Here is a 232347-nt window from a genome sequence, read left to right as displayed (position 1 = left end):
CTAGTATTGCAATAATGAAGCTAAAATACATTTTTCAAAGATTTTTGCCGGGAAATTTGACTTTGTGGATTATTTCAAGTCACTGGGTGTAATTGTATTGTGCAAAGTGTCGATTATCATGAATAACTGGCATGATTTGTACCAGTAGCAGCATTAGGCTTATTTTAGGGGGGGGGTTCAGTCCTCCTAAAATAGTTTTTTGTAATTTTTATTGATTTTTTAAAAATTTTTTACAAAAAAAATCTCTGACAAATTTCATATAATAGGGCAAATCAGGCTAATACTAGCCTACTACTACTAGTAGTAGTAGTTGTAGTAATAATCAGATAGTTTTTTAAATAATTAAAAAAAAAATTAACAAAAAAAAAATCTGACAAATTTCATATAATAGGTCAAAAGCAGGTTAATAAGCGAGCCAATGAGCAGGCTAATACTACCCTATTACTACTACTACTACTAGTAGTAATAATCAGATAATTTTAAAAATAATTTTAACAATTTATTTACAAAAAAAATCTGACAAATTTCATATAATAGGGCAAAAGCAGGCTAATAAGCAAGCCAATAAGCAGGCTAATACTAATGCTAGTAATAATAATCCGATAGTTTTTTAAAATAATTAAAAAATTACAAAAACATCTCTGACAAATTTCATATAATAGGGCAGAAGCAGGCTAATAAGCAAGCCAATAAGCAGGCTAATACTAGCCTACTACTACTACTAGTAATAATCAGAAGAAGAATGATGATGATAATGATACTGATAATAGGCTAATTGATAATATAATAATGATTATTATATAATTGATAACCCCCCCCCCCCCGTCCTCAGAACCTAGTGACGCCCCTGATTTATACAACACAAGCAAACAAAAATCGGCTTGCACTGTGGATTTTTTTTTCCTTTTGAGTGTGATAGGTGGTGGTTATGACTAATAACTGGTGGGAGGAGTGATCACATGAATTACAATAGCTTTTGACTTATTTTTTTTTTTTTAGTCTGCTGATTTGTATTATGTGAACTGGTGATTCAATTTGAAAAACTACCGGAAGGCTACTTTGACATTACAGATGATTGACATCATTGCTATTACGCTAGGTAGCGGTTATCATTAATAACTGTTTTTTTTTTTTTTTTTGGTGTTGCTCAGTCCCCTCCACTGGCGCCCCACATTTGGTGATGTCAACCTGAGGAGAGCACCATGTGATGTAATAGTGATGATGACTAAAGGCTGTGTGTGTGTGTGTGTGTGTGTGTGTGTGTGTGTGTAATTCACAGTAGAAAGGTGAAGGCTTCCAGCAGCAAGCAGCTAACAAGTGTAAGACGAAGGCTGAAAAAGAGTTGCTGTGTTGTTGCTGCTGCTGTTGTTGTGGTGGTGGTGGTTTGGCTTGGAGTGGGAGGAGCTAAGATAAAGTAAACATCATATGCAGCTTTATGATCTGGAGAAAAAAAAATAAAAAGGATCCCAATGTTACAATATTTCTGATAAAGTCGCAAAACAGTCACACTAATGAAGTAGTGTTCCCTTTTGTACAAGTCTGTTTATCAATGTGATGGCGTCCATCATTCTGGTTTTACTACGAACGCCCAAAATACTGACAATTGTCTGAATATTCTGAAAACCAACAATATCATAAGAATAAAGTCAAAATTCCAAGTTTTACGCTAATGAAGTCAAAATATGTGACCATGAAGTCCAGTCATGATATTGCAGGAATAAAGTGCCACTACTACGGTAGTACGGATAATTGAAAAGTATCGTATTCACTGCTAAATGTTATGCAAATAAAGTCGCAATAATGTCAGAATAAGTCGAAATATTACAACAAAAATATACAGTACAACTGTGAAGTCATACGACTGTGGGGGGGGGGAAAAGTGACAAATTATATTACGAAGAAAACTTAAAATTATCAATAAATTAAGTTTATGGGACTAAAGTTAGAATTCCATTAGAAAAAAGTCAATATTACACAAAGAAAGTGTAATATTACAGAATTTTTATGTTTTTACAATATTTTCAGGGGAAAATAGGACTTTACTGAACGCTCTTGAATTGACTTATAAATTGATTATAATACAATTGCCAACAATTTCTCAAAAAGAAAATACAATCGGCTGAAATTATTACAACTTAAAAAAAGTAATTTATAATTTATTCTAGGAGATTTAAAACATTATGTTATTAATTTTACTTTTTAGCTACTTTTTTCAAAAAAGTGAATTTTCTGTTTTTAAGTTAAACCTTTTAATGTACCAAATTTGTTTTCGAGTTTTAATAAATACGTTAAAAAATACATTACTTTGTACATATTTTTTTAATTTTAATTTTCCGGAATTGGAACAGGATCAGGTTTAATTTGTTTTTGACCAATGCTACTTTTAAAATTATTTCCAACTTGGATTAGCTTTGATTGAATAAATATAATAAAATTAGAATTGTTGATTATTAGTAAAATATACTGTACACAGTACAACTCTGTGGGGGGGCCACCAGCTAATATAAACCTGGGGTGACACTTCATTCCAGTTTTAAAGGGAAACTGCACTTTTTTTTTTAATTTTACCCATCGTTTACAATCCTTATGTGAAACATGAATACATATTTCTTTCATTTTTCTGTGTATTATAACACGAGAAAACAAGTTAATTTCAGCTAGCTCACAATGCTGTCATTGGGATACAACTATTTCGACTATGAAGCCCTTTTAAAAAATGGTTTGGTATGGTTTGATAAACATGCTGTGATCATGCATTAACATGTACACTGATGATAATATGTAATAGTTGCAGTTAGCTGCTAGCTAACTAACACGACGCCTCGCTAATCACTAGTCTTAGCGTCATTCACAGACACAAGAGTGGATACCTAGCTCTCGATTTCATTTACAAAGACTCAACAAGATGCTCCTTTACCGTCAGCATTTTTTAGCTGAGCACACGTCTTGTGCTGGAAGACACAGCCATCCCAATGAGAGCAGAGATCGTAAGTATTGTCGTTGTTATTGTTGTTCACAGAGCTAGCATTAGTATGTGTATCAATCCGCAGAGAAAATAAGTTTCGGTGGTGTTTTAAATAATCAAAATACGGCAAAAGTTTCAATTAGAAACTTTTTTTTTTAGGGAGATTTATAATCGAAATAGGTGTATCCCAATAACAGCATTGTGAGCTAGCTGAAATTAACTTGTTTTCTTGTGTTATAAAGCACAGAAAAGGGAAATAAATATGTTCATGTTTCACATAAGAATTGTGAATGATGGGCAAAATTCCCCCAAAAAAGTGCAGTTCCCCTTTAAGTGCATTTTCTTTCTAACATCTAAATTACATACTTAATAAAAAAAAAATATGATTGACTTAAAATTCCGTAGGCCTATGTGGAGATATGTTGAGGTAAACTCATCCAGGAAAAATGACTGTACATTAGTTAGTGTTAAATTAAAACAAGGGGTTAAACACAATTATGTTGGGACACAAAATAATAAGATAATAATATATATATATATATATATATTTACACTGACTGTATGGGCTCTAATAATCATGGCGCAGCGCAGGGTGGCGGAGGATGCAGCCCACGCAGTGGTAATTTGGTCCAGCGCACCATGGTGTGCAGTCAATTTGGTAATTTGGTAGACTGGACTGCGCCGATATGGGGATGGCGGCACATTTTCAGCTTGGTGCAGTGATAACGGTACACTGAACAGTTGCCAGTTCTGACCTTCTTGGCGCAGGTGAAGCGCACCCTGTGCAGTACTAAATGGACTGACATGTCAGACACATTTCAATGCAACCAGCAACCACTACTTAATGTACCCGTCTGAACCAGCATGTCAATTTTTGTATTAATCATCCCATCACATCTGATGTCAGATCAAAGACGATGACATGTCCCGTGGGGGGGGGGGGGGGGGCGTACATGATGCGCAGTCCAGTGCTGTGCATTTAAAGGCAATGAGAGACGTACATTTGATTGGTTAAGATTACTCGGCTGTGTTCTTGTCTCCTCCCTCTTTGCAACTTGGTGAGAGGTACGGAGGCGTGGGTGCGCATGCGCTGCTCACAAAAATAGCAAAGTGCGCTGGGCACAACCCTGTTGCCGCGCCTGATTTACGAAATTAGAGCCCTATGTGCTGAAGGGAGAGGTAGTATGTTTGGTTAACGCAGCGCTAACTAGTAAAGCTAAGCTGGAGGCAAAAGACTAGATAAGAGAGAAGTAAGAACATCCAAACATTGGGATCCACTAACACACTGAACAGTCTTCCTGACATTGGGACGTGATTACTATACAACTATTCTCCTCTACAGGGAGAGTGTGTGTATGTGTGTGTGTGTGTGTGTGTGTGGTTTATGAGCAGATGTTTGGTTCCCTTCAAGGCTATTGTGAAAAAGTCATTCCATGACATGATTGAGGTATCCATTTCCATGAGCAGGTGAGGTTTCTGGAAGGGTGCTTTCACAACTACTGGACATTTTTGTGTCCCCAGTTCATTAACTCGGTTCATTTTCCCAATGGATTCTGGTTCTTTTGCAGACTTTTGAAGCAAAAAAAAAACAGAGTTTGTTCTTGTAAGGATTCGTAATTTCATCAGCGCTAATGAGCGTAACGGACTATTGAGATATCTTTCAGTTGACAGTCAGCCATTTTTAGTGTGAGTGTGAAGCCTAACACTTAAAACTCACAACAATTCAGTCGACAGACTCAAAATTGAGCCAAATTAGAATAATATTTGCATAGCTTATGATGCGTTCAGTCATCGGTTTACATTTGTCATTTTGGGTCAAATCTGATTCCGGCATTTGCAACTTGGGATCGGCTCAACAGAAAGATGCTGGAGTGTGATTGGTTTCCTACAAGATCATCATACACCCGGTTTGGGAGATACCATTAAACATTTGTCACGATTCAAAGCAAGTCAACATGAAATTGAGCCACAGTGTTTGCCCATCGCTGCAAAGTTGGAATCGGATTGATATCGGATCATACCAAGGGGAAAACAAACCAAAAAAATTACACCAAAGTGTACTAGCGTGTAAGCACCCTTTAAGTAAGGCGACAGAGGTGGAGCTGCAAACCTGGCTGAAGGAGGACGGGAGACTCGTCTTAAAGAGACAGATCACACAATATGAACAGTCTCCATTCTTCCGAGTCTCCCATCCCGAGAATTCCTTCTTTAGTAGAACAGGTAATGTTGATGGCGAACATTTGTTTCGAATATGTCGGCAAAAGTGAGCCAGAGTAGTGAGAAAGGTCGTGTTGACCACTTTGGGTTCATATCAGTCACTGCATATCCTGCCTGTTAAAGGCTCTATACAAAGTCTTTTGGGTGGGGGGGTGGGGGGGGGTAGTCTGTGTTTCTTGTTGGTTTAGCAGGGGAATGGGATTCAAAACACTCGTTCACAGGCTTAAGCGACTGGTCCACTTCCCATCAGCCCTTGGTGCACCAAAGAAGAAGCAGAACCTTGTAGGCTGCTGAGTTAAAGCTGAGATGATTGAGGCAACGGTAGTAGTAGTAGTAGTAGTAGCAGTAGTAGAAGTAGTAGAATACTTGATGTTGAAGAGGCACGCCCATGCTCATTTTGAGGCAGTGTGAGTGGACCATCACTCTGTTAAGGTGTGTCCTGGCCAAAATGTCACTCCTTTTCCCTGAAGGTTTTGCTGATGTTGTGGTGGTCCAGGAGGATTCTGAGGAATATGGTTGCGCAGTTGAAAAAAACAAAAGAACATCCAAAGGTAACTTCATCGCTTCATCACTAAAAGCAAGCCAAGCACAAAGTAGACAAATTTGCACCCAAATTGAAAATAAAGAGCTTATCCGTTGACTACAAAGAGACAGAAAAAGATCCTTTAGCTTAGGATGGATGTATGGATGTATGGAAAAAGACACCTTGTGGTGGCAATATATTGATTAGTCAAAGTATGGATAGCTATCAACACATGTTATTGACCAAATATGTCCACTCCACACACCCATGTCCTTGTTGCATAAAGCATCTTCAATTCTCTTAGTCATTTTTTACTTTCCCTACATTAAAATTCTAAATATATACAGAACCAGATTGATCAAGTGGTATTTACAAAGTTCGTCCACAAGGGGGAGCTGTAGGCCTGCGCACTGTGTTGAGAACACTGATATGTACTGATGGTGTTTTTTAAAAAAAAATCAAAAAGGAGCTTTTACACCATGGATGTCCACACTTTTTCCACCTATGGACGCATACAGAAAAAATAAAGTATGCAGTATACATTTTTTTTTTGGTGACTTACTGTAAAATATTTTTACATAACAAATATCCTATATCTCAGCTTTATGTTACACATAAAAAAGCTATTTTTTTCTTCTGTTTCAGAAGGGCCAACACACAAAAAATGGCCTCCAGGCTGGTCTTTGGACTCGCCTGTGTTACAGCATGCAGTCGAAAGCACCCGGCGTTCCTGCTCGAGAGGCTAAATTTCAAAACTGACACTCATGCATGCATATGGAAATGAACTTCACCTTTGACCTTTAAATGTGGTTCTCAAATTTGGTAGCTTACGTTAACTGTTTTCGATTAAATCACAGTGATGCCGAGGGCTTTGAAAACAATCTTTCTCGTCTTCTGATTGTATTAGCTTACGCCACGCACGCCATTATCACTCATCATCATAAATCATAAATCAATCGTCGTCATCAGACAAACCTTTTTTTTTTTTTTTTTTTTTTCCCCTGAGATAACAGCCGACAAACTATCTCGTCACTGTCTTCTTTATAGCAGCCTAACAAAAATACGGTGAATAGTCTGTCTGAGTCACTATGCGACAAAACGTGATGTCATCATTCGACAAACTTCACAGGTCCAGAAAAATAATACAAAAAAATAAAAGTTATTTTGTTCCCTGCGCCGAGGCCTCACACCCCCCTTGTGGTCCATTTGTTATTACTCAAAAATACACACACACTCACACACACACACAAGTAGCTATACAAGGACTCCTCACACACACACACACACACTTACACGTCAGCATTTAAAGATGAGCGGCCTTCTAATCCACAACACTATACAACTCCTTGCTTCTTATTAACTCTCTCAAATATATATATATACTGTTTATGTACAGTATATATATATATATATATATATATATATATATATATATATATATACACATATATATTTAGAATATATCTTTTTCTAGTTCAGCTTATACACTTCATTTATGTAGCGTTATACAGACATTCCTGCAAAATTCCCTTTTGTCCCAGAGAGCAAAGGAATTACAACCGTAGTAACTCTCTCTTTTTCCTGTGCCCCCACGACCCCCCCCCCCAACACCCCCCCCCCCCCCCTCCTCCTCCTCTGCTCAACACGACAAGTTTGTTTATGACCCGCAAACGCTTGTTTGGAAGATACATAAAAGCACACTTCTATTCCAATGGAGGATTGTCATGAAGGATGATGGGAGTCACTTCTAACCATGATGATGATGATGATGATGATGATGATGATGATGATGATGATCCATCCGAGACCATGGTAACTTGGTATCCGAGTGTGGAGGAGTGTGGCACATGATGAAAGCCGGGGTATTTTTTCCAGCGTTGAGGAAAAAGGGCTGGTGTTTGTTTGTTTTTTTTTCTCTCTTTCTCTGCTGTTCCCTCCTGCTATGACACCTCGCTGCCAAAAACCTCCAGCACGAGCGGGGTGAGCTGCATGCTGTGCTCGGGCTGGAAAGAGAGCGAGCGGTATTGCTTGGAGTGCTCCTCGTTGAGGCTGCGCAGGTCGGCAAGCTTCTGGATCATCTTAGCGTAGAGGAGGCGTCCGCCCGGGTGGTTAACTCGGATGTAGGCCTGCAGGGCCTCTGACAAGCGGTCCTGGAGCTGCTCGATGCGGGCGTGGTCCTGCACACCGGGGCGGTCTGGAAAAAAGGAATTGAAGGAATGGTGAACATTTCCGTGAGGAGAGGAGGACAACAAGGAGAAAATGAGAAGCAGAATGTTGGAAAGACAGGAAGAAAATGTGGGAAGTGGGAGGAAGAAAAGAAAACAGTGACAGCAGTTTAGTCGGTTTAAACTTGACACAACATTGAAAGAGTTCACCAACAGGTCATCAAACATAGCATATATATTAGCAAGTCCAAGACTTCATTTGACATTACTAATTCTACTCCATACATATGGTAATGGTAATGGTTTAATTTCATTTGAACATGCATCAGATTACAATTGCATCACATAATCAGTTCACAGTTCCACATGTCAAAAAGGAGTAGGAAGAAGCAAAGCTTATTAAATCCTACCCCTCCATCTGGTACTTTTACAATCAGTAACTGTTACATTTGTTCACTTCCTGCTTTCCTAATATAATTTTTTTTTATTGTTTTTTTATTTATGTTATTAATTATTATTTCATTCATTCATTCATTCATTTTTTGGGCAAGAGGCGGGGTACACCCTGGACTGGTCGCCAGCCAATCACAGGGCACATATAGACAAACAACCATTCACACTCACATTCATACCTATGGACAATTTGGAGTCGCCAATTAACCTAGCATGTTTTTGGAATGTGGGAGGAAACCGGAGTACCCGGTGGAATTGAATTCAGGTCACCTAGCTGTGTGGCCTGCACATTAACCACTTGCATATTATTTGAGCATATTTTGAGCAGAATTAATCAGCCCTGTTGGCATTTGCGTACGAGTGACCAGGACTTTTGTAGACTTAGTAGGACGAGGCGATATGGACCAAAACTCATATATATGTTGAATATCGATAAACGATATATATATCCCGATAAATGAGTCTAGACAAAATTTAAGTAAAATATGCATATGCCAATTAACCTAGCATGTTTTTGGAATGTGGGAGGAAGCCGGAGTATCCGGAGAAAACCCAACTCCACACAGAGATGCCCGAAGGTGGAACCGAACTTGGGTTTCCTAGCTGTGTGGCCTGCGCGCTAGCCATTTTTCAGCCAGTCAGGAACTCAATCTAGGATGATACTACCGGTATGTTTAAGAGTTTTAAGAGGGAGAACATGCAAACTCCAACTCTAACTGGAATTTTGCTGTTTTCACTGTTTTGTTGCCCAATAAACGCATCAGTCATTATGATTTTATAACTTGCCCAAGCTATGTACGTTAGACGAGGGGCTGGTACTGAAGTTACGACAAAATGTGCATCAGAGGTCTGAGTGTCTTTATGGAAGGCTCGGTCGGTGTGGACTAAAACTACAGTATGTCTTCAATTTCACATTCCACATTCCAGCTTTGTGGCGGTCTGGTGACAAAACATTCTTCCAAAAGAGTCCAATCTGTTGTTTAAGCAGATATGAATGTTTTTCGTTATGCTCGGATACAATGAGCATAGCATCGGTACAAAGGACTTTACCTGGGGACAGCAGGCAGATGGCCATGAGCAGGACATGTTCCTCCTCGTGCAGATTGAGCTTCTTCAAGCCGACCTGGAACTTCACCAGCGGCTCCAACAGCTCGAGAGTGTGGCCGGCTAAATATTACCATTCAATGCACAAAAACGCATTCATTTTCTCAGGGTATTAAGCGTGTCTGAATGAAAGAATATTCACACGGTTGACATGAAACCAACCCTTTGTGACATCATTGATGCAGTATTTAAAGTCAGGTCCTCCACAGCTCCAGGACATGTCCTCCAGGCTGAATGACTGATTGGAGCGCAGCATAATGATCTCAATGGCACTTGACTTCAGCAGAGCGATTTGGTCTTCTGCTGTCAGTTCTCTGAAATACACAAAGACACGGTCATAAGTTTAACACAAGACCATGCTAAGGGTGTATGTACATTAACTTCGTAATGATGTTCTACCTTCCCAGTAATTTTTTAATTTTGGACAATACACTTCCAACACACTTCTGAGAATTATTCAGCATTGGTGATAATATATAATATATTATAATGGGCCTTTAAACATGAGTATTTACATTCTAACTGATTCCAAACAGCAAATTCAATTCAAATTCAAACCTGCAAATGAAGCCAGGAAAGTACTACTATATTACTTCTAAGAAATCATTATGGACATCACATCAAAACCACTGGCGAGCCAGTCGCTCCAAAGTCCAAATTACAAAGTAGCCTCGAGGAGGAGATGCGGTTTGACATCTATAAATAATATTTTTTTCACCAATGCCAACAGCAACGTGAGTCAGTTGAAAAAATTGCCCTCCTTAAAGTCACCAGTCTCCCCTTGGACGTTTGGAACAAACACTGCTGAAAATTATCACATTTTTCTGTAACGTTTTATATTAAAAGTATTGACCCAAATATAAGACGCCGGCAAAAGAAATTTCTTTTTAACAATTGTTTCATGACTCACTCGCTAATAACCATTATCTTAAAATTAGCAACATAACTCCTCCTATGTTGTTTGCTATCAGAAAATAAAATAATTTTTACAACTATTACTATAGACCTATGTCATTAAAAATTGAAAAACATTGCGCCTGACACTCTGAGTGTGCCTGAACGCCTCACAGCGCAAGGAAAAGGACAGAGCACTCTGTTTCCTTTCAATGGAAAACTTCACACGCATGAAGTTCTCCATTGCTATGTGTGCATCATATCAACTAATTATTTGCATCTTATGAATAAGTAAGATGGATGAATGTTTTGCTAATTGAGTGTTTAATGTTTCATTTATATTAGCGTTCCAACATGATAGTAGCCACGTATACATGGACCCAAATATTTCGATTACATTCGGTTTATTTGCTTTAATGTAACCTTTGTATACACCTCATTCCGAAAGAAAAGTGCCAATCCGAATGAATATATAATGGGATTCACAGGGGTGGAATATTCCTTTCCCCAATCCGATTGAGGTATCTTGTACCCGCTTGTAAGGATGCGTTCTTCTTTGTCGTGTTTTTCTTCTTCTGTTGTTTATTGGCGGTTAGCAAGCAGCTTTCGTGTGCATTAGCGCCACCTATGGAACAGAATCTAAACCCTTCTATACGCCATTCACAAGTCCAGTTTTATTAAAAAAAGAAAATATATATTTATATAAAACATGTCCCGAGTTTAATTATAAAATATTAGCAAGATTGAATTTGATCTTTTCCTGTTTAATTTTATCCCGGGTTCATTCAGCGAATGCTGAGATATGACGTAATACGCAGCTCGAGACGTTCTTCGATTTAAAAAAATGGAGGCCAGCAATCGGCACTGGACTGCTGCGGAAAGTTTGTTTTTGATCCAAACTAAATTTCAAGACTGGACGAACGGAAAAACTGGCAATACGGAGTTATTCCAACAAGTGAAAGAAAAACTCGAGGAAGTCTGTATCATGTGATGTTGATGTTTACGTTTTACTGCGTATGCCCCATTGACTATTCTGGTTGATTATAGCGGCGCATGTAGACTAGAGATTGGAATATTCCTTTCCATGGATACCATTGTTTTCGGAAAGGTCATTCTGAAAGATTCCATTCGGAAGTGTGTGGGCTTGGTTGTATGTATTTTAATATTTTGAATACTGTATTACCATGATTGTAAAAACCTTCCCCTTCAATTTGATATTAAATGAATATGCAGACTCAGGGAAATACAAAATATTATTGCAATATTTTGCCATCACACAAGTGTGTAATGATTGTGATGCAGTGCTGCTGCGATAAGGTCAGCCAACAGCAGGAGGAATAAATGTATATCATAAACATGTAGTTGCCACTGCATAATGAGTTCAGCCTGGTCACCTTTTTTTTTTTTTTTTTTAAATGCATGCTGTGTTTGACAGAGTGAGCGAGTGCATCGCTCAGTTCAGCCGGTGTTCCGGCCTATTCTGGGAAAGCCTTGCTTGTTTGTTCGATGGTGATGATAGCGCCTCTCCTTTTCCCAGCGTTCCTACTTACATGTGAACAACAAATAAGCATGCTAGCCTTCTTGCTGTGCTGCTACTTGGCTTGGACCGTTTCATGTCAACAGTATAGTTTAGTATAAAAAGTCACTTCAAGGAAGTCAAGATGACTTAACATACTAAATAACACAGACCCCCCCCCCTCCACTCCACCCCCTGTCTGGGGCTGCGGAGCATTCCTCCTATCTGTGAAAAGTGACCATCAGCTACAGGCAAAAGAATGCCTGTTGCAGCGGCAAGTCGTTACGCAATGTGTACCTGAAGCCCGGGATCATCTTGGCGAACCCTATGACCTTCTGGATGCTGTAGGAGACCAAGTCGGCCAGGTGGGGCAGCATGGACAGCTTGGTGTCCTCCTCGCTGGAGTCGGGGCTGCTGGCACCGTCCTGGTACATCATTAGCAGGTTGCCGAGGTTCATCTTCGTGTCCACTGACTCTGCTCGAGAGAAGATGGGATGAGCAGGGGGCAGTGCCAGTGATTAAAAATAAGCATTTGTAAACAACAGAAATAGAAAAAGTTATATTAATTTTTTTAGATTTTGTCAAAAGACTAAAAAATATTTTATACTCCATACGCATAAATACATCTTTAAATTTTTTTTCCATGTTTGTCACACTTAAATGTTTCAGATCATTAAGCAAATACAGTATAAATATTAGTCTATGACAACACACCTGAACACAAAATGCATTTTTTTAATGAAACTTTATTACTAAAGGACAAAAATCCAAACCTACAAGGTTTCCCCCCTTGTTGAAACATAATTTAACAGATTAATTCAGATTAATTAGTCTGGAATACATTATGAAGCCATTTCTAAGGCTCTAGGACTCCAGCAAACCACAGTGAGAGGCGTTGTCCACATATGCCAAAAACATGGAAGTGGTCGGCCAACTAAACTGACCCCAGGAGCGCAGCAACGACTCATCGAGTAGGTCACAAAAGACCCCACAACAACATCAAAAGAACTGCAAGCCTCACTTGCTTCAGTTAAGGTTAGTGCTCATGATGTCTCATGTTTAATGATGTCTAGCGTGTTTGATGGCGTACTGAGGTCATGAAGATAGTGTACATCCTTGCACAAACTTAAAACCCGTCTCCTCCAATAATAAAAGGTTTCATTTGAAAGATACATTTTGTGTTCATGTGTCTTGTCATTGACTAATATTTACATTAATTTCATGATCTGAAACGTTGAAAAGTGTGACAAACATGCAACATTTTTTGGATGTGAAGGCGTCCATACCCTCATGGAAGGACTCACCAGGAGAGTGATTGAAAGAGTCAGAGGATGCATCAGACAAAGAGTGAAGGGAGGCGGCTCTGCTGGCACTGCGTGTTACTGGACCTTCACGCACAGGAGGCTGCACACACACACACACACACACACACACACACACACACACACACGCACATAATAAAAAAAAAATTGACATGTTTGATAAATGACATCAGTATTTACAACAGTGTCCTAAGTACTGGATTGCAGGAGTGTGAACATCACAATACGATATGATACTTCATAACGATTATGTCACGATATATTGGTCGGGAAATCATCCCAGCTGTCTTCAGGTGAGAGGCGGGGTACACCTGGTACTGGTCGCCAGCCAATCACAGGGCACATATAGACAAACAACCATTCACACTCACATTCATACCTATGGACAATTTGGGGTCACTAATTAACCTGGGCGGTTAACCCATGCATGCACGGGGAGAAAAGAAGGGGGAATCGAACTCGGGTCTCCTAGCTGCGTGGCCTGCACGCTAACCACCTCCACTGTGCAGCCAGTCAGGAACTCAATCTACGATGATACTACTGGTATGTTTAAGAGTTTTACAATTACATGTTTATGTAGACCAAGGGTGGGTAAATATTTTGACTCGTGGGCCGCATTGAGTTAACAAAATTGTACGGGGGGGCTAGAACATATATTTAACACACACATTATTTTATGTTTATAATTTTCCTTGAATTATTTGTCTAATTATATCTGTAAAAGTGTTATACTATCAGCTGTATGTATGTTGTCATGTCCCTTTAAACATCAGACCACATCAAACTATGTCATTTAAACTTGTTTTTTTTTACTAAATAAGACATCCGACTGTTCAATTCCACCCTCGGCCATATCTGTGTGGAGTTTGCATGTTCTCCCCGTGCATGCGTGTTTTCCTCCCACATTCCAAAAACATGCTAGGTTAATTGGCGACTCCAAATTGTCCATAGGTATGAATGTGAGTGTGAATGGTTGTTTGTCTATATGTGCCCTGTGATTGGCTGACTGGCGACCAGTCCAGGGTGTACCCCGCCTCTCTCGCCCGAAGACAGCTGGAATAGGCTCCAGCACATCCAACTTGCAAGTCATGTTGCCAGTTTGTATATTAAAAGTTGAAATACTTCTACAAGCAACTGGCGGGCCGGATTCAAACGCTTGGTGGGCCGCATCTGATGTAGACATATTTTTTATTTTTCATACGTGGTGAATTCCATCAGAAATGACAAATGTGTAGTGTTGACTGCTTTAGCCGAGACTACAAAGCAAAAAGTGTTTATCCTTGTCATAACAATTGCAAAAAGGAAGTCACCTTGAGTTGAATTCGCTGTAAGAACACTCCATAATTCCACACATTTATTCGATTCCAGCGGCCGCAGTGTGTGATTCATGTGACTGTGACTCATCCTTACTTTGAAGTCAAGATGCGGCTCCTTTGACAACAACTTTCCTTGACCTCATCTTGTGCAATTTATCAAACTTGACTCGCTAAAGAGGACCTTATGGTGATTTTTTTTTTTTTTTCTTGGTTAACCTGTCTTGACCAATACAAATATGACTGCACCCTTCAATTTCACATTCAATTGAGCTCACCTCCCAAACACACCCTCGTTTTTTGATGAAGTGGATGCAGTTGTTTTGGCGAGTGCGAGGTGAACGTTAAAATAGACTCACCCGAAAGCGTGAGAAGTCCGCATAAGAGGCATCGTAAGTCTTGTGATGAGCCTCCACCAATGAAGTGATGATTTGGGTCTGCTCGTCATTAAGCCGAGGCTTTGACGCCTCCTTGGCCGCCTCTTCCTCCTTCCTCTTCATTATCATGTCCTTCTTTCTCTGGACCTCTTCATCTGTGAGGATGACTGGACGACAAATGGACAAATATGTTTTATTATGTATCAATATTAAATATTTGTCTTTTGGATTGTATAATTCGCCCCTACTGAGTTACCGAAAAGTACCTTTAAAGCATCTCCATATGGCTAATCCAGCTGGTGTTAGGATGTTTAAGTGCCTTTTGCCTTATTCATGCTGCTGCAAGAGTCGAGACTGCAGGAAAAGCGGCACAACCTAAGATGGTCGAATAGTTTAAACAGTGTTTATGGTTACTATTTTAGGTTTGACGAGACCGGGGGCCGCTCTTTGGGGAAAATCGCTGGCTTTGCATGCGATTTCCGCATGTCGCGCAGCGTTACGCGCCATCGGAAACCTTATATGACATTCAACAAGAATGGGAAAGTGCTTAAATATTTCAAGAGTGGGTTTCCATGGAAGAAAGTTATATTTTGTATTTTGATCAACTTGCAATAAAAACACATTGTTGAAGTTGAAGTGCTATCCCTGAGATGTCAACAATTATATTAGTCCCAGTTTTCAAATTCATAAATAAGGCTAATAGTAGCACAACATTTGAAATGTGTTGACTGTGTCAAAACATTATGAATTGAATCCACATGATTTGATCCTATTTTACTGGCTATTTGCAATAAATTGGGTTATTGGTTATTTGGTTAAATTGTTTTTTTTTCTTCTTCTTTTTTTTCTTTTTAATCATTAATTTTTTTATTAATTTTTTGTGTGTGTCGCTCCCATTTCTTCTTTTTGCATTTTGAACCTTGACTTTGAACATCTTGTAGTTTTTCAAGTGATCTTGAAGGAAAACTACACTTCTTTTGGAATCTTACGCAATCCTTATGTAAGACATGAACAGACATACGGTATAAAAACAAAGATATGGTATAAAAACAAAGATATGGAATAAAAACAAAGATACGGTATAAAAAACAGATAAAAAGAGAAAGCTCGCCTATGCTGCCTACAAAGACCACTAAAAAAACCCTCCAAAGTTTTATGGTTTTATATTGGGGTTGTCAAGTGATTTAATTGGGATTAATCAAAATGTGCCCATAGTTAACTTGGAATTAATTGCATTTAAATCGCACATAGAGGTTTTTATCTATAATAAGTAGGGGAAATCTCTTTGTGGTAAACGATTGGATACAACGATAAGTCAGATGTGAAGGTTTATCACTACCGCTTACCCTTACGAGGGTCACGGGTGGTGCTGGAGCCTATCCCAGCTGTCTTCGGGCGAGAGGCGGGGCTCACCTTGGACTGGTTGCCAGCCAGCCAATCACAGGGCACATATAGACAAACAACCATTCACACTCACATTCATACCTATGGACAATTTGGAGTCGCCAATTAACCTAGCATGTTAATTAGCATGTTACCTAGCATGAAACCGGAGTACCCGGAGAAAACCCACACATGCACGGGGAGAACATGCAAACTCCACACAGAGATGGCCGAGAATGGGATTGAACTCAGGTCTCCTAGCTGTGAGGTCTGTGCGCTAACCACTCATCCGCCGTGCAGCCCATACTAGTATAGTTCTGCTTAAAGTGTTTTTTTTAAACACTGTAGTTTGTAGCATTCCCTGCATCTGAAGCTGAGGCTTCTGGCAATATTGTCATTCCTGCAGACCTGTGGTCCATGCTGTTCATATAAACACAATACATTCCTGGGACAAAGTTGACCATTTATTGACTATGGACAAGAAGCTCACAGCTATAATTTGAATCAATTCCGGGAATTAAATCATCTACATGCAGTATGTGACTAAATAATAACAGCTTCATGTGATAAATAGTGCAGCAAATCGTAGTCATACAAATCGGAAACTAGGCCCTGTTTTGATAGCTCTAGTAGTCCCCATTTACCCCCAAAAGCCTCAGCCCGTATTATCCCTGTTGACTCTCTGCCACGGTGACTGATTACCCATGAAGTGCTCAACTGTGCAGACAGACAGCCTGACTTGCCAGACGTAGCGGCCAAGCCAAAAAGGCGCAAGGCCCAGAGCCACGGGTCATGGCTTACACAGATATGATGTGGCCGCTACAACTGTTGCATTTCAAGGCATTGTACAGGTTATCTGGTCTCAAACTCGATTTAAATTTAAAAAAAAAAAAAACAGTGAAATGACCAATGAGCTGGAAAGGGTGACAATTGTTTAGTGCTCAGGTGGTGCTCTTTTGACTGAACGTTGGTTTGTTTGGAGTCTGTAAACAAATATGTTTGAAGTGGCTTTTGAATGATTGCACTCTAGACTGCAACCACAGGCGGAGCGTTTCATAACCCCCATGATGCGGCACATAGCAAAAACAGGAACACCAACAGTTTGGCTAAAAAATAAAAAAAAAATAAAAAAAGGCCTCTGAAAGAATCTAACCACTTAGCTTATTTGGTTTCACATCTCTTTTAACCTTACCCTCATTAATTAGGCTTTGGATGTTCCGTCCAAATTCTCTCCCAATGCCAACAAACACACTCAGGCCACTCCTTGCGGCGAGGACATCCAATTGTGTGGCATGAAAAAAGTCAATGGTGAATAGGCGCAGTTTGGTCACAGTTTGGCAGGCAGCATCAAAGTTGCTATTGTAGGCGGAAGAGCCGGAGCCAACCAGTTTCTTGCCAAGACCGGGCACCACCAGCTTGCATTATTTAGGGCATTACTTTACAAACAACCAAAGCATCATAGAAACTTCTTGAGCGTGCCCAAAGCGCTTGGCGAGAGAACAGTTTACATTTTGTAAAGTGACTAATTGAATGTGGTAGCCTGAACAGGGAGAGCTTCATGGAGGTCCACTTTGAATGAGGAAAATAAAACCAGGAAGAAGTAATAGTTAGTTCCAGTATTAAATGTAATTTAACAGTGAAACAAACTTCAAAACATCTTTGGTTTAATTTGTGAACTACAGTATTGGAAAACTGCTTTAATGTAATACATTGAATACGCACCCCAGCTTTATAGCAAGAACTTTCCACAAGAAGTAGGAACTTTTAGAGGGTTTAGTTCCAATTTTGCAGGTGTTTCCAGTGACCGGTTGAGCTAATTTAGCTACTTGGCTGCACGGTGGTGGAGTGGTTAGCGCGCAGACCTCACAGCTAAGAGAACAGGATTCAATTCTACTCTCAGGCATCTCTGTGTGGAGTTGGGTTTCCTCCCACATTCCAAAAACATGCTAGCATGCTAATTGGCGACTCCAAATTGTCCATAGGTATGAATGTGAGTGTGAATGGTTGTTTGACTATATGTGCCCTGTGATTGGCTGGCTGGCGACCAGTCCAGGGTGTACCCCGCCTCTCGTCCGAAGGGGTGCTGGGATAGGCTCCAGCACCCTCTACAACCCTCGTGAGGATAAGCAGTAGAAAATGAATGAATGCTGACGCCAACAACCAGCGATTTATAAAGGAAAATCTCGAACATTATCAGGGGTGCCCATACTTTTTCATACCACTGTAGTTGTTGATTTACTTCATATTTACATTGATTTTCCAACTTTAAACAAAATTACAAAAACAGCTGGGATAGGCTCCAGCACCACCCTCGACCCTCGTGAGGATAAGCGGTAGAAAATGAATGAATGCTGACGCCAACAACCAGCGATTTATAAAGAAAAATCTCGAACATTATCAGGGGTGCCCATACTGGGATAGGCTCCAGCACCACCCTCGACCCTTGTGAGGAAAAACGGTAATAAAAATGAATGAAAGGATGACTTAAATTACAGCAGGGGTTCGAAAACCTTTCTGCTAATAGAGCCATGAAAGCCAAATATTTAAAAGTATTTCTATGAGATCCGTGTAATACATTTTGACACTGAATACATTGTTAGACAAGACCAACAATATCAGAGTATAATAAAGTCTGTTTTATGCTTTTTCCGCATTCGCGAGGTCATTTTCACTTATACAGCTCGCGAGCCATAGGTTTCTGACCCCTGTGTTAAAGAATGAAATACAGCACTGTGAAAACAGAGAGCCATTGTCGCAATGAGCCATCCCCATGCTTCCTTTATGTCACTTACTGCTTGTCTCGTCACCAATTATGAATTCATTACTTCTGGCTAAACTCTTTTATATTCGGCTCCTCTGTGAGCCAGCCATATGCCACGGCCTTCCCATTTCATAGCTACTATTGTCTGTCTCCTTGGAGTAAATTAGATCCGTTTACACGCTGGCCTTGATTCGACTGAGCCAGATCCTTCTGAATGTCTTTAACTATTACATTGAATACCGTGCAGTTTCCTGCGAGCTAACCTGCCGCTAATCCCTCCCGGCCGCATGAACTGGCAACCGCTAAACCTCAGCATAAACTCAAAAACACTGAAAGTAGTGTACACAACCGACGTGAAGCGCAAATGCGGTTTGATTTCTTTTGAGAAACCCGCACGGACGTGTTCTCGTGTTACTGTGTCAACAACTCAAGATAGGGCATACTCACACTCTTTCATCATGCCGATGTCAATGCAGCGCTTGAGGCGACAGGCCTGGCAGTGACGGCGGTTGTCTTTGGTGATGGTACAGCTTCCGTTGAACGGGCAAGTGAAGGAGGCTTTACGCTTCATACTGCGCCTGTAGGAATCAAACATAAAACAAGATGTGTTCAATTGAAACCTTTATAATGATATAGCATTTTGTGGATATAATTTCTCTTTATACACATTTAATTAAAAAAAAACAGCCGAGTCTTCTTGTGATAAGACTCCAATTCACTACTTCCTGACTCAGCCCTCTAGGTAGCATGGGAACTGTAGTTCCTTTAACCATAAATTACCTGCATCATTGTTGAAGTCCAAAATGATCAAAGAAGAGTGACTTGTAGTACAGAATTTTAAGTATTTACCGTATTTTCCGGACTATAAGCCACACTTTTTTTCATAGGTTGGCGGTTCCTGCGACTTATACTCCAGAGCGCCTTATAAATGAAAAAACTGTTACATAAACACAGGAAACTTTTTCTGTTTATTTTTATTTTTTGTGTAGCTGTACCATTATGTTAGCATATCTTACACCTATTCAGCCTGTTCTCTATTCTTTTATTAATGTTAGAACTTGCCTTCCAAGAGGACGTAATGTCTGGTTTGGTCATAAATTAAATTACCTGCAAAAAATACGACTTATTTTTTTTCTACCCAATTATGCATTTTTGGCCTTGTGCAACTTATACTCCGGAGCAACTTATAGTCCAGAAAATATGGTATTTGAGGATTTGAGTGGTAATAATGTTGCTATTACAACATTGGTTCTGTTTCTGCTGTGTTGTGCATTAGAAGAGAGCTACTTTTTCATGCATTCCAGATCATTAAAGTACATTAATGTACTGGTTAAATATGAGATTTCCGATTTTCTGCAATTATCACCTTTGCAAATTAGGTAAATAAATAAATCATGATAGATGATCATACTAACCTAAAGAAGCCCTTGCAGCCCTCACAGGTCATGGCGTTGAAATGGAAGCCGGTGGCCTTATCGCCACACACCCCACAGATCCGGGGGGCATTGCGGTCGAACTCATCTGGTCCTGCCACCGACGTAGTAACCGTCATGGGCTCCATCACTGTGGAAACCAAAGGAGAAAAAAAGAAAAACTGTTCAGAGCCGTTCATTGTTGATCTCTTGTCGTTCCTCTCTTCTTTACAAACAAAATAATAAGAGCCTGTATCCCTCCGTATTGGACACCCACTAACCTCTCAATGTGTGTGTTTTGGTAGGAGGAAATCTAAGAATGTGGCTGGTCAAATGCGCCTGGGTTGGTGTCCTCTTATAAAAAAAAAAAAAAAAAACAGGTGCTGGGCTATTAGCATATTTAGCATGAGGCAGTTTCTCACTAACACAAGCTGCTATTTCCTGAATGAGTCAGCAGGTGATAGGTATAAACACAAACAGCACCTTTTTTACGGTGTCCAATCCATCCATCCATTTTCTATACTGCTATATATTGCTTAAATATACATATAAAGATACTGTGAGGGTGAAAAACAATTACTGTATACGTAACTGAAATAATCCTCACACATTGACAACATAAATAATTTGCGCCCGTAAAAGAAGGAAGAGTCATGTAAGGGGAAGACGGCCGAACGAGGGCAAAAAAAAAAAAGAGGAGGGGGATTCACGCAAGGAACTTGGCGTGCAAAGCCGGCTAAGTGATCACATGGCTGCGAGGATACAGCAGACATGCATCAGAGTCTCCGCTGATGCATGTCAAACCAGGACAAAGACACATAAGAAGGGAATGGAGGAAAACAAAATGGCCGAGCAACGTGAACAAACAATCAGGCCAATGCATTAGCTTTTATTACCTGGACAGTTCATGGAAAAAACTCGTTCAATTACCAGCTATTTGCTGGTGTTGACCTGGGCTCCCAAACTTTTATTCATCCAAGGCCATAAATATTACTTCTTGTTCTGACATAAAATACTTCTTTCTGCAAGAGCTTCCTATTTTAATTGCATATATCCAATACATATGTATATACATTATAGTGATCTGGATAACAATGGCTAGTAAGTTAGTGCGATCCATGTTAAAATGTGTCAGTCATGACCCCACATAGTGTAAATACAACACAATACAAGAGCACACTGCCGCAAGTGATGGGTACACCCTGGACTGGTGGCCAGCCAATCACAGGGCACATATAGACAAACAACCATTCACACTCACATTCATACCTATGGACAATTTGGAGTCGCCAATTAACCTAGCATGTTTTTGGAATGTGGGAGGAACCCGGAGAAAACCCACGCATGCACTGGGAGAACATGCAAACTCCACACAGAGATGGCCGAGGGCGGAATTAAACTCGGGTCTCCTAGCTGTGAGGCCTGTGTGCTAACCACTAGCTTGACTTGCGTGCTATTAAAGAAAATAAAATAAAATAAAAAAAGAATGAATTAAAAAAGGGCAGCACGGCGGTCGAGTGGTTAGCGTGCAGACCTCACAGCTAGGAGACCAGGGTTCAATTCCACTCTCGGCCATCTCTGTGTGGAGTTTGCATGTTCTCCCCGTGCATGAGTGGGTTTTCTCCGGGTATTCCGGTTTCCTCCCACATTCCAAAAACATGCTAGGTTAATTGGCGACTCCAAATTGTCCATAGGTATGAATGTGAGTGTGAATGGTTGTTTGTCTATATGTGCCCTGTGATTGGCTGGCTGGCGACCAGTCCAGGATGTACCCCGCCTCTTGCCCCAAGGCAGCTGGGATAGGCTCCAGCACCCCTGCGACCCTCATGAGGAAAAAGCGGTAGAAAATGAATGAATGAATGAATTAAAGAAAAATAAAACATGGCAGCATTAGGCAATGATATCAAGGTTCTACAGAATGATCTGCCTCTGTTATAGGGTTATATCCCACTATGGAGACAGCGACTCCGATGATCGATCAATCAATGGTAGTGTAAACATGCAAGAGGAAACCGTTTTCCAATTGCATAATGTAGGCATATTAATCCAATAATTTATAAAAAAAAAAGTCAAAGAAAATGAAAAAAGTGTTTGAAAAAGCTGGTTTCAACCTAATATTCCACGCAGAATCCTTGTGAAGGGAGCCTGTTTCTTGCCACTGTTTGCTTTTCCCCTTTCTATTTCTCTCCAACCAAACACTCCTCTGTGCCCCTTCGAGCTTTCAATCTGTCTGCTGTTCCAGCTATCGTAAATTTGACGTTCCGACCCACGAGCAGACTCTGAAGCGAAGGCTGCAGAACCAACAACAACAACAACAACAACCCACCTCTCTTTGGACATACGGTCTTTAATGGAGCCCAGGAAGCATGTGTTCAATCTGGTCTTTTTTTTTTGTCTCACACTGTGTACTGCTCTTCGGTCTTTATACAATGCTTTTGGGGATTTTCTGCAACCAATAATCAACTTAAAGGGTGAAATCCAAATCCAACAGATGGAGCACCGGAGAAAAAAAGCATGCAAAGTGTGGTGGTTAGGACCACCCTCACACTAAGTCAGACAGATATGCTTAAAATTGTTCGTCCTTCTGCATTCTCCAGAATACCATTCTTTGTCATTTTGTTAAAGGTTGGCAAATCAATGTATTGACTACTTGTACAAGTACCATCAACAACTGCAGTGGTATGAAAAAGTTTGGCCACCCCTGATAATGTTAGAAGTTTTCCTTTATAAATCGCTGGTTGTTGGCGTCAGCATTCATTCATTCATTTTCTATTGCTTATCCTCGGGTTGCGGGTGTGCTGGAGCCTATCCCAGCTGTCTTCCGGCGAGAGGCGGAGTACACCCTGGACTGGTGGCCAGCCAATCACAGGGCACATATAGACAAACAACCATTCACACTCACATTCATACCTATGGACAATTTGGAGTCGCCAATTAACCTAGCATGTTTTTGGAATGTGGGAGGAAACCGGAGTACCCGGAGAAAACCCACAAAGATGACCGAGGGTGGAATTGAACCCTGGTCTCCTAGCTGTGAGGTCTGCATGCTAACCACTCGATCGCTGTGCAGCCTAGTACAATACATTCATTCATTCGTTCATTCATTTTCGACCGTTTTTCCTCACGAGGGTCGCGGGCGTGCTGGAGCCTATCCCAGCTGTCTTCGGGCAAGAGGCAAGGTACACCCTGGACTGGTGGCCAGCCAATCACAGGGCACATATAAGCAAACAACCTTTCACACTCACATTCATACCTATGGACAATTTGGAGTCGCCAATTAACCTAGCATGTTTTTGGAATGTGGGAGGAAACCGGAGTACCTGGAGAAAACCCACGCATGCCTGAGGTTGGAATCAAACTCTGTGTGGCCTGCGCACTAACCACCAGATGTTGGGGTCATCAATTTCCGTGAAATATATAGCAGACAAACACAGTGAGAGATGAGAAGTGATTATCGGATTTACAGAAAATGAGCAATAATTATTTACACAAAAAGTAGGCAGGTGCCTAAATCTGGGCACCCCAACAAAAAAAGTGACATCAATATTTAGTAGATCCTCCTTTTGCAGAAATACATGCTTCTTGTAGTTTCAGGTGCATAGTCTACAAAAAAAAGTCCAAAAAACATCAACAGTAAACAGTTGGTGGCTGTGGGCAATCCACTGATTCCACAGGATGGCAGTAGCTGCATTTGAAGTATCATATGTAATCAAAGGGTGAGATTAAAAGGTGACAATTCTTAATAATATGAAACAAGTTATTACAACAGCTCTGGTGTCCTGATTCAATACGAATGGCTACCAAATTTAGCACAATAAAACAAAGCAGTTGAAATCAATGGATGGGTTTGTTGCGACCGTCTTTTACAGCTTAGCAACAGAGTCAAGGCCCGTGACTGTATACAGCTTAGTATAGGAGGGCAATGGAATCCATAGTGAAGTAGGGCCTATAGGCAACGCGACGGGGGAGCATGGCCTCCTTTTTACTACCAGCTGCCTCACAGAGGGCCTCACTAACAGCCCGCCGCGATATTCTCTAAGCCAGACACGCTTCAGCTTAGCACGCATAGTACTCCCAACGGTCACTTATGAAGATTCTCATGACTGTAATCCTTTGACGTTGTTAAGAACATGTATTCTTTTAGATGCAGATCTTACAAAAAACACACTGTGGCATATACAGTAAAATTAAAGTGGACCCTCTCTCTGTATGAAATATGAAATGTTTGTAGTGATGAAGGCTTCACTACAATGATCTGCACCTCTTAATGAAGGTTACACGCCTCAAGGACCCTCTAGGACACATTTTACAAAGCTAGTGGAGAGAAAATATGAAGAGGCTTTTAAGGAAGAACAGCTCATGCATGGACATATTTATAGTAATACACAAATGTTGGCACAAATCCTGTTACTGGGTTTACTGATTTATATTTCTTTATGTTCCTTAAACAATAACATTTCTCCATTTTTGTAATCCCATTGTAACATGCAATTGTCCTATGCAATCCTACCTACAGCACAATCAGTGTTCCCAGCGTCAGTCATTAGCTCCCATAAGTGAGACTATGACAAGTGAAACACTGTCAATTCAGTCACTACTACTAGTACAGTCATTACTGCAAAGGGTGAGCGACTAATCAATTATTTTTCATTTCACGGACAAGGGGGTTACGGCTAATTCAATTAAAATTCCATCTATTTGGTGATAATATTCCAGTGTGTTCCGTGGCCTCGCTCTCTTGTGCTACCTCTCTCTCCTTGGCAGTCCACAACACAAGTTTTGAACTTTTGGACCTTGTTTTTCCAAGTAGAGGATGAAAACGAACAGGCGGTCAGACTGTTGGCAGGTCGACAAGGAGAGGGGGAGAGAGTTGCAGTTGTGAGGATAAAAAAAATCAAAATTAAAAAAACAGACACAAAGTGGCTTGTGAATAAAGTGAATGAAGCAATGAGATAGTAAAGAGAAAAAGAGAGAATGAAGGGAAGGTTAGCGTAGCAGAAAGAATTGAAATGATGGGTAGTTAAAGCATGAAAAGGAACAACAAAGACTCCTATGAGTTGTGGTGAAAATGCATTGGAAGGCATGTTAGCATATATGTAAACACAGATATCCTGAAAGTTACATCATCATTAGACAAATGTTCAATAACGTTTGGACAATTAATTGCTATGTCTCCACCTGTGCTGGAGCACATTGGGCAGTGTGAGAAATTTCAAGTAAATCTTCAATTTAATGGGCATCAAAGAAAGGCAAGGCTTCATTAATCATCAATAAAGTGGGTGGATATTGGAGCAACTTAAATAAAACAGATACAAATACAAAATAATGACAGCTTCTATAATATTCTATATAAAGTCAATGATAGCAATTATCTCGTGGCTAATCTTGCACCATCATTGCCCAATCCTCTTATGCCTTTTTCTACCTGAAGCTATGAGTTGTGGTGAAAATGCATTGGAAGGCATGTTAGCATATATGTAACACAGATATCCTGAAAGTTACATCATCATTAGACAAATGTTCAATAACGTTTGGACAATTAATTGCTATGTCTCCACCTGTGCTAGAGCACATTGGGCAGTGTGAGAAATTTCAAGTAAATCTTCAATTTAATGGGCATCAAAGAAAGGCAAGGCTTTATTAATCATCATTAAAGTGGGTGGATAGTAGAGCAACTTAAATATACAACAGATACAAATATAGAATAATGACTGCTTCTATATAAAGTCAATGCTACCGGCTAATCTTGCACCATCATTGTCCAATCCGCTTATGCCTTTTTCTACCTGAAGATATGAGTTGTGGTGAAAATGCATTGGAAGGCATGTTAGCATATATGTAACACAGATATCCTGAAAGTTACATCATCATTAGACAAATGTTCAATAACGTTTGGACAATTAATTGCTATGTCTCCACCTGTGCTAGAGCACATTGGGCAGTGTGAGAAATTTCAAGTAAATCTTCAATTTAATGGGCATCAAAGAAAGGCAAGGCTTTATTAATCATCATTAAAGTGGGTGGATATTAGAGCAACTTAAATATACAACAGATACAAATATAGAATAATGACTGCTTCTATATAAAGTCAATGCTACCGGCCAATCTTGCACCATCATTGTCCAATCCGCTTATGCCTTTTTCTACCTGAAGCTATGAGTTGTGGTGAAAATGCATTGGAAGGCATGTTAGCATATATGTAACACAGATATCCTGAAAGTTACATCATCATTAGACAAATGTTCAATAACGTTTGGACAATTAATTGCTATGTCTCCACCTGTGCTAGAGCACATTGGGCAGTGTAAGCAGCAACATAAATATACAACAGACACAAATACAGAATAATGACAGCTTCTATATAAAGTCAATGATAGCAATTATCTCGCGGCTAATCATTGTCCAATCCTCTTATGCCTTTTTCTATGTGAAGTTTGCAAATGTGGTGCCCCAAAACTGGCGTGTTGCTATGTTTGTGTTTATATGGAATAAGGCCAAAGGGCCAACAATGAAGGTGAATTATTAACCTGATAGGCAGGCTCAGCTGGGTGAGAACAAACTACACCAATCCAGCACCGGCCGTAACTAGATAAGCGAGCGTGTAAAATACGCATGAGTGGACCGAGACAAGGGGGACAAGATACATCAGTAAATAAGTAGCAAAATAAAATGAAAATGGTGGTAAGGAAAGAATTGGAAAAGGAGTGATTGATCGAGCGTACACACACATACACACAACCACACACTGCTAACTTCCATTCACGCTCCTTAAGAGGAGATTCAGCCAACTTTCAGCCAACGAATGTTCCTTCTCCTCACGATGACAGCATTTCATCGCCCAACCCGAGAATAGACCTAATAAAACCTAAAAGAAAGACAATTTGTATATTGCTTATGCTGTTTTGGCCCACTGAATTTTTATGCATAGCCAACAGAGGATGCAGTGTCAGCTAAACTGGAAAGGAAAAAAAACTTCCACTCAGCCCAACAACAAAACAGAAAACACAGCCTTCTGGGGCCAATAAAGCAGGAGGAACAATAACATGGCTATTTATCAAACACCTGCTCTACATGTAGGTCATTCAAAAAGGTTCACTCATGACGCCACTTTGTTTCCTTATTGTTGGGTCCACCCCACAAAGATGACCGAGGGTGGAATTGAACCCTGGTCTCCTAGCTGTGAGGTCTGCATGCTAACCACTCGATCGCTGTGCAGCCTAGTACAATACATTCATTCATTCATTTTCTACTGCTTTTCCTCACGAGGGTCGCGGGGGGTGCTGGAGCCTATCCCAGCCGTCTTCAGGCGAGAGGCAGAGTACACCCTGGACTGGTGGCCAGCCAATCACAGGGCACATATAGACAAACAACCATTCACACTCACATTCATACCTATGGACAATTTGGAGTCGCCAATTAACCTAGCATGTTTTTGGAATGTGGGAGGAAACCGGAGTACCTGGAGAAAACCCACGCATGCCTGAGGTTGGAATCAAACTCTGTGTGGCATGCGCACTAACCACCAGATGTTGGGGTCATCAATTTCAGTGAAATATATCACATACACAGACAAACATGTAAACATGTAAACTCCACACAGAGATGGCTGAGGGTGGAATCGAACTCGGGTCTCCTAGCTGTGAGGCCTGCACGCTAACCACTTCCTCACCGTGCAGCTAGTTAGGACTTTTTTTATCTCATAATTCATACATTTTCCATACCGCTTATCCTCACAAGGGTCGCGGGGGTGCCGGAGCCTATCCCAGCTGTCTTTGGGCAAGAGGCAGGGGTACACCCTGGACTGGTCGCCAGCCAATCACAGGGCACATATAGACAAACAACCATTCACACTCACATTCATACCTATGGTCAATTTGGAGTCGCCAATTAACCTAGCATGTTTTTGGAATGTGGGAGGAAACCGGAGTACCCGGTGGAATTGAATTCAGGTCACCTAGCTGTGTGGCCTGCACATTAACCACTTGCATATTATTTGAGCATATTTTGAGCAGAATTAATCAGCCCTGTTGGCATTTGCGTATGAGTGACCAGGACTTTTGTAGACTTAGTAGGACGAGGCGATATGGACCAAAACTCATATATATGTTGAATATCGATAAACGATATATATATCCCAATAAATGAGTCTAGACAAAATTTATGTAAAATATGCATGTCAATATATTTTATTAACATACATACTAACATAACATGAGGATGTCCATCCATCCATTCATTTTCTATGCTGCTAATTAGGACTTGCAGCTTTAAATGGTGTTAGTATTGGTTCCATATTGTAATTCCATGAATACCTTGTATCACAGCTCCTCTTTCCCACACACATTTTTTCCTCTCACTGCCAAAGTTCTATTCCCTTTTTTTTCCCCCTTTGAGGAAACTTGGATCTAAATCTGTTTGTGCACTTACGGACTGTCTTGCTGTCTCTACTTATTCTTCTTTGGTCCTCAATTATAGACCGCCTTGTGGTCACTTCATGTTGCGATGCATTGTTCGCATTGCAATAGTAATTAGAGGGAGTCATACAGTTAGACTGGGCTATTGACTATATACTACAAATGCATGGATGTAAACCGCCAAGCTAGTATGTGACATGTTGTCTTTATTAAACCACATCGACGGCCTACAGCGTTTATAGTGGTGTTGATGTTGAATGCGGTTTTGAAGTTTGTTTTAACATTTGTTAGTTGACACTAAAAAGTCACAACATGCGGCAATCAGTGTATTCTACAATTCTATACAGTTGCAGTAAGTCAGGGGTCTCAAACACGCGACCCGTGGGCCAAATGTGGCCCGCAGGACACTAGTTTGAGGCCCCCGCCTTGATATGAAAGTTAAATGTTAGTGCGGCCCGCGCAAGTTTGATATGGATGCTGTATGGTATCATGTACCCAGAAAAAATTATTACATTTGATTAATGTTCATGTTAAATAATAACAGTTTAATAACTGTTAATAGTTATCCTCCCTATCCGTGTGGAAGTGGTAAGTTTTTGGCTATTTAAGTTTAAAGGAAATTACTTGAAGGCTACCGTTTAGGTCGCTAGCTCTCTAGTTTGCGAGTTAGCATGTGTCTCAAGACCCTGCAGTTGCGCAATATGTTGTAAATAAAAAGAGTATAAATGTGACTATAGTCGTGTTTTGTCATGTCTACAGGGCTCTAATAATGCTTTGTTCATTTTAATCTGAAAAAAATAATTTGTCTACCCACCAACTATATGTGGTTTCTTAAGTTTTTATTATTATTATTATATTTATTTATTACTGATTGATTGATTTTGTTTATTTTTTATTTGTTTATTTATCTTTCATCTTATTTTGTGCAGAATAATAAAAATTAAGATATTTGAGAACAGTGGAATTTTTATCAGAGCTTTTATTGTAGAAAATCGGAACCAAAGCAATGAAAAAGTTTGTATATTTTTCTGTTTTTAATAAATGCGTTTTTTTTTTGGAAAACCTGATGCGGCCCAGCCTTGCCCAGACCCTAGCACCCCCCTATAAAAGGCTTCCTATTATGCAAAATGTCCATTTTAGTGTCTAACATAATCTGTGTCCGTAAAGGCGGCTTATTCGAGGCGCTCAAATTGTCGCTTTTGATGTTTTCCTATATTTTCATGATCTCTGGATGAGTTCAGGCTTTGCTACATGTCTTAAAAACATGGGAGCGGTTATTGTTTAAAAAACCTGCTGTTGTGAGTGAATGTTAGCAGGGTAGCTAACAGTAATGTCTTCCTGTCCCGCTCTTTCCTGGTACGTTGTTGTACATGATTTGTGGTCTATTACAATGGATAGGATGAAGTCCACAATAGCACTTCCTGGAGACAACTCATTAGCATTAAAGCTACATACACTCAACATGGTTGTGTGTTTCCAAACTGTCAAAATTTCAGTTCATCAATTCTCAATTGTAGGAAGCGGCACGGCGGACGAGTGGTTAGCGCACATACCTCACAGCTAGGAGACCAGGGTTCAATTCCACCCTCGGCCATCTCTGTGTGGAGTTTGCATGTTCTCCCCGTGCATGCGTGGGTTTACTCCGGTTTCCTCCCACATTCCAAAAAACATGCTAGGTTAATTGGCGACTCCAAATTGTCCATAGGTATGAATGTGAGTGTGAATGGTTGTTTGTCTATATGTGCCCTGTGATTGGTTGGCCAGGGTTTACCCCACCTCTAGCCCGAAGACTGCTGGGATAGGCTCCAGCACCCCCGTGTGAGGAATAAGCAGTAGAAAATAAATGAATGATTGTACTGAGCTTGGTTGCACGGTGGTCGTGTGGTTAGCGCACAGACCTCACAGGTAGGAGAACCGGGTTCAATTCCACCCTTGGCCATCTCTGTGTGGAGTTTGCATGTTCTCCCCGTGCATGCGTGGGTTTTCTCCGGGTACTCCGGTTTCCTCACACATTCCAAAAAACATGCTAGGTTAATTGGCGACTCCAAATTGTCCATAGGTATGAATGTGAGTGTGAATGGTTGTTTGTCTATATGTGCCCTGTGATTGGCTGGTCACCAGTCCAGGGTGTAACACACTTCAAATACAATTTTGGAATGTGGGTGTGATGGCTTCAGCAGAGCGTTTGCAAATTCCGATGATGTTATGTGGTTCCTTTTTTTTTCTGTTTTTGTTTTTCTCTAATTCCACGGTCTTTGTTTAAGCCACACAAACAGATACTACTACTGGAAAGTGTTGATGGATTGTGTGATATCTTCTTTCAAGAATATGGAGGAACATGTCAGGGCAAAATAAATAATTTAGAGAGGCCTGACCACAAAAAAACTCAACATAGTTCTATGTCCTGATTTTAATTATTCCATTATTTCCCCCCCCCCCCCCGAGTCTTCTTTCTGGCGCAGTATTATTCCGATTTTATTCCTGCTGATTTGTCCTTGAATCTTACATGGATTAATGTAAATATAAGACAACATTAAGTAGCGCTCGCTGTCATCATAATTGATGGTTCAACATTTTGAATAATTACCGTGAAGTTGTGGGAACTAGCTCGCGATGGGATGTTGCGCAACATCCACACAGGCCTCACCCAAGCATGGAAACAGGCATTCAGAGAGCGATTTAGTTTAAAATCATAAGCACCCCAGCCAAAGCCACACAGCAATTTCTGTCCAGTTTTTTTTTTTTTTAAGGTTTGACAGATTTGTGTTTTTGTTTCTTTTTATGGACATTTTTTTTTTTAAGTTTTAACGGACAACACCAAATTCCCAGCAGAAGACTCTTTAAGGCAGGGGTCTCAAACATGCGGCCCGCAGACTAGTTTGAGGCCCCCGTCTTGATATGAAAGTTTAATGTTAGTGCGGCCCGCGCAAGTTTGATATGGATGCTGTATGGTATCATGTACCCAGAAAAAATTATTACGTTTGATTAATGTTCATGTTAAAGGTTAAATAACTGTTAATAGTTATCCTCCCTATCCGTGTGGAAGTGGTAAGTTTTTAGCTATTTAAGTTTAAAGGAAGTAACTTGAAGGCTACCGTTTAGGTCGCTAGCTCTCTAGTTTGCGAGTTAGCATGTGTCTCGAGACCCTGCAGTTGCGCAATATGTTGTAAATAAAAAGAGTATAAATGTGACTATAGTCGTGTTTTGTCATGTCTACAGGGCTCTAATAATGCTTTGTTCATTTTAATCTGAAAAAAATAATTTGTCTACCCACCAACTATATGTGGTTTCTTAAGTTTTTATTATTTGCTGTTTTATTGTTATTATTATATTTATTTATAACTGATTGATTTTTTTTTTATTCTTGATTTGTTTATTTATTTTTCATCTTATTTTGTGTAGAAAAATAAAAAGTAAGATATTTGAGAACAGTGGAATGTTTTATCAGAGCTTTTATTGTAGAAAATCGAAACCAAAGCAAAGTTTATTAATTTTTCTGTTTTTAATAAATGCGTTTTTTTTTGTTGTTGTTTTTTTTTTTTTTGGAAAACCTGATGCAGCCCAGTCTCGCCCAGACCCTAGCTCCAGTGGCCCCCCAAGTAAATTGAGTTTGAGACCCCTGCTTTAAGGGGTCTCTTAAATACATGCACGCAAATCCAAACTTGCCATTGCCATTTAAATTAAATTATTAAAACATTATAAAATGTTGGTTAACTGTACAGGTCTTCAATAAAATACTATATATTTTTTTAAACTCTACATTTGATTTAGTGTCAACTGGACTGTGTGTAGTGTGTAGTGCATGTTTTGTGTAGTATACAGTCTTAACCGGTAGTCCTGTCTCCTTCATATGTATGGAGGCATTTGTTCTGTTGCATGGTTTATGCTAACGCCACAGCTCCCCGCTATGAATATTTGTATTCTGCAACTTGAGGTAGTCTGATTATTTTTTTTTTTGGGTTTGCTTTGTTTTGCTTTTGCATAATTCATTTCTGAAAACAGGTGTTGCTGCATGTTTCTAAATGATAAAAACGCTGTTTTGACGCTCATGTTGCTGTTGTTCAATGCTGCCAGGAGACATATGTTTTTAAACACATTAACATTAATGTCACTCTGGGAAATGCTTTTTTTTCATATTTTAGCATTCAATCCAGTCGCCACATTTAATAACACAAGGGTGAGTGCTACGTGTGTGTGTGTGTGTGGCAATTTAGGTGTTGCTGTTGTTGTTGTGCACAGGATGTGCTTGGGCTGGTAACTAGACAAGTACGACAGAGATGGAGGGATTGAGCATGAGTCATTTTCTCAGTAAGAGACTGTTGTTTTCCACTAAGTTATTTTCTCTTATTAATGGGTGCCAGGTAGTGGGTGGGTGGTTTTGTTGTTAACATTTGGTCTAACTTTATAATGCGGAATAAGGTGGATAAATATATAACATTAGCAAAGCACTAGTCCCTATGAAACCCCTTTTTTTTTCCTTTTATTGTGTATCAAATTACTTGGCAGAAGGATAAATGCATTTTTTTGGTAATACCACCATTACAAAAAAAAATAAAAAAAAGTCCACTTTCAACTCTGTTATTGCAAAACTTTTGTTCATTCTGATGTGTAATCTTTGCTCCGGACAAACACACAGGAATTACACACATTAATTACAGTATATACACAATAATTACTATAGAAAAGTAAGTCTCACTGTGGACACCACTGTAGGACTAGAACTGGAACTGGAACTTAGAACCAGAATAGTAGGTCGTGCCTTTAGTTATATGACTTCTCTGCAATGGCACCATGTCCCTGACTTAAAAACAGACTGTGTACATATATTTATACTGTTATTCTGTATATTTTGTATTTTTCATTCTTTTTTAATAGATGTGTCTGCACCTACTATACCAAAACAAATTCCTAGTATGTTTTTGATCATACCTGGCAATAAACCCTTTTCTGATTCTGATTCTGAATCCTGGTGGCAGATACCCTCTCTCTATTTAAAACCCAACTTTTTAATAACAACATTAATTGGAAAATCCAAATTGTCCATAGGTATGAATGTGAGTGTGAATGATTATTTGTCCATGACACTAATGAGGATAAGCCACATAGAAAATGGATGAATGGAGATTTTTATCACACTTACAGTAGTATGAAAAAGGCCTAGGCACCCCTGATAAATGTTCAAGATCACCAGTTGTTGGGATCAGCCATTTCAGGTAAATACACTACCGCTCAAAAGTTTGGGATCACTTGCAAATATCTTTGTTTTCCAAAGAAAAAAACAAATTTTCATGCATTTCACAAACATTTTTTTTCCATTTCACAAACAGTTAAAATGAATCAGATGATTTTCGAAGAACGATCTACGTTTTTTTCATGCATTTCGCAAAAAATTTTTTCCATTTCACAAACATTTTTATCCAGTTCACAAACAATTAAAATTAATCATGATTTTCAGAGAAGGATCTACATTTTTGCATCGAGGCCTACTATCAACAACTGTCAGTCCTCTGTATCAATCTCCTGGTATGGCTGCTAATCCAAGTTCATCATTTCATAAAGGCTAATAGATTATTGGAAAACCCATCTAAAAATCTAAACTAAAATCTCTTACCATGCTGTTAACTACTCCCTTCAGAGAGCAGCACAAACTGGGTCTAACAAGGACAGAAAAACGATGCACACCTATGCAAAAGACAAATATCTGAGAGTGTGTAATTTAAGACAAAGACCCCTCACAGGTCGTCATCTGGTAGTTGTACTAAATAGTACCCGTCAAACACCAGTGTCAGTATCAAAAAAAAATAAAAAAATTTTTTAAAGTATCAAAAAAAAAAGCGGCGACTTCAGGACTTCATGGCAGGATTGCCGAAAAAAATATCTCAGACTGGCTGAAAAAATTTCCAAGTGATCCCAAATTTTTGAGCGATAGTGTATATCATATAGTAGACTATCAACTGTTGATCATTGTTGCATCTCAGTAGTTCATTGGTGTCTAAATTAGAATCATTTCCCCAAGTGTTATACTGTTATATTGTATTTCGATTATTTTTTTATGCCATTGTCTAGCGTTAAAATCAAGGTTTTGATGCTTGAAGATGGAAGTGGTTTGTGTAATATTTTTTTTTTTTTTTTAAAGCAGCACGTATGTTTGGATTGGTGGGTGAACGGTGTTAGTGTATAGAGTTACACTCACATACTTGGCAGTCTAGACGTTTTAAGGAGCCCCCCCATATTACGCGGCTTGTGGGGTGGGTTGGGTGGGGGGGGGCTATCCCGGATTGGATTGTAGGATTAATCTTTACTACTGCTCAACACAAGTACTGGCAAATGCATACCGAACCTTTCTCGTGCCAAATACCATGTAGAGGAAAATGATGAAGTCATGTTTCCATTCAGAATGACTTAAGCATTTACAATATATATGACTGACTTAAAAGTGCTGTGCTTTTTCGGCTCCAAATTACACCAAAAAAAAAATCGAAAAACACCTCCAAACACCTCAAAAAAAAAACAATGCTCAAATTATTCAGACACCCAGAGGGGGGTATTGCGTAATGTGTATTTGGTCCACTTTTGCAGAGACCAGAGACTTTTGCAATGAACCGTAACAACATGACAACTCTATATTCTACATTTCTACCTCAAAGTTTATATTGACTGTCAACTGACAACTTTTACTGCAGGCCTCCATGGATGCTTGGAGGAACATTTTGCTGATGTTTAAAAAAAAAAAACAACATGTATTTTATTTTCACTGTGCCTTAAAATTTAATAGTCTCGTCCCGGGCTCATTAACTACACCTTCAACTAAGTTCAGTGAAAAATCTTAATGTTTTTACGTAATCTTGCTGGCATGCAGAGGAAGAGTAATAAACCCAGACTGGCAAAAACACGACCACGTTTTGTGAGGGTGACAAAAATTTTCTTGTCAATTATTTTTTCATGATCCAGAAAAATCACACACAGGCAATGTCACGTCAACACGGGAAAGCCAAGTATGATTCAAAGCTGTCAATCAAAAAAACATGGACATATATTTTTTTTTTTTACATTAGACTATGCTAAACATCTTAGAATGAAAGTGGGCGCTGTGTTCTTGACTTCTTCACTACTTTCCAGACCATCAGGCATCTCCGGCTGAATAATATCACCAGGTAAACAGTCTTTAGTGTTGTGGATCACTGACTATGCTTCCATGGACTAAAATAGTCGGATTAAAAAAAAAAAAAGTTTTTTATCTGTTTTTCACAGTCCCAGTTTATGCTAAGAGTCCACTGTGCCGGCGCCAGTTGGTGCCAGTTCACACCAATGCAATTTGCTGTGGCGCCTAGTGTCACCAATAAGGTGCCTAGTGGCATGCTGTGGCTCAAACTGCCTCCCAACTGGCTTGTGGTGGCGGCAAAAATTGAGTTTGGTGGCAAGCAAATTTCAAAATGTTTAAAATCTTTGTTGTGCTAATTGCTTGATGCAAGTCTCCACCAAGTGGAACCAAATGTCACAAACAATCCACCTATTGGAATCCACTGGAATGTAATGGTGCAAGCCAAGTTGCGGCAATAATGCTAGGAGTCCACTGGGCCGGCGCCAGTTCACACCAATGCAATTTGCTGTGGCGCCTAGTGTCACCAATAAGATGCCTAGTGGCGTGCAGTGGCTCAAACTGCCTCCCAACTGGCTCATGGTGGCGGCAAAAAAAATTCTAAATGTTTAAAATCTTTGTTGCGCTAATTGCTTGATGCAAGTGTCCACCAAGTGGAACCAAATGTCACAAACAATCCACCTATTGGAATCCACTGGAATATAATGGTGCAAGCCAAGTTGCGGCAATAATGCTAGGAGTCCACTGGGCCGGCGCCAGTTCACACCAATGCAATTTGCAATGGCGCCTAGTGTCACCAATAAGGTGCCTAAGTGGCGTGCAGTGGCTCAAACTGCCTCCCAACTGGCTTGTAGGAGAAACTCCTGAGGAGAAAATTGACAATTTTTTGTCTTCGTGACATATCCAACATCTGAACAATTGTTTACTTCTATGAAACAACAAAAACAACACAGGAAAAAAAGATTTTGATGGCAAAATAACTAAATTTATTCGCAGAATCAGAACATAACACAAAATAATAATCTCTTTACAGATGTTTGCCTGTGTTTGAACTATTTGCACATGGAGTGTGTGGGCCAACTATTATAAACTATTATAAACTCACATATAACCAACGTCACCCCTATCCTTCACAACCAGGCAAACTGTGCGCCGGTTTTGGACAACACTTAAAATACACAATCGCAGACGTTATTTAAAAAGGAACAAACGGTAATCTCAATTACCGAATGCCTGAAAGGTACAGCATTTCACCAGTTTGTGTCAACTTTTTACACAGATGTTGCACAAAGTTGAAGTTGGCCAAAATTTGTCTCATATACATGAACCAAACAGATGATACAAACAAGCACATTATGTTAATAGTTGAGGTTTTATTTTAAGGAGACCGACACCAGAGTGTGCTGCTTTATAAGGTCAAGAGACATACTGCAGAAGTGTGTAGAACAACGTGATAACATCCAAGTGCGAATAAGAAACACTGTGGCAAGTCCATAAAAGAAAACATGCTTGTCCACTCTCTTAGTGGGTGGCTCTCAAATAAAAGATCCCGAAAGAAACACAAACTAAGGCTAGGCAATACATATCGATATTAAGAATTTTTTTCTTAAAGCATGACATCAAAACCCACCATATCGTTAATATTCTTTTCTTTGCTCTTCCTTTGCAAATGCTAATAATTTTACATACATGGACATGGCGTGATTATTCAAAGCACAGAATGCATAATCAATAAAAATGCATTGTTACTTCAGTATTACCATTGTTGTATCATATGTGAATATATTCATTCCAGATAACAAAATCTCTCTAGAGAGAGGCATTAAAATTTAATTTAAAAAAAAAATATTGAGCGTGAAATTGAGCTTCTGAGGTTTTTGTGGTGAAAGCATCCATGGCCTCGTGGGAACGGTGCACCAAACTGAAGCCTTTCGGCTAAAGTTAACTCGTTAGCATTGTTCACTGTTGAACCTGAAGTATCCAAAAGGGCCTGTATACTTAAAACGGTTAGGTGAGCCGTGATTTCAGCGGATCCCTCCAAGCCCCTTATGGCGGTGGTGTTTGAAACCAGACCTAATCCCACCGCTGCTACGTTTACATCGTGACTGCACAAAGAACATCCCATAAGGAACCCATTAGAGCCTGTTCATAAAGGATTTAGCAGTCACATGTGAATACAATAAAGCAGTATTAAAATAATATGAGTTTTTCCAACCTTCCTTTGGTGATTTATTCTTTGCAACATGGCCTCGTCATTGAAAAACTTTATAAATTACTTGTGTGAACCGACTTCCCAATTGAGCATGTCATCTTCATACAATGAAGCGGAAATTTAAGTTAAAATGAGGTTATACAATCAGTTGTGTAGCACAACGATCGGTAATTGTCTACAGCTAAAATTCAATCTTGTGTTGTTTTTTGTGATGTTTAGCGCTGGTTCTACAAATAGCCGTATCTGTATGCAATAGTTGAGCTTCATTTGCAACCGCAGTTGTTCCAGTGGTCTCTCGTTTTACAATCTGACCACTTCCTCTTTTACCTTCGAGAAAGTCGATAGCCGCTGTAATGTTTCCGCTGTGTGGTTTTTGTTCTGCTCCAGAAACCACAGGTAATAGCAACAAAAAAAAAGGGCTTTTCTTTTATTTTATTTTATTTTATTTCATTTTACTCCTTTGAGCGTCTCTATTTCATTGTTTGGTGTTTTCACAGCAACATGAAGGCGATTGGATGTCAATGAATGTGGTAACACTTTCTCAAATCTCAGGGGTCACACAACAATGAATTTGTGAATTTAGAGGCCAGCAACATAATCTATCAGTCTGGAAAAAGGTTAGAAAGACATTTCTAAAGCTTTGGGCTCTAGTAAACCACAAATGGTGAAAACGTGGAACAGTGGGGAATCGTTTTCATCCAAAACGACCAAGAGCACAGAGAAGACTCATTCAAGAGGTCACAAAAGACCCACAACAACATCTTAACAACTGCCTCGGTTAAGGTCAGTGTTCATAATTCCACCGTCAGAAAGACACTGGCAAAAAAAAAAAAAACAAGATAATAAAAAATACATTAAAGCTATTGTCAATTTTGCCATAAAACATCTTGACGATCCCCAATACTTTTGGGAAAATATTCTGTGGTCTGACAAAACAAAAGTTGAACCTTTTGGAAGGTGTGTGTCCCATTACATTGCTGCATTTTAGAAAAAAAATAACATCATGGCAACCGTAAAATATGATGGTGGTAGTATAATGGTCTGGGGCTGTTTTGCTGCTTCAAGAGCTGGAAAACTGATAAATGAATTCTGCTGTCTACCAAAATAATCCTGACGGAGAATGTCCGGCCATCTGTTTGTGACATCAGGCTGAAACAAACTTGGTTTCTGCAGCAGGACAATGATCCAAAACACACAAGTAAGTCCACCTCTGAATGGTTGAAGAAAAACAAATTGAAGACTTTGCAGTAGCCGAGTCAAAATTATTGACATGTTGTAGCATAACCTGAAAAGAGGGATTATGGTCGTTTACTACTCGCCACCAGGAGTCGATTCCATGTCAAGCATTCGCCCACCAATATGACAAGTAAGCCTGTCACGGTATTTTTTTAATCGTTCGATAAATTGATATGTCCATTAGGCCTACCCATCAGTATGAAGTCATTTTCCTGTCAACATGGATTTGCTTCCTCGTCAGACTACTAGACACACATTTACCGTATTTTCCAAGCTATAAGTCACACTTTTTTTTCATAGGTTGGCTGTTCCTGTGACTTATACTCCAGAGCGACTTATAAATGAAAAAACTGTTTATGTTACATAAACACTGGACACCTTTTCTGTTCATGTTTATTTTTTGTGTAGCTAAATAACCATTGTGTTAGCATATCTTACACCTATTCAGCCTGTTCTCTATTCTTTTATTATTGTTAGAATGTGCCTTCTAAGAGGACGTAATGTCGGTTTTGGTCAAGGAGTTTGTAAAAATAAATTACCCACAAAAAATGCGACATATACTCCAGTGCGACTTATGTATGTTTTTTTTTTGCAGTTTTGATAAATGTAGATAAATGTAGAACCACTGTAAACAAAATGTGAACATTTGTCAAAACATCCACTTCTATCGTGTTGTTTGTGTTATTACTTGTGTTACTATTTTTCTTGACCAATACACCACATGGTGGTGCTCTTTTTAAACCCCTTAAGTCAAATTGACTTGAAATTTCTCACACAACTTGACTACTCAAGATCACGTCGGCAAAAAATTAGCAACTTTAGTTTAAAAACATGGCCGTCACAAAGCAAAATACTGTATTTACGGGACTATAAGTCACATTTTTTTTCATAGGTTGGCTGTTCCTGCGACTTATACTCCAGAGCGACTTATAAATGGAAAAAACTGTTTATGTTACATAAACATTGGACACCTTTTCTGTTCATGTTTATTTTTTGTGTAGCTGAATAACCATTGTGTTAGCATATCTTACATCTATTCAGCCTGTTCTATATTCTTTTGTTAGAACTTACCTTTCCAAGATGACATAATGTCGGTTTTGGTCAAGTAGTTTGTAAAATAAATTTCCCGTAAAAAATGCGACTTATACTCCAGTGCGACTTATGTATGCTTTTTTGGCCTTGTGCGACTGATAGTCCAAAAATTCGGAATATAAATTGAACACTATCATTATCACTGTTGTAAGAATGTACATACAGTACATTTTTTTGTTGTTACTTAACTTACTTATGACTAAAAATGTATGTTTCTTATTACACCAAAAAAAAATACTTGTAGGTCTAACTAAATGTGTATCTATAACTTTTACACAAATAATGCTAATGTTAAATAAAATCTAGCCTTAATTCATGAATATAGAGGCCCGCAACATAATCCATCAGTCTGGAAAAGGTTAGAAAGACATTTCTAAAGCTTAGGGCTCTAGTAAACCACAAATGGTGAAAACATGGAACAGTGGGGAACCTTACCAGGGGTGGCCGGCCATCCAAAACGACCAAGAGCGCAGAGAAGACTCATCCAAGAGGTCACAAAAGACCCACAACAACATCTTAACAACTGCATTTTTTGGCCTTGTGCGACTTATAGTCCAAAAATTCGGTATATAAATTGAACAGTATCTTACTTAACTTACTTATGACTAAAAATGTATGTTTCTTATTACACCAAAGAAAATACTTGTAGGTCTAACTAAATGTGTACCTATAACTTTTACACAAATAATGCATACAATGTTAAATAATTATACTAAATATATACTGTACATACAGCATAGAAATATATTCTCTGTGTTTATCGTAGGAGGTAGATGTTCAGGCCTTGTTCATTTTAGAAGTAGCTGACAAAGTGTGAGCACTCCTGCTCTAGGGACATATATTTACATTTAAAACAGCATTAAAAAATTGTCACTAACCGTAAGACTCCATGGAAGCAGCAAAACACGAGTCAATGCTTGAACATTAGCTTGTAAAGGATAGGGATAACATGACAGCCCAAACTAAACCAATGTTAATCAATCTTTTGCCTGGATAACGGTGCCTATTTAGGGCACAGCCTCAACAAGCTCACCCTCTCGCTAAGCTAAATCTGAATAAATCACCGATTCACGTCAATAGACTTCTGAAACAACCTTTGAATCCTGTCACGTCGGCTTGACAAACAGCGGTGTCATCAATCAGTCTCTCTCTCTTACGCGCACACACACACACACAAATCTATCACTGCATCTGCATTAAGTCAGAGACGAAGCTAATCAACAAGCGCAGTCATATCACATCTGTATTGTCATGACACGATATTGTGTAAACAAGAAACACAGTGAGCGACGAGCGTTGTCTTTGTTATGTCCTGTAGGTACAGTACTGGTGCACACGTGCGCTACACATTGTCGGGAATTCGCTTACATATCAAAAACAGCGTGCTGCACTGTGAGGCCCCACATGCATCTGTTATCATTTTACAACTTGTCTGTAACTACGCTAAGTCCAAAAACCTAACAGAGCAACAAAATACACTGCAAAGCACCTCATTAGAGAACACAAAAAAAACATACACACATGCTCTTCTATCACCCCCATACGAGGAACCATTATAGGACACTACATTGAGGTGACAAAACTTAATGTACTTCAGTGGAGATTAGAATATTATAATAATAATATAAACATAAGGCACGGCAACAGCACCATTGCATTGTAACAGCATGAACTGAGAACATTCATGTTGCGAGTAGAAGCTCTAAAAAACTGTTTTTTCGAGAGAAAACTGGAAAACCACCGTCCAATTCCTGTCCAGTCCTTGTGAAAGACGGAAACGGAACACCAATTTCGCTACAAACACTCAAGAAGATGCTCGTTTGCATGTCAGCATTTTTTTACCTGATGACTGGAGCATACATGTTGTGCTGGAAGACACAGCCATCCCAATGAGAGCGGACAATACAAGTTTCATTGTTGTTTTAATGTTGCTGTTGTTGACGGAAATAATGTTAGCTAATGTTGGGAAATAAGCTCTGGTAATGCTTTAAATAATCAAAATATGACAAGATACTCATAGTATTTAGAGGGCTTCATAGTTGAAATAAGTAGGTCCCAATTACATGCATTGTTAGCTAGCTCATACCAACTTGTTTTCTCTTGTTATAATGCCCAGAAAAGGGAAAATAAATACTGTATGCGTTCATGACCCCCAAAATATTTACACTTGTATGACAAATGTTAAAATTTTACTAAAAAGCACAATACGAACAAACATCAAGTCTATATGAATAATGTAAAGTGCACACTGTCCATAAATGAAACAACAACAACAACAACTGTTTCACCCTGTACCAGACAATTTCTTCTCCCATTACCTTAATGAATGAATGCATTTCTGAGCGCACAAAAAACACGTCTAAGTTAAAATGACACAGACCAGAACCAAAGCCAAACAACTGTCATTTGGACCAACACCAAACTGCAATATATCCAATCCAATATGGCTTTAAATCATCAAAATATGACAAGATACTCCAAGTAGTACATGTTATCATTGTTATAGGGTTTTTTTAGAGGGCTTCATAGTCGAAATATGTAAGTCCCAATTACGTGCATTGTTAGCTAGCTCATACTAACTTGTTTTCTCTTGTTATAATGGCCAGAAAAGGGAAAATAAATACTGTATGTGTTTATGACCCCGCAGATACCCGGAAAAATATTTACAAATGTTGCAATTTTACTAAAAAGCACAATGCGAATAAACATCAGATCTATATGAATAATGTAAAGTGCACATTGTCCATAAATGAAACAACAACAACAAACTGTTTCACCCTGTACCAGACAATTTCTTCTCCCATTACCTTAATGAATGAATGCATTTCTGGGCGCACAAAAAACACGTCTAAGTTAAAATGACACAGACCAGAACCAAAGCCAAACAACTGTCATTTGGACCAACACCAAACTGCAATATATCCAATCCAATATGGCAGTTTTTTTTATGAATGTGTCCCTAGAAAAACGCCTTGCTAGGTTACTAACAGTAATCCTGCTCACTAATATTGATGATTATTACTGTAAATATAAATACTAACTCATGCTTCTGTATTCTGCTGTGCTGTTATTGTCAATTTTCTTGCCGGGGAACTTTTGCCTCCCATTACATGGCCAGTAAAAGCTAAAAAAATATATATTCTATTATTATATTCTACAAGAAAGAGACATATAAAGAAATTAGGCTTCATATCATATATCCGAACCATGTATAGAGAGCATTGTCTCAATCCTGCTGCACTCATGTCCATAGAAACACACTATGTTCCTTTGTCTTTCCTATGCAATGACAGCAACTCTTCTTTTCTTCACACGTCTAAAAATCACAAATGCACGCTAATCCAATGCTTGTTGTGGTTCTTCATTTTCTACTAGACACACACACACACACACACACACACACACGTGGAATGTGGAGGGAAGCGGCAGCTGTCTCACATACATACAAAAACAATAACACTGAGCGTGAAAAAAAAACATTACAGGCCCCAGTGAGAGCTGGAAAGTGTGCAATCTGCAATGCGAAATATCACAAGGGCTGTCTCCCTTGCGGTGTTGCCTTAAGGGCGCTTTACAGGGTGGGAAAGAAACAAAGACGGAGAGAGAGAAAGAGAGAGAGAGAGAGGGGAGGTTTCTGCATGATGATGTACAGTACATACACACCATGTGCTCCATAGTAGCAGCATGCTACTATGCATGCGCATTAGTGCAATTCCAGCTTACCTGATGTGGCATATCAACGTTCACTTTGTGCGGTAGTCGCAGAAGGAAGGAGGACGGGTGGTGGTGGGGGGGAAGGCAAAAAAAAAAAACGTTGCAGCCAAAATGGGCAAATTCTCCGAGGCAGGCTTAAGAAATCCTCCCCGGTTAAAAACTTTCTCCCGGTATAAACTGTCAACAAGAGAGAAGGGAGGACAAAAAGAAGGGGGAGTGAATTAGGCAGAGTAACGGTCATTCAAATGGGAGGAGAAACAAGGAAGGTTGGTAGTAGGTTCTGGCATGTACGCGAACGCGTCATTTAGTCAACGTAACAAAAAAAAACAAAAAAACTATAGCACCCACAATGGAAAGGATAGTCTTTTTCGGGGTGGGGGGCATACTAGGCAAACAAGTTGCACATGACGCAACACTTCACCTTTGACATAATAACAATCACGCAACGTGGCGGTCCAAAAACTGCATCAAAAGTGCATCTTCGTCGGTCAGAAGAAGTAGTGATAGATGTCCCATTACGGGACAAAATAAGCGGTGGTTTGCAAAAAAGTTGCGTTTTTCTAAACAGAGTTTGGCGCGCGTGCGTGGTGTGTGTATATATGTAAGTGTGTGTGTGTGTGTCGAACTAACTAGCCATTACAAGGGAGCTAGCAATCCACAGTGTCACACACGTAACCATCTCGAGTGGGCAGTCAAACGGACACCTTTTTCACGGACATGTGTGCGTGAACTTACCGTGTTGCATAGTTTCTTTTCCGTCAAACATATAGCAAGAATAATAACACCTAGCTAGCATACTTTCTTTTGCTAAAGCTACTTAAGTCATTCTCAACAGAATCGAAAAAAGATGGAGAAATACGTCAACCGACAACCGAGGACAAAAAAAACACCCACAGCTGCAAACGACACATAAACGAGTGCAAATAACTTACATTTGTCCATAAGAAAAATAACATTAATCCAGTCTTCTTGCACGTATCAATGTAAATGGACAAGCGCCTCTCTGACTTAGAAAAAATGCCCCGCCCCCTTCCGTTTAGCCACAAGACATATCTATACATATCTATAATCCCTTGGCGTCCAATCAAGACTCGCCACTCTGGCGCTATCGCTTTTCCCATTGGTCGAGGGACTGTTCAATCTAGGTGTGTCGCCAGCTGTCCACCCTACCATATAGGGGTGTGTCGTGACGTCACAGACCACCAGGATCCGGGGAGACAGTGTGAGACACAAAAAGACATACTATTAATAATAACAATAATAATAATAACAGTAATAATAATAATAATAATACACATGATTAAATCCGAGTAATGCACACAATATATTGCTAGTATTTTTATTCATTTAAATTGCATATAAAATATGTGTGCATTTGAGTATACATTTTGAATCTTAATGTTGAATGTTAACATTGAATGTTTTGAAACTCTGCATAGCAGAAAATACATTATTTAGGCTTTACCTATACATAATATATGAAACTTCCAGCATCCCCTCTCTCTGTTGGTGACAACTCTGTATGAACGGCGGCTCTGCCACAAAATGCGGGGGACCAATTTTCCATTGTCTGAGCTATAGCATAGGCAAGGCGTTGTCATCCCATTTACAGTACAGTGGATTCCCATACATTTGGAGATTTTTTTTTACATTTTTAATAGTATTTCTTCTAAAAATAATCAGCAGTAAACACATCTCAGTCTTTGTTTGTCCGCCCTTGAATACACCACAGTTATGCAAAAATTAAACTTATATATAACTTTCCCAGATGATGCCACATATTTTTTTTAAATCCTTTCATCGATCATCTGACCTCGGGGGTATCACAAGACGATACACATAATGAAGTTTATGAAGTCAAGACGAGTATTTAACATTAACTACAATGAAAAAAAATATGTAATAAAAATATATATAATATCTAAATAAATAATTATATAAATAATTATTTAAAGTACATTAAAAATAAATAATTATATATAAAATATATAATATAATATATAAAAAATAAAAATATATAACTTCTTTGCACTCTGTGTGTATGCTAGCGGCCCCGCCTCCACCCACCAAGACAAAGCAGCTGTAGGACTGACAAACGGACTCACTCTGTTCATGCCGTTGTTCTATGGAACAAATGTGCCAAGGTTATTATTGGGACTGTACGCAACTTGCATTTTTAAACACAAAAATATATTTGTTATTTGTTATTTATATAAAATTTATATTTAAATTGGTAAAATTTATATAATATATAATGTGCCCCGCCCCGCTTTTACTCATCTTTTAACTGTGTATAAACAAATGAATGTTGGATTTTAATGTATCTTTTACTCTGTTTACTTGTTTTTATTCAACTACATTTTTCTGTAAAGTGTCTTTGAGTATTTTGAAAAACGCTATACAAATAAAATGTATTATTAATATTATCATTATAGTCGGAATTTTAAGTGTTAGGCAACCTCTTATGTGCACTATCACTATATGGTGATCCCCTCAAGTGTTAGCTTGCGTGATTTGTCTGTGCAGCCTACTTGTGTGTTCATGTGCTGGAATCTAGGCCATCCCTTGTGGCTTTGTGTCTGAGAGGCGGATCAGTCTATATATATGGGGGGGGGGCAGCCCAGGCATATGGGCGTGTTTATGCGGGAGGGGGACCGGGGGGTGGGGGGCATGCGCACACAAGCATACACAAATAGAGGACGACATCCTTCTCATCCTGCAAGTGTAAATAAACTCCAATAGAATAGGAAACCCGCCGCTTCAAAGTAAGCGCAAACAAGTTTCTTTGTGAATTTGGAAGCCCTCCCATCTCACTTCAATACCCCCACACTACCGAACTAACAACCCTATAAACAAACACACACACACATACAACACACAACACTCTCTCCTTGAGTCGTGGAAACAGCTGGAAAAGCAAACAGTCCAAAGCATGCAGGCCCGTCGATGGTCCGCCCGCTCTCACACATGACTGGACCATTACTTGGATGAATGCAGTCCTTACACTGATTCCTCAGCTACAATCAAAATGCGAGAGAGGGGGAGCGACGGGGGCTAAAAACTTTCTCCACAGCTAAGGCCCACACACACAAGGATATCGCACACCTACTTTGATTCTCCTCGCTTGTGTCTTGAATTCAACTCCGGTTTTGTCCAAGCTGTGGAAAAAAATAGAGCATGAGGTCAGTAAGTCGCATAGTATTGCACAGAAGAACACATGTTTGGCTTAGTTTAGCATCTTCCACACTGCCTGGATTCTTTTTTTCCCACCTTTTACTGTTCAGTGTAAACAGCACCAACACAGAAGTGAGGGTAATGTGAGTGTGTAGAGCAGGGGTCTCAAACATGCGGCCTGCGGGCCAAATGTGGCCCACAGGGCCTTGATATGAAAGTTTAATGTTAGTGCTTGCCCGCGCAAATTTGATATGGATGCTGTATGGTATCATGTACCCAGAAAAAATTATTACGTTTCATTAATGTTCATGTTAAAAGTTAAATAACTGTTAATAGCTATCCTCCCTATCTGTGTGGAAGTGGTAAGTTTTTGGCTATTTAAGTTTACAGGAAATAACTTGAAGGCTACCGTTTAGGTCGCTAGCTCTCTAGTTTGCGAGTTAGCATGTGTCTCAAGACCCTGCAGTTGCGCAATATGTTGTAAATAAAAAGAGTATAAATGTGACTATAGTCATGTTTTGTCATGTCTACAGGGCTCTAATAATGCTTTGTTCATTTTAATCTGAAAAAAATATTAATTTAATTTATATTATATTATATATATTAATATTAAAATAATTTATTTATTACTGATTGATTGATTTTCTTTATTCTTGATTTGTTTATCTATTTTTCATCTTATTTTGTGCAGAAAAATAAAAATTAAGATATTTGAGAACAGTGGAATGTGGAGACAGTGGAGATTAAGATATGAGAGAAAATGCAGTGCGGAATCATCATTGGACGGTGGAGTGGGCGTGCCTGGAGGCGGTGCCGTGGGTGGAATACATTAAAAACAGACATAGAAAATACAGCTGAATAGGTGCAGATTATTGAAGAACTTGAAAGCTTTCTGTACTGGTTATTGTGTGTAGCTGCTCTATAGGATTCCCCAACTCAATACAAAGGACTGAAACCTCTGAAGGATACATTACTCCTGAGTATTGATTGAGAGGAAGATATGAAAGACAATGCAGTGCAGAGTCATCATTGGACGGTGGAGCGGGCATGCCTGGAGGCGGTACCATGGATGGAATACATTAAAAACAGACAAAAAAAATATAGCTGAATAGGTGCAGATTATGGAAGAACTCGAAAGCTTTCTGTGCTGGTTATTGTGTGTAGCTGCTCTACAGGAGTCCACAACTCAATACAAAGGACTGAAACCTGTGAAGGACACATTACTGTTGAGTATTGATAGAGAGGAAGATATGAGAGACAATGCAGTGCGGAGTCACCATTGGACAGTGGAGTGGGCATGCCTGGACAAAGAAAAATACAGCTGAATAGGTGCAGATTATGGAAGAACTCAAAAGCTTTCTGTGCCGGTTATTGTGTGTAACTGCTCTATAGAAGTCCACAACTCAATACAAAGGACTGAAACCTGTGAAGGATACATTACTGCTGAGTATTGATAGAGAGGAAGATATGAGAGACAATGCAATTGGACAACTGATCAATGTCAAGTTGTTGCACAACAGGACCCCCTCTTCCGCTCCTTTTGTACTCTTTTCCTACTCCATTCTTTCTAATGGATGTTTCCTTGGCTAGACGTCACATGACCAGAGTGAAATTGACAATGGTGCTTTCCTTTTTCTCTATCGCTGCTTGTTTACACTCCAGGCCAACCACCGCCACCCCTTTGCCTCGTCCCACAAAAATCACCACCCCCTTTCTTCCTCATGTTACTTTTGACCCTGACAGGAGTGATGAGATGTTCAAGTCAGGAGGCGACACTCTTCAGCATGAGGAGTGAGTTATACTGTTTGTACAAAAAAAGGAGGTTTGTTGCGCGTTTGTCTTCCACAGTGTCCGCTATTTGTTTTTAATTTGTTGTTTTTTTGGTCTTCTTTTGATTCAATCTCACTGAAGGATGAAATTATACATTTGAAATGACTTTCCTCCCATTGACTTTTTCTTGTTGTTCTACAAAATACCGCACAAACCACATTTTGTAACCAAGAGCACACTGGATGCAGGTTGCTAAACCTGTTTTTCCTACTAAGGTGTTTTTGAAATGTGGTTTGCATAAACAAATATAGGCCTACCCAAAATGGATTTGGTTATATATATATATAGTAGGTATTTACAGTGCTGGTTCTAGTCTTCATTCATTCATTCATTCATTCATTTTCTGCTGCTTTTCCTCACGAGCGTCACGGGGGTGCTGGAGCCTATCCCAGCTGTCTTTGGGCAAGAGGCGGGGTACACCCTGGACTGGTCGCCAGCCAATCACAGGGCACATAGTATAGACAAACAACCATTCACACTCACATTCATACCTATGGACAATTTGGAGTCGCTAATTAACCTAGCATGTTTTTGGAATGGGGGAGGAAACCGGAGTACCCGGAGAAAACCCACGCATGCACGGGGAGAACATGCAAACTCCACACAGAGATGGCCGAGGGTGAAGGGTGGAATTGAACCCTGGTCTCCTAGCTGTGAGGTCTGCGTGCTAACCACTCAACCGCCGTGCCACCCGGTTCTAGTCTTGTATGAATCAAAGGATCCCCCACCCATATTTTAGGATTTTTCAGCCATTTTAAGTAGTGGGGGGGGGGTGTCCCACAATAGTGGAATGGACGTATCAATCTTGCCTTGATACTGGAATTTAGGGAACTCCGAATGGGAACATACCATTTTGTGTGTCTCACTTTAATTCTAATGAGTTGTGTTGGGGGCTGCATTAGCGGACAAATGGTTAGCACGCAGACCTCACAGCTAAGAGATCAGGGTTCAATTCCACCCTCAGCCATCTCTGTGTGGAGTTTGCATGTTCTCATTACATTCATCACATTCCAAAAACATGCTAGGTTAATTGGCGACTCCAAATTGTCAATAGGTATGAATGTGAGTGTGAATGGTTGTTTGTCTATATATGCCCTGTGGTTGGCTGGCCACCAGTCCAGGGTGTACCCCACCTCTCGTCCGGAGACAGCTAGGATAAGCTCCAGCATACCCCGCGACTCTTGTGACAATAAGCGGTAGAAAATGAATGAATGAATGAAATTACCACACAAGCTAGGAGACACGGGTTCGATTCCCTGCTCGGCCATCTCTGTACAGAGTTTGCATGTTCTTCCCGTGCATCCATGGGTTTTCTCCGGGTACTCCGGTTTCCTCCCACATTCCAAAAACATGCTAGGTTAATTACCGACTCCAAATTGTCCATAGGTATGAATGTGAGTGTGAATGGTTGTTTGTCTATATGTGCCCTGTGATTGGCTGGCGACCAGTCCGGGGTGTACCCCCCCTCTCGCTCAAAGACAGCTGGGATAGGCGCCAGCACCCCCGCGACCCTCGTGAGGAAAAGCAGTAGAAAATGAATGAATGAATGAGTTGTGTTGGTCAGTCCAACACAGAAATTTGGGGTACACCCTGGACTGGTCTCCAGCCAATCACAGGGCACATATAGACAAACAACCATTCACACTCACATTCATACCTATGGACAATTTGGAGTCGGTAATTAACCTAGCATGTTTTTAGAATGTGGAGTACCCGGAGAATTGAACTCGGGTCTCCTAGCTGTGAACCACTCAACCGCCCGCTATTGAGCAATTCAATAATCCCTCGTTTATTGCAGTTAATTGGTTCGAGACCTGAATGTGGTGAATGTATTTTCCTTAGTTTTAATTTATGAATGAAATATTTTCATTGAAAACCTGTTTACAATCTTCTACATACTAGACCTCTTTAGACATCCATCCATTTTTCTATGCTGCTTATCCTCATTCGGGTCGCGGTGGTGTGCTGGAGCCTATCCCAGCTATGTATATAGTTTACAGATGTAAGGTTTGCAGTCCACCATGCTTTATTTTAAAATGTGTAGCAAAGCCTGCTTTCTTATGAAAGTCAGTGAAATGACCATAAAGGAAGTGAATCCGTTTTTCTCAGGTTTGGTGCTCATAGGGACACATATTACGGTTGTAACATCATTAAAATGTAATTTTGCATAATTGAGGATGATTCATGTCTAATCATGTCAATGATAGAAATACAGGCACACATGTATGCATGTCTGTGCACTGTGTGTGCGTGTGTGTGTGTGTGTGTGTGTTGTTGCAGCTTTTCCAGCCAAAGGAGATTGGAAGGCCAGTGTGTAATTTTCTATGTATAACTCTGGCTCCAAGGCACTATGGTCTGGGTCACCACTGTATTTTTTTTTTTATGCAAACCAGATCCAAACACAAAAGTAGACAGGTCAAACAAAGCAGTGGATATATCCAGGGGGCAATAAACTGTAAAGGAAAAACAATATATATGTATAAATACATATATACATACATACAGACCCGAGTAAAATCTCTCCAGCCATCCATGACGAGGGTCACGGGTATGCTGGAGCCTATTCCAGCCGACTTCAAGTGACAGGCAGGGCACACTCCGGGCCGTTCGCTAGCCAATCACAGGGCACATATAGACAAACAACCACTCACACTCACCTGTGGACAATCAAAAGCATGGAGTAATTCAGCATTGTGTGTTCACAGAAAGTGTTGTTTCTTCCATTGCAAAAGAAATGCTGCTCTTTAATACAGGTGAAAAAACAGCATTTCCAGAAATGCTGCATATGTTTTACAAACAGTGCTGATTGCCTGTGAGAAAATGCATGCCACAAATGGCAATTCCACAACTTTACACAGATTCATGGAACTATGGGATTAGTATTATACATTAATATGAGTGGTTAGTGCGCAGGCCTCACAGCTAGGAGACCCGAGTTCAATTCCACCCATCTCTGTGTGGAGTTTGCATGTTCTCCCCGTGCATGCATGGGTTTTCCCCGCATACTCCGGTTTCCTCCCACATTCCAAAAAATGCTAGGTTAATTCGCGACTCCAAATTGTCCATAGGTATGAATGTGAGTGTGAATGGTTGTTTGTCTATATGTGCCCTGTGATTGGCTGGCCACCAGTCCAACGTGTACGTCTCGCCCGAAGACAGCTGGTATAGGCTCCAGCATACCCGCGACTGATTATTTCTCTTTGTATTCGCCAATGAGTCAACATTAGCATTGCATGGTGTTTTCATGGCAGATGTTTGTGACGGGGGCTGCACGGTGGTCGAGTGGTTAGCGCGCAGGCCTCACAGCTAGGAGACCCGAGTTCAATCCCATCATCTCTGTGTGGAGTTTGCATGTGTGGGTTTTCTCCGGGTACTCCGGTTTCCTCCCACATTCCAAAAAAAAAACCATGCTAGGTTAATTAGCGACTCCAAATTGTCCATAGGTATGAATGTGAGTGTGAATGGTTGTTTGTCTATATGTGCCCTGTGATTGGCTGGCGACCGGTCCAGGGTGTACCCCGCCTTTTGTCCAAAAACAGCTGGGATAGGCTCCAGCCCCCCCCACAACACTTGTGGGGATAAGCGGAATGAACAATCATAACATTACAGAATAAAATCTCAACTCGTCCCGTTCTTGTGGACCCAGTGTCGTATATCATCCCGTCTCGTTAGTCGGGTGTATCGTGACACCCCCTGGTTAATAGTAAAAAGTGAATTTAACTTCCGAGATTCCACTTGAGCTTCTTGTTTGCCGTCTCATTGTTACATCCCACCAGCAAAGAGCTCTTACACCATCTGTGTAAGCTGTTATGCAAGAAAAGCCGACTCTGATCTTAAATTTTTTAAAGAGTTACCCGTGCTAGAAGCAATGGTGGTGTTGTGCCTCCTCAGGTGAAGCAATAAGCTCCCTGACATTCCAAGGTTAAATCATTCATGGGAGGGGGCGAAAGGGAGTTGTTTGTGTGCATGAAGAAACAAGCATAGACAATCTGTGAATAAATGTTTAAGGCCATCTGTGGGTAAAAAAGCAATTAGGAGGACATATAAGATTCTCTGTGTAAACATGTAATGCAGAATAATAACATGTGTGATGAGAAAATTTGGCTATGATTTAGTATGTCTGAATTTACGTCCAAATAACGGGCAGAGTGTGCAGAGACAATGTTGTCACCGAGAAGAAGCAGCACACACAGGAATTTACCCAAAGTGAACTCTGTAGCAACTCACTAAATTATTATTATTAGTACTAGTAATTGATCCTGGCCAAAACCGCACATTTAATTTTCCTCCAGTGGTGTGCACTTCGGTGGTTTCTTATTTATGGAATCATTCCATTACGCGCTTGCTCATCGCTTCACAATCACATGATACTCATTTAGGGCTTACTTTAAAACGTCAACTAAAACACTCTGGAAAAATATATGCCTGGTTGTGGTCGGAACGGCCATTGGTGCAAATTGGCCAACACGGTTTATGTCAGTCTACCACAGGGCAGCTGGGATTACAGATATACCTTACCGCCACCAGTGTGTGAATGCTGGAGCCTATCCCATCTGTTTTCGGGCAAGAGGCGGGGTACACCCTGGACGGGTCGCCAGCCAATCACAGGGCACATATAGACAAACAACCATTCACACTCACATTCATACCTATGGACAATTTGGAGTCGTTAATTAACCTAGCATGTTTTTGGAATGTGGGAGGAAACCGGAGTACCCGGAAAATACCCACACACGCACGGGGAGAACATGCAAACTCCACACAAAGATGGCTGAGCGTGGGATTGAACTCGGGTCTCCTAGCTGTGAGGCCTGCGCACTAACGACTCGACCACAGTGCAGCCCTCGTCACAAACATCTGCCATGAAAACACCATGCAATGCTAATGTTGACTCATTAGCGAATACAAAGAGAAATAATAAGTCGCGGGTATGCTGGAGCCTATCCCAGCTGTCTTGGGGCGAGAGGTACACGTTGGACTGGTGGCCAATCACACGGCACATATAGACAAACAACCATTCACACTCACATTCATACCTATGGACAATTTGGAGTCGCCAATTAACCTAGCATGTTTTTGGAATGTGGGAGGAAACCGGAGTACCCGGAGAAAACCCATGCACAGGGAGAACATGCAAACTACACACAGAGAGTGGAATTCAACACTGGTCTCCTAGCTGTGAGGTCTGCGCTAACCACTCGACCACCGTGCCGCCCACATATCAGTGTTATTCATAACAAATATGGATACACACTGACTGATACAGATATATATACCGGTACTGACTTCCAGCAAAACAAAACCTAGCAAAAAACTGCTGAAAAAGAAACAAAAAGTAACATTTTTTTGCCAGCCCGCAAAAATAAACACTCCTGTTTTGATGGTTATGTCTAATAACATTGACTATGACCTCATGATGACAAATGAATGTCCTTGATAATTCAACACAGATGCATTATCACTTTTGTATCAGACTGCCTGAGAATCACAGGGTTGTTTTTATTCAGCTTCCATCAAACATCTCATCTCATTTATTAGCATTGTACAAAAAGAAAATGACAACAACTTACTCAGTCCTAGCCGCTCAAATGATGCAACCAGGATGAAGATGCCATCATTGGAAAAATGAAGGATCTTCTGTGAAATGGAAAGTGATAATTATGCAATGTAGTGGTCGCAATAGTGAGACTTCCTCTCCTGTCTCTCCTTCATTGCAACGTACATCATACATGCACCACAAAGCCCACAATTTTTATTGTATAGTTACTGTTCTTGTGTCCTTGGGCAAGACACTTCACCCACCTTGCCTCCGGTGCTGCCCACACTGCTGTATGAATGTTTGGTGGTGGCAGCCAAGTTTCTGTCAGGCTATTCCAGGGCAGCTATGACTCAAATTCCATCTGTTCATCTTACATTATCATTCATTAGTGATGACTACCGATACTTTTTATACTTTGAAATGTGTTTGATAAGTGTGCGAGGCGGCTTCTACAGTTTGGAATTCAGCACAAATTTCCAGGAAATAAAAAAAAATGTGTTTATTATACTGTGGTTAACTTTTTTTTTGCACTTGCAATGTTATTCTAACATCGCCGGTGCAGATTAACAAAGGTTTTATGATGGCGGCGGAATCAATTCACCCTATTTGAATATTCATACATTCATTCATTTTCTACCGCTTATCTACCGCTGTCTTCAAGCGAGAGGCGGGGTACACCCTGGACTGGTGGCCAGCCAATCACAGGGCACATATAGACAAACAACCATTCACACTCACATTCATACCTATGGACAATTTGGAGTCGCTGATTAAGCTACCATGCTTTTGCAATGTGGGAGGAAAACCGGAGTACATCTTGGACTGGTGGCCAGCCAATCACAGGGCACATATAGACAAACAACCATTCACACTCACATTCATACCTATGGACAATTTGGAGTCGCAGATTAATCTACCATGTTTTTGGAATGTGGGAGGAAAACCGGAGTCCCTGGAGAAAACCCGGGGACTATTTGAACATAGCCAAATCAATTCCCCTCAGTGTCCTTACCAATTTCTAGTATTGATTCCAATCACATTCCTGTCCACCCAAAGTCCGATCACTGATTGACCAGTCTCCATGTTCATTAATGGGTCAAAAGGAGCTGCAGTTAGGGGGGAGGTCAAGTAGGAGGGGTCTTTTACTCACTGTGTGAGGGATTGCAAAGACAGGACTGTGTGTGTGTTGCCATTAAGCTGCTGCCGGTACAGACTAAGCTGGGGGACATCAGGTTAACATGTCCTCACGCCACCTTGCTCTTAAGCTATGGATGCATGCATGGATGAAGACAGAGACAAGAGATTTAATGCAACTGCTGATGCATACATTAGTTGATACAGTCAGTGTACTACAATAATATAGCACATTAGCATACTGAGCTGTTTAAGTAGCCAGTCTACAACCACAATAATATAATAACATGTTACATAAACACCTGTATGACAGTATAAACATTCGTGTCTGTTTATATTGGACATTACGGTAATGGACTAATGGTTGATTATCTGCTGCCTTCAAGCGGTAGCAGTAAGCTATCACACGTACAGTACCTCGCCCTCAACTCTTTTTTAACACTTTTTATTTACTGTTAATCTTTTTTAAAGGGTTTTAATCCCATGTGCGTGCGAGGCAATATAAATTATTAAGTTAAAAACAAGCGACGAACATTCAGGAAGTGGCGACACCAAGAGTATATTCATAAATATTTTACAGTTTGAACGTTTTCACTTTGCCGTTGCATTTCTTTTGTTTTCATGTTGTTGGGGTGGATCTGTGTGCTTGTTCGAGTCAAATAAATTAATAATAAATCACAAAGAAGGGGTACAGTACCTGAATTGTTGTCTAAATTATGTCGAATACCGGAAGCGGTCATGTTTGTTTCTTTGCTAATACGGAAGTGGAGTAGGCTGCGGAAAATGAAGAAATGTTAGCTTAAAAATTCGTGGGAAAAATCATGAATTCGGTGGTTTGTTAATAATAATCACATTATTAACAGTATAAAACACTAGGTTTTGTTCTTGGTATATGTTTAGATTCGGTTTAGTAATTGTTTGGGAATACTTGCGATACTAAATAGCTAACATACAGCTAACATATAGTGACATTGAATTTAATCCTGACTGAGTGATGACTCGTTCAGTGTAACGTATAAAAGCCCACTGTAATGCTGTCAGCGACATCCCCAGGTCCCATGGTGTAATGGTTAGCACTCTGGACTTTGAATCCAGCGATCCGAGTTCAAATCTCGGTGGGACCTCACACGTTTTTCATTAATTATAGACATTTACCGAATTATTATGCGTGTTTTAAATGTTATATAAAACTAAATTTAGACTTATTCACACTTATTAAAAACTTCCAAGATATTGAAAATATTTAATGTTTTTAAAAGTACAGTGCACATAATTCAAAAAGTACCCCCCTTTTTTATGGACATGTTTTTTCAAAGATACTCCATGAATAATCCACAGTCAAGTTTCCAAGATACAACTCATGTTCTTTTTTTTAATTGGAATGTCAAAGTAACAAGTGTGTTTTCAGTGGGGCAGAAAAAAACATTCACAAAGGCACTAAGGCGTTATTGCCCATAATAACATAATCTCTCAAATAGTAGCCTGTATAGTAGCCTGAATGAATCCATGGGTTATTCCACTTGAATAAATACAACCACACCTGAAATAGTGGCATTTTTTTTCCCCTGAGAAAGAAAAAAAAATCAGGTGATACACAACACATGGCATCTGTAAAGCTGACATTTATATTTCAGTCTAAGAAAGTAGTATAAAGCCTGCACTAAACCCTAAACACTATATGAGGAATTATAGTAAATAAGTTCTAAGGCACAACATATATATATATACAAAACTATGACATATATAACCACTAGACAGTGATATCATTTATGTACGCAATGTGTTATTTCAATCTGAATATACAATGGCTTTTGAGTTGCTCTTAAAATACAAAAGACCAGGGTTTTATTATGACAAAAATGGCGGTAGCGTCGTCATCTGCGTCAAATGTTGGTCGTCCGCAGCTTGTTCATCGTGTCAGCCTCCCTGGTGTCGCACGCCGCGCTACTTTCAGACAGGAAGGGAGCGCTCTCGCCAGTCTTCCAGTGAGCGTCGGGTTGCTCCAAGCTTACAGTGGCGCGGCTGGTTTCTGTGATGGAGGAATTGTTGTGGTAGCTGAAGTGGCTGTGGGTGGTGGTGGGGGTCTCGCCCCAGCCGGTCTTATCCCAGGCTAATTTCCATTGGGCCCATTTCCTCTTCAGTGCTGTTTGGGCCTAGTGGATACAAAAAGGGAGGGGCTGTTACGGAATTTACAGTATTTTTATGCAGTCAAAAAAAATGGCGTACTTATCGAAGCTAATAACATACCTCACCATTGCAGAAACAGAATATAATTGCCACCAGGAGTCCCTGTAAGCAAAAAAATAAAAAATCCCATATAACACCTGATAGTGGAATATGTCACGAAAACCCACTGACATCTGTAAAGCTGATCTTCTTTCCAGTGGAGTTTAAAAAAGACCTTTATAATAATATACAGCACATGTTTACCTACAATAAATGTCTGGTACTTCAGAATTTGAAAAAAAAACAGTGTGGTTTGTACCTGGAAATGGCAAAAGATATTTACAAAGAAGTCATAGATCGCCCGACTGATGCGTCCCTCGGGCCTCCAGGGGAAAAGGATGAACTGTACCCCCAGCAGAGGGATGAGGATGAGGGTGGCTCTCACAGCCTTCATATAAGTCGTGGATTCTGCACAGTGGGTCTCCTTCAGCTTGGTGATCAGAACCCGCAAAATGTTCAGCAAAAAGAACAAGTTGACCTGCGCACAAATAAAAACGGGGTACATGAAGTATGTAACAAGCAATGTTAGCATTGAACCTAATGATGTGGTGAGTTCAATGGCACACTCACCAGCAGTGCAGCTTGAATGGGGCCATGGATGATGTAGAGCAGGTGAGTGTGTGAGCTGAACCAACACCTAAACACACAATCATTAGTCAGTAGTTTTATTCATTCATTTATTTTCTATACCGCTAAACCTCACTAGGGATGGCAGGGGTATGCTGGAGCCTATCCCAGGTGTCTTTAGACGAGAGGCTGGGTACAGTACCAATCACAGGACACATAAAGACAAACAACCATTCACACTCACATTCATACCTATGGACAATTTGGAGTCGTCAATTAACCTAGCATGTTTTTGGAATGTGGGAGGAAACCAGAGTACTTGGAAAAATCCCATGCATGCACAGGGAGAACATGCAAACTCCACACAGAGATGGCGGCGGGTGGAATTGAACTTGGGTCTCCTAGCTGTGTACCCTTTGTGTTAACCACTTACCCTACATTCATTCATTTTCTGCCGCTTATCCTCCTCACGAGGGTCTATCCCAGCTGTCTTCGGGCGAGAGGCGGGGTACACCCTGGACTGGTGGCCATGCAGCCAATCACAGGGCAGATATAGACAAACAACCATTCACACTCACATTCATACCTATGGACAATTTGGAGTCGTCAATTAACCTAGCATGTTTTTGGAATGTGGGAGGAAACCAGAGTACTCAGAAAAATCCCATGCATGCACAGGGAGAACATGCAAACTCCACACAGAGATGGCCGAGGGTGGAATTGAACTCGGGTCTCCTCGCTGTGACCACTCATTCATTCATTTTCTACCGCTTTTCCTCACGAGGGTCGCGGGGGGTGCTGGAGCCTATCCCAGCTGTCTTCGGGCGTAAGGTGGGGTACACCCTAGACTGGTCGCCAGCCAATCACAGGGCACATATAGACAAACAACCATTCACACTCACATTCATACCTCTGGACAATTTGGAGTTGCCAATTAACCTAGCATGTTTTTGGAATGTGCGAGGAAACCGGAGTACCCGGAGAAAACCCACGCATGCACGGGGAGAACATGCAAACTCCACACAGAGATGGCCGAGGGTGGAATTGAACTCGGGTCTCCTAGCTGTGATGCCTGCGCACTAACCACTCATATTAATGTATAATACTAATCCCATAGTTCAATTAATCTGTGTAAAATTGCGGAATTGCCATTTGTGGCATGCATTTTTTTCACAGGCAATCAGCACTGTTTGTAAAACATATGCAGCATTTCTGGAAATGCTGTTTTTTCAATTGTATTAAAGAGCACTTTCTGTGAACGCACAATGCTGAACTACTCCATTTGTATTTACTTAGCCAACCATATGTCTGTTGACTGTCGGGACAACGACTCTGCATCTTGTGATGTCATGAAATATCAATACTAAAAAAAAAAATTTTTAAATCAATATATCACCTAGCCCTAGTATGGTCAAATTTAGGGGTGAAAAATGTCATAATACTGCTTGAACAAAGTTTGATTTTGTCAGAAAAAAGCTTTTAAATAAAGCATTATTATGACTAGTGAGTGATTATCATTATTATTACAGAGTGAAAAAAAATTAATTGAAACTGAAATCATACTAGAAAGATATGAATTAATTACACTCATGAGCCCAACAATAACCTTAACACGAAGCCTCGCCACCATGACACCATCCTAGATCTTACTTGTCGTTAAAGAAATAGCCCCGAGCCACGGCATACGTGATGGCAGGAATGATAGGAAATCCTAAGGATGGAAGAACATACAGTAAAGTATTATTAGCCTGGTGTGTATTTGGGACAGTACAAGAGTACAGTAAGAGGACTCACCCCACCCCAGGACGTAGTACCAGAAGAGCTGCTGCTCCCCAACAAAGACGGCCACTATGATGAGAGTGTGAAGGTAGATGCCCTCGCACAGCATCCAGAAGTAGTTGGAGGTGGATGTGTACTGAGTCAACACGGCCAACACTTTACAGCTCAACTGATGGATAAAATTAATAAAAAATGAATAAATTAATAATAATAATAAACAGTTTAGTTATTGTGACGTTGAAGGACTCACTGGGTTGCTGGTGTTGATGGCCTGGTTGTTGGCCACCGTGAGAGAAAGCCACATGATGGTAACGACTGAGTTGAAAATGAAGGAGAGGAGGGTGTTCTTGTGGAGGGAGATTCTCTGGCAGCTAAGACTCCTGGGAAAAAAAAAAAAGAACACTGTCGAGATTTACGCCGATGCGGTGATGTACAGAAGAGTGTCAAGCTCGGAACTCACTTGAAGTAGGAGAAGATGATGAGGGAGATGATGAGGGAGACAATGGAGAGGCCGTGACCCACCATGGCTAGGTAGTAGAGACTGATGGCAAACTGCACAAACAGCACAAGTATTAATGGACCTCTGTGCTTCCGAAGGCAGCGGATGCAGCTGGAGGGACCCAGCAAAGGTAAATCAACCTGCTTTTCATTCATGTTTTTAGTTAATAATGTGAGAATACTAGAAATAAATGCATTGTGAAATATAAAAGGTGAGTTGTGGGTAGGCTGCACGACGGTCGTGTGGTTAGCGCGCAGACCTCACAGCTAGGAGACCAGGGTTCAATTCCACCCTCGGCCATCTCTGTGTGGAGTTTGCATGTTCTCCCCGTTGCATGCTTGGGTTCATAACACCAATCCCATCTCCCGATCAGCTCCAGAACAAACATGTGGGACTTCCTGTCTTTGTGAGAGTGAAAGCCCCGATCCCCCAACCCGTTGCGAGTGTGGACAAAATTTGGCGATGAGCATGCAGACACTATGTAGCACTTTTAGTGCAGGAGGAACTTCTGTTGTGTATGGGGCTGTGTCTGCTGCATCTGCGCTTCTGAAGGCAGCGGATGCAGCTGGAGGGACCCAGCAAAGGTAAATCAACCTGCTTTTCATTCATGTTTTTAGTTAATAATGTGAGAATACTAGAAATAAATGCATTGTGAAATATAAAAGGTGAGTTGTGGGTAGGCTGCACGACGGTCGTGTGGTTAGCTAGGAGACCAGGGTTTAATTCCACCCTCGGTCATCTCTGTGTGGAGTTTGCATGTTCTCCCCGTTGCATGCGTGGGTTTTCTCTGGGTACTCCGGTTTCCTCCCACATTCCAAAAACATGCTAGGTTAATTAGCGATTCCAAATTGTCCATAGGTATGAATGTGAGTGTGAATGGTTGTTTGTCAATATGTGCCCTGTGATTGGCTGGCTGGCGACCAGTCCAGGGTGTACCCTGTCTCTCACCGGAAGACAGCTGGGATAGCCTCCAGCACCCCCGTGACCCTCGTGAGGATAAACGGTAGAAAATGAATGAATGAATGAATTGTACAGTATGGGACGTTTAGAAATAAAATCAGTTTCATATACCAACATTTCTTATTAAGATGAAAATTATTTAATAACGTTACATGCATATGTTATTGTCACCTTCAGTTTGTCTTTGGTGTAGATCTGACACTGAGTGTAGTTGGACCAAACTCTGTTGCTCTCTGGGTGGTGGAACCACTGGCCGTTCGGATTACATACTTTGGTCACTTTCTCTGTGGGAGAAAATATTAAAATTTTTAATTTGGAGTGAAAAATAATGAATAGTGCGTGTGTTTAAGGCTCACCGGCAGGGTCAAAATCGTGGAAGTATTCAGGGCACATCTGGATGACGGTCCCTGGTGCCGAATCCCCCCAACATAGCCAGCCATCCCATGTGCGGTTACAGTAACTACCTGCAGGGGGGGCAGTAGGTACAAGCTATTTTATAGTGGTTGAATAACAATAACAAAACAAAAAACAAACTAGCTCAATAGCTATACAGACTATAAAAGTTGTGTAATGTTCCGATACGGAAGTAGAAACTGGACAGTCCGAAGTTTCTCAAAAAAAGAGGTTACTTCAAGACGTCTCTTAATGGTAAGTAGCTTTAGCATTTTAGCATTTTAGCATTAGCATTAGCGGCCAGAAGCTTTCGCTCCATGACTTACACGAAATAAACACAGTTAGGACACTGAAAAATTGTTACTGTTTGCTCAGTCCACATGACCAAGTAACGTTGGAAAGGAAAGTTTGTCAGCTAGTCCAGCTACATCCTTGTCCATGTTTACAAAACAGTCCAGTGTGAATTTAACCGATTAAAATCAGATTAAAATGTATTTTCTGGTAGGGAATCAGGAACTCCAACCACCTGATGGTGACGTTGTTAGGAATTGTAAACAAATGTGGCTTTGCTAGCAAGTAAACAGAGAAGCAGCGCTCATATAAGCCCATATAAGGAAGTCCGCTCCTCTGTGACATCACAAAGGCGCAGTTTTACCACACCCTCTGAAATCGAGTGTTTTGAGCCATCCCAAACTTCTTTCAGGGCGTCATTATCTGAAATTTTGGCATCGTTTAACACGAGAATACAACATTCTAACTACATTTATAGGTCAGAAAAGTGGAAAAATTGGTCCCCCTCATTCAATACCAGCCATATTCAAAAAAACAACATCTTCAGTACCGTCCATTTTAGATGATTTTGACCGATTTGTCTAGAATATTGTGTTGCATGGCTATATAAACATGGAACCCACCTTAATAACGATTTGACTCTCGCCTTTAATCTTTAAATTCCAACGCAACTAGGCATCCGTCCTATAAATTCACTACTCACTGCAGGTTGCATTGTACGCATAAGCTGCATCTCTCTCTGCTCAAACGGGGCCAACAATAGACGGAAACCTGCTGGTGGCAGGCTTACGCAGCGGCACAAAATAACATTTCAAAGGCGGATAGAATGAGAGCAGCAGTAACAAGCAATGCCACCAGACAAAGGCAAAGTTTCCTTTCTTTCAGACTCACATCCTCTTTAACTGCATTCTCTTCAATTAGCACTAAACACAAAGGGCATCTAAGGTGAATGAGAGACTTCAACACTATTAGTCAAGTACTGTATCAATGTTTCATTTAAGGACAACAAATTTGACATAGAAAAAGTTTGTAGACGTCATGAGGCATCCAACTCACAAGACATAAGACGATACACAAGATTGGGTCTACTTGTCAACATTTTTTGAGACCAAATAAACCAGTAACAATAATATATGATAATAACAATACATGATGATGTATCATAATAATGCAATATTTCCTTTAATATGTTGTCTGGGAAAATAGGGTTTTCCCCGGGTACTCCGGTTCCTCCCAAATTCCAAAAACATGCTAGGTTAATTGGCGACTCCAAATTGTCCATAGGTATGAATGTGAGTGTGAATGGTTGTTTGTCTATATGTGCCCTGTGATTGGCTGGCTGGCCACCAGTCCAGGGTGTACCCCGCCTCTCCCCCCAAAGACAGCTGGGATAGGCTCCAGCACCCCCGCAACCCTCCTGAGGAAAAAGCGGTAGAAAATGAATGAATAAATGAATGTTGTCTGTCGGGCTGCACAGCGGTCGAGTGGTTAGCGCGCAGACCTGAGTTCAATCCCACCTTCGGCCATCTCTGTGTGGAGTTAGCATGTTCCGGGGTTTTCCCCGGGGACTCCGGTTCCTCCCAAATTCCAAAAACATGCTAGGTTAATTGTCGACTCCAAATTGTCCATAGGTATGAATGTGAGTGTGAATGGTTGTTTGTCTATATGTGCCCTGTGATTGGCTGGCCACCAGTCCAGGGTGTACCCCGCCTCTCGCCCCAAAGACAGCTGGGATAGGCTCCAGCACCCCCGCAACCCTCCTGAGGAAAAAGCGGTAGAAAATGAATGAATAAATGAATGTTGTCTGTCGGGCTGCACAGCGGTCGAGTGGTTAGCGCGCAGACCTGAGTTCAATCCCACCTTCGGCCATCTCTGTGTGGAGTTAGCATGTTCCCGGGTTTTCCCCGGGGACTCCGGTTTCCTCCCACATTCCAAAAACATGCTAGGTTAATTAGCGACTCCAAATTGTCCATAGGTATGAATGTGAGTGTGAATGGTTGTTTGTCTATATGTGCCCTGTGATTGGCTGGCTGGCCACCAGTCCAGGGTGTACCCCGCCTCTCGCCCGAAGATAGATAGCTAGATAGATGAACAAAGCAGTGAAATTGCCAACGAAATGTCGTTGCCTGGCTCCCGTATAATAATAAATAATAATAATGTGGTGACAGCTGGGATAGGCTCCAGCACCCCCCGCAACCCTAATGAGGACAAGCGGTAGAAAATGAATGAAAAATGTCTGTCACTCTGTAAAGTTGTAGAATTGCTATTTGTGACATGTAACTTCCCAAAGGCATTTTGTACCGTCTGTAAAACATTTGGAGCATTTCTCTGACTGGCTTAAGAAAATCATAATAAAAACTGTGAAGTGGTCCATTCCGGATAGATGGCAAATGTTAGTAATCCTATCAAATAATCCGATAATCAGGTGCAGTGTTGTTACCTTCATCAGCTCGCGGCGGATCACGAATTATCTTCAAGTAGCACTCAAACTGCGCAGCCAGGATCTGGTGACGCGTCGTTCCAAGAACCGCCAATATGTCGGCCACATCCTCCTCCTGATCTTGCGAGGTTAATTCATCTCCTTCCATAGACCCCATGTCCTCACAGCGTGTAACCTACGTGGAAAGGTAGTTATAGTTATATCTTCTGTGGTCAATATCATTAGATTGCATACAGCATACAGTATATCATATTTGCAGATTTCTCTTGTGTGCTTTAAACGGTAAATAATTATTTTTTTGAGGTATATTTTACAGAGAGTGACAAGGAGTGGAAGAGGCGTTCGAGGACAAGGAGTACACATTTAAAATGTGTTTAATACCTCTGAGAGGCATATTATAAGGTTTAGAGTAGGGGTGGTCCGATCAATCGGCCACCAATCGGGATCAGCCGATATCAGTGGAAAAAAAAGCACAGTATCGATATCGACCGATACTTGCTTCATAACACCGATCCCCATCTCCCGATTAGCATGTGGGACTTGCTGAAGCTATTATGTAGCACTTTTAGTGCAGGAGGAACTTCTGTTGTGTACATGGCTGCGTCTGCTGCATCTGTGTTTCCGAAGGCAGCGGATGCAGCTGGAGGGACCCAGCAGATGTGAATCAACCTGCTTTTCATTCATGTTTTTAGTTAATAATGTGAGAATACTAGAAATAAATGCATTGTGAAAAACAAAAGGTGAGTTGTGGGTAGGCTAGCGCCCAGACCTCACAGCTAGGAGACCAAGGTTCAATTCCACCCTCGGCCATCTCTGTGTGGAGTTTGCATGTTCTCCCCGTGCATGCGTGGGTTTTCTCCGGGTACTCCGGTTTCCTCCCACATTCCAAAAACATGCTAGGTTAATTAATTAGCGACTCCAAATTGTCCATAGGTATGAATGTGAGTGTGAATGGTTGTTTGTCTATATGTGCTCTGTGATTGGCTGGCCACCAGTCCAGGGTGTACCCTGCCTTTCGCCCAAAGACAGCTGGGATAGGCTCCAGCACCCCCCACGACCCTTGTGAGGAAAAGCAGCAGAAAATGAATGAATGAATGAATGAATGAGTTGTGGGTATCAGTATTTTGTTTATGTTCTGGTAAAACAAGCATATTAGCTTTATTTGGCTTGAAATAAGCTATGAAAATAAATAAATTATTATTTTTTGCCATTTGCTGGGGGTCTTGGAATGCATCCCCTGTACTATGGCAAGTTTTAGCTATTGGACAATTAGCTTTTCTAATACACTCTCATATGCATGCTCCACAATGTTGTGTGTCTCCATGTTTATGTTCTTACCTTTGAGCCCAGCATTACTGCAAACATCAGTAGAAGAATTTCGGTCTTCCACGTGTCACTAACAGAACAAACAAGAAAACATTAAGAATCTATCATTTGCAGCCTCTGTGAACATGCTTCCCTCATCTATCAAGACAGGAAGTCCCTGCTCCGTCATTAATCCCTCAGCGCTGTGTGCACCGGGAGGTCAGAGAAGCAGATGTTGTTTATGGTAGGGCATAAAGTGCAGCAAGTTCCCTTAAAGGGTCTCAGACCATCATCAGCATTGCAGAGAGGATGGGATTTAAAACAATTAAACGTTTCTTCTGCTGGACGAGCCTTAAGGCAAGAAACCAAATACAGCACGCTTTAATCCAAGTCATAACTCATGTTGTTGGAAATTCTCTAAGTTCAGTTTTTACCATTTCCTGTACAGAAAGAAAACATAATGGTGGGAAAGACAAGACAGAAGATGACTGACATGAGTACAGTGTTGTTAATGCTGGATGGTTTGTGTCACAGGGCTGCTGTTTCACCTATAGGGAAAATATAATATCAATATATTCATTTTAGAACATGAATTTTCATGTTATATGCTTCAATATACACATGTTGTATCTATCAGGAAAAAAGCGTTGGGTGAGCAAAACGAAAACGTATGTTTATGTGCTTGAGTCCCTTTTTCAGGAGCACTTTGAACATCAGGCAAAACTACCGATAACTTGAATTTATTTATTTATTTTTTTCATTATTTTTATTGTAAAAATATTTATTGCATGATTTAAAAAAATATTTATAGGCCTAAATAATGAGTGTTATTGACCTGTCACAATATTTTAGGAACCTTATATATTTTATGATTGGAACGTAATAATAATAATAATGTTTATGTGCTTGAGTCCCTTTTTCAGGAGCACTTTGAACATCAGGCAAAACTACCGATACCTTGAATTTATTATTATTATTTTTTATTATTTTTATCATAAAAATATTTATTGCATGATTTAAAAAAATATTAATAGGCCTAAATAATGAGTGTTATTGACCTGTCACAATATTTTAGGAACCTTATATATTTTTATGATTGGAACGTAGCTCTCTGGTCATCATGCCAGTCTTGAATGCAGTTATGAAAAGTTAATTAATTAATTAGATTAAAAGTTTGGGCTTCCTTTATCCCTCTGCTTTCATTTCAATCCTGAATCTTAATATAATAATAATAATAATGTTTATGTGCTTGAGTCCCTTTTTTCAGGAGCACTTTGAACATCAGGCAAAACAACCGATAACTTGAATTTATTATTATTATTATTATTTTTTATTATTATTTTTATTGTAAAATATTTATTGCATGATTAAAAAAATATTTATAGGCCCAAGTACTAAACTTTTGAGTGTTATTGACCTGTCACAATATTTTAGGAACCTTATATATTTTTATGATTGGAACGTAGCTCTCTGGTCATCATGCCAGTCTTGAATGCAGTTATGAAAAGTTAATTAATTAATTAGATTAAAAGTTTGGGCTTCCTTTGTCCCTCTGCTTTAATTTCAATCCTGAATCTTAATATAATAATAATAATAATAATGTTTATGTGCTTGAGTCCCTTTTTTCAGGAGCACTTTGAACATCAGGCAAAACTACCGATAACTTGAATATAACACACCCGGAATGTACATGAATAAAGAATATGTGAGATACAATACAAAGTATAAACAATAAAACGATGACTATTAAAGAGGATGTGAATTCTTAGGTTAGGTTAGGCATCTGGTGGGTCGGATTAAAATGCTTGGCGGCCAGGATGCACATCTCTAATTTATATATATATATGACATATTTAACTTCAAACCTTTAGAAAAAAAAGACATTTTCTCCTTTAAATGACAAAGTAACTGCAGTTCAGAGTATTATCACTATTACTGCTGTAATGCCATTGACCAAAAAGCACTGTGTATAAAATAACTATGAACTATGGCCAAGGAGTTTGGTTAGCACCCAAAAGAAGACGTCCTTTGTTTGCAGGAAGTTCAGCATGACCGGTTATTTCAATAGCCGTGAGGGTTCCTTTAAAGGAGGCCCACATTTTGTACTGCTGCATGTTTAGTCTGCGAACAGTCACTGTCAAATGACACTGTCGACACAAGTTACAGATCCAAGTCGAGGATAGTTTCCATTGAGTCGTATTGTTCAGCTTAAATAAAAGGCAAATAAAGTAAAATAAAAAAGTTTTTATTTTTATTAACTTACATATGTGTAGGTTTTTGCCTGACCCTGTACATCATTATCACAGATAAAATTATAACAGATGCCATTATAACAGAATGGCATTATATGTACTTTTCAAAAAATAAAAACACTTTTTTGTTTCTTTACTTTATTTGCCTTTTATTTAACCTACAAATGTGTCAAATCATTTTGCCTGACCTTGTAAATCATTATCACAGATAAAATTATAACAGATGCCATTATAATAGTATGGCACTACTATATGTACTTTTTGGAAATAAAAACACTTTTTTTGTTTCTTTACTTTATTTGCCTTTTATTTAACCTACATATGTGTCAAATAATTTTGCCTGACTTTGTAAATCATTATCACAGCTAAAATTATAACAGATGCTATTATAACAGAATGGCATTATATGTACTTTTCGGAAATAAAAACACTTTTTTGTTTCTTTACTTTATTTGCCTTTTATTTAACCTACAAATGTGTCAGATCATTTTTGCCTGATCTTGTAAATCATTATCACACATAAAATTATAACAGATGCCATTATAACAGAATGGCATTATATGTACTTTTCGAAAAATAAAAACATTTTTTGTTTCTTTACTTTATTTGCCTTTTATTTAACCTACAAATGTGTCAGATTATTTTTACTTTATTTGCCTTTTATTTAACCTACAAATGTGTCAAATCATTTTGCCTGACCTTGTAAATCATTATCACAGATAAAATGATAACAAATGCCATTATAATAGAATGGCACTATATGTACTTTTCGGAAATAAAAACAAATTTTGGTTATTTTTGCTTTATTTGCCTTTTATTTAACCTACAAATGTGCCAGATCATTTTGCCCGATCTTGTACATCATTATCACAGATACAATTATAACAGATGCCATTATAACAGAATGGCATTATATGTACTTTTCAAAAAATAAAAACTTTTTTGTTTCTTTACTTTATTTGGCTTTTATTTAACCTACAAATGTGTCAGATCATTTTTGCCTGACCCTGTACATCATTATCACTAGTCCACACATTTCAAAATGACCGCAAAACAAGCAACAAGATTTGCTGCTGTATGTATATATGTACTATGTATGAGTAGGTACTCTGACTATGGAGGATACTATTATCTCCCATTGTCTCCCTGCAACCACTTCCTCCTTTCACCGGCCCTCTCACTCCACTTCTAAACGGGTTAAAAATAAGCCATTGTTACAAACATACACAAGGAACACGGGGGGCTTATGCATTGTAAGGGGAAATAAGTCAATATATACAGCGAGTGAACTTATATTTTTCAATATTGTTGTGTTGTTATAATTTTTCATAATTGTGCTATGGTGTTTGGTACGTCCCGTATTGGGTGTGTATGACACACCCACTACCCACTACACCTAGAAGGTGCATCTCAGGTGGAGCTCACATAAAAGAGGAGTGCTTTCTAGTTCATATGTGACCAAGTGAGAAGTGCTATGTTTATGGCCTGTTTTTTGGTTCGACTGTGACTAATAATCAGCCTTAATCATGTAAGCCAGTTTACGAAAATGTCGCAAGAATGCAAGAATCCTGGAACTCCATCCAGCCATTTTTTTTCCCCATTGTTGACATCCCAGTGAACTATCACTCAAAACAAATTTCAAAACGTCTCATAGCACGGAACAGTGCTGACTGACGTCATCATTAAACTGGCCAGAACACTTTCTCCTAAAAATGACAGATTTATACATTTTTACTGGCTGTCTTAACACATCTGTTAGGACTTGATATTGACCAGCCATTTGTTCCGTGTCAGCTGAACTAACATTTGTTTACATTCAAAAGACAAAACCTCCCAATGACGCCAAAGCGTATATACGAGGTCTCAAGAACGATTCATTTCAAACCTAAACTTCAAAATAATTCATATGATCATAGCTATATGCAGCCATCAAACCTTTGTTCAGATGGTTTTATATGCAGGTCATGAAGAGCACAGAGCAATGAACAAATGTCAAGTTTTTGCTACACTTACAAAAAACTGTCAGATGGAACAGAGTATACGGAGATGAGATGTTTAAAGAAGGACATGAGGTTGTGGAAGACCAGACCATTTAAAGACCAGGACTGAGGTCAAACGTTAAGTGCATCAGGGTGATGGTGCATTTGCGATCGTTGGCTGGTCGCAAATCAGGACACCGACTATCGCTAAAGATTTGGACATGCGGAAAGTCTGAGACGAGATGGTGCCAAAACTGCTGAACGATGACCAGAATGGTTGCGTTCAAGGCGAGTACGGACACCATCACCTTCCTTCCTTCAACGTTTCATAGAATCAATCTGCCAACTTCCTGTTACTTTTGGACGGGATCACTCCTCAAATGATTACTGGATGTGTTGTAATAGGGAACACACTACATACTTTAGTGCATTGATTCCCAAAGTATAGGCCGCAGCCCCGTGGTGGGCCATGAGAGGTCATTAAAAATATGATTAATTTTTGCAAATATTTTTTAAATTATTTTTATTGTTTATTGAAAAAAATATTTATAGGCCTAAGTAATAAACTTTATTGACATGTCACAATATTTTAGGAACCTTATATAGTTTATGATTGGAACGTAGCTTTCTGGTCATCATGCCAGTCTTGAATGCAGTTATGAAAAGTTAATTAATTAATTAGATTAAAAGTTTGGCCTTCCTTTATCCCCCTGCTTTCATTTCAATCCTGAATGTTAATAATAATAATAATAATAATAATAATAGGGCTGCACGGCGGTCAAGTGGTTAGCGCGTAGACCTCACAGCTAGGAGACCTGAGTTCAATTCCACCCTCGGCCATCTCTGTGTGGAGTTTGCATGTTCTCCCCGTGCATGCGTGGGTTTTCTCCGGGTACTCCGGTTTCCTCCCACATTCCAAAAACATGCTAGGTTAATTGGCGACTCCAAATTGTCCATAGGTATGAATGTGAGTGTGAATGGTTGTTTGTCTATATGTGCCCTGTGATTGGCTGGCCACCAGTCCAGAGCCCAAAGACAGCTGGGATAGGCTCCAGCACCCCTGCGACCCTCATGAGGACAAGCAGTAGAAAATAATAATAATAATAATAATAATAATAATAATAATAATAATAATAATAATAATAATAATAATAATAATAATAATAATAATAATAATAATAATAATAATAATAATAATAATAATAATAATAATAATAACACCACTTCTATTACGTTAGCGCTAGCTTAACTGTTAACATTGTCTTGGCAATTTGTGCACATTTCTTGAGTCAACAATACGACTGCTCCTGCTGTTATTTTGGGGAATTGGGAGATGATTTTCAGTTAGTTCCTGAAATCTCCTCCAGGAACTGGAATGACCTAGTCTAGTATTTGACATCTGACCACCGATTCTCTTGAAAAATATGATCTTCCAGCTGTTTTGCAATCTTACTAAAGTCATTAGTAGAGTTTTTCCCCTCCATTTGTACCTGTCTGTATGCATTCATAATGGGAGCCAAGAACCAGTCAGCACTGTTATGCAACTTGCAGGCCAAATTAAGCACTCAGACCTCATTGGGGTTGACTAAATGGATTTAATAGCACTAGTACATCGGACATTTAGTTCCTCACTGTGAATAAAAGTGTTGTTGGGATTTAATTCGATGCTGGTTGCCTTAGGTGTTGCAGAAAGTGGACTATTAGGACTATCTGATTGTTTAAATTACATTTGGAGAAAGCAATGCGAAAGCACCATTGGCGACGTACATACGGTAAACAGGTGATTAGACATGGTTGTACAAAGGTACTTCCTGTTTCTTAGAGTTAGACTATACCAGGGGTCTCAAACACGCGGCCCGCGGGCCAAATGTGGCCCGCAGGATACTAGTTTGAGGCCCCCGCCTTGATATGAAAGTTTAATGTTAGTGCGGCCTGCGCAAGTTTGATATGGATGCTGTATGGAATCATGTACCCAGAAAAAATTATTATGTTTGATTAATGTTCATGTTAAAGGTTAAATAACTGTTAATAGTTATCCTCCCTATCCGTGTGGAAGTGGTAAGTTTTTGGCTATTTAAGTTTAAAGGAAATAACTTGAAGGCTAGCGTTTAGGTCGCTAGCTCTCTAGTTTGCGAGTTAGCATGTGTCTCAAGACCCTGCAGTTGCGCAATATGTTGTAAATAAAAAGAGTATAAATGTGACTATAGTTGTGTTTTGTCATGTCTACAGGGCTCTAATAATGATTTGTTAATTTTAATCTGAACAAAAATAATTTGTCTACCCACCAACTATATGTGGTTTCTTAAGTTTTTATTATTTGCCGTTTTATTATTATTATTTTATTCATTTATTTATTACTGGTTGATTCTTGATTTGGTTATTTAATTTACATCTTATTTTGTGTAGAAAAATAAAAAGTAAGTGGAACAGTGGAATGTTTCATCAGAGCTTTTCTTGTAGAAAATTGGAACCAAAGCAAAGTTTTTTAAATTTTTTTGTTTTTAATAAATGTGTTTTGGTTTTTTTTGGAAAACCTGATGCGGCCCAGTCTCACCCAGACCCTAGCTCCAGTGGCCCCCAAGTAAATTGAGTTTGAGACCCCTGGACTATACTGTGTCATCTGTTGTTCCTCACTTTTCCCTGAAAACTTTAATCCCATTCCGAACCGTACAATCTGTTGCAATCTAACCCCTTATAATCTAAGACGTTCTTTTAAGACATGTGAACTAGCAAGGCCTCACGCATCGAAGGAGACCAGAACATGTTGACAAACCTCTCAGATATGGTCAGCCTGACACAGTTCACCCCAAACGCTACTCCCTTTTCTCATTTTATCTCACTGAGGTCACTGTCTTGTATGCGTCCTGACCCTTTCTGTTCACTTGAGAATCCACCAATGGTGGAAAACTACTGGAATTCTGGTGGATTATTACCCCATGTAGAGGTTTGATTAGCTTGATAGCATTTAGCTTTGGCTTACATATCAGTCTATTGCTATAAGTTGAACTCCATAGGCCGTGTACGTAGCTTAGCTGTAGCGCCACAAATCCACACAAAAGAGCGTTTTGTTTGTAACAAAAAAATATAAAAAATCTCCACGTTTAGTCCCAAAAATACAAACAAAATAGCTGGCTAACACAATAGTTTTCAACAAACTGAAAATAGACGAAAAAGGTAAGAAAACCGTATGCCTTCTAACTCTCAAGCGCTAACTGACAGCAAAATGTAAACCAGGAAGTATATCTTACTCTATGTGCTCTTAAAGGGGAAGTACACTTTTTTAACAATGTATACAAAATCTTACATAAACATGAACTCCAATAGACTTTTAAACATTTTTAACTATTATATGAAGTTATAAAGGGCTGCACGGCGGATGAGTGGTTAGCGCGCAGACCTCACAGCTAGTTCAATTCCACCCTCGGCCATCTCTGTGTGGAGTTTGCGTGTACTCCGATTTCCAAAAACATGGTAGGTTAATTGGCGACTCAGCTAGGAGACCAGAGTTCAATTCCACTCTCTGTGTGGAGTTTGCCTGTTCTCCCCGTGCATGAGTGGCTTTTCTCCGGGTACTCCGGTTTTTACATTCCAAAAACATGCTAGGTTAATTAGCGACTCCAAATTGTCCATAGGTATGAATGTGAGTATGAATGGTTGTTTGTCTATATGTGCCCTGTGATTGGCTGGCTGGCGACCAGTCCAGTGTGTACCCTGCCTCTCGCCCGAGGACAGCTGGGATAGGCTCCAGCACCCCCACGACCCTCGTGAGGACAAGCGGTAAAAATTAATGAATGAAGTTATAAATGAAATTATTAAACTTCTTTGCACATATATAATTGAACATGCCCCTCCCCAATAACTTCAATCACATGAACCGAGTCCAACCATAATATGCACCTCTGCCTCTACACCCCACCTGAGATTTTTTTGGGGGGGGGCTATCATAATCTGGCATTCTTTTTCATTCATCGGAACACAGGAGCTTCAGGTGGTGCAGGGTCGTCAAACGGCGACTGGTTACGTGCAAATGTTACAGTGGGTATTCCTCATCTGATCAAAAATAGCTTTTTTTTTATTTACTGTAGGTCCCCTTTAACACCTGTTCGGTGAAAGCAACCCGGCACTACACAGTGGGCGGAGCCGAACCAGGCCACAGGAAGCTTTCAAGTGTAAAGTGACGTACTTAACGCTGTCTACTTGCAATGGAGTCGTTTGTCAGCTATCTTCCACCGGGACTAAAATAAGAACACATTTTTTTAATCTTAGACGGGGGGTCGGTTGTGGGGAATTGTGTTTGTGTTATGAAACAAGGCAACACTGGGCAACAAGTGACGATCAACATGGCAGCCAACGCTTCTATTTATACCCTGTGAGAGAGAGAGCACCCTGGCAAAAGCAGACTGTTCCAGTCAAAGTCACAATGGGACACTGGACTGCACCATTACGTCTAGGAGGTGGATGCTTCCCACGGACAGATGACCCCAAGGGTCGGCTTGCTGAGAGTCCAGCATTGAAGCTAAGATTGGTTTTGACTGGAGCTTTGTGCCTGTTAGATAAGAGTGTAGGTGCCAGCAACACTTTTTTTTCAATATGCATTTTATAATTAATACAGACTACTAATCCAATTGTAAAATTAATGTGTTCACGCAAACTTATCTCATTTCCTTACTGCGTCTGTCTGACTTTATTTTCCTTGTGGACAGAACTACCATAAGCCCATCATAATTCATAATACAGAATACTAATAAAATACTTCAATACATGTATTCACATACTTATCTCTTTTCTGAGTTATTTAGTCTGTCTGTCTGACTTCCTGTTTCTTGTGTGTGTAACTTTATGACAATCGGCCCTTGGGGCAGTTGTGACTGAGCCCTAAGAATTCTGCCTAGCAACAAACAGCCACATAATATGCCACCAATATGTCGAATAATTAAATCTGGAGAAATGTAAAAATGTTTCTAAATAGCCAACAGACCTTTACTGTTTTTTCCAACGGTCACTATAGTTCACTAAGTTTTGTTTTGCTACAATTTATAAAAAATTAACTTGACATTTAAGTCGTCTTTCAACGTGAGGATACAGTAGCTCTTTGGCTTCTATTATGGACAAGTTGGATTAATTACACACAGGTAAATTCCGGTCAAAAGTTGGACAAAGTAAAAGTAAAATACATCACTTTTCCAATTTGCTTACCTTTTCTTGAAATGAGCCATCATACGGCTTTTTCCGTCCAATGTGTGCATCCCTGGTAAGCAGATGAGAGTCTCATGCTGCCTTGTGACGACACTGACCAACCACCAGCAGCTCAGCTCTCAAACAAACACAATCGGAGCTCACACACGAACTTCCTGTTGGAACTTTCAAAACATGACCCCTGTTGGAACTTTCAAAACAAAACAGCTTGAAAGGAAATTTAACGTAAGTAAATAAGTCGCGGGTTTGGCGGCGTTCTTATGAGTTTTTGTAGTTAAATGGGTTTTAGTCTCTTGCTTTCAATATGGTTCACTGTATTGATTTGTTCGTTATTTTAACTTCCGGTTTTGTTTTATGGTTTACAACTTTACCAAGCTAATCGTCTAGCAGTCAGTGGTAGACCAGAATAGTCGCCCTCGGTATCACAATTCATATCAGCTACTTTGAAGATAAATATAAATATAGATATAAAACATTACACATTAACGTCGCGACAATGTAATAGACGTCATAAGAACACAAGAGTCTGTCGTAAAGTGAAACAGTGCCATCTGCTGTTTGTGAGTCGCTCATGTTTGTGCTCAGTTGAATTGCGTTCACTCGCTGTATAAAATATTTATAACATAAAAATGCATAATGCTAACAGGAACTGATGTTTTTAACACAATTTACATTGTTTTTCCTTTTCTTAAGTTTACCTTGTTAGCATGTAGGACACGCAGTCAGGAGATCTGTGTGGAATTTGGTTCCATATTCAATGAAACCTCAACAGGAAACCAACTGAAGCCTAAGTGTCAATCTTTTACATTGGTATCGATAAATATTGATACCAACGTTGGAATCGACATTTCCATATTTGGTTTAGAGAGCCACACTCCACTTCAAAAGGTGGCGGTAATGTACAACAACAATTGCTTGCCAACCGCCAATAAACAACAAAAAAGAGGACCCAATAAACCATAGAGCAGTCTCCAATGCGCCAGTCATTTTAATGATTTTAGTGCGCATGCTCCACCGAAAGTCCCGACAGTCACGTGACACGAGTTTAGGAAGCTGGTCGAAGTTTGTGCTTCCTTGAAGTAAAACCCGCGACTCTGCCCAAAACAACTTGCCGAAAGGGGGCTGGGACGTCACCGCAGCACTACCAAAAGTCTCCCCTGGAGTTCGGGTAAGAGACCGAAACTACTACTCGGTGTCCTTTACCTTTCTCAGCCGTGGACTTTGGGGGTTTCTGCCATGTTGATATTAATGGTGGTGGTGATGACTGAAGCTAGCATGCTAACAGTTAGCTGGGCTGTGGTGGCAGCAGCTGACGTTAGCTAGCATACCAGAGCAGTAAATAGTCTCACGCAGTGTTGATCGGTGCACTTCCCCATAGAGCATACCGTTCCGAGAACAACAACCATCTTATTAGTGTAGCATTAGCTTTCTGCAATGGTACTTGCTTTGAAGCTTGTTATTACTATATAACACAGCAGAGCTTGTGAGCATTTTAAAGTGGAATTTAGCCTTCATTCGTTCAATAAAGGTTGGTGGAGCAACAGTTTTGGCCGATAGTCCACCTTCGTTCATGTTCACATTTGTGATAAATATATGGTGCCAACACAAACATTCTTACAGTGTGTTAATAATATCACACAACATGCGCCATATTGTACGCTAACCGGGAACTGTACACAAACCAATGCACATTTTTGAGTAACTTTTTGACGTAAACAAATTTCAATGTAGTTACATTTGTCAGGTGTTAATTTGACACCTTTCTGTTTAACAAACTTAGCACTGACAGTCATAATATGTTTAATATGAGCTACTTTTGCACTATAACATCATATCAAAAATAATAAAAATAACCTTGACTTGAGTTTTTCTGTTACTGGACTGCACGACTGTTGCTTTGCCAGACGAGGTAAATATATGGTGCCAACACAAACACTCTTACAGTGTGTTAATAATATCACACGCTAACCGGGAACTGTACACAAACCAATGCACATTTTTGAGTAACTTTTCGATGTAAACAGATTAATTGCCCAGTTACATTTGTCAGGTGTTAATTTGACACCTTTCTGTTTAACGAACTTAGCACTTAGCACAGCTATTTTTGCACTATAACATCATATCAAAAATAATAAAAATAACCTTGACTTGAGTTTTTCTGTTACTGGACTGTACTTGGGTGTTCCTTTGCCAGACGAGGTAATGTGCGTCAAAGCGTGTAATTGTACAGTTTAATAATCAGCAAGGTTGTCATTACATGCTGCAGGCGTTGTGATGTGTCAAAGTCAGCTATTTTAATTAATTATTGACCAGAGCTGTTCACTTCATATCTTGTGTTGGATGAGGTGGCCATTCCAGAATGTACTTGTACTTGTGAATGCCTTGGTAGAATTTGAGCAGTGTTAAGGGTCATTGTCTTGTTGGAAGTCTCCAGCTCTGGCGTAACGTCAACTTTATCACTGATTCTTGAACACTCTTAGCAAGAATCTACTGATACTGTCTGGAATCCGTTCAACCTTCAACTTGAACTAGATTTCCAGTACTTGTACCGACTACACACTCCCATAGCATGATGGAACCACCACCAAATGTTACTGTGGGTAGCGAGTGTCCGAAATTGCCATTATTGGCAGTGGTGCGGTTGCCAGGGACGAGACAATCAAGCAAGATTTGAAAATACTTTTGGACCAACCCAGTCATTTCTATTGTTGTTAGCATTAGCTTCAATGCTAATATTGCCGTTTACAGACAGGACGTGTTTTGTGTGCTGATGATTTTGTCGTGTGTGATGCAGGCCCTCATCCCAGCCCTATGTCATGGCAAGTGAAGTCACCAAGGCAGCCAGTTCCAATGGTTACCCGATGAAGGCACAGCTACAAATTACTGGTAAAGTCATTTTATTAACATTTATGCAACTTCCTTGCAGGCTCATTCTGAACAGGACAAAACTATCCTTCATGTCACTCGTTAAACGTCACATTCATGTTCCACCACTACACTGTACCTCTACATTAAGAAATTATTTTTTCAACATAGTAATAATGTAAATGAGTACTTCCGAGTAATTGCAAAACATCACTGAGTGTTTATATTAAAGTCAAACAAACTTCCACTTGGTGACATAAGTGTCTTGTGCCCTCTCTCTCTCTCATGTCTTCCTGCTTCAGTGCTATCAGCGAAACTGAAAGAGAACAAGAAGAACTGGTTTGGTCCCAGTCCTTATGTGGAAGTCAACGTCGATGGCCAGTCCAAAAAAACGGAGAAATGCAACAATACCCACAGCCCCAAATGGAAGCAGCCGCTCACTGTGTAAGTTAAGGGAGGATATAGCCATGCCGCTCTCTTCATAACATATTTTCAATTCTGTATTTGTGCTGGTCAAAATTTGTACTGTTAATACGTAGATTTTTAAAATTTAGATTAATTCTGATTTGTAGTGGTGCAACAATACACAAAATTGTTTGATTTATGTTACAGTTCAGTACAAATTTTTTTTATTTTGAATCAGTGTTATGAATGTTGAATGTTATTGCAATTGCTAACATTTTTCTCACCTTAAATGTACAGTTCTGCTGCACGGACTTAGCTCTATACCAGACCCAAAAAGCATAAGCATAGGAAATCCCGTGTTTTCTACAAATGCGAACGTCAGGTCACTCATAGCATGCTCATTAGTTAGCTCTGGATGAAAGTATGACACTAAAAATGTACCACTTCCACACAGCATGGGAGGATAACTTTTTTTGACTCTATCGTGTCCTGAGCTAACTAGTTGGGCTAACTAGTTGGACTAACTAGTTTGACTAGTTAGCTCAGAACTGATGGACTCAGGACAAATGTATGAAACTAAAATTGTACCACTTCCACACAGCATGGGAGGATAACCTTTTACACTCTATCGTGTCCTGAGCTAACTAGTTGGACTAACTAGTAGTTGGACTACTTAGCTCAGGACAAAAGTATGAAACTAAAAATGTACCACTTCCACACAGCATGGGAGGATAACTTTCTTTTCACTCTATCGTGTCCTGAGCTAAGTACTTGGGCTAGTTAGCTAAGGACTGATGGACTCAGTACAAAAGTATGAAACTAAAATGTGCCACTTCCACACAGCATGGGAGGATAACTTTTTTCACTCTATTGTGTCCTGAGCTAACTAGTTGGACTAACTAGTTGGACTAGTTAGCTCAGAACTGATGGACTCAGGACAAATGTATGAAACTAAAAATGTACCACTTCCACACAGCATGGGAGGATAACCTTTTACACTCTATCGTGTCCTGAGCTAACTAGTTGGACTAACTAGTAGTTGGACTACTTAGCTCAGGACAAAAGTATGAAACTAAAAATGTACCACTTCCACACAGCATGGGAGGATAACTTTTTTTTCACTCTATCATGTCCTGAGCTGAATAGTTGGACGAGTTAGCTCAGGACTAGTTGGACAAACTAGTTGGACTAATTAGCTCAGGACAAAAGTATGAAACAAAAAATGTACCACTTCCACACAGCACGGGAGGATAACTTTTTTTTGACTCTATCGTGTCCTGAGCTAACTAGTTGGCCAGGTTAGCTCAGGACAAAAGTATAAAACTAAAAATGTACCACTTCCACACAGCATGGGAGGTAAACTTTTTTTTCATTCCATCATGTCCTGAGCTAACTAGTTGGACTAACTAGTTGGACTAGTTAGCTCAGGACAAAAGTATGAAACTAAAAATGTACCACTTCCACACAGCATGGGAGGATAACTTTTTTCACTCTATCATGTCCTGAGCTAACTGGTTGGACTAACTAGTTGGACTAATTAGCTCAGCTAACTAGTTAAACAAACTAGTTATATGCAAGTATATTCACTGACATTGGTTCAATCAATATTCAGTTTATATTCAAATAAGATGATTTAGTTTATGTAATAATTGCATCAATTTCATACAGCAGTTTCAGAGATTAATACTCAATCCCACCTGTTAGTAGCCCTCTTCATAACTACGTTATTATGGTACTCGTCCAGAATACGTAAACATTTCATGCACATGACAAATTATGCAAATTAGGAATACAACCCCGTGGGGAAACACTGCTGTCATTTCAGTGCAACAAACTTGACTCCATGCAGTCCAGCACATGCGTGCAGAGAACTGTCTTAAAATGGAACTGACTACTTTCTGTGGCGCCTGCAGGGGTCATTATGTAAGAAGTGTTTACTATGGGATGTAACCTGAGTCTATGTCCACGTCAAGTTGACTCTAGGGACCGGCTACACAAGCAGTTTAGGTTGCCTCATTTTTGTTGGGTCTGCAATGTCAAACGCTGTCTGTGCAGTACTGTTGTTTGCATCCATTGGAGGACAAACTGCATTGTGTTATGGTGAAGTTAGTTGTCTCCTGTTGTGTTTTTTTTTTTTCAAGTGTGTAGTGTTTTTATTTGTTCTTAAACAAATACAATGTATTATGATGGCAATGCAGATTACTTTGAGTGCAACACAAAGGCTTTTTGCTGCTTACAAAAGCTACAGTGGCTTTCTAGCTGGAGAGTAGCAGCTACTTTTGAATGATGGAAACAACAACGTTTGACCGCAAACTATTTTTTTAATCCTGTTTGACTTCTTTGCCAAACACTCACTGAGCTGAATTTGCCAACATCTGACCTGATTTCAACTTCTAATTTTGCAATTCTGGAGTTCCACTGTACTTACAAAATGCATGTTTTTTTCCGACAGTATTGTGACTCCATTCAGCAAGCTAGTATTTCGCGTGTGGAGCCACCAGACCCTGAAGGCTGACATTCTTCTTGGCATTGCCATTTTGGACATCAGTGCTACGCTCAAGTCTAACAACATGAAAAGTGAGAGTGACATACATAAAAATACAAAAAAAATAGCAGACTCTGGTAATGGTAATGGTTTTATTTCATTTGAACATGCATCAGATTACAATTGAGTGCATCCCATAATCAGTTCACAGTTCCACATGTCCAAAAGGAGTAGGAAGAAGCAAAGCTTATTAAATCCTACCCCTCCATCTGGTACTTTTACAATCAGTAACTGTTACATTTGTTCACTTCCTGCTTTCCTAATATAGTTTTTTTAATTATATTTTTATATTAATATAATATATATTTAATTTATATATATATATATAATTAATATAAAAATATTTTTAATATTTTTTAAATTTAATTAAATTTTGTTTTATTTTGTTTTGTTTTATTTTTTTGTCACATACCAAAGTAGGAGGTGATATGAGCATCCAATGACATAATGGGTACCATAGTAAGTGTCAATATAGTGATATATATAGCACATCATGACTGGTTTAAGACTCTTCATCCTTGTATTTAGCAAACATCAACTGCTTGTATTGTTTCTTGAATTGGCTCATCGTTGTTGCATTGTATTAACTCTGGTTAATACTTCCTTCCTTCATTTAATGTAGTCTCTCAAGTGGTGCAGACCATCCAACTATGTGCAGACAGAGACCAAACGGATGTGGTGGGAGACCTGTGCGTCTGCTTGGATGGCATGACAGTTGACCCCGAGATGTTTGCCAAAGCTGAAGTCGACCATCAGAGTGAGTCCTAACTCTTAGTTGTGGGCGTTTATGGTGGGAAAAACTAATTAATTTCCTGTTCTTCAGATATGTCAAATGGAGACTCACAGCAGCCCAATGGAGAGCATACGCCAAGGTATGAATAGCATGGACGCCTACATTTGTTAGTGTCAGTTCCAGTTTATAATTTTTATTGATTTTGTGCATTGCCTTTGTGCTCACAGACAAAGCCGAGACAGTTCCCCCACTGTGGACAGCATAGAACACCGTTCATCTCCTCGGGGGCGAAGGTCAGGGACCATTGCCGGTTCTCCCAGGGTGTCGACTGGAAGCGTGCGCCCTCTGCGACCACCTCGGCCCTCCAGGCCTCCACCTCCAACCCCACGTAGACCCACCTCTTCACCAGGTCTGCTTTTCTTAGCTTTATAAACAAGCAAGTCATGATATTGTAAACTAAGTTAATACTGGCCTATGTTCCCTGTTAAGCATCTACCAGCAATAGCTCTGCACCATCCGAAAGCAGCAACGTTCAGCCAGGTTCAGAGACACCAGTGCGTACTACTACTGTCCCAGGACCTTCAGCAGCACCAGACTCTAGTCCTTCAACGAGCGACAGGAACGCCACCGCATCTACAGCTACCAGCTCCGGACCTCCAGCAACCAGACAGCCAACCAGCAACATTGGCCCTGCTGTTAACTCCAGGGTGCCTGCAGTCAACTCCGGACCTCTACCTCCCGGGTTAGTTCATATTTTGAGTCTTAAATATAACTTTCTCTGGTTTTGCTTTTAATCTTTGGAGCCGTTTATTAATGACTTCTTCACTTGTGCGTTTCAATCAAGCTGGGAGCAGAGGGTGGACCAGAACGGCAGGTTATATTTTGTTGACCATGTTGAAAAGAGAACAACATGGGAGCGCCCAGAACCGTTACCACCAGGGTAAGTACGCCTTCATTTTTTCCCCCCTGTTGTGTTTTATTTTGGAAAGAACTTTTACATAACAAAAGTCTTCAACTCTGTCTGTAGGTGGGAGCGTCGCATTGATCAGATGGGCCGTGTTTACTTTGTCGACCACATCACGCGGACCACTACGTGGCAGCGCCCCACGGTGGAGACTGTGCGCAACTACGAGCAATGGCAGCACCAGCGTAGCCAGCTGCAGGGCGCCATGCAACAGTTCAACCAGAGGTTCATATTTGGGGTGAGATATCATAATGAGTGATAGAATCCCTTGTTGACTTTGCGTATTTTCAAGAAAGTAAGTTGTTGGCACGGCGGACGAGTGGTTAGCGCGCAGACCTCACAGCTAGGAGACCAGGGTTCAATTCCACCCTCGGCCATCGCTGTGTGGAGTTTGCATGTTCTCCCCGTGCATGCGTGGGTTTTCTCCGGGTACTCCGATTTCCTCCCACATTCCAAAAACATGCTAGGTTAATTGGCGACTCCAAATTGTCCATAGGTATGAATGTGAGTGTGAATGGTTGTTTGTCTCTATGTGTCTATATCCGGTTTCCATGTTGTTTTTCCATTGCAAAAGAAATGCTGCTCTTTAATACAGGTGAAAAAACATCATTTCCAGAAATGCTGCATATGTTTTACAAACAGTGCTGGTTGCCTTTGAAAAAATGCATGCCACAAATGGCAATTCGACAACTTTACACAGATTAATGGAACTATGGGATTAGTATTATACATTAATATGAGTGATTAGTGCGCAGGCATCACAGCTAGGAGACCCGAGTTCAATTCCACCCTCGGCCATCTCTGTGTGGAGTTTGCATGTTCTCCCCGTGCATGCGTGGGTTTTTTCCGGGTACTCCGGTTTCCTCCCACATTCCAAAAACATGCTAGGTTAATTGGCGACTCCAAATTGTCCATAGGTATGAATGTGAGTGTGAATGGTTGTTTGTCTATATGTGCCCTGTGATTGGCTGGCGACCAGTCCAGGGTGTACCTCGCCTCTCGCCCGAAGACAGCTGGGATAGGCTCCAGCACCCCCGTGACCCTTGTGAGGAAAAGCGGTAGAAAATGAATGAATGAATGAACCATGTTTTAATGTGTGTCTTTTATACAGACACAGGACCAGACGGCAGCTGCACAGAATAAGGAGTATGATCCGCTTGGGCCTCTACCACATGGATGGGGTAGGTTCTCTCTCATGCTAACACCAGTACTAATATTACCGTCCACAGTATAACACCAACAGGTCTTGACTGTTGAAGTGTCAAAACGTCATTTTTAATTGTCCTTATTGACCCTTTTCAAAATGGGCCATGCTCATGTTGTGTGAAACCACTGATAGGGGTCGGGGGTGGCCATTAATCTAATAAAGTAATTAATCTAATATAGTAATCTAATACAAAATAGTCCTACCCTCACCTATGGTCATGACCTGTAAGTGACCGAAAGGACAAGATTGCGGGTACAAGCGGCCGAAATGAGTTTTCTCCACAGGGGTGGCTGGACTCTCCCATAGAGATAAGGTGACAAGCACTGTCATCCGGGAGAGACTCGGAGTAGAACCACTACTCCTCCGCATTGAGAGGAGCCAGATGAGGTGGATTGGGCATCTTTTTAGGATGCCTCCCGGACCCCTCCCTGAGGAGGCACGTCCAACCGGTAGAAGACCTCGGGGAAGTCTCAGGACACGTTGGAGAGACTATGTCTCCCAACTGGCCTAGGAATGCCTCGAGATCTGCCGGGAGGATCTGGACGGAGTGGCTAGGGAAAGGGAAGTCTGGGCCTCACTGCTTGGGCTGCTGCCCCGGCGGCCCGACCTTGGATAAGGAGTTGAAGAACTGCCCAACGTTTGAAATCATACATTATATGTGTCACTGGGATGTCTGAGTGACGGGAAGAAAAGCTCTGACTCACTTAGGGTGAAGTGTTATTCACCACATGTTGGTTTGCATGCATAAATCTGTTTCCCTTAATAATGTGCATTGTAGCAAAAGTAGTATTTTTTTACATTATTTGTGTGATCTGTTATGGAGTTTAATAATTTATGCTTTGTTGTTGTAGAGAAGAGAACAGACAGCAATGGCCGGGTGTATTTTGTGCATCATCCTACACGTTCGACACAGTGGGAAGACCCACGGACACAAGGGTTCGTTCTACTATGAACACTCGTGTCAATTTAAATTTGCCTTCGTTAAAGCCTAGAACTGATCAAAACAATACTAAATGAGATATATGTACTCTATGTCATTATTTTTTTAGCTTGTTGAATGAGAAGCCACTTCCAGAGGGTTGGGAGATGAGGTTTACCGTTGACGGTATTCCCTATTTCGTAGACCACAACAGGAGAACCACCACCTACATTGACCCTCGCACTGGAAAATCTTCACTGTATGTCTGAAAATACACCCACTCACACTCACTGAAAAATTGCACAAATTGACATTTTGCACTGTTGGATCTTACAAAGTTTCGAAGTAGAGTTACAGATTGCAGAAAGAATAAAAGTAAGCAGTTTATTGCAAACAACCACTAAACTAATAGGCTGTTCATTAGCTCATCAAAACTTGAACTCGAAAAACCCATAAATTGAAACAAAATGTTCACAAAAGGACTCATTGATGATTAGCTGCATCACTTGTTAATCTTCTCAAACATTGGTTTCAACAAGCTTGATGCCAGAAGATACCAGTGTCTTCAGGATTTTAGTGAGAGTGTGACTTCCCCTGGAATAAAGGCGTTGTGAACTGCAGCATCATCACCGCAGTCATGACCACACAGATGAGCGCATGAGAGAAACCCACTGGCAACATCTCCACATCTGCCATTTTGATGCCCCATGCACCACCTGAAGCACTATTTTTCCCAATGAACCCAGATCATGATGGCAGGTGGGATCAATGCCAGTAACATGGGAACCCATCAAAACCATTAAGGTTTAAACCAGGTTTAGAGACAGCTATTTCCCTCTGGCCATCAGGCTGCTGAATGCCAAATAAGCCCCTCAACCTGCCCACACGCACATGCAAAAACTTAAATTATTATTATTTATTCAAAATTATTGAAATTATTTGTACAAATTACTGTTTACGCTGTACATTGTTGTTCATATTTGATGTCATATATTTATTCTCCACATTATTATTATTATTTATTATTACATGTGAGCCAGGCAACGACATTTAATTGGCAATTTCACTGCTGTGTTATTGTGCAATGACAATAAAGGAAGTCCATCTATCTATCGATCCAGCCATCCATCCATCCATCCATCCAAGGTTCCATTTTTATCCTCAGAGAATAAAACTTTCTTCCACCCTTCAATGTCCCATGTTTGTTGCTCTGGTGCAAATTCAGAACGGACAATTTTGTGGAGTTGAAGGGCTGGTGACATTGAATTCACATTTATGCAAACAGTGCAAAATGTAAAGTCTTGCATTTTTTTTCAAATACCACTAGTCTTAAAATTTTGATCATTGTATGTCATAGTATAGTTCCTGTTCTCTATTGTTTAGCAGCAGGCTGCTTTAGTCTTCAAGTTATTCATTGGGAACATACCTGTTACATTATGAGTCACTCCTCTATTTATAGAACTATCGCTGTATTTTAACAACCAAGGGATGCCCTTTTTGTTGTTTTGACAGTCAGACATAATACCTCAGGTGACTCATGGTCATAAATACCATGCACGGTGCCACCTTACACTTAAAGTGTCACAGTACTGTGTAGTCATGTGGTTGTAGGTGCAGAAAAACAGGTTTTGTGAACAGACCTTCATGCTTTTAAAGTTGTACTTATTTGTTTACAGTGAAAATGGACCCCAGATCACATACGTCAGAGACTTCAAAGCCAAAGTACAATACTTCAGATTCTGGTGCCAGGTATGAATCCTAAACAGTACATGTGTTTATAGATAACCCGTTTTTTTTAAATAATCATTTCAGATGTAATTTCATTGAAAGGTAGCTTTATAATTATCGGGAGTATGGATTACTGTATTTTCCGGACTATAAGTCACACTTTTTTCATAGGTTGGCTGTTCCTGCGACTTATACTCCAGAGCGACTTATAAATGGAAAAAACTGTTAATGTTACATAAACACTGGACACCTTTTCTGTTCATGTTTATTTTTTATGTAGCTGAATAACCATTGTGTTAGCATATCTTACACCTATTCAGCCTGTTCTCTATTCTTTTATTCTTAGAACTTGCCTTCCAAGATGATGTAATGTCTGTTTTGGTCAAGTAGTTTGTAAAATAAATTACCCGCAAAAAGTGCGACTTATACTCCAGTGCGACTTATGTATGTTTTTTTCTACCTAATAATGCATTTTTGGCCTTGTGCGACTTATAGTTCCCGAAAATACGGTAATTCAGACTTCCTATAATCATGAAGCTACTTTTCAATGAAAGTACATCTGAAATGATCATAAAAACATGTGCTCAGCCAATTCTTATGAGAACTTGTGCAATTGTCCACTAACAAAAAGATACACATTTCAAAGTGGTGCAGTATTAACAAAAGTGAGAGGGATTATCTATCGGCATCACATTGAAAGACCACAATTAAACACAACCATCTTGCGACAGCGGTTACGAGTAATTATGGTCTTTGCTTGCTTTGCTTTGCTCTTGGTTTGCCTGATTTACTGTATACACTAAAGTAGTATGAAACGGCAACATAACACAGGATATCCTCATGTCTTCAGCAACTGTCACTGCCTCAGCACATCAAGATCACTGTGTCACGAAAAACTCTGTTTGAGGACTCGTTCCAGCAGGTAAGCAATTTTTCTAATTGAATACAATTTACACAGTACTGGAAATCTTGTCAAGGTTGGGGGGGGGGTGCTGGAGTTTATCCCAGCTGTCTTCGGGCGAGAGGCAAGGGGTTAATAGCTGGCCAAACACATGCCTGCAACAGAAGAACCAACTGACATAGCATACACACCTATTCCAACGAAGACACAAGCGTACAAATACATGTATTTAATTGTGTTGTATTCAGATATCTTTTTATCGCTTGCAATAATCACTGTTTTTCATATGTACATGCTGGCGTTCGTGGAGAAACCACGAACGCAGTTGGTTCTTCTGTTGCAGGCATGTGTTTGGCCAGCTATGTGGGGCGGGTTGAGCATGACCTGTGAACCAGGAAGTGCGGGAATCGGTGTGTGTGCTGTGCTCTAGTGGTGGAAGTGTGAAAAATAAAGTTGACTGGAAGCAGCCGTTCGCCGTGTTCTTTTTTGGTATTGAAATCCTTAAGCAAAGATTGATTTAAGCTGCTCGACATTGTTCTATACCATAGAACAATGTTCTATACCATAGAACAATGTCAAGTGCATTATTGCCCACTTTTAATGCAGTTCGGCGCAGGATCGGATATATCGACAGTCCGGTTATATCGATATTTTTTCCGACTCCCGAGAATATCGATATAACGAGACTTTACTGTATATATATATATATACATGTATACATATTTACATTTTAGATCATGAGCTTCAATGCTCAGGATTTGCGACGAAGACTGTGGATCATCTTCCCTGGAGAAGAAGGTCTTGACTACGGAGGCGTTGCCAGGCAAATATCAACACAATCAAAGTCGAAGTGTGAATGCGTGTTGGACTAGAACCCCCCCTTTTTTCTTTTCCAGGGAGTGGTTTTTCCTACTCTCTCATGAGGTGCTGAACCCTATGTACTGTCTGTTTGAATACGCCGGAAAAGAAAACTACTGTCTTCAGATCAACCCGGCCTCCTACATCAACCCCGACCACCTTAAATATTTCAAGTTCATTGGCCGCTTTATTGCCATGGTTAGTCCTTGGAGAAATTCTTTCAACCAGTTAATCTGACAAGTACAACATTCTGACTGAATTCCTGTTCTATCTTCTTTTTAGGCACTCTTCCACGGCAAGTTCATCGACACGGGTTTCTCGTTACCATTTTATAAACGCATCCTGAATAAACCTTTAGCCCTTAAAGACCTGGAGTCAGTGGACCCGGAGTTCTACAACTCTCTTATGTGGATTAAGTAAGTTCTGAGTACACACCTCATATTTCAGCAAGCATTTTTTATTGCAGTATATTTTGTGAAGGGACAATGGAGAGTCAACTTGGTGTACAACTTGTATACAGTCAAAACGTGGTGGTGGTAGTGTCATGGTCTGGGGCTGCATGAGTGATGCTGGTACGGGGGAGCTGCAGTTTATTGAGCGAAACTATGAAAGGGCAAACTATAATGGAAGGAAGGAAGGCGGAGGAAAAGTGCAAAGTGCCTAACATCCTCCTGCCAGTTATTTACACAATAATGGGTATGTTTTGTTTCCTTTACAGTAGATAAGTAATCTGCTGTACACTACTTCTCTAAAGTATATCCAAATGTAAGCAGTGTACTGTATGTGTATTTTAAAGTCCCAGTAAGATTAAGATTAAGATATGCCTTTATTCGTCCCTCAGTAGGGAAATTTGTATTGCACAGCAGCAAGAGTACAGAGTCAGTTAAGCAGTACAAAATACACAACATAGAAAAAATAAACAATATAAACAACCCAAGTATTAACAAAATCAACAGTTTTTCCAGAGTTATATACAATACAGTATGTAGATAATATGAAACGAGATGAGATATATGACCAGTCTATACACTGAGATCTTGTTAGAGAGTTAATATGAGGCACTATGGAAATACTTCACATAGAACTTAGTATATTGCATTTAGAGCCCTTAATATTGCACAGATATTGCACAGTGAATGGGGTCTGGAGTAACTATACTGAGTATAAGAACAAAGTATTACACAGTAAGATCTAATACTGTGATGTCATCGTCCACGTGGCACCCGTAGGGACAACAACATCGAAGAGTGTGGCCTGGAAATGTTCTTCTGTGTCGACAAGGAAATTTTAGGGGAAATCAGCACTCACGATCTGAAACCCGGAGGTGGAGACATCCAAGTCACGGAGGAGAACAAAGAAGAGTATATCAGGTATCAACGCTGCACTTGCAGTAGGCGTATTTAAACACTGACAACACTCTTGATTATTTTCCGGAATGTCTTTTTTTGGAACAAACCTGAAATTAATAAATTCAATGTATTATAATTATGAAATATAGAATGTATGTTTTAAAAAATACACTTATTTTATTTTTATTTTGGATTTTATTATTGCACTATGACCCATTGATTATTGCACTAAAATTAATATATCTGCTCCTGCATATGCTCCTGTGCAATACTATGTGTATATTTTGGATATCTTGTATATATCTTGTTAAATTGTCTTTTTTACTCTACTTTATATACTTTTTTTGTTTTCTCCAATTTTGTTGTACATCTTGTATAATAACAATAAAGTCCATTCCAGGTTGGTAGCAGAGTGGAGGTTGTCGCGAGGCGTGGAAGAACAGACCCAGGCGTTCTTTGAAGGCTTCAATGAGGTCCTCCCACAGCAATACCTGCAGTACTTTGACGCCAAAGAACTGGAGGTATGCCCACATACACCCGGATCTGATCTGCTCTATTTGCACAACACATGGTAGTCCAAACATTCATTCATTCATTCATTTTCTACCGCTTTTTCCTCACGAGGGTCGCGGGGGTTGCTGGAGCTTATCCCAGCTGTTTTCGGGCGAGAGGCAGGGTACACCCTGGACTGGTCGCCAGCCAATCACAGGGCACATATAGACAAACAACCATTCACACTCACATTCATACCTATGGACAATTTGGAGTCGCCAATTAACCTAGCATGTTTTTGGAATGTGGGAGGAAACCGGAGTACCCGGAGAAAACCCACGCATGCACGGGGAGCAAACTCCACACAGAGATGCCTGAGGGTGGAATTGAACCCTGGTCTCCTAGCTGTGAGGCAGTCCAAACATATTTTAGATGAGAAGTATTGATTTGTCCTTACAGGTGATGCTGTGCGGCATGCAGGAGATCGACTTGGCAGACTGGCAAAGAAACACCATCTACAGACACTACACTCGAAACGCCAAGCAGATCATGTGGTTCTGGCAGGTCAGCGGAACGTTCTGAGATTATCTTTCTATTCATGTTCACTGCACATCAGCATGCGTTGTTGTCAGTATTTATGCTGTCCTTCAATATGGAACTTTATTCCCCCCTGCAGTTCATAAAAGAGATGGACAACGAGAAGAGAATGAGACTGTTGCAGTTTGTAACTGGTACCTGCCGTCTGCCTGTAGGAGGCTTTGCTGACCTCATGGGTAATATATTCATATCTGTTTGTTTCTGTTTTTTTTATTTTTTTTAAATGACCTCAGTCTGGGGCTGCACGGCAGATGAGTGGTTATCACGCAGGCCTCACGAGTTCAATGTGATTAATTCATATCTTTCTAGTATGATTTCAGTTTCAAATACTGTCATTTTTTTCCCTCTGTAATAATAACAATGATTATCATCACTCATGAGCCATAATAATGTTTTTTTAAAAAGCTTTTTTCTTTTTTCATGCAGTGTTATGACATTTTTCACCCAAAAAATTACTAGTGCTGGGTGATATATTGATTTTTTATTTTTTTTGTGTCAATATTTCTGTTGGGCTGCACGGCAGTCGAGTGGTTAGCACTTAGGCCTCACAGCTACAAGAAGTTAAATTCTACCATCGGCCATCTCTGTGTGGAGTTTCCGGTTTCCTCCCACATTCACAAAAACATGCTAAGTTAATTGGCGACTCCAAATTGTCCATAGGTATGAATGTGAGTGTGAATGGTTGTTTGACTATATGTGCCCTGTGATTGGCTGGCCACCAGTCCAGGGTATAATCCGGCCTCTCGCCTGAAGACAGCTGGGATAGACTCCAGCACCCCTGCGACCCTCGCGAGGATAAGCAGCAGAAAATTAATGAATGAATGATGGGTGAGTGGTTAGCAAGCAGGCCTCACAGCTAGGAGACCCGAGTTCAATTCCACTCTCTGCCATCTCTGTGTGGAGTTTGCATGTTCTCCCCGTGCATGCGTGGGTTTTCTCTGGTTTCCTCCCACATTCCAAAAACATGCTAGGTTAATTGGCGACTCCAAATTGTCCATAGGTATGAATGTGAGTGTGAATGGTTGTTTGTCTATATGTGCCCTGTGATTGGCTGGCGACCAATCCAGGTTATACCCCGCCTCTCACCCGAAGACAGCCACCGCAACCCTCATGAGGATAAGCGGTATAAAATGAATGAATGAATGAATGACCTCAGTCTGACTTGTCATTCACTTTATAGGAAGCAATGGCCCCCAGAAGTTCTGCATTGAGAAGGTCGGAAAGGAAAACTGGCTTCCCAGAAGTCACACATGGTGAGTCCACAAAGAGCAATGATAACCCATGCACACTTTAACCTCGAATATCCAATTAGTGAATTGATTTATCTACAAAATGTGATAATAACAATAGAAAAGGATGTGATGCAGTACAGCAATGGTGGTCCACACGTCCAATTACCACAATGTTAACATTACGGTTCATTATGGTTCGTTCTTTTTTTCCCCACTGTGCTCCAGTTTCAACAGATTGGACCTTCCGCCTTATAAGAGCTACGAGCAGCTCAAGGAGAAGCTCATGTTTGCCATAGAGGAGACAGAAGGCTTCGGACAGGAGTGATGTTTTGAAAGCAGCCTGAAAAAGGCGGGTACACTGGGATCACCATCATATGTGGTGTGTTTATGGTATCCATCTCAAAAGCAAAATGCACCACCATCAATTCTGTATCTCCGAATAAGCGCCAAATTCCACATTACACTCACCATTGGAGGGTCACGTTCTGGTCCAATTCTGGTTTATTGGCCCAGTACACTTGGGAAAAGGTGGACTTGGGCTCAGCATGATTGTTGGCGTTCAAGCACCTAACCTACAATTGCTCCTCCTGCAAGTTATTAATGATAATAGAAAATTTTGAGATGTGCACAAAGCTCAAATAGACTTGTTTGCTCCTCCCACCAGTTATTGATGATAATTGCACCGTAGAACAACTAAAAAACCAAGCAACATCCACCACCATGATTGTCTCATCGGTCTCATGTATACCTAATAAGGCTTTTTAAAGACCTTTAAGAAGCAACCATAACAACCAATAAGAACGCAGCACATTACTGCAAATTGTGGTGCTTGACACACAAAAATATGCCAATGGTGGTTCGGCGTTCCCTGTCGTATTTTCCAGTCAGATTGTAAAAAAAATGACAGCACTGAGGAAGTGTTCTAGTTTTATAGGACCGCAGTGTCTAAGTAGCCTGTCAGCTTTCCGTTATTTTTATTTTTTTTGTCAAACACATGATCCTTGTGATGTCCTTTCAGGCAATGACAAGTGTTCCAAAATGGTGTATGTTCATGTATAAACACCCCCCCCCAAAAAAAAAGTGGAACCAAATTCCCTTTTTTGTGATCTTTTTTTTTTCCAAGTAAATCATTTAACAAAGTGTATTAACTGTTTGCTTTAGCGCTAACAAATCACATAGATGACCTTCGCAGACCCCCCCCAAAGGCTCTAGTGAATTAATAAAGTGTTACATCCTTTAAGCTTTATTATTGCGCCAAATACATTAGATAAGTGTGGACTAATGATGATAATAATAATAATAATACTCAGTGTCTTCGTTTTTGAAGATTCTTAATTTTATGCAGAAACTCCAAACCAAATGTGGTGTTGCTTGTGAGTCTGATTTATAAATTAAATTAGTGTTCACAGGGAGGGAAAAAAGTGTTATTTAGACAGTGAGTGGGAGATAACGTAAAATATTAATAATAATCATGAAGCTTTCCTTTGTGGTTAAAGGGGCCTTATCTTATTTTAAGAGTCCACTGGGCCGGTGCCAGTTTGCGGCAATGTAATTTTCTGTGGCGCCTAGCATCGCCAATAAGGTGCCTAGTGGCGTGCAGTGGCTCAAACTGGCTCGTGGTGGCCCGTAGCGGTGACAAAAATTGAGTTTGGTGGCAAGAAAATTTCTAAATGTTTAAAATCTACCAAGTGGAACCAAATGTCACAAACAATCCTCCTATTGGAAACCACTGGAATGTAATGGAGCGAGCCAAATTGCGCCAATGATGCTAGGAGTCCACTGGGCCGGCGCCAATTAGTGGCAGTTCGCGGCAATGCAATTTTCTGTGGCGCCTAGCGTCGCCAATAAGGTGCCTAGTGGCGTGCAGTGGCTCAAACTGGCTCGTGGTGGCCCATAACGGTGACAGAAATTGAGTTTGGTGGCAAGAAAATTTCAAAATGTTTAAAATCTACCAAGTGGAACCAAATGTCACAAACAATCCTCCTATTGGAATCCACTGGAATGTAATGGAGCGAGCCAAATTGCGGCAATGATGCTAAGAGTCCACTGGGCTGGCGCCACTTGGTGCCACTTCGCAACAATGCAATTTTCTGTGGCGCCTAGCGTCGCCAGTAAGGCACCTGGTGGCGTGCAGTGGCTCAAACTGGCTCGTGGTGGCCCATAACGGTGACAGAAATTGAGTTTGGTGGCAAGAAAATTTCAAAATGTTTAAAATCTACCAACTGTCACAAACAATCCTCCTATTGGACTCCACTAGAAGGTAATGGAGCGAGCCAAATTGCGCCAATGATGCTAGGAGTCCACTGGGCCAGCGCCAGTTGGTGCCAATTTGCGGCAATTTGCACCAAAGATTATGTGATTGGGGCATAGTGGCTCACTGTGGCGCGGAATAACGGCTCGTGGTGGCCCGAAACGGTGGCAAAAATTGAGTTTGGTGGCAAGAAAATTTCAAAATGTTTAAAATCTACCAAGTGGAACCTAATGTCACAAACAATCCTCCTATTGGAATCCACTGGAATGTAATGGAGCGAGCCAAATTGCACCAATGATGCTTGGAGTCCACTGGGCCAGCGCCAGTTGGTGCCAATTTGCGCCAATTTGCACCAAAGATTATGTGATTGGGGCAGAGTGGCTCACTGTGGCGCGGAATAACGGCTCGTGGTGGCCCGAAACGGTGGCAAAAATTGAGTTTGGTGGCAAGAAAATTTCAAAATGTTTAAAATCTACCAAGTGGAACCTAATGTCACAAACAATCCTCCTATTGGAATCCACTGGAATGTAATGGAGCGAGCCAAATTGCACCAATGATGCTAGGAGTCCACTGGGCCAGCGCCAGTTGGTGCCAGGTGGTGCCAGTTGGTGCCAGTTCACACCAAAGATTATGTGATTGGGGCATAGTGGCTCGCTGTGGCGCAGAATAACAGCAACATGCTGAGCGAACATTAATTCGGCGCCGCAGCGAGCCACTACGCGCCAATCACATCATCTTTGGTGTGAACTGGCACCAACTGGCACCAACTGGCACCAACTGGCGCCGGCCCAGTGGACTCCAAGTGTTACATTTTCAAACTTGCACAGTTTGATGCTGGAATTTATCCAATTCTTCTTTATCGTTTGTTGACAACCATCGTTGATGTGGTCAGGGAGGCGGATTTGGAATCCGAACATGTCGGCCAAGAGGACAGAATGCAAATTTACCCTGTACAACAACTTGAGATTTCTGGAATATTTAGTAAAAGAAACTTACTATAGTGCCCCACTGGGATACAATATCTTTAAAAAAGGGTAGGGCCCCTTTAACTCCTTATGAATAGTGTTATCCTGGGTCGATTCCATTTTAATTTCTAATCCTATAGAAGTTGCCAAATTCAAAATCTCAAGACCTGCATGAAAAAAACGTGTCACTCTCTCCTGCACACAAAAACCAAGTTGTAAATAAATAGCATTAAATACATGTTTTTTTTCCTTTTGTAAAGGGTTTTAATAAGAGGTTTATGGTATCACTATATTTTCCTTTCTAATTTCTGAGGTACCTGAAATATGTGAAAGAAAAAAAAACAATTTCTGAAATGGTCACCTTAATAAATTAAATCAAACATTGTTGTGTGGTGTGACTTGTGCAGTATGATTTATGGCAGGCCAAAAAGGGGTAGACATTTTTAAAAATTAAATTAAATTGTGATTTTTAAAAAAAATTGAATTAATCAAAATGACAAAAAAAATATTTAGTGTATAATTGGGTAATGCAATAATGATCCATTTTATTTTTTATATATTTTATATTTTATCACAGGTGGATTAACCTTGGTCTGTACTGCATCTAGTTTCTTCATTTTTGGTAAAAATGTATTAATTTGCTGCTTTCTTCTTATTTTTACTGTGTTTTTTTTATGATTATTTATTTTTTATTGAATGAATCCAAATAATGACAAAAAACTATTTAGTGTATAATTGGGTAATGCAATAATGATCTATTTTATTTTTTAACATTTTTATATTTTATCACAGATACATTGACCTTGGTCTGTACTGCATTTAGTTTCTTCATTTTTGGTAAAAATGTATTAATTTGCTGCTTTCTTCTTATTTTTACTGTGTTTTTTATGATTTTTTTAATTGAATTAATCCAAATAATGACAAAAAACTATTTAGTGTATAACTGGGTAATGCAATAATGATCTATTTTATTTTTTAATTTTTTATATTTAATCACAGATGCATTGACCTTGGTCTGTACTGCATGTAGTTTCTTCATTTTTGGTAAAAATGTATTAATTTGCTGCTTTCTTCTTATTTTTACTGTGTTTTTTATGATTTTTTTTTATTGAATTAATCCAAATAATGACAAAAACTATTTAGTGTATAATTGGGTAATGCAATAATGATCTATTTTATTTTTTATATATTTTTATATTTTATCGCAGATGCATTGACCTTGGTCTGTACTGCATCTAGTTTCTTCATTTTTGGTAAAAATGTATTAATTTGCTGCTTTCTTCTTATTTTTACTGTGTTTTTTAATGATTATTTTTTTATTTTATTTTTTTTGAATTCATCCAAATAATGACCAAAAAATATTTACTGTATAATTGGGTAATGCAATAATGATTGATTTTATTTTTTAGATTTTTTAATATTTTATCACAGATGCATTGTCCTTGGTACTGCATCTAGTTTCTTCATTTTTGGTAAAAATTTATTAATTTGCTGCCTTCTTATTTTTACTGTTTTTTCATGATTATGATTATTATTATTATTATTATTAACCTGTCCTGTTCAGCAGCATAATCATGTCGTATGAGTGAAGTATGGAATTCTTTCCAGAACAGGTAAGTCTGTTCCAGTTGCATTGCAAATTTATGTTAAACCACACAACAGAACATGGTTACAGAGACCACAAGAGGCGAAGGTGTGGTTGTGAGAACCGATGGAAGAACCTTGAGACTGGTTGTGGAGCCTATTTGGAGAACCCGGGGATGGACAGGGCTAGAGGAGACATATCAGCAGGTACAGCAATACCTATAAATAAAGCATCTTTCAGACCATGCATGCATGCTAGTGTGTTTTCATAATGTTTTAATGTAAAACATAAAATAATTGAACAAAGACCCAGGGAAATGTTCTTAAGAGTTGCTGCTGTGGATCTGCTGTGATATGTCGCCTTCAAGCTCCGATCTGTCCACTTCCTGCTGTCTTTGCATCACGGACGACGTTGCCTGACCGCCTTCATCTGTCGACTCCTGCTCTCCTTCCTCCTCTGTTCTCACCTCCTGGTTGTCATCTTCCCTGGCCTTGGTCCTCGACCTCCTGGACCGTCTCGTAAACCGACCTCCACTTCTTGTTCTCCCGGCTTCCTCTACTTCCTGTTCTAAATCGTCCTCCTCCTCATCATCATCATGTCTCTTGTCATTGGCCGCTCCTGAACATTTATGGTCTCTGTAGTAACTCTGTCTGGAGAAGCCTCTGTTGCAGGCGGAGCATCGGAAGCGGTAATTATCCGTGTGTGACTGCTGGTGCTCCAACATGTGGGCCCTGCGACTGAACGCCTTCTGACAGAAGAGACACTTGAAGGGTTTGATGCCTGCATGGAGGTGACACACACAGTTAGGAAATCTGTCACTATTTTCTCAAATATATATTTAATGAGGGCTGCACGGCGGGTGAGTGGTTAGCACGCAGACCTCACAGCTAGGAGACCCGAGTTCAATCCCCACCCTCGGCCATCTCTGTGTGGAGTTTGCATGTACTCCGGTTTCCTCCCACATTTCAAAAACATGCTAGGTTAATTAGCGACTCCAAATTGTCCATAGGTATGAATGTGAGTGTGAATGGTTGTTTGTCTATATGTGCCCTGTGATTGGCTGGCCACCAGTCCAGGGTGAACCCCGCCTCTCGCCCGAAGACAGCTGGGATAGGCTCCAGCACCCCCCGCGACCCTCGTGAGGATAAGCGGTAGAAAATGAATGAATGAATGAATATATTTAATGAGGGCTGCACGGCGGTTGAGTGGTTAGCGCCCGAGTTCAAATCCACCCTCGGCCATCTCTGTGTGGAGTTTGCATGTTCATTTCAGCATAAAAATGTTCTCAATTAATTAAAATATAAACACAGTTTAAGGTGCGCTGCACGGCGGTTGAGTGGTTAGCGGGCAGACCTCACAGCTAGGAGACCTGAGTTCAAGTCCACCCTCGGCCATCTCTGTGTGGAGTTTGCATGTTCTCCCCGTGCATGCGTGGGTTTTCTCCGGGTACTCCGATTCCCTCCCACATTCCAAAAACATGCTAGGTTAATTAGCGACTCCAAATTGTCCATAGTTATGAATGTGAGTGTGAATGGTTGTTTGTCTATATGTGCCCTGTGATTGGCTGGCGACCCGCCTCTCGCCTGAAGACAGCTGGAATAGGCTCCAGCACCCCCCACGACCCTCGTGAGGATAAGCGGTAGAAAATGAATGAATATATTTAATGAAAATAAGCTTTTTTTTCTAACTGGAGCCTAGTAAAAATTTAAATTTTCATTTTTACATGGGGTTTGAAAGGTTAACATGTGGTGCGTTTACTGACCTGAATGTGACAGAATATGTGCCTTGAGTTTGTCTGGTCTGTTGAATTCTTTGGTGCAGCCGACATGTGTCCTGAAGGAAAGAAAAGCAACATAAATACAAAGTGTGGCTTATTAAAATGATTACATACATGATCCTCCATATAGGATATAATCCTTACACTTACCTGAAAGGACACTTGTACTTTTTAAAGGGCTCATGGATGAGCATGTGACGCTTGACTTTGTCTTTCCTGTTGAAAGTGGCGTCGCATACGGAGCATTTGTACGGTTTCTCCCCTGGAAAATGGAATATATGTATTAAGAGTTGGGCGATACTTTAGCATACCTTAAGCCACGCCATCAAAAAAATGGCCCTGTGTACACCACAAGACGGCAAGGCGGGCGAGTGGTTAGCGCGCAGACTTCACAGCTAGGAGACCAGGGCTCAATTCCACCCTCTGCTATCTCTATGTGGAGTTTGCATGTTCTCCCCGTGCATGCGTGGGTTTTCTCCGGGTACTCCGGTTTCCTCCCACATTCCAAAAACATGCTAGGTTAATTGGCGACTCCAAATTGTCCATAGGTATGAATGTGAGTGTGAATGGTTGTTTGTCTATATGTGCCCTGTGATTGGCTGGCCCGCCTCTCACCCGAAGACAGCTGGGATAGGCTCCAGCACCCCGTGACCCGTGAAAAAGCGGTAGAAAATGAATGAATGAATGAATGAGAGAATGAATGAAAGTTTGGGCTTCCTGCTTTCATTTCCATTCTGAATATTTATAATAATATTAATTATAATAAGTTAAGTGGTCTGAGAATGCAGCGTTTCATCTATGTACTGTTTATAGGACAAAAGTGGGCCATGGACATTTTTTAGATTTTCAAGTGGGCCCTGAGTTGGTAAAGTTTGGGAACCTCTGCCCCTAAACCATGATGTTGAACAATCTTTGCTCTCAGGTCATTTGACAGTTGTTTTGAACCATGTTGCTACTCTTCAGAGAAGATGCAACTCACAATTGGCCACCTTAAATACCCTTTCTCGTGATTGGCTTTGCTTCAAGGTAATGGTAATGGTTTAATTTCATTTGAACATGCATCAGATTACAATTGAATGCATCACATAATCAGTTCACAGTTCCACATGTCCAAAAGGAGTAGGAAGAAGCAAAGCTTATTAAATCCTACCCCTCCATCTGGTACTTTTACAATCAGTAACTGTTTCATTTGTTCACTTCCTGCTTTCCTAATATAATTTTAAGTTGTTTTTTTTTTACTTTACTTTATTTTAGTTTTATTTAATTTTTTTGTCTCATATGAGCATCCAATGACATAATGTGTACCATAGTAAGTGTCAATATAGTGATATATATAGCACATCATGACTGGTTCAAGACTCTTCATCCTTGTATTTAGCAAACATCAACTGCTTGTATTGTTTCTTGAATTGGCTCATCGTTGTGCATTGTTTGACTTCCTTACTCAATCCATTCCATAGTTTGATTCCACATACTGAAATGCTATGGCTTTTTAACGTAGTCCTAGCATAGAAGTGTTTCAAATGTAGTTCTTCCCTGAGATCATATTTCTCCTCTCTTGTAGAGAAGTATTGGATGACATTTTTAGGTAATTGGTTATTTTTAGCCGTATGCATTATTTTAGCTGTTTGAAGATGAACTATATCAGCAAGTTGAAGTATTTGTGATTTTAGAAATAAGGAGTTAGTATGTTCTCTGTAGGCGGCATTATGAATTATCCTTACTGACCTTTTTTGCAGTACATTTAGCGAGTGAAGATTGCTTTTATAGTTATTAGCCATATTTCCACACAATAAGTAAGATATGGTAGAACCAGAGAGCAATAAAGAGTGTGGAATGATTTCTGATTGAGAACTAATTTTGCTTTGTTCAATATTGAAATATTTCTGGCCACCTTATGTTGTATATTTGTAATATGAGGTTTTCAGCTCATATTTTCATCTATTGTGATCCCCAGAAATTTATTTTTGTTCACCCTTTCAATGTCTACATTGTCTTTTTGTATTTGCTGGTGCAAATCTATTATCATCAAACTATCTTTTTAGTGTGACCATTTCTTCTATGTAGGTCAAGGGTCAGTGAGCGGATTTGACCACCTTCCTTTTAGTGTTCTCCACACCTGAGTGAATGCGCGTGTGAAGTTTGAGGTAGTGTTCCGTCTTGAAGGCCTTCTTGCACACGTGACACTTGAACCTTCCGCCAATACCGTGAGTGGAGAGATGTCGCCGGAAGTATCTCTCGCACGGGAACACCTGCAAAGGCAAATAGTTCAAAGTTAAAACACGAATTAAGAATTATTTATAAACGTTTATTTACCTTATTACAGTGAGGGCATGGGAAGTTGTGTGAGGCGGTCAGTAGATGTTGCTCTAAAGCTTCTTGAGTGGAATATCTGCTTTGACATTTCACACACCTGAGGACAAATACACAAAAAGACTCTTGGATTCTGCCGAGGCTTGAACCACCGGTGGGAGGAACACAGACCCACTGACCTGTACACTGTGGTTTCCTTCCGTGTGCTCTGCTGCGGGCAGAAGCAGTGGGAGTACTGGTGCACTCCCAGTTCAAACAGTGACGGGAATACCTTGCTGCAGAGGTGGCAGCGGTAGGTCAGTTGTTCCTGGTGAGTCCTAATGTGCTCCAGGTACTGATCCAGCTTCTGGAAAGTCTGGGAACAGGACTTGAGCACGCATTTGTAAACCTGAATAGAGGAAATCGAAACCATAAGTCATTGAGTTCCATGTGCAAAAATATTGACAGCTCACCTGCTCCCCCTTGTGTTGGGTGAGATGGGACTTGAGCTGGAAGTAGGTCTTGAACTTGCTGGAGCAGAACTGGCACTGGTAAGAGCTGTCAATCACCACCATCTGTTTGGTGTGAGCTAGAGGGTTGCCTTCCTGGTTGTGAGGTTGAGTGGGTGCGGGTTCATCGCCGACGCCTTCCACATCAGCCTCTGGTGTGATCTCCTCCACTTGCCCTGAGGCTGCGGTGGTCAGACATTTAATTTATTTGTTGCCCATGGAGAACTTAGGTCAGGTGGGCAAATATTTAGACTCGTGGGCCGCATTGAGTTAACAAAATTGTCCGGGGGGGCAGAACATATATTTAACACACACACTTTTAGAATTTTTCCCGAATTATTTGTCTAGCATTATTTTTTTTATTTATATTTATTATGTATTTATTATATTTTATTTATTATTTATTTGTATTTAGTTATTCAATTTTATTTATTATTTTTTCAGGACACTTTAACCATCAGACCACATCAAACTATGTAATTAAATTTTACAGTTTTGTTTTTTTTTTTTTTTTTTTACTAAATAAGACTAGTTTGTATGTTAAAAACCGGGGGGCCAGAACATATATTTAACACACACACTTTTATAATTTTTCTTGAATTATTTGTCTAACTTTTTGTAACTTTTTTAAATTTATTTATTATGTATTTATTTATTATTATATTTTATTTATTATTTATTCATTATATTTTATTTATTAATTATATTTTATTTATTATGTATTTATTATTTTATTTATTATTCATTTATTATATTTTATTTATTATTTATTTATTTTTCAGGACACTTTAACCATCAGACCACATCAAACTATGTAATTTACAGTTGTTTTTTTTTACTAAATAAGACATCCAACTTGCAAGTCTTGTCGCTAGTTTGGATGTTAAAAGTTGAAATACTTAGAAAGCAACTGGCGGGCCGGATTCAAACACTTGGCGGACCGCATGTGGCCCCCGGGCCGTAGTTTGCCCACCCCTGCTTTAGGTGATGTACAGTAGGCCCCCGTAGCGTCAGGAGTCATTTAGATGGCTAAAAAAAGTCTATTTTTGATCCTCACCGTCCTTGACGTTGCCTTTATCCTCCAATTTCTGATCAACATTTGCCATAAGAGTGACTTGTAACTAGAACTATAATTAACTGTAGCTGACGTGCTTTAAACAAGTCCTACCTGTCTGTGCTGAGTCGTCTTCTTGAGTCACCTGCTGTCGTAGCCCCGCCTCCTCCTGTTCACACTGCTGATTCCCTTCCTCCGCCTCATTGGTTGACACCGGCACGACCTTTACTGTGATCGGTAGCCTTGATACCGTGCTGGCCACGCCCATAGGCCACACCTTTAATAATGACAAGAAACAGATGGTATTGTGTAGAGCAGTAGTTGAGTCATATTATTGGTTGTTATTGGATATTAAAGGTTGCCAACCCCTGTTCTAACCTATATAAAAATGGAAATATTCTGTTTATTAATATTGAATCCTAGTTCACGGGAATTAAGCTATCACGTTCAGGTCTTGAACCAATTAATTATGATAAATGAGGGATTACGGTATAGAAAAGTAAAAGTAAAATGGATGGAATAAGATGTGTATTATTTTGGAGAACCTTGTGTGTCTGCATGTGTTTCTTCACATTGGACTTTTGGGCAAAGGCTCGACCGCACACGATGCACTGAAATGGTTTCTCTCCTGTGTGACTGCAAAAAAAACAGAAAAAAAGCAGGAAGTAAAGACTTTATGGTCGTAATATGACTTTTTTTGTATTATTATGAAATTATACCTCACCTCCTAATGTGCTGCTGAAGGTCAAAGTTCTTGGAGAAGATTTTGTCGCAGAAATTGCACTTCAGTTTCGGACCTTTGGCTTTCAGCGACTCTGCTGAAGACAAATATAAATAATAAACCCAAATAATGGGACATTCCAAAAAACATGCTAGGTTAATTGGCGACTCCAAATTGTCCATAGGTATGAATGTGAGTGTGAATGGTTGTTTGTCTATATGTGCCCTGTGATTGGCTGCCGGGTGTACCCCGCCTCTTGCCCGAAGACAGCTGGGATATGCTCCAGCACCCCCCGTGACCCTCGTGAGGAAAAAGCGGTAGAAAATGAATGAATGAATGAATTAATGTAAAAACGGGTCGGTACCGACATTAACACAGGAGGAAGGGTTAAATTGTACTACAAATTCCACACTGATAATAATGAAAAACACACCTGCAGCTACATCTGGGCTTTTTCTTCCATTCCGCAGCCGTTTAGGGCCAACAAGTTTTTCAAATTCCCCTAACTCGGCGGTATTGGCGTTGACGCTGCACGTCTTGTTTTTGATGCCCAGCCTGCCTGGGCTGTAGACGGGAGGGGTGGTGAATGACTGGCTCTCCACACACTGGCTGGGAACCTGTCAGAAAGTTGATTTAACGATGCATATGTACTAATGTTATAGCAGGTCAATCTACTACATTAGTTATCCTATGTGAACAAGCACACACTTCAACATTGAGAACCATTATTATCACATACTACAGTATTAATTGGCCCTGTACCCTAGAAACCAGTTAACACTGTAGTATGTGATAAAGTACAGTACAGTACATTATCCCATACTACAGTATTAATTAAGTAACACTGTAGTATGTGATAAAGTACAGTACAGTACAGTACATTATCACATACTACAGTATTAATTGGCCAGTATTAATTGGTTTCTAGGGTACAGGGCCAATTAATACTGTAGTATGTGATAATGTACTGTACTGTGTCAGTATCAGCCCGAGACCTGGTATCAGGCCCAGTATCATGCCCCCAAGTGTCAGTATCAGCCCTCGGTCGCTGGCTGATACTGACACTTGGGGGCATGATACCGGGCCTGATACCAGACAAACCATGTGATGACCTTATTATCACATACTACAGTATTAATTGGTTTCTAGGGTACAGGGCCAATTAACACTGTAGTATGTGATAATAAGGTCATTAATTACAGTATTAATTGGTTTCTAGGGTACAGGGCCAATTAATACTGTAGTATGTGATAATAAGGTCATTAATTACAGTATTAATTGGTTTCTAGGGTACAGGGCCAATTAATACTGTAGTATGTGATAATAAGGTCATCACATGGTTTGTCTGGTATCAGGCCCGGTATCATGCCCCCAAGTGTCAGTATCGGCCAGAGACCGAGGGCTGATACTGACACTTGGGGGCATGATACTGGGCCTGATACCAGGTCTCGGGCTGATACTGACACTTGGGGGCATGATACTGGGCCTGATACCAGACAAACCATGTGATAACCTATAATTATGGACTCACCTGCACAGAATGAAATGGATGCAGACCCAGTGTATGGATCTCCGCATTACCACCGGCAGCCATGTGTGGCAGTGTGCTGTAGACCTGAACTACAGAGTTGCTGTGGCTGACTGGGATGTTTGAGGAGGAGAGACTGGGCTGTCCTGGAGGTGAAGGATGTGTCGGAGTCTGGCCTGGAGGCAGGGGGTGTGAGGATGACTGCTGCTGCTGTTGTTGTTGTTGTTGTTGTTGTTGATGGTGGTGGTGATGATGCTGAAGATACGATATGCCAGTTGTATGCATGCTAGGGTTACTCTGCACAAACATAATGGAGGAGTTAGAATCAAACGTTACATCAAGTGATGAGTACTGCAGTATAGGTGTCACCTGTATAGGTGTCTGCATGGCGGCCATAGGCTGGTCAATGGAGGTGAAGGCTGAGATGGCCGACATGAGGATGTCATCACTGACCAGCACGTTGCCTTGGACCAGAGTGTGCGTCAAAGGGGACGGGGGGACGGTGATGTAGGTGGACACCTGCATTAGAAATGAACAACAGACACACATTTTGCCTTTTGGTATTGCATTACCATTACATGTGTGTGTGTGTGTGTGCATAACGTGCATAACAAACTTACTGTCGTGTTTTTATAATTTTTCTGTCAAAAAAGTCTCACTTTGAGTGATAGAACTCACTAGAATCTATTAAGCTCATTTTCGGCCCTTTGTATTGAAATGAGGGCTGCACGGTGGTCGAGTGGTTAGCGCGCAGACCTCACAGCTAGGAGACCAGAGTTCAATTCCACCCTCGGCCATCTCTGTGTGGAGTTTGCATGTTCTCCCCGTGCATGCGTGGGTTTTCTCCGGGTACTCCGGTTTCCTCCCACATTCCAAAAACATGCTAGGTTAATTGGCGACTCCAAATTGTTCATAGGTATGAATGTGAGTGTGAATGGTTGTTTGTCTATATGTGCCCTGTGATTGGCTGGCTGGCGACCAGTCCAGGGTGTACCCCGCCTCTCGCCTGAAGACAGCTGGGATAGGCTCCAGCACCCCCGCGAACCTCGTAAGGAAAAAGCGGTAGAAAATGAATGAATGAATGAATGTATTGAAATGAGGGCTGCGCGGTGGTCGAGTGGTTAGCACGCAGACCTCACAGCTAGGAGACCAGGGTTCAATTCCAACCCTCGGCCATCTCTGTGTGGAGTTTGCAGGCATGGGTTTTCTCCGGGAACTCCGGTTTCCTCCCACATTCCAAAAACATGCTAGGTTAATTGGCAACTCCAAATTGTCCATAGGTATGAATGTGAGTGTGAATGGTTGTCTATATGTGCCCTGTGATTGGCTGGCGACCGCCTCTCGCCTGAAGACAGCTGGGATAGGCTCCAGCACCCCCGCGACCCTCATGAGGAAAAAGCGGTACAAAATGAATGTATTGAAATGTAGACTCCTAGAGAGCAGCTACACACAAAAACCTGCACAGAAAGCTTCCTAGATCTTCCAGAATCTGCACCTATTCCAGCTTTATTTCCACCCATGGCCAAACCCTTTGGAGAGCTACTTGAAAAGTGGTTAGGAGCTTTAAAAAAAAACATAATAGGTCCCCTTAGTTGTAGTTACATGAAAAAGTCTAAATTGTATGAAAATAAAGTAAAATTATTAATTTTTTTTTCTTCCCCAGCATCGCTCTACTCACCTGCCTGTTGGCACTGCCCGGCGGCCCTGAGGTAATGGAGGGGACGGGTGTGTAGGCGTTAGTGGATGCCAAGGACACAGTAGAGAGGGACGGGGTGCTCGACTGGCACGGCTCCCTCTTGTGTGACATGAAGGCTGACAGGGAGTTGAACTGTTTCTTACATTTGCCACACAAGAACACATCCTCGTCATCTGTGGGGATAAAACAAACATGTAGAACTAATATAGACTGTGGGAGCTTTCACCAAAATACATTGTGTTTGTGTCAAGTATCTATAAAAAAAACAGTCACATGACTGGGTGGCTACCGTTTTCCTGGCAAATTATATACTACGTACATATAGGGAAAATAAACAAGATATTAATGCAAGATAATGCATTTGTATTAAATCCACTATACTATGCTATAGCATCTGGTACTCTCTGCAGTTGATTAACTGGGGAAGCACCACACAGTACTTGATCAATCAAATGCAGAGTAATCATTCACATACCCATAGACTGTATTGTTGTCGTTCCGGAGACATTTTGGTTGTTGGGGTCAGGAACGCCTCCTTGACCATCCAGCAAGGACTGGACAGCCAACACTGTCTGATTGTCCATACCTGGGAAAGGACAACACATATATACTGTATTGTCAATAGCATGTTTGATTAGCTAGTACACAATTAAAAAAATAAGTCATGTAAATGACAACCTACTTCATAAACAGGTATGTTATTCAATTATGTCAAACTACACAATAACTACCTCCGTTTGTTTACCAATGATAGGACTCAATTTTACGTGCTGATATGCTTGTTATGACATAAACACAAGTCTAATGTCCGCTGCAAGGTGATATAAATTCGTCCCGACGCATCCTTAATATCTTAAAATGCACGTCAGAGCTGTTTCGGTGGTAGTTTCACGCTTATTAAGACATTATTCTTACCTTCCAGCACCTCAAATATAGCCTGCGCCATCTTACAGTTCTTCTGCTTGGCGATCGGTATTCGACTGGGAGAGTCTGGTGATGCTACCTTCTGCTGCAGCTGTCCAACTGTGCCTGTATTGAAAAGTAACATAATCTGTCTAAAATGTACTTGTTCGGAATATAAAAATTTAATTGCTAATTAAAGTAATGGATGTATGAAATGAAATACTCCGAATTAGTTCCTACATGTATTTTTCTGTACTCGTAAAAACGAAATATTAAAATACAGACGTCACTTCAGTTCAAGTAACATATATATAAAACCCTAACGTTTACATTAATTATTCTTGTCAAAAAATAGCAATAAAAAGTGTAACATTGTCCGTTGGGTGCATGTTAAAAGCCTTCTCCGATCGACTAATCTGCAATCGATGTAATAACTGACAACTCCCTCCACCAATCGGAGAGCGCGCGACTTGTGCTCTGTTTCTTCCGCCAATAGCGACGCGCTGTCTGAATCACGTGTCGGTTTCGCGGCAAAAAAGATTTCGCGCGAAAAGCTGTTCCCCCCACCAGCCCTTGTTTGGATGGAGATCAGCTGGGACAATAACAACAACAATAACCGCGGATGACTGAGACATGCAGGGACGTTTTCTGGGAAACATATACGAGCTACAAGTCCATGTATGGTTTGCTAATTTGACGGATGCAAATTTTTAGGTGCTTTATTGTTACATACATGTTGGTACAGCTTCTTCCTGTATTGCCCCAACAAACTGAGGGGGTTGGTGGCTAATAACTCCGCTAGCATAAGCTAACATATTTTACTGTATATTCTCACATCGGACTCTATTATTGAACACTTTCCCGTACTCTTAACTTAAACATAAAGATGCCTTTGAGTGACAGCGGATGTTATGTTTTATTAACGTCGCACCACCGCGACTGATACTACTCCTGAAAAAAGTGCCAGAAAGTTTAACGGGTCATTTCGTTAAAGTCACTGCCTTGCGTGGGGTTTGAATCCTGCTCGCTGGGGGGGGAAAAATGGTGAGCTTATCGGCGTGTTTGTGTACTTTTGTGTCGTTCGTCCGCTCAGCTAGCTAAGTTAGCATGCTTTTGCTGATGGGGCCTGGTTCCATACTGACAAGCACAGGTCAAAACAAAAGGTTAGCATGCTAGCAAGCTAACCACCCTGGCCCTGTTTGCTACGCTATATTTTATGTGTGTTTAAACACATATTAAGCTGTCGAGTTGTTGTGGATATTGCAGTATTGTAGTCCCGTTTGGAATACCATCCTGTCTTGCTGGAGGACCCCCCTCATATCACAGAGACGTATGCCCATGAGGACATCACATGGTGGTTCCACTGTGGCCTCCAGTTCAGTGATAAGAAGACCCTTTAAGTGGATCAATATACATCTTGTGACATAACAGACTCCCACAGTGAACCCCATTGCCATGTCAGAGACTCTGATAACGGGCCACACGTCAGAGGATCTCTTGGCCGACTTTGAGACTTTGCTCAACTCTGGAAGCATCGGCCTGGGTCAGGACCACCAGATAGTCATCATCACCAGCCCCTGTGATGGGTCCGGACACCACCCAGACACCGCCCCCTCCAGCACAGGGGAAGTCCTGCTCTTTGCGACCCCGCAGGGCCCCGCTGACGTGGCCTTCCAGGACAAGAGGAGACCTACTCTGGGAAGACCACCGGTGAGGACATGGGAGGAGTAATCGTGTTTGTTTGCTTTTTTTTCACTTCCTCTAACACTCTCAAAGGGGCAGAAAACTCTTGATAGTCGCCATACATTCTTAATGCGCGAAGAGTTGTAGTTCTTTAACTGTACAGTCTACATAAGTTTAGTTAAGTCTTCCTAAGTTGGTTTTTCCTTACCTCAGTCGTTAAAGTGCTTGGGGTTTATTAGGATTTTTTTAATGTGTGAGGAGTTGTAGCTCTTTAAGTGTATCATTTTACCTTTTGGGTGATATTAATATTAGTTTTCTTCCTCAGAGGGAGTTTTTTTTTCCTTGCCTCCATCACCCAAGTGCTTGGGTTTCAGTTGCGTTTCTATAATGTTAGAGGGGCGGGGTTATAGTTCTGTATTTTTACGATATGGCCATGGTTGCGTGCAATTTTGGAGGCATGTTTTTCAATGTTTCATTCTTATTGAGTGCTTCCTTGCCTCAGTCGTTAAAGTGTTTGGGGTTTATTAGGATTTTTTTAATGTGTGAGGAGTTGTAGCTCTTTAAGTGTATCGTTTTACCTTTTAGGCGATACAAATATTATTTTTTTTTCTTCAGAGGGAGTTTTTTTCCTTGCCTCCATCACCCAAGTGCTTGGGTTTCAGTTGCGTTTCTATAATGTTAGAGGGGCGGGGTTATAGTTCTGCATTTTTACTGTATGGCCATGGTTGTGTGCAATTTTGGAGGCATATTTTTTGATGTTTCATTCTTATTGGGAGTTTTTCCTTGTCTCAGTCGTTAAAGTGCTTGGGGTTTATTAGGATTTTTTTAATGTGTGAGGAGTTGTAGCTCTTTAAGTCTATTGTTTTATCTTTTGGGTGATATTAATATTAGATTTCTTCCTCAGAGGGAGTTTTTTTTCTTTGCCTCCATCACCCAAGTGCTTGGGGTTGAGTTGCGTTTCTATAATGTTAAAGGGGCGGGGTTATAGTTCTGTTTTGTTACGGTATGGCCATGGTTGTGTGCAATTTTGGAGGCATATTTTTCGATGTTTCATTCTTATTGGGAGTGCTTCCTTGCCTCAGTCGTTAAAGTGCTTTGGGTTCAGTTAGGTTCCTTTTAATATGTGAGCAGTTCCATTTCTTTAACTGTATGGTTTTAATGTAACTTGTGTGTGAATTTAGAGGAATATTTTATTTTATTTCATATGAAAGCCCCTGATGTGAGCTTGCTCGATCTGTTAACAGAGTCGAGTCTTTCATATACTCTATCACCCCCAAATTAACATGCACATCTCATGTTTTCCCTGCATCTGTGCGCACATATCTTTCTGCATTTTCCAACCATTTTCTGCTGTTTTAACATATTTTCCTCACTCTAGTAATCTGGACACTGTTGTTTTCCTTTAGGTCAAGAGGAAGTTAGACCTGGATAGCGACCATCAGTATGTTAGCACGAGTCGACCATCTTCAGGGCACGCGCCGCCATCCACACCTGCCCCTCCCAGAGGTATACATGCAGACCGCTATACTTGTCGACATTTGGATCCGTAAATAAGCAACATTTTCCAGAAAATAGCGGAAATTTTCTTTGCTGGTGTGCTTTTACTTTGAAGGCCTGACCAGACTCATGTGTGATAAGTGTGTGACTTATTTTTTTATTTTCATGAAAGTCAGGAGAATAGACAGACAATGGAAACACGTGCATAGGTGGGATGGGGGTCTTTAAGAGTGACCTGTATCCGCTTCTTTTCAGTTTTTAGAACTACGACAGAGAAGTCTCGGTACGACACCTCCTTGAACTTGACCACCAAGCGCTTCCTGGACCTCTTATCCCAGTCGGCCGATGGCGTGGTGGACCTGAATTGGGCCTCGCAGGTGCTGGATGTGCAGAAGCGGCGAATCTACGATATCACCAACGTTCTCGAGGGCATCCAGCTGATTTCCAAAAAGTCCAAGAACCACATCCAGTGGCTGTGAGCATGGGGGGGGGTGGTATCTGTCGCCGTGTGTCATCTGATGCAGACATGGCTAAAATTCACATGGTCGTGGTTTGTCCTTCTTTGCAGTGGCAATCGAATTGACGGGGAATCCGTGGCACGCCTTCAAAAGCTGCAGATGGAGGTGTGTGACCTCACAGCGGCAGAAGCGCAGCTGGACAAGCTCATCTCCAAATGTAACCTCCAGTTACGACTGCTCTCTGAGGAACCACAGAACAAGAGATATCCTTTGGAGCAGCTGTTTGTTTTTTGTATGGGGGTGGGGGGTGTGCAAGATGGGTGGACACTGCAACATTACAATCTCCAGCTTGGTTTTGCCCTCAGTCTCCCCTCAGATCCAACATCTCCTTACCACTCGTGTAGTACCTGGTCAGCCCCGCTATATATGACAAAAAATAAACACCATGCAGAGTTTCGCTTTGTTCTCCAGGCTCCTTATGGATTAAGAAAAAAATTATCCAAGAGGAGACTGAGGGCTGCAAGAAAACTGAATATTACGGACAAATAGATAATGCAGCCTACAGTGTCCAGGGTAAATTAGCACGAGTGATTGCTTTTGTCATCTTTTTTGGTTTGGTTTCGGCTCGGCACGCTTGGTTATCCAAGAGGAGACTGAGGGCAGTAAGAAATTGGACAGTTGCAGCAGTAACTGCAGTACTGCTTATCTTCACAAGGGTCGCAGGGGGTGCTGGAGCCTATCCCAGCTGTCTTTGGGGTGAGAGGCGGGGTACACCCTGGACTGGTGGCCAGCCAATCACAGGGCACATATAGACAAACAACCATTCACACTCACATTCATGCACCAATTAACCAATTAACCTAGCATGTTTTTGGAATGTGGGAGGAAACCGGAGTACTCTGAGAAAACCCACGCATGCACGGGGGAGAACATGCAAACTCCACACAGAGATGGCCGAGGGTGGATCTCCTAGCTGTGCGGCCTGTGTGCTAACCACTCAACCACCGTGCAGCCAAATTTAAAATCAGTCAAACAATACTATTACTTGATGATCTTACTCTGTGTGGCGCCGAGAGACGGGGTACACCCTGGACTGGTGGCCAGCCAGCCAATCACAGGGCACATATAGACAAACAACCATTCACACTCACATTCATACCTATGGACAATTTGGAGTCGGCAATAAAATTAAAACTAGCATGTTTTTGGAATGTGGGAGTGTCCATAGAAAGTCGGAACTTGAACAACATGAATCTATTTGAGTTTTTTGCCCTTATAGCACACTTGCATCGAGGCTATGTGGGGTTGTGACCCTTGCTGGCTTTTGCTCTTTGTGTATTACCACCACCTACAGGACTGGAGCGGAGCAACATCTTGCATGTTGTGATTTTTCATGTTCTTTTAGCCATGGTGGAAGCGTAATCAGTGTTACTCCAATGGATCCATGACTGTTCAGCAATTAGTCAGTGTCGGGAACGATTGTGGTCCTTAATTGTTGAGTCCATCACGCTAGGCTACGTGCGCTGCCAGGACTTAAGGAAATCATTTGATTCCCCAGACCAGCTAGTCATGGTAATCAGAGCTCCACCGGAAACCCAGATGCAAGTGTCGGACCCCAGCGAGGTACACAATATCACAGATTATTTAAAAGACATATCTACTATATTATATAGTATATATATAATATATACTATATTAACCAAATTCCACGTTCTTTGTTCAGGGCTACCAGGTGTCACTAAAGAGCATGTGCGGTCCCATTGACGTCTTCCTCTGCCCAGACGACAGCTCCGGGGTCTGCAGCCCCGTGACAGGAAGTAGTCCAGCAAAAAGCGACACCCACCAGAAGCATACACAACCCAGCCGCACGTCGTCACCTGGCAAAGACGAAAACACCGCAGCGGCCTTGGAGTTGGCTTTGTCCTCGCCCGTGTCCACGTCGTCCACGATGACCGCAGCCTCTCAGACGGACGCCCAGACGCTGACGTTAGCTGCCGACACAGGTACAGCAAGATCGCCGACAGGCCACCCGAATAAGACGCACAACTTTAACACACACACATACTTTCTCAGTGTATGTCAGCAATGTTGCAATGTTTGAACCGTGATGTAGCGAGGGATGACTCTATTTTAAAACGTCATTTTTCCTCTATTGCTACCGCTACCGCTTTTCTGTGATCAATTATATACTATATTATGTAATACGAGCATAAAAGAGACTATAGGGGTGTTATATAATGTCTGGAGGGCTCTAATGTTAAAAACTGTATTGAGAAGGTCGTAAACAGGTTCAAGAATAGTCCAGCTACAAAAATATTTTTCATTTATAAATTAAATAGATATAAATGATATAATTATATATATATATAAATTATTAAATATTTATACATTTATTTATTTATGAAAAAAATAGTTATAAAAATAATAATATAAATTATATAAATAAATCAATTATATAAATATATAATATTTATATAAATATAAAGTTTGGCACGGTGGTCGAGTGGTTAGCGTGCAGACCTCACAGCTAGGAGACCAGGGTTCAATTCCACTCTCTGTGTGGAGTTTGCATGTTATGCTACAAAAATGCATGAATTATGAGATAAAAAGTCCTAACTAGCTGCACGGTGAAGAAGTGGTTAGCGTGCAGGCCTCACAGCTAGGAGACCCGAGTTCGATTCCACCCTCGGCCGTCTCTGTGTGGAGTTTGCATGTTCTCCCCCGTGCATGCGTGGGTTTTCTCCGGGTACTCCGGTTTCCTCCCACATTCCAAAAACATGCTAGGTTAATTGGCGACTCCAAATTGTCCATAGGTATGAATGTGAGTGTGAATGGTTGTTTGTCTATATGTGCCCTGTGATTGGCTGCCGACCAGTCCAGGGTGTACCCCGCCTCTCGCCCGAAGACAGCTGGGATAGGCTCCAGCACCCCCCGCAACCCTCGTGAGGAAAACTGGTAGAAAATGAATGAATGAATATTAGTTTTTTTGTATGTGTGTCTGTATTTATGCTATTCTTCTTTGTGGCAGAAACCCTAATGGGGGGCGATCCGTTCTCAGGCCTTGGGGACATGGCCAACTTCGACTTCTCCCCTCTCTCCTCCACGGACTTCCTCAGTGGTGAGGGCCTAAACCTCCCATTGGACAGCTTCATTAACTTGTCTCCGCCTAACAGCCACGACTACCACTTTGGCCTGGAGGACGACACGGGCATCAGCGAACTTTTCGACTGCGACTTCGGAGACCTGTCACAAGTTTGGGGGGGAAACTAAGACAGAGACGAGTAAGGAGATCTAAATTGGAATTGGACGCTGACTGGTTAATGGAAGAGCTTCCTTTTTGTGGGTGAGTCGGAAGGCTATATACTTGTACTGTGGACCCTTGGACGTTTGGACATCATCAAAGCCATAGAATTTCTCTTTAAACTATAGTATAGTCCATTGTACGTGCAAAACCAGACCTGTCCTTCCCATCCCTAAGGACTGCAACTATTATGTGACTGTCCTCACACATGCTGGAGCCTATCCCAGCTGTCTTCAGGTGAGAGGCGGGGTCCAACCTGGACTGGTGGCCAGCCAATCACAGGGCACATATAGACAAACAACCATTCACACATTCATACCTATGGACAATTTGGAGTCGCCCATTAGCATTAGCATGTTAGCATGTTTTTGGAATGTGGGAGGAAACCGGAGTACCCGGAGAAAACCCACACATTCTCGGGGAGATCATGCAAACTCCATGCAGAGAGTGGAATTGAGCTACGAGGCCTCCGTACAGCCCAGGTTCGGACCTTTGCTGTGAAAAATAATGGGAATATCCAGGATGTCATTATTCAACATAACAATCTGACTCATGGCATAATCTCACAAAGAACACTAAACTCATCACACAGCAAGTTAACACTTAAAATGTATATCTAAAAAAAAAATACATCTCTCAACCATTAGTTATATGATGATATAATGATAGTGATTTGACAAAGTTTAGCTACTAATCTTAGCCATCATTGAATGCTTAGCCTATCATAACAACGCAATGACTCCAAATTGTTGGTCGCTTCTTGTGTGCATGAGTTTCTAATAGTATAAACATGCTAAATGTAAATTTGTCAATTTTATGTTGATTGTCTAACGTCCGAGGGTCCACTGTTTAATACATAAGCAAGGTGCGGGATACCTGTCTTGTAATTTTCAGGGGGTTCTAATTGAAAATCCGCCTAAAATAATGCAGCACTTCTCTCTCTCTCTCTCTCTCTCTCTGGCAACATTTTAGCTGTGGTGTAGCTATATTTAAATTATTTATAATCTTTTCTATCACGTGTTAACGTGTCTGAAGTAGCTTGTGCATGTCGGTGAGTTTGGCTGCAGCTAGCGTCTTTTTAGAGGCGTTTTTGCCCACCAAACCGCGTCTAAATCACTGAAATCCCCCAAAAAGACTGGATCTTTGGTAAGAAGAAGCCAGCGAAGCGCCGGAGGAGTTTTTAAAAAAAGGTTCCAGGTATGTTCAGTTCGAGTTATGGGATGTTAGCAGGTTAAAAATAATAATACAAATCAGGGGGCGTGTCGGTATGTTGTTTTCACAATCTCAGGGGTGCCAGTTTTTAGCATCTGGTTTAGCGATCATTTGCCTTAAAAAAAAAAAAAAAAAAAAAATCTGAGTTCTTATCGGATTGGGAGGATAGTTCCACAAAGAACCCTGGAAGTGCTGAATGCTAATGTGTCGTTTTGATAAGGATTGGATGAGGGAAGGTTTTCCAGAATGTTCCTGTTCCTGCACTTGTTGTTTATGCCTTTTTAATGCAGATTTCCCTCAAAAATACATCATGTATTGCCATAACAAATACATAACTGTGGCTAAGCTACAAATTGTGTGCCTATTTGATGATCAACAAACTAGCTCACAGCATTTTTCTCCTGACTTGCGACCCTTTTTGGCTCCCAAACATCAGTTTGTAAACCTCTGCGTTTAAATTGCATACAAAATTCACGCAAAAATTTAATGTTTTCTGCCAATTATTATTATTTCTTATAGCTACCGACGTAGAAATTATGTGGGCTTTTTTTTTGTTTGTGTTCTAAATATGTTTGCTGTGTTTAAGTTTGTATTTATTATCGTTTTGACGGAATTGTAGAGAAATGGTACCAGTTTTACTGGCAGGAAAAGAGCTTGTCATACTGTTTTTAATTCGGTAACGCCAGCTCAAAAAAAATGATTCCCTGTTGACAAAAAGTGTTGCTTCAAGGGGTGGTTTGTATTTTTTTGACATGAAGTCCTCATCAGCAGTGTACTTAAGCAACAGTGACTTACCTCACTCTTTTTTTTTTTTTTTTTTTATGTGGTGGAACACGTTCATAAACAAGATGGCCGCAGCGCTCCCTCATAGAAGTCACATACACAAGAATGGCCAGGCGACTGGAGGTTTTGTTTATTACTCTTTATTACTCTTCATTCATTCATTTTCTACCGCTTTTCTTCACAAGGGTCGCAGGGGTGCTGGAGCCTATCCCAGCTGTCTTCGGGCGAGAGGCAGGGTACACCCTGGACTGGTGGCTAGCCAGCCAATCACAGGGCACATATAGACAAACAACCATTCACACTCACATTCATACCTATGGACAATTTGGAGTCGCTAATTAACCTAGCATGTTTTTTTTTTGGAATGTGTGAGGAAAACGGAGTACCCGGAGAAAACCCACACATTCCCGGGAAGAACATGCAAACTCCATGCAGAGAGTGGAATTGCGTGCTAACCACTCGACCGCCGTGCAGTTTTTATTACTCTTCTGAATGCATATTGTTTTGAGAAGCCAAACTTTATGTTTTTTTTTTTAAATGACCCGAGCAACTATGTTTCTTATCACGGATCTTTGACCAGAACTGGACTCACGGGTCCAATCGGGAATGAGTAAGTCACTGTTGCTGTAGTACACTGCTGATGACAAAAATCCCAACCATCCCTTTAATGTTAGCGTATTTAATTTTGTGCTTCATCTTTGTACATTTTGACTCTGTCACTTTATTATTTGATATATATTTTTATTTGCATCAGCATTGTAGATTTATGTTAAGGGTGTCTCCTTAAGAATATTTAAAATACAGGTTTTTTTTTTTTTTTTTTTTAAATCTCGTCGTAAGTGTAACTCTTGCTATATAATGACGTGTACTCATACGGAAGTGCAAACCGGGTGTACAGACACCATTGTTGTGCCAAGAACAGAAGGCACAGTTATTTTCGGATTGCTTTTAAATTTGGTGTGCTGATAATAGAGCTTGTGTTCTCAACATATTCCAAAAAACATATTTCAATGTTCAATTTTGACCATTTTATGACCCTTTTAGTGAGAGGGAGTGTAGAAGGAGGTGTGGTTGACCAACTAGGGCACTTGGTAACGCTAGCATAGCAGACCTGTCAACATTTTACTGCGTTCAGTTTTCTTGTTTTGATTAAAAAAAATAGACCCCAAAAAACAGGATATAATATTGATATGAACTCGGCCCACAATTATTGATTTTTTTTTTTTTTTTTTAACTTGTGAGGGAGTACTCGTAAAATGTCTTGAGGGTTGGCAGGTCTGCTATTAAATGGGCTTACTCTACTTGCTATACATTTAAGCTGTATGATGATTTGGCATCAACCCTAATTCAAAGCGCTTTTGAAGGGAATACATTCATTAAAACGAAAATCATTGTCGCTTCTTGAAATGCATGTCCAGATTTTTTATTTTTGTCATTAGTTGGTTAAAATAAAAGTTGTACTTATGAGTTGTAGACAATTTTTCTCCCCCAATTTTGTATCCATTTCTAACTGACAAAAATAAAAAGTGAACTATTTTTATTTTGTCTTTTTTTTGTGTAGCTTGAATAGAAGTGTATTCATCTTCGTTTTGGATCTTCGATATTTTGATTTTGGCACAGCCTCGCCATGTTTAGTCTTAACCTACTACAATATTTCCATATATCCTATTTCCTGGTTCTAGTCAGGACTCGAGCAGCAGCATTTTGGATGTACTGCAGCTTGTTTATAGAAGCCGGTAAGAAGCTGTTACAGTAGTCCGGTCTGCTGGGGACAAAGACTTAGATTAAGACCGTGATGTCAGTTTTTAGCTGGAGAAAATCGTTTCGATCCGATCTGTTTGATGCCGTGACAAATTTGGATCCAGGCCCAACCGTGATAAGTGAGTTTCCGTGAAATGGGAATCTTTTATAAATACAGGCATACCTTTTTTTCAACGTTATTAGGCCCCCTAGACATGAACTGACAACCCTATTGTCATCTTACACTGGTATTACCCAATACCCAATAAGAAATATGTTACCTCGGGGACACCAATGAGTGACAGACAGGAAGTGATGTCGGATGTTGCCATGTCTTTCACTTGTATAGCCTTTTTTCCAACTCAGTCGGATACTTCGACATGATCACAGAAGGACGGAGGATCGAACCCACAACCTTCAGGTTGGGATATTTTTATTCGAAATTACGTTTCTGGAATCTTATACTAATATAGGAATATTATAGTAACATTACTGCCACCTAATGACTAGTCTCGAACACTATGTCAACGTCTTTTGAATGTAAGTATTATAAATGTATTTTGTATTTTCATGTATTTAAATGTATTTTAGTTGATTTTGACATTTTTATTTTTGAAAATTATTCATTCAGACGGAAAAAAATTTACATTTTTTTTAGATTCTTTTATTAGTTACAATTTGCTTGCCTCCAATTGACAATGCCCGGTACTCTCTGCATTGGAGGAAGAAGAAAAAAGTATTTGTGTACACAGCAAGAATGTGTTCATTCCTTCAGTAGTTTCTCCAGAAATGCATGTACTCTACATACGTACAAATACTGTACTACATGTACAGTATTTATCCATTGTTGACACCCAACCCTGTCACTGGTAATGACTGTATCAATTGAAGAGAAGGTCATATTTTAAGGTTTTTTGTTTTTTTTTGATTGATTGTTCACTCAGAAAAAAAGGGAGAGCAAGATTCTTATCAACAGGTTGGGCGGAGTTGACATTCTGACACTCCTTTTTCGTGAGTTTCCTGCGGTGGAAATCAGTCACAGCATGGAGGCGGCCAGACACACAACCAGGAGCAACAGGAAAGGTACGTTTTCAATGAAAAGTCATTCATAATCTGATTTTATTTTATGCTTTTTAATAATAAGCCATAATTACGTTAAGGACACTATATCAAAGTGTATAGAAAACATTTTGCACGTTCCACATGTTGTGATTTAAGCCAGTGTGTACACATTGTAGTACAATGGATCCCACAATGTTACAGTCATACAGTGAGGGTAACTTCTCATCTGATTTTGGATCAATATTTGCAATAAAAGTGCTTCAGTACGCAATATCTAATTCATTATCAATATTTTACTATATTTAATTATAATTCTTTTTCTTTCAAAGGCTCTAGCCGGCTTAAATTGGTCAACTTTGAGATCCAGGAGAACCATGAAAGCCATGAAACCCAAGGCCTGAGCAACAAGCATCTGGTGGTCCGGCGAGGAAGACCCTTCAAAGTGACGTTGATGTTCCATGGACGGCTATGGAACCCCAGCACGGAGCGTCTGGTCCTGCAGGTTTCACTAGGTGGTCTTTAAAACGTTTTTTATTCTCATTTTTCAGTCTCATGTTTGCACAGTCGCATGTTGCTAGGCAGAATTTGTATGCAGTTTGGCACAGTATATAATCTTTTGTTGAGAAACCATAACAAAATTCTTGGTTTTCCAACCTTTTAAACCAAATACTACTCAAAAAAATATTTAAACAATATGTACTACTCGTACACACAGTGTTAAAGATTGATATTAATGCAAAGAAAACAATGCAATTTGATTTCAATTAGGTCTCATTTTTCAAGATGGCGGCGCCCAGTACAAGCTAGTTTAAGCTAGACAACTCTGTGTCTTCTTCAGCGTTTTTAGTGTTTAATAGTGCTTTATTTATTACTTCCTTGTTATTTTGTGCCATACTGACCACTTAAGCAAGTGTGCAAGTATGGTTGTTCATCTTATTACGTTTGTAACTTGCCGTTTGCGCCATTGTTGACACTCGGGAGTAGCTGCTAGCAGCCGTTAGCATCCCTTCGCTACGTCCAATATTTGGATATCCCCGCGGAAATATGGAGGTAGAGAGGCTGTATAGCGGAGGGAACGTGGAAAAAGACAGTATAAAGGTATTTAAAGCCGGCATCAACCATGTTTACTGTCTGTGGTCATGGGGAACGTGAGATGGAAGCGCTAACTGCGCTAACCCGGCTACAGAGACTACGGTGAGTGCGCCACTATTGCACTGAAGATTGAACAGTATATTTAAGTTTTTAATATTTTTATTTATTTATAAAAAATTAGAGAATATACTGGCTATTTTTCTCTAATATTGTTTAATTTTAATAACATTTTGCACACATATTTGGCTTTGAGTTTTGTCTAAATTCAGTTTATTCAGAGCTCTTGGAACAACAGGTTCTTTAAAATATCAAAGACTGATCCCAAAAAAAATTATTATTATTCTGGAGTGAGTCGTCACTCTCTGACTGGTTCAACATTTTTTTAATCATATATATTAATACATTTAATACAGTGATATGTATAGCACATCAATTGTCTTGAACCAGTCATGATGTGCTATATATATCACTATATTGACACTTACTATGGTACCCATTATATCATTGGATGGTCATATCACCTCGTACTTTGGTAGGTGACAAAAAAAAAATTTAATTAAATTAAAAACAAATTATATTAGGAAAGCAGGAAGTGAACAAATAAAAGTTAGACAAAAAGTCTAAATAATGAGATAAGAAAGTCATAATTATGAGATAAAAAGTCAAAATTATGAGATAGAAACAGTGCATGTATACGGTTGTCGCCTTCTTCACTTGGCGATACGTGACAAAAAAAACTATTTTAAAATAAAAAAATAAAAACTATATTAGGAAAGCAGGAAGTGAGCAAATGAAACAGTTACTGATTGTAAAAGTAAACTATTATGGAAAGCAGGAAGTGTACAAATGAAACAGTTACTGATTGTAAAAGTAAACTGTATTATGGAAAGCAGGAAGTGAACAAATGTAACAGTTACTGATTGTAAAAGTACCAGATGGAGGGGTAGGATTTAATAAGCTTTGCTTCTTCCTACTCCTTTTGGACATGTGGAACTGTGAACTGATTATGTGATGCATTCAATTGCAATCTGATGCATGTTCAAATGAAATTAAACCATTACTATTTATTTCTCATAATGACAGGTGACATGTCAGCTAAGATGTTGGTCAGCTTCTCCGACAAATGGTTTGATCCGGACAGGTGGTCAGCCCGGGTGTACCCCGGTGACCTGCGTCGCCGTGCCATTACCATTCATGTCTGCGCCCCGGTCAAGTCCGCGGTGGCGCTGTACCAGCTCCTGGTCCACATCGATGGCACACAGTCCTGTAGCTTCCTGGTGGGGACGTTTGTGCTCCTGTGCAACCCTTGGCTCAAAAGTGAGTCCATTATGAGTCTGGTAACTGCGTTAAAATGGAGACATGATGTACTTTTTGACTTCCAGCGGATCCAGTGTACATGCCGCTGAATGTGCAGCTAGACGAGTATATCAAGAGCGATTATGGCGTCCTTTTCATGGGTACACACGTGAACGTTATCCAGCGACCTTGGTCGTTTGGTCAGGTATGTACTGTACGTATTAAATATTCATTCTTTTTTGGTTGTTTCTAAGTAAAAAATAATCTATGTCTGCACAGTATGAGCCTGGGGTCCTCGAGGCATGTCTGCAGCTGCTCCAATCCAGCCCTCAGCACCTCAGCAACAAGCACAAAGACTACGTTCTACGAGCAGACCCGGTTTACCTGAGCAGGGTCATGTGCGCAATGGTGAGGAATGATGTGTTGCAAAAGTATGCAAACAGTCTGTTCTCCTTAGAAAGAGTTGCCAAGGGAGTGCTTGTGTGAATGCCGAGAGACCAGCTTTTACAACAAAAGTTTTACTTTATGATCATTTTTGAGCCGCTTGGTTGTGGTTTTGAAAGAAAAGTAGAAATAATTTCTTCCGGTGTCAAACTGTCGCCATTATTAGCTTTCGCAACTGTAGTTTATTTGGTAATGGTAATGGTTTTATTTCATATGAACATGCATCAGATTGCAATTGAATGCATCACATAATCAGTTCACAGTTCCACATGTCCAAAAGGAGTAGGAAGAAGCAAAGCTTATTAAATCCTACCCCTCCATCTGGTACTTTTACAATCAGTAAATGTTACATTTGTTCACTTCCTGCTTTCCTAATATAGTTTAAGTTTTTTAATTCAATTTTATGGGGCGGCACGGCGGTCTAGTGGTTAGCGCGCAAACCTCACAGCTAGGAGAGACCAGGGTTCAATTCCACCCTGGGCTATCTCTGTATGGAGTTTGCATGTTCTCTCTGTGCATGCGTGGGTTTTCTCCGGGTACTCCGGTTTCCTCCCACATTCCAAAAACATGCTAGGTTAATTGGCGACTCCAAATTGTCCATAGGTATGAATGTGAGTGTGAATGGTTGTTTGTCTATATGTGCCCTGTGATTGGCTGGCCACCAGTTCAGGGTGTGCCCCCGCCTCTCGCCCAAAGACAGCTGGGATAGGCTCCAGCACCCCTCGTGACGAAAAAGCAGTAGAAAATGAAAGAATGAATTTAATTTTTTTAAATTTTATTTTTGTATTTTGTTCCTGCTTTCCTAATATAATAAAAAAAATATATTTCATTAATTTTTATTTTTTTAATTTTATTTAATTTTTTATTTTTTGCCACGTACCGACATACGAGGTGATATGAGCATCCAATGACATAATGGGTACCATAGTAAGTGTCAATATAGTGATATATACAGTGAAGAAAATAAGTATTTGAACACCCTGCTATTTTGCTATTTCTCCCACTTAGAAATCATGGAGGGGTCTGAAATTTTCATCGTAGGTGCATGTCCACTGTGAGAGAGATAAACTAAAAAGAAAAATCCAGAAATCACAATGCATGATTTTTTAACAATTTATTTGTGTGATACAGCTGCAAATAAGTATTTGAACACCTGAGAAAATGAATGTTAATATTTGGTACAGTAGCCTTTGTTTGCTATTACAGAGGTCAAACGTTTCCTGTAGTTTTTCACCAGGTTTGCACACACTGCAGGAGGGATCTTGGCCCACTCCTCCACACAGATCTTCTCTAGATCAGTCAGGTTTCTGGGCTGTCGCTGAGAAACACGGAGTTTGAGCTCCCTCCAAAGATTTTCGATTGGGTTCAGGTCTGGAGACTGGCTGGGCCATGCTAGAACCTTGATATGCTTCTTACGGAGCCACTCCTTGGTTTTCCTGGCTGTGTGCTTCGGGTCGTTGTCGTGTTGGAAGACCCAGCCACGACCCATCTTCAATGCTCTGACAGAGGGAAGGAGGTTGTTCCCCAAAATCTCACAATACACGGCCCCAGTCATCCTCTCTTTAATGCAGTGCACTCGTCCTGTCCCATGTGCAGAAAAACACCCCCAAAGCATGATGCTACCACCCCCATGCTTCACAGTAGGGATGGTGTTCTTCGGATTGTACTCTTCATTCTTCTTCCTCCAAACACGCTTATTGGAATTATGACCAAAAAGTTCTATTTTGGTCTCATCTGACCATAAAACTTTCTCCCATGACTCCTCTGTATCATCCAAATGGTCATATGCAAACTTAAGACGGGCCTTGACATGTGCTGGTTTAAGCAGGGGAACCTTTCGTGCCATGCATGATTTCACATCATGACGTCTTAGTGTATTACCTACAGTAACCTTGGAAACGGTGGTCCCAGCTCTTTTCAGGTCATTGACCAAGTCCTGTCGTGTAGTTCTGGGCTGATTCCTCACCTTTCTTAGAATCATTGAGACCCCACGAGGTGATATCTTGCATGGGGCTCCACTCCGATTGAGATTGACCGTCATGTTTAGCTTCTTCCATTTTCTAATGATAGCTCCAACAGTGGACCTTTTTTCACCAAGCTGCTTGGTAATTGCTCCGTAGCCCTTTCCAGCCTTGTGGAGGTGTACAATTTTGTCTCTGGTGTCTTTGGACAGCTCTTTGGTCTTCGCCATGTTACAAGTTAAAGTCTTACTGATTGTATGGGGTGGACAGGTGTCTTTATGCAGCTAACGACCTCAAACAGGTGCATCTGATTCAGGATGATACATGGAGTGCAGGTGGACTTCTAATGGGCAGACTAACAGGTCTTTCAGGGTCAGAATTCTAGATGATACACAGGTGTTCAAATACTTATTTGCAGCTGTATCACACAAATAAATTGTTAAAAAATCATGCATTGTGATTTCTGGATTTTTCTTTTTAGTTTATCTCTCTCACAGTGGACATGCACCTACGATGAAAATTTCAGACCCCTCCATGATTTCTAAGTGGGAGAAATAGCAAAATAGCAGGGTGTTCAAATACTTATTTTCTTCACTGTATATAGCACATCATGACTGGTTCAAGACTCTTCATCCTTGTATTTAGCAAACATCAACTGCTTGTATTGTTTCTTGAATTGGCTATTTCTTTGCTAACAAAAAAAATGGTTTTGCATGCATTCTTGTGCACAGGTGAACTCCAGTGATGACATGGGTGTCCTGGAAGGGAAGTGGGAGGGCAGCTACAAAGATGGCGTAAAGCCAACAGAATGGAGCGGCAGTGCGGACATCCTTCACCGCTGGTTGGCGTCCAAATGCAACCCCGTGCGCTATGGACAATGCTGGGTCTTTGCCTCGGTGTTGTGTACAGGTACTTAATTAAAATGTTCTTCTTACTTCCTGTTGAGAAGCTACTTGATATTTGATGTTTATTTTATCCAGTTATGCGAGTGCTGGGAATTCCCTGCAGGGTGGTGACGGTTTTTAACGCAGCCCACGACGGAGATGGAAACCTGATAGCCGAAGAGTTCTACTCAAGCACCGGGGAGAGGCTGGGTATGTCGAAAGACAGCGTTTGGTGAGTATCGCTTACATCCACGGAAAATGAATATGTACCCGTCACTTGTGTCATCATTGACTGTAAATCAACAAGGAAGAACTTGCTTATCATGGTGGGCAACATATCTCAGCATTCGCTGAAAGAACGCACCCGGGAACAGGAAAAGATAAAGTTCAATCTTGCTAATATTTTATAATTAAGCTCAGCACATGTTTTATATAGATATATATTTTCTTTTTTAATAAAACTGGACTTGTGAATGGCGTATAGAAGGGTTTAGATTCTGTTCCACAGATGGCGCTAATGCACACGAAAGCTGCTTGCCAACCGCCAATAAACAACAGAAGAAGAAAAACACCACGAAGAAGACAACTTTCCATTTGAGTGTGTACAAAATACCTCAATCGGATTGGGGAAAGGAATATTCCACCCCTGTGAATCCCATTCATTATATATTCATTCGGATTGACACTTTTCTTTCGGAATGAGGTGTATACAAAGGTTACATTCTTTCCGTTTGAGCAAATAACCCAAATGGAATCGGAATATTTGTGTCCATGCAAACGTGGCTAGTGTTAATTCCATGTGTATCCTCCAGGAACTTTCACGTGTGGGTGGAGTGCTGGATGCAGAGACCAGACCTCGGCCCCGGCTTCGACGGCTGGCAGGTTGTGGACCCGACCCCGCAGGAAAAGAGCGCAGGTGTGAGGACATTTTGTTTGTTTTAAATAACCAAATAAAATAATTTATAAAATATATTTCCCCCCTGCAGGGATGTACCGCTGTGGTCCTTGCCCAGTGGCAGCCATAAGGGGGCGCTGCCTCAACACGGCCTATGACGCTGCATTCATTTACGCCTCTGTTGACGCCGACATCGTGCGCATGATCGTGCGGTCGGGTCATGTGGTAGGCAAGACGGTGGACAGCGAGTGGGTGGGACGCTTGATCTTTACCAAGCACATTGGATCAGACACGGCGGAGGATTTGACCGGGAGTTACAAGAAAAAGAAAAGTAGGAATACAAAATATGCTATTATTTCTACTTTTGGTTGTTATTATTTCTATATTTACTGATGTTGATGTGTTTGTTTACAGGAGAGGAAAGATGCTTAATGATGACATCATGTAAGCATCTTCACATAATTCTTTTACTTAAACTCCTTTACCTCTTCTTAGGAAACACTAACATTTAATATTTTACTTATTCTTATTTTCTGTAATATTAATTATGTATATATATTTAAATATAATGCATGGGGTATTTATTTTATATTTATAATTGTAATAAAAATATGTTGTTATATATTATATATACAGCAGCATAATATACAGAATGTATATTATGTATGCAATTAGCGTTTCTTAGGAAACACATTTAATATTTTACTTATTCTTATTTTCTGTAATATTAATTATGTATATATATTTAAATATAATGCATGGGGTATTTATTTTATATTTATAATTGTAATAAAAATATGTTGTTATATATTACGTATACAGCAGCATAATATACATAATGTATATTATGTATACAGTTAGTGTTTCTTAGGAAACACTAACATTTAATATTTTACTTATTTTTTTCTGTCATATTAATGATGCACGTATATATTTAAATATAATGCAAATGTTATTTATTTTATATTTATAATTGTAATGAAAATATGATGTTATATATTATATATACAGCAGCATAATATACAAAATGTATATTATGTATGCAATGAGCGTTTCTTAGGAAACACATTTAATATTTTACTTATTCTTATTTTCTGTAATATTAATTATGTATATATATATATTGAAATATAATGCATGTGTTATTTATTTTATATTTATAATTGTAATAAAATATGTTGTTATATATTATGTATACAGCAGCCGGTTGTGACACATCCTCTCTGCCTGTATGGGGCAATTCCGGACCTGGTAAGTTCATGAATGCTGCTTATACTTTTACCGTATGTCAGTGACATTTTTTTCAATGCTGGCTATACAGTTTGGTCAGTTGCTGTATGATGAATTTAAAATCATTCATTCATTTTGTTCCACTTATTCTCACGAGGGTCGCGCAGGGGGGGTGCTGGAGCCTATCCCAGCTGTGTTCCGGTGAGAGGCGGGGTACACCCTGGACTGGTGGCCAGCCAATCACAGGGCACATCACAGTGATGTGATATTGAAGGTCTGGTATTAATCCTATTGCCCGCACTGCCCTGCACACAGGCGGGGGTTATGTCATAAGACATACTGATACAAAAATCTTATTGATCTGGATGGAAAGCCCTGATAAGTCGTTCATTAACTTGAAGTGTGACTTGATGCCAGGTTTGTTACAAATGATTTTTGCCTTGTTACAGAACTTTGACCTTAGCAGCACTTCATTACTCCCTCAATAATAAAAAATTATATTAGAAATTGTAAATAATATAAATCAGGTCTATAGACAATAAAAAATGTAATTGTTTTTATAACTCCATTCTAGTAACCTAGACCTTTATACCGTCTTTTCCGTCTTTTTTGTAGTGGCAAGCTACAAATGAATATCCATAGCTGCACATTTTGCTTAAGCGGTCGATGTTGCACGAAACAATAAGTAACTAGCTATACTATACTGTAACTAGCTAGCACTTGTCGCGGCGCCATCTTGAAACATGTGACCTCCACATCTAATCCAGTCTATATCGATATGCTTGTTTTTGATATCGTGCTCAACAGAAATATCATTCATTCATTCGTTTTCTACCGCTTATCCTCAGGGGTCGCGGACATGCTGGAGCCTATCCCAGCTGTCTTTGGGCGAGAGGCGGGGTACACCCTGGACTGGTGGCCAGCCAATCACAGGGCACATATAGACAAACAACCATTCACACTCACATTCATACCTATGGACAATTTGGACAAGTCGCCAATTAACCTAGCATGTTTTTGGAATGTGGGGAGGAAACCGGAGCTGTGAGGCCTGTGTCCTAACCACTCGTCCACCGTTCTCACTCTGTGTGGTTTCATTGCGTAAATGAGTCTGATTCTTCTGTACAGAATGTTACGCCAGAGCTGGGCCCACACCTCGTGCAGCTGAAGCAGGTAAGACACTCACTGTTGTAATAAAAGACACCATTGGGCTTAAGCTCATTGGAAATAATGTAATCTGTTCCAGAGTCAAACTGTGGCCATCGTGAAAACAAAGCTGTAACTGTACGGGTAATATAAGAACGCTTTCTGTCCATATGATTTTGTCCAGACGGGCCCAGTATGGACGTGTCCCTCACTATCGACAAAGAGCCAATCGCGGGCAAAAGCATCAACCTGACTGTGATGATAACAAACAAATCAGACCGCAAGCGCGTCCTGATGGAGCACCTGAACGCTCAGGTGAAGGAATTCAACAGCAGCCCGCAGAGCAGCTTCTGGAAAAGCCACAAAGAAGTGTCCCTTCTGCCGTTTGAAGGCAAGACGCCACATTGAAATCATGAAAGAAAGCCTTTTTTTTTTTTAAATAGTTTTGTCTTTTTATTTTCCTATGTTCAGTTTCCAAGCGCCAGCATTCCATCCCGCCATCTGAGTACGAGTCTTTCCTATCGGAGGATGACATTGTAAAGGTGTCAGTGGTCATCAAGGATACGAAAACCAAAGCGAGGGTGCTGGCTACTCAGGACTTCAACGTCAGCTCGCCCAAAATTCACATACAGGTGAACACATAGAATTTAACCTGCAATTTCATGGAAAGCGTGAGAATTTAGAACCCAAACCAGTCGTGAAAAAGTTACATGTCTAGCTTAAAAATGCTAATTTTTTTTGCTACAAAATTCTATATTTAAATTCTATATTTTACACGGTATTTACAAGTATTTTTGAGAACATTATTTTCACCATATTAATTAATTACAAAGCCTAAACAATGACAATACTGAAATGAAAGGGGCCCCGAGCTACTTTCCTGTGGAACACACCTAGCTTACTATTGGTAATGGTAATGGTTTAATTTCATTTGAACATGCATCAGATTACAATTGAATGCATCACATAATCAGTTCACAGTTCCACATGTCCAAAAGGAGTAGGAAGAAGCAAAGCTTATTAAATCCTACCCCTCCATCTGGTACTTTTACAATCAGTATCTGTTACATTTGTTCACTTCCTGCTTTTAGTTTAGTTTAGTTATAGTTTAGTTTTTTTATTTAATTTTATGGGGCGGCACGGCGGTCTAGCGCGCAGACCTCGCAGCTAGGAGACCAGGGTTCAATTCCACCCTCGGCCATCTCTGTGTGGAGTTTGCATGTTCTCCCCGTGCATGTGTGGGTTTTCTCCGGGTACTCCGGATTCCTCCCACATTCCAAAAACATGCTAGGTTAATTGGCGACTCCAAATTGTCCATAGGTATGAATGTGAGTGTGAATGGTTGTTTGTCTATATGTGCCCTGTGATTGGCTGGCCACCACTCCAGGGTGTACCCCGCCTCTCGTCCAAAGACAGCTGGGATAGGCTCCAGCACCCTCCAGACCCTCGTGACGAAAAAGCAATAGAAAATGAATGAATGAATTTAATTTTATTTCTTTTTATTTTATTTTATTTTTGTATTTTGTTCACGTCCTGCTTTCCAAATATAGTTTACGTTTTTATTTTTAATTTGTTGTCACGTATCGCCATTTTTGCCAAGTGTAGAAGGTGGCAACCGTATACATGCACTGTTTGTATCTCATAACTTTGACTTTCTTATCTCATAATTATGACTTTCTTATCTCATAATTATATGGGATAACTTTTTATTCCAGTGGCGGCTTCCATATAACCCTGCTTATTAACAATGAAAACAATAGTAACGATTGTGTTCCATGCATGACAACGCCATCCAGCTCAACGTGTTTTAAACTACCTGCATTCTTTTGTACGGCCTGCAGCCAATAATGAATCAAAAAAATTTTTTTTTTTTTAAAACATGTATCTTTTTGTGTGGTAATTGCATCACTCTGCAGGTTGAAGGCGGAGACAGCATCCAGGTGAAAAAGGAGCATACAGCCGTCGTGTCCTTCGTCAATACATTAAGCAAAACCCTGAGGGGCGCCGTACTGACGGTGGAGGGATACGGATTGTTGGCGGGAAAACAAGAAGCCAGGTATGTCTGTTGAGGTATTTTACATACCAGTAGTACTTCATGGTTGGAAGTATCTGAGGAATGTGGTATGAGAATGCTGTCGGGTACGTTTTAACCACAGAGGGAAAAACGGGTGTGGCAAATCGGGATGCTGATTACACAGCGTGATAATTGCACAGGTGTGCCTCAGGTTGGCCGCAATAAAAGGCCACTTTGAAATGTAGCAGTTTAACTGGTTAATTTGGTTTATTTTGCTGCGCGGTGGTTATGTTTTTGTTGAAAAGATCTGAATGAAATTTTCAAGTGGAATTTTGAAGAACTGATTACATTTCCGGGGTGAACCCGATCACCCGTTTGCCCCCATATCTCAGGACGGCTATGATATGTTGTGATGTGATCTCTTCCCAGGATGAGTCTCCTGCAGCCAGACGAGAAGATAGAGAAGAAGGTTGTCATCATGGCGTCCACACCGGGCACAAAAATGCTCAGCGCCACCTTCTCGCATAGCAACAGCCCCAACATGGTTTCCAGAAGCTTCCACAAAGTGTCGGTCACCGCATAGAGATATTTATTATTCTGATTGGACTTTAATCATTATCACCATTTAACTCATATTTTCAATTCTATTATTATGATTAGAATTTGGTTGTCAACTTCCATCCATCATTCGTCTTTCGTTTCCTCATCCTTCATATTTCCTTCTTTTTTTCCTTCTCCCCCAATCTGTTTCCTTCCTTTCACTATTTACCCATTCATCTTTCTTTCACTATTTCATCCTTTCTACTTTTCATCCTCCAGTCCATCCTTCCTACTTCAATCGTGCCCTCCATTGTTTTTTTCTTCTTGCCTCAGTCTTCCTTATTTCCTTACATCCTTCATCACTTTCGTACTTCCTGGTCTCCTTCTTACATTCTTTATATCAATCTATCCATCATTCATTCCTTCCTTTTTTTTTTTAAATACTTTATTTTATTCATTCATTTTCTACTGCTTTTTCCTCACAAGGGTCGTGGGGGTGCTGGAGCCTATCCCAGCTGCCTTTGGGCGAGAGGCGGGGTACACCCTGGACTGGTGGCCAGCCAATCACAGGGCACATATAGACAAACAACCATTCACACTCACATTCATACCTATGGACAATTTGGAGTCGCCAATTAACCTAGCATGTTTTTGGAATGTGGGAGGAAACCGGAGTACCCGGAGAAAACCCAGGGGAGAACACACAGAGATAGCCGAGGGTGGAATCGAACCCTGGTCCTCCTAGCTGTGAGGTCTACGCGCTAACCACTTGATCGCCGTCAATGTCAACCATTCACAAATTTGTTTTGGCTCTGCCCAAATATTAATTTTTGGAAGAGGGCATGTAAAACTATGGAGAGGATCTTGGGTTACAGTGTGACTTTTTCATGTGAGACATTGTATCTTTACCCTCACAGCTAGGAGGACCAGGGTTCGATTCCACCCTCGGCCATCTCTGTGTGGAGTTTGCATGTTCTCCCCGTGCATGCGTGGGTTTTCTCCGGGTATATACTTTATTTTATTGTATTTTTTAACAAACCGTCAACAGCAATACAAACACACTCAAAACAAAAACATACATAGCACACAATTTGGCTATCCCACATTCCCTGTCATGGTGCAATTCCAGTCATTTCTTTGATTTTTGTCCGTGAACAGTGTCCATTTCACCCATTTTTCTCCACACATGTCTTCTTCAGTCCTCAATATATGTCTCAATAGTTCCATATCATGTATAGTGTTCATCACACACAGCCAGTCCTCCAATACCGAGGGTCTTTTTTTTACCTGCTACCAACATGATTTTATATAAATACTTATCTTCTCTATACACAAAGTCTCCCACCAGATATGTCTCACATGAAAAAGTCACACTGTAACCCAAAATCCTCAACATGGTCACTTCCAAAAATTAATAATATTTGGGCAGAACCAAAACACATTTGTGAATGGTTGATATTGACTGTACCACACTGACACCAGCATGGTTGTGGGTAACTTTAAGATATTTTTGTTTAATTCCTTCCTTTTTTCAACCCAGGCAAATTTAAGTTCATCAATTCATCCTTCCATCCATCCACGCAGAATTAGTCAAATAACAAACAGTACTGTACATTCAACTTGTAGTAAGTAGTAGTAGTAGTACCCCAAGCCACCGCTAGATGGGAGCATTGACGCGTCCGCCAATATGTGCTTCCTCTCCAGTAGTCGCAAGAAAATCAATTCAATTTTATACTTAAGTCTCCTTCACGCTTTTTTTCTGTTAGTTCCGCATAGAGGAAATAAATATATACCGAAATAATTTAAATCAACAGTTCAGAGAGTGAAAAAGGAATCGAAGGTAAACCGTGTTTCGTACGCGTATTTGAGGGATGCATGAGCGGCTGGATGGTGGGATGATGTCCGGGTGAACAGCTTGTGATGTCAGCTGAGTGTCAAGCAGACGCTAATCAGACGTCACGCTGGCTGATTTTCAGACAAATTAAACGTCAAGGGGGGAAAGCAGCCATCGCGACCACTAAAAAGAAGGCTATCATACATTATTAATGGACCGTACACACTCGTTCTTCTTTTCTTCCATGTCAATCATCCCTCTCTTTTCTTCCCTCGTTCCCCTTCAGGACTTGTGTGTGTTTGTCCTTGTTGACTTTTTTTCTTTTCACCTAACTGACCATCTGTTGGTCCTCTTTGTTCTCCTACTGCTTTTTGTTTATGTCTTTGTATCCTTTATTGTTTCTATTCATCCAGCTCTTCCCTTGCTCCCTTCTTTCTATCATCCTTCCTTCTGTTTGTCCATCCTTTCTTCCTCGTATCGTTTTTCCCTTTCATTCTTGCAAACTTCCCTTACGCATCCTCCATTCTTATTTCCTTCCCTTCTCATCCTTCTGTTTCTGTTTCCCTCCTTCCTTCATCCTCCTTTTTTCCCCGTCCTTCCTTCCTTCCTTCCATCCATCAATGCTTTGTTGCCTCATCCTTCCTTATTTCCTTTCATCCAACCATTGATCCTTACTCCTTTTCTCCATCCATCAAACCTTCCTTCCATCTTTTCATTCATTCATTCATTTTCTACCGCTTTTCCTCACGAGGGTCGCAAAGGGGGGGTGCTGGAGCCTATCCCAGCTGTCTTCAGGCGAGAGGTGGGGTACACCCTGGACTGGTGGCCAGCCAATCACAGGGCACATATAGACAAACAACCATTCACACTCACATTCATACATATGGACAATTTGGGGTCGCTAATTAACCTAGCATGTTTTTGGAATGTGGGAGGAAACCGGATTACTCGGAGAAAACCCACTCATGCACGGGGAGAACATGCAAACTCCACAAAGAGATGGCCGAGGTTGGAATTGAACCCGGCTCTCCTAGATGTGAGGTCTGTGCGCTAACCACTCGACCGCCGTGCAACCAAGCTCAGTACAATCATTCATTCATTTTCTATCACTTTTTCCTCACAAGGGTCGCGGGGGTGCTGGAGCCTATCCCAGCTGTCTTCGGGCTAGAGGCGGGGTACACCCTGGACTGGTGGCCAGCCAATCACAGAGCACATATAGACAAACAACCATTCACACTCACATTCATACCTATGGACAATTTGGAGTCGCTAATTAACCTAGCATGTTTTTGGAATGTGGGAGGCCGAGGGTGGAATTGAACCCTGTCTCCTAGATGTGAGGCCTGCGCGCTAACCACTTGTTTCACAGCATCACTAACAAAAATATTGGGACAAATTTGGAAACTCATGAACTGAAGTGAAACTTTGTTGTATTGTTTTATATTGTCTCATGCATATCAGATTATTATTGATTCATATTTGACCCTTCAGAAATGAAGCTTGGATCCACTCCAGCTTCATCGGGACACATTTATTTTTCCGGCGCATTTGGGGTTTTAATTTCACGCCGCGTGACTTTTGTTACCAATAGCAACAAGAAGCAAGGGAAATGGTGAAAGTATAAAGTTTATACAACATAATAATAATAAGATTGCACTACCACAGGGAATTGGAGCTGATGTACTTTCAGAGTAGAGGAAAAGCAGCACCACTGTATCATCACTTTTCAAATGAAAAGCATATACAGTTAATCCACAACAGAAAGAAAACATCAGGCTATTATTTTTCCAAGTAGAACAAACCGCCCGCTTTGTTTTTGTCCATCTATTTCTGTCTCGATGCCTCACTTTTAAAAAAACCAAGAAACATGTTGTAATTTGTCTGATAACAACACAGCCATCTTTTAACAACACGAGTGTCTTTCTGCCGCTTCCTTTTCTGTTTATCTCTTCTTGAACTACACTTTTTACTTATTCGGGGAGTAGGAAAATACCACAGGGACCTCTGTTACAACATACACTATATTATGGTAATGGTTTAATTTCATTTGAACATGCATCAGATTACAATTGAATGCATCACATAATCAGTTCACAGTTCCACATGTCCAAAAGGAGTAGGAAGAAGCAAAGCTTATTAAATCCTACCCCTCCATCTGGTACTTTTACAATCAGTAACTGTTACATTTGTTCACTTCCTGCTTTCCTAATATAGTTTAAAAAAATTTAATTAATTTTTTTGTCACATATTGAAGTTCGAGGTGATATGACCATCCAATGACGTTATGTGTACCATAGTGTCAATATAGTGATATATATAGCATATCATGACTGGTTCAAGACTCTTGATGTGCTATACATATCACTGTATGAAATGTATTAATATATATGATAAAAAATGTTGAACCACTCAGAGAGCGCCATAGTTCCCCCTGTATTGTGACTCACTCCAGAATAATAGTCTTTGATATTTTATAGAACTGATATTTGAATAAACTGAATTTAGGCAAAGGTTTAATTAAAATTAAACAATATTACAGAAAAATAGCCAGTATATTCTCGCTCTTTTTAAACATAAATAAATATATTCAAAGTTAAATATACTGTTCAATCTTCAATGCAATAGTGGCGCATTCACAGTAGTCTCTGTAGCCGGGTTAGCGCAGTTGATGCCGTCTTTCAAGACCTTTATACTGTCTTTTTCCACGTTCCCTCCGCTATGCAACCTCTCTACCGCCATATTTCAGCGGGAATATCCAATCATTGGATGTAGCAAAGAGATGCTAACAGCTGCCGAGTGTCAAAAACTTTTTTTTTATTATGTTGTATTTGTATTTTAGTAGTCTCTGTAGCCGGGTTAGCGCTTCCATCTCACGTTCCCCATGACCACAGACGGTAAACATGGTTGATACCGTCTTTCAAGACCTTTATACTGTCTTTTTCCACATTCCCTCCGCTATGCAACCTCTCTACCGCCATATTTCAGCGGGAATATCCAATCATTGGATGTAGCGAAGAGATGCTAACAGCTGCCGAGTGTCAAAAAGTTTTTTTTTTTATTATGTTGTATTTGTATTTTAGTAGTCTCTGTAGCCGGGTTAGCGCTTCCATCTCACGTTCCCCATGACCACAGACGGTAAACATGGTTGATGCCGTCTTTCAAGACCTTTATACTGTCTTTTTCCACGTTCCCTCCGCTATGCAGCCTCTCTACCGCCATATTTCAGCGGGAATATCCAATCATTGGATGTAGCGAAGAGATGCTAACAGCTGCCGAGTGTCAAAAACTTTTTTTTTATTATGTTGTATTTGTATTTTAGTAGTCTCTGTAGCCGGGTTAGCGCTTCCATCTCACGTTCCCCATGACCACAGATGGTAAACATGGTTGATGCCGTCTTTCAAGACCTTTTATACTGTCTTTTTCCATGTACCCTCCGCTATGCAGCCTCTCTATTGTCATATTTCAGCGGGAATATGCAATCATTGGATGTAGCAAAGAGATGCTAACAGCTGCCGAGTTTTTTTTTTTATTATTTTGTATTTGTATTTTAATTTTTTTGTCACATACCAAAGACAATGTGATTGTCTTAAATTGAAATTTTTTTTGTTTGGTTGTTTTTTGTCACATACCGAAGTACGAGGTGATATGAGCATCCAATGACATAATGGGTACCATAGTAAGTGTCAATATAGTGATATATATAGCACATCATGACTGGTTCAAGACTCTTCATCCTTGTATTTAGCAAACATCAACTGCTTGTATTGTTTCTTGACTTAGCTAGATCCCTCTCCTACTAGACACAGGCGTTGTAACATAGTATATGTTGTATACACAGCGTGACAGTGATGCATGGTGTTATAAAGTAAGTATAGCGTAAGCTCTCATAGCGGAGATAACCTGTCCTATGCATTGAATTGCCCCGTTACCCGTCACCATGTTCAATCTGTTGCATGCAACCTTTGCAGCATTTCATGTTTTATGTGTGCAGTGTTCCGCTTTAAAAGCCTAACAAGTGACCTATCGGACTTCACCAAGGCTGTCTTTCATTGTGGATATGAACAGACGTGATATATATGTGAGTACTTCTCTTACAATATCACTAATGACACACAACAAATGCACAAGTGCTGCAGTGGGTGGGTTGCTATGGTAACTCCAATACACATTCACAGAGCGTCTTGTTTGACCACTGCCCTTTTCCTAATGATAGGCCTACTTCCCGCAAGTGGTTTTGCTGATGAGGGTCCATGCACAGTAATGGTCATGTGAAATCCATTTTATGGTTTTATATCTCCAGGGATGGTGTTCAAATACAACATGACGAAGCACTGTATCTGTACATTGATTTTTAAATACCGCTACTTTTCTCCAGACCATGCATCTCTATCGGTTACATTTTGGTTTCATTCATTGTCAAATATTTGTTAAAAATAATTGTAAAAAAAAAAAATTATATTTTTTAAAGATTAGTTTATTATTATTTATTATATATTTACATACATTTACATACATATAAATTTTATTATTTATTATACATTATACATTTTGTTTTCATTAATTGTCAAATATTTGTTAAAAATAATTGTAAAAAATGTTTTTTTAAAGATTAGTTTATTATTTATTACACATTTACATACATATACATTTTATTATTTATTATACATTTATTATACATTTTGTTTTCATTCATTGTCAAATATTTGTTAAAAATAATTGTAAAATTTTTTTTTTAATTATAGTTTATTATTTATTATACATTTATATACATATAAATTTTATTTATTATACATTTATTATACATTTTGTTTTCATTCATTGTCAAATATTTGTTAAAAATAATTGTAAAAAAATATATTTTTTATAGATTAGTTTATTATTATTTATTATACATTTACATACATATACATTTTATTATTTATTATACATTATACATTTAGTATACATTTTGTTTTCATTCATTGTCAAATATTTGTTAAAATAATTGTAAAAAATATTTTTTTAAGATTAGTTTATTATTATTTATTACACATTTACGTACATATACATTTTATTATTTATTATACATGTATTATACATTTTGTTTTCATTCATTGTCAAATATTTGTTAAAAATAATGGTTACTTTATTTTAAGATTAGTTTACTATTTATTATACATTTACATACATATACATTTTATTATTTATTATACATTATACATTTATTATACATTTTGTTTTCATTCATTGTCAAATATTTGTTAAAAATAATTGTAAAAAAATATTTTTTTAAAGATTAGTTTAATGATTATTTATTATACATTTACATACATATACATTTTATTATTTATTATACATTTATTATACATTTTGTTTTCATTCATTGTCAAATATTTGTTACAAATAATTGTAAAAAAAAATCTACAATGAAATAATTACATAGTAACTGTTTGGACTAGGAAAGGCTGCAGATGTATCACAGTCAGTTTCGCCACTTCGCCACTTTGACTGTCCAATGAGCACGTACAGCCTTCGTGCCGCACGATGACATCATGCAGCCTACAAATACACACTTTTAAGATCCACACCCCGGGATTCAGACACCGCCAGAAACTGAGGAGTAGAGCCAGCCCTCTCTCAGGGAGCAACATCAACCACTTCTGACCTCACAAATGCCAACAAAAATCCCCATAACAGCTTGCAGTTTCACTTCCTGTTGCAGAGGTCGCAATACTTTTTGTTCACATGATGAGCTTTGATGATTTAGCCACAGTGGTTTTGTACGCGGGGAACACAGTATTCCCCCCTAATGGGAATTGAAACGCACTGGAGGGGAAAATCATTTCATCACTCCTTGTGTGAGCACAGGGAGCGAACATCGACTAATGTGTGTGTGTGTGTGTGTGTGTGTGTGTGTGTGTGTGTGTGTGTGTGAGACAGAGAGGATTAATAATTAGCTGTATTTAGATCGAACTCTGAGGTGAGGAGACACAGTGATGTGATATTGAAGGTCTGGTATGAATCCTATTGACCGCACTGCCCTGCACACAGGCGGGGGGTGGGGGGGGGGGCTCTGTCATAAGACATACTGATACAAAAATCTTATTGATCTGGATGGAAAGCCCTGATAAGTTGTTTATTAACTTGAAGTGTGACTTGATGCCAGGTTTGTTACAGATGGATTTTTGACCTTAGCAGCACTTCCTTACTCCATCAATAATAAAAAAATACATATTAGAAATTGTAAATAATATTATAAATCAGGTCTGTAGACAATTAAAAAAAATGTAATTGTTTTTAATAACTCCATTCTTTATACCTTTATACCGTCTTTTCCATCGTCTTTTTGTAGTGGCAAGCTACAAATGAACATCCATAGCTGCACATTTGCTTAAGTGATTGATGTGGCAAAAAACAATAAGTAACTAGCTATACTATACTGTAACTAGTAAGCACTCGGGGTGGCGCCATCTTGAAACATGTGACCTACACATCTAATCCAGTCTATATTGATATGCTTGTTTTTGATATCGTGCTCAACAGAAATATCATTCATTCATTCGTTTTCTACCGCTTATCCTCATGAGGGTTACAGACATGCTGGAGCCTATCCCAGCTGTCTTCGGGCGAGAGGTACACGTTGGGCTGGTCGCCAGCCAATCACAGGGCACATATAGGCAAACAACCATTCACACTCACATTCATACCTAGCATGTTTTTGGAATGTGGGAGGGAGTTCCCGGAGAAATCCTACTCATGCACGGGGAGAACATGCAAACTCCACACAGAAATGGCTAAGGTTGGAATTGAACTTGGGTATCCTAGCTGTGAGGCCTGTGTCCTAACCACTTGCACACACTTCCACTTCCACAGTGCAGCCCAACAGAAAAATCATTCATTCATTTTCTACCGCTTATCCTCAGGGGTCACGGACATGCTGGAGCCTATCCCAGCTGTCTTCGGGCGAGAGGCGGGGTACACCCTGGACTGATGGCCAGCCAATCACAGGGCACATATAGACAAACAACCATTCACACTCACATTCATACCTATGGACAATTTGGAGTCGCCAATTAACCTAGCATGTTTTTGGAATGTGGGAGGAAGCCGGAGTCCCCGGAGAAATCCTACTCATGCACGGGGAGAACATGCAAACTCCACACAGAAATGACCGAGGGTGGAATTGAACTCGGGTATCCTGGCTGTGAGGCCTGCGTCCTAACCACTTTACCACCGTGCAGCCCAACAAAAAAAAAAATATAAAAAAAATAATCAGTATATCACCCAACCCTAGTATGGTCAAACAAAGTTTGATTTGGTCAGAAAAAAGCTTTTTAAAAAAAAAAAAAGCGTTATGGCTAGTGAGTGATGATTTCGATTGTTATTATTACAGAGGAAAAAAATTACAGTAATTGAAACTGAAATCATACTAGAAAGATATGAATTCATTACATTCAACCAAGGACAGAGTCTTTTTTTTTTTTTTTAACGTTGGAAAATCCACTTAAAAATTCAAAAATCTCTTCCTAGTTGCATCCATTGAGATTAATTACAGTCACTGAGGCTCTCACTGCTCTTCAGACCCTTTCTGCATGCAAAGTAAGGAAAAGTGAGGAAAAAAAAAAAAAGAGAGAAATTGTACGAGACAGAGCGAGAGTGTTACAGACAGTGGTTGCCATGCCAACAGCCTTATAAAGTGGTAATTCTACCTCGCCTTCTGTGCACTGATTTAATCAGCTTTACCCAGCCAGCCATAAATCATCATCAGGCTGAGTTAGGAAACACCTTCACATCAGCGCTTCGGAGGAAAGAGACATTTGTTGTTCACGTTTCGACCCTTCAGTCACAATTCAACTTCATGTGTGTAATGCTAGCATGTAGCATTAGTATCGGACTTTTTCAGGACTATAACTTTTCAGCTACTTCCGCTCAATGAACTGCGGTCCAGGTCCATTCCTGACTGTTTTGCAGGAATTATGTTATTCGCTTATATTTAGACAATAATGACTCATTTTCAGTGGATAGTCTGCACACTGACTACTCTAAATTCCACAAAAGGGAATATTGAAATTTTACAAAATATACTGTAATAGAAATTCTTACTGAAATTCAGGGGTGAGTAGTTTTGTTGTATTTTAGTTTTATTCAACAGTGATAAACAAATTTTTTTACACTTGTTACTTAAAAATGCCATACAGGATACACTTAGTAAAGGTTACAGTCATACTGTACGGACGAGGTGGGTGTGGGGCTTTACTTTTCCCATCAATGTCTTCTTCCCTCTTGACCGCCGTATGCATCAGTACTTAATAGTTGAGGGACACGCTCATTTCACAGGTCAATTCATTTTAATCACCGTGTGTCAATGTCATCTGACTTCAAAACATTATGGATGAACACCTTGTGAAAATCTCATTAATCCCCCCCCCCACACACACACTTCTCAATCTGCTCTACTTAACAGCAGGGCCCAATAGCGCTAACTCAGTCATTTTTTTTTATGATGGTAAATAAACTCCATGGTTAAAATAATTTAAAAAAAATGTAATTATATTTTTAATTTAAATTGTAATTATATTTTAATTTTTAATTAAATAATTTAAAATAAAAAATCATTTGAATTGTATTTTGTAATAAATATTGGCACATATTTGTATATGTTTAGGTATAACTTTTGAATGTTAACTTGCTGTATGATGAGTTTAGTGTTGTTTGTGTGATTACACAATCAATCTGCTCTGCTTAACAGCAGGGCCCAATGGCGCTAACTCAGTCATTTTGTTTATGTTGGTAAATAAACTCCACGGTTATTGAGTATTTAAGATTTACAGTATTTAAAAAAATTAATTATATTTTTTATTGAAATGTATTTATATTTTAATTTTTAATTAAATAATTTAAAATAAAAAATAATTTGAATTATATTTTTTAATAAATATTGGCACGTATTTGTATATTTTTAGGTATACCTTTTGAATGTTAACTTGCTGTATGATGAGTTTAGTGTTGTTTGTGTGATTACACAATCAATCTGCTCTGCTTAACAGCAGGGCCCAATGGCGCTAACTCAGTCATTTTTTTTAATGTTGGTAAATAAACTCCACAGTTTGAGTCAAGTTATTAAGTATTTTAATTTTTAATTAAACAATTTAAAATTAAAAAAAATTAATTATATTTTTTAATAAATATTGGCACATATTTGTATATTTTTTTAGGTATAACTTTTGAGTGTTAACTTGCTGTGTGATGAGTTTAGTGTTCTTTGTGAAATTACGCCAAGAGTCAGATTATTATTTTGAATAATGTCATCCACAGCAAAGGTCCGAATCTTATTTTGCCTTAAATTACACTAAACAGATATGAATATCATATGAATAGAAAATGCAATAAAAACCTGCACATCACCCTAAACTGTTGCTTCTCAAATAGTGACACAGGCCCCCCTGAGGGGGCGTGGTAAACTGTCAGGGGGGGGTCATGATGCAGGGAGGACATAGTCACATAGTCTGCATGCGATTTGAATACGCTATGTATGCTTCACTGCTCTCCGTTTTGTTGCATTCTGCTGTTTTGAGTTTCCAGTTCAGTCTGTACAGTACAGATACATAAACATATATTATTGGTTTTCTCAAATTGAGGTTGCAAGGATGAAAATATTTGTCTCCTCTATTTTTAAACAATGGTTTTACTGTACAAACAATGAATGAACACAACTGGCTTATTTTTAAGTATGTATTTTACAGTGATTTTTATGTCAATACGCACAAATGAGTGAAGCCATTTCAAGAACTTCTGGAGGAAGACGCCCTCGGTTCTTTTTAGCATTCAGCTGCTTACTGATTCTCTGTCAACGTTTGACTCCACAGGCGGTGCGCATCAGACACATCAGATAAAGGCGGAGGCCAAGCAGCCTGTGGCTCGACAGTACGGCTCCGGGCGGAAAGAGAGACAGGATGACAGGCCCACACGGGAAGGCCTGCGACTCTCCTTTTACACCTTGAGTTAAGACCTCCGCTGATGCTGTAATCTTTGACCTCGGGGCCATGTCTCCTGTCAGCGACACTCGTATAGGAAGTACACAGACAAAAAAACCTGACATGTAGTTAACCCTTACTGATGATTTAGTTTTACTCGAACAGTTTATACACATATATCGAATTGTTTTGATGAGGGCGGCACGGTGGACGAGGAGACCAGGGTTCAATTCCATCCTCGGCCATCTCTGTGTGGAGTTTGCATGTTCTCCCTGTGCATGCGTGGGTTTTCTCCGGGTACTCCGGTTTCCTCCCACATTCCAAAAACATGCTAGGTTAATTAGCGACTCCAAATTGTCCATAGGTATGAGTGTGAGTGTGAATGGTTGTTTGTCTATATGTGCCCTGTGATTGGCTGGCATGGCGACCAGTCCAGGGTGTACCCCGTCTCTCACTTGAAAACAGCTGGGACCCTCAGTAGAAAATGAGTTAATGAATGAATGTTTTTTCATTGAAGTACCCTCGAGATATTGGGGTGGGATTTAATAACTTTTACTTCTTCCTACTCCATTTCGAGCTTTCAATGTGTTCTATATTATTTCTTCTTGCTCAAAAACTATTGTGGACTTGATTGTGCTATTTTGTATATATTCTGTTGTATGTTTTGCGACGGTGCATTGTTTTGCTCGAAATAAATTACAAACAAAACAGTATATGGGGAAGTCTGGCGCAGTGCAGCGCACCCACGCCTCCGTCTCTTGCAGTTACTGTATTTTCTGTACTATAAGTCACTCCAGAGTATAAGTCGCACAAGGCCAAAAATGCATAATTAGGTAGAAAAAACATACATAAGTCGCACTGGAGTATAAGTCGTATTTTTTTCATATTTTTACTACTTGACCAAAACAGATATTACGTCCTCTTGGAAGGCAAGTTCTAACAATAATAAAATAATAGCGAACATGCTAGGCTAATTGGCGACTCCAAATTGTCCATAGGTATGAATGTGAGTGTGAATGGTTGTTTGTCTATATGTGCCCTGTGATTGGCTGGCCGGCCACCAGTCCAGGGTGTACCCCGCCTCTCGCCCGAAGACAGCTGGGATAGGCTCCAGCACCCACCGCGACCCTCGTGAGGAAAAGCGGTAGAAAATGAATGAATGAATGTTTTGATGAGTGTGAGCGTTATTTTCAGTTGCTGCCTTCTCCTTTTTATTGCAGTGACTTCTTAAGTCTTGCTGCAGTTGGAAGCTGGACCGTCTGCCTCCATGTTCCAGCATCTGTAAGTTATTTAACTATTTCAGTACTTTCTGGCTTTGGCTTCTTTGTTGGTATTTTTGCATTTTGTCATTCATTTTCCCACTGATGTTTCTGTTGTCGGCTCTTTTTCTATTTTACTCTTTTTTTTTTTTTGTTTATAATGATGAGCCAATTATTTGCTAAATACAAGGATGAAGAGTCTTGAACCAGTCATGATGTGCTATATATATCACTATATTGACAGTTATTATGGTACCCATTATGTAATTGGATGCTCATATCACCTCCTACTTCGGTACTTGACAAAAAATAAAAAATTAAATAAAAATAATAAAAATTAATAAACAAAATTGCTTTTTTATTATACAGTAAACCTCGGATATATCGGATTCAATTGTTCCCACTGGTTTTGTCCAATATAAGCGAAATCCGTTATATGCGTATACCGGAAAATGTCCGCCACATTCATTACACGGACGCGCAATGCCATGGGGGAACTTTCTTTGATCCATGTTCACAGCCAAAGCTGAAGATTATAACATCTTTGTATGAATTACAGACATGTACATGAGCATGTACAACGAAATAAAAAAAAAATTCTCAAATCTGTAGAAATGCCTTCTTGTTGCTATTAGGGAGGTTTAGAAACCAAACGATAAACGTAAACGCAAACGATAATGACGTCACAGGCTATTGACAAGTCGGCAAGTTCCCATACATTTCAATAGCATGCGGCCATCCGATATATGCGAGGGAAATTGGAACGGGACTGGAGATTTTGTCCGAAATAGGCGAAATCCGTTATAAAAAATCCGATATATGCAATGAATTTTTATTGGAAATGCATTACAGAAAAATTGGTTCTTTTTTATCTGTCCGTTGTGAGCGAATTTCCGATATATCCGAGGTTTACTGTATTAGGAAAGCAGGAAGTGAACAAATGTAACAGTTATTGAAATTTCAATTTCAGACAATCACCTTGTCTTTGATATGTGACAAAAAAATAAAAATACAAAATAATTCCAAAAAAACCTTTTACAATCAGTAACTGTTACATTTGTTCACTTCCTGCTTTCCTAATATAGTTTAAGGGTTTTTTTGTTTGTTTTTTTAAATGTTATTTTTGTCATGTAATTGTGAGTTAACTGCGGACAAAAAGCGATTAATTTTCATTTCAACAGCATTCCGGCTCATTCTCTCTCTCTCTAGTGTGACTAGGGTTTTAGCTAGCATTAGAGCATTAAAGTAACATAACAGCATTTGTACACAAATCCCAACGGAAAAGTTACTATGGTAGCCATTATGTCATTGTATGGTCATATTACCTTGTACTTCGGTACGTGACAAAAAATAAAAAATTAAATAAAATAAAAATAATAAAAAATAAAATTAATTTAATTTTTTTATTATATTAGGAAAGCAGGAAGTGAACAAATGTAATAGTTACTGATTGTAAAAGTACCAGATGGAGGGGTAGGATTTAATTAGCTTTGCTTCTTCCTACTCCTTTTGGACATGTGGAACTGTGAACTGATTATGTGATGCATTCAATTGTAATCTGATGCATGTGCAAATGAAATTGAACCATTATTATTACCATAAATATTGCCATACGATCACTTGTCTTTTGTTATGGGGTCCAACTTCTGCCGTAACCTCAGGTTTTCCCCCCCACGATGTATCATTGTATCATCTATCATGGTACTTTTCATTTATTTTGATAAAAGACGCAGAATATATAACAACATATCAGCATAACATAGCATCACATAACAAAATAGGACATTAAAACAACATTACATCACATGAGAAGACATACTGAAACCTAACACGGGAAGAGCGTCGCCCTTTCCAATCCTACTATGAATCTAAAGTCGACTTCTATTATGCATGGCGGTAAAAAGATGAATTAATTAGCCGTTAATACACCTACAATATATCTGTTTCACTGGTGTCAAAGTGTACGTGTGTGTTTTGCACCACAGCTATTATCTTCATAATAGGGATCAAATTAATTTGCTTTCATGTCCACTATCTCTGACAGGCACTCTCCACCTTGTCTCGACGCAAGCCCGCTTCTCCACTGTGTATGTCCGTCCTTTAATAAGCTTTATCACACGTATGTACAAGAAGACCTTGTAAAGTCAATCCACAAATGCAAGATAGCTATAAAAAATAATCTAGACAAGTAAAATGTTTTCCTTGTGTTTTTTATAACACAATTTCACTATCTAAGGTATGTTTTATCAGTGCTGTCTATTTAATTATCCTTATTTGGGCCGCAGGGGTTTGCTTGTTTCACCTAACATGCATGTTTTTGAAACATGGGAGGCGTTCAGGTACACTTGTAATTTTTAGTGTTGGGCGCTAATTGTTTTTCATTTTTAGTATTCACGTACCCCCTATGGCAATTGACGTACCCCACTTTGGGAACCACTGGTCTACAGCAAATATAAACAAAATTACCTCACTGTTCCAATACTTCTGTATGGCACTGTAAGCTAATTTAGTTGAGTATAAAATTATAAACATGCACAAAAACGACAGTATTATAAATGTTTTAAAAAGTAATTCATTAAACATACAATGAAATGCTTCAATTCTGTCACTGAAATTTTTTTCACTTTATTATTTTTTATACTCTCTTCTCATATTATTTTCATAACATAATCGTCTATCGGTGGCTAAAGGAGCTTGTCGGACTTTACGACAGTATCTCTGCTCTACGACACAGTTCCTGTTTACGGCATTCCCGCACGGCTGAATGTTAGCAGCTTAAACATCGTTGTAAGCGTGCAATTAAAGTACAATTTTTTTTCCTATACTTTGACGTATTCAAAACAGAGAATATGGATGTCGGGGAGCTGTTAAATTACCAGGTACGGATTTATATCTCTTCTCGACAGTCTTGTTTTGATAACTTTGTGTCGCTAACACTTCCACAGAGTGTCCATTGGGCTACAAGCATGTCATTTCTACTAGTTGTAGTTTTTATGTTAGTGTCCGTGTCTAAATTGTTTACGGTGCTCTTTTTTTAGCACACAGGACAAAATACGACGATTTATTTATATATGATTTGTATATTTGAACTTTTTTCTCCGAGGCATGGCTAACATGCTCGCTCAAATTAGCTTAGACTGCCGTAAAGGAGAGCATGGGTTGTTGTATCTTTACACACTTGATTTATAGCAAGAGCCTAGAGTACTGTATACTTCATTGCAGCTTTATTATTATATATTTTTCTATTAATGTGTCTATGAATGTGACTCCATGTTTGAACACGTAGCCTGACAGAGGAGCAACGCGTTCCAGAGAGGAGGATGGAGGAGAGGAGGACATGAGAAGTGCAAAGCAGCAGAAGTTGCAAAGTGCCAGACACAGAGATGGGCCAGGAACGGGTGCAGAAGGAGGTGCCGACATGAGGGATGGCGACGACTCTACGGCGGATCGCAAGAAGATCCTGGAGAAACTGATGGATCAGGATGAAGATGACCCTGAGGTAAATGGAACTGTTTAGCTGAGACCGAGATGTTCATATTTTCAAAGTTAATGGAGAATAAAGGTTATCGTGCATTTTAGGTCCATTTTGAAATTTCACCCAAAAAACAAATGCACAGTGGATGAGTGGTTAGAGCGCAGACCTCACAGCTAGGAGACCCAAGTTCAATCCCACTCTCGGCCATCTCTGTGTGGAGTTTGCATGTTCTCCCCGTGCATGCTAGGTTAATTGGCGACTCCAAATTGTCCATAGGTATGAATGTGAGTGTGAATGGTTGTTTGTCTATATGTGCCCTGTGATTGGCTGGCCACCAGTCCAGGGTGTACCCTGCCTCTCCTTGGCGCTGTTGGTATCTTCCTCCTCACCTACACACAATAAATCGCACAGAAAACTTTCTAGATCTTCCAGAATCTGCACCTATTCCAGCTGTATTTCCCCTGATTTAATTTAATCCACCCACTTTCTGCCTCCAAGCACGCCCACTTCGCTGTGATTGGTCACACTCCCAAGCGCTCTTAAGTACTGTACTTCCGGACTACACCCGGAAGTACAGGAGTTGATAATAAATGAATAAAGCCTTTGTAGAGCTAACTGAAAAGCGGTGAGGAGCTACTGGGTCACGAGCCAAAGTTTCAGATAATGAGGTTTGCACATTTGGAAGTGAACCCTGAAAGAAATTTGGGATGGCTCGAAACGCTCGGTTTTAGAGAGCGTTGCAAATGTGTTCCTTTGTGATGTCACAGAGGAGTGGGCTTCCTTATGGGCGTGGCTGTAGGCGCGATACACGGTCTGCTTTTCAGTTTACATGCTATAAAGGCCACATTTGTTTACAACTCCTAACAACGCCAAAGAATTAGAAAAATGAGAAAGGAAAAGAAAAAAATGAGAAAGAAGTTTTGGTGGTATTTTAAATAAAATAAAATTTAAAAAATAAAATAAATTCAAAATACGTCAGGATACTGCAACTATTACATGTTATCATCAGTGTATGTGTTAATGCATGATCACAGCATGTAGTATGTCAAACCATGCAAAGTTCATTCATTCATTTTCTATCGCTTATCCTCACAAGGGTCGTGGGGGGTGCTGGAGCCTATCCCAGCTGTCTTTGGTCGAGAGGCGGGGGTACACCCAAAATCACAGGGCACATATAGACAAACAACCATTCACACTCACATTCATACCTATGGACAATTAACCTAGCATGTTTTTGGAATGTGGGAGGAAACCGGAGTACCCGGAAAAAAACATGCAAACTCCACTCAGAGATGGCGGAGAGTGGAATTGAACTCGGGTCTCCTAGCTGCACACTAACCACTCAACCGCTATGCAGCCTGCACCATGCAAAGTTGTACGTTTTTTTTTTTAGAGGGCTTCATCGTCAAAAAAGGTGTATTCCAATGACAGTATTGTAAGCTAGCTGAAATTAACTCGTTATGTGAAAAAAAAATATGTGTTCATATTTCACATAAGGATTGTGAATGATGGGCAAAATTCCAAGAAAGTGCAGCTCCCCTTTAATGTCAGATTACATGAAATGTGACTTTCCTAACCTGTCATTATGGGCCCACCACCACGCTATATAGGCTTTTAAGCCATCAAGGAAGCTAGACTCATCCCCTTTTTCCTGATAGTGCACAGACTCCACTCCACATAATTAGGGTGCCTTTTGTGCTGCAGCCATGTGTCTTCGACTCGTCTTGTTCTTTTTCCATCTTTTTCCCTCCTGTATCAAACAGGCAGAGCCGGTGGATGAGAGCTCGGTGAAGAAAATGATCCTGACCTTTGAGAAACGATCCTACAAAAACCAGGAACTCAGGATTAAGTTTCCTGACAATCCAGAGAAGTAAGCCCGCTAATTTTTCAGCTAAGTTATATTTTTAAAGGCCCAGCTCAGTTGGTCTTTCTGTTCAGGTTCATGGAGTCAGAACTGGATCTGAACGACATCATACAGGAGATGCACGTGATTGCCACCATGCCAGACCTGTATCATCTGCTGGTGGAGCTCAACTCTGTTCACTCGCTCATGGGCCTCCTCAGTCACGAAAACACTGATATCCTTTCTCTCATAGACTATTTTAAATCTCAAGCGAATACCCTACAATGAGCTAACAATGAGGAACACTTAACACCACTTGAAACTGTGATTCCGTTGGGATTTGTGTACAAATGCTGTTATGTTACTGCTCTAATGCTAGCTAAAACCCAAGTCACACTAAAGAGAGAGAGAGAGAGAGAGAATGAGCCAGAATGCTGTTGAAATGAAAATTCTCAATTTGATCGCAATTAATCGCATTTTCTCCACAGTTAACTCACAATTACATGACAAAAAAATAAAAAACAAACTTAAACTATATTAGGAAAGCAGGAAGTGAACAATTGTAACAGTTACTGATTGTAAAAGTACCAGATGGAGGGGTAGGATTTAATAAGCTATATCACTATATTGACACTTACTATGGTACCCATTATGTCATTGGATGGTCATATCACCTCGTACTTCGGTACGTGACAGAAAATAAAACAAAACAAAATAAAATTAAAAAATGAAATAAAATAAAATAAAAATTCAAACAATAAAAAAAACAAAAAAATTATATTAGGAAAGCAGGAAGTGAACAAATGTAACAGTTACTGATTGTAAAAGTACCAGATGGAGGGGTAGGATTTAATAAGCTATATCACTATATTGACAGTTACTATGGGACCCATTATGTCATTGGATGGTCATATCACCTCGTACTTCGGTACGTGACAGAAAATAAAACAAAATAAAATAAAAAAATAAAATAAAATAAAAATTAATACAATAAAAAAACTATTAAAAAAATTATATTAGGAAAGCAGGAAGTGAACAAATGTAACAGTTACTGATTGTAAAAGTACCAGATGGAGGGGTAGGATTTAATAAGCTATATCACTATATTGACAGTTATATCGACAATTACATCAAATTTTATGTAAAAGGATATCCATTTTGAGACCGTGGGCCATTATTTACAAAACCATACAGTCAGCATATTTTTGTATGACTATTTTTCTGTATAAAACTTATTATTATTTATTCAAAATTATTTAAATTAGTTGTACAAATTACTGTTTACGCTGTACATTGTTCATATTTGATGTCATCTATTTATTCTCCACATTATTATTTATTATTTAATATTATACAGGAGCCGTCAACAACATTTCGTTTAGCTCTTAAACTCACCCACAAATTAATTAATTATTCATTCATTCATTTATTTTCTACTTGAGCGGGAGTGCTGGAGCCTATCCCAGCTGTCTTCGGGCGAGAGGCGGGGTACACCCTGGACTGGTGGCCAGCCAATCACAGGGCACATATAGACAAACAACCATTCACACTCACATTCATACCTATGGACAATTTGGAGTCGCCAATTAACCTAGCATGTTTTTGGAATGTGGGAGGAAACCGGAGTACCCGGAGAAAACCCACGCATGCACGGGGAGAACATGCAAACTCCACACAGAGATGGCTGAGGGTGGAATTGAACCCTGGTGTGTGAGGTCTGCACGCTAACCACTAGACCACCGTGCCGCCCGAGAGTCATTATACTGTCTATAATTGACACTCTTGTTATTGTCCTGAGCCTGATCTACATGTTGCCATAGCAGTGGTGGACCTCCTCCAGGAACTGACAGACATCGACACACTCCATGAAAGCGAGGAAGGCGCCGAAGTCCTCATCGACGCTCTGGTGAGTGAGCGTAGGTTCTCGTACGACACCGCGTGGTGTCAGGATTTGGCGTTTTGGTCTCTGGCATCCAAAAGTAGGCACAGCTGTTGTTTTGTTCAAGCGTCTATTGGAAGACTTGGAGGACATCACCAGTGTGCCATCTTGGATTCTTGGCTTCTGGTTGTTGGTGGGCCAAAAGCCCTTGGGGCAGATGTTTGCTTATTATTATACAGTGGAGGACGTTTAAGTTGATCCTGCTTATATAGTAGCTCACGATGGTGTAAAGTCCATATTGGGATATACATTGCGGCTTCTCAAAATGATGATATATAATTACAATATATTGTTATTATAATAGAACCTTTTCAAAACAGGGTACAAAAGTCTCTTGTATACGTATTTAGTAGTCATCCTTTTTTGGACTCATATATGTGCTCACAGTATAGTTGCTCTGCGTAACTATTGTATTATTCTCGACTCTTATTAATCTACTTTATAGTTTCCTGTTCATAGCTGGTTACTGTCTGTTGTAATGCTAAACGTCTGAGAAATTGTACTACGCACTTATTCTTTCGTCGCTACTTCTACTGCAGCTTCATTGTGATGCGTACGCCTCGCTGTTGCCCCCCACAGAGCAGAGAAAGTACTGCATCAGTGAGCACTTGTGTAATTAAAAGGAATGGTTTACATGGTTTTATCAGGGGTCTCAAACTCCGTTTACCTGGGGGCCACTGGAGCTAGGGTCTGGGCAAGGCTGGGCCGCATCAGGTTTTCCAAAAAAAAACAAAAAAAAAACGCATTTATTAAAAACAGAAAAATATACAAACTTTTTCAGTGCTTTGGTTCCGATTTCCTACAATAAAAGCTCTGATAAAACATTCCACTGTTCTCAAATATCTTAATTTTTATTTTTCTGCACAAAATAAGATGAAAAATAAATCAGTGAAAATAATCAATCAGTAATAAATAAATAGAATAATAATAATAAAACAGCAAATAATAAAAACTTAAGAAACCACATATAGTTGGTGGGTAGACAAATTATATTTTTCAGATTAAAATGAACAAAGCATTATTAGAGCCCTGTAGACATGACAAAACACAACTATAGTCACATTTATACTCTTTTTATTTACAACATATTGTGCAACTGCAGGGTCTTGAGACACATGCTAACTCACAAACGAGAGAGCTAGCGACCTAAACGGTTGCCTTCAAGTTATTTCCTTTCATCTTAAATAGCCAAAAACTTACCACTTCCACACGGACAGGGAGGATAACTATTAACAGTTATTTAACCTTTAACATGAACATTAATCAAACGTAATATTTTTTTCTGGGTACATGATACCATACAGCATCCATATCAAACATGTGCGGGCCGCACTAGCATTAAACTTTCATATCATTTGGCCCGGGGGCCACGTGTTTGAGACCCCTGGTTTACATTGTTGAGCCGCCAATTGATGACCCTGTCTGTTCTACTGTATACAAATTTGCATTGGAAATTGTTAATTTGCATTGACATTGGAATGAAAGCACACGCTATTTTTTGCTTTTTCATCTGTAGTTGGAAGGCCAGGTGGTTGCTTTACTGGTGCAAAATATGGAGCGGCTGGATGAGCAGGTTAAAGAGGAAGCGGACGGTGTCTTCAACACGCTGGGTAAGGCGATACTTATAGGTTCGGTCTCGGGCTGATACTGACACTTGGGGGGCATGATACCGGGCCTGATACCAGACAAACCATGTGATGATCTTATCATCACATACTATTTAATCATGAGCTTATTATCACATACTATTTAATCAAAATACCATTTTGTTTCCAGAAAATGTTCAGTTTATTACATGTATTATATCTAAATAGTGTAAACACAATAATTGCAAAAATATTTCAACAATAATATTTTATCAACAGTCTTATCTTATCAATGTCTGACAATTAAAAGTTCCATTAATCAAGTTTGGGCAGCAAAACAAACGCTGTGTGTTCACGCTCGTGCGCTGATACTAGACATGGTTAAACTCTATATTTTATCAGTATCACTGCCCCTGGGCTTTGACACAGTATCATTTCGGCCTTTTCCCGTATCATTCATGGGCGGTTTCTAGGGTACAGGGCCAATTAATACTGTAGTATGTATAAGTATGTATACATACATAGTCTTATACATTCCCTTCCCATGAATGATACGGGAAAAAGGCCGAAATGATACTGTGTCAAAGCCCAGGGCTGTGATACTGATAAAATATAGAGTTTAACCATGTCCAGTATCAGCCATCGTAGCTGTCCACTCAGAGCGCGCTGCTTTGGTATCGTGCCCGTGAAACAACCAATCAGAGAACAGCGCAGTGCTTAGTGCCTAGTGCTTCTCCAGTCACCAAAAAACCCAAACTTGATTAATGGAACTTTAATTGTCAGACATTGATAAGGTAAGACTGTTGATAAAATATTATTGTTGAAATATTTTTGCAATTATTGTGTTTACACTGTTTAGATATAATACATGTAATAAACGGAATATTTTCTGGAAACAAAATGGTCTTTTGATTAAATAGTACGTGATAATAAGCTCATGATTAAATAGTATGTTATAATAAGTATCACATACTTATTTTACAATCAGTAACTGTTACATTTGTTCACTTCCTGCTTTCCTAATGACCTTCAGTCTCGGGCTGATACTGACACTTGGGGGCATGATACCAGACAAACCATGTGATAACCTATAAATATCGTAATATCGTATCATGAGCCTAGTATCGTGATACATATCATGTCGCCAGATTTTTGGCAATACACACCCCTAGTGTGCAGATAATTTGGAAAGTCCTTGTCTTTGCGTTTAGCTAGGCGTGACTCAAAACTTTCCTGTCTCTCAGCTCTTTTTCCATCAAATGACTCCACTGAGATGATTATTTTCTTTGCCGCCAGATTGAAGCCGAGTCATAGGAGGGCTGTTGAGATGTGTGTGTGTGTGTCCGTCCGTGTGCCTGCGTTTGTGTGTTTGGCTGAGGATGCATGTCGGCCGTATCACGGGAGCAGCTTCCTGTGTATAGTCTATTCAAGTGCGCACCTCTGTTTGCACATCCCTTTTGTTATGGAGGAAGCTCTCCCAGCTTCAATAAGCCTTTTGTCTGCCTTGGCTGCTCTCTGCTCTGAGCCTGCTTGTCCTCCAGGAGGCTGCCTGGCTGCTACATTTGAATACCTGATAAAAGGTCCTTTGCCTCGCCCTCCCTTTTTTTACACGACTTTTCCCGTCGTCCTTTTAGCTTGACTATATTTTCTGTCTCATCACGCCTAATTTTCCTCTCTCTCGTTTACGTTTATTTGTTCATTCAGCTCTACCTCTTCCATCCCCGCCTTGTCCTTTCCTATTCCCTTCCCTCATCACCATTCCACAGTATCGCTCTCTTGTCTGTCTCCTTCTGCGCCAGTGCGCTATGATGAAGAGATCATGTGGCAGAAGCTGCTTTCTAATGATAATTTAAGAGGAATGAATGCGCTGTTGTATTTTTCTTAATTGTTACAACGCCGACGGCTGTGATTGACTGTTGTATTCGTGGCACGTATACCAGAGGAAACGCATTGTCCTCCAACTGACTTCGCCTGTTGCAACCGAGGGCTGTCGTTTTTTTTTTTTTTGACAGCCTGAGATATGTACCGTATAGGATGAATATGTTACTTTTGCACAACTCTATATTCCGAGTGTGATACTGCAAGACAAGTACATATAAGAACCAGCATCTGTGACATATTTTGTGATGTAGTCCTGAGCTGATGCTATATTTCCTTTAAAGAAATAGTGCCATCATTACTTGGTAATGGTTTTAATTTCATTTGAACATGCATCAGATTACAATTGAATGCATCCCATAATCAGTTCACAGTTCCACATGTCCAAAAGGAGTAGGAAGAAGCAAAGCTTATTAAATCCTACCCCTCCATCTGGTACTTTTACAATCAGTAACTGTTACATTTGTTCACTTCCTGCTTTCCTAATATGATTTAAAAAAATTAATTAATTTAATTTTTTATTTTTATTTTATTTTTTATTTTTTGTCACGTACTGAAGTACAAGGTAATATGACCATACAGTGACATAATGGGTACCATAGTAACTTATGTTACTTAAATGCTGTAATGCTAGCTAAAACCTTAGTCACACTAGAGAGAAAGAGAATGAGCCGGAATGCTGTTGAAATGAAAATTAATCTCATTTTGTCCACAGTTAACTCACAATTACATGACAAAAATAACATTTAAAAAACAAACAAACAAAAAACCCTTAAACTGTATTATGGAAAGCAGGATGTGGACAAATGTAACAGTTACTGATTGTAAAAGTACCAGATGGAGGGGTAGGATTTAATAAGCTTTGCTTCTTCCTACTCCTTTTGGACATGTGGAACTGTGAACTGATTATGGGATGCATTCAATTGTAATCTGATGCATGACCATTACTATTAATCGCATTTAATCGCAGATAGAAATGCGGTTTTACGAAATCTCTTTGTGGTAAATGATTCAGTGTGGAACTACAACGACAATTACATAAAATTTTATGTAATGGTTTTCACTTCCTGCTTTCCATAATACAGTTTAAGGTTTTTTTTATTTTTAATTTTTTAATTTTTAATTTTTTAATTTTTTGTCCCATACCGAAGTACGAGATGATATAACCATCCAATGACATAATGGGTACCATAGTAAGTGTCAATATAGTGATATGTATAGCACATCATGACTGGTTCAAGACTCTTCATCCTTGTATTTAGCAAACATCAACTGCTTGTATTGTTTCTTGAATTGGCTCATCGTTGTGCATTGTTTGACTTCCTTAGTCAATCCATTCCATAGTTTGATTCCACATACTGAAATGCGATGGCTTTTTAACGTAGTCCTAGCATATAAGTGTTTCAAATGTAGTTCTTCCCTGAGATCATATTTCTCTTCTCTTGTAGAGAAGTATTAGATGACATTTTGTACTTGACATTTACAACATAAAAACAAACAGCAACAACACATGTATATACGTATGAATCAAAGTGCGTCCATTCTCAAGCGGGTGGAGTTTTAATGGCAGTTTTCCTTTTAGTTAACATTGAATTGTTCATATATCAAATGGTGTTTCTCCTTCAGCCATTATAGAAAACATGGCTGAGTTCAGACCGGGCCTGTGCACGGAAGCAGCTCAACAGGGACTCATGCAGTGGCTGCTCAAGAGAATCAAGGTAGCACCGAAAAAGTCCATCCATCCATTTTCTTCACCTCTTGCCCTCACAATGATTATGGTTAAGCTGGAGCCTATCCCAGCTGATTATTAGGCAAGAGACTTGTCAGACCCTGTTTAACGTAAAGTCTATTTCAAGTTGTCATTTTTTTCCCCCCTGCTAGGCCAAGATGCCGTTTGACGCTAACAAGCTGTACTGCAGTGAGATTCTGGCCATCTTGCTGCAAAACAACGACAGTGAGTAAATCATGGGCGGCTCATTAATGGTGTCCCATCGCTCCATGTCTTATTCATCACCACTCCTGATGATCATCCACCACCATAAATGTCCTCATGGTTTCCCTTTTTCCTCATTTTCCTTCCACTTGCAATTTCACTGCTGGGTTATTTTGCAATGACAATAAAGAAAGTCTGTCTATCTATCTATCATCTATCTATCCATCTATCCCTCTCTCTCTCTCTCTCTCTCTCTCTCTCTCTCTCTCTCTCTCTCTCTCTCTCTCTCTCTCTCTCTCTCTCTCTCTCTCTCTCTCTCTCTCTCTCTCTCTCTCTCTCTCTGGTAATATATATATATATCTCTATATACATATATATCTCATTATCTCTATCTCTCTCTATATATATATATCTCTAGCTCTCTATCTAGCTCTCTATCTACCTCTCTATCTAGCTCTATCTCTCTATTGCTCTCTATCTATCGCTCTCTATCGCTCTCTATCGCTCTCTATCTCTCTCTATCTCTCTCTATCTCTCTATGTAATTTCTCTGTATTTTCATCTGTTCTTACCACCGTTAACTTGTAAAGTCTCAGGTATCAGGTCCAATGAAAGCTTCTCATTAATAGTACAAGGCTATTCAGCTATGTCATATTTTAACATGACTCTCCTCCCTCCCTTCACTACTTATTCATTTAAGGCAGCAAAAGGAGAAGGCCCTGCCAATGGCAATTAAGGCTCATCATTTAAACAGAGCCTATTATGCTCATTTTTCAAGCGACACACATAATAACCCGCACAGAAAAACCTTTTCCATTTTGCAGAATCTGCATCTATTCCAGTTGTATTCCATCCCAAACTTCTTTCAGGGCTCACTTCCAAATGCGGAAGCCTCATTATCTGAAACTTTGGCATCTTTTAACACCAGAATAGAACATTCTAACTACATTTATAGGTCAGAAAAGTGGAAAAAGCATTATAGGTCAATTTTAAAAAGTGTCAAGTGTTTTGTTTTGCATTCTCACTCATTTTTTATGTGTTCTTCTGCAGATACGAGAGAACTGTTAGGGGAGCTGGATGGCATTGATGTGTTACTGCAGCAGCTATCTGTAAGATTAAAGATGATTTGTACCTTAATAAAATACTGCTTGTCCGTCACCCCCTTATTTGTTGCAAAATTTAAAATGGTCATTTTAGTATCCTCAATATGTGTGATATTATAATTTTGTAAAAAAGCCAATGTCTGACATTCCTAATAATGAGATTATTTTTATGCGGTTCTCAGTGATGTGTACCAATCTTTTTAGGTGTTCAAACGTCACAACCCGTCCACAGCTGAGGAGCAGGAGATGATGGAGAACCTCTTTGACTCGCTGTGCTCCTGCCTCATGCTGTCTGCCAACCGGGACCGTTTCCTAAAGGGGGAGGGTCTTCAACTGATGAATCTCATGCTTAGGTGAGTGAACATATGGCATCCGACAGTAACGGTATGATACTTTCACTACCATGCTACATGTTATGCAAAGTACAACACCTGATTTCTGCCTAAAATGGCGGGTCCAAATCAAAAAGACCAACTTTTTGTTCGTTTTTTTTTTTTTTTTTTGCTTTTCTGTGCTTTCTGATAATACAAAAACACCTCAAAAGACTTAGCTAAGAGTGTATGTAGAGTCTTGAACCAGTCATGATGTGCTATATATATCACTATATTGACACTTACTATGGTACCCATTATGTCATTGGATGGTCATATCACCTCCTACTTTGGTACGTGACAAAAAACTAAATAAAATAAAATAAAAATTAATAAAATAAAAATTAATAAAATTTTAAAATAAATAAAAAAACAATTAAAAATTATATTAGGAAAGCAGGAAGTGAACATATATATATATATATATATATATATATATAAGTGTCAATATAGTGATATATATAGCACATCATGACTGGTTCAAGACTCTACATACACTCTTAGCTAAGTCTACCGAAGTAGTGATATATATATATATATATATATATATATATATATATATGAATCTCATGCTTATGAATGAGATTCTCATGAATCTCATATATATATATATATATATATATATATATATATATATATCACTACTTCGGTAGACTTAGCTAAGAGTGTATGTAGAGTCTTGAACCAGTCATGATGTGCTATATATATCACTATATTGACACTTATATATATATATATATATATATATATATGTTCACTTCCTGCTTTCCTAATATAATTTTTAATTGTTTTTTTATTTATTTTAAAATTTTATTAATTTTTATTTTATTAATTTTTATTTTATTTTATTTAGTTTTTTGTCACGTACCAAAGTAGGAGGTGATATGACCATCCAATGACATAATGGGTACCATAGTAAGTGTCAATATAGTGATATATATAGCACATCATGACTGGTTCAAGACTCTATATATATATATATATATATATATATATATATATATATATATATATATATATCACTACTTCGGTACGTGACAAAAAATGAAAAATTAAATAAAATAAAAATCATGAAAATTAATAAAATATATATATTTTTTGTATTATATTAGGAAAGCAGGAAGTGAACAAATGTAACAGTTACTGATTGTAAAAGTACCAGATGGAGGGGTAGGATTTAATAAGCTTTGCTTCTTCCTACTCCTTTTGGACATGTGGAACTGTGAACTGATTATGTGATGCATTCAATTGTAATGTGATGCATGTTCAAATGAAATTAAACCATTACCATTACAATTAATCGCAGATAGAAATGCGTTTTTACGAAATCTCTTTGTGGTAAACGATTCAGTGTGGAACTACAACGACAATAACATCAAATTTTATGTAACTGGAAACACTTATTTTGCCTGGAAAGCCTTCTGAAAGAAACTCCAAAAAAGAATGCCCCATTTACATATCATGTGACTTGCATATATACCAATCTCCAGTGTTTATTATTGTGTGAATGCTATTGCCGTCGGCCATTTTCATCATCTTTTTAATGCACCTTATTGCACAACAGTTCAGAGATCAATCCTCAAGTCGGGGTCGCTGACTATAAAAGTATGTTGATTGTTGTCTGGTCAGTTGTTAGATATCCTCAACATCAACCCACAGTCAATCGTTGTGATCATAACTGTATGCTTGTTGACACCAGGAGGTTTTGAGTCAGCTGTCTTGCCAGTGAATAGGCCACTTTCCCACGGGAAAGTGTGCTTTATATCACTCCACCCCTGGCCTCGCCGACCGTCCATCATAGCTAATGTTTCTGTCTGCAGAACCATACTCAACTGCCTGAAATATGTCTCCCTACTCCGAGATAAATACTGCCATCTGTCATTTGTGGCAACACTGGAAGACAAACGGCTACATTTCCTGAGAGGGAGTACGCAATGCAAAGAGAAACAGTGAGCTCGCGTAGCTTAGTGGTATTATGATGGAAATGACATGTTTTTGTTTACTGTTGAGAATTGAAATGTCCACGTTTTTATTCTTAACCAGGTTGATTTCTTTTCATCATTACATTGAAATATACAGAAATGTACACTATGTACATATGTGCAACACTTTTTTTCATATTCAGTATAGTTACTCCAGACTCCATTCACTGTGCAATATATTAAGTTCTAAGTGAAGTATTTCTATAATGCCTCATATTAACTCACTAGCAAGATCTCATAGTGTATAGACTGGTCATGTAATGGTAATGGTTTAATTTCATTTGAACATGCATCAGATTACAATTGAATGCATCACATAATCAGTTCACAGTTCCACATGTCCAAAAGGAGTAGGAAGAAGCAAAGCTTATTAAATAATACCCCTCCATCTGGTACTTTTACAATCAGTAACTGTTACATTTGTTCACTTCCTGCTTTCCTAATACGATAAAAAATAAATATTTTATTAATTTTTATTATTTTTATTTTATTATTTTTTTATTATTTGTCATGTACCAAGGTACGAGGTGATATGACCATACAATGACATAATGGGTAAATTTGATGTAATTGTCGTTGTAGTTCCACACTGAATCGTTTACCACCAAGAGATTTCGTAAAACCGCATTTCTATCTGCGATTAATAGTAATGGTAATGGTTTAATTTCATTTAAACATCCATCAGATTACAATTGAATGCATCACATAATCAGTTCACAGTTCCACATGTCCAAAAGGAGTAGGAAGAAGCAAAGCTTATTAAATCCTACCCCTCATCTGGTACTTTTACAATCAGTAACTGTTACATTTGTTCACTTCCTGCTTTCGTAGTATAAGTTGTTTTTGTTGTTGTTGTTTTTTTTTTTTTTTACTTTATTTTTACTTTTATTAAATTTTTTGTCACGTACCGAAGTACGAGGTGATATGAGCATCCAATGACATAATGGGTACCATAGTAAGTGTCAATATAGTGATATATATAGCACATCATGACTGGTTCAAGACTCTTCATCCTTGTATTTAGCAAACATCAACTGCTTGTATTGTTTCTTGAATTGGCTCATCGTTGTGCATTGTTTGACTTCCTTACTCAATCCATTCCATAGTTTGATTCCACATACTGAAATGCTATGGCTTTTTAACGTAGTCCTAGCCTATAAGTGTTTCAAATGTAGTTCTTCCCTGAGATCATATAAGTATTGGATGACATTTTTAGGTAATTGGTTATTTTTAGCCGTATGCATTATTTTAGTTGTTTGAAGAACTGTATCAGCAAGTTGAAGTATTTGATTTTAGAAATAAGGAGTTAGTATGTTCTCTGTAGGCGGCATTATGAATTATCCTTACTGACCTTTTTTTGCAGTACATTTAGCGACTGAAGATTGCTTTTATAGTGATTATTATAGTGATTTTATTAGCCCATATTTCCACACAATAAGTAAGATATGGTAGAACCAGAGAGCAATAAAGAGTGTGGAATGATTTCTGATTGAGAACAAATTTTGCTTTGTTCAATATTGAAATATTTCTGGCTACCTTATGTTGTATATTTGTAATATGAGGTTTCCAGCTCATATTTTCCATCTATTGTGATCCCCAGAAATGTATTTATTTTCACCGTTTCAATGTCTACACCGTCTATTTGTATTTGCTGGTATGTGTCCTTTCTGCTGTTACCAAACAGCATGATTTTAGTTTGACTTATATATAACTTAAAATTGTTAAAATTGTTGATCTGTTAATACTTGAGTTGTTTATTTTTTTTATATTGTGTACTCTTGCGGCTGTGCAATGCAAATTTCCCCACTGAGGGATGAATAAAGGCATATCTTATCTTATTTCCTGTAGTTTGCACATTTTTTAATCAGCAATGTGTCGATTTTGATTACAATAGCACTGTTCTGACATTTTTTATTTGACAACACAGGGAAAAGAAGATGTCTCGGACCAGTGCTCTCAAGGTCTTGGATCATGGTATGATTGGAGCGGAGGGAGCGGATAACTGCCATAAGTTTGTGGACATCCTTGGTTTGCGAACCATTTTCCCGCTTTTCATGAAAACCCCCAAGAAGATGAGAAGCTCCGGGGCTTCAGAGAAAGAGCATGAAGGTCAGTCGTTAATTAGAGCAAGACCAGTACTACACCTTTTCACACTACTGTATGTACAAATAGAGGAACACCCAAAAATGAGTAGACTCCTCCACTGTTTTATTACAGATGGTACATCTTTCCAAAGCAAAACACTAAAAATTAAGCTTAGTCAGTGTTTAGTCAATGTACAGCTAAAAGACTATATAATTTCTATATTTTTTTTTACATTGAGAAGTACTGTATTAGCATAAATGATATTTAACTCTTTGTTTTTTGCCACGTGAGGACTGAGATGGCATACAAGTAGTCTTTGACATTGTAAAATGACAAAGTGGGCAAACTACGGCCCGGGGGCCACATCCGGTCCGCCAAGTGTTTGAATACGGCCCGCCCGTTCTTTTCTCGGCAATCCTGCCATGAACTCCAGCATACATTTGTTGAAGTCCAGCATCCTGAAGTCACCGCTTTCACCGCTGAAGTCAGGCGTCTTTGTCTTAAACGACACACTCTCAGATATTTGTTTTCTTGCACAGGTGTGCGTTGTTTTTCTGTCCTTGTTAGACCCAGTTTGTGCTGCTCTCTGAAGGGAGTAGTTAACAGCATGGTAAGAGATTTTAGTTTAGATTTTTAGATGAGTTTTCTAATAATGTATTAACCTTATGAAATGATGAACTTGGATTAGCAGCCATATCAGGAGATTGATGCAGAGGACTGACAGTTGTTGATAGTAGGACTCAAAAATGTAGATGGTAATGGTTTTATTTCATTTGAACATGCATCACATAATCGGTTCACAGTTCCACATGTCCAAAAGGAGTAGGAAGAAGCAAAGCTTATTAAATCCTACCCCTCCATCTGGTACTTTTACAATCAGTAACTGTAAAATTTGTTCACTTCCTGCTTTCCATAATACAGTTTAAGTTTTTTTTGTGTGTTTTTTTAATAATGCACCTCGTACCGAAGTACGAGGTGATATATGATTTCTAAGATCCTTCTTAGAAAATTATCTGATTAATTTTAATTTTTTGTGAAATGGATAAAAAAATTGTGAAATGGAGGACATTGTGAAATGCATGAAAATGTGTTTTTCTTTGAAAAACAAAGACATTTGCGAGTGATGCCCACCCCTGTTCTAAAACATGGCGGTGAGGCATTTATAGCTCTGGACAGGAAGTCTGCCTTTAAGGTGCATCAACAAAAACCCCAAAGCATTTTTTTTTTGTCCTCTAAGATGGTCGAGGAGGTTCTGGAAAAAAAAAAATTGACCAGGGGCCAGACTATATACACGGCCTCTTGTCAATTTTTTTTTTTTTAAATCAATGCGGCCCCGCGAGTCAAAAAGTGTGCCCACCCCTGTTCTAAAACAATATTACATTAAACACACATAAACATGACAACTTTTTCCTCAACTTTGTTAAAAAGGTTGCTTTAAAAACAGGCTTTTTATACTGCAACAATCTCCCCAAAAAAAGCCAGTGAAATCCCAGAGGGACTGATGAACATTGACAAATAAACTAGATAGTGGATTTGTCGATTTTTGTGCAGCTTCCGTGGGATTAATTCCCACTCTGTGCACTCTTCACATTTCACTGGCCAGCCCCTTCCGTGACCTGGCAGTAGAGAGAGTTGTATGGATGGATTTGTCAACCATTCAGAACACATTTCGATGCTTGTACACAAATAAAAAAGGAGAAAGTAAGTTCAAGTTAAAATAACCGGGTTGTTCCTTTTTTTCATTTTCCGTATTGGATTTCTTATCCATCTATCCATCAATTGCAGCCATCCTGTGCATGGTTGAAAAGAAAGAGCTGGAGCCTATCCCAGCTGACGGGACAAATGACTTGCCCCAAATGACTCAGTAGCCACGTATACATGGACCCAAATATTCCAATTCCATTTGATTTATTTGCTCAAACGGAAAGAATGTAACCTTTGTATACACCTCATTCCGAAAGAAAAGTGCCAATCCGAATGAATATATAATGGGATTCCCAGGGGTGGAATATTCCTTTCCCCAATCGGATTGAGGTATCTTGTACCCGCTCAAGCGAAAAGTTGTCAGACTGCGTTCTTCTTCGTGGTGTTTTTCTTCTTCTGTTGTTAATTGGCGGTTGGCAAGCAGCTTTCGTGTGCATTAGCGCTATCTGTGGAACAGAATCTAAACCCTTCTATACGCCATTCACAAGTCCAGTTTTATTAAAAATGAAAATATATATCTACATAAAACATGTCCCGAGTTTAATTATAAAATATTAGCAAGATTGAACTTTATCTTTTCCTGTTCCCGGGTGCGTTCTTTCAGCGAATGCTGAGATATGACGTAACACGCAGCTCGAGACGTTCTTCGATTTAAGAAAAATGGAGGCCAGCAATCGGCACTGGACTGCTGCGGAAAGTTTGTTTTTGATCCAAACTAAATTTCAAGACTGGACGAAGGAAAAACTCGTAATACGGAGTTATTCCAACAAGTTAAAGAAAAACTCAAGGAAGTCGGTATCACGTGATGTTGATGTTTACGTTTTACTGCGTATGCCCCATTGACTATTCTGGTTGATTATAGCGGCGCATGTAGACACGCGATTGGAATATTCCTTTTCCATGGATACCATTGTTTTCGGAAAGGTCATTCGGAAAGAGAAAAACTCCTCATGTAAACGTGGCTAGTGACTTCCTGTGTCCAAATCCGAAATTTTGTTGTGGTCACAGGTTGTTTCATGACACATGGTTCATACTAGCATGGTCTGACGTAGACCGGGTTGTGGTCTAATCTGCCCAGTGGAGGAAGTGCCTCAGCGGTGTATTCCCCCTTGCAATTAGCATAAAGTAAGAATTGTCTTATTTTCTCTTGTAGAGCAGTCAGCATATCACACAAAGCTTGTTAAATGGGAAGAAAGCTTAACATGATTAAAATCTCCAGTGACTAGGATGCAAACTGCAGGGTGCTTAGTCTGTATTCTCACTACAATCTCGTGAATGACTGCACAGCACGAGGTGGAATGTAAACAACAATGGCGGCATGGTGTGAAAACTCCCTGGGAACGTAGTATGGTCTAAAACACATCCTTTCCTTGACAATCAAGACCTCCACCTTTTTAGTTTCCCCACATACTTTTGCGTCCCTGTCCGCATACCTGTAGATCAGGGGTCTCAAACACGCGGCCCGCGGGCCAAATGTGGCCCGCAGGACACTAGTTTGAGGCCCCCGCCTTGATATGAAAGTTTAATGTTAGTGTGGTCCGCGCAAGTTTGATATGGATGCTGTATGGTATCATGTACCCAGAAAATTTTTTTACTTTTGATTAATGTTCATGTTAAAGGTTAAATAACTGTTAATAGTTATCCTCCCTATCCGTGTGGAAGTGGTAAGTTTTTGGCTAATTAAGTTTAAAGGAAATAACTTGAAGGCTACCATTTAGGTCGCTAGCTCTCTAGTTTGCGAGTTAGCATGTGTCTCAAGACCCTGCAGTTGCGCAATATGTTGTAAATAAAGATATGAATAAATGTGACTATAGTTGTGTTTTGTCATGTCTACAGGGCTCTAATAATGCTTTCTTAATTTTAATCTGAAAAAAATAATTTGTCTACCCACCAACTATATGTGGTTTCTTAAGTTTTTATTATTTGCCGTTTTATTATTATTATTATTATTATATTTATTTATTTATTTATTACTGATTGATTGATTTTCTTCTTGATTTGTTGATTAATTTTTCATCTTATTTTGTGTGGAAAAATAAAAAGTAAGATATTTGAGAACAGTGGAATGTTTTATCAGAGCTTTTCTTGTAGAAAATTGGACCCAAAGCGAAGTTTTAAAAAAAAAAAATTGTTTTTAATAAATGCGTTTATTTTTGGAAAACCTGATGCGGCCCAGTCTCACCCAGACCCCGAGCTCCAGTGGCCCCCCAAGTAAATTGAGTTTGAGACCCCTCCTGTAGATGAATTATTCAGCCGCTTTAGTCAAAAGTACCTAATTAGGATGTCGCTGTCTCATTTTCATTTATTCCCCTGCTCGCTCCATCACAAACCTGGGTGCCGAGATTGATCCCCGTGAAATTCTATATTAAATCGACACAGCGCAAATGACCAGGCATTAGTGCACAGACTGCGATAATTAATAAATAGGTTTTATTTGTTTTGTGTGTGTGTGTGTGTGTGTGTATATTTCATGAAAAGGAGATTGCAATGGAAATTTGTGACAGTCTTGCTTGTTATATTTCGATGGCTAATGATCTGTCTCTGTGTGTGTGTGTGTGTGTGTGTGTGTGTGTGTGTACACAGAGATACAGAAGTAAACAAGTAATTTACATTGCAAGGTTCAATAGTCATAGCTCCGTCTCCAGCTTTGTCACTTCCTTAGCACATCCTTGCTCGCACCACCCAGAAAATGACTCTCTAATCAACACACTGAAATAGACAACAAGCACTGGAAGATATCAAACTGGATTGCAGTTGAATCTAATTTATTACTTCTGCCAAGCGTGAAGGCGAGAGTTAAGGCTTTTCACCCCCTGTTGGTTGGCTTGTGTGTTACTCTTTTGGTAGAATTACACAACAAACAGTAAAGATTGCCAGTCAGTGCCAAGATTATTATGGTTTGTTAGTTGCTGTTATGCGTAAACAGCCTTGACGCATTTCTATTCTATAACACCGAACTCCTTTTATACCCTGTTTCCAATTAACGCTGCGTCCTGAGAATTGAGGTTTAGGTCAGGGGTCTCAAACACGCGGCCCGCGGGCCAAATGTGGCCCGCAGGACACTAGTTTGAGGCCCCCGCTTTGATATGAAAGTTTAATGTTAGTTTGATATGGATGCTGTATGGTATCATGTACCCAGAAAAATTATTACGTTTGATTAATGTTCATGTTAAAGGTTAAATAACTGTTAATAGTTATCCTCCCTATCCATGTGGAAGTGGTAAGTTTTTGGCTATTTAAGTTTAAAGGAAATAACTTCAACGCTACCATTTAGGTCGCTAGCTCTCTAGTTTGCGAGTTAGCATGTGTCTCAAGACCCTGCAGTTGCGCAATATGTTGTAAATAAAAAAAGTATAAATGTGACTATAGTCGTGTTTTGGCATGTCTACAGATGTAAGCAGGAAGTGAACAAATGTAACAGTTCCTGATTGTAAAAGTACCAGATGGAGGGGTAGGATTTAATAAGCTTTGCTGCATGGCGGTCGAGTGGTTAGCAGCGCAGACCTCACAGCTAGGAGACCAGGGTTCAATTCCACCCTCAACCATCTCTGTGTGGAGTTTGCATGTTCTCTCCGGGTTTTCTCCGGGTACTACGGTTTCCTCCCACATTCCAAAAACATGCTAGGTTAATTGGCGACTCCAAATTGTCCATAGGTATGAATGTGAGTGTGAATGGTTGTTTGTCTATATGTGCCCTGTGATTGGCTGGGGACCCAGGAAAGGAAAAGCGGTAAAGAATGAATGAATGAATGCTTCTTCCTACTCCTTTTGGACATGTGGAACTGTGAACTGATTATGTGATGCATTCAATTGTAATCTGATGCATGTTCAAATGAAATAAAACCATTACTATAAAGTAATTTTTCAGATCATCCATATTAGTGTATCGCTTCTATCACATGTCTGATATAAAATCGCTATTCATTTATTAAACGGCAACAACAAAAGCAAGCAAGATTAGCGCCTTCCTCTGGTATAGGACATTATCTCGATTTCGAATGATAAATGTTTTCTCATCTATCTCGGTCAAAAGCTTCAAATCAGATCAAGCGTCGGTCTGATCTACTTCCTTTTTATCACCGTCCCTTTTTGTGCAGATGACATTGGGACTGATGCAAATCTGATTGCTATCTGTGTTGTCAGAATCATGCTCCCTAATCCTATTATTAATATATATCACAGGGAAGGATTTGCCGTAAATCCTTGTGTAAAGACACATTTAATTAGTGTGTTCACGTTTGCCCCCCCCCCCCCCCCCCCCCCCCCCGAAGGGACCAGATTGTGTCATATCAGTCAACTCGTAGTCTAATTCTAAAATTGGCTTTACCATTCAACTCTAAATGAAATGTTTACTAATGTTTTGTTTTGCATAATTATTATTCCTATTGCAGCGTTTGGTTTTATTGCACTGGTTTATTTAAATGTTTTATTATTATTTATAAATGTAGTTCGAATGTCGTATTCTCGTGTTAAACGATGCCAAACTTTCAGATAATGAGGTTTGCGCATTTGAAAGTGAGCCCTGAAAGAAGTTTGGAATGGCTCAAAACACTCGGTTTAAGAAGGCGTGGTAAAACCGGAGGTGTGTGATGTCACAAAGGGATGGACTTCCTTATATGGTCGTGTCTGTAAGCAGATAAGCTGCTCCTCTGTTGACTTAGCAGCAAAGACACATTTGTTGTCATTCATTTTCTACCGCTTTTCCTCACAAGGGTCACGGGGGTTGCTGGAGCCTATCCCAGCTGTCTTCGGGCGAGAAGCGGGGTACACCCTGGACTGGTGGCCAGCCAATCACAGGGCACATATAGACAAACAACCATTCACACTCACATTCATACCTATGGACAATTTGGAGTCGCTAATTAACCTAGCATGTTTTTGGAATGTGGGGGGAAACCGGAGTACCCGCAGAAAACCCACACAGAGATGGCTGAGGGTGGAATTGAACCCTGGTCTCCTAGCTGTGAGGTCTGCGCGCTAACCACTTCACCACCGTGCAGCCCATTACACGTTGATTCATTAATTCATTCATTTTCTCCCGCTTTTTCCTCACAAGGGTCACAGGGGTTGCTGGAGCCTATCCCAGCTGTCTTCGGGCGAAAGGCGGGGTACACCCTGGACTGGTGGCCAGCCAATCACAGGGTACATATAGACAAACAACCATTCACACTCACATTCATACCTATGGACAATTTGGAGTTGCCAATTAACCTAGCATGTTTTTGGAATGTGGGAGGAAACCGGAGTACCCGGAGAAAACCCACACAGAGATGGCCGAGGGTGGGATTGAACTCGGGTCTCCTAGCTGTGAGGTCTGCGCGCTAAACACTTGACCACCGTGCAGCCCATTACACATTCATATCAGGTGTAAATGCCAAAAAAATAACAACGTTTTCTAGTATGAAATATGTTATTTTCAATGTTTAATGTAACCTCCTGGGTTATATTTTCATATGTAGCACAGATAACCGCTTGTCACACACCTTGTACCTTTTTGGCTTCAATCACAGCACTGAGTCTGTGTCTCAGTCAGTCTACCACATCTGAACACTGCCATATTCCACCATTCCTCCTTATAAATAGCTCAAACTCTTGTCAGGTTGCTCGGGGATCAGGTGTGAAAAGCTCTTTTCAATCCCAGCCACAAATTCCTCATTGCACTAAGATCTGGGTTTTGACTTTAGAACCTTTTGTCTTGTTGTCTTCAAACCAGTACATGCGGTTTTAGCTTTTGCTGTATGCTTAAGGTTGCTGTCTTTTGTAGATAATAAATGTTCTCCTCAGGTGTAGTTGTCTTGCAGATTAGAACAGATAGTATTTGTCGATTTTTTTTTTTTTCTGCATTCACATTCCTCACTATCTTAACAAGCCTTCTGGACATCAGTGCTGAGAATCATCTTCACAACAATATGTTGGCATCACCATGTTTGATTGTAGGCATGGTAGAGCTGGGCAACATGGACCAAAAACTCATATTTAGGTTGAATATCGTTTAAGATATGCCTTTATTCGTCCCTCAGTGGGGAAATTTGTATTGCACAGCAGCAAGAGTACAGAGTCAGTTAAGCAGTACAAAATACACAATATAGAAAAATAAACAATATAAACAACCCAAGTATTAACAAAATCAACAGTTTTTCCAGAGTTATATACAATACGGTATGTAGATAATATGAAACGAGATGAGATATATGACCAGTCTATACACTGAGATCTTGTTAGAGAGTTAATATGAAGCATTATGGAAATACTTCACATAGAACTTAGTATATTGCATAAAACATTTGTCTGTACTGCACACATGCTCTGTTGCATACTGCACACCAGCTACGCAACATGTATGTGTTTTTATGAAGATATTTTTACTATCTGCGATGTCACAAATTAAAGTTCCGTTACTTCCACAAACGAACTGAATCTCCAAACTGGTGTACCTGCCGACCTACTGTCCACATGGCACGTTAAACGAGGTATCGATCCCACGCTTTCTCTCAGAACAGATTAGGAAACTCTTTTACTCAGCCTTGCCCTCTTAACACGCTTTTGCACCTCTGACAGCCTCCGAGAGGTCACTGCTTAGTTTCCAACTCTGTACACAAGCTATGATCAATAGCGTTCTGTTAAGGGTTTGCGAAGGTGACCACACCGATTACCGCTCAGAATAAATCGATTGAAGAGAGGTTTTTGTTTTCTACCTCGAAAATTGCAGTTAAGCAACTAGTCAATGGGATTTACTAGTGTCTAGTTCAGTGTCATAAGATTTTGTTTGTGTTTAAACTCTGCTTCTCCGGACCGGCTGCATACAAAAGGGTCAAACTTTCATTGGAACAGTATATTATTAAATTGTCAAGACTCTTCTTCGTCTTGAAGTGTCATGGGCAGACAAGCTGGAGGTCATGAAAGGCAGCTGACAAAACACAACTCCCCTTTTAATAGCCCAAAGAGATTGATTCCTGTGCCGTTGTTGCTTGGGAACAGAGAAGCACACTGTTATAGACTCTTGTTGAAAATGTGTAGTTACATTTCTTATTTTTCACTTTGGACGCTGTCCAGTCTGGATCAGTCTTAAGCTCAGCTCAGGTTCCCTATTCATGCGTGAACACAACTTTTTTTTTTGGTAATGGTTTTATTTTATTTGAACATGCATCAGATTACAATTGAAGGCATCACTAATCAGTTCATAGTTCCACATGTCCAAAAGGAGTAGGAAGAAGCAAAGCTTATTAAATCCTAACCCTCCATCTGGTACTTTTACAATCAGTAACTGTTACATTTGTTCACTTCCTGCTTTCCTAATATAATTTTTTTATTTTTATTTTTTTAATTTTTTAAATTTTTAAATTTAATTTTAGTTTTATGTTATTCATTCATTCATTCATTTTCCGCGGCTTTTCCTCACAACGGTCGCGGGGGTGCTGGAGCCTATCCCAGCTGTCTTCGGGCGAGAGGCGGGGTACACTCTGGACTGGTCGCCAGCCAATCACAGGGCACATATAGACAAACAACCATTCACACTCACATTCATACCTATGGACAATTTGGAGTCGAAGTACGAGGTGATATTTTGAACACAATGTGAGACTCCTCTTGTTCAAAGTGTCTCAAAGAAGGTTCATAGATTGTCAACATGAGTTTTTGTCAGGGTGAGTCAAGGCTATGTTTTGATGATAGTAACAGCAAACCTTTGCCTTTCCACTTCTTTGTTTCCTATAGAGCATGTTTGTTCAATTATTGGCTCCATGCTAAGAAATCTCAAATCCCAGCAGAGAAGTCGACTCCTAAACAAGTTCACAGAGAATGACTGCGAGAAGGTCAGTACTTGAGACGTGTTTTTTCCTTTTCATCTCTCGCTCTTGCTTTCTCTCCTTTTTGTTAGCTAGTATGTGATTGTGATTAAAAGCAGTTTTTATCATAATTCGCCGACACCACCCTGGACAATTTCAGCTTTGATGCTAGAATTTAGACAGTTTAACAGTGCTTTTATTTAGCCCTACTGGGAACTGTGTGTATAGCTTTAAATGGGACCTCCATCCATTTTCTGTACCGCTTATCCTCACCAAGTTTGTGTGCTGGAGCCTATCCCAGCTGTCTTCAGGTAAGAGGCGGGGTACACCCTGGACTGGTTGCCAGCCAATCACAGGGCACATATAGACAAACAACCATTCACACTCACATTCATACCTATGGACAATTTGGAGTCGCCAATTAACCTAGCATGTTTTTGGAATGTGGGAGGAAACTGGAGTACCCGGAGAAAACCCACGCATGCACGGGGAGAACATGCAAACTCTACACAGAGATGGCCATGGGTGGAATTGAACTCGGTGTCCGAATTGTGTGGCCTGCGCGCTAACCACTCGCCCACCGTGCAGCCTTCAAGGGGACCTGTGATGCTTATTTTTTTGTATGAAGTGGCGGGTTCCTGTAGAGCAGCTACACACAATAACCTGCACAAAAAACGTTCTAGAGCTTCCAGATTCTGCACCTATTGGCTGGTGACTGGTGTCCAGCCAATCACAGGGCACATATAGACAAACAACCCTTCACACTCACATTCATACCTATGGACAATTTGGAATATTAATTCATTTATTTATGTTAAAAAGCGGAGATACAGTTTTTTAGAGATTTTAGCTGCCCTAATTTTCTTTTTCTCTCTGTCTCCTTTTAGATTCACATCCTATTTTTTTTTCTTGCCATGCAGCTTTTGTATGCCGCAACACTTTCCACTTTCCAACTCCTGGCTTCAATTTCTTTCTCTCTCCAGGTTGATCGACTGATGGAGTTGCATTTTAAGTACTTGGAGGCTGTTCAACAGGCTGACAAGAGGATCGAAGGGGAGAAACATGTAAGCATTTCTCCTTTCACCTTCTATACTTCCCTCCCTGTCTAGTACACTCTGAGTAAGCTCGCTCCTTATACAACAATCTCATCATGCGGTTCATTGAGTTGGAGGAAAAACCTCAGTCATTGCTTATCAATTTGCAATATAGGTGAAAACATAAACCACAAGTAGGTAGAATAGTTTATCCAAAAGCTGTCACATTTTTTTTGCAAGAAAAAAAGATGTGTTTTTACAAAGCTTTTACGGAAGGACGCTACATTCATTCATCATAGCAATGTGAGCGTTTACAGGAAAGGAAGGACAAGCCGGACTCTTCTGAGAGGCTCATGTTGAGCTGTTTTAGTGTCTGTCGGTGTGCTGGACTGGCTGCTGTAAGATAACGTGATCAAACCTGAACAGAAAATGAAAAACAGGGTTGTGAACAATAAACGGATGCCAACAGATATGCCAGGGGTTGGCAACCCTTAGAACAGGGGTCTCAAACACGCGGCCCGCGGGCCGCAGGACACGAGTTTGAGGCCCCCGCCTTGATATGAAAGTTTAATGTTAGTGCGGCCCGCGCAAGTTTGATATGGATGCTGTATGGTATCATGTACCCAGAAAAAAATATTACGTTTGATTAATGTTCATGTTAAATGTTAAATAACTGTTAATAGTTATCCTCCCTATCCGTGTGGAAGTGGTAAGTTTTTGGCTGTTTAAGTTTAAAGGAAATAACTTGAAGGCTACCGTTTAGGTCGCTAGCTCTCTCGTTTGCGAGTTAGCGTGTGTCTCAAGACCCTGCAGTTGCGCAATATGTTGTAAATAAAAATGTGACTATAGTTGTGTTTTGTCATGTCTACAGGGCTCTAATAATGCTTTGTTAATTTTAATCTGAAACAAAAATTGTCTACCCAGCAACTATATGTGGTTTCTTAAGTTTTTATTATTTGCCGTTTTATTATTATTATTATATTTATTTATTTATTACTGATTGATTGGGTGGCCCCCAAGTAAATTGAGTTTGAGACCCCTGCTTTAGAATCAGAAGAGCCCGTTTGCCTCTACCGATAGAGACAAATATTCTGGAGACGCACAATAACAATAATCTGTTTAAAATCCAACAGAATTGCAGGAGGGCATGTGTAGTAGCTACTCTGGGGAAGGGAAAAAAAAACGATCTATGTGGACGTTTTTGAGTCGTTCAAGTGTTCAAAACAAAAATCAAAATGTCTTTGGACGAGACAAGAAGGACGGAAAACTCTGAAAACTCGAAAAACAAAAAGCCACGCTTTTTGCAGAGCAGCTCTGTAGTCCACTTTTGGCACCGCAAATCTTGACCAGGCAAATCTCTGTGATTGGTCAGCTTGTAAAACATTTCCTGTATGTACACGAATCGTTCTTTAAACATTTGCAATAAAAAATACTGTTGTAACGCATTGATTATTTGGAGCTGCAAAAACTGACTCATTTTTATTTGCCTATTCCGTTGACCATTCGTCTAATTATTATCTTGTGCTGGAGCCTATCCCAGCTGTCTTCGGGCGAGAGGCGGGGTACACCCTGGCCAATCACAGGGCACATATAGACAAACAACCATTCACACTCACATTCATACCTATGGACAATTTGGAGTCGCCAATTAACCTAGCATGTTTTTGGAATGTGGGAGGAAACCGGAGTACCCGGAGAAAACCCATGCCTGCAAACTCCACACAGAGATGGCCGAGGGTGGAATTGAACCCGGGTCTCCTAGCTGTGAGGTCTGTGTGCTAACCACTATTCCACCATGCAGCCCTCAAGGGAAAATTAGAAGCAGAAAATAGCATGTGTTAAATATATGCATGGTTTAAAATAAGGGAATGATATTATGTAAAATAGTACAGTAAAAAAATAAGGTACAAATAGCAAATACAGTAAAGAGCAAAAATATCAAAAATTATATTAGGATGTCTTCAGGTGAGTCCATCGTGGCGCCACAAATGTTATTGAGAGTCACCGTATAACCCAAACAAAATAAACTGTTAATGTGGAAAGGGAATTTCGATATGAGAGTTGGCGTCAAGAGATTTTTGCTATAAGATGACAGGAAGATGAATTTGTCAGTCAGACTGAGATTGCCACAAAAGGCCAGACAGGTTGACATTTTATCTTCCTTCACTTTTACCTTTTCTTCTCCGGCCTCTTCTAAAAATGGCGATAGGATGATTTGTGTGCAAGATAAGCAACCTTGTCTGCATGTATACCACTATCTTTAAAGACGTACTTATCCTGTCTCTCTCCCACTCTAAGAGTCACGGATATATGCAGCACAAAACACGCAACACTACAATTTCCATGTATACTGTTGTTTTCTAAAATCACAAATACTTCAACTTGCTGATATAGTTCATCTTCAAACAGCTAAAATAATGCATAAGGCTAAAAATAACCAATTACCTCAAAATGTCATCCAATACTTCTCTACAAGAGAGGAGAAATATGATCTCAGGGAAGAACTACATTTGAAACACTTCTATGCTAGGACTACGCTAAAAAGCCATAGCATTTCAGTATGTGGAATCAAACTATGGAATGGATTGAGTAAGGAAGTCAAACAATGCACAACGATGAGCCAATTCAAGAAACAATACAAGCAGTTGATGTTTGCTAAATACAAGGATGAAGAGTCTTGAACCAGTCATGATGTGCTATATATATCACTATATTGACACTTACTATGGTACCCATTATGTCATTGGATGGTCATATCACCTTGTACTTTGGTATGTGACAAAAAATACAAATACAAAATATAATTTTTTTTTAAAATTATATTAGGAAAGCTGGAAGTGAACAAATGTAATATATATAAATGCTATATATACATCACTATATTGACACTTACTATGGTACCCATTATGTCATTGTATGGTCATATTACCTCGTACTTCGGTACATGGCAAAAAAAATAAAACTAAACTCAATTCAATTTTAATTTAATTTAATAAATAAAAAAACAATTAAAAGTTATATTAGGAAAGCAGGAAGTGAACAAATACAGTTACTGATTGTAAAAGTACCAGATGGAGGGGTAGGATTTAATAAGCTTTGCTTCTTCCTACTCCTTTTGGACATGTGGAACTGTGAACTGATTATGTGATGCATTCAATTGTAATCTGATGCATGTTCAAATGAAATTAAACCATTACAATACTATACACGCAACAATACTATTTATGCCTTCAATGATTTTTCAGGTTATTTACTTTAGACGTATGGCTATCAATGACATGGGACGAGTGCTTTTCACTGATATTGGCTGATACCAATTTTTTTTATGCAAAAAAATGCAATTTTTCAATATGTGGCTTATTTCGACTTGCATTTCTACAATGCTGACCTTTCTATGAATTACAGCAAGGTGTTGAAGACCACATCCGAGTTATGTGCATCCTCTCAGCTCAACATTTTATCTCTCTGATGCACCTTCACCCCTGAAACAAAATGTATTTCTTTGCAGCATGTTGTCCGCTGATTTTTCAGAATGATAACTCAGAAAGAATTACTTTTACTTCTTTTCCTCTGCACTTCCGGACCATTCCCCCCCTCACTTTCCATGTAAGCTGCTTATTTTCCTCCCATGGCGACATCGCTTTTCTTATCTGAGTATACTGAATTTTCTCAGCTGCTTTGCATCTGTGTACCGCTGAAGACGAGATGGCACAGGAGTAGTTCCTAGAAAAAAAAAAAAAAACAACTTGATTGAAAGCAGTGGTGTCCAAAGTTTGCCCCTAGGGATATTTGCGGCCCATGTGTTTTCAGATAGGAAGTGCTCTTACTGTTACAAATGAAAAGATGAGATTACACTTTTTTTCATGTTTGCTGTTTAACTGTGGCTGCACGGCGGTCGAGTGGTTAGCGCGCAGACCTCACAGCTAGTAGACCCGAGTTCAATCCCACCCTCGACCATCTCTGTGTGGAGTTTGCATGTTCTTCCCCGTGCATGCGTGGGTTTTCTCCGGGTACTCCGGTTTCCTCCCACATTCCAAAAAACATGCTAGGTTAATTAGCAACTCCAAATTGTCCATAGGTATGAATGTGAGTGTGAATGGTTGTTTGTCTATATGTGGCCTGTGATTGGCTGGCGACCAGTCCAGGGTGTACCCCGCCTCTCGCCCAAAGACAGCTGGGATAGGCTCCAGCACCACCGTGACCCTCATGAGGAAAAGCAGTAGAAAATGAATGAATGAATGAAATTGTCCATAGGTATGAATGTGAGTGTGAATGGTTGTTTGTCTATATGTGCCCTGTGATTGGTTGGCCACCAGTCCTCTTGGCCAAAGTCAGCTGGGATAGGCTCCAGCACCCTCTGGAGTGACCCTCGTGAGGATAAGCGGTAGAAAATGAATGAATATTTAGCTGTTTAGAATTTGTTAAACTACTTTATATTGAGTTTTGATGGTTTACTAAACAATAAGGTTGAAGAACATAAAAGTGGACCCCCGAAATTCTTACATTTTTCTGTTTCTGGCCCATTATATATTCATTCGGATTGGCACTTTTCTTTTGGAATGAGGTGTATACAAAGGTTACATTCTTTCCGTTTGAGCAAATAAACCGAATGCAATCGGAATATTTGGGTCCATGTATACGTGGCTAGTGAGGATTTTTATATACCAGTTCTTTTGAGAAGATGATGACATCCTTCTGACGCAATGCGTTGACAGTTGATGAATTGTTTTTCATCTCCACGCGTCCTGTCAGTGAACATAGTGCCTGAGCCGCTTTGATTGAGTCGTGTTAATGAGCTGAACCGCAAAGGCATAATTGGGTTCTGGACTGTCATCGATCTTTAGGGACGAGGGCCCGATTAAATCCGAGATGATGCAAATGTCACGTGTGGTGCCATTAAGCGCCACGCCGTAGGCTATTTATTTTAATCAGGAAAGCTTTGAAAAGTTGCCCTTTTTACCTGATTTACTGTGTTTGCCTTGTTAAGCTTGTTGTTTTTGTTTGTTTGTTGTTTTTGTCAGAGAAACATATTCTTTAGTAGAACAGGGGTGTCAGAACATTTTTCACTGAGGGCCACATATTGAAATTTTACATTTTACTGGGTCAATCAAATTATTTCTGTTTTGTCAACAAAATCATATTTTAGAGCAGGGGTCTCAAACTCAATTTACTTGGGGGGCCACTGGAGCTAGGGTCTGGGCGAGACTGGGCCGCATCAGGTTTTCCAAAAAAAAAAAAAAAAAAACGCATTTATTAAAAACAGAAAAATGAATAAACTTTGCTTTACACTTTAAACTTTACACTTTAAATATAATAATAAAACACCAAATAATAAAAACTTAAGAAACCACATATAGTTGGTGGGTAGACAAATTATTTATTTCAGATTAAAATGAACAAAGCATTATTAGAGCCCTGTAGACATGACAAAACACGACTATAGTCACATTTATTCTCTTTTTAATTAAACTGCAACTGCAGGGTCTTGAGACACATGCTAACTTGCAAACTAGAGAGCTAGCGACCTAAACGGTAGCCTTCAAGTTATTTCCTTTAAACTTAAATAGCCAAAAACGTACCACTTCCACACGGATAGGGAGGATAACTATAAACAGTTATTTTACCTTTAACATGAACATTAATCAAACGTAATAATTTTTTCTGGGTTCATGATACCATACAGCATCCATATCAAACTTGAGCGGGCCGCACTAACATTAAACTTTAATATCAAGGCGGGGGCCTCAAACTAGTGTCCTGCGGGCCACATTTGGCCCGCGGGCCGCGTGTTTGAGACCCCTGTTTTAGAGGGTTTTTAACATGTATTTTTCTGCAGGCAAAAATCTACCCACTAGCGCCACCTAACCCCCCCCCCCCCCCTACATTCTGCAGGACAGTTTACATTCCTTCCACTTACAGAGGTAAAACTGATTGTGTTGCCGTGGCGATCCCACGGTTTTACACGCCAATGCCCCTCTTCCCCTCAGGTCTGCTGCTTAATCTCTAATGGTGATTAATGTGACCTGTGTGCCTATTGGCAGCACCATGTTATTGGCATACTGACGCGCTTGCTAAGATGGATAACTATGCAAGGCTGCATATGCAGGAGTGTGGCCTTTTTTTTTTTCTGTTTAGCAGTGAAATCAATTGATTTGTGTGTCTGGTCAGTGGTGAGAATGGATTTGAGGAAAAGCTGCAAAACAACACTTAAATTAAAACACTGCTGGTTTTGTATGTCTCTCTTGTTTGTCGGGTGGTTTTTTGTGTTGCAGGAACAATAGAAGCCAGAGAGCTGTTTCCCTTTTTTAGGCTCCTGATGGAAACTGTTTCATTTTAACGCCTTCTCCTTTTGTTAGTGTTGTTGTCTTGCCAGTAGGAATAAACAAAAAAAAAACACTAGTTCAATTTTTATGTAATTAAATTTATACTAGTGAATACCCATTTGCAATTGGCATAACAAAACATGATAATGGTTTTAGTTTTATTTCATTTGAACATGCATCAGATTACAATTGAATGCATCACATAATCAGTTCACAGTTCCACATGTCCAAAAGGAGTAGGAAGAAGCAAAGCTTATTAAATCCTACCCCTCCATATGGTACTTTTACAATCAGTAACTGTTACATTTGTTCACTTCCTGCTTTCCTAATATAATTCAAGTATTTTAATTTTTTTTAAATTTTTTTTACAATTTTACTTTTTTTTTACTTTTACAATCAGTAACTGTTTTTTTTGTTTGTTATTTAAATTTTTTATTTTTTATTTGGGCAAATATATGAAACATTACAGTGCATTTCTTACATCAATGAAAATACAACGTTCCATTATTTACATTTGTATTCAACTATCTGATCACAAGCCCAAAAGGTGTAGGCTGAAACAAAAGCTTATAAATGCCTACCCCTTTTTGCAAGATATAATCATGTTCATGCCACAGTCTTGTTTTCCCCTGTTATTATTATCATTGTAATATTATTATTGTTATTATCATTATTATCATTATTTTTATCATCTTTATCATTACCATTATTATTGTTATTACTATCACCATTATTATAATCATCATTAATATTACTATTACAATATTAATTGTTACATTTGTTCACTTCCTGCTTTCCTAAAGATAGTTTTTTTTTTGTCATGTACCGAAGTACAAGGTGATATGACCATATAATGATGGGTACCATAGTAACTGTCAATATAGTGTCTACATGCATCCCTTTATGCCTTCAAATTTTGCAGTTATCACAGTTTTTCTAAAATATATTACTAAATCATGCTGTTTTGTGGTTGAATACAGCATATTAGTTAAATAAAAACACATCTAATTAAATAATTCTATGTATATATACATATATATATATATAGTACCTTTCAAGGTACCAAAAGCACTTCACAGTGAAATCATTATTCATTCACTCCTCAGTCACACACTGGTGCTGTTAATCTACATCTGTAGCCTCGGGGTAGACTGACGGGAAGGTTGCTGCCAAGTTGTGCTTACGGCCTCCAACCAACGACCAAATATTCATTCACATTCATACACCAGTGTGGGCAGCACCCGGGGCCAACGTGGGTGAAGTGTCTTGGATACAACACTGACTGAGATAGGGGGGAAGTAGCGATTTTTCCATTATTTTATTATTATTTTTCTATTGTTTTATCATTGCTTTTGAAGTATTTTTGACTTTTTGTGTGTGTTTTGTCACATGAAGGAGATGGTGCGCCACGGTGAGATACTGGACGACAACATGGAGGATGAGTTTTACCTGCGTCGACTGGATGCTGGACTCTTTGTTCTTCAGTCCATCTGCTACATTATGGTGGAGATCAGCAATTCGGGGCTATCGCAGGTACACACAAAGAGTTGATTATTGTGGTTTTCCATGTTTTTTTGGAACCATTTTATTGATATAGACTTCAGCAATTTTAATAATACAGTAAAGTCTCGTTATATCGATATCGGTTATAACGAATTACTACTTATTACGATACTATTTTCATTTCCCGGTAAATTTCTAGTCTTTTATGATATAATTAGTTCTGTTAGTACGATACCCGGTTATTATGACAATCCGGTTACTACGATACCCTTTTCATCTCCCGCCAGCCAATTTGGTCTGCTTATATCGATACAAAAGCAGCTTAAATCAATCTTTGCTTAAGGATTTCAATACCAAAAAAGAACACGGCGAACGGCTGCTTCCAGTCAACTTTATTTTTCACACTTCTACCACCAGAGCGCAGCACACACACCGATTCCCGCACTTCCATGCTCAACCCGCCCCACATAGCTGGCCAAACACATGCCTGCAACAGAAGAACCAACTGACATAGCATACACACCTATTCCGAAGACACAAGCGTACAAATACATGTATTTAATTGTGTTGTATTCAGATATCTTTTTATCGCTTGCAATAATCACTGTTTTTCATATGTACATGGCGTTCGTTGGTCCTTCTGTTGCAGGCATGTGTTTGGCCAGCTATGTGGGGCGGGTTGAGCATGACCTGTGAACCAGGAAGTGCGGGAATCGGTGTGTGTGTGCTGCGCTCTGGTGGTGGAAGTGTGAAAAATAAAGTTGACTGGAAGCAGCCGTTCGCCGTGTTCTTTTTTGGTATTGAAATCCTTAAGCAAAGATTGATTTAAGCTGCTCGACATTGTTCTATACTATAGAACAATGTCGAGTGCATTATTGCCCACTTTTAATGCAGTTCGGCGCAGGATCGGATATATGGATAGTCCGGTTATATTGGTATTTTTTCCGACTCCCGAGAATATCGATATAACGAGACTTTACTGTACTTCGTAGCTTTTTATTTTACTTAATAGAAGCTATTTATGATAAAGCCAGAAATTCAACTGCAATTATGTTTTTTTTTTTAAATTTTGCCCATCATCAATCAACAATCGTTATGTGAGACATCCTTCTGTGTGTTCTAAAGACAAAAAGAGGCAGCTCATGAATGGACAAAAATATTCCTTCTACTCCAAATGTGTTTTATTGTTTTATATGCATGCATTGACCAGGTATTAACAAGTACAGTACATTATAATAACATATACTACAGTTTTTTTTGCTTGCACTTGCACTAGCAACATAGAAACCAATGCTACATCGACCATTATTTTTTCCAAACTCAAAATAAAAACACAAGCAGCTGCTTCGATATGAACTCCACACCTCTGTTTTTGTTATTTTAGCTGCAGCAGAGAGTTCATCAAATTCTCAACTTGAGAGGAGGCTCCATCAAAGCCGTGCGTCACATCATGAGAGGTGAGTCAATAAATGCAGCAGTAGTAATTAATCTAACATTAAGGGCTCTAATTTCGTGGCACAGCCCACGCAGTGCTAATTTAGTCCAGCGCACCACTGTGAGCAGCCAAATTGGTAGCCTCGGCTGCGCCGAGATGGGCCTGGCGGCGCACCAGGGGAGGTGTCCACATTTTTCTGCTTGTTGCAGTGAAAATTTTATGACAAAAACAGTGCGCCAAAGGTGCGCTGAAAGCTCGTCAGGTTCGACCTGGTCTATTCTTGGCGCAAGCGAAGTGCACCCTACGTAGTGGTAAATTGGCTGAGAGGCGCACAATGCAGACACGTCACCAAAACCTCACAGGCAGGTTTTGCAGAATGTTAGACACATTTGAATGCAACAAGCAACCACTATTTAATGTACCCGCCTGAACCAGCATGTACATTTTTGTATTATTTGTGCCATCGCATCTGATCAGATCATTTATTCATTCATTCATTTTCTACCGCTGCCTTTGGGCGAGAGGTGGGGTACACCCTGGACTGGTGGCCAGCCAATCACAGGGCATACATACACAAACAACCATTCACACTCACATTCATACCTATGGACAATTTGGAGTTGCCAATTAACCTAGCATGTTTTTGGAATGTGGGAGGAAACCGGAGTACCCGGAGAAAACCCACGCATGCACGTGGAGAACATGCAAACTCCACACAGAGATGGCCGAGGGTGGGATTGAACACAGGTCTCCTAGCTGTGTCTGCACGCAAACCACTCGACCGCCGTGCAGCCCATAACTTTGTATCGTTATTATTTATCTTAACATTTAAAAAATTTTGAACCAACATAATTAGTCAAAGAAGCACACTCTTGGCAGTCCGGCACAGTCCGGCGCACCCACGCCTCCCGTCTCTGCACCATAATAAAGAACATACCAGTCACCAACACAAGACGTCAGTTTCACAATCCGCATAGAGTACAACCACATGAACACAGAGATGGCCGAGGGTGGAATTGACGCAGTGGTCTGCGCGCTAACCACTCGACCGCCGTGCCGACCCTGATCAGATCAAAGACGCATAATTAGGGGACCTGCACTTTTTGGGGAATTTTGCACATCATTCACAATCCTCATATGAAACATGAACACATACTGTATTTTCTGCACCTAATTTATAAATGAGTGTGGTTGAAAATTTCAGCATAACAAAACACAAGTATGGCACATAGTGTTCGGCAGTTATCCTATATGGCTCTTCGTTGGGCAGGGGGGGCACAAGCACGTTTTATTTTTTCCACAGTGGCATCTGGCCGTCCTATATCATAGTGTGACAAACCTCAAGAGGCTCCACTCACCCCTTCCCCACAATCCCCCACGACCTCCCCGGCCTCTCTAGCATGTAGCCGTGTAGATAGAGCAATCCGTCACGCAAGCCTCTGCCAAGAGCATGGCAACACTCCAGTCGTATCATTGTGTGTGTGGGAGGAAATTGTTGCGTTTGTTTCCATATTTGCATCAGCAGCTCCATGTCGCCAATGCTTTTTTCCCCCTCATATTTACAGTGAAGAAAATAAGTATTTGAACACCCTGCTATTTTGCTATTTCTCCCACTTAGAAATCATGGAGGGGTCTGAAATTTTCATCGTAGGTGCATGTCCACTGTGAGAGAGATAAACTAAAAAGAAAAATCCAGAAATCACAATGCATGATTTTTTAACAATTTATTTGTGTGATACAGCTGCTAATAAGTATTTGAACACCTGAGAAAATGAATGTTAATATTTGGTACAGTAGCCTTTGTTTGCTATTACAGAGGTCAAACGTTTCCTGTAGTTTTTCACCAGGTTTGCACACACTGCAGGAGGGATCTTGGCCCACTCCTCCACACAGATCTTCTCTAGATCAGTCAGGTTTCTGGGCTGTCGCTGAGAAATACGGAGTTTGAGCTCCCTCCAAAGATTTTCGATTGGGTTCAGGTCTGGAGACTGGCTGGGCCATGCTAGAACCTTGATATGCTTCTTACGGAGCCACTCCTTGGTTTTCCTGGCTGTGTGCTTCGGGTCGTTGTCGTGTTGGAAGACCCAGCCACGACCCATCTTCAATGCTCTGACAGAGGGAAGGAGGTTGTTCCCCAAAATCTCACAATACACGGCCCCAGTCATCCTCTCTTTAATGCAGTGCACTCGTCCTGTCCCATGTGCAGAAAAACACCCCCAAAGCATGATGCTACCACCCCCATGCTTTACAGTAGGGATGGTGTTCTTCGGATTGTACTCTTCATTCTTCTTCCTCCAAACACGCTTATTGGAATTATGACCAAAAAGTTCTATTTTGGTCTCATCTGACCATAAAACTTTCTCCCATGACTCCTCTGTATCATCCAAATGGTCATATGCAAACTTAAGACGGGCCTTGACATGTGCTGGTTTAAGCAGGGGAACCTTTCGTGCCATGCATGATTTCACATCATGACGTCTTAGTGTATTACCTACAGTAACCTTGGAAACGGTGGTCCCAGCTCTTTTCAGGTCATTGACCAAGTCCTGTCGTGTAGTTCTGGGCTGATTCCTCACCTTTCTTAGAATCATTGAGACCCCACGAGGTGATATCTTGCATGGGGCTCCACTCCGATTGAGATTGACCGTCATGTTTAGCTTCTTCCATTTTCTAATGATAGCTCCAACAGTGGACCTTTTTTCACCAAGCTGCTTGGTAATTGCTCCGTAGCCCTTTCCAGCCTTGTGGAGGTGTACAATTTTGTCTCTGGTGTCTTTGGACAGCTCTTTGGTCTTCGCCATGTTACAAGTTAAAGTCTTACTGATTGTATGGGGTGGACAGGTGTCTTTATGCAGCTAACGACCTCAAACAGGTGCATCTGATTCAGGATGATACATGGAGTGCAGGTGGACTTCTAATGGGCAGACTAACAGGTCTTTCAGGGTCAGAATTCTAGATGATACACAGGTGTTCAAATACTTATTTGCAGCTGTATCACACAAATAAATTGTTAAAAAATCATGCATTGTGATTTCTGGATTTTTCTTTTTAGTTTATCTCTCTCACAGTGGACATGCACCTACGATGAAAATTTCAGACCCCTCCATGATTTCTAAGTGGGAGAAATAGCAAAATAGCAGGGTGTTCAAATACTTATTTTCTTCACTGTATGTGCAAAACACATCTTTGATTGTTGTCACACTTTAGTCTGTTTACATTATACAACCTGTCAGGAAGTGTATATTTGATGATACATTTAAATGATTTATTCATGTCTTTCGCTGCTTGCAATACACAGAGATGCAGTACTTTATGCATATTTATATCCATGTTCTTGTAATAGCTTGTGTGTGTGTGTTTGGGGAGTTTGTGTGTATTTTGCGCCTTGCTATTTTCAGATCCAGTTTTTGTTGCCTTGACCATTCCTTCCGTCCTTCATTCCTTCCTTCATTCAGTCCTGCATTCCTTCCTTCATTCATTCATTCCTTCATTCAGTCCTTCATTCAGTCCTTCATTCATTCCTTCATTCATTCCTTCATTCATTCCTTCATTCCTTCCTTCATTCCTTCATTCCTTCATTCCTTCATTCCTTCATTCCTTCATTCCTTCATTCCTTCATTCAGTCCTTCATTCCTTCCTTCATTCAGTCCTTCATTCCTTCCTTCATTCAGTCCTTCATTCCTTCCTTCATTCAGTCCTTCATTCCTTCCTTCATTCAGTCCTTCATTCCTTCCTTCATTCAGTCCTTCATTCCTTACTTCATTCAGTCCTTCATTCCTTACTTCATTCCTTCCTTCCTTCATTCCTTCCTTCCTTCCTTCCTTCCTTCCTTCCTTCCTTCCTTCCTTCCTTCCTTCTTCCTTTCTTTCTTCCTTTCTTCCTTTCTTTCTTTCTTCATTCATTCATTCCTTCATTCCTTCATTCATTCCTTCATTCCTTCATTCATTCCTTCATTCCTTCATTCCTTCCTCCCTCCCTTCATTCCTTCATTCCTTCATTCCTTCCACCCTTCCTTCATTCCTTCCTCCCTTCCTTCATTCCTTCCTCCCTTCCTTCCTCCCTTCCTTCCTCCCTTCATTCCTTCCTCCCTTCATTCCTTCCTCCCTTCATTCCTTCCTCCCTTCATTCCTTCCTTTCTTCATTCCTTCCTTCTTTCCTCCCTTCCTTCCTTCTTTCCTTCCTTCCGCCCTCCCTTCCTTCCTTCCTCCCTCCCTTCATTCCTTCCTTCATTCCTTCCTTCCTTCATTCATTCACGGGTCGCGAGGGGTGCTGGAGCCTATCCCAGCTGTCTTCGGGCGAGAGGCGGGGTACACCCTGGACTGGTGGCCAGCCAGTCACAGGGCACATATAGACAAACAACCATTCACACTCACATTCATACCTATGGACAATTTGGAGTCACCAATTAACCTGGGAGGTCAACCCACTCATACACGGGGGGAGAAGATTCAAACTCCACAAAAAAAGATGGCCGACGGTGGGTTGCCTTGACCATTATAACCAAAAATGGCTCACCTTTTTTTTCTATAATAAAGTCCTCTCAGGTCCGTAGCAGATGCGGAATATACAGACTCGCATATCGACTTAATGTTTACTGCTAACACTAGCAGTATTTTATAAGTATTTATAAGTATTACAAGTATTTTATATGTTATACCAGACAGACTGGTAATGATAAAACGATATCGTCCCTTTTCACCGATGTGTAGCCGATCGATCGGCGCACCGTTATTTGTTATTGTTCAGTTTATGATGTTGAACGGATCACTACGGTTCCATATTACTTATTACTGCACAGGTACGTAGTGTACCAATTAAGCGGCCAACCAATCAGTTCCAATGCTTACAAGGTGAAACCAGTAGACAGAAACCACATCCAATAGACACACAGTGATTAATGACAAGTATAATGATATCATAAAAAGACACCAGATGGTTGACTGAGTTGGCCGTACTTAGCAAGGTTTCTTTTCTGTTTTATAAGTTAGATATTTTACACAGCTTTGATCACCCCTTGCTTTAAAATGAATGTAATTTATTATTGTATATTTAAACATTTACAAGACAGCCAACATCGGGGGGGGGGGGGGGGGGGGGGTATGCTGCTTTTTGTATTTTTGTAGCAGAGAGCAAGAGAACTACTTCTACTTTTTACTCGGCACACCAGTCCCAATCGGCAGCCTGAGTAATACTGATGCTCACTTTTGTATTGTCCTCTGCCACGTTGCCATGACGACAGCTTAGTGCCGTATCATTGTGCTGGGGGAAAAAGGTTTCTGAGGAAAAAAAAAAAAAATGAGGAGTCAACAAATCTCGAGACATTTGTGTCTAAAGCTGAAGAAACTTCAACGCATGTTTTTTTTTTTTTTTTACTGTACCTCGAACAGCTCTGCAGGCTCTTTTCAGGAACAACCTCCTCCTTTCTTAATCTTTCTGTACACCCACTCCCCCCCACTCCCCCACCCCACCTACTTTCTTAACCTTCCTGTAATTCCTACCTCAGATGGCGGAAACCCCATGGAGGCTGCAGAGGCTGCAAGCTTTTCTCCTTGCACAGCAGTCCTGCAGACAAAAATGATACATGTGGACTTTTACTGATCACAAGCAGAGGACACGTTTTAGTGGAACACTTTTTTCACTCTATATACACACTGGTGTGGGAAAAGTGTCGGGTCCGCCCTCTCTTGTATTTATTTGAATTTGATTTTTTTTTTTTTTTGCATGTTTGTCATGAAGAAATTCAACATGTGTTCTCTATAACAAGACATTGGGTTCAAGGTGTATGCTGTTGTCGTACTGCATTGAAGACACTTATTAATTAAGCACCCTTACTGCAAAAAAGGTCAGTAAGGATAATTCATAATGCCGCCTACAGAGAATTTCATTCATTTTCTACCGCTTTTCCTCATGAGGGTTGCTGGAGCCTATCCCAGCTGTCTTGGGGCGAGAGGCGGGGTACACCCTGGACTGGTGGCCAGCCAATCACAGGGCACATATAGACAAACAACCATTCACACTCACATTCATACCTATGGACAATTTGGAGTCGCTAATTAACCTAGCATGTTTTTGGAATGTGGGAGGAAACCGGAGTACCCGGATAAAACCCACACATGCACAGGGAGAACACGCAAACTCCACACAGAGATTGCCGAGGGTGGAATCGAACCCTGGTCTCCTAGCTGTGAGATCTGTGCACTAACCACTCGACCGCCGTGCAGCCCACATACTAACTCCTTATTTCTAAAATCACAAATACTTCAACTTGCTGATATAGTTCATCTTCAAACAGCTAAAATAATGCATAAGGCTAAAAATAACCAATTCCCTAAAAATGTCATCCAATACTTCTCTACAAGAGAGGAGAAATATGATCTCAGGGAAGAACTACATTTTAAAACACTTCTATGCTAGGACTACGTTAAAAAGCCATAGCGTTTCAGTATGTGGAATCAAACTATGGAATGGATTGAGTAAGGAAGTCAAACAATGCACAACGATGAGCCAATTCAAGAAACAATACAAGCAGTTGATGTTTGCTAAATACAAGGATGAAGAGTCTTGAACCAGTCATGATGTGCTATATATATCACTATATTGACACTTACTATGGTACCCATTATGTCATTGGATGCTCATATCACCTCGTACTTTGGGACGTGACAAAAAATTAAATAAAAGTAAAATAATATAAAAACAAAACAAACTATATTAGGAAAGCAGGAAGTGAACAAATGTAACAGTTACTGATTGTAAAAGTACCAGATGGAGGGGTAGGATTTAATAAGCTTTGCTTCTTCCTACTCCTTTCGGACATGTAGAACTGTGAACTGATTATGTGATGCATTCAATTGTAATCTGATGCATGTTCAAATGAAATTAAACCATTACCATTACCCCAAAGCAGGCTGCTCAAAATGGGGTTTCTTCCAAGTGTACATAATGTCTCCTTTTAGCCGTCATCTACACAAAGTTTCTTTTCTAACCTTTGCATGTATTTGTTTGCAGAGTACGCTGAGAGCATCGGGGACGGAAAAAGTGATGAGTTCAAAGAGGCGGAGCGCAAAAGGATCATGGACCTTTTAGAGAACTTCTAATGTATTTTCAGTATCGGCCGGCCACACATGGAAAATACAAACACCTATTTCTGTTCCGTATAGCGATCAATTCTAGGCCAAGTAAACCATTAAAAATCAGGGACAAGTGTGCAGCACCGCAAATCTTCAGGCTTAATGTTGATCCCCTGGCTGCTTCTGTTGTCTTTTCTTTTTTTTTTCCTACCAACCTTTTAGTTTTTGTAATAAAATGTGGTAATAAAATCCTGATAGCATGTTTGCCTTATTTGAAAAATGCCACCGTGACTGCATTTGTCAAGACTTCTCATTAAAGCTTCCACAGATGGGGAACAACAAAAGCTGTACCTGCAGTTGTCTCTTGACAACAAAAAAGCCAGATATGCTATTTGCTTTTTTTCCTGAACCCACCACGGAGATGTACAACAAAACCACTGTCATATCTTCTATGCAAGGTAATGTAAATAACACTTTTTATTATTTTTGAACTGACCTGATCACAGTGAATCTGGTAAGTAACAAACCCAAATTATTACTATGTGAAACTGTAATTTTACACATTTTTGTATGTGGATTAAATGTTTTATGTACCACCAGTACATAGTTGCCGCAGGTGTGGTCAACAAAAACAACCAACCACGGGGGGTCTCATATTAAAGCATGGTCAAGCAACAACGGCATCAAGGTAATCCATAAGGTAATATGCTCCTTACCACTAATACAACATTGGTTCTGTTTCTGCTGCTATGTTGTGCAAACCCCCAACTACCATTAGAGTATTTACAGTAATCCAGCCACTTCAAAGTCCAGCATTATTACCAGTCATCATTAGTAACTTAAAAAAAAAAAAAAAAAAATCACCCAGCAATAAACCATGACTAGAACACAGCAGCAGAACCTCATTTGCATGTTTTATTAGCAGAGGAGGGCAGCGTGCATCTCTTATCAGCGATTAGGACTGCGTCGTGTTCAACAGCAATTTCACAGCTGAGGGGAGGGCAAATAATTGTGTTTTCCAAATGACTGAGTGCGTACACGGCACACTGCTGAGACACCGTCGGCACCTTCCTTTCTTTTTTAACAAAGAGTCATGAGACCACCCATCCTGACAACCGTTGGCTGTTAAGTGCTTTAACATGGTCGTCTTATCTTCAAATACAAATTGCTGTCCTTTCAGGAATGGTAGAAATATTCCAATATCTATGAAATAGCCCAACAAATCATACAAAAGGGTGAATCATGTATGAAAGAATACACCGTTTCTATTTTTTTCTAGTCTTCTGCCGTGGCCCACTCGTCATTTGGTTCAACGAGGTGTGTACAAGTTACCCTCAGGCGAGTTGTGTACAAGATCAATGGAGAGACAAAAGAGAGAAGTACAGCTCCATTAAGTCCAATAGTCCATATCATAGTGGGGGGGACGCTGTAGTTTCAGCACCTTGGAGAGCAGCACCACAGCCAAAATGGACTGTGCCACATATATACTGCAGTAATTATGATACTTGGTATGGTTTTTAAATATGTTGTTAAGTTATATATTACAATGTTGCCCCTTCCCCTCATGGAAGCTGGGGTAGGCTCCAGCTCAACCCAGAGCAAAATGGACTGTGCAAAAGCCACATATACTGCAGTAATTATTATACTTGCTATGGTTTTTAAATATGTTGTTCAGTTATATATTAGTATGTTGCCCTCTGCTTAAATGGGTACCCCTCAAGGAAGCTGTGGTAGGCTCCAGCTCAACCCAGAGCAAAATGGACTGTGCAAAAGCCACATATACTGCAGTAATTATTATACTTGCTATGGTTTTTAAATATGTTGTTCAGTTATATATTAGAATGTTGCCCTCTGCTTAAATGGGTACCCCTCAAGGAAGCTGGGGTAGGCTCCAGCTCAACCCAGAGCAAAATGGACTGTGCAAAAGCCACATATACTGCAGTAATTATTATACTTGCTATGGTTTTTAAATATGTTGTTCAGTTATATATTAGAATGTTGCCCTCTGCTTAAATGGGTACCCCTCAAGGAAGCTGTGGTAGGCTCCAGCTCAACCCAGAGCAAAATGGACTGTGCAAAAGCCACATATACTGCAGTAATTATTATACTTGCTATGGTTTTTAAATATGTTGTTCGGTTATATATTAGAATGTTGCCCTCTGCTTAAATGGGTACCCCTCAAGGAAGCTGTGGTAGGCTCCAGCTCAACCCAGAGCAAAATGGACTGTGCAAAAGCCACATATACTGCAGTAATTATTATACTTGCTATGGTTTTTAAATATGTTGTTCAGTTATATATTAGAATGTTGCCCTCTGCTTAAATGGGTACCCCTCAAGGAAGCTGGGGTAGGCTCCAGCTCAACCCAGAGCAAAATGGACTGTGCAAAAGCCACATATACTGCAGTAATTATTATACTTGCTATGGTTTTTAAATATGTTGTTCAGTTATATATTAGAATGTTGCCCTCTGCTTAAATGGGTACCCCTCAAGGAAGCTGTGGTAGGCTCCAGCTCAACCCAGAGCAAAATGGACTGTGCAAAAGCCACATATACTGCAGTAATTATTATACTTGCTATGGTTTTTAAATATGTTGTTCAGTTATATATTAGAATGTTGCCCTCTGCTTAAATGGGTACCCCTCAAGGAAGCTGTGGTAGGCTCCAGCTCAACCCAGAGCAAAATGGACTGTGCAAAAGCCACATATACTGCAGTAATTATTATACTTGCTATGGTTTTTAAATATGTTGTTCAGTTATATATTAGAATGTTGCCCTCTGCTTAAATGGGTACCCCTCAAGGAAGCTGTGGTAGGCTCCAGCTCAACCCAGAGCAAAATGGACTGTGCAAAAGCCACATATACTGCAGTAATTATTATACTTGCTATGGTTTTTAAATATGTTGTTCAGTTATATATTAGAATGTTGCCCTCTGCTTAAATGGGTGCCCCTCAAGGAAGCTGGGGTAGGCTCCAGCTCAACCCAGAGCAGTGCATCCGATTTAATTCATATTCCATAAAATGTTAACACAAAATACTGCATCATAGATATGCAAATTGTCATTTTAAAAATATTTATATATTAATTAAAAATCACAAATGTTGTGATTGCTACTGTAAAAAGAAATAGACGGACATGGAAGATTTTTGATTGGTATGACTATTACGTGCAGCCTTGCCCTAAAATGGATTAAATTTTTAAAAAATCCCTTAAAATTCTACACAAAGTACTCCATAATATTAGAATGAAATGGTAATTTTAGAAATGTTTCCAAATATGTAAAAAAAAATATATATATATAGTATATAAATATATATTTATATATATATATATATATATTTCTAAAATGTTAGATTTTTTTTAGTAATTTTTAGTAATTTTAGAAATGTTTCCAAATATGTAAAAAAAAAATATATATATACAGTAATTAGTAATTTTAGAAATGTTTCCAAATATGTAAAATATATATATATATATATATATATTATTTGTAAAAATGTAAAAATTATTTTTTATTATTTAAAAAAAAATATATAATTTTTTTATCTTTTACCGTTTCAGCTCATCAAGCAAATTTATATATTAGTTAATTACAACGCAACTGAACACAAAATACATATTTTCAAAACATTTTTTATTGTTAACATGGAAAAAAAAACAACTAAAATGCTACATTATCTCACAGATTTGTACATGTTCCTATACATTCCATGTGTTTTTTTTAATATGACAGATACTTTCAAAAATGTATTAAATGTATGCATTTTTGACAACATTTGTGTGTTCCTCAGCATTCCATGTATATTTCTGACACACGTTTCCCTTAAAGTAAATGATTTACTGTACATAATTGTAATTGTAAGATGAGTGATCAATATGCTCCGGTGTTCTTTCCCCCAACCCCCCAATAATTAATGCTGCACAGCTCTCGTTCGGGTGACGTCTCCTTCCGCCGCAAATAGAGCCGAGGCAGCGCTGGGAAAGGCGGAGTCAGTCATCCCCCGGTGAGCTGACACATTAGAGGAGGAAGACTGCAGACACTTGGAGCTTGTGCCTGCTTGCTGTATCTCATCTCCAGATCCAACACAAACAAGCCGGGTGGATTTAAAACAGCGGCAGGAGGAAGAGCAAGGAAACAAAAAAAAAGAGATTGGAGAACCTCCACCCCATGTGAGCAGGACAGCGTGGGGGGACATTAAAAAGAAAAGCCAAGACAAGAGGAGCCATGGGAGTCTTAAAGGTGCTGCTGGGGACTTTACACTATGTGGGACTGTGCGTGCAACTTGGCGTCTCCACCGGCAGCAGTAGACACACTGGACACGGACACAAGGAGAACCACATCATTCACAGTCACGGTAGGTGTGCAGCACACGCCCGCATGCATCACCAGTGGATGGCTGGTGGGTGATGACATCCACTCCCACGCATTGAAAAACACTCAACTATAGTAGGACAATTTTGTAGGATGTTTAAAAAAAAAAAAGGTACACATGCATTATGTAATAGGAGTCAAAGTTCTACCTTGATGAAATACTCACTTTGTAATATATCTTCAATTATTATTATTACTGTGTTATCGCAGTTATTCATAGTAGTGCTAGTCTCATTGAACAAATATTTCTTCCGATATAACTACATAAAAACAGTCCAGCTTGTTATGTGACTTGTAATTATTATGTTAATATATTACTATAATTTATAACATTTCTCTTTTGGGGGGTTTTGATGACATTTGATTAAATAGACCCCCCCACCCCACTAAATAATAAGAATAGTTAAATATATATATATATATATATATATATATATATATATACAGTATATGAATCCAGCAGGAAGCAGTGGCTCACAAGTATTTACTTAACATTTTCCAGCAGGAAGATGGTTTGACAAGATGTGATAATGTGTGTTAATGCACGTTTTGTACACGCTGTACTGTTTACTGCAGGGATGGGCAAGTATTTTGACTCGTGGGCGGCACTGAGTTAACAAAATTGAACATATATTTAACACACACTCTATTTTATGCTCATAATTTTCCTTGAATTATTTGTCGAATTTTATCTATAAAAGTGTTACTATACTATATACTATCAGCTGTATGTTGTCATGTCCCTTTAAACATCAGACAATATTGCAGTTTTGTTTTGCCAGTTTACTTAGAAAGCAACCGGCGGCCCGGATTCAAACGCTTGGTGGGCCGCATGTGGCCCCCGGGCCATAGTTTGCCCACCCCTGCCTTAAGGAATATTCCAGAATATATTATTTTATTATAAACAACCCCCGGTCAAATAAATGCCTTACATCTAATAAACAGCCATTGGCAACAAAATTGAGTACAACAGTACCCCCCCCTCCTTCTTAACATGTGAATTGGAGACAAATCAAATCAAATTATGTCATTTAATTTTTCAGTTTTGTTGTTATTTTACTAACTAAGACATCTGACTTGCAAGTCATGTTGCCAGTTTTTATGTTGAAATACTGGCGGCCCGGATTCAAATGCTTTGTGTGCTGCATGTGGCCCCTGGGCTTTAGTTTGCCCACCCCTGGTTTACTGGTTATATGTGGGCCAGTCCACGCAGCCACTATGTGGAAGCACAGTGACAACATCTGCACCAAGATCACGTTGTAGGTTTTTGGAGGTGGTCTGTGGGTTGGGTTTGACTCTTCTCACTGTCTGAGATTTATATTGGCCTGCCAATCCGGGTCTTCACTAGAACTGTTCCTGTGGTCTTCCATTTCCTTACTATGTTCCTCAGAGTGGAACTTGAAAGCTGAAATCTCTGACCTATCTTATGTATTCTGCCCCTACACCATGATGTTGAACAATCTTTGCTTTCAGGTCATGTGACAGTTGTTTTGAGGCTACAATGTTGCTACTTAAATACCCTCTCTCATGATTGGCTTCACTTGTGTATGTACTGTAGGGTCAAGGGTCAGGGAGCTTACCAAACAAATTTTGTGTTCTAATAATTAGTGTCTCACAGCTAGGAGACCAGTGTTCAATTCCACTCTCGGCCATCTCTGTGTGGAGTTTGCGTGTTCTCCCCGTGCATGCGTGGGTTTTCTACTGGTACTCAGGAGTATCAGGAAGCGATACCAGGAGACAATATACCTTCAAAGGTTCTCCGGTTTAGCAATAAATGCAGGTGGATCAGGCTGCACAGTGGTCGAGTGGTTAGCGCACAGACCTCGCAGCTAGAAGACCCTAGTTCGATTCTGTGTGGAGTTTGCATGTTCTCCCCATGCATGCGTGGGTTTTCTCCGGGTACTCCGGTTTCCTCCCACATTCCAAAAACATGCTAGGTTAATTGGCGAATCCAAATTGTCCATAGGTATGAATGTGAGTGTGAATGGTTGTTTGTCTATATGTGCCCTGTGATTGGCTGGCCACCAGTCCAGGGTGTACCCCGCCTCTCGCCCGAATAAATCTGTTTATTAACCGTGAGAGGCATTTTACATGATTACTTTAGGCTTAGAGTTCTTTCCATGGATTATTCGAATTATTTGTACTTTTTAACCATTAGCGGGGGGGCTCCTAGGACGTAACCCATACGTGTTAAACTCAGGCCTGGGAATAAAATTTGGCCCAAGGTGCTGTGGAAGTGCTTAGAAAAAAATAGCAGTGAGTAGGCCCAACTCACTGACCTTATCAAGCAAAGTGCTTACGGCTACCTGCGTAATTAAGCAACTCCTCTGTTATGAGCAACTCCTCTGGCATTTTAAAATTGGCATACAGTACAAAATCCACAACCGTGCTAAATAAAGACACTAGGTTCAGACCAAAAATATAATTTCACTGTCCATTACTTCAAACAACAAGTATTACACCATGTTTGTACAAAATAACCCTTAAAAAGGTATAATAAGAGGTAATAATAAGGTAATTAAGAGGTAATAAGAGGCAATAAGAGGCAAAAGACGGTCAAAAGTGATCCTTTTATCAACAGCAAAGTATGCTCGGAAATGCATAATCTGCCTATTCCATGGATTGGGATGTTTTTATATTTATAAAAAATACTTTTTATGTAGTTTCTACTACATGTAATGGATTGTAGCGGCCCGCCACTTCAAAATAAAAGCCGACATACCTTAAAACATGAAAACAATGTTAGGTATTATATTGTATGACTGTACATACTGTCCTTAATTGTTTTCAATCAATTTCTATTTTAAATATCATAATTTTGTTTCACTGTGTTTTATTTTGAAAATCACCAGAATCCCCTCTGCTGTGTCGGCACTTGCTCATGTGGTTGTACTCTATGCGGATTGCGAAACTAGCATCTTGTGTTGATGACTAGTGTGTTCTTTATTATGGTACAGAGACGGAGGCGTGGGTGCGCCGGACTGCGCCAGACTGCGAAGTGTGTGCTTCCTTGACTAATTATATTGGTTAAAAAAATTTTGAAAATGTTAAAATAAATAATAGCGATACGCACGGCGGTCTAGTGGTTTGCGTGCAGACACAGCTAGGAGACCTGTGTTCAATCCCACACTCGGCCATCTCTGCGTGGAGTTTGCATGTTCTCCCAATGCATGCGTGGGTTTTCTCCGGGTACTCCGGTTTCCTCCCACATTCCAAAAACATGCTAGGTTAATTGGCGACTCCAAATTGTCCGTATGTATGAATGTGAGTGTGAATGGTTGTTTGTCTACATGTGCCTACATGTGTCTACCTGTGATTGGCTGGCCACCAGTCCAGGGTGTACCCCGCCTCTCGCCTGAAGACAACTGGGATAGGCTCCAGCACCCCCGTGACCCTCGTGAGGATAAGCAGAAAATGAATGAATGAATGAATAATCTTGTTTCACCGCGCTTTATTTTGAAAATCACCAGAGTCACCTCAGCTGTGTCGGCACTTGCTCATGTGGTCATACACTGGTGGTCATACTAGCGTCTTGTGTGGATGACTGGTGTGTTCTTTATTATGGTGCAGAGACGGAGGTGTGGGTGCGCCGGACTGCGCCAGACTGCGAAGTGTGCGCTTCCTTGACTAATGATGTTGGTTTAAAAATATCTATATGTGCCCTGTGATTGGCTGGCTCTCGCCTGAAGACAGCTGGGATAAGCTCCAGCCCCCCCCCGTGACCCTCGTGAGGATAAGCGGTAGAAAACGAATGAATATTCCATATGGTGTCTTACATTGGATTACATTGGACGTACCTAATCAAGTGTCCAGCTAATTTGCATTCTCCCTAAAAGGATGTTTGATGTGTCGGTCAGAATGACGCTTGTGTAGATTTTTGATGATGTGAGGTTCTTCTCAGCGATGACTGGCGGAGGCTCGGTGGTGTGTGCTGATGCACCGCTCTTCTTCTATGACTGACAGCGTTTTGTTTTGTTGGAGCGCTGCAGTCCTCCTCTTCCTCAACATGGGAGTTAGTATTCTTTGTCAGTAGTGAAGAAGCCCCTGACAGAACACGACATCCTCCCCTCCGGTTCTGATCCGGTCCCTATCCTACTCCATCACTCGTCTTTATCTTTATTGAAGTCGTCCTGCTTATAAAAAATTGAGCCCATTGTGTGTTTTCTTTTTTTTTGGGTTGTGAATTTTGCGTACATGTGATGAGAATATAAATATCTATTTTATTTATCATTGGTAGGGTTGTGAGTAATGTCTCAGAGGTTGCCCGCTGCATCCATAACATCAAGGAAGGCTGCTTTCATAGTGAATAATGTCCTTGGAGCTATTTTGGCACAGTGTGGGCAATGTGGGAGTTTTGGTTTTCTTTTTCCCAAGCGGGTGGAGGAAGGAAAAGGAGGTAGAAGTCTTCGTCGTAATGCATCTTCAGATCGCGGGCTGTTTTTGTCACAATTGAAGACCCCTGATTTTGTCCTACTTGGTCATTTTATGACATTTTTTGATAGGAAGTCATGAAAATGGAAAACGTCTGTTCCAGGGTCAAACTAGCCTTGTCATAAGTGTCATGAAGGTGAGGTCTCACATGAAAGCTACTCCGACTTGGAAGTTTTGTGTGACTTTAGAACAAGAATTTTTCTGATTTGGAATTTTGGAATAATGGAAGTTGAAACAAGCTGTTCCAGGGTGTAAAAAAAAAAAAAAAATATCACCTCGTACTTTAAAAAAAATTAATAAAATTACAACCAAAAAAAATTACATTTTATTATTTTTTTAATAATTTATTAATTTATAACAATTAAAAAAAATACAAAAATAATTAAAATGTTTAAATCTTTTAATTCTTAAAAATCTTTTAAATTTCAAAAACAATTATTAATTAAAATTTTATTTTAAAAAAACTTAAATTATATTACAAAGGCAGGAAGTGAACAAATGTAACAGTTACTGATTGTAAAAGTACCAGATGGAAGGGTAGGATTTAATAAGCTGTGCTTCTTCCTACTCCTTTTGGACATGTGGAACTGTGAACTGATTATGTGATGCATTCAATTGTAATCTGATGCATGTTCAAATGAAATAAAACCATTATTATTACAAAGTAATATTTGAAAGTTTTTACCAGATACACATACTAACCCAAACAGAAAGCTTTCTAGGTCTTGCAGAATCTACACCTATTCCAGCTGTATTTCGTTTAATAATTCATTCCACCCACGGCCCACCTCCAGGCATGCCCATATAAGGAAGTGTGGTTCACTGGGACGTCAAAGGGAGCCGGTGTTAGAAACCGAGCTTTCAGTGCCGACCCAAACTTCTTTCAGAGCTAATTTCCAAATGCGTATACTTCATTATCTGAAACTTTGGCATCGTTTAACAGAAAAATACAACACTGTAACTCCATTTATAGGTCAGAAAGTGAAAAAAGTATAATAGGTCCCCTTTAACAAATGTAAAAACAACTTATATAAGGTGTATGAGCGAAAAAAGCCAAAGAAAAATCAAAACCTAATCCTTTGATATTGATATAGTGTGTGTTAATAACGGTTCCTCTTAGTTTTTATTCGTTTTTCGAATTTCATAACAGACCCGATGCAATCATTTCCCGCGCCAAATGTGGCCCATGTGGCGTAGGTTGTTCACCCAGACTTAAAAAGCCCCTTTTTGTCCCCCATATATAAACAATTTGGTGTGATTGCAGTGACGTCCTTGTGTTTATCTGCCTCAGGGCCATTTGAGCCACTGCTACTTTTCAATTAGTGTCTCATTAAGGCCGGCTTATCCAGCCAGGCTGTTATTCCAGCCAATCAATCGTCTTAATTAATGAGTGAAGGCTAAATGAGCCGTGAAGAAAGTAAAAAGTCTCAAGGGGAATAGACTGTAACGGAGCAAAAAGGACCACTTTTATTTCCTTAATGACGTTGACATTACTTTGTTTAAGTTTAAGACCCCAGGCTTAAAATCTTGGTGATATGATTTTAATTTTTGTCATGATCCTTTCATGGCAAAGGCAAAAATATTTTCTCTCTTTGAACCCATATCGGCCTCTCGCTGCTGTTGCTGCTGAGTTTGAATGCAGTCATTTGAATCTTCTTTAAAGATCCTGGGGGTTCATCCTCATGACGGTCGCGTTGGGTGCTGGAGCCTATCCCAGCTGTCTTCGGGCAAGAGGCGGGGTACACCCTGAACTGGTGGCCAGCCAATCACAGGGCACATATAGACAAACAACCATTCACACTCACATTCATACCTATGGACAATTTGGAGTCGCTAATTAACCTAGCATGTTTTTGGAATGTGGGAGGAAACCGGAGTACCCGGAGAAAACCCACGCATGCACGGGGAGAACATGCAAACTCCACACAGAGATGACCGAGGGTGAGATTGAACTCAGGTCTCTAGGCTGCAAACCACTCACCCATCGTGCAGCCCGTAATTTTGTATCGTTATTATTTATCTTGACATTTTCAACACTTGTATATTTTTGAAACAACATAATTAGTCAAGGAAGCACACTCTTCGCAGTCCGGCGCACCCACGCCTCCGTCCCTGCATCATAATAAAGAACACACCAGTCATCAACACACGACGTTAGTTTCACAATCCACATAGAGTACGGCGGCATGAGCAAGTGCCGACCCAGCAGAGGTGATTCCGGTGATTTTCAAAATAAAGCGCGGTGAAACAAGATTATGATATATAAAATAGTACCCAGAAAAAACCCACACATGCACGGGGAGAACATGCAAACTCCACACAGAGATGGCAGAGGGTGGGATTGAACTCAAGTCTCCTAGCTGTGTCTGCGCGCAAACCACTCTGCCACCGTGCAGCCCATAACTTTGTATCGTTATTATTTATCTTGACATTTTCAACACTTGTATATTTTTGAAACAACATAATTAGTCAAGCACACTCTTCGGAGTCCGGCGCAGTCCGGCGCACCCACGCCTCTGTCCCTGCACCATAATAAAGAACACACCAGTCATCAACACAAGACGCTAGTTTTGCAATCCACATAAAGTACGGCGGCATGAGCAAGTGCCGACCCAGCAGAGGTGATTCCGGTGATTTTCAAAATAAAGCGCGGTGAAACAAGATTATGATATTTAAAATAGTACCCAGAAAAAACATGTTTTTGGAAACCGGAGTACCCGGAAAACCCACGCATGCACGGGGAGAACATGCAAACTCCACACAGAGATGGCCGAGGGTGGAATTGAACCCTGGTCTCCTAGCTGTGAGGTCTGCACGCTAACCACACGACTACCGTGCAGAAAAAAAAGTCACTGACCCCGAGCCCAAGGATCCAATTGTCTGTCTGTCACGATCCTTCGCCCAAATGAATTGCAGTCATCCAACCAATCAGACGACATCTGCGAGAGAAGGCTTTTAAGAACCCCTCGTTCTTCTCTGCATGGGAAGGCTTTTAGAAATAGTTCAGGTTAGCGTTGGAAAATCATCAAAAGTCATTACCGTGACAACAACTTATAGCAAACGCTCCACTACATCCATTAATATGGGCATGCATCCCAGTAGCACTGAATAAACATGACGCAGTCTTGTTGGCTTTTTCATCCATAATTACATCAACAACTGTTTCCCATCATCAGACTCCTCCCTGCGGGGAACACAATCTGACTACATTAACCACAACTGCAACAAGATTCATACACAAGGGTACTTCTATAGACGAAATATTAAAAAAAAACTACTGTTTTAGTACTGACTACCTTCTCAAACTAGCCAAAGATCTCCTATATGTGAGAATCACTGCTGTTTATAAGGAACAACTGCAAAAATGCGGGCGGCACGGTGGACTAGTGGTTAGCGCGCAGACCTCACAGCTCGGAGACCAGGGTTCAATTCCTACAGGCCATCCCTGTGCATGCGTGGGTTTTCTCCGGGTACTCCGGTTTCCTCCCACATTCCAAAAACATGCTAGGTTAATTAGCGACTCCAAATTGTCCATAGATATGAATGTGAGTGTGAATGGTTGTTTGTCTATATGTGCCTTGTGATTGGCTGGGGGACCAGTCCAGGGTGTATACCCCGCCTCTTGCCCGAAGACAGCTGGGATAGGCTCCAGCCCCCCCGCGACCCTCGTGAGGAAAAAGCGGTAGAAAATGAATGAATGAATGAATTGCAAAAATGCTGTTTGTGTGGTTTAGAGGAGGAATCATTGCAGGCGTCTTTGAGATTGTTGGTCCAAAGCTTTCTCTGAGGCGCCCCTCCAGGATCCAAACTCATCTTTAGGATTTGTCTTTGTGTGAGCAGCAAGCATTTTTTATGACAGTATATCTTGTCAAGAGACAATGCTATACAAAGTCAACTTGGATATAGAGTAGTCAGTGTACAGCTAGTATAACAATACAGTGGAACCTTGAATATTTGAGATTGAGTGTTTGCATTTTTGTAGAGAAAAACAATACATTTTATGGTAATAATTTGTAATACAGCCTATTCATTTTCTACCGCTTATCCTCACGAGGGTCGCGGGGGTGCTGGAGCCTATCCCAGCTGTCTTCGGGCAAGAGGCAGGGTACACCCTGGACTGGTGGCCAGCCAATCACAGGGCACATATAGACAAACAACCATTCACACTCACATAATTGTGACTTTTTATCATCTCATAATTTTGACTTTTGCATCTCAGTGTTGACTTTCTTATCTCATAATTTTGCCTTTTTATCTCATAATTTTGACTATTTAGCTCATAATTTCGACATTTATCTCATAACTTTGACTTTTTATCTCATAATTTCACCTTTTTATCTCATAATTATGACTTACTCTCATAATTTTGCCTTTCTTATCTCTTAATTGTGACTTTTATCTCATAATTCTGACTTTTTATCTCATAATTATGACTTTTACTCTCATCATTTTGCCTTTCTTATCTCATAATTGTGACTTTTATCTCAGAATTTTGACTTTTTATCTCATAATTTCACCTTTTTATCTATAATTATGACTTTTACTCTCATAATTTTGCCTTTCTTATCTCATAATTGTGACTTTTATCTCATAATTTTGACTTTTTATATCATAATTTCACCTTTTTATCTCATAAGTATGACTTTTACTCTCATCATTTTGCCTTTCTTATCTCATAATTGTGACTTTTATCTCATAATTTTGACTTTCTTATCTCATAATTTTTTTTTTTTTTATCTCAAAATTATGACTAATACAAACAATTAACCTAGCATGTTTTTGGAATGTGGGAGGAAACCGGAGTACCCGGAGAAAACCCACGCATGCACGGGGAGAACATGCAAACTCCACACAGAGATGGCAAAGGGTGGGATTGAACTCAGGTCTTCTAGCTGTGTCTGCGTGCAAACCACTAGACCGCCGTGCAGCCCATAACTTTGTATCATTATTATTTATCTTGACATTTTCAACACTTGTATATTTTTGAATCAACATAATTAGTCAAGGAAGCACACTTGCAGTCCGGCGCACCCACGCCTCCATCCCTGCACTATAATAAAGAACACACCTGTCAACAACACAAGACGCTAGTTTCGCAATCCGAATCGAGTACGGCGGCATGAGCAAGTGCAGACACGGCAGAGGTGATTCCGGTGATTTTCAAAATAAAGCGCGGTGAAAGAAGATTATATTTTTTAAATAGTTCCCAGAGAAAACCCACACATGCATGAGGAGAACATACAAACTCCACACAGAGATGGCCGAGGCTAGGATCGAAGCTTGCCAAAAAAGTGTACAAATTTTTATAAAAATGCAAACAATATTAGAGAAAAAAAAGCATATTATCTTTTTAAAATAAATATAGAAAACATTTTAATATACTGTTCAATCTTCAGTGCAATAGTGGTGCACTCACTGTCTCTGTAGCCGGGTTAGCGCAGTTAGCGCTTCCATCTCACTTCCCCATGAAAACATGAACATGGTTGATGCTGTCTTTCAAGACCTTTATACCGTCTTTTTCGGTGTTTACTCCCGTTATGCAGCCTCTCAAATCCATATTTCCTCGGGTGTATCCGATAATTTGATGTAGCGAAAGGATGCTAACTGCTAATATCAGCTACTCCCGAGTGTCAACAATGACACGAAGAAGACACGTAGCTGTCTTTACTAGCTAGCACTCGGGGCGGCGCCATCTTGAAACATGTGACCTCCACATCAAATCCAATCTATATCAATTTGAAGGATATATTTAAAAAAAATATTGATACTGTATATGGCCCAGCCCTACTTTTTATTGTATTGAACCTTGAGAAGATATAATAAAATAGCTGCTAAAATGTTAAAAGTGTGTACTCATGTACTCAACATCATTTGATGATTTTAAAAACATCAAACTCTGAAGTGGATTTACATGCTTTTGATTGGACGCTGACTGACGTGACTGGATGCGTTTCTCCTTCCTCTTTGCTGTGAATCCTGGTCTGTGAGAGTGTTGCTTATCTTCCATTAGACACATTACTGCCAGTGTAGCATCAAACAGACACACACACACACACACACACACATATAGACACACAACAAACAGATACACACTCGGGCATTCGGATTTGGAGTCCGACTTCTCCTGGGAAGACACTTGGCAGGACGGATGTGTTGGCAGTCTCACTGAGCGAGGAAAGAGTAGTAATGGTTATGGAGCCAACATGATGCATTCATCCTTCTTTGCAGCCTCAAAATACTCACATGGAAATTAGCATCGTTAGCGTATCGTTGTAGAGAGACACTCATATTGTATTTGACATTGTTTTCATATCTGGATTTGTATGTCATGATTAAAAAAAAAATATATAGATTTAAAAATAAAAAATATATATGTACATATATATATCTTTTAATTTGCAAATAAAGCAAATTAAAAGAAATAAAAACAATTAAAAGAAAATACTATAAACCACCATATATAAAAAATAAAAATAATTAAAAGAAAATACTATAAACCACCATATATATATATATATTTACTTCTGTGGTTTATAGTATTTAATTTCTTTTAATTTGCTTTATTTGTTATTATTAATTATTTATTTTTATTATTGAAAGTTATTAAAATAATACACCACTACCATGCAGGAGTTTTTTGTGTCTGCTAAAATTAAATCGAAATATATATATATATATATATTATTAAATATATACATAATTACGATGGAAGGTATTTTGTGCAAGAATGAAATTAATATAAAAATGTAATATTATTATTAGAATTTTTTTATTTACATTTTTAATTAAATTAAAATTGCATTTTAAATTAGCTCAATTATATTTTAAAATGCAACAAAAAATATATATTTTTGGATTATTTTTTCAATTTTATTTTTGGAACTTTTTTAGTATTGAAAGTTATTGAAAATCGACATATATTATCTAAATATAAATTACCTAAATTATATTTTAAAATGTAACAAAATATATGTCATTTTTTTTTTTTTTTTATTATTATTTATGTATTTTTTTATTTATTTTTTTATTTCAAATAATACTATACTATGGAGTTTTTTGCCAAAATTTATGGCAAAATTAAATTATTAATAATTAAGTTATGAATGTTATGAAGGTATCTTATCCTATAATTAAATACATATAAAGACTGCATTACAATATGAAAATTAAAATGCCAATAAATAATTAACAATGTGACTCATGAAATATATACATCGTAATCTTCCAATACCATGCTTATTATCTTATATCAGCATATCAAACAATCAGCCATATTTGAGGCAAACTTCCACTGAGCCGACTTCCCCGCGTTGCCTTCCTCCTCCTCGTCCTCCTCCTCCTGCTGCTACTTTCATGTATGTGATATGAAAGTATCACATTTACATTTAGATGACTTTCTTCCAAAGAGAGTGAGTAGGTTACACTCAGCCAGCAAGGTGCTACTTTCATTATTGACAACTTTTTTTTTTCCCCTCCATCCTCCTAGTCCAGCAGTACAGGATGTCAAGTTCTACTTCAGCATCAAGTGTCAGAGAAACGCTGATAAAAGTAGTAGCGATTTAAAGCGACAGTCAAGCTCATTAGCTTATGTTAGACAAGAGGAGGGCCTGCATGCAAGTCGCCGGGCCTGATTGCACCACCGTGGAGAGCCTCGAAGCTGCCCAGTGGGAGTGTGCACAAAGACACCGCACGTGTCCACTCACTGTGGAATCAAGCCCGACTGCTGAATTAATGTTGCAGTGCCCGACAGGCCTGAAAGAGAGGCCATCTTGTGTTGCTTACTGCAAAACATTGACACTTCCTGTAAGCACATTTGTCATAGAAAAAGAGTGATTTGGCGATTACAAACTGTAAACAAATATTAATATTCCGTCTCATATTTCTTGAAAAACAAGAAAAAGTTTGGGGTGAGAAAAGGCTATTCTCTGACATCACACTTCTTCAAGTAAATGGTCAAAATTATGAGATAAGAAAGTCAAAATTATGAGATTTAAAACATTTAAATGATGAGATAAAAGTCATAATTATGAGGAAAAAAGACAAATTATGAGTTACAAAGTCTAAATAAGATTAAAAAATCAAAATTATGAGAAAAAAGACGAAATTATGAGATTAAAGTCAAAATTATGAGATAAGAAAGTCAAAATTATTAGATTTAAAACATTTAAATTATGAGATAAAAGTCATAATTATGAGGAAAAAAGACAAATTATGAGTTAAAAAGTCTAAATAAGATTAAAAAATCAAAATTATGAGAAAAAAAGACGAAATTATGAGATTAAAGTCAAAATTATGAGATAAGAAAGTAAAAATGATGAGATAAAAGTCATAATTATCAGAAAAAAAGGCGAAATTATGAGTTAAAGTCTAAATTTTATGTGATTAAAAAAATCTAAATTATGAGATAAAGTAAAAATTATGAGAAAAAAAGACAAAATTATGAGATAAAAAGTCAAAATTGAGATAAATGTCAAAATGATGAGATTAAAGTTGAAATTATGAGATAAGAAAGTAAAAATGATGAGATAAAAGTCATAATTATGAGGAAAAAAGGCGAAATTATGAGTTAAAAAGTCTAAATTATGAGATTTAAAAAATCTAAATTATGAGATGTCGTTAAAATTATGAGAAAAAAAGCCGAAATTATGAGATAAAAAGTCAAAATTGAGATAAATGTCAACATTTTGAGATTAAAGTCAAAATTATGAGATAAGAAAGTAAAAATGATGAGATAAAAGTCATAATTATGAGGAAAAAAGGCGAAATTATGAGATAGAAGTCATAATTATGAGATTTAAAAAATCTAAATTATGAGATGTCGTTAAAATTATGAGATAAAGTTAAAATTTTGAGTTAAAAAGTAAAAATTATGAGATTAAAAAATCAAAATTGTGACATAAGAAAGTAAGAATTATGAGGAAAAAAAACGAAAAAAGCTGAAATTATGAGTTAAAAAGTAAAAATTATGAGATTAAAAAAATCTAAATTATGAGATAAAGTAAAAAAAACTATGAGAAAAAAGCCAAAATTATGAGATAAAAAGTTAAAATTGAGATAAATGTCGAAATTATGAGATTAAAGTCATAATTATGAGAAAAAAGCTGAAATTATGAGTTAAAAAGTCAAAATTATGAGATTAAAAAATTGAATTTATGAGATAAGAAAGTAATAATTATGAGGAAAAAAGACGATATTATGAGTTAAAAAGTCCCCCCCGCCCCCCATAGTGGTTGCACCCGTAATTGTAGCTACTGCCTGCTGGCCGTGCTGTGTTCATGTTGTGTAAAAATGTGCTTACTCGTGCAAATGGATGCTGAGGTTTTTTTAAGAGTCCCATATTGTGCTCCTTCATTTTAGGAAGTTAGTTTGGAATATTTGTTTGTGTACCCAGTCTCTCGCTGGGATAGGCTCCAGCATACCAGTGAGGATAAGAGGCATATAAAATAGATAATGGATGGATGACAGTGAAGGATGTTGAAACACTGCCTATACAAAGGGTTCTACACGTTTCTGTAAGAATGGCAAACTGACCTCAGAACAGATTATTTGTATCTTCCCCTACGTTCCTTCCTGGGAAAACACGGTGTATTTTGATAGAGAGATGTCTTTGGAAAAGACCTTGACTACACTTGCCTCTTTGTCCATGTTTGCCAACGTTAATTGGGAACTAAAGCAGAGCGTCGGTCTGCGCTGTAATCTCCATCCATACATCAACGTCAGCTTTAATGGACGCACTGAGGTAAGGAAGTTGTTGTTTAAATCCCCTGTGACCTCCTTGTCCATCTGCTGCTGTGGAGGAATAGTATGCACTTCCACCTCGTGTGGATCTCAGCACGCTGGCAGCCGGTCCACTCCTTTATCCTTGTTGTCAGGTGGCCTCCCGTGAGAACCTGGCTAGCACACAAGTAATCCTCAGGAAGGAAAAGCATAGGGTGGGGGGTGTTTATACCCCCCCACCCCCCCAAGTCTCATAATTATGACTTTTACTCTCATAATTTTGACTTTCTTATCTCATAATTTAGATTTTTTAATCTCAAAATTTTGACTTTTTATCTCATAATTTTGGCTTTTTTTCTCATAATTTTGGCTTTTTTCTCATAATTATGACTTTTAGCTAATCATTTTTACTTTCTTATTGCATAATTTTGACTTTTTGATCTCATAATTTCAACATTTATTTAATAAATTTGATATTTTATCTCATCATTTCGGCTTTTTTCTCATAAGTTTGAATTTTCAACTCATCATTTTGGCTTTTTTTCTCATAATTCCAATATTCCAATTTCCAATAATCATTTTTACTTTCTTATTGCATAATTTGGGCTTTTTAATCTCATAATTTTGACATTTATCTCATAATTTTGACTTTTTATCTCATAATTTCGGCTTTTTTCTCATAAGTTTGACATTTTAACTCATAATTTTGGCTTTTTTTCTCATAATTCCAATATTCCAATTTCCAATAATAATTTTTACTTTCTTATCGCATAATTTGGATTTGGATTTTGACATGAATTTTTGATTTTTTGATTTTTAAATCTCATAATTTTTACTTTTTATCTCATAATTTCGGCTTTTTAATCTCATAATTTTGACTTTCATTCAGTCATTCATTCATTTTCTACCGCTTTTCCTCAAGGGGGTGACTTTTTAACTCATAATTTTGTTTTTTTTTCTCAATTATGACTTTTATCTCGTAATTTTGACTTTTGTTACCTGATAATTTTGACTTTTTAATCTCATAATTTGACTTTTTAGTCTCATAATTTCGACATTTATCTCATAATTTTTTACTTTATCTCAATTTAGATTTTTTTAATCTCATAATTTTGACTTTTTATCTCATAATTGGACTTTTTCCTTCATAATTTTGACTTTTGTATCTCATAATTTTGCCCATTTACTTGAAGAAGTATGCTGTCAGAGAATAGCCTTTTCTGACCCCAAACATTTTCTTGTTTTTCAAGAAATATGAGCCGGCATGTTAATATTTGTTTACAGTGTGTATAAGCCGCCGGCAGGGATGTAATGGATGTATAAGGAATGGAAAAAAAAAACGCAAACATGGTCAAACTGATTTAGTTTTTAGTTTTCCTCCCCTCCTTTCCCCTTCTTTGGTTGTGGTGATCCAGGCCCAGCAGGGATGGCTCACCTTTAAGCTGTAAATTTAAGGTGCCTTGTTGCTGTTTGTCAAGTCCAACCTTGTGCAGGAGAGGACACAGGAGGTGCATTAGAGGGACCAGGGAGATTAGATGCTGAGTGCTGATTAGGCTTCTTCCTCTTTCACTGCATGGCCAGCCCTGGAGGATAAACCTGCTGGAAAGATGCTCCATCTTGTGATCTTCCACGGCTCGAAAAAAAGGACACATTTTGTCATCAAATCCTAACCAGACATTGATTTTGCATTTTGTTTTCACTTTTGCGTATACGTTGGCCCTCGCAGCTTCAATCTATCCAGGTGTCAATCATGCTACGTTGATGAGACAATAGTTAGCACATGACTTTTCATCTCATCATTCAGACTTCATCTATCCATCCATTTTCTATAATGCTTGTCTTCACGGGGATCATGGGCATGCTGGAGCCTATCCCAGCTGACTTTGTGCAAGAGGCGGGGTACACCCTGGACTGGTGGCCAGCCAATCAGAGGGCACATATAGACAAACAACCATTCACACCACACTTACATAATTTTGACTTTTGCATCTCATAGTGTTGACTTTCTTATCTCATAATTTTGCCTTTCTATCTCATAATTTTGAATTTTGACTCATAATATTGACATTTATCTCATAACTTTGACTTTTTATCTCATAATTTCACCTTTTTATCTGATAATTATGACTTGCTCTCATAATTTTGACTTTCTTATATCATAATTGTGACTTTTATCTCATAATTTTGACTTTATGTCATAATTTTGATTTTTTATCTCAATATTATGACATTTAGCTCATAATTTTGATTTTTTTATCTAATAATTTTGGCTTTTTTCCCCTCATAATTATGACTTTTATCTAATAATTTTAGCATTTTATCAAATTTTGACTTTTTAATCTCATAATTTGACTTTTTCTCTCATAATTTTGAGTTTAACTCGTAAATTTGATTTTTATCTCAGAATTTTGGCTTTTTTCCCTCATAATTATGACTTTTATCTCATAATTTTAACTTTTTATCAAATTTTGACTTTTTAATCTCATAATTTGACTTTTTCTCTCATAATATGGAGTTTCTTAACTCATAATTTTGACTTTTTAATCTCATAATTTTGACTTTTTCTCTCATAATTTTAATCTCCTAATTATGACTTGCCTTAGGGATAACAGTGGCGGAAATGGGCTTCCATAGGCTTCTGCTCTGTTTTCCTATTTCCAAACATTACTTCCAGACTCAATGTGCTGTGTTGTGTTGAAATGATGAAATGCTGAAATGGCAATGTTAAACATGGACTTCCTGCTGTGTCATGTGACACCGCCAGCTCATTAGCAAATGTTAACATGTGAACACATTCCACATTAGCTTCCATTTAGACTTCATCTCTCCACTTCATTTTTCTACAGGTGATTCTCTGAGTAAAGTATGGCAGCTGTGTGCCGCCATACTGTGAGAGGCTCATCACTAGACCGTGAAGATTATTATGAGATTCATTAGTGGATAATTATTCCTGACGAGAGTCTGGGCGTGTACTCCCTAAAAGTAAAAACTGGAATGCACTTTTTTATTTATTTGAATGAAAGCAATAAGACTGGTCTGGATGCTAAGTTGATGATATGACTAATGGAGTATACGATTGGACTTAGAAGAAGCTGTTTACAAGCAGACAATGCAATGTTGCTGGATAACAAATGAGGATAAGCATGTTTACGAGCTGGATAACAAAGGAGTATAAGCATGTTTACAAGCAGACAATGCAATGTTGCTGGATAACAAAGGAGTATAAGCATGTTTACGAGCAGAAAATGCAATGTTGCCGGACAACAAATGAGTATAAGCATGTTTACGAGCAGACGATGCAATGTTGCCGGATAACAAAGGAGGATAAGCATGTTTACAAGCAGACAATGCAATGTTGCTGGATAACAAAGGAGTATAAGCATGTTTACGAGCAGAAAATGCAATGTTGCCGGACAACAAATGAGTATAAGCATGTTTACGAGCAGACGATGCAATGTTGCCGGATAACAAAGGAGGATAAGCATGTTTACAAGCAGACAATGCAATGTTGCCGGATAACAAAGGAGTATAAGCATGTTTACGAGCAGACAATGCAATGTTGCTGGATAACAAAGGAGTATAAGCATGTTTACAAGCAGACGATGCAATGTTGCCGGATAACAAAGGAGTATAAGCATGTTTACAACCAGACAATGCAATGTTGCTGGATAACAAAGGAGTATAAGCATGTTTACAAGCAGACAATGCAATGTTGCTGGATAACAAAGGAGTATAAGCATGTTTACGAGCAGACAATGCAATGTTGCTGGATAACAAAGGAGTATAAGCATGTTTACAAGCAGACGATGCAATGTTGCTAAATAACAAAGGTGGATAAGCATGTTTACAAGCAGACGATGCAATGTTGCTGGATAACAAAGGTGGATAAGCATGTTTACAAGCAGACAATGCAATGTTGCTGGATAACAAAGGAGAATAAGCATGTTTACAACCAAACAATGCAATGTTGCTGGATAACAAAGGAGAATAAGCATGTTTACAACCAAACAATGCAATGTTGCTGGATAACAAATGAGCATAAGCATGTTTACAAGCAGACAATGCAATGTTGCTGGATAACAAAGGAAGATAAACATGTTTACAAGCAGACAATGCAATGTTGCTGGATAACAAAGGAGAATAAGCATGTTTACAAGCAGACAATGCAATGTTGCTGGATAACAAAGGAAGATAAACATGTTTACAAGCAGACAATGCAATGTTGCTGGATAACAAAGGAGAATAAGCATGTTTACAACCAGACAATGCAATGTTGCCGGATAACAAAGAAGGATAAGCATGTTTACAAGCAGACGATGCAATGTTGCTGGATAACAAAGGAGAATAAGCATGTTTACAAGCAGACAATGCAATGTTGCCGGATAACAAATGAGGATAAGCATGTTTACAAGCAGACAATGCAATGTTGCTGGATAACAAAGGAGTATAAGCACGTTTACTTGGCTGAGAGAGCCTGGTTTCTCCTCTTAACCTTTTTAGTGTTCTATTTGATTAGAATAGAGGGGAAGCCTGTGCAGCACTGAGGCAAGTAGTTGGGATTGCAGCCAAAAACAGCAGGGAAGTGAAAAGCACCAGGCTGGTGTGGAAGGTCCTTGGTAGAAGAAGGATAAACACCACAAAATGAAGCACACCATACTACCACTAAACAATGACAGCATGTTATTCCAACAGTGGTTTATCAGACCACAACTAGTACTTCAGGATATGTCTTGAAGTAACCTTTTATTGAGAAACTTCCCGTTTCTGTCCAGTTTCTACTTCTAAATCGGATTCCAACATATAGTTAAAAAATGAGATTTAAAAAAAAAATACATCGTCGTTTATTATCAACTCCTATACCATTTGCAGCTAGCGGCACAAACTGGAAGTCCTTTTATGCACTCGTGAGTGTGACCAATCACAGCGGAGTGGGCGTGCCTGCAGGCATATATATTAAAACAGACCGTTTTTACCAGAACCACAAACTCCAAAGAACTACAGCCGAATAGGTGCAGATCCTGGAAGAACTATAAAGGTTTGTGTGCTGGTTATTGTGTGTAGCTGCTCTATAGGAGTCCACAACTCAATATAAAGGGTTGAAAATTAGCATAATAGATCCCCTTTAATAGATACAAATGCATGTCCTCATTGTCTTTCTATTCACTAAATACAGTAAAAATGGGAATATTTCCGGCATTGTGATTAATCATGATTAATTTGTTAAAATCTGTGATTAATCTGATTTTTTAATTCATTCATTCATTTTGTACTGATTATCTTCACAAGGGTCGCAGGGGGTGCTGGAGCCTATCCCAGCTGTCTATGGGCGAGAGGCGGGGTACACCCTGGACTGGTGGCCAGCCAATCACAGGGCACATATAGACAAACAACCATTCACACTCACATTCATACCTATGGACAATTTGGAGTCCACAATTAACCTAGCATGTTTTTGGAATGTGGGAGGAAACCGGAGTACCCGGAGAAAACCCGGGTGGGATTGAACTCGAGCCTCTTAGCTGTGCGCGCTAACCACTAGACCACCGTGCAGCCTGAATTTTAAATTACATTTTTTTTCATTTTAATTTGACAGACCTATTTAAAACTTACAGCAGAAGAAATACATTGCAAATATTTGTGGGCGTTTACTGTGTTCTCATTTGTAGTTTTTTTGTGTTTTTGTGATGTCAGGAGTCTTAAAACGGCTTTAAAAAAATGTACAAGGATAATTTCTATTCTTGGATTTAGATTGCATATGTCATTATTTGTGTTATTACATACCTCTGTTGTATAAGAAAGCATTCAGCTATATTATTTCTTTAAGCAGTCCATTTGGGAATATTAATTAAATTAGTGCTGTAATGAGAGGATACACGAGGAGGAAATTGAACAGTAAAGATCCACACGCGCACACACCGAGGATGCACATATAATGTCGCAATTAGCATAGTAATAGCCAATGAGCCATGCTACACCGTGGCACCATTTTTAGAAGCTTTTTCGAGTGTGTGTGTGGGTGTGTGTGTGTGTGTTTTGCAAGTAAGAGGCCTTGATGCAGCAGCAGCCGCATTGAGCAGAATCAGCATCATTCACAGCTGCAACCACAACCCTTAATCCGTAACGTAATGTACTGGAGTCAAGAACTGCATTTTTGGGGGGAATTTTGCCCATCATTCATAATCCTTATGTGAAACATAAACACATATTTATTTCCCTTTTCTGTGCATTATTATGCTATAATTGTAAGCCAGTTAATTTCAGCTAGCTTATAATGCTGTCATTGGGATACACCTATTTTGACTATGAAGCCCTCTAAAAAAAATTAGCATAGCTAGCAGTTAGCATAGCATGGTTTGATATACATGCTGTGATCATGCATTAACACGTATGTACACTGATGATAACATTATAGTTGCAGTACGGTGTCCGCTCTCATTAGGATGGCTGTGTCTTCCAGCACATGATAAAAATATTTTTTCATGTTTTCTGCTACAATAAAAATATTGCTCTAGCTTGGTTAATATACAAGTCAGTTATGTAAATGGAACACTTTTTTCCCGTTTTTTTTTTTGTGAAAATAAGTATTTCCCATGACGCCCGTTGCTAGCCAGCTATATTACCTCATATTACCTCAAGAAACACATGTTCATGTTTCACATTATATTTCAGGTAATATTATACAGAAAAAAATAAATATTGCAAAATGTGATCATTTTTATGATCATTTTACACTAATATTTTAATTACAAAAATGTCATAATTTTGTGGGACTACATTTGTCATATTACAAAAAGTGGTTAAATATGAGGGCTGTCAATCGATTTACATATTTAATCGCGGTTAATCGTATGTTGCGCATAGTTAACTCACAACTAATCGCAGTGAGAAAGACGGTTTTATCTATCATAAGTTTACCTTTGAAAGATTTAAGGATTCCTGATTTAGTTGTGGATTATGTCCTTCATGTAAAACAATGACAACGTTATGATACCAATAATATAACGAGTTATTTCTTATCCTTTTTTGTTATCCAGCAACATTGCATTGTCTGCTTATTCTAAATACAATTGACTACATTTGACTACTACATTTGTCATATTACAAATAGTGGTTAAGCATGAGGGCTGTTAATCGATTTACATATTTAATCGCGGTTAATCGTATGTTGTGCATAGTTAACTCACAACTAATCGCAGTGAGAAAGACGGTTTTATCTATCATAAGTTTACCTTTGAAAGATTTAAGGATTCCTGATTTAGTTGTGGAATATGTCTTTCATGTAAAACAATGACAACGTTATGATACCAATAATATAACGAGTTATTTCTTATCCTTTTTTGTTATCCAGCAACATTGCATTGTCTGCTTATTCTAAATACAATTGACTACATTTGACTACTACATTTGTCATATTACAAATAGTGGTTAAGCATGAGGGCTGTTAATCGATTTACATATTTAATCGCGGTTAATCGTATGTTGTGCATAGTTAACTCACAACTAATCACAGTGAGAAAGACGGTTTTATCTATCATAAGTTTACCTTTGAAAGATTTAAGGATTCCTGATTTAGTTGTGGATTATGTCCTTCATGTAAAACAATGACAACGTTATGATACCAATAATATAACAAGTTATTTCTTATCCTTTTTTGTTATCCAGCAACATTGCATTGTCTGCTTATTCTAAATACAATTGACTACATTTGACTACTACATTTGTCATATTACAAATAGTGGTTAAGCATGAGGGCTGTTAATCGATTTACATATTTAATCGCGGTTAATCGTATGTTGTGCATAGTTAACTCACAACTAATCACAGTGAGAAAGACGGTTTTATCTATCATAAGTTTACCTTTGAAAGATTTAAGGATTCCTGATTTAGTTGTGGATTATGTCCTTCATGTAAAACAATGACAACGTTATGATACCAATAATATAACAAGTTATTTCTTATCCTTTTTTGTTATCCAGCAACATTGCATTGTCTGCTTATTCTAAATACAATTGACTACATTTGACTACTACATTTGTCATATTACAAATAGTGGTTAAGCATGAGGGCTGTTAATCGATTTACATATTTAATCGCGGTTAATCGTATGTTGTGCATAGTTAACTCACAACTAATCACAGTGAGAAAGACGGTTTTATCTATCATAAGTTTACCTTTGAAAGATTTAAGGATTCCTGATTTAGTTGTGGATTATGTCCTTCATGTAAAACAATGACAACGTTATGATACCAATAATATAACAAGTTATTTCTTATCCTTTTTTGTTATCCAGCAACATTGCATTGTCTGCTTATTCTAAATACAATTGACTACATTTGACTACTACATTTGTCATATTACAAATAGTGGTTAAGCATGAGGGCTGTTAATCGATTTACATATTTAATCGCGGTTAATCGTATGTTGTGCATAGTTAACTCACAACTAATCACAGTGAGAAAGACGGTTTTATCTATCATAAGTTTACCTTTGAAAGATTTAAGGATTCCTGATTTAGTTGTGGATTATGTCCTTCATGTAAAACAATGACAACGTTATGATACCAATAATATAACAAGTTATTTCTTATCCTTTTTTGTTATCCAGCAACATTGCATTGTCTGCTTATTCTAAATACAATTGACTACATTTGACTACTACATTTGTCATATTACAAATAGTGGTTAAGCATGAGGGCTGTTAATCGATTTACATATTTAATCGCGGTTAATCGTATGTTGTGCATAGTTAACTCACAACTAATCACAGTGAGAAAGACGGTTTTATCTATCATAAGTTTACCTTTGAAAGATTTAAGGATTCCTGATTTAGTTGTGGAATATGTCTTTCATGTAAAACAATGACAACGTTATGATACCAATAATATAACGAGTTATTTCTTATCCTTTTTTGTTATCCAGCAACATTGCATTGTCTGCTTATTCTAAATACAATTGACTACATTTGACTACTACATTTGTCATATTACAAATAGTGGTTAAGCATGAGGGCTGTTAATCGATTTACATATTTAATCGCGGTTAATCGTATGTTGTGCATAGTTAACTCACAACTAATTGTAGTGAGATTAAGTTAAGTTTACCTTTGAAAGATTTTACATTTTAAAGTTTGAATACAGGGCTGCACGGCGGTTGTGTGGTTAGCACACAGATCTCACAGCTAGAAGAAGTGAGTTCGATTCCACCCTCGGCGATCTCTGTGTGGAGTTTGCATGTTCTCCCCGTGCATGCGTGGGTTTTCTCCGGGTACTCCGGATTCCTCCCACATTCCAAAAACATGCTAGGTTAATTAGCGACTCCAAATTGTCCATAGGTATGAATGTGAGTGTGAATGGTTGTTTGTCTATATGTGCCCTGTGATTGGCTGGCTGGCCACCACTCATCAACATGCAGTCTTGTGCATGAACGAGTTCATTTAAAGAGCAATGATTTAAAAACATTAACGATGTGCTGCAATGTTATTGCAGTTATTTAAGGATAGAAAAAAAAAAACACGTTTCACTGAGGAGACAAATATTTTAAGCCCGAGCAGACATGCTAGCGTGTGCAGAGCAGGTGTTACATTGATGCCTGAAATCTGTGTTATTGTTTACTCTTGATTCATCTTGCAACTCTTACTCAGTAGCACAATGTTTTTGCTTGTACGTGTAGCCAGTAGCATTTGGTTCCACAAAACAGGTTCCGTCCAGATTGGACTTTGCTGAGTTGTTTTGTTTGTTTTGTTTTGTTGGCTAAATCAATGAAGTCATGTGCTTAGCCTTCTCTTTGTCTTCTCTGTCCAGCCATGTTCACGGAGGTGCCTCACGATGTGACCGCACACAGAGGTCAAGATGTGGAAATGGCCTGCTCGTTCAGGGGAGCCGGGACCCCTTCCTACTCCCTAGAAATCCAGTGGTGGTACATCCGGAACCATGTGGACTGGACCGACAGACAGCCATGGAAAACCAATGAGGTAGAGTCAATGTCAAAGAAAGCAATACATCCAATACTTTATATATATTAGCATCAGGGGGGGTTATAGGGCTCTAATTTCGTGGCGCACCCCAGATAGTGGTACTTTCATGGGTGTGGTGGCGCACCACGGGAGGTGTCCACATTACAAAAACAGCATGACAAAACAGTATGCCAAGGTTACCCTAGAAACTCACCAGCTCCAACTTGGTCTATTATTGGCGCAGTTGAAGCGCAGTCTACAAAACAGTAAATTGACTGACAGGCGCACAGTGGGCACACGTCATCAGTCTGTGCCGAGATGGGTGTGGTGGCGCACCAGTAGAGGTGTCCACATTACAAAAATGGCGCAGGCGAAGCGCAGCCTAAAAGCAGTAAATTGACTAACAGTCGCACAGTGGGCACACGTCATCAGTCTGTGCCGAGATGGGTGTGGTGGCGCACCAGGGGAGGTGTCCACATTACAAAAACAGCATGACAAAATGGCATGCCAAAGTTACCCTAGAAGCTCACCAGCTCCAACCTGGTCTATTATTGGCGCAGTCGAAGCGCAATCTATAAAACAGTAAATTGACTAACAGGCGCACAGTGGGCACACGTCATCAGTCTGTGCCGAGATGGGTGTGGTGGCGCACCAGGGGAGGTGTCCACATTACAAAAACAGCATGATGAAACAGCACGCTAAAGTTACCCTCGAAGCTCACCAACTCCAACCTGGTCTAATATTGGCGCAGTTGAAGCGCAGTCTACAAAACAGTAAATTGACTGACAGGCGCACAGTGGGCACACGTCATCAGTCTGTGCTGAGATGGGTGTGGTGGCGCACCAGGGGAGGTGTCCACATTACAAAAACAGCATGACAAAATGGCATGCCAAAGTTACCCTAGAAACTCACCAGCTCCAACCTGGTCTATTATTGGCGCAGTCGAAGCGCAATCTACAAAACAGTAAATTGACTAACAGGCGCACAGTGGGCACACGTCATCAGTCTGTGCCGAGATGGGTGTGGTGGCGCACCAGTAGAGGTGTCCACATTACAAAAATGGTGCAGGCGAAGCGCAGTCTATAAAACAGTAAATTGACTGACAGGCGCACAGTGGACACACGTCATCAGTCTGTGCCGAGATGGGTGTGGTGGCGCACCAGGGGAGGTGTCCACATTACAAAAACAGCATGATGAAACAGCACGCTAAAGTTACCCTCGGAGCTCACCAGCTCCAACCTGGTCTATTATTGGCGCAGTCGAAGCGCAATCTACAAAACAGTAAATTGACTAACAGTCGCACAGTGGGCACACGTCATCAGTTTGTGCCAAGGTGGGTGTGGTGGCGCACTAGTGGAGGTGTCCACATTACAAAAATGGCGCAGGCGAAGCGCAGTCTACAAAACAGTCGCACAGTGGGCATACGTCATCAGTCTGTGCTGAGTGTTGGCCAGTTCGGAGTTGGCGAGCTTTCAGCGCACCTTAGGCGCACTGTTTTGTCACAAAATTGTCACTGCGCCAAGCTGAAAATATGGACACCTCCCCTGGTGCGCCGTCATGTCCATCTCCCCGCAGCCCCCCCCCCCAGTCTATTAAATCACCAAATTGGCTGCGCTCAGTGATGCACTGGAACAAATTACCACTTTGTAGGGTGCGCCTTGCGCTGCGCCACGAAATTAGGACGCAATCATGTCTGGAACCAACAACTATAAATAAGAGACAACTGCATATGGCGATAGCTATGATATGATATCATATAGTTTTCTTATCCAATTGGCATTCTTTACTTTTTCACTGTTTTTTTTCCAGGTAGCTCCAGAGGAGGAGATGCCAAAGGATGCTACAAAGATAAGTGTGAGTGAATAACATCCCTTCTTCTCTGTAATTGTAGATGATGGCATGAGGCACAACGTCCTCCTGATTACATTTACATGTCTTCTTCTGCCTGATTAGACTGATTGTCGTTGTTACTTATCCCATTTCTCACACACATACATAAAGAATTGGAGTTATGTATTTATTTTCTAAAGCACTCCGAGCATCTCTTCAGGTTCTACAGGTTCCCTTTATCTTCCATGACTTTCATGGCCAATGCAGCCTCACTTCTAAGTACAGCAAGGAGAAAACATAAAGTATACTTACAGTATTTCCCTTCTGGTTTCCTTGGTAACCAAAGCATATAACTGTACATGGAAAATATGTGAATGAATTGTAAATTATACATTTTCACCCTCATATAAGCCTCGTATTGAATCTCTGTTCTGCGTTGTGTTGATGTTAAAGATGGAATATGCAAATGTGTTCTAGATTTTTTTACCGACATGAATTAATGAATGCATGTGAGAAACAAACACTTTGAGCTAGCGAGTCATTAGAAGTGGCGCTGGGGCCTGTTTGGAACCTCCACAGCATTTTTTTTTTTTTCCCACCCACAGTCACCCACATTAAACTTCTAAACCAGTGTTTTTCAACCTTTTTTTGAGCCACGACATGTTTTTTACATTGGAAAAATCTTGTGGCACACAACTAACCAAAAATGTTACCAAATGCCGGCCCGCGGGCCGCGAGTTTGAGACCCCTGGGTTAAAGGAATATTCCATCCCTGTTCAATTCTTTCCGTTTGAGCAAATAAACCAAATGCAATTGGAATATTTGGGTCCATGTATACTATTGACATAATGGCTATTAATATAATATTTGCAAATGATGATTAATAAATGTTAATTATAAAAAGTGATATTGGATAATTCCTCACGGCACACCCGACGGTTTCTCAAGGTACACTTGTTGAAAATCACTGCTCTAAACTGTACATGCAATGCTATAAAAATCAAGATGTTTAAGTGTAAAAAGAAGAGAACCGTATCATAAAAACATTCTGTTCATTTAAGCCAGGGGTGGGCAAACTTTTTGACTCGCGGGCCGCATTGATATGACAAAATTTACGGGGGGGGGCAGACTATATATTTTACACGTAACAGTCCACCTGGTATTATTGTATCTGTAAAATTGTCATGCAATCTGCTATTATTATTTATTATTTTATATTTATATTTAAATATTTGTAAAAAAATAATAAAATATTATAATAATTACAATAAAATTAAAATAATAATTATTATATTATGTAAAATATGCAAATATAACAATAATATTATATAATTAATATAATAATTAGCATTAATAATAATAATTATAATAATCATAGTAGTTCTAATAATAATTATAATAATCTAATAATAAGAATTATTATTATTATAAAATTATTATGTGCTTGTGTCCCTTTTTTCAGGAGCACTTTGTAAACAACAGACCATGTCAAAAAACTAAATTGATAAAACCATCAAAAGGTTGGCTCAGGCCATGATGCCAGGTTGTATGTTGAGTTTAAATGAAATACTTTGGAAAGATTGGGCGGGCCGTATTCAAACACTTGGCGGGCCGGATGTGGCCCCCGGGCCGTAGTTTGCCCACCCCTGATTTAAGCCATATTGTACTGAGCAGCCATGATACATTCTTAGTATTTATACGTCACTGATATATTTTCCTCATTGGTTACCAGGTAGTGAAGGTCGTAGGAAGCAACATCTCCCATAAGCTCCGCCTCTCCCGGGTCAAGTCATCCGACGAGGGCACCTACGAATGCAGAGTCATCGACTTCAGCGACGAGGAAGCGGGGGTGCGCCACCACCGCGTGCAGGCCTACCTTCAGGTGGTAGCAGAAAGCGACATCATCACCAGGAACCAATACGACAACTTCCAGCTGCTGGACGATACCAAGAGAGAATCGGGGTACGTGGAAGGGGAGTTCCATAGCAACCCCAAAGGGCACGCTCACGCCAACCCCCAAAGCGAGAGCCGCCCCCAGGGGCATAGCAAGCGACCTTCTTCCCCTGCCCCCCACCACGGTCATGCTGGTAGCAGCGATCATCATCATCATCATCATCAGCAGGCAGGCGGGGAGCAGAGGAAGAAGGATGTGGACAGTAACCATAGCAACAATGACTGCTCCAATGAGCCCAGCTGTGTGCTGTAGAGTAATCTGATTACATCTGTGGCATAAAAAAAAAATGGCATAAAAGCCACACTTCCCACACAGTGCGGAACTTTACAATTGTCATAGAAAAGTAGAGCTCCATGATGGGAATGTTGACTGTAGTACGTCAATCACTAAAAATGACCCATTTAATTCCATTCATGTCACAGTGCTTACTACACGACACAAACCTGCTTTCACAATCATACTTGACTTGACTGCAGAAGAATTGGAACGCCCCCCAGTGGAGCGCAGACCTCTGCCAAGACCACAGAACAAAATAGCTCTTTTTTTTTTCACAACTGTATACGTATGACATTAGTGGTGCCCCCTGTAAGTTGTGCTCACAATGTTTTGGAAGACATGCTAGCATAATAGTAAGACAAGGTACCGTATTTTACGGACTATAAGTCGCTCTGGAGTATAAGTCGCAAAATGTCAAAAATGCATAATTAGGTAGAAAAAAACATATATAAGTTGCAAAATGCCAAAAAAATGCATAATTAGGTAGAAAAAAACATACATAAGTCGCAAAATGCCAAAAATGCATACTTAGGTAAAAAAAAACATACATAAGTCGCATTTTTTGCGGGTAATTTATTTTACTACTTGACCAAAATTACGTCATCTTGGAAGGCAAGTATATGACATTAGTGGTGCCCCCTGTACGTTGTGCTTATAATGTTTTGAAAGACAGCCTAGCATGCTAGCAAGACAAGGTACCGTATTTTCTGGACTATAAGTCGCTCCAGAGTACAAGTCGCAAAATGCCAAAAATGCATAATTAGGTAGAAAAAGACATACATAAGTCGCTCTGGAGTATAAGTCCCAAAATGCCAAAAATGCATAATTAGGTAGAAAAAAACGTACATAAGTCGCTCCAGAGTACAAGTCGCAAAATGCCAAAAATGCATAATTAGGTAGAAAAAAACATACATAAGTCTCACTGGAGTATAAGTCGTAAAATGCCAGAAATGCATAATTAGGTAGAAAAACACATACATAAGTCGCTCTGGAGTATAAGTCGCAAATAGCCAAAAATGCATAATTAGGTAGAAAAAAACTTGCGTAAGTCACTCTGAAGTATAAGACTCAAAATACCAAAAATGCATAATAAGGTAGAAAAAAACTTACATAAGTCACTCTGGAGTATAAGTCCCAAAATGCCAAAAATGCATAATTAGGTAGAAAAAAACTTACATAAGTCGCTCCGGAGTATAAGTCGCAAAATGCCAAAAATGCATAATTAGGTAGAAAAAACTTACATAAGTCACTCTGAAGTATAAGACTCAAAATACCAAAAATGCATAATTAGGTAGAAAAAAACTTACATAAGTCACTCTGGAGAATAAGTCGCAAAATGCCAAAAATGCATAATTAGGTAGAAAAAAACATACATAAGTCGCACTGGAGTATAAGTCCCAAAATGCCAAAAATGCATAATTAGGTAGAAAAAAACTTACATAAGTCGCTCTGGAGTATAAATCGCAACATTCCAAAAATGCATAATTAGGTAGAAAAAAACGTACATAAGTCGCTCTGGAGTATAAGTCGTAAAATGCCAAAAATGCATAATTAGGTAGAAAAAAACTTACATAAGTCTCACTGGAGTATAAGTCGCAAAATGCCAGAAATGCATAATTAGGTAGAAAAAAACTTAAATAAGTCGCTCTGGAGTATAAGTCGCAAAATGCCAAAAATGCATAATTAGGTAGAAAAAAACATACATAAGTCGCACTGGAGTATAAGTCGCAAAATGCCAAAAATGCATAATTAGGTAGAAAAAAACTTACATAAGTCGCTCCGGAGTATAAGTCGCAAAATGCCAAAAATGCATAATTAGGTAGAAAAAAACTTACATAAGTCACTCTGAAGTATAAGTCTCAAAATGCCAGAAATGCATAATTAGGTAGAAAAAACATACATAAGTCGCTCCGGAGTATAGGTCGCAAAATGCCAAAAATGCATAATACATATACATACATAAGTCGCACTTATTTTACAAACTACTTAACCAAAACTGACATTACGTCATCTTGGAAGGCAAGTTCTAACAATAATAAAAGAATAGAGAACAGGCTGAATAGGTGTAAGATATGCTAACACAATGGTTATTTAGCTACACAAAAAATAAACATGAACAGAAAAGGTGTCCATTAACATAAACAGTTTTTTCATTTATTTTTATTCATTTATAATAATAATTATATCGCTCTGGAGTATAAGTCGCAGGAACAGCCAACCTATGAAAAAAAAATGCTACTTATAGTCCGGAAAATACAGTATTTTGCTTTGTGACGGCCATGTTTTTAAACCAAAGTTGCTAATTTTTTGCTGACGTGAGCTCCTGTAGTCAAGTTGTGTGAGAAATTTCAAGTCGATTTGACTTAAGGGGTTTAAAAAGAGCACCACCATGTGGTGTATTGGTCAAGAAAAATAGTAACACAAGTAATAACACAAACAACACGATAGAAGTGGATGTTTCGACAAATGTTCACATTTTGTTTACAGTGGTTCTACATTTATCAAAACTGCAAAAAAAAATTGTGTTTTTAATTTTTTTCCCTGTGTGCCACACCGGGTTTGGTTATTTTATTTTGCCTCATCCTGTGCACGAATAATTAACCAAACCGACTTTTGAATATTGATCAAGGAAGCGCCCGGTTGCGATACTGCCAGGTTTATGGAAGATAAGAATAATTAAATTAAATAAGAATAATAAGACTCATTCTTGGGCACCTTTTTTTTAATTAAAAAAAAAAAAAGAGTTTTTCTTTGATATTCATGCCATCCTTGTACAAAGTTTCACGGAAAACGCTTATGTATTTTTTTGCATAATCTTACTAATACAAATACGGCGATCAAAAGAAGCTTAACCTATAAAGCATAATGTTTCATATTTGTCTTTTTTAAACTATCATAAATATATAGTGCTTTTTTTATTTGGTGAAATTTAATCTTTGGTGTTGAAAACATTGACGTAGTTTCATCAATTAATACTGGGAATACTAATAATCTTCTGCTGCTCATCAATCATTAAGCCTCAATTAAGCCTCTAATCTACTTTGTATATACGACTTTATGATATGAAATAAAGTGAATGCATGTTCAGTCATTTTCCTAAAAATACTTTTTCAACTAAATGTATACTAAGTATGCTTTTTTTTGGTTTTTGTTCATGTCTGTCCTGCATATTTTTTTCCTCCATTACCGTTTCCATTGCTTTCCCAAAAGTGCTGTACAGACAGATGAATGATTCTTATCTATCTTAGTATTATTGTAATGACCTAAACCACCACAGTATATCTGACATCATACATGAAATTATTTTCAGAGATTCTGCTCAGTTTCACCTTTGCTGCCATTTTTGTGTGTGTGTCGCTTTCTGCTCTGAACTAGATGACTAGCAGGACACTTAAGAAGGATTTGATATAATGGCTAGTCCAGCAAAGGAGGGAAAGTGTACGTTTGTTCTATAAAAGTTTGATCTCATGCTAAAGTGTATGCTTTTATCAAATGAAATAAATTGCATACAAAGAGTGGCCACGGTGGTGACTGAAATGGTGCTGTGCAGGATTTCACATGAAAACACACTATACACATATAGACACACAGAAATGGAATTTCATGCTTCGAAAAAAACTGAAAAAAACGACATACTAACCCCTTACGTTTTTTTCAAAAATCGACACCCTCAAACTTTGGCATTTTACGCCATTTTTGGGCCTTTCTGGGCCCCCTGTTGAGTGTGTGTGAGGTTTCCGCTGTCTTTTTGACCAGAAAAGTGCATTTTCAGCAAGTTGAAAAAATTGAAAAAAACGACATACTAACCCCTTACGTTTTTTTCAAAAATCACAAAATTTAATACTGGCATTTTATGCCATTTTTGGGCTCTTCTGGGCCCCCTGTTGAGTGTGTGTGAGGTTTCCGCTGTCTTTTTGACCAGAAAAGTGCATTTTCAGCAAGTTGAAAAAATTGAAAAAAACGACATACTAACACCTTATGTTTTTTTCAAAAATCGACACCCTCAAACTTTGACATTTTATGCCATTTTTGGGCTCTTCTGGGCCCCCTGTTGAGTGTGTGTGAGCTTTCCGCTGTCTTTTTGACCAGAAAAGTGCATTTTCAGCAAGTTGAAAAAATTGAAAAAAACGACATACTAACCCCTTACGTTTTTTTCAAAAATCGACATCCTCAAACTTTGGCATTTTACGCCATTTTTTGGGCTCTTCTGGGCCCCCTGTTGAGTGTGTGTGAGGTTTCCGCTGTCTTTTTGACCAGAAAAGTGCATTTTCAGCAAGTTGAAAAAATTGAAAAAAACGACATACTAACCCCTTACGTTTTTTTCAAAAATCAACACCCTCAAACTTTGGCATTTTACGCCATTTTTGGGCCTTTCTGGGCCTTTCTGGGCCCCCTGTTGAGTGTGTGTGAGCTTTCCGCTGTCTTTTTGACCAGAAAAGTGCATTTTCAGCAAGTTGAAAAAATTGAAAAAAACGACATACTAACCCTTTACGTTTTTTTCAAAAATTGACATCCTCAAACTTTCGCATTTTACGCCATTTTTGGGCTCTTCTGGGCCCCCTGTTGAGTGTGTGTGAGGTTTCCGCTGTCTTTTTGACCAGAAAAGTGCATTTTCAGCAAGTTGAAAAAATAGAAAAAAATGACATACTAACCCCTTACGTTTTTTTCAAAAATCGACACCCTCAAACTTTGGCATTTTACGCCATTTTTGGGCTCTTCTGGGCCCCCTGTTGAGTGTGTGTGAGGTTTCCGCTGTCTTTTTGACCAGAAAAGTGTATTTTCAGCAAGTTGAAAAAATTGAAAAAAAACGACATACTAACCCCTTACGTTTTTTTCAAAAATCAACACCCTCAAACTTTGGCATTTTACGCCATTTTTGGGCTCTTCTGGGCCCCCTGTTGAGTGTGTGTGAGGTTTCCGCTGTCTTTTTGACCAGAAAAGTGCATTTTCAGCAAGTTGAAAAAGAATAAAAAAAAACGACATACTAGCCCCTTACGTTTTTTTCAAAAATCGACACCCTCAAACTTTGGCTTTTTACGCCATTTTTGGGCCTTTCTGGGCCCCCTGTTGAGTGTGTGTGAGGTTTCCGCTGTCTTTTTGACCAGAAAAGTGCATTTTCAGCAAGTTGAAAAAATTGAAAAAAACGACATACTAACCCCTTACGTTTTTTTCAAAAATCACAAAATTTAATACTGGCATTTTATGCCATTTTTGGGCTCTTCTGGGCCCCCTGTTGAGTGTGTGTGAGGTTTCCGCTGTCTTTTTGACCAGAAAAGTGCATTTTCAGCAAGTTGAAAAAATTGAAAAAAACGGCATACTAACACCTTATGTTTTTTTCAAAAATCGACACCCTCAAACTTTGACATTTTATGCCATTTTTGGGCTCTTCTGGGCCCCCTGTTGAGTGTGTGTGAGCTTTCCGCTGTCTTTTTGACCAGAAAAGTGCATTTTCAGCAAGTTGAAAAAATTGAAAAAAACGACATACTAACCCCTTACGTTTTTTTCAAAAATCGACATCCTCAAACTTTGGCATTTTACGCCATTTTTTGGGCTCTTCTGGGCCCCCTGTTGAGTGTGTGTGAGGTTTCCGCTGTCTTTTTGACCAGAAAAGTGCATTTTCAGCAAGTTGAAAAAATTGAAAAAAACGACATACTAACCCCTTACGTTTTTTTCAAAAATCAACACCCTCAAACTTTGGCATTTTACGCCATTTTTGGGCCTTTCTGGGCCCCCTGTTGAGTGTGTGTGAGCTTTCCGCTGTCTTTTTGACCAGAAAAGTGCATTTTCAGCAAGTTGAAAAAATTGAAAAAAATGACATACTAACCCTTTACGTTTTTTTCAAAAATCGACATCCTCAAACTTTCGCATTTTACGCCATTTTTGGGCTCTTCTGGGCCCCCTGTTGAGTGTGTGTGAGGTTTCCGCTGTCTTTTTGACCAGAAAAGTGCATTTTCAGCAAGTTGAAAAAATGGAAAAAAACAACATACTAACCCCTTACGTTTTTTTCAAAAATCGAAACCCTCAAACTTTGGCATTTTACGCCATTTTTGGGCTCTTCTGGGCCCCCTGTTGAGTGTGTGTGAGCTTTCCGCTGCCTTTTTGACCAGAAAAGTGCATTTTCAGCAAGTTGAAAAAATAGAAAAAAATGACATACTAACCCCTTACGTTTTTTTCAAAAATCGACACCCTCAAACTTTGGCATTTTACGCCATTTTTGGGCTCTTCTGGGCCCCCTGTTGAGTGTGGGTGAGCTTTCCGCTGTCTTTTTGACCAGAAAAGTGCATTTTCAGCAAGTTGAAAAAATAGAAAAAAACGACATAACACGTTTTTTTCAAAAATCGACACCCTCAAACTTTGGCATTTTACGCCATTTTTGGGCTCTTCTGGGCCCCCTGTTGAGTGTGTGTGAGGTTTCCGCTGTCTTTTTGACCAGAAAAGTGCATTTTCAGCAAGTTGAAAAAATTGAAAAAAACGACATACTAACCCCTTACGTTTTTTTCAAAAATCGACATCCTCAAACTTTGGCATTTTACGCCATTTTTGGGCCTTTCTGGGCCCCCTGCTGAGTGTGTGTGAGGTTTCCGCTGTCTTTTTGACCAGAAAAGTGTATTTTCAGCAAGTTGAAAAAATTGAAAAAAAACGACATACTAACCCCTTACGTTTTTTTCAAAAATCAACACCCTCAAACTTTGGCATTTTACGCCATTTTTGGGCTCTTCTGGGCCCCCTGTTGAGTGTGTGTGAGGTTTCCGCTGTCTTTTTGACCAGAAAAGTGCATTTTCAGCAAGTTGAAAAAGAATAAAAAAAAACGACATACTAACCCCTTACGTTTTTTTCAAAAATCGACACCCTCAAACTTTGGCTTTTTACGCCATTTTTGGGCCTTTCTGGGCCCCCTGTTGAGTGTGTGTGAGGTTTCCGCTGTCTTTTTGACCAGAAAAGTGCATTTTCAGCAAGTTGAAAAAATTGAAAAAAACGACATACTAACCCCTTACGTTTATTTCAAAAATCGACACCCTCAAGCTTTGGCTTTTTACGCCATTTTTGGGCCTTTCTGGGCCTTTCTGGGCCCCCTGTTGCGTGTGTGTGAGGTTTCCGCTGTCTTTTTGACCAGAAAAGTGCATTTTCAGCAAGTTGAAAAAGAATAAAAAAAAACGACATACTAGCCCCTTACGTTTTTTTCAAAAATCGACACCCTCAAACTTTGGCTTTTTACGCCATTTTTGGGCCTTTCTGGGCCCCCTGTTGAGTGTGTGTGAGGTTTCCGCTGTCTTTTTGACCAGAAAAGTGCATTTTCAGCAAGTTGAAAAAATTGAAAAAAACGACATACTAACCCCTTACGTTTTTTTCAAAAATCGACACCCTCAAACTTTGGCATTTTACGCCATTTTTGGGCTCTTCTGGGCCCCCTGTTGAGTGTGTGTGAGGTTTCCGCTGTCTTTTTGACCAGAAAAGTGCATTTTCAGCAAGTTGAAAAAATTGAAAAAAACGACATACTAACCCCTTACGTTTATTTCAAAAATCGACACCCTCAAACTTTGGCTTTTTACGCCATTTTTGGGCCTTTCTGGGCCTTTCTGGGCCCCCTGTTGCGTGTGTGTGAGGTTTCCGCTGTCTTTTTGACCAGAAAAGTGCATTTTCAGCAAGTTGAAAAAATTGAAAAAAACGACATACTAACCCCTTACGTTTTTTTCAAAAATCGACACCCTCAAACTTTGGCATTTTACGCCATTTTTGGGCTCTTCTGGGCCCCCTGTTGACTGTGTGTGAGGTTTCCGCTGTCTTTTTGACCAGAAAAGTGCATTTTCAGCAAGTTGAAAAAGAATAAAAAAAAACGACATACTAGCCCCTTACGTTTTTTTCAAAAATTGACACCCTCAAACTTTGGCTTTTTACGCCATTTTTGGGCCTTTCTGGGCCCCCTGTTGAGTGTGTGTGAGGTTTCCGCTGTCTTTTTGACCAGAAAAGTGCATTTTCAGCAAGTTGAAAAAATTGAAAAAAACGACATACTAACCCCTTACGTTTTTTTCAAAAATCACAAAATTTAATACTGGCATTTTATGCCATTTTTGGGCTCTTCTGGGCCCCCTGTTGAGTTTGTGTGAGGTTTCCGCTGTCTTTTTGACCAGAAAAGTGCATTTTCAGCAAGTTGAAAAAATTGAAAAAAACGACATACTAACACCTTATGTTTTTTTCAAAAATCGACACCCTCAAACTTTGACATTTTATGCCATTTTTGGGCTCTTCTGGGCCCCCTGTTGAGTGTGTGTGAGCTTTCCGCTGTCTTTTTGACCAGAAAAGTGCATTTTCAGCAAGTTGAAAAAATTGAAAAAAACGACATACTAACCCCTTACGTTTTTTTCAAAAATCGACATCCTCAAACTTTGGCATTTTACGCCATTTTTTGGGCTCTTCTGGGCCCCCTGTTGAGTGTGTGTGAGGTTTCCGCTGTCTTTTTGACCAGAAAAGTGCATTTTCAGCAAGTTGAAAAAATTGAAAAAAACGACATACTAACCCCTTACGTTTTTTTCAAAAATCAACACCCTCAAACTTTGGCTTTTTACGCCATTTTTGGGCCTTTCTGGGCCCCCTGCTGAGTGTGTGTGAGGTTTCCGCTGTCTTTTTGACCAGAAAAGTGCATTTTCAGCAAGTTGAAAAAATTGAAAAAAACGACATACTAACCCCTTACGTTTTTTTCAAAAATCGACACCCTCAAACTTTGGCATTTTATGCCATTTTTGGGCTCTTCTGGGCCCCCTGTTGAGTGTGTGTGAGGTTTCCGCTGTCTTTTTGACCAGAAAAGTGCATTTTCAGCAAGTTGAAAAAATTTCAAAAAAACGACATACTAACCCCTTACGTTTTTTTCAAAAATCGACATCCTCAAACTTTGGCATTTTACGCCATTTTTGGGCCTTTCTGGGCCCCCTGCTGAGTGTGTGTGAGGTTTCCGCTGTCTTTTTGACCAGAAAAGTGTATTTTCAGCAAGTTGAAAAAATTGAAAAAAAACGACATACTAACCCCTTACGTTTTTTTCAGAAATCAACACCCTCAAACTTTGGCATTTTACGCCATTTTTGGGCTCTTCTGGGCCCCCTGTTGAGTGTGTGTGAGGTTTCCGCTGTCTTTTTGACCAGAAAAGTGCATTTTCAGCAAGTTGAAAAAATTGAAAAAAACGACATACTAACCCCTTACGTTTTTTTCAAAAATCACAAAATTTAATACTGGCATTTTATGCCATTTTTGGGCTCTTCTGGGCCCCCTGTTGAGTGTGTGTGAGGTTTCCGCTGTCTTTTTGACCAGAAAAGTGCATTTTCAGCAAGTTGAAAAAATTGAAAAAAACGACATACTAACACCTTACGTTTTTTTCAAAAATCGACATCCTCAAACTTTGGCATTTTACGCCATTTTTTGGGCTCTTCTGGGCCCCCTGTTGAGTGTGTGTGAGGTTTCCGCTGTCTTTTTGACCAGAAAAGTGCATTTTCAGCAAGTTGAAAAAATTGAAAAAAACGACATACTAACCCCTTACGTTTTTTTCAAAAATCAACACCCTCAAACTTTGGCATTTTACGCCATTTTTGGGCCTTTCTGGGCCTTTCTGGGCCCCCTGTTGAGTGTGTGTGAGCTTTCCGCTGTCTTTTTGACCAGAAAAGTGCATTTTCAGCAAGTTGAAAAAATTGAAAAAAACGACATACTAACCCTTTACGTTTTTTTCAAAAATCGACATCCTCAAACTTTGGCATTTTACGCCATTTTTTGGGCTCTTCTGGGCCCCCTGTTGAGTGTGTGTGAGGTTTCCGCTGTCTTTTTGACCAGAAAAGTGCATTTTCAGCAAGTTGAAAAAATTGAAAAAAACGACATACTAACCCCTTACGTTTTTTTCAAAAATCAACACCCTCAAACTTTGGCATTTTACGCCATTTTTGGGCCTTTCTGGGCCTTTCTGGGCCCCCTGTTGAGTGTGTGTGAGCTTTCCGCTGTCTTTTTGACCAGAAAAGTGCATTTTCAGCAAGTTGAAAAAATTGAAAAAAACGACATACTAACCCTTTACGTTTTTTTCAAAAATCGACATCCTCAAACTTTCGCATTTTACGCCATTTTTGGGCTCTTCTGGGCCCCCTGTTGAGTGTGTGTGAGCTTTCCGCTGCCTTTTTGACCAGAAAAGTGCATTTTCAGCAAGTTGAAAAAATAGAAAAAAATGACATACTAACCCCTTACGTTTTTTTCAAAAATCGACACCCTCAAACTTTGGCATTTTACGCCATTTTTGGGCTCTTCTGGGCCCCCTGTTGAGTGTGGGTGAGCTTTCCGCTGTCTTTTTGACCAGAAAAGTGCATTTTCAGCAAGTTGAAAAAATAGAAAAAAACGACATACTAACCCCTTACGTTTTTTTCAAAAATCGACATCCTCAAACTTTGGCATTTTACGCCATTTTTTGGGCTCTTCTGGGCCCCCTGTTGAGTGTGTGTGAGGTTTCCGCTGTCTTTTTGACCAGAAAAGTGCATTTTCAGCAAGTTGAAAAAATTGAAAAAAACGACATACTAACCCCTTACGTTTTTTTCAAAAATCAACACCCTCAAACTTTGGCTTTTTACGCCATTTTTGGGCCTTTCTGGGCCCCCTGCTGAGTGTGTGTGAGGTTTCCGCTGTCTTTTTGACCAGAAAAGTGCATTTTCAGC

The 232347-nt window shown here is 39.5% G+C and overlaps 8 protein-coding genes and 1 non-coding gene across 15 annotated transcripts; 6 read left to right on the top strand and 3 right to left on the bottom strand.

Annotated features, from left to right (window-relative positions):
• Window positions 1–7323: 7323 nt before the first annotated feature.
• LOC131136561 (vitamin D3 receptor A) lies at window positions 7324–45250 on the bottom strand. Of its 5 annotated transcripts, XM_058083557.2 has the most exons (10): window positions 45105–45250; window positions 44182–44349; window positions 20409–20556; window positions 19441–19571; window positions 14832–15016; window positions 13142–13241; window positions 12135–12312; window positions 9590–9741; window positions 9374–9490; window positions 7324–7899 (listed from the first exon to the last, which is right to left on the bottom strand). In XM_058083557.2, the coding sequence occupies exons 3-10, from the start codon at window positions 20552–20554 to the stop codon at window positions 7646–7648; spliced, it is 1263 nt and encodes a 420-aa protein (XP_057939540.1). In that variant the 5' UTR covers window positions 20555–20556; window positions 44182–44349; window positions 45105–45250; the 3' UTR covers window positions 7324–7645. The 5 variants fall into 5 exon arrangements, with proteins under 5 accessions (XP_057939540.1, XP_057939535.2, XP_078654374.1 ...); XM_058083552.2 differs by lacking the exons at window positions 44182–44349; window positions 45105–45250 and adding an exon at window positions 40894–41027; XM_078798248.1 differs by lacking the exons at window positions 44182–44349; window positions 45105–45250 and adding an exon at window positions 35460–35926.
• Window positions 45251–56901: 11651 nt separating this feature from the next.
• Window positions 56902–56973, top strand: trnaq-uug (transfer RNA glutamine (anticodon UUG)). The gene has a single exon. It is a non-coding gene; the product is annotated as a tRNA-Gln (tRNA).
• A 127-nt stretch (window positions 56974–57100) lies between these two features.
• Window positions 57101–75872, bottom strand: calcrl2 (calcitonin receptor-like 2). The gene is made up of 13 exons (XM_058084623.2): window positions 75737–75872; window positions 66343–66400; window positions 65005–65179; window positions 62237–62344; window positions 62052–62164; window positions 60882–60973; window positions 60672–60801; window positions 60437–60590; window positions 60293–60353; window positions 58646–58712; window positions 58335–58553; window positions 58097–58138; window positions 57101–58002 (listed from the first exon to the last, which is right to left on the bottom strand). The coding sequence occupies exons 1-13, from the start codon at window positions 75784–75786 to the stop codon at window positions 57733–57735; spliced, it is 1539 nt and encodes a 512-aa protein (XP_057940606.2). The 5' UTR covers window positions 75787–75872; the 3' UTR covers window positions 57101–57732.
• A 675-nt stretch (window positions 75873–76547) lies between these two features.
• On the top strand, window positions 76548–93916 carry itchb (itchy E3 ubiquitin protein ligase b). The gene is made up of 24 exons (XM_058084622.2): window positions 76548–76904; window positions 78531–78622; window positions 78904–79045; window positions 81459–81583; window positions 82174–82308; window positions 82375–82423; window positions 82512–82693; window positions 82774–83026; window positions 83129–83224; window positions 83312–83486; window positions 84360–84429; window positions 85307–85391; window positions 85505–85633; window positions 87051–87123; window positions 87953–88024; window positions 88738–88826; window positions 88900–89059; window positions 89144–89277; window positions 90091–90231; window positions 90611–90731; window positions 91162–91266; window positions 91379–91475; window positions 92480–92552; window positions 92757–93916. Exons 2-24 carry the CDS (start codon window positions 78553–78555, stop codon window positions 92854–92856), a joined length of 2676 nt encoding a protein of 891 aa, XP_057940605.2. The 5' UTR covers window positions 76548–76904; window positions 78531–78552; the 3' UTR covers window positions 92857–93916.
• A 2071-nt stretch (window positions 93917–95987) lies between these two features.
• On the bottom strand, window positions 95988–107954 carry znf341 (zinc finger protein 341). 2 transcript variants are annotated; one of them, XM_058085637.2, is made up of 16 exons: window positions 107825–107954; window positions 107385–107495; window positions 106892–107082; window positions 105583–105732; window positions 105217–105510; window positions 104119–104302; window positions 103689–103782; window positions 103510–103600; window positions 103079–103241; window positions 101875–102092; window positions 101602–101810; window positions 101426–101522; window positions 101229–101361; window positions 99260–99371; window positions 99095–99165; window positions 95988–98112 (listed from the first exon to the last, which is right to left on the bottom strand). In XM_058085637.2, the coding sequence occupies exons 1-16, from the start codon at window positions 107853–107855 to the stop codon at window positions 97655–97657; spliced, it is 2607 nt and encodes an 868-aa protein (XP_057941620.2). In that variant the 5' UTR covers window positions 107856–107954; the 3' UTR covers window positions 95988–97654. The 2 variants fall into 2 exon arrangements, with proteins under 2 accessions (XP_057941620.2, XP_057941621.2); XM_058085638.2 differs by having other exon boundaries at window positions 103689–103779.
• Window positions 107955–109127: 1173 nt separating this feature from the next.
• e2f1 (E2F transcription factor 1) lies at window positions 109128–115056 on the top strand. Its single transcript, XM_058084372.2, has 7 exons — window positions 109128–109522; window positions 110902–111001; window positions 111248–111467; window positions 111561–111713; window positions 112959–113073; window positions 113174–113453; window positions 114479–115056. Exons 1-7 carry the CDS (start codon window positions 109268–109270, stop codon window positions 114718–114720), a joined length of 1365 nt encoding a protein of 454 aa, XP_057940355.2. The 5' UTR covers window positions 109128–109267; the 3' UTR covers window positions 114721–115056.
• Window positions 115057–119452: 4396 nt separating this feature from the next.
• LOC131136825 (protein-glutamine gamma-glutamyltransferase 5-like) lies at window positions 119453–131226 on the top strand. The gene is made up of 17 exons (XM_078798001.1): window positions 119453–119569; window positions 119878–120060; window positions 121724–121957; window positions 122023–122141; window positions 122216–122344; window positions 125073–125250; window positions 125322–125457; window positions 126038–126141; window positions 126212–126451; window positions 126535–126564; window positions 127321–127413; window positions 127666–127767; window positions 128479–128523; window positions 128681–128887; window positions 128968–129128; window positions 130413–130552; window positions 130940–131226. The coding sequence occupies exons 1-17, from the start codon at window positions 119530–119532 to the stop codon at window positions 131091–131093; spliced, it is 2295 nt and encodes a 764-aa protein (XP_078654127.1). The 5' UTR covers window positions 119453–119529; the 3' UTR covers window positions 131094–131226.
• Window positions 131227–146827: 15601 nt separating this feature from the next.
• On the top strand, window positions 146828–190671 carry ctnnbl1 (catenin, beta like 1). 2 transcript variants are annotated; one of them, XM_058085215.2, is made up of 16 exons: window positions 146828–146975; window positions 147383–147595; window positions 149335–149441; window positions 149510–149651; window positions 151225–151320; window positions 152870–152963; window positions 156444–156535; window positions 156699–156771; window positions 157800–157858; window positions 158057–158205; window positions 162133–162314; window positions 171708–171805; window positions 172762–172842; window positions 180531–180668; window positions 182023–182095; window positions 189082–190671. In XM_058085215.2, the coding sequence occupies exons 1-16, from the start codon at window positions 146946–146948 to the stop codon at window positions 189168–189170; spliced, it is 1716 nt and encodes a 571-aa protein (XP_057941198.1). In that variant the 5' UTR covers window positions 146828–146945; the 3' UTR covers window positions 189171–190671. The 2 variants fall into 2 exon arrangements, with proteins under 2 accessions (XP_057941198.1, XP_078653791.1); XM_078797665.1 differs by lacking the exons at window positions 180531–180668; window positions 182023–182095; window positions 189082–190671 and adding an exon at window positions 180275–180456.
• Window positions 190672–193102: 2431 nt separating this feature from the next.
• vstm2la (V-set and transmembrane domain containing 2 like a) lies at window positions 193103–223487 on the top strand. Its single transcript, XM_058085651.2, has 4 exons — window positions 193103–193495; window positions 217460–217629; window positions 219421–219465; window positions 221174–223487. The coding sequence occupies exons 1-4, from the start codon at window positions 193366–193368 to the stop codon at window positions 221645–221647; spliced, it is 819 nt and encodes a 272-aa protein (XP_057941634.2). The 5' UTR covers window positions 193103–193365; the 3' UTR covers window positions 221648–223487.
• The last annotated feature ends 8860 nt before the right edge of the window (window positions 223488–232347 follow it).

Source organism: Doryrhamphus excisus, linkage group LG17, assembly GCF_037039965.1.
Source record: "Doryrhamphus excisus strain RoL-2023G ecotype Guam linkage group LG17, RoL_Dexc_Guam_v1.1, whole genome shotgun sequence".
Lineage (NCBI taxonomy): Eukaryota > Metazoa > Chordata > Actinopteri > Syngnathiformes > Syngnathidae > Doryrhamphus > Doryrhamphus excisus.
Note: the sequence above shows the minus strand (reverse complement) of the source record. Positions and strands in the feature narration are given on the sequence as shown.

Excerpts from the sequence above, each read along its gene's own strand:
- znf341 (XM_058085637.2), bottom strand. The coding sequence starts at position 107,855 with ATGGCGCAGGCTATATTTGAGGTGCTGGAAG. Across the intron at positions 102,093-103,078 it reads AGACGACTCAGCACAGACAG|CCTCAGGGCAAGTGGAGGAG; the intron begins GTAGGACTTGTT and ends TGACCACCGCAG. Across the intron at positions 101,811-101,874 it reads CCCAACACAAGGGGGAGCAG|GTTTACAAATGCGTGCTCAA; the intron begins GTGAGCTGTCAA and ends TCCTCTATTCAG.
- LOC131136561 (XM_058083552.2), bottom strand. The coding sequence starts at position 40,987 with ATGCAGTTGTTAAGATGTTGTTGTGGGTCTTTTGTGACCTCTTGGATG. Across the intron at positions 9,491-9,589 it reads CATCAATGATGTCACAAAGG|CCGGCCACACTCTCGAGCTG; the intron begins GTTGGTTTCATG and ends GGTAATATTTAG. Across the intron at positions 7,900-9,373 it reads CATCTGCCTGCTGTCCCCAG|ACCGCCCCGGTGTGCAGGAC; the intron begins GTAAAGTCCTTT and ends CCTTTTTTCCAG.
- calcrl2 (XM_058084623.2), bottom strand. The coding sequence starts at position 75,786 with ATGCACACATTGGACGGAAAAAGCCGTATGATGGCTCATTTCAAGAAA. Across the intron at positions 58,713-60,292 it reads GGCTATTTCTTTAACGACAA|GTGTTGGTTCAGCTCACACA; the intron begins GTAAGATCTAGG and ends TTGTGTGTTTAG. Across the intron at positions 58,003-58,096 it reads TCTGTTTCTGCAATGGTGAG|GCCCAAACAGCACTGAAGAG; the intron begins GTATGTTATTAG and ends TGTATCCACTAG.
- e2f1 (XM_058084372.2), top strand. The coding sequence starts at position 109,268 with ATGTCAGAGACTCTGATAACGGGCCACACGTCAGAGGATCTCTTGGCC. Across the intron at positions 109,523-110,901 it reads CTACTCTGGGAAGACCACCG|GTCAAGAGGAAGTTAGACCT; the intron begins GTGAGGACATGG and ends GTTTTCCTTTAG. Across the intron at positions 111,468-111,560 it reads AAGAACCACATCCAGTGGCT|TGGCAATCGAATTGACGGGG; the intron begins GTGAGCATGGGG and ends CCTTCTTTGCAG.
- ctnnbl1 (XM_058085215.2), top strand. The coding sequence starts at position 146,946 with ATGGATGTCGGGGAGCTGTTAAATTACCAG. Across the intron at positions 151,321-152,869 it reads AAGTCCTCATCGACGCTCTG|TTGGAAGGCCAGGTGGTTGC; the intron begins GTGAGTGAGCGT and ends TTTCATCTGTAG. Across the intron at positions 156,772-157,799 it reads CTTGCTGCAAAACAACGACA|ATACGAGAGAACTGTTAGGG; the intron begins GTGAGTAAATCA and ends GTTCTTCTGCAG.
- itchb (XM_058084622.2), top strand. The coding sequence starts at position 78,553 with ATGGCAAGTGAAGTCACCAAGGCAGCCAGTTCCAATGGTTACCCGATG. Across the intron at positions 83,225-83,311 it reads CCAGAACCGTTACCACCAGG|GTGGGAGCGTCGCATTGATC; the intron begins GTAAGTACGCCT and ends CTCTGTCTGTAG. Across the intron at positions 90,732-91,161 it reads TTGACGCCAAAGAACTGGAG|GTGATGCTGTGCGGCATGCA; the intron begins GTATGCCCACAT and ends TTGTCCTTACAG.
- LOC131136825 (XM_078798001.1), top strand. The coding sequence starts at position 119,530 with ATGGAGGCGGCCAGACACACAACCAGGAGCAACAGGAAAG. Across the intron at positions 121,958-122,022 it reads GTGCAACCCTTGGCTCAAAA|CGGATCCAGTGTACATGCCG; the intron begins GTGAGTCCATTA and ends TTTGACTTCCAG. Across the intron at positions 127,768-128,478 it reads GAAGTGTGACTTGATGCCAG|AATGTTACGCCAGAGCTGGG; the intron begins GTTTGTTACAAA and ends TCTTCTGTACAG.
- vstm2la (XM_058085651.2), top strand. The coding sequence starts at position 193,366 with ATGGGAGTCTTAAAGGTGCTGCTGGGGACTTTACACTATGTGGGACTG. Across the intron at positions 193,496-217,459 it reads CCACATCATTCACAGTCACG|CCATGTTCACGGAGGTGCCT; the intron begins GTAGGTGTGCAG and ends TTCTCTGTCCAG. Across the intron at positions 217,630-219,420 it reads AGCCATGGAAAACCAATGAG|GTAGCTCCAGAGGAGGAGAT; the intron begins GTAGAGTCAATG and ends TTTTTTTTCCAG.